At 45.9% G+C, this 275,697-nt stretch overlaps 1 protein-coding gene and 1 pseudogene across 1 annotated transcript; one reads left to right on the forward strand and one right to left on the reverse strand.

The window, feature by feature from the left end:
• Window positions 1–10,009: 10,009 nt before the first annotated feature.
• On the forward strand, window positions 10,010–210,044 carry HIRIP3 (HIRA interacting protein 3). Its single transcript, XM_085618783.1, has 7 exons — window positions 10,010–10,125; window positions 48,247–48,367; window positions 53,659–53,833; window positions 103,080–104,767; window positions 151,383–151,560; window positions 152,523–152,621; window positions 207,866–210,044. Exons 1-7 carry the CDS (start codon window positions 10,058–10,060, stop codon window positions 208,039–208,041), a joined length of 2,505 nt encoding a protein of 834 aa, XP_085474909.1. The 5' UTR covers window positions 10,010–10,057; the 3' UTR covers window positions 208,042–210,044.
• LOC146811795 (autophagy protein 5 pseudogene) lies at window positions 116,272–116,826 on the reverse strand (annotated as a pseudogene).
• Window positions 210,045–275,697: the final 65,653 nt, after the last annotated feature.

Genomic DNA, 275,697 nt, shown 5'->3' on the forward strand with positions numbered 1-275,697 from the left:
TAAAAAATGCATTCCGTAGTAAATAGTTGGGTACAAGTGCCTTCAGTTGGATATGGTGAAGTGTCTGTCGGATTTCACATGGGATTTTCACATACACAGACAAAAACACACACTTGCTCTGTTTAGAAAGCCTTTAAAAAAGTGTTGGTTAGTTTGAAAAACATTCTGTTTCAAGTACTTCTAACAAACTGCCCCTCAAACCCTCCTCATGCCCTGCTTGTCATATAATGTATTTTCACAAAATACTCCAGTGTGAATGTTGATAAATCTAAGGTTCACCCCCCCCCCCCCCAATCTTACTGACCAAGCTTCACATGCTAGGAAGAAGGCACATCAGGGGCAAGGCACACTACGAATATTTAGAACATTACATGACATTTGTGAGTGAATATATCCCAGCGCACCTAAACTCCTGTTGAAAAGCTGACACTTTGTGTACCAGCTATAGCAGAGTGGGTAGGAGCTGTGTCAGATGATGTTCCGTGTGTAGGAAACCCTTATTTCCGTAAAGGGAGTGAGCCATATTGGCTTCATTGTCCTGGGTGCCTGGGAGGTGGGGTGCGTTGAAGTTGCCACTGTCAATGGGACATATTGCCTTGGTGGGAGGGCAAGGGAGGAATCAAACCCGAAATACCTCCCGACAGCCAGGACTATCTGCAACTTACGTGGGTCTATGACACAACATTGCCTGGCATTCAGAGCACTGTGTTTTGCAGGCTGTATGATGTTTGTATAGTAGACCCTTCTAAGGTGGTCCCTGGAGACTAATGCTGCGGGGTCACTGCGACCAGTGGGGGTATCAAGTAACCAGTCACTGGCATAGCGCTGTAGATCGGAGAGAACAGAGAGATCCTGGATGAGGTTATGGACAATCTCAGCATGGATAGCTTGCTAGGGAACAATTTCAGCGGTTGGAGTCTGGTGGACACTGTGACCACAAGCGCACCAGAGCGCCCTTGAGGGAGCCGGCGATGCCTCAGAGTATGCTTTCACCGAGAGACACAGAGTTAGTTGTACAGCAGTCTGAGCTGCAACCTCTATGGAGGAGGAGTCAGAGCTGCAAGACCATGTACCAGACCAAGACAGCCTGTCTGACTTTCAAGAGTTGCTTGAAGCTGCAGGTCCCACAAAAGCTGACCTTGGGAAAGTTTAATAAGACTACCATCCTCTGTAAGAGCTGGGCCACACTGCAAAAGCACAAGCCCAAAGAAGGGCAGTTGGTTACTTCAAGGTTTCATTTGAAGATAGACAGACTGCTTATCAGCAAGCACTTTCACCTGCAATTTGGAAGCAGAGAAAGCTGGGAGTGCCACAGGCGCACTGGAACGCCACACTCTCTCTCCACTGGTCGAGAAGGGGATGTTTAAAATGTAATGTTTTTGCCACTCATGTCTACCTTGCCGCAAGAGAGGCAAGTATGGAAGACAAAAGGTGCCACTAATGCCAGAAGTACCTTCTGAGATCGTAGTGAACTATATAGTTGGTTCCCGTACTCCCCCTAGGAATTCTGGGAAGAAGTACATTGTGATGCTAGTGTGACATGACACAACTAGATACCCAAAAGAGGCACTGTTGAGGAGCATGGCTGCCTCCGTGGTAGCCAAGGCTCTAATAGGTATCTTTTAACAGTTTGGATTCCATAGTCAGGTAGTTTCTGACCGTGACATGAACTCCATGTTTACCTGCATGAAGGTCCTGTAAGACAAAGTTGGTAAATTGTGCATGTTTTCTAACTACTTTCTCCCCCTCCAACCGGCCCCCAGATCAACAGATTAATAAAACTTTTAAAAGCCTGATAGGGTCTTTAGAGAAAACCTACCGAAAGGAAGGCTATAACAAGATGCAGAATTCTTTCCTGGATCCCTCTAGGAATAGTGACTCAAGGAGTTGGGTTGCCCTCATGTAAAGTTACCCGCCCTGTTCAGCCAGTTTGTTGCTCAGAACCTTTCGGTGAGGATAGGAGATACCAAGTTTATCAAAACTGGGAGCGTCCAACAGCTGCACAACGAAGCCTGCATCCTCTCACGAGTAGCTCCCAAAAACTGCACACTGCAATTGCTAAATGAGACGCATGACGAGCAGCACTAGGATCACGCGAGGCCAGTGTGTCAGCACCTTGCATTGCTTTGCACCTTCCTTTCTTGAGAAAATGATGAACATATGGTTCCTGAATGTGTGCTGCACCCTGTATTGCAATGCCTTCCTCCATATGGCACTGATGATTGTGTGAAGCATAAGTGCCTACACTCCGCTCAGCCATGCATCTTTTAGTGATGCTGATGACTGCGTGAGACACCGTTCCTGCATTGATATGCATCTTTTCTTCAGGCTATTTTGATGGCAGAGGCCAGTACACCTGCACCGTACAAGTCATATTTTCTTCAAGAGGGGTTGATGACTGCGGGAAGCCTGTGTGCCTGCATCCTAAATCATCATGCAGTTTTCCTTAAAGCGATGTTGATGCCTGTACATTAATGGCCAAGTTAAGCACCATCCAAATTTCCAGTACAAGTGTTTCTCAGGAGAGTCGCTGTCGCTGTACTGCTATTGTCCACTGACTTCTGCTACTCCCTCTGCCTGTGCTATCTGCCTCTGCAGCCCAGACTCCAGCTACTCTGACTATGCTGCTGTCTGCCTCTGCAGCCCACAGGCGCCTGCTGCTCCATCTGACTGTGCTGCTACTCCCTCAGACTGTGCTGCGGTCTACCTATGCAGCCCACAAGCACCTGCTACTCCCTGCGACTGTGCTGCTATCTGCCTCTGCAGCCCAGACTCCTGCTACTCTGACTTTGCTGCTGTCTGCCTCTGCAGCTTACAGGTGTCTGGAACGCCCTCCGACTGCTCTGCTACTCCCTATGACTGTGCTGCTGTCTGCCTCTGCATCTCACGAAAATGCAGATTTTCCACATTTAGAAATGGGTAGAAAATCATGATTTTAAGAAAGGAACGGAGGCTAATATTATGCATTACCCTTTTATTGCTCCTCAGAGAGCAGCAACAAATACACCATAGAGTTAGAACACATAAAAATTCTTAGAATACTGAACATGCATAAATACATAGAACTGGCAGCCATCTTCCTCTTTTCATGCTGCAAATGAACATAAAACCCAAAGTCTCTTTCAGATAATAACAAACTTTTCATCCGTCTTGTCCATCACTTCCAAGTTTCTTTAAATCCAAATTCTTTTTACCCAGCATAATAAAAAAGAAAAAACATTAATAAAATCGGGAGGGTACAGTGGAGGGATAATATTAGCCTCCGTGCCTTTATTAAAACCATGATTTTCTACCCATTTCTAAATGTGGAAAATCTGCATTTTACATCAAGACCCGGAGGCCAATATTATGCATGTTCAAAGATCATCTAAAACTCTATCCAATACATTTTCCACAGGCTTAAAATAGAACTTCTTAAATGTAGAATCATTACTACAATATGCAGCCTTCATAATTCCACCTAAACTAATCCCTCTCAAAAATGCCTTTGATGCCATAGCCCCTCTAACAGAATGAGCCCCAAAAACACTTACATCAACTCCAGATCTCAACATTACCTCTCTCACCCACCTTGCCAAAGTAGGTGTTAACACAGGCCTAAAAGGTTTCTTATATGAAATTAAAAGTTGCGAACAACTTCATTGCCTTATTGTTAAAGTTCTCCTTTCATATTCCCTTAAACACCGAACCACGCACAAATTGTCATTTCCTTCCAAATTTGGATAGAAAATACTTCTAGACATGTTCTTCGTTCTTTTCCTTAGCTCAAAACACACACCCTCAGGTTGATAAAACCTAGAATCTACCTCCAATGCCTTTATATCAGACACCCTTCTACAAGAAACCAAACAAAGAAGCATAGCCATCTTCCATGAAAGCAACTTAATACCCATTGAAGCATTACTACCCCAACTATCCAATTCCTTCAAGACCAAAGAAATATCCCATAAAAAAACATACTTTGCCTTTGGAGGCAATATCAACCTTACACTCTTAACCAACACATTCTGTCCTACAGGTATGCCATCCACCAAAATATGACCTGCTGAAATCGCTGATCTGCTAATATTCACTGTATTGTAAGCCAATCCTATCTTATACAATTCTGACAAATAAGTTACTACCTCTATTATAGGTGCTGATATGGAATCCAAATTCCTCTTGATACACCAATCAGACCATGTTCTCCAAGCTGATCTATAAACTTTTGTTGTCCCTTTTGACCATGATTCAGCAATAAGTTTCTCAGCCTCCTTCGATAATCCATGCACTTGCCATACTCTCGTGAAATCAACCACGCCACTAACGTTAACTGACCTCTCATCACTAATTCGTGAACATTCCCTTCTGGATCCAGAATGATCTCCTTCAAATCCGGTAACAACACCGGATCCTCTATCAATAGATCCATTATATCTGGAAACCACACCTGAGCTCTCCAAAAAGGTGTCAAAATTACTATCTTCGCCTTCTCTCTCCTCACTTTCATCAGAGTTCTCTGAATCAATGAAAATGGGGGGAAAAGCATAATTTCTCCCCACACTCCAATCCTGAAGAAAAGCATCTATTCCCTTTGCTTCCGGATCCGGTCTCCAGCTGTAAAACTCTTTCAACTGACAATTTAGTCTGTCCGCAAAAAGATCCACCTGAAAAGGACCCCATCTCTACTCCAACTTCATAAATATCCTTTTCTGAAGTTTCCAATTGCTCACATCCCTCAGATATCTTGAAAACCAATCCGCTTATACGTTGCACAGACCCGGAATATATTGTGCCTGCACTACAAGCTCCTTCTCTAAGCAAAACCTCCAATACTCCTTTGCCAATTCTGCTAGACCCCTCCCAACTTGTTCACGTACCTCACAGCCGACAAGTTGTCCATCTTCAACAGCACACAACACTTCACCCTGTCTCTCATGAAGCTTTTTATTGCAAATGACTCTGCAAGAAGCTCCAGACAATTTATATGCATCTCCTCCTCCTCCTTCGACCACTTGCCCCCTGTTGAAACCAGACCACATTGTGCTCCCCAACCTTGAAGGCTCGCATCCGATTCTATCTCTACTTCTGGAACCTTCCCAAAAATCGCCCTGCCATTCCAAGCTTCCAAATTCATCAGCTACCACTTCAATTCGTCCTTCGAATCCAGATTCAACATAATCTTTTGCGAATACTTTGCCCCCCTCCTTAAATGAAAACCCTTCAATCTCTGCAATGCCCTGTAATGTAGAGGGGCCGGAAAGATCGCTTGAATTGATGCTGACAAAAGACCCAGCAACCGAGCTAACTGTCTCAATGTAATCCATTCCGAACTCATTGCTCTTCTCACTTCCCTCCTTATCTTCCTCACCTTCAACATAGGTAACTTCAACACACATTCCAAAGTCTGTATCTGAAAACCTAAAAAGTTAATAGTCTGCTGTGGATCCACACAAGACTTCTCCTTGTTTACTACAAAACCTAAATCCTCTATCACCTTTACTGCAAACTCTGCCATGATCAGGAAATCGTCCAGATACACAATCAAACGTATTTCTCTTGACCTCAACCAAGCTGCTACCGGACGCATCACCTTCGTAAAACACCATGGAGCTGACGTCAACCCGAAAGGGAGGCTCCTGAACCTCCACAACCTTCCCTTCCACCTGAACTGTAGGAAGTCCCTCTGCTCCTTGCACATCGGAATAGTTAAATAAGCATCCTTCAGATCCAACCTTGTCAACCAATCCCCTTTTCTTAAGAGATCCCTCAACATATGGATCCCTTCCATCTTGAAATGATTGTATGAGACCCAATCGTTCAACTCCCTCAAATTTAACACAGGACGCATCCCTTTCGCCTTTTTTTCTACCAGAAAAATGTTGCTTATAAATCCTCCATTTCTCTATAGGATCTCAAAACTTTTGGTGCTCTCACCTGTACCGGCGTCTGCAAAAAATCTATTCTGTAACCTGTTACCGTCTCCAAAATCCATGGACCCCTTGTAATTTCTTTCCATCTCGAAACAAACTGGGCTAGTCTGCCGCCCAACTTTATTTGGATAGAAAAAGGGCCTTGAATGCATCTTACCTGATGCACCTCTTGTTCTCCTCTCAGATCGCATTCCTCTCGCCCTGCTTCTCTGCCTCTGAGGGAAGAAAGCTCCCTGTCCCCCTCTTTAACCGTAGAAGCTTGAGCCATAATTTGAAACATAGGGCCTTCCTCCTCTTCCGAAATTTCCTCTGGAAAAGGCTTGACCTCGGCCGGGGAAACGGCCCAACATCCTCCCGGCCACTCCAAAAACTCTCCTAATGTCCTTTTGAGCTTTTTCCAGTGAACTAAATGTACTCACATAGTGAGACATATCTTTCACAAATTCATCCCCAAAGAGCAAGCCTTCACTTCCCTCTCCCGGCTCATTGTTTGCTAAGTCCGCCAACTTAGGATCAATTTTGAATAATAATGATTTCCTTCTTTCAATGCAAATTGCTGTATTTGCATTTCCCAACAAACAAATTGCCCTTTGTACCCATTGACGCATTTCTGCGACATCCATTCCAATATTATTTGTATGTGCTTCCTCGCACATATCGAAAATCTTTGTCAATGGTCCCAACACATCCAAAAGTCTGTCTTGACACCCTTTGAGCCCTTTCTCTAGACCTTTTCTTGGGTCTTTCCCATACTTATTAATAAACGCCATCATTTTCTGATCTAACTCAGGCGTGTATGCAACTTTGCTTTCTAGACTAGGTCTAGGAATTCACTTCTTAGTCTTGTTCGGACCTCCTTAGGAATCTCTCTCCTAATCCAGTACTTAACGTATCTTGCCACATGCTCCAGCGGAGACCACTGTGGAGAAAGTGGGTGCTGTATCAGTAAGGGGTCAAACATATCCTCTCCTTGAGGATCCACAATTTCTTTCTCTCCCATTTTTATCTCTCGATCTTTAATCTTACTCCTCTTAATAGGAACTTCTTCCACATCAGTATCCTCGATACTTGAGCTGCAAGTCAGCTCCACATCTCCACTCGAAGATGTCGAATCACAAGATACACCTGTATGTTTCATTTTTTGCCCCTTTTAGCGCCCTCCTTGGCCTTTATAGCCACATCCTTTTGAACCTTACGTTCTTTTCCCTTTTTCAATGACACACTAATTTTTCTTTTACGTGTCTTCTTATTTCCATCCTTTGAACCACTAGCAACCACCTCATGTTCTTCTGTGGTCCAATAACTCTCATCCTCACCTGATCTCTGCCTTCTCTGCATTCCTTTTTCCATACTATTTTCAATCTTTTTCCCCAAACATTTTCTCCATGTAGCTTTTCATTCTTTCCTCAAAGCTACCCTCAACTCCTTCCATCTTCTCTTCTTTTTTTTTTAAAATTATTCATATATATATATTTTTTAGTTATACTCCTACCTCTATTTAATTAATACTTATTTCTATATATATATATATATATATATATATATATATAAATTTTAAATCTTCTCTCCAGACTCCACCACAAACAAATCACTCTTAAACTCCCTTCTTCCTCTTATTCTATATCACTAAAGCCAAACCTTTTCCTAATTACAATCCTGTCACAGCCAAAAAAAAACGACCTCCTCCTGAACTCTGACCGAAATCTGTCAGAAACAACCTCTCGTTTCGACAGACTTCGTTAACTAATCCCAAAATATGTCTTCCAATACTTCCCCTTCATCACAATTGAATCTTCCCAAACACCTAAAATGGCCGCCGCACGCTACGTGCGTACAGCGGCCTCAATAGGCCAAAATAAATCTTCTCCAAACTCGCGCGCTTCCTTTAAACAAACACACGTTCCGACCTCGAGGAACGGCTCCGCCTGGCGCTTTATCGGCTTTACACACACGTTCCGACCTCGAGGAACGGCTCCGCCTCGCGCTTTAATCGGCTTTACTTCGCTTCGCGTTTACTCACGCGCGTGCCACAATGCCTCAACCGTCAATTTCAAAGGTAACCTTTAAATGCCATATTTCATGTTTCAAAATTACACACACTTGCCCAAATTTCTATAAACCTCACCTATCTTAATTAAATCATTTTTACATTCTTCTGTAAAAACCCATTGTCATAACCATTAAAAAACCGTACATATATTACGGTTAAATATTTATTTAATTACTTATTCATATACATACCCTTCTTTAAATACTATATTTAACACAAATTTATAAATATTACATACATTTCATCAAATAATTATAACCCTTTTAAAATATTTACGTTTAAATAAAGATCAACTTATCTGTTCACTGAGCAGCAACAAAAGAGGAAGATGGCTGCCAGTTCTATGTATTGATGCATGTTCAGTATTCTAAGAATTTTGATGTGTCCTAATTCTATGGTGTATTTGTTGCTGCTGTCTGAGGAGCAATAAAAGGGTAATGCATAATATTGACCTCCGGGCCTTGATGTAAAATGTGAAGCATTACAAGTAAAAAGCATTGGCATCGATGCGTATTTGTGTGGAGGCAAAGCACTGTAGAATAATATTGGTGTATGTTAAAAGGTCATGTGGCAGGAGCACATTTCAGACAGACCCAATCACCCATGTAGACTGATACCAGAAAAGAACACCATAAATGATCAGTTAGCGAAGACGAAGACGTGTGTGCCCAAAAGTTCAAGCTTAAGCAGCTGGATAATTAAAGAAATCACAGCTGTGTGCGAGGCAGGCATATTCTTTGTAGAACCACACATCTGCCAAATTAAAACATGTCTCAACACGTGGGCCCTCTGTAGTGATGCTCACATAATTGTCTGGCGAAAGCTGCGATCTCAATTCAAGCGAGGACATAAAAAAAAAAAAAAAGTTCCTTGAATGGGAGCAATGGAAGGGATATGTCATTTTATCAACAGAATGCTAAAGAAGCCAGGGATGGGACAAACAGAGGAAAGAAAGCGATAGAAAAAAAAAAAGAAGCATGCAAATGAGAGGGACAAAAAAATGCAACCAATAGTAAGCAGTGGCGGCTGATACACCACTGGCATGTTCCATAGATCTTCCAGTCTGTAGCGCTGCCTGGACATAAAAGTAGGGTGACCAGATTTGGAGACTCAAAAACCGGGACAGGTCAGGCGTAAAAGCAGGACTAAAACTTTTAGTCTTACTTCTATATCTGGCCTGTCTCGTTTTTTGCGTTGCCTTGTAAATGTGTGTGATATACGGATACACACACACAGCTTTTAAAAGTGTGTGTGTGTATATACATACACACATTTACGTGGCTACATACCCTTAGTAATGGCAGGACCTCCACCCTGCGTCCCCCCCCCCCCCCCCCCCACTACTCTGCATCTCTGCTGGATGTAGACAGTAGCCTTCTCCAGTGCTGCCTGGCAGAAAACAATATATTATTTTACACTTCAGAGGCTCCTGTGAAAGGGGAAGATACCTTTCAATTCTGCTTCGCAGGATGACCTGACCGTTGTCCCAAAAACTGGGACATGTAGATAAATTTAAAAAAGCGTCGGGACACCGGGACCGTCCTCTGAAAACCAGGACCGTTCGGCGAAATCCGGGACGTCTGGTCACCCTACATAAACGGCAACGGAGCTGCTTTTTTCAAGTCTGAGAATTCAAGATGGCGGGGCGGAGCGGAGTCGAAAGCGCTATTTCTGCCTCGCCAGAACGTTTTCTCCTGGTTTTCAATCTGTTACCACAACTCCGAAAACTAGGAAGTGAGCTTGAAGTGTTTGTCACGTGACCTATATGGGTGCTAAGGGTCTTTCCTTCAACAAGGGTAGTTCATACTAAAACGAAAGGAGAGCCAGTTTTGTATCGTCTGGTGTTCACGGAAGTCTGGGTGTGGCATCTAAAGAAAGAGGGGTGAATTCGCTCGATAACGGAGTGCGTCTCCGACACCAACAAAAACGGACCCCGCCATACAGTTTCTTGAGGTAGCCTGTGGTTACCCCCGTTACCTAGCTTAGTTCCAGAGCTCCATGGCCCTTATTGCGCATGCGTCGCAGCGAGCCATTAGTGACACAACGTGCGCATGCGCAGTTCCATGTTTTTAACGTTGTGGAGGTGTGTTCAAACATGGAGAGCGGAGCGCGGGAGATGAAAATATTTGTTCAGGGGCTCATGCAGGGGAGTCCTGATCTCAGGTACAGTGTGCGATCTGTTACGTATGGCAAATAGAACAGGGGCGCAACTAGACCCAAACTTCGAGGCGGGGCTAAGACTCCCAGCCAGGGCTAGCACTGGTCACTCACGGCGCATCAGTCTTTTTTGGCGCCCCTTTCCTCCTTCTCCATGAATTTCCTCATTACCGCTCACCCACAATGCACATCATCTCTCTATAGCCCCTTTCTGACAAACATTTAATATTTTTATAGCGCTACTCGTAGTCTACTTACACTCAGTTCTGTGATCTGCATGGTAGGTGTTCTTTGTAGATGGCACATTAATCCTCAGCACTGTGTGGATGACAGGAGTGTCCATGTGAGTGAGCGGTGCAACAGGGTGAGAGGAGTGACTGAAGGGTGGGTGAGGTGACCATATGAATTTGGGTGCAGAGTGGGACGAATGAATGTGTAGTGTGTGGGTGTGCTGGGCAGGAAGCATCAGAACTCAGTTTAGTATTAGAATTATAGGCTTTATTTCCATTTAACATTCTCTAAGGCCGGGAGAGCGCCGGCGAATGTCCGACTCATTCGCGGGTTCGGCGCTTACTTGCGGCCTACAAAATGGCCGCCGCGCGTCTACGTCTTCACGCTAGTGAAGACTAGAGCGCAACTCTACATATCTCCCTTTTTTACCAATAACAAAATCAACAAGAATACATTTACTTGCGTGCATGCTCCCTTCCGTCTCCCATCTCAAAGTCTCTGAACTTCGATGGTCTCACCACAGTCCTTCCGGTCCGAGTGCATCTCACAGGTGTGCAAGTGGCATGATCGGTACCCTCTTGGGAGATTCTGGCATCTCCCCCTTCGGTACTTGGGGGAACTCCTTTGTTGGGAGATGCGCTGTAGTTTCCCAAGAGTTCTGAGGTACCCAGTTCACTACCATCATGTGCATTTGCATCTCCTCCCCTTTCTCCTGGGTTGCCTGTAGTAGCGTCCACCGGGTTGGTTTCAGTCCCTTGTGTCCGGGAAGGTATCACTTGTCCTCTTTCCCTTCCATTCCATTGCATGATCTTATTGCACTTGGACATTCGGTCCTGTGACCAAACCTTCCCGTCACTGAGTAGGGCTGACCGGTTATAATCTTCTTCCACCTGCAATGGCGCACTGAATTTACTGTCCCCTTTTTCCCGTAACTGGGCTAGTTTGACTCAAACCCATTCTCCTCGCTCTAGCTCCGTCTCTTTGACATTTTTAGGTCTCGGCTCGAAGGCTGCGCTTGCGCAGTCTCGATCCAAGATTTAATGACTTGGAGAAGAGGGGCTTGAACCCGCCCCTCTTCTCCCCTGTTCTCCATTGGCTGGCCTCGTGAATGCTGGCCAGCCATTGGAGAAGAGGTCCGTCATTCCGATTAGGCCCCGTCCTTTTTGGATCGGGGGGGGCGTGTTTTTTTCAAGAAGTCTAATTATCTCCTCCAGCCAATGGCAAGAGGAGATAAAAGCAAAACACGCCCCCGAATCCGAAAACGCCACTGCGTTTCTCCGAGGCATTTCTGCTCTGCCTCGGAGAAAGGCAGTGGTGTGCTTCTTTTTTACTTTTCTGTGAGGTCGGCCTGTTAATAAATCAATCGGAATGAAGCGCTCCTCTTGCTATCATCCCACCGGGTTCATTAAAGCAAGAGAAATAATATATATTTTTCAGGAAAGCTCCGGTTGAAATTGTAATTCCGTCCGCCAAGGGGTTCCTGTGCGCCGGCTTGCATGCTCCTGGCCCCGAAGGACGCGTCTGCCTTACTCGGATGATTTCTGCATTGTCCGCCTTACGCCAGTGGCCGAGAGTTACCCGCTGTAAGGAATCCCGCGAGAGTTCATAATTGGGCACTACGTAATGCACTGTTTCTTTTAAGATGTAAAGTTATGTAAGTGCGCGAAGTTGTCGAGCAGATGCTTTTATGTGCCGGGGCTTAGCTACATTTATTTTTTAAATCTGTGGTATTTTTTTAGCATGATGCTGGTCAGGTCTGGGAGTGCAGTAAACGTTTGAGAGAGCCCCAGTTAGTTGAGGCTCTCCCAAACCACAATTGATGCATTGTGGTTCATGCTTGGACTTTAAAAACATAATTGCCTCGGCCTAAAGTTTTTCATAGTAGCTTACCACTGGCACTATTGAAGGCTGATTTTGCTGGCTACCGGGAATGCCTCGCCTCTTTTTTCTACCACCCCTACGTTTCTTGTTGCTACCTCACTCCTGTTCGTTCTTTTTCATCCCACCTTTCTCTCTGTCACGGTTTCTCGTTTTTTCTCTTCCTCCTCCTTTCAGAATCTTTCTATAAATAGTTTTATGGTTCCCACAGATGAGTGTCAATGTTCACCATCTACAACCACTGGCGCAAATTAAGCACTCAGGCCTGTACAGAAACGAGCAGAAAAGCACAGCTTTCCAAGCAACACTAGGAGTTTATTTTCTTGTCAAACAGAATTGTAGTACCCTGATGAACATAATGTCACTGATGACAGTGATGTTTAGAAGGAAGGCCATGGAGTACAAAAGTAGTGTCTCAAGCTTGGCCACCTTGGTTTAAGAGCTACAAGTTAATAAGAAAACACGATGCAACAGTTAATTATGCATTGGTCAATTCAGAGCTTGGCTCGGTCGAGTGCTTACAATAGTTTGCCTTTACCTGGCTCTAGATGTTGAGCAACAGAGCTGCCTGCCTACTTTATCTCGTCCGTCCTTACATTTTTAGTTTGTCATGAAGTTACACATAAACCTTGACTTTTCTCTTCTCAGGCTGGGGTAGGTTGGTTGAGTCACAGACATGTGCGTTAGCTTATTTTGACTTGTAGCTTGATAGACATGTAAAGTTGAGTCATGATGTGCAGTTTGATATCAGAATTCATGGGAGCCAGGCTTAAGTAATAGAAGGTGCAAGTAAAAGGTTTTGTTGAATAGTGGAGAAGTGTAAGAAACTCGAAATGTTCTAATAAATATTTTAGGTATACAAAAAAGCTGGACTTTGAATGTTAAGTAAGGTGACATTGGGTAGTACCGTCACAGTGAGCGCAGGAAGGGGGAATGGTAGAGTGGTAATGTGTGAATACATGAAGAGATCATTTTGAGGACATCATCGGAGTCCATTTAAGCTGTCCCCTGAGGTGCAGACGTCCGTTTCTTCCCTTCCGTGCTTCCACACAGATCCATGGAGCGGTACCTCTTGTCATTTTGGCCTACCACCATGAAAGTGTGCTTTTTCTATCTTCAAGCTCATCCCATTTTCATGTGGTGTCTAGGTGGTCACCAAGTCTCCGAATGGTGCAGCCCATATCTTCAGTTTCAGTCGTCGATGTTGCAGGAGCTCCACATGACGCTGTTGGTGACACAGTGGTCGACGGCCCCTCGTTGGCCACGGTCCTCTTCTTCCTCTGAGGGCTGCTCGAAGACCAGCTCCCAAAGTTCTTCGTCATTGCAGTTGCCTGGTAAGTCACACGGTAGTCGGTCGGCACCGCGGACTTCCCCAGCTTTACGGCATGTACGCAGTGTCCCTGACTCGCCTCCTATTCCTCCGGAGTGAAAATCTGGGTCGCGCCTTCCGGTATTTTCCGGCACCGGCATGACTCTGGCTCAGATGAGAGAATACTATTTCTCCCTCCTTGCCATTTTTGGCTCTCAACCTCCCTTTGGTGTGCTTTTTGACCCAAGGGAGGTTGGTGAGGCCTTGATTGACTCCAAACCAGTGGGTCCTCCCTCAATGTCAGCAGGGCCCTCCGAATCCGTGATCCACTCCTTATCGGCTCCGGGGCACAGGCCTTTGGGGTTCCTACCTGTGATGCCTGTGTTGTATCCGCTGGCGCCGACTTTGGCATCGCCGTCATCGATCGCCCCATCTTTGTCTCCCTTCCCTGACACTGATGTGTTGCCTTCTCGGCACCGATCGACATCGGGAACGGCGTCGGTGGATCAATCCTCTGCGGGCTACCTTCCTCCACTTTCAGAGGAGCCCTCTCATATTTTATCCTTGACACACTTTTTTGGTATTTTGGTGATGTATGTGATCACATGAATGAGCCTCTTCCAGAGTTTTATTGGGTTTCTGCCCTTAATGGTGCTAGTGTCCTTGATTTTTTCCCATCCATGGGCCTTTTTTTTGCCTCTTTGCCTCGCTTCAGAAGCTACCTCAGCTTTTCTGAAAAGTTTACGTAGTTCTGGGGCTACAGCTTCCTTCTGTGGAAGTGGCCATTGATCCTCTACTTAAGAGCCGCTCTACCATGTGCCTACATCGCTCTGTCTTTCCTGCCAGCCAACTTCGCAAAGTTTTATGATTCAGGCTGCTACAGCCTCCCCCAACTTTGGCACTGTGCTTGACGTCCCTCCAGACAGGGAGTCTCAAGGTCTGGATGCTTTGGACCGATATGTCCTTTCTTCTATGAGCTCTGCCTTATAGTCCCTTAACACAGCTTGTTTTAGTTGCTCAGCTTGTAGGCCATTGTCACCTTGGCCCTGTGTCCTTCGTAAGAACAGTATTCTCCCACTTTCATTCCTTGTGTGTGCATAGGCATATGTGGCCTGACGCCAGAGTTGCAGAAATGGGGAATCAGGTTTGAGTCCCAGCGTCTGCTCAACACCCTGTGATTCTGGGCAGATCACTTCATCGCCCAGGCCCTTAGATAAAAAAATCGGATCTTGTGTACTGTAACTGGTGCTAATGAATAGAACTCAAATAGCCTTTGTCTTTGGCTGAATTCACACTATATAAAACTGTCAAATGGAAAAACAACTATAAAAAATAACCATTTGTTCATGCTTTATGATTCTGCAAAGGGAACATGACATTTATAAAAACATGTCCGTATTTTTTAACGCCGCTTTTCTGATGCAAATTTTTTAATTTTAATTTAATTCCCCTTGGTGCTTCCCTGTCTGGTTTTCTTATGTTGTGGAGGCTGCGCTCTGACACTTAAGTCATTCTGTACCTCTGCTCCTTGAACGTGGGCCACACCCCTTGAATGTCGGCCACGCCCCTTGAATGTCGGCCACGCCCCTTGAATGTCGGCCACGCCCCTTGAATGTCGGCCACTTTTTAGGTCTCGGCTAGCGAAGGCTGCGCTTGCGCAGTCTCGGTCACGAGATTTAATCATTTCAGTACGGGGCTTGAACCCGCCCCTCTTCTCCATTGGCTGGCTTCCTAAACGGAGGCTAGCCATTGGAGGAGAGGGGCGTCTGTCCGTTTAAGCCCCGTCTTTTTCGGATTCGGGGGCGTGTTTTTTCGATTCTTTCTCTCCTCTGGAATGTAAACATTCCAGTCAATGGCAAGAGGAGAGAAAAGAAAAACACGCCCCCCGAATCCGAAAACGCCGCTGTGTTTCTCCGAGGCATTTCTGCTTCACCTCGGAGAAAGGCAGTGGTGTTAATGGCGTCCTCTCCCCCTGCTCTCCGCTCCCGTGTTCAGCTGCTGCTCTGGTCTCCTCCCCCCTGTCCTCTCAGGCTGGCCCCTACCAAGTGTAAGCAAAAAAGAACATATTCAACAAGGTGCATAAAATACTACTGAAAATGCGATACAAAATAGAATTTCATTACCTTATTCCTGTGCGCTCACTTTTTATGTTGTTTTCAGCAGCCTCATAAACTGAACCGTTCGTTACGATTCCTTAAACAGCTTTTCAATAAACCGGGAAAAAAATCTGGCATTGGTATCTAGTTAATGTAACAATGAGGCACGCCCTTACCTCAAGCCAGCGAGGCGTGTTTTCACAGAAGTATTTCCAGTACACGAGAATTGCTCGATGTAAAGTTGGAGACAGTCCAGCATGCAGGGCTCGTCAGAAGCTCTCCAGCTCCCAGTCGGGTCACGTGTCCCACCCGATGTTACGAAACTCAAAAAAGTTTGGACTCGTGTTTTTTGGCAGATGCCATTTATTTGACTAAAGAAAAAATATATATTTTTAACCATCACATGTTCGCAAATTTGAAGCACTTCTGAAGGAATTTCAGAGATGGAAACGCTCTGGGAAAACACGAGTCTCTGGGGTAATGCCAGCTCATAAGAAATGTGCATAACAGGCATTTCTAGGTTTATTAAGGTCTGTATTCAACGCCAGGAGCTGCTTTCACTTGCGAGATCACAGCGAACTGCTCCGTTTTTCGAGGCTGCAGGACACAACATAAACACCGAGCCTGAAGGAGTATGGTATTGTCATACTGAATTAGCATATTTTGGAGTGATGTTGCATACGTTTCTATATGGCCCAGCAAATACAGCGGAAATGTTAGCTATGACTGGGAACTCGTTATTTTGGACTTGGAAGTAATTTGATTTTCTCTTTCAGTTAGCCGAGGTTATACCCAGTTTATTCATCTAATCATCCATCATCAATAGAAATCCATTTATTAGATTGGGCATTTTTGACTCATTTTGTAATAGTTTAACGAGCTGCACGGTACTAGAGCGTTACCATAAAAAAAATAAACATATTGTGTCTGATAAAACTATCACCCTAAGAAAAACAAGATGCATGTATAGATTTGAAAAGTATTGTCTGGATTACCTATATTGCAGAGTTTTATTTTATATAACGCAAACTTGACCCGAATCCAATCAGGTATCAGATTGCTGAAATACAGTATACTGTATGTCATGATGACTCTGGTGTTTAATGTTCTACCTACAGAGAGATCGGAGTTTTGTCTAGTGGAAGTTTTGACTCCGGCAAAGGTAGCACATAGGGTTAATGTGCCTGCAGCAAAGAACATGTACCATGCAGATCACAAAGTGCACATAATGTAAATAAGTCAGTGGGCTACTGCGTGTGTGTGTGTGTTGGTGGCTCTGTGGGTGGCTCTATGTGAGTGGCTCAATGGGTGGCTCTGTGTATGTGGGTGGCTTTGTGTGTGGCTCTGTGTGTGGGTGCAAATGCAATAGGTCTCGCATTCGAGAGTGATTAATCTATTGACATTGTAAATAACAATGCTGTTTCTTTAAATGTTTTAAAAACAAAAACATAAACAAAAATAATGTCATGAGCAATGCCAATAGCTCTAACTTTAACAATGCAGAGACCATTGCATTGTAAATGCTTGTTCCTTTTGTTGTAGTGTTCCGTATATATCCTCTGTGCTTTCTCTAGATTGTGGTATACTACGGCCGGGGACCACTTGCTCGTGATGGTGCGCTCCTTCCAGGCTACATTATCTTTTGTGAAGGGGTCTCTACCCCTTAGGATCTGGAAGGAGCTGTACCCCGTGCTGGTAGGTGTGATCCTATACGCCCATAACATGCTCTTCAGTTCCTTTTCCCAGTCTTTACCACTCACAATCGCCGACTGTACGGACCCCATAATGACTCGGTTAAATCTTTCGGCTAGACCATTCCCTGCTGGGTGGTATATAGACGTGTGTTTAATCCTAATGCCATTCCTTCCCATGTAGGTGTTCCATTTTTCTGATACAAATTGAGGCCCATTGTCACTTAGGAGAGAGCGTGGAATACCTTCTCTCAGGAAGACAGCCGTTAGGAACTTTTAATAGTTTGTCCGTATCCATGTCTTCTTGTACGTCCACCTCCGGCCACTTGGAGTACCTATCAACAAGTACCAACACATATTTTTGGATTCCCTGGTTGTCCAATATCGGGCCTAGGATGTCTATGGATAGGTCCTCCCATGGGATCTCTGGGTTGTCAAATTTCCCTAGGGGTGGTCGCATCAGGCTCAGAGACTTGTCCGCTTTTTGGCATTGGCCACACTCCCGCACATGCCTCTCTATCTGGTTGTCCATCGCCGGCCACCAGTACGTCTGCTTCAATCTCATTTCAGACTTTACAATGCCCAGGTAGCCCTCGTGGATGAGAGTTAGAAGGTGGGGGATCAACTTGTTGGGAGGCACTACTTTCTCTCCTCTCCTCAGGAAAATCCCTTGATCGCAAACAGACAACTCTTCTCTCACTTCGAAGAATTGCCTGAGCGTTGCCTCCATGTGCCTCTTGTCCGACCATCCTCTTATAATGCATTGCTTGACTGCTTCCATGTCTGTGTCTGTCTCGTACGCTTCCCTCCACTCTTGCTCACTTATCACTCATTCGTGATCTTCCATGAATGCCACTTTAATGTCCTCGTCTTCAGACGCCTTGGGCGCTTCCTCCATGGCTGACGCTCGACTAAGGTAGTCGGCTACTTTGTTCCTTTGTCCTGGGATGTGCTCCACATCGTATCTGTAGTCCAACAATTTCAACGTCATCTTCGCGATGCGCGGCGTCGCTGTGGCATGTCCTGATGATGTGAGGACTTTGATCAGGGGCTTGTGGTCGGTTCTCAGCTTGAATCTCGTGCCCCATAAGAACTGACGGAACTTATCCATGGCAACAAAGAAAGATGTGCAGTTCCTACAAAGTGCATGGTCTGGGGGAGAAGGGTTATCCAAAACCAGACTCTCACCAATGGAATGTGAGTGCACAAGGGATGGGGGTCCCTTAAGGATGGAACTAAAACCCTCACACACCCAGCAAGCTAGGTGTCATGCTTCATCATCTGGGTTTGCTCCTCGTCGGGTCGGGTCCTTTCTTTGTTGTCATAGCTTAGGGCCTATGTGCAGGACCTCAATAAAAATAGCCCACCCCTTTCTCTCCTCCCTTTTGTTGACATATTTAGCGCGGGAGACCCCCGCAGGAGAAACATTTCAGGGTTACCTATAGTACCAAGTGGCACTGCTAGGTCCATTTCCCTCCAATAACTATGGAAGGGGAACTAGGTATCAGCTACGGCAAAGACGCTGTGTCTGATATTCTAAGAACACCGTCGCTCTTAGTAGCTGACGGTAGCATAGCATCTGGTTCCCAGTCGGACGACTGGACAAACTTAACAGCTTTAAAGAAGGAATGGCTAAAAATAACCATACATGGGGCAATGATGACTGAGTACCTAAGGGCCAACATCGCCCCTAATGGGCTCATTGTGAATCTTGTACCCAGACTGTTCCTTGATGATCCTTTATTCAAGAAGGAGTGGTCCCTGGTGTCATGGAAATGCACCAGGGATCTGTTGGTACTCATCATAGGGACAGCCAAGAGATTGGCTGATTCCATCCTCGTACGCATTCAGGGTATTGAGAGTACCATGAAACCTGCTATTCAACCGACAATCTTTAAAACCAAGCTAGCAGAGATTAACCAGGAGATCTCTGAAAGCAGGGAGTTTTTGCTTAAACAAAAAATAGCGAAACTGCAGAAAGATATCTCCAGATTCGACAAAGAAAGAGTCTTCCCTTATTTAAAGGCAGACTACACCTCAACCAGGACAGGATATTCAAGTGATGAGGACTCCAATCAGAGTAGGAGGGGGTCGTCCAGTGACTCCAGCACAGGGAGTTGGAATAATAGGAATCAGAAAAAAACTAACACACAGCTGTACCACAACCAGGGTGGTCCCATGTTCCCTGTCCCCCCGCAGCCTCCTTTTTGGCAATACCCCATGTTTCCTCAATACCCGCCACAATTCTACCCTGGTAACAACCCCAACCCTTTTTTAGGCAGAGGCTGGGGCAGAGGAAGAGGGCGAAAGCGAGGACAACAGCAAACCACACCACATGTCCAATGGCAAGACCAACCACAGCCACAAATGGAAACCCGGAGCAAAAGGAGGGGACAGAGGGATTAGTCATCAACCTCTCCAACAGACCTTTGAGTGACATAGAGGAAGATGTCATAAGGAAGGGACTGGGCTTTGTACCCACCCCTAAAGTGGACAAATTTGAGAAGATATGTGAGGTTCAGAATTCTTTCCGGAAAATACGCCTTAAAGCATACTTCCAGGACGAACCCATAGCCGAGTCCACTGACACTGGCTTACATAAGGCTTCTACTTTTACTCCCACTAACAGCATGATTCCTACAGAGGTACTCACCTTTGAGAAGGCGGTACTTAAAGATCTGAACAGCGTTCAGAACAAAAGTCCAACATACTACAACCTTACTCGTAGAGAAAGGGAAGCGACTAGAGCATTGGCAGCTGACACTACCATTATCATCAAACAGGCTGACAAGGGTGGGGCTACAGTAATCCAGTCCACTGAGGACTATGAAACAGAATGCCTACGACAACTTGATGACAAAAAATACTATACACCCATCAACTTTGATCCCACCACGAGATTGCAATCAGCAATAGCGAGCAAGGTGATGGAGGCGGAAACTAATGGGTGGATTACGAAAAAAGAAGCGGATTTTCTCACAACTTCCAACCCTATCATACCTTACTTCTATACACTGCCCAAGGAACACAAGGGTACCACCCCACCCCTGGGAGACCAATTGTTTCAGGCATCGGCTCCCTACTTGAACCTTTGTCGAAGTTCTGTGATCACTTCCTACAGCCTTTGGTAAAAGAGACCCCTTCATATGTCAGGGACACAACTGATATTCTAAACATAATTGAGGGGATACAGGACACCGAGAACATTGATCTACTAGTGACCCTAGATGTAGAGGCCCTCTACACCAACATCCCGCAACAGGCTACCCTGGCTGTGGTAGAGGCGGCCCTGCACAAAGGGGAATGGACATCCCCTACCCCTATAACATTCATTATGGACATGGCCACATTAGCCCTCACTGAGAACTACTTTGCATTCAAAGAAAATCTCTACCATTAATCCCAGGGCACTTCCATGGGTAGTACCTTCGCCCCAAGTGTGGCCTGCCTGTACATGGCGGCTTTTGAGGATGCAGTGATAATGAATGCGGAGAACCCCTACGGCTCAAACCTCACTCTCTGGAAACGTTACTTCGACGACGTCCTCATCTTATGGAGAGGTGATTTATCCACTTGCAACGAGTTTTGTAACTGGATTAACACCAAAAACCAGTTTCTAAAATTCATACGTCACATTTCTGACTCCGAGATCCCCTTCTTGGATTTGACCATCAGACTTGCATCCACAGGGTTGAGTACGAGTTTGTATAGAAAACCAACTGACAAAAACAGCCTCCTCCTCTACAGCAGTCATTACCCTAAGGCCCTACGTGACAACTTACCGTTCGGCCAGTTCCTATGCCTTAGGAGGAATTGCAGTTCCACTAACGACTACAAAACCGAGGCCAATACCCTATCAGAAAATCTTACACAAAGAGGCTATCCCCCTCGAGTGATACGAAACTCTATGAAGAGGGCCAGAAATAACAATCGGGAGGCCCTACTCGAGGTGAGAACAAGAGAAAATACAGAGACCATCACCTGTGTTACCTCCTTCACACCAGATTCCAATAACCTTAAAAAAGTTATAAAAAAACATTGGGGGATACTGTCCACGGGTACACTCACGATTCCCCCACCAAGTTTTGCCTTTAAGAGGACCAGTAACCTCAAGGACACCTTGGTTCACACCAGACCCAAGAAAAACATGAATCCCGTACAAAACACCTTATGGAACCTTCCCCCTGTACAGGGCCACTACACCTGTGGGGGTTGCACGTGTTGCGGACACACCATTGTGGCTAAATCCATCCGCCTGTCTGCCCATTTCGAATGGGCCCTAAAACGACACACGAACTGCAATTCAACTAACTGCATATACCTATTGATATGCCCATGCGACCTCTATTACATAGGGATGACGACACGAACAGTAAAAACACGCATTACTGAACATAAAAGTAACGTAAGGTGTGGCAGATCAAACACGAAACTTTACAGCCATTGCCTTGAGCGTAAACACACCCCTAGTGATTTACGCTGGATTGTCCTGGAAAGCCACCCAGGCATGTCCCAACATTCCCTTTTCAGGCTGGAACAACGGTGGGTACACCGCCCTTCATCAAACTCACATGGTCTCAATGATGAAATACCCTGGGCGGCGGTATCACACTGACAGGGCATTTGACCTTTTCTAACTATCAGCCAGAAATACATGGGTAGTCTATATAGACCTTTGTTGGACCAGAATGCACATGCACTATGCATACTTGGTTACCATCACAACACACATAGTGCTAGCCCACCTTATTGTTATTTACCACTCCAGAAGTAAACATTCTAGACACAACTCTTTATACTCAGCGATTTATGTACGCATGTATTTTTGAAATAGTGAGCTACACCATTTTTTAAGATATCCCTTTTGGTGACATACCACTAAAAGACCCCTCTTTCTTGTGAGCCTTTTAAAACACCGCACCACTCCATGATCCAACTGAGCTACGATACCCACACTAGAACCTTTTTGTACATTTGACTAACACCGCACCACTCCATCATGGCGCCGAGGATAAGCTTCTATATTAAGGCATACACGCTCTGGCTACTAGCAGTTACTACAGGTGTGGCTTCAGAACCACGTGACCGACTTTTAGCCAATTAACAGTCTGATATAACCCAGCGCCGCCGGAACAACGATTACCTTCCGGTTTCGGCGACGTGGGCAGGTTAACGGACCTCCAGGGGGACTACAAACTGTAAGTAAACATCTTGCTACCCCGACTTTGGAACCAAGGAATGAGCGAAACAGACGACTAAGGGTAATACCTCTTTCCCTCTTCCGCCTCCTCCCACCCGATTTTATCACACTGCTCCATACTTGGGTGTCAAGGTTATAACGAAATAACTTAAAAGTTAAATGAGCCCGGTTTAAGATGCAACGGGTCTGCGGCCCTATACGATTATATAGACATATATGGCCCTGGATATATACACTTGCTGGCTCACACTCCGGGTGTATCTTAGGAATCACTCGGGATTAGACCAGTGACTGTGCTTGATGTTTAACCGGGATACACTCCTCTGCCATCACCTGTTTTTACATTTTCTGTCCCGCATGAAACTACTTTGTTTCCCTCTACATACTGATACTTGCCGACATACATTCCGGCTATATTTTAAGAGGCATACGGGATTAGAACAATGACTATGCTTGATGGTATCCTGTACGCTCACACTTGCCATCACCTATTTTACATTACTGTCCCACAGGAAACGAATGTGTTTCTCCCCTTGACGACGCGCCATGTACCAGATGATGAGGTTTTTATATTAGGATTAGGTGAGTCCATACTTAACCATGGCACCCTATCACAACTGTCTAACCACAGCTGTTTTTAACCAGATGTTGCTATGCTTCCTTAAAATTAATTTTAATCCTTTTTGCAATAATCACAAGTATTGATACATTGATACATGGACATTAAGACTGCCTGCTTGTTGTCTAGAATGTGTGAAACTGCAATACCGGTTGAATATGAACTGGTGCAATTTTTGTACAGATCTCAACGAATGGGGTTTTTCACTATGTCCCTTTCTCATTTTTTTCTATTTTTCTAGGTGACCTCCTTGATATCAGAATACAGACAAATTAGGGGAACCAGTAGTGGGTGGGTAGTCACTTTACACCCACCCTAGCACACCACACTGTAGATAGTTCTTGCACATATCACTATTGTATCACCGGTCCTGACGAAGTGCCAAGGGATCCTCCTGACCCATTGGGCGCGAAACATGTTGACCAGAAGAGTAGAGCGCAGCTAGCCACTCCTCCCTTTGTGAGCACTTTAGCTTTAACGCCACTCAACCTTTTTAATAAGGTGGTTTACTGAGTCAATAAAGTGGTATTTCAGACTAACCAACCTTTTTTACTCACTCACACACATCTACACGCACGGGCCCTCACACGCACGCACCAAACGGCAGGGAACAAAAGATCTCCGGTAAAGAGCCCCTTTATGGGTGCCCGACGGGTATTGCACCGCCGACCCGACGAGGAGCAAACCCAGATGATGAAGCATGACACCTAGCTTGCTGGGTGTGTGAGGGTTTTAGTTCCACCCTTAAGGGACCCCCATCCCTTGTGCACTCACATTCCATTGGTGAGAGTCTGGTTTTGGATAACCCTTCTCCCCCAGACCTTCCACTTTGTAGGAACTGCACATCTTTCTTTGTTGTCATAGCTTAGGGCCTATGTGCAGGACCTCAATAAAAATAGCCCACCCCTTTCTCTCCTCCCTTTTGTTGACACGGAACTTATCCATGGCCCAGACTACTGCCAGCATTTCTTTTTCTATAACGCTGTACTTTTGCTCAGTGGGAGACAGCGATCTGGATGCGAAGCTGAGGGTGGACAGTTCTCCCCCTTCCGATTCCTGAATAAGGACTGCTCCCAGGTCCCGCTCACTGGCATCTGTCGTCAATACTGATCCGGCTCGTGGGTCGTATCCACTCAGCGGGACGGCTGTGCTGATGTCCGTTTTTATCTTCTGGAACTCCTCTTGTGTTTCCTTAGTCCACTCGAATCTGGTCTTGTCCCGTAGAAATTGTCGCAAGTGGTGTGTCTTTGTGGCGAAGTGCTGTACGAATTTGCTATAAAACTCGGCCATGCCTAGGAACAACCTAACTTCCTCCTTGGACTTTGGCGGTGGAGCATCGCATATCGCCTTGACGTTGGACTGTTTGGGGGTGATGCCTTGGTCACTGATCACATGCCCCAAATACGTGACTGACGTCATCCCAATTTGGTCTTTGATGAACTCATCATGCACCGTGCCAAATTTACATGTGATGGGTAATTTCCTCAATGCCGCTACGTATTCGTCTATGGACTCCCCTTCTGCCTGCTTCCTTTGTTGGAAGTTATATCTATCTATGGACGTGCATACCGCTGGTCTGTAGTGCTTGTTTAAGTCGTCTATCACTTGCTGGAACACGTCGTCATCTGCCGCCTGCCTCGGCGTGGGGACTATATTCTGAAATACTCTGATTCCTTCCGGTCCCAGATTGTGCAGAAAAATCCTTTTCTTCCTTTTGCTGGGGAATGCTTCTCCTGCCTCGTCTTCCAGGGCTTCTACATAATTCATGAAGTATTCTCTCCAGTCCTCCCATTTCATCGACGGTTCTCCAGGTTTGGGTAGGAAGGGGATCGGTGTCCTGAATGAGGATGGTTGGGCGCACATTGCCGCTCTTCCCCTCGGTGACTCGTCTTCTCCCCTTGGACTGCCAGGCGCACTCTGTCTTTGCCGGCGTGGGGGGCTCTGGTGTGCCGCCGCTCCGCCGCCTCTACTTTGCTCTGCCTGCTCCGCCAGGGCCTCCCTCTTCCGTATAGTGCCTAGAGGGCCGCTTTACTCGTGTGCCCCGTGCCCGTGTCCTGGACAGCCTGTCGCTCGTATCAGTGGCCTGAAAGGATCACGGCCCTCCCCGCACAGCCTGCCAGGTGGTGTGCTGTCTTGGTTGGTCGTGGCTTGGTGTCGCTCCCCCCTGTGCCTCGTGGCTATGGCTCTTGCTGGTGGCTATGGGGTTCGCCCTGTGCGATCACGAGGTGTATGCACCTTATAAGTGGTGCTCGAGGCCCAAGCGTCCCCTCTGCCGCGCTCTCCCTCCTGAATACCTGTGTGGGTCTATAGTGCTGCTTCCCTGGTTCCTTGCCACGTGCTCTAGTGCTCAGGCTCTCTTCAGTCTTCTTCTTTGCAGATCCCAGCCCTCGTCGCCATGTGTAGTGTGTGGGTGTGCTGGGCAGGAAGCATCAGAACTCACAGTTTGGTATTAAGAATTATAGGCTTTATTTCCATTTAACATTCTCTAAGGCCGGGAGAGCGCCGGTGAACGTCCGACTCGTTCGCGGGTTCGGCGCTTACTCGCGGCCTACAAAATGGCTGCCGCGCGTCGACGTCAATACGCTAGTGAAGTCTAGAGCGCAACGCTACAGAATGTATTGTTAGTGATGGGCTTGTTTGAGTGAGATTGCAGATTGAGCAGTGAGGGGGACATGTGAGTAAAGTGTTACAAGAGTGCAGAGTGAGCAGTATGCTCATGTGACCGCAGGGTAAATGGAGGGAGAACGGTGTGAGTTAATGGCGAGTGGTATAAGTGCAGTGTGGTCACTGTGTGTGCAAGGTGACTGCTGTGAGTGCAGGGTGAATAGTGTGAGTGCATGGTGATCAGGGTGAGTGTGAAAGTGAAGGGTGAGAATGAGGAGTGAGTTGTCTGAATGCAGGGTGCATTCTCAGGCACATGAAGTAACTCAGGATGTTATTGAAGGCTGGCGTAGGATTTCAGATATAAGTTAACTATTGTTATTATGGCATTATTCAGGGCCGGACTGGCTATAGCGGGCACCTGGTGTTTTCTCGGTGGGCTGTAAGTGTGGAGGCCAGTTTGTGACCGGTGGGGACTGCTGCAATATCGGCCCCCTGTACCAAAAACTGCTGCAGTGTTTACCATGCGCATCCTCACCCCCGCGGCCGGTCCCACTCAATTGCCAAGGCCGGTTTGCGTTCCCAGTCCAACCCTGTTCAGGGATCGAGGGTTGAGGAAATAAATATTGTGCTCATCCTGCAACAAGCTTCCAGTCTTGTGATTAGGGTTGCCAGCTCATTATATTGATGTCCCAGGCTGTACACTTATCTGTGCATACCTGAGCATTTTTAATTGTGTTCTAGGGCTGCCTGAATGATCCATGACTGATGATTAAAGGGAACAAAGACAGAAAAGTCAAATTACAAATGAACACATACTATTTTGTTTATAACCCTATCATTGTGAAGACAAGGCCTTGCAGGCTCTTTAAACAACAAATGGCTGGTATTTTTTCTTTTGGCAACCCTACTTTATATTCCTTTTCATGAAATGCATTCTCACGCTATAGCAGTAAAATGTAAATACAAATGTAAGGAGTAGGCAGAGTGGGGGACCAGGGTGTACTGGAAGCAGAAAAAAAACTAAGCCTTGTTAACCAGTTTACATGTAAATATGCAAATAGTCTTTGAAAGATTTGTGAAAAACTCGGGCGTGCCGGAGATAAGACTCCAGACACTGCTCAGCCGAGCCCACAGCAGCTTCAGCTTACACACACGAGGGGGGGGGGTGGGAGTTTGCTGAAGTCCTTTTAGCCCTATGGGCGTTGCGCGCCTGAATTAGAAGACTAATGACTGAAGGAGTAGGTGATAGGCAGTTAGCTCGGGGTGTTTTTTGGAGTACCAGTGGTGCGTTTTGCTATTTATGGTTGTCTGCATCTTTAGCTTATTTGGTTACTCTAAAGTTATCGTTAGCTGAACTGTAGTCAAGTGTGTGGGCGGCGCTAAATTTCTTGTCTGTACGCGAAAAACATTGGGAAGAGCCGTGCCTCGGGGGAGGGGGTCTGGCTTGGCTTTTGGCTTGGGGAAGAGCCAAAGCAGAATGGGAAACACATGTTTTGAAAAGCTATGATGAAGACTTTATTATGATAAAATGTATTTTTCAACATTCCTCGGTGTGTCAATTAAGGACATGCAATTATAGTTCCGAATTGAGTGACATTTATTGAAAGTAATATAAACTTCAAACGTTCAATAATACGCTACTTCCCGACGATCTTGCCCACCAAGAAACCATAGTTTGTATTTTTGTCACATTCTATGTTTGTAAAGCTTATGTTATTATATGTGAAGCATCATTCTTTTATTTTAATCGTATATGTGATGTTTTTGTGGAGCGCAGATCCCATACTGAATTACTTCAGTGTGCTCTCAAACTAGATGGTTAAAGAAAATGATACATAGTGAAGTAAAGTGATGGGCCATGGATCACAACATTTGGTTAAGTGGGGAAGCCGGGGATTGGAGCTCAGGATTTTTGTTTGCACTTTGTGCAGTTCAGAGAATCTAAGGATACATCCTTCTCTCTTCACTTCAACACCAACGTTCAGTGCTTTGTGTTCAGTTCTTCAGTTATGAGTAGTAAAATGAGTTCAATAACTACACTTATCAGACCTTAAAGCAAGCAGTCACTATTCATACATATGCGTAGTCATAAGATTTAACTTGTGATTTTTTTGATTGGAATGCTTCTACAGTTAATAAAATCGAACACAGTGATAGAACATCACTGTCGGAAATCATGCTGCACTTCGCAAAAGCGTCTCCTTGAAAACCTGTTACCTAAGCATGGACTCCAAAAACTCTTTGTTGTTGTTCATTACTTAATTGTGGTCATTGGAATGTTCAGCCTCTCCTAACATCATTATGTTTATGAAGCTAGCTGATCTAGCTGTATCACTAACATAAAATAGAATCTCCTGCCTTCCTTACTGTGTTGGATTGACAAACATAGCATGTTCTGTCTTCCACTGTTTAACCCCTTCGCTGCTAGGCCTTTTCCCCTCCTGTGCTAAGCCTTTTTTGGGCTATTTGGGGTAGTGCGCGCTTAGGCCCCTGTAACTTTTTGACCACATTAGGTATCCACGCCAAAGTTGCGTCCTTTTCTTCCAACATCTTGGGGATTCTAAAGGTACCCAGGGTTTGTGGATTCTCCTAGAGGGTCCCCAGAAATTAGTCAAAATACAGCAAAATTTTGTTTTTTTTGTGAAAAATGGGAAAAACGGGCTGCAAATGAAAGCTTCTGGGTTTTTCTCTGCAAATGGTATCAAAAAAGGGTTTGTGGGGCTGAAATCACCACTTCTCCAGCTTTTAGGGAATGACAGAATTTTGTCAAAAAACCAACATTTTTTATACAGTTTTGGCATTTTTCTGGGACATACCCTATTTTTGCTATTTTTTGTGCTTTCAACCTCCTTCCAGTTAATGGTAGAAATGGGTACAAAAACAATAATGGATCCTGGAAAGCTATACATTTTTGAAAAGTAGACAAAATTCTGAATTCAGCAAGGGGTCATTTGTGTAGATCCATCAAGGTTTCTTTATAGAAACTACCAGTTAAATATAGGAAAAATTAAAAATTAGTTGAAAAAAGCAGCCTTTTGAGTCAACGTTTTCACCTGTAACTTCTTCTAATTATCACATCTCTTAGAAAGCAATGTACCGTTACATCCACTGGACCTTCCTGGTTGTGGGGATATATAGGACTTGTAGGTTCACCAAGAGCCCAACGAACCCAGAGTAAAAAACTGAGCAGCATTTTGTAATGGTTTTTTTTTTGTTCCGGGTATATAGCAATTATTGTGGGAAAATGTATACATGGAAAAATCGGTATGAAAGACACCTATGTATTTCTGAAATGGGAACAAATTACAGAGTTTAGAAACAGTGCATATTTGCACATTTTCGAAATTGGGAATACTCATACTTGCATGACAATTATTGGTCATTTTTCAAAATGAATTTTTTTTTACACAATGTCTTTCATTTGGAAGGGAGAAATGCATCAAAAATCAATAGGTAATAACAGTTGCTTTACAAATCTGAACTACCCTAAGTCTCCCGATAAACATGGTACCTCACTTGTGTGGGTAGGCATAGTGCCCACGACAGGAAGTGGCTCAAAACCTAAGCTGAACACACCACATTTTCACACTGAAAATTTACACTTTTTTTGCGAAGAGTCTAGCTGTAGTTTTTGAACCCTTGCCCTGCCGGCACCTAGGGAAACCTAGCAAACCTATACATTTTTGAAAACTAGACACCCAGGGGAATCCAGGATGGGGTGACTTGACTGCCTCCCACCATGGTCTGTTACCCAGAATCCCTTGCAAACGTAAAAAAATGACAAAAAAAACACATTTTCCCCACATATCTGGGATGGAAAGTTCTGGAATCTGCGTGGATCCACAAATTTCCACCCACCCCGCGTTCCCCAAAGTCCTACGAGAAAAATGGTACCTCACTTGTGCGGGTCGGCCTAGTGCCCGCGACAGGAAACGGCGCAAAACGCAATGTGGTCACACCTCAATTTTGCAGTGAAAAATTACCCTTTTTTGGCAAAGTGACTAGCTGTAGTTTTTTAACCCTAGCCCTGCCGGCACCTAGGGAAACCTAGCAAACCTATACATTTTTGAAAACTAGACACCCAGGGGAATCCAGGATGGGGTGACTTGACTGCCTCCCACCATGGTCTGTTACCCAGAATCCCTTGCAAATGTAAAAAAATGACAAAAAAACACATTTTCCCCACATTTTTGTGATGGAAAGTTCTGGAATCTGCGTGGATCCACAAATTTCCACCCACCCCGCGTTCCCCAAAGTCCTACGAGAAAAATGGTACCTCACTTGTGCGGGTCGGCCTAGTGCCCGCGACAGGAAACGGCGCAAAACGCAATGTGGTCACACCTCAATTTTGCAGTGAAAAATTACCCTTTTTTGGCAAAGTGACTAGCTGTAGTTTTTTAACCCTAGCCCTGCCGGCACCTAGGGAAACCTAGCAAACCTATACATTTTTTAAAACTAGACACCCAGGGGAATCCAGGATGGGGTGACTTGACTGCCTCCCACCATGGTCTGTTACCCAGAATCCCTTGCAAACGTAAAAAAATGACAAAAAAAACACATTTTCCCCACATTTTTGTGATGGAAAGTTCTGGAATCTGCGTGGATCCACAAATTTCCACCCACCCCACGTTCCCCAAAGTCCTACGAGAAAAATGGTACCTCACTTGTGCCGGTCGGCCTAGTGCCCGCGACAGGAAATGGCGCAAAACGCAACGTGGTCACACCTCAATTTTGCAGTGAAAAATGACCCTTTTTTGGCAAAGTGACTAGCTGTAGTTTTTGAACCCTAGCCCTGCCGGCACCTAGGGAAACCTACCAAAACCAGACATTTCTGAAAACGAGACACCCGGCGGCTTCCAGGGAGGTATGGCTTGCGTGGATCCCCCCACGTTTCCTTACCCAGAATCCTGTACAAACCTCAATTTTAGCTGAAAAAATCACTTTTTTCACACATTTTGGGGTGGGAAAGTTGTGGCATCACCGGGCTCACACAAATTTACCACAACCCAGCGTTCCCCCAGGTCTCCCGGTAAAAATGGTGCCTCACTTGTGTGGGAGGCCCAAGTATCCGCGGCAGGCAAGGGCCCAAAACGTAGTGAGGCGACATCAAAATGGCCTATCGCAAAACCACCTGGTTTTGCAAGGGGGGTCACTTAGGTTTTTGGCACGGTGCTCGGCGGCCATCTAGGGAAACCTACCAAACCCAGACATTTCTGAAAACTAGACACCCGGCGGCTTCCAGGGAGGTATGGCTTGCGTGGATCCCCCAACGTTTCCTTACCCAGAATCCCCTGCAAACCTCAATTTTAGCTGAAAAAATCACTTTTTCACACATTTTGGGGTGGGAAAGTTGTGGCATCACCGGGCTCACACAAATTTACCACCACCCAGCCGAGCACCGGGCCAAAAACCAAAGTGACCCCCCTTGCAAAACCAGGTGGTTTTGCGATAGGCCATTTTGATGTCGCCTCACTACGTTTTGGGCCCTTGCCTGCCGCGGGTACTTGGGCCTCCCACACAGGTGAGGCACCATTTTTACCGGGAGACCTGGGGGAACGCTGGGTGGTGGTAAATTTGTGTGAGCCCGGTGATGCCACAACTTTCCCACCCCAAAATGTGTGAAAAAAGTGATTTTTTTTCAGCTAAAATTGAGGTTTGCCGGGGATTCTGGGTAAGGAAACGTTGGGGGTTCCACGCAAGCCATACCTCCCTGGAAGCCGCCGGGTGTCTAGTTTTCAGAAATGCGTGGGTTTGGTAGGTTTCACTAGATGGCCGCCGAGCACCGGGCCAAAAACCAAAGTGACCCCCCCTTGCAAAACCAGGTGGTTTTGCAATAGGCCATTTTGATGTCGCCTCACTACGTTTTGGGCCCTTGCCTGCCGCGGGTACATGGGCCTCCCACACAAGTGAGGCGCCATTTTTACCGGGAGACCTGGGGGAACGCTGGGTGGTGGTAAATTTGTGTGAGCCCGGTGATGCCACAACTTTCCCACCCCAAAATGTGTGAAAAGTGTTTTTTTTCAGCTAAAATTGAGGTTTGCAGGGGATTCTGGGTAAGGAAACGTTGGGGGATCCACGCAAGCCATACTTCCTTGGAAGCCTCCGGGTGTCTAGTTTTCAGAAATGTGTGGGTTTGGTAGGTTTCCCTAGATGGCCGCCGAGCACCGGGCCAAAAACCAAAGTGACCCCCCTCGCAAAACCAGATTAACTATTGTTCCTACAGCGTGAAAATTTTGGAATAATATTGCAAAGAAAATGTGGCAGACATTTTGAGGTTTGCAGGACATTGGGGATAATTTTTTTTTTAGAATTCACAAGAGAGACATCACCATGAACTCCCATGGGTTTTCGACAATATCTACAGTTGGTGGGTTATTCTTGCATGGAAAGTGTACCTTGGCAGAGAAACTAAAGACAAAGATTCATGCAGAACCATCTATTCCTCAAACACCCACACATACTGGTTGGATTTGGCATGAGGGCGAGTCATGGTTCAGTGTATTAAATTTTTTTAACAAGAGATTTCACAAAAATGAAATGCACTGTCAATAATTAAATTCACAAAAAACCAAACCAATGACTCGCAGCTCGTGAGCTGTAAAGCCACGTCAAGGCACCAACCACTTTACAGGCCATTCACACACCTTTCATACGTGATACAAACAAGACCATTCGCACCACCAGGCACAAAAGCAACACATTACAAAATTCACCAAAAAGGGACAAGGTACACCCTGCTTCAGAAAGACAAATATTACTGCACAGCCATCTAATCCGCAAGCACACACACATACTGGTTGGATTTGGCACGAGGGTGAGTGATGGTTCAGTAGATACAATTGTATTAGCAAGTGATTTCACATAAATGAAATGCACTGGTAATAATTGAAAGGGCGAAAAACTGAACCATTGACTCACAGCTCGTGAGCTGTAAAGCCACGACAAGGCACCAACCTCTTTACAGGCCATTCATACGTGTGAGACATACAAAACCATTCACACCGCCAGCCGCGGGCCCATCACATAACAAAACTCACACCAGCACACAGCGCCATTCAAGGGCCCATCACTTTCACACGCCCACAATCCAGACACAGCAACTACACAGGCTGATGGATTGCGTGGAGTGGCACTCAGCTAGCAGTGTGTGTAGTGACCAGCAGAAAGTCACTACTCGCACACAGCCAGCCGAGCACCAGTCCACACACACCGCTAGCCAAACCCCAGTCCACGCACACCGCTAGCCAAGCGCCAGTCCAGGCACACCACCAGCCAATCGCCAGTCCAGGCACACCGCCAGCCAATCGCCAGTCCAGGCACACCGCCAGCCAAGCACCATTCCACGCACACCGCCAGCCAAGCTCCAGTCCACGCACACCACCAGCCACGCACCAGTCCACGCAGACCGCCAGTTCATGCACACCGCCAGACCACGCACACCGCCAGACCACGCACACCGCCAGCCAAGCACCATTCCACGCACACCACCAACCAAGTGCCAGTCCACACACACCAACAGCCAAGCGCAAGCCTACACACACCGCCATCACATTTAGGATTTTTTTAGAAAAAAATAAAAACAAAAACAAATCGCAAATAGATACAAATCTTCTAACAGAAAATCAGCAACTAAATGCATTGCACTAACACCCTTGAAACAGAATCAAATTATCCAAAGAATACAGACCAGGCAGTTCACTTTACCACTCATGAATGCTCCCAAAAATTCTTTCGCGTGTGGTACGCTCTAAAACAAGCAGGGAGACACAGTGCAGGATGAGAAGGACAGTCGGGGCAGTACATACGACTCTCCTTCCGCGAACCTCTTCGCCAACAGACTCTACATCTCGTACTGGGAAAATCTTTTGCGGGTGTAGGAGGAATGTGATCTGGAAAGTGGCGTTCTTTCAATCTAGCAACATCCTCCACCACTCCAACTCTAGGAACACTTGCCTGTTCCACTACAACAAGGCTGCCTATTACAGACTCCTGAAACTTAGCAAAAGTCATCTTTGACTCAGGGCAAGAATCCTGGAACACAACAAAAGCATTAAACATTGCCAAGTGGAAAAAATGGATAGCCAACTTCTTGTACCAAATGTAAGCCTTACGAAGAGCAGTGTAAGGTTCCAACCTCTGATCTACTCTGTCAACACCACCCATGTGCCTATTATAGTCTAAAATGCACACAGGTTTGCGCGCTTCAGCGACCTGACCCCAAACAGTCACAGGTGCAGTGCTGTGCTTTCATCATGGATGGTAGTCAGCATGTAGACATCTCTCCTGTCTGTAAACTTCACAGCAAGAAGCTCCTGGCAACGCAACGCACTGCACTGTCCCCGCACAAGCTTTTGACAAACAAGTTCTTTCGGGAAACCTTTACGGTTAGAGCGGATTGTGCCACAAGCAAGAGTGTCCACTTTGGCCAATTCCCTGAACAACCGCACACCAGTGTAGAGGTTATCTACATATAAATGGTGGCCTTTGTTAAAAAATCCTCTACCAAGTTCCCAAACAATTTTCTCAGTCACTCCAAAAGTGGACGGACAACCAGGGGGGTTAATCCTAGATTCCTTACCGGTGTACACCCTGAAATTAGAGACCTATCCAGTCCTACTGTCACACAGCATATACAGCTTTATTCCATAGCGTGCCCTCTTACTAGGAATGTATTGCCTAAAAACCAAGCGGCCCTTGAACAACACCAAAGACTCATCCACTGCAATTTCTTTCCCAGGGGCATAAATCTCAGAAAATCGATCAACAAAGTGATCAAGGACAGGCCTAATCTTAAAAAGACGGTCACAGTCGGGGTGATCTCGTGGCAACGCTAAACCATTATCAACAAAATGCATCATCCGAAGCAGAAGCAAATACCTGTCACGAGTCATGACTGCCGGAAAAATAGACGTTGCCATCAAGGGACTGCTAGACCAATATGAAGACATTGATGGCTTCCTTAGCAAGCCCACCAAAAAAGTTAAACCCAAGAACTTCTTCATCTCTTCAACATTTGTGGGAGTCCACCGGGTAGCTCTAGAGTGTGGCTTAAGACTGGCACTGTTGTCCCTCAAAAACTGTTCGGCATACAAATTAGTCTGCTCAACAATCTGCCAAAAACACATCGTCCATAAACAACTGAAAAAAATTTACCGGCAAAAAGTTTTCAGTATTCACTCTAGACCCTGGAACACCAGTAAACTCTGGCAATGCCGGCTGCACCATGCCAGGGGCAACCCAGAGGTCATCAGTTTCAAAGGGAAGCCTTGCAGCCCCAGCCTGCAGCCCAGATGCCTCTTGCCGCACTACACCAACGGGAAGCCTTGCAGCCGCAGGCTGCAGCCCAGAAGCTTCTTGCCGCACTACACCAACGGGAAGCCTTGCAGTCCCAGGCTGCAGCCCAGATGCCTCTTGCCGCACTATCGGCACATCAGTCTCCTCCTCCAACACAGGCACTTCATCCGCACTAAGAGTATCTTCATCATCCGATGACTCCATACGGAGAGACAACTCACTGCCAGAATCGTCCCCTGCCTCCTCTCCCTCAGATGCAGAGTCAGTCTCTGAACCATGGTCAGAGGAAGACTCAAACAGCAAACCAACAACCTGCTGAGCAGTAATCCTGCGGCTAGCCATTATACTTACTAAGATAGAAGACTGCACAAACAAGTCAACAACAACCAACAATGTGCAAACCAAGTAAGTAAAGAAATGTGTACCTTTATCACAAAGATCAATGTACTCAAAAACTATACAATCCAATTACAAGAGACAGCTGCACTCACTAGAAACCAACTCTGCAGTGACACAGCAAAAACCAACGATATCAAACTAGAAAGAAGAAAAAAAAAAAATTACTCACAAGACAAAAAATTACACATCGAGCACCAATGCAAAAAGTTTTTGACACTCAAAAAACAAACATACTGCTATTATTACACCATTTGCAAAAACAATTCATGCAGAGAAATCAAACACATTTACATTGTACAAAAAAGAGTCTCTTACCAAACTACACAAACAGCAGAACCGCCAGTAACAACACGGCAAACTGAAAAGAGCAAAAGCCTTCACCTAGAACAAAACAGTAAAAAAAAAAAAAACATTACTATTGCAATTCACAAAAAATAAAACAAACATTACAACATGCTATGTTACTACCCAAATGGTCAATCGGGTTATGTTCCAGGTGGGGCAGAAAACAGCAGGAAAAAAAGGCTACTCTGTCCCGGGGCGGGTGGGCCAAATACATATTATAAAAATTGCCCCCTGGAAGCGACACTTGCCAAAGGGGTCACTTCCATTTTTATTTACACTAATTCCCTGGTGTCTAGTGGGCTTTTCTGCCCCCCCTGGGGCCAGACACGGAGCGAAAGTGGACCGATCTGCCCCCAGGGGAGGCAGAAAAGTCTGAGCATAAATGTTTCCCCCTGGGAAGCGACCCTTGCCCAAGGGGTCGCTTCCCATATAAAAAAAAACGACATCCCTGGTGTCTAGTGGGCAGAAACGGACCGAAAGTGAACTGACAGAAAAGTCTGTGCAATAATTATCCTCCAGGGAAGTGACCCTTGCCCAAGGGGTCGCTTCCCATATCAATATAACGAAATTCCCTGGTGTCTAGTGGGCTTTTGAAACGGACCGAAAGTGGACCGATCTGCCCCCAGGGGGGGCAGAAAAGTCTGTGCAGTAATTCTCCCCCAGGGAAGCGACCCTTGCCCAAGGGGTCGCTTCCCATAACAATATTACGAAATTCCCTGGTGTCTAGTGGGCTTTTCTGCCCCCCCCTGGGGGCAGAAACGGACCGAAAGTGGACCGAACGGCCCCCAGGGGGGGCAGAAAAGTCTGTCCACAAATTCTCCCCCAGGGAAGCGACCCCTGCCCAAGGGGTCGCTTCCAAAATTGCCAAAAACGACATCCCTGGGGTCTAGTGGGGGCATTCCTGTCCCACGATCGCGACGCTGTGCGCGATCGTGGGACAGAAATGCCCAGCATTGAGGCATCAGGGGAGAGGAAATACTCTTTCCTCTCCCCCGATGCCTCAAGGCCCTGGAATTCCGCCCCCCCCCCGCCACACCGCAATCAAACACTCACCCTCCCCGTTGGACGCGCTGGAAGAAATGAATTCCAGCGCGTTCAACGCTTCCTGATGACGCCGGCGCGCGCTGAGCGCGCTGACGTCATCAGGAAGCGTGGGGGGGCTCGGGGGTGGCAGCGGAAACTCTTCCGCTGCCATCCCCCTCTGTGGGGGCACGATCGATGCCCCAGGGGGGGAGCGCCAGCGCTTCCCCCCCGGGGCTGTGCTCATGACGGAGCGGTTCCGTCATGAGCACAGCTCAACCGATGCTCATGACGGAACCGCTCCGTCATGAGCATCGAAGGGGTTAATCTTCAGTTTCCACTTCAAAGTCTGAGTAGATATTGTCCATTGCGCTCCCACATTCCGAAAACCCTGGTTCCTATCGACATGATCGTAGTTGTGTTTAAAGTAAAATTGTTAGTTTAGTTCTTGGCTTAAGTCTTTTTCCAGATTTGCTGCCTCTTTCAAATAGTATAATCACCGATTAGGGTTGCTACCTTTTCAGAAAAAAATACTTGCCATTTGTTTCTTTTTTGCTATTCTGGAAGAATTACAAGCTGGTGGCTGAGAAATAATGTGTATAAAATGCTCAGTATTCTTTTGTAACATGCCAGCTATCAATCTGTTTACTTTAATAATCATTTGGATAACTTTCAGATTCGTAAGACATTTATTTATGTGTTTTGTTATTTTGTATTTCAAAAGGGGGAAAACTGGATTTTACTGTTTTATTCCCAATGGGTTTTTCTTTAACTGGCATGGACCTAAAAATACAGACTTTGTAGGTGGCAACCCTATCGGTGATGGATGTCAACATTTTGAACAGATGCAGCACTAAGGTTGGCCCGGTGCATGTATATTCAAAACCTTCTTGAAGATTTGAAATAAATAGTACATTTATTAGAATTCCTGTCCATAAAACATAACTCTGATTCGAAATTTGATACAGTTAGAATATGAGAATAAAATCTACAAAAAGAAGTTTGAAATACTTTAAACATTTTAATAATAAAACATATCAGATTGTTGATAGCATAACAAAATAGAACTACAGCTAGTGAAACTTTATTTGGATCTAAAATCAACAAAATACTTAAATGTCTTTTTCATCAATCAAATCTGTGCTTTGATAATGCATTTAAGATACAATTCTGAGGCACATACCAGCACTAAGTTGCCTGAGTCGTGTGAAGGACATTATTCATACAACAAGAACATATTATACAGGACCTTAAGTAATAATGATTATGGAAAGCCCCTTTTCAACTTGTCTGCTTGGCTTGTGTGTAGATACTTGCAAGGTGATGTGGGTACGTCAAATAGCTCTGATTTAATAGGTTGTAAAAAACGACAAACCTTTATTTTGGTGCTTTTTCACTACTAATTATGCAGGTTTCAGCTCCGAATCATTATATTTATTTAAGTCTGCAGTCCATCATAGAATTGTCGCTTCACACCCCATCAACAGGACGTCTAAGTCGATATTGCTAAATTGTGGGACACAACATTGTTTTCACCAGTGTACATTTGAAAAGTATTAATGTAGCATTTATCCAGTGGTAGGCAGTGCAAAAAATACAGCATTCACTATCATTTATGTGTCTGCATGCGAGTGTAAGTGGCTGAGCAACCGAGAGTAGGGTGTGTATGAGATGACAAGAACCCAGTTTGGACCTCTGAGAATACAGGACAGAACTGCATTTGTCCTCATATAGCCTTGAAGAAGCCTAAGCCACTGCTAAGGGACAAAACTTATGTTCGAACTGTATTATGACAAATAATTCTATTTAGGAATGTAGCAATTGCTACATAAACTACTACTAATAGAGCTCTCAGGATGACGCGCAGCAGTCTGAACTTGCATTCTCACTGGGAACTCCACAACGTTTAATAAATAACGACTACAGTATTAATGTTTTCCTGTGGACAAACAGGTATGTTGGTCCTAATTCATCTGTACTGCTAAAATAATTTGGCCAGGATGACATCTGTATGGAGACGACAATTATAATTTTTTTTATTCCTTTTGTAAAAAAAAACCTGGTAATTTGTCTACTGATTCTCAATCTCTGCTTGCCTTCAAGAAATGGCCCAACTGAGTTTATGTTCCATCTGTTTACACTCCTGTTGTTTGGTGCTTAACTCACAGCCATTATGTACTTGCTGGTGTACACGCAGATTCACCAGACAGACTATTTGATTTGGCTGCTCTGTTGGTGAAGTGGGGCAGGAGATACAGAGTTCTCTGTTTAATCATTTATAAATGGCTATGCCTTTGTTACCCTGAGCAACAACCATGTTTTCTTTGCATGCCTGACTGAGGAATCTTGGACTGCCTGGGCACTGTACAATGAGGAGTTGTACACCACTTAAGTGTTGCTTAGGGCTGGACGACGAGAGGGAGACTTGGCAGCTTATAGTTAGCTGGGTCTGCGATTAACTGATGAGCTGAGGATGGGACTATGGCCCCGAGGCTTAGCAGCAAGTTGATGGGTGGCTGTTGGCATAGGTTCGCAAAAGACACACAATTGATGGACGGAATGCAGAACAGATCTAAACATTCACCCCCAATCAAGAGATCTGGGTTAAATCCATCATTCTTTTGCTCACCGTGCCACCCCAGTTTAGACCTGGCCATATGCAAATCAGTCTTGACCTTGTGCCTCATGGGAACAGTCCAACCCGAACTGCCAAGCCAGGTCCTCCCTGGACCGGAAACAAGCATCCTAGGACCGGTTTCGGTGTTTCACCCCTCATCAGCCAGGATAGCTTGATTCCAGTGGCTCAGTGAGTTTCTTCTTTGTGTTGGCATAGGTTGTGCAGGGCAACAACGGAGTGGTGTCTTCACGAATGCCTCACAAATGAAGAGGTAGGTGAAACAAGTTTATTTCCTAGAATTAGGTATCGCTGATAAGGAGCCCACATCCAGCCTTCCTCCTGTGCCGGCCGCTCAGAGCGATGTGAGACAACAAACACCAGAGACTGCACAGGCCCAGAATTACCAATAGAACAAAAGGGAGTTCCACCTATCTAAATTCTATATACGCTAGTAAGTCGGTAAATAGATCAAACCGATCACTCAGGCCAAACCAAATATGCAAAAAGAAGCAAATAAGCTAGCAAATTATTATAACAACATTTATTGATTTTTAAGTTGATATTCAAAACAAAAATGATTTGATGTCAAAATTCGTAATATTTATACAATAAAATATGTACAGCACAAATAGCCCCAACAGTTAGACAAATTGAGTGGACAACCTGACAACCCTCATTCATACAACTCAAACCTTCAAAATCCCATTCACAACCTAATTAAATACTCCACACATCACTAAAACATTCAATCTATATCAAAAAGAATTGTTCCGACCAAAAAATGATATGGATAATTTGGATCAGTTCAGAAATCGGGGAATAAGGAAAATCATGCAGATGCGCGTTTCGGTGCTGTCACCCTTTCTCATGGGTGTCACCTTCAGGGCGTGAAAAGTGTACGTTTCAGGGGTTCAAGGGGCCTGTAAGGTGATAAAAGATATCCAAAACATATATGTTGATTAAAGCTGAACAAATAATCCGTTAACAAACTCCTATGTGGCAGTAACATTAATTAACCGCCACGCAAGACATAAATGGCCTGGCCTGAGGACAACAACATTTAATGCATGATAAACTAGCCCACATGGGAAACTGCACAAAATCAATTAATTGCATACAAAAATCACCAATGTTAGAAAGGTAAAGATAAGATAAAACAAAAAACCGAAAAAACGCTAAATGAATGAAAGAATGATAAAAGCACCAAACATTTAAGAGATAAATCTAGAGAAATACAAAAAAGGAAGCAAAAAGGATTTTGTTTCTAAAGAAAAGATAGGAAAAAGGCAAATGAAAACAGAACAAACAATGAATTGACATAATTAAAAAATAGTAAAGACATGAGGAAAAGTCAGAACAGTATCAACTAGAAACAGGATTCGGAAGAGAGTTACTAATAGTTACTCTAACGAGAGGTGGATGGACCGAGATAGGTTTAGTACTAAATGAAAAAACTCACCTGGACATGGGAGAATACTGAACGCCAAAAAAGAAGTCCCAATGGGAATGTTGGGAGAGATGAATACGATGTGGCTGTAAAATAAATGTAGTGTAAAAAAGAATATAGTAAAAATATCACAGGGCTCAATATGAAGAGACCGCAAAACAACATACCAATAAAGGATGCCTAACCTGGAAGGGCAGCAAACAACCTTGCTTGCAAATTCGGTGAAGTAAGGGCCACGTTATTAGAAAAAATTAATGTACCCACACTGAAGGTAGAAAAGGTTTCAAGCTGCACTTTAGTCTGTTCTCGACTGCCGTCTATCTGAAAAAAATAAAGCAAACGATACAAACGAAAACCGGAACACATAGTGTAGTATCAATTGCAAGATACTAATGTAGAAGTTTTTCAAGAAAGTCTGTTTAGCAAGTGAAAATCAGTCGCATAAGTTAACATTGTAGATAAAAGTAAATCTCTGCAGATCGTCACTAACTCAACGGGGACTAGCGATAAGTTAGAAACAAGCATTTGCAATGCAATAGGTCTCGCAAGTTACGCGAGTTTGAGCTATTGACATTGTAAATGACAATGCCTTTTATTTATGTTTTCGTTTTTGGAACATAAATAAAAGGCATTGTCATTTACAATACCAATAGCTTAAACTCGCGTGGTAAAAAAAATGCAATAATTTGCTAGAGTTTAAGCTATTGTCATTGTAAATGACAAAGCCTTTTATTTATGCTTTAAAACAAACATTTAAATAAAACACATTGACATTTACAATGCCAATAGGTGAAACTCTTGCAAATGCGAGACCTATTGCATTGCAAAGGATCCACTTGTCCCCAGGTAAAAGTATTTACATTTGGCAACAATACTAAGAGCAGATTGCAGATAAGGCCCAGTGGTGACATAAGCCGGTGATGATTTCACACTCTTACCTGATTCACAGGCTCCCTTCTGCCTCTGGAGGATGGCGGGCAGCCCTTGTTGCAGCGCCTTGCATGTCTCCACCTTCAGTTGTCACATATGGTTATAGGTTTTTCCATCGCTGCCACACACCTTGGACGTCAGTTTGCACTGGCACACGCCCTTGGCCATGCGCTTCCCTGCTGGGTGCTTGCACTCAAGACTATCCCCACACAGCAGGTCCTCTTTGCGGCCACAGGCCTCCCCTTCACCTGCGGCCCAGACGAGACAGCAGTTGCAGCGGTTGGGCACGTATCAGCTGGGGCAGCTGGGACTTGGTCATCTGGAGACATCACATCTCAAGGAGCACTTGCTGAGGCCTATAGGGTCCGCCGCACACTGCCCTGTGATTGCGGCCACAAGTAGGCACACTAACACATTGGCATGTGCTGATTTCTGCATCGCCATTTTTTTAAAACTAAATAAATAAATAGAACATTTACGAAAATGATGAAAGCAGTGCAGTTCGGCCCAACTAATAACCCTCTATTGTGCGGTTTAGTCAAAACAGTAAATAGTGTGCAGACAAACTCACATGCACTCTGAGGCCTGAGGAAGGAACAAACGTGTGCCCAGCTGCAAAAGCAGCTGCCCGAATTACAGGATATACTTTTGTTAGGAGCAGAGGTAGTCTGTGGAGGATGAAACGAGGGGTTTCGAGTGCAGGGCCACTAATGCAGGGGAACGTACGCCCTTTAAAGGGAGAAAGATTGTGTGGGGTTGGGATCGGTGTGCACAGCAGCCTGTGGTTGATAAGGAAGGAGTTGGTATCAGATCTACATCCACCAATGCAGAGGAACCTAAGGCCTATAAGGGGGAGGACTTGGGGGGGGGGGGGGGTATCTGGTTTATACCCCAATGCAAAGGATTGAATTGATAAATGTGGGCGGGACGGGTACACATCAATCGATGCAAAGGATCGTCTAGGCTTGAAAGGGAGAAAATGGGCGGGGGGGTCGGAACCAGGAACATAGGTCATTAAACGAAGAAAGGGGCGGGTTCTGGAGGTGTGCGAAAAGTCTGCTGGGACCGCGGCGACACTCGAAAGCAAAGACAGCACAGGAACGAAGCTCGCGGCGAGAAAACACGTCCAAACGCAAAGAGTGCCCGATAAGCTATCTCGCTGGCTCAATGCACCAGATGCAGAGATAACCTCACCCAGGCGCAACTGACAATACCAGCGCAGCCGACCTAGCCCGCCATCTTCTATGGTCAATGAAACCCGTACCACTGCAGTGCTGTTATGGTGTATCAAGAGCTTTGGTGATTGGTGGCTGTCCACGTTTCCAGTTGTAAGTGGAAAGATAGCCCAGCCAACAAACAGAAGACAATGATGCACCGTAGTGTACTTCTCTCTCGCGCCAGGCTGTTTTATAAGAGTTTATTATCGTTTGGATTTAGCATGTCTTGGGGTCACATAACCCCGTTTCCAGTTGTAAGTACAAAGATAGCCCAAAGGCCAACAAACAAAAGATATTGAGGGCTGGAATGTGCTCGCATCCCCCTCCCCTGAGCCGGGCTGTTATCTGGAGGCCAGGCTGCAGTGGCGTGAACAGGCGTTAGAAGCCTGACTGGCTGGGGTAGTCAAGTGTGAAAATACTGAGCGCTGTTCCCCAAACAAGCCCGGCGGAGCGTGGCGCGCGCCCTTGGCGGGGGCGGGGGAGCGAATTCCAGGCTGGGGAGCGGACCCTCATTACTGAAAGTTTGACCTATTGGCGTTGCAAATAATGATGCAACGCCAATAGCTCAAACTTTCAGTAATGCAAGACCTATTACATTGCAAATGCTTGTTGAATTAGGGGACGGCAAGGTTTCTGCCGGCAGCAGACCAGAGCGCTCTCGAGAGGTATAGGGTTTAAAGTAGTGTGTTAACCCAGTAGGACCCTGGCCGTGCAAGGACTTGAAAGCTGTACACAAGGTTTTGAACTGAATTCGTGTTACAATTTACATTTTGGAATCATCTGCCCAGTACAGGAAGAGGCTTCCGTGGTCCCCACTGCTTGTTGAAAGAGATGGAGGGGGAAGAAAGGGAGCGAGAGGAGGGACAGGGTAAGAGAGAGAGAGACTGTGTGTGAGAGGAGGGAGACAGAGCGAGAGAAGGAGAGGAAGCATCTTTGTGAGAGATGTGGAGAGGAGGAAACAGCGCTGAGGAGAGAAAGTGTGTGTGAGACAGGGATTGGGAGACAGAGGTTAGCAGGGAGTGTGTATGTGTGAGGGAACTTATTGCAGGCAGGCGCTTGCGTTTCCACATCATGAGCTGGAGCTGTGCGTTCATGAGGGGGTGCAGAATCAAGTCATGTTGCAGAGCTGGTTGAATTCAGCGGCCTTGGAGAGCTAATTATGTAACACGTTATGCAAGCACATGCGCTGTTGTGGAACATTCTGTGGCATTACTTCTCAGAAAGATATCTTCACGCTCATCAGAGAGCGCACGAAACTCTTTTTAGTATAATGTAGAAAAACCGCTCTCCAAACAAAATTTAACTCTTATGATGAAAATGTCAACTATGTCTCAAGCTCCGCCCCCTTGTTTTGTGTGTGGAACTGGCAGACGGATTTTGTAAAGACGCCTTGTGATTTCTAACATGAGGGTGCGGCAGACAGCTTTAAGAAGACATCCTCTTTACAGAATAGGAGGGAGATGAAAGGAAAACAAGAAAAAAAAAGCCCGGCGGAGCGTGGCGAGCGCGCTTGGCGGGGGAGCGCATTCCAGGCGGGGGAGCGGACCCTTTGTAGTGCTCCCAAAAGCGGAGTGCATGGCGGCACGATGCGCGTGATTGTGCGCATGCTAGCCATGCAATCCGCTTTTGAGAGCACTTTGAAAAGCCCCTTTACAATAGTCTCGCTTTGCGATCGCTTACGCGATAGCAAGGCGAGACCTAAAAAGAATAAGGAAAATGCTCAATTAAACAGGACGATCTGTATAGATGTTTGCGGGTTCGCAAATAGAGCAAATTAGCACATAAATAATATCAGCCTAGAAAAATAACAATAACGTTGAAACCGACACGCTGCAATATAAGCAGCCGGAGACTGTGGAGTAAATCGTTCATATTCTAAATGAAAATGGTTAACATGACGATGGTGGCGGTACTGACAATTAAACCGCTACACACTAGAAAGCCGTGGGCTGTAATTAACAGCACAATCGCATTTTTTAGTAAAATGCGGGCAAGGGTATTCGTGAAGGTTTCTAACAATAGCCCAAATTGGGATTGAAATTAAAATGAGCATGTAAACATAGCAAAGAAAGAACCCTCAATTATAATTGCCCCATGGCAATTACCTTTTAGTTTGCTGAGCAGTCACGCGTGGGTAAAATGAACACATATGATCCATCGGATTCCATCCGCTTGATAGAGATAATATTAGTAGTCTATTTTAAGCTCCTAGAAATGAAAATAGACAGGAGCTAAGGATAAACATAAAAGGTTATGGACTAACAAGTGTGGATTAAAAGATGGATGTGGATAATCGAAATCGGCGATCTCACCTGATAAGTAACTACTTGAAGGTAAAAGAAAATGGCCACTCGATAAGGTAATGGAAGCAAACGCTCTGCCAATAGTGGTTGTAAAACGCTCACGAAAACGCGCAGGATTTAAATAATGCCGAAGGGGTGGGCTAGTTCGAACAAGCCCGGAAGAGGAATCTCGGGAACACGTAAATGTGGCCAAAATTTAAACAGACAGGAGCCCTAACAGACCTGAATACTGTTGTAAAACATGGGCAAATAGTTTTAAAGTATGGATAAAGCACGATCCTTATAACGACTAGGCCCAGAATTACAACATAAAAAATAACACTCTAAATAAGAATAATGCCCTCGCTCAAGGAGCTCGCTCTAACATGAGTGCTCATAACATTAAAAGAAATGCATACATGGGAAAGGCATATCATGAATAAGTTTGCTTAATTAAATAACACACGTACAACACTTTCTTCTTTTTTAAAAACCATGTTAAGATTGCAAGTGAAAAGCAGCAAAACATTACAATGTTATTCTCTTCAAGTCTGCTACGTGATACTGTTTCAGGATTTACGCACGCTTGTTCTGGTGTAAATGTAACCACATTTCTTCTGCTTCACCACCCTTTTATGTAAAAGAACAGATCCTTTTGAGACCTTCTCAGTGCACACATGTCTGGAGAATTTAGTTCCTCCTTTTCTTACTCTTGTGGGAATCCTGATCAAAAACCCAATTTCCCACGTTCAATGTAACCTTCTTGACATGGTGTTTCTCATCAAAATTTTCTTTAATCTGACTCAACATAGATTGCACCTTGGAAGCCACAGTAGACAAACTATTTGCCGTTCTTTTGCTTACCTCTGTTACCTAATCAAGACAGACTGAGTATCTAGGAGATCTTTTGCGCAACAACAACAATGGGTAAATCTTGTGGTGCTTTGCGGTGTGACCAAGTAGGACCAGACCTTTTCCCTCAGGAACGATTCCACTTCATAACACAGTTAAAGCTGTTTGGACACCCTCCTTGAGAAATGTATTCCTGTACTCCACTAAGCCATTTGAGGAAGGAGAGTAGAAAGCCACTTTGAGATGTGTAATGTGAAAGTCATTGATGAAATCCTTCATGTGAGCTGAAGTTAAATGAGTGCCATTATCGATGACAATCTTCTTGGGTGCCCCTTCTATTACAAACATTTTCTTTAAAAATTTGATGATGGAATCAGCTTTGGGAGCTGAAGTAAAGTAAAAATATACCCATTTAGAATAATAGTCCACAAACATCATCAGGTACTTTTAGTATTTGGTAATAGCTTAAATGGTCCAGCAAAATCAAGAGCTACTTTTTACCAAGTTTCCTCCGGTAGTGGTACCATATGAATTTCCAATGCTTTTCCAGTGCTTGTCGGACACCAAGCAAGCGGTACAGTCATTTATGAATTTGGCTATCTGAGATTCCATAGCTGGCCACCAGTGATATTGTTTGAGAGTTACTGGTGCTACTGACACCCAAATGACCTTTTATGAGCTTCCTTAATCAGAACATTTCTGAGACATATTGGAGGCCCACAAACAAGACAATAATAACACCCTTTCCACAATAGAAAGGTCCTCAGAAACTTGAACGTATGCTCTGAACGAAGCCTCAGCATTTCTTTCTTTAGGTCAACCATCTTTCATGTACTTAACAATGGATTTCACTGTAAAGTACATACCTGGTGGAAAAAAAGTACTGCGTATCCAGATTACCTGTTGTGGATGCGTGTATGGACAATGATTGCCCTTGTTGCTGACAGTTTGGGAGGTACAGGCACAATCATGCACAAGGAGTGGTTAGAGGCTTTCAAACAAGATTCCGTTTTGCAATCGAGTGATTTATGATCAGTGAACAGATCAGAATGTGAACCTCAAATGTATGTCTTAAATCTTTCAACTGCCCAAGACAAGGCTAATGCCCTCGCTCAATGATACTATAATGTACTTCAGCAGTACTGAGTGAGCGAGAGGCAAAACCTACAGTATGCTCCTTGTCCTGAGCAATTTGTGAAAACACTGCTCCCAGACCAATTTGACTGGCATCAACTGTGATGACACATCTTCTGCCAGCAACAAATGGAGACCAAGCTGGCGCAGCGATTAGTTTCTTAACCCTTTGGAACGCCTAATGAACTAAATATGACCATGTATTTCACTCTTTTATTAAGCAAAGCAGATTTTTCAACAGTTGAACAATGAAAGCATAGCCCTGCACAAAACGTGAGAAGTATTCACTAAGCTTAAGGAAAGAGCGAAGCGTAGACTTGTCCATAGGTGGTTGGGAATCCTCAATGGCTTTAATTAGGGAAAATGTAGGAGACATGAGCCCTAAGCTGGGAAGGTCCTGGCAACTAACAATGTGGCTACCTTTGATTGGCACAAACATTTTAGTTAAGGTTTTCCTCCCAAGGCAAGCAACATAGTCTACAAAGATCCCCACCATGTCGCTGTCTTGGTCACCGTATGCTTTGGGATATACACTACTTCCGAACTCCATTGTTAACTGACACACAGGCTGTCTGACTTTATCAGTGACCACAGTATCAACCTCGAGATTCAAAACCAAACTAGATGCAGTGAATGTACTGTCAATATCACTCAACTCTATACTGTGAACTATAACTGGGTTTTTACCCGTCTTGCACACACTCTGAAAATGATCCAGTTGTCTACACTTCATGCAGTGTTTATCAACAGCTGGGCACTGCGCATAATTACTCAGATGTGACTTGGATCCACACCTAAAACAGAAAGGGTTAGTATTGCGTGACACCGATTGAGTTTTTATCTATCACATGAATGGCATCAACAAGTTCTGAACGCCCTACAGTATTCACAAATGTTAGTGCAGAGTGGAGACGCCTTAAAGAGGATGGGAGAACTTAATTCTGCTTTCTCATTTCTTTCAGTGTGCTGACGCAGCGCAGCATTCGAGAGCAGTTCCTTAAGCATGTAGGCCGCTCCTCCTTGGAGAAGGAGAAAAAACAGACTCTGAAGAAAATTGTGGAAAAAGAGCTTCTAAAGATGCAGGTGAGAAAAATATTGAAATCCATTAAGTGCACCCACAAAACGTAAATGTTCTGTTTGTGGTGGTGTGCCCAGAAATTCGGAATGCTAGAAAGAATGCTAGAAAATATGTTGAAATGGGTATTAACATTAAAATTTCTTGGAGATGTATTCGGACACATTGCTAAACTTTTTTTTTTTTTTCCCCTGAAGTTTTGGGAATGGCCCTTGGAAGATTAATTATTATTAGTTATATCCGCAAAATGCCTGTCGGCTAAATACTGCCTAATGTTTATTTCATTTTTCAAAATTAACAAGTGTGCAAAATTGCCGGTATGCCTCTTTTTGATCTGCAGAAATGTGTATAAAAGTGCAATAGTGTAAAAAGTGTTTGATAACCTAAATACTGAATATTTTTTCCCATTCTCACTGCTATTGGCAACCTTAACGCGAGGGATAAAATCTATAAATTGTGCTTTGGCTTGAAGACTTTACTGGTAGACACTGTGTGGTGTTGGCCAAAAATGAAGTCCTGCTTACAGCCGATTATCCTGGTTTAGGTGTCTCCTGGCATGTGGATCCACCAAGCCACACTAATCTAATTTCTCTATCTCTGGTGAAGGTATGGGGATTATCCTCTGAGAAATATGGTTTCTCTGTTGCTGGTGATTTGCCCCGATACACCTACAAATGTTTGCTGGTGTTCAAGAACTATATAAACATGCACCTTTTATTGATAGTGAAGTACAGAAAGTGACTAAGCCCATTAGTCCTCCTTTTCACACCGCCACCAGCTAGAGTGCCTGTTGGTCATGGGAAGTAATTGAAGAGCCCTGAAATTGGCTTCTCTGGATATGGAAAGTTTGTTGCCTATGTTGCAGCGGAAGCCCACTACACTTACGAACATTACCTTAACACTCCTACAGGGCCCAAGCGGGTAGGACTTCTACTCAGGCTCAATACTTCACCCCAAATGCGATGGTCCTCTGATGAACCTTTCTCTGTCGTACTGGGAAAACAGGATGTCCAACTGTCAGCTACCCAGTGAGGACCATTAAATGGTAGCCAACTCACAAATTTGTAATCCGGTATAAGTAATTTACTCTCAAAACCATGCTATAGAAATAAAGCATGATAGTTGGTAGACCGAACGTCCTAAAGACATTTAGTTCATCGAGAATCATGCAAACCAAAAGCTCCGCTGTGGCTATGCGGACAAGAGCAAAAGAACCTGATGTTCTGAAAATAATCTATTACTATCTCTGTTATACATTTAGAACATTAGACACAATAAGACTCCAACAGCTTTGGAGAATTAGATTATTGTATTAAAGATCCAAAATCAATGCATATGAGTAACATTTTTTGAAGTTCAGTCATAAATCTAACCATTCGAAATATAGAACCACAGATTTAGTTGAAATAATCTATCTGTAAATAAAAGAATCCTTACGAGGATGGTTTTAGTCAACAATACAGTTTCTAGCACTTACAGACTAAGAAGTGGTTCTCAGTGGTTCTCTTGGATTGGGCAAGGGGATGAAATTAAAGTCCAAAAGGGGCAAAGTCCATGGAAATGGGCAAGAGGGAATGAAGCACAAATCAGGAAGTTCAAGTCTGGTTTCTCACCAAACTGCTTCAAGTCATCCGACAGGCAGGTTTGTTAGCAAGGGCAATAAATAAAGGGGCATAACAGAAAGAGTCTGGCAGGTTGGAGACAAGGAAAAGTGATGAGGGGCATCCTGAGCTTAGACGTAAGCTCTCCTCAAAAAGGGCCATCAAAAGCATTCGCAATGCAAAAAGGATACTCTTACTCCTGTGCATCTGTAGCTATATAGTTCATATTTGTCCTCATGACATTAGTGGTCGGACCAAAATGGTCTGATCGTCATGTGATCATCAGTCGGTCTTTCCAGGTACAAATTGTTACTCTGGCTTATTTTCTCACACTTAAGTCCTTCCATCCTCACAAGCTAGTTGACCAAGAGCTTGTTCATCTTGCTACTTTCCACACATATGGGGGAAAAGTCATTTTTCCACCTTTGTTGCCAAAAGGAATGTTGCATGAACCAAAAACAAATAAAGCAACATTTGAGAAAATGTATCTAAGTCCATTACACAAGGCTATAAAATAATGCAGCCTAAGGAGTAAAATACATAACATTTTTAAATTCAATATTTCCTATTTAATTAAGTTAAAACATAATGAAATAAATCAAACATCATATATATATATATATATATATATATATATATATATATATATATATATATATTCACTGAAAAAACCATAGGTTTCACACACGTTATAGTTACGAATTAGCATTTAAAAAACCTTGCAAATTCACTTAAAAAACCATAGGTTTCACACATGTTATAGTTAGCTGGACATTTCACTCGTAAAAAACCATTGAAATTCCCCCGTTATAGTTACTGTAGGCAACTATAACTCACGCGACCGCAATCCTCTGCTGATGACGTCAGATATTACATCGCTGTATTTAGACACTTATTTACCCATGTCTTCTTCCATTAATCTTTAGCTATACATATATTACAAATATTTATTTTTCATAAAGACACATATGTCATCAGTGATGTAATATCTGACGTCATCAGCAGAGGATTGCGGTCGCGTGAGTTATAGTTGCCTACAGTAACTATAACGGGGGAATTTCATAGGTTTTTTACGAGTGAAATGTCCAGCTAACTATAACATGTGTGAAACCTATGGTTTTTTAAGTGAATTTGCAAGGTTTTTTAAATGCTAATTCGTAACTATAACGTGTGTGAAACCTATGGTTTTTTCAGTGAATTTGTACGGTTTTTTAAATGCAAAGTTATGTATTTATGAATTTTTTTTATTTTTCCGGTTTTTCACCGTGCGCGCACCGTGATTTATTTATTTTTTTAAATCGCGAGGTGCGCGCAACGTGCGCGCGCAGTGGGCGCTGTGGGCGCTCGGTGCACTTTGCGCACCGAGCACCCACGGTTCGCAGTTCGTGAGGTGCGCGCGCGGTGCGCGCACCTCGCGATTTAAAAAATAAATAAATGTTTTTTTCTCCCTTGGGGGTCCTTCTGTGACCCCCTGACCAAGGCTAGGGGGTCAGGAACTGTCCACTCTGCCCCCTTTTCACGTTCTCCACCTTTTTTTTCACCCCCTCAGACTGCGAGAGACAAAATGGCGGCCGACACTTCCTGGTTTCGACCGATTCGAATGTTTACCGACATCTAACAACCAATCAGAATTGCGCACGGCAGGGTGCGCGCACAGTGCGCGCACGGTGCGCGCGTATAGGTATTGATATGCTTTTAAATGCTATTTTCTCAGGAAATACTGAACAGATTTACACCAGACCTGCAAAAGGCACTTCCTTGACCTTTATGCCAAATTTCACGTAATTCTGTTCAGCCGTTCGGGCTGTAGCTGCGACTAAAGGTCCTATGGAAAAATGCATGGGGAAAACGCGTTTTGGGACCCCCCCTTTTTCTCGGCCCCCGCTTGACGAATCACCCCGAGACTTTAAGGGTAGGAGCTGAGCGGAGCGCCCCATTAGTTTTGAAAATTTCGCGAGGATTCGTCAACCGGCGCCAAAGTTATTCAAAATAGAATTTTCAGATTTCCTATGGAAACTAGGTTGTAACTATAACTATCTACTGGCGACCGCCAGTAGATAATATATATATATATATATATATATAATATACACAGTAATGATTACATAGAACTGTTTAATTTCAAGTATGACCTACTACCACTATTTCAAAAAGTAGCAACATGTAAATTAATTCTAAAAGTCGAGTTTATTAAGACACTCTGCAATTAAGTCGATAGCAAGGGTAAGCTTTATCAAATTATTACATCTCTGTTATCGAATATAAGGTAATCAGTTACTTAAATATCTTAAATTTGATTAATTCTACTGTCGCTACCTAATCAAGCATGCTAGCTTTTATGGTGCTGTTTTTCTAGACATGCAAAGTGCACTTTTATGGTTTATTGTTAATAGGTTTTAAGTGTTGTGTAAGGCAAGATCAGCTTTTACATTGCATCACCTATAATATTAAAGAATTTTATGGGGCACCTAAAGAGTGTTGCAAGGGGCGATCCCCCTGTCCTAGCACTGAATTAGTGAGCTAAATGGCATCCTATGTGTAGCATTTGTTCCAAACTGATCATACAGGCTGGAGGCTATAATAGCAGTCATCAGAAGCAAATCCAATGGCTCGATCTAGACTACAAAGTAAACAAGCAAAAATCAAAGCTGTGGAAGACTGTAAGGTATAGAGAAATCCCAAAGGAAGTAGTTTAGAAGAGATGGGTTAATAAGTGGTTGACTGTAAAGAAAAGAGGGTAGTTAGTTGAGGCAAACCTTGAAGCACTATTGGAGGCATGGATGCAGACAGACTAAGGAAAAGGTTCTGCAAGATTGTTGGAAAGAAGACATGGAGAACTGGGAGAAATCTGATGGTTGCTACCCACACAGCTCAATGGTTTAACCATTTCACTTAAATGTTTAGTGTCCAATTATAAAGTGCTAAACCACTGTAATGTGGGATAGCTCCAGTGTACCTCTTTAGTGTCACTAAAAGCTCAATGTCATAACAGCGACATGATACTTGCTGACTTCTTAAGTCTGAACACTTGATATGGCACCTTGCATATTGAGCTAGCACATGATGTTCTAGCATTGAATATGCCACCAGAGGATTGGATTGGGATTTTGCCAGCCAATATAAAGGCCCAATGGAGATGGTGGCAAATTATCAGTCCACCTCTTTATTGGTTTTTAAGTGGTACTCAATGCTTTATGAAGCTTGTTTTGTAGTGAATGTGTTTTTCTTGCTTAATTATGCATTTAAAAATGCAAATTAACATTTTTTAAAGAAATTTTGTTTTTACAAATGTACCTTTGGATCATACATTGCATTTTCCTTCCTTTATAGCAGTTTCAACCATGCAGAACTTGGGTCTTCTGAAGGAGTTAATTATTTATGTTGTATGCATCCTGTCCCTGAGCGTTAAAATCCAACGGCATTCCTAAAATATCATAACTCTCTACAAAGGTTATCCATATGAATCAAACAATAACATAAGAGAAGAAAGCGTCTCCTAGAAATAGAATTTCTGTAAGTCTTTCGGAAAGCCTTGAGGTTATAGCTACGCATGTATTGGGGTGGGGAATGCTTTGGTTAATTACAATATCTGGATTTCCAAGTCTGTCATTGTGACTGAGAGCGACTCCTATTGGTTACGTTCCTATGTTAAGGTCTGACATTATATAATCTGTGCTTTCTCCATTGTTGCTTTTCAGGTGGACGAGCCTAGTGATGGCAAGTCCCCCATGTTGAGGACTATGGGAGAGAAAACAAAGAAGCGTGCCCGCAGTTCCAGCTGCAGTAGTTCGGATGATGGACCAAAGAAGGACTCCAACAGCACAAAGCTAAAGAAGCCGGTCCCAAAAAAGAAACACTTGGACTTTAGTTCTGGTGAGCAATGCCCATCTTGGGAAGGGGAGGACACTGCTAAGTCTTTCCAATGTCATTAGACATGTAAATATTATCTGTTGTCCCCAAAATAGCAATTTTATTTTTCTAGAACTCAGACTGCTCTGGCTGATTCAGTGCTTGAGGCTAAGAACCATGTCTGTGATTTCTATTGTGTGTACCTATCACTGCTTCACTTTGTGGTGTGATTGGCCCTTTCTTGTGGCTTCAAACCTACTATTTCCAGGTTGCTCTTTCTATGAAGTTCAGTCCCAATTGTATTTTCACATCATGTCTCTACACCTCAGCATGCCTCTTAGCTGTTCAAGGTGACTGGTGATTTCTTCTGAGTTCATGGATGTTGCAACAGTCTTCCAGCATGGCCTGCATCTCAGGGTTTTGATTGACCCTGTTTTGAACTCTTTAGTCACAAAATGTTACAAAGTAAGTTGTACAATGGAATGCTTAGTTTATTATGTTTTATATAAGCCGTCAAATATTTACAACATGAACCACCACGAGAAAGCATCCTTTCTCAGCAACTTCTCTTTCATAACCGCCTAACTCCAGAGAGGTCCAGAACACCAACTCCTTCATCTCATAACCTGACCGCACAGCTGGCATAGCATAGCAGACCATACACATGATAATAGCACACAGCTAGATGTTTCTTGCCTGATACCTGGTCCCTGTTCAGGTTTGCCTTTTTCTTGCGATTCAAAATTTAACTAGGCCCTGTTTTCGTGCCAGACTTTATGGCAATAAGGTCTTCAGGTGTTGCTGATCAGGGGAGAATATTCTTCAGAAACTGGATAGAGAGGGAAAGCTCCTGCAGCATTAGGGGCTTTGTTAATTTGCCCTTTTGTCTAATTCTGTCTCATCCTGCCATCCTTCATTTTGGTGAGTGACATATTGAACCATACACACACGTTTTGATCAAATCACTTAAGGCCAGCACAGCTCCTTTATGTGCTAAACATTTAATCTGTCATAACCTGTTTCAGGAACCTTATGAAGAGAAATGAAAACTTTGTTCAGCTCAGCAAGGTCTGACTCTTGGGAAAGAGATTAGGAGAAGCAGATGTCTGATGTAGTAATCTTTCGCTAAAGATTCAGCATCCATTAATTATAATGTGCCTGCTCAAGCATTGGAGAAATCACTGTAACCACCATGTGTTACCTCATAGATGCACACATTTAATATACAATTAAATTGTCCAGAGAATATACTTGTGGTAGTGAGGGTGCCATAACTAAAATTGCAGTATAACCAAATTAATCTTTAGTGTGTGAGTAAAGCCAATCATATACTTCATGCTGTGCAGGCCACTTGTAAGGGGCTGTGAAGGAAATTAGCAAAGGGGGCTCGTGAACAAGGGACATATTTCTGAGCAATTGGAAGGTGGGAAGATATTTTGTATTGATATTTAGCACTTTATGCCACCCTGGGATCTCCTCAGAGTCCTGTAAGTAAGTGGAATGGAGGAAGGGCATGTAGAGGTGTTCTGCAGATTTTGTTTCCACTCTCTGGTCTGTGGGAGTTTTGTGAGGATCATGATAATTGTATGTGACTTTGTTATAGTCCATGTGATGGTCTGCTGAGACTTATGTATGGGGCTGCTGAGTGTTATACAAGGTCTCCCAGGGACTAGGAGGGCTCTGTTTGGAGGTCTGTGATGCTATGTGAAGTTTACTTGCTCCTAAGGCACTCCCTTCTAGCTATCATTCTACAGCCAGGAATTAAATTTGCTGGTTGCCACCGTTCACATTTTTCAGCCAATCCCTTTAATTTCATGGCCTTCAGAACGATTTTTAAATAAACATTTTCTTATGTACTACTACTTTTCAGATGTATGCAATGTCTCATACTCTTATGTGTTGAGTATGCCTGTTTACTCTTTCTGTGGGCAGCAGAAAAATGGACGGTGGAAAACTGCAGTCAAACTGTTGCCACCTAAGGATATCGTTCACATAATCTGGTGCACTGAGATTTGTTAGATGATCAAGTCTTCCCCTTCTGATCTCGGAAAGTTCTTGTCATACTCTCACCTCGTATCAGAAAACTGGTGCTGGGGAGGTGGTTTCCAAGAAAAACTGGTGGAAAGATGCCTGAGTGTAGAAGTAGGTTGTTAACAAAAAGGGGTATTTATTTTACTTGAAGAGTAAATTAAGTGTTCGAGGCATATGAGCTGCAGATTATACACTGTGCATAGATCGCCATCTGGTGTTGGGCCCGGATGTTTGCAGTTTGTCTTTCCTCTTGGAAAGTCTTTGGAAGTCACGAGTTCGGTGACTCCTCCTTTGGTTCGTATTGCGCATGGGCTTCGGCTCCATCCTCAGATTGTTTTTTTCCGCCATCGGGCTCGGATGTAATACTTCGCGCTCCGGTTCCGAACTTTTCCAGTTCAACGATCGACGCAAAAATCCTCGCTCATCGAGCTCCTTCAGATAATAAATCATCTTAATCACCTTTTCTTCAGCACTTCTTCGATTCCGGTCGTCGAATGCGGCCTTCGGGCCTATTCCGGCTCCGGTCTCGGCTGATGGAAAGAACTCCCTTCAAGAAGTGCCCTCGATGTGGGTCCAAGTTTCCCCACACCGATCTTCATGAGGTGTTCAACCTCTGCCTCTCCCCTGAACACGAGGCCCGAGACTGTCCCGCCTGCAAGTCTTTTCGCTCTAAAAAGACTATTCGAGATCGACGGGCTAGACGCAACATGGCGCACTCCTCGACCTCCGCTCCAGTCGATATCTTCAGGGGCCGACGACGAAGCTCCGGGACAGCAGAACATCGAAGAAGAGGACGACGACCTCGTCGGTGCTTCCGAGGCCGATGACTCAGATGTGGAGGACATCACCCCGGCGCAGAGGGTCGTGAGTACAATACCCCCTCCCACACCCACGCCGATACCCAAAAAGGCTTCGGTCACACCTTCGCCTTCGGGCCTAGGCAAGACCAAGGATACTGCTTCTCACACCCCACCTTCGGGCCCGGTAAAGAAGCCTATTAAGCCTTCCGGCAGCTCGGACTCGAGCCAGCCTACCAGCGGTACCGAAAAACACCCTTCGGCACCGAAGAAAAGATCGGCCTCCATCTCCACACCGAACCCAGTACCAAAGCCTTCGGTGTCGAAACCTGCCCTTCCGGTGCCGACCAAACATCACAAGGCCCTCGGCACCGACACTCCCGTGCCGAAGTCTTCTTCGGCACCGACAAAAAATCGGAGGTCCCAAAGAAGCACGGCTTAGACAAGCCTAAAAAGCCGTCGGCCCCGAAAACTTCGGCGCCGACCGAACAACCAGTGTCGCAAGAACTTTTCACACCGGATCTTCTCCAAAAGACACTCGCCAAGGATCCAAAAACTGGACATTTGACATTGTCTTAAAAAAAGAGACACTTGGACAAACCAGCTCCACCTCCACCTCCAAAGAGGAAAGACACTGCTACCTCCCCTTTCAGAGTGCCTTCCCACCTCCTCCACCCTCCCCACCTCCACCCCTGCCTCATCGTTCCCCAACCTTGTCTCCTGTCCCAGACGATTTAGGAGACCCTTATTATGATCCAGCAGATGTGCCACAAGACCCCACCCCTACTGGATCTCCAGACCCATGGGACGACTATAACAATCCGGACATCCCAGATGTCCCACAGGATGACCTTTACCCATCTAGGCCATCCCCACCTGAAGATTCCTTAGGCTTTCACCACCTATTACAAAGGGCGGCACACTACCACGGGGTGGAGTTACATACTGACCCAGTGGAGGAAGATTTTCTCCTAGACACCTTTGACAATGCACATAGGTCTACTGCCATTCTACCTATGTTAAAGGGAGTGATTAAACCTGCACCGGAGGTTTTTAAAGACCCAGTCAGGGCCAGGGTCCTAAACCCCCGTATAGAGAAAAAATACAAAGCCGCCCCCACAGACCCTTCATACATTAAAGGCCCTGCACCATTGGATTCCCTAGTGGTATCTACAGCTAGGAAGCGCTCAAATTCTCAGGCGTCAGGCAAAGCACCACCACCTGACAAAGAGTCCAAGCTCCTAGACACGTCAGTGAAGCGCACTGCGTCACAAGCCGCCAACATATGGCGTATCGCCAACACGCAAGCGCTATTGGCCAGATACGACAGGGCGCATTATGATGAGTTAGAGACCATCATGCACCATCTCCCTGAAAAATACAAGAACGGGGCTAATGAATTGATCCAAGAGGGAAAAATAATAACTAATACCTCTATACGCTGTGCCCTAGATGCAGCAGATACAGCCTCCAGGGCCATAAACACCAGTGTCCTTCTCCGTCGCCATGCCTGGCTCAGAGTTTCAGGTTTTAAACCTGAGGTACAAGCCTCTATATTGAACCACCCATTCGACCAAGATCATCTATTTGGCCCAAAAGTTGATGAAGCCCTCGAAAAGATGAAAAAAGATACTGACACGGCGAAATCCATGGGAGCCCTACAGTCACACACTCCTAGGCGCTCTTTTCGCCGCTCTTCCTTTCGGGGCACGGGCAGAGGATACTCCTCGGATAGTGCATCCACGTCCTACAAATCCCCTCCTCAATCTACCTTCACAAAGGGTTATCAAAGAGGCGGAAACGGAGGCAATAATAACAAGGGCAGAGGCAAGACAAATACCGCCCGCTCTGCCACACCTCCTGCCCAATGACTTTTCCCTGCTCCTTCCAGACCATTCCACTCCGGTCGGGGGCAGAATACAACATTTCCTTCACGTCTGGGAGACAATCACCTCAGACAGATGGGTGACCCAAATTATTCGTTCAGGGTATTGCCTAGAATTAACATCGACCCCCCCAAAAACATTCCACCCAGGCAACGCCCTATGTCTCAAGAACATGCTACGTTACTAAAACAGGAGGTGATCTCCCTCCTGCAAAAAGAAGCCATAGAGCAGGTCCCCATAAATCAACAAAATGTAGGGGTCTACTCCCTGTACTTTCTGATTCCAAAGAGAGACGAGACTCTACGACCTATCCTAGATCTCAGACCTCTAAATACTTACATACATTCAGACCATTTTCACATGGTAACCCTTCAACAGGTTCTTCCACTCCTCTCCCAGAACGATTTTCTCACCACTCTGGACTTGAAAGACGCATACTTTCACATCCCAGTACACCAGTCTCACAGAAAGTACCTCAGATTTGTGGTGCAACACTACCAGTTCAAGGTGCTCCCGTTCGGGGTAACAACAGCACCAAGTGTATTCACCAAGTGCCTAGCAGTAGTGGCTGCACACCTCAGAAGACAGCACATTCACGTCTTCCGGTATCTGGACGACTGGCTAATAAAAGCCACGTCCTACGAACAATGTGTGCAACATACCGCCGCTACAATCCAACTACTTCACCAGCTAGGTTTCACGGTGAACCCCACCAAAAATCCCACCTGGTACCATCACGCACAAAACAATACCTCGGTGCCACCATAGACACCTCAAAAGCCATAGCTTATCCCAATCCTGCCAGGATTGCAAATATACAGGCTCTGCGTCAAAAATTCATATGTCAACACTCTCTCCCAGCAAGAGTGTTTATGCAACTGATAGGGATGATGGCCTCTTGCATCTTCATAGTGCCCCATGCAAGACTCCAGATGCGTCCACTCCAAGAGTGTTTAGCGCGCCATTGGAACCAGGCCCAGGGGCAACTGACAGATCTGGTGTTGGTAGATGGTCGCCCCCATCGCTCTCTGCAGTGGTGGAACACCACAAACCTTTCCAGAGGTCGACCGTTCCTGGACCCGGTCCCACAAATGATCCTAACAGACGCATCGCTCTCCGGCTGGGGAGCTCATCTGTTACATCTCACAGTACAGGGCATATGGCCGCCGCAACAGAAGTTACTCCACATCAACCATCTGGAGTTACTGGCAATCTTCCTCGCCCTAAAGCCCTTCCAGACGCAGATTTCAGGCAAGGCAGTCCTCATTCGCACAGACAACATGACTGCCATGTACTACATTCAAAAACAGGGGGGCACACACTCTCCACAGCTCTCTCAATTAGCACAGAGCATATGGAGATGGGCAATTCCACAAAAAATCTTTCTCCTGGCCCAACACGTCCCAGGAGTCCTAAACACCGTGGCAGATCTGCTCAGCAGACAAACGCAGCAGATCCACGAGTGGGAACTTCACCCACAGGTTCTTCACCCGTTTTTTCAGAAGTGGGGGCATCCACACATAGACCTATTCGCCACCCACGAAAACAAAAAATGCCCAAGCTTCGCCGCCAGATATCCACACCCATTGTCCAAAGGCAATGCGATATGGATGAACTGGTCGAACAAATTTGCATATGCTTTTCCACCTCTCCCACTAATTCCATTAGTGGTGCGAAAGCTACAACAGCATTCCCTAACACTGATCCTAGTAGCTCCAACATGGGCCAGACAACCGTGGTACACCACACTGCTGGAACTTTCAGTAGTACCACACCAAAAGCTACACCTCTCACCATGCCTCCTAACCCAGAACCATGGAGAGATCAGGCACCCGGACCCAGCTCAGCTCAACCTTGCGATCTGGCTCCTGAGGTCCTAGAATTCGGATACCTTAACCTTCCCCCTGATTGCATGAATATTATCAGGGAAGCTAGACGCCCTACTACTAGGGCATGCTATGCTGCAAAGTGGAAAAGATTTGTTGTTTACTGCCACAACAACACAATCAATCCTTTAAATGTGTCCATACAGCACATCATATGTTACTTACTCCATCTACAAAGGTGTAACCTAGCATATACTTCCATTCGGTTACACCTCGCTGCAATTGCTGCTTATTTACAGAACAGGCAGCACCTATCACTTTTCAGAGTGCCTGCCATCAAGGCCTTTATGGAAGGCCTCAAAAGAGTAATTCAACCCAGAGTACCACCAGTCTGGAACTTGAATATAGTTCTCACAAGGTTAATGGAACCCCCTTTTGAACCATTACATAAATGTGAGCTCCAATTTCTCACATGGAAAACAGCTTTTCTAGTGGCCATCACTTCCCTCAGAAGGGTTAGTGAAATACAAGCACTCACTATACAGGAACCTTTTCTCCAAATGCATCAGAACAAGGTTGTACTCCGCACCAACCCAAAATTTCTACCCAAAGCCATTTCTCCATTCCATCTAAACCAGTCTGTAGAATTACCAGTCTTTTTCTCACAACCTCAAACCGTTGCGGAAAGGGCTTTACACACACTGGATGTTAAAAGGGCTTTACTTTACTACATCCAAAGGACACAACCTTTCAGGAAAACCAAACCGCTATTTGTCTCCTTCTCTCCACCACATAAAGGCAACCCTATTTCTAAATCAGGGATAGCTAGGTGGATTGTAAAATGCATACAGATTTGCTACCACAAAGCAAAACGAACGCTATCTGTTCCCCCTAAAGCCCACTCTACAAGGAAGATAGGGGCTTCTATGGCTTTTCTAGGAAACATACCACTAGATGACATCTGCAAAGCAGCGACATGGTCAACACCGCACACTTTCACAAAACATTACTGTGTTGATGTGCAAACCAAGCAACAAGCTAGTGTGGGCCAGGCTGTACTAAAAACACTGTTCCAAACAACTGCAACAGATGCCGGTTGTCGCCGCTAGGGTTGGGTACTGCTATATAATCTATGCACAGTGTATAATCTGTAGCTCATATGCCTCGAACGGAATATGCTATTTACCAGTATGCATCTGTTCTTGGCATGTAGAGCTGCAGATCTATACACGCCCACCCGCCTCCCCGACTACCTGTATCTGTTCCAGTTTATCTTATTTAGATACAACACACATGGGTTTCTTTACTGTTACTACTACGCTCCATCTTTCCCTGCTGGCGAAAAACAATCTGAGGATGGAGCCGAAGCCCATGCGCAATACGAACCAAAGGAGGAGTCACCGAACTCGTGACTTCCAAAGACTTTCCAAGAGGAAAAACTAACTGCAAACATCTGGGCCCAACACCAGATGGCGATTTATGCACAGTGTATAGATCTGCAGCTCTACATGACAAGAACAGATGCATACTGGTAAGTAGCATATTCCTTATCTTACAACTGAACCTAAGAGTTTGATTCCTTCTAAAGGTAGACGTAGCACTGCAGGCTTCTGAACTGTGTTTGTGTGCCAGTCCTTTAAAAATAGGTTTCTTCATGCTGCAATAGTTGCAGAAAATATCAGTGAAGTCTTAAACAGTTCTTTAAAGTCAGAGATAAGAGAGAGCACTTTTTGCTAGATAAGCTCCAGAATACGATTTCTTTGATGCAGATTCAAATTTCCTATCTGCGTGGACCTTCAAAATTATGTCCTTAGGCATCAAAGTACAGCCGATTAGGCTACCCATCTGTGATTCCATAGACATGGATTTTGTAATAGTCCTATCTGTATCATCAATGGTATAGGCTCCGCATAAACCTCAGATCATTAATCCGGTCTTGCTTCTTCTAAGGATCCCATCTACAACATGCTGATGTAAGGGAAGACCAGAGAATGGAAACAGCTGGAGTTGTCTTAGCTCTGCTTCAGCAGAAATACTAGGTAGCTCTTTAGCAAAAAAAAAGTGTTGTTATTCCAAATTAGTGACATGATTTCAGGCAAAATCTCCCTGTCTATATAGTCCTCTTAGATCAGAAAGGACTTCAACTCCTTCCTTTCATAGGCAGATTAATCTGACCGAAGACCTTTTGTGTCTCCGGTCTGGAAGTTGCAGTGACAGGAGTGACTGGATTGCAGACATAAAATTAAAATGTTTGTAGCATGTGCTGCTTTAGATTATGTGCTCTGTAAACGTCTGCCATCTAGTGATATCTTGTAACTCCTCCCTATGCACACTTTGCCCCTGGACAAAAACTTGAGATTGTTTTTTTCCCCACATCTGGTTTGAACATTCATCTCGATCTCTCAAATCAAGTTAGTACCTGAAAACATATGATGCCAGGCAGCAGTTTTTTTTTTTTTAACAATGGTCATCAGAGAACTCGTTCTCAACAGCTCCACAACAACCTGTATCCAGGCCGAAGGATGTGTCTGTGGACTGGCACAGCTAAAACAACTTGATCAGGGACAGGACGTTGTTGCAACAAGTAACTAGCTGGGAAACAGACACCACATACGGGACTCCCAACCTTGACCGCGGACAATCTTTGATAGTAGCCGCTCAGGAAGGTATCGCTTCTGTACATGCAGGAGTGGCTGCCACTGTTTCTTTTTTACAGCAACTCTATTAGTGGCGCTGTTTATACCAGCAGACTCACTGATATCTTTTTTTGTGACGTTTGCCAACAAATTAGGAGTTCTACTGTGTCGCGACCACCTCAGATACACCTTTTCATTTGCAATCAGCCGTTTAGCTGCATTTATCATGATCATTGCGGTCCTATTATATCCGATAATGCTTTCAAAAATATGTTGGTTGCAGTGGAGCCTTGCTCTAGGTTCCTCAGGGTCTAGCCACAGCTCACGGCTGATGCTAGCGCTGTTATAAAATATTTGCATGTCTTTGCCGGAACTTGTGCCACTTTCCATTCCGACCAGGGTCCTGCTTTCGCTTCTAAGGCGTACAGCGATTCAAGGATGTCTGTGGGAGTGCAGGTGTATTTCTAGTCTCCATATCAGCCTGAGGGCAATTGTGTTGTGGAGCAAATGAACCGCGACTTAAACCAATCTTTAACAGCAAGGGTATTAGGGACAGGCTGTGGCTGGCTAACTCCTCTTTTTGGGGTTTAATGTATTCTTATTAACCTCCCAAGAAGATGTCTGGGTGGGTGGACTCCGTACGAAATGCTCTTTGGCATCAAGATGTTTGTTCTAGACCTTGATGGTCTAGACATTGTGGCGGCTGCTGCAACCTCTGACTTACATAACCACTGAGCTGTCTTACAGGATCTACAAAAATGTTGTGATGCTCTGGCTAAAACCTATATGCCTTCGACTCAGCCATCTTATGCAGCTCTAATTCCTGTTTCTGACCGGCTTCCTAATTTTGGAGATCTGGTTCGTGAAAAGGTGGCGATCAAGAAAGAATTTGGTCCCTCCTACTGTTCTCCTTTTCTAGTGCTTAGTCTTCAGGGTACCCGAACTGTGGTTTTACCTCCACTGCCGGATACAAAGACAATTGCTTTGTTGCCGTTGAACATGTCAAGTTACACCATTTGGCCAATACTCAGTAGTATGCCTCGGGTGTCCCAAGACGGGATATTCCTTTACAGCCTATGAGCTGTTACTTCTGATTCTCCCCGGCTGCCGAGGGGGATGTCTAGTCTTCAGTGGACCTGGTACCTGTTTTACCTTCTTTACACTCCACAATTGAAATTGTTTATTGTGATCCACCCCTAAAGGTCCCTTCAGGAGAGCAAGTCTTCAGGTCTACATTCAGAATCCCAGCCTCCATTATTCCAGCAGAGTTCTTCTGGTTACTATATTAATCAGGATAATTTTTCTTGAGACATTTCATAACTGTCATCTGTTTCAACCCCACCACCAGTGCGAATTTGTGTTTTTATCTCCTAGTTAAAACACATTTAGCTGGTTCCACCTAGGATATATGTCTGGATTGTGTTTCCATGGTATTTTTGTTCAAGTGGATTGGATAGTGACTGTTTTTTTCCTTTTGTAAATGCCCAATACCTCCCTGAACGTTCTGCTGCAGAACTTGTCGACGGGGTGTTGGCCCCACATTCTTCCTTAACATTTCAGCGGTCTCAGTAACTGATGGATTCAAGATTCAAGATTCAAAAAGACTTTATTCGGTTTAAAAGACAAAAACCATGAAAGCTACAGCATAAAAAATACAATAACAAATTGCGCACATAAAATATAGGAAAGAAAGGGGTCTAATTAAATTTCGTCAAGACCCAATGTATTCCTAAGTTTAAAAACATTTTTAAAAAAGCTTAAAACTGCAGTAACAGAACAGTGTCCATTCTCTGTAATTCTAGAAAAGCTGGGCGACATTTATTAATTTTCAAATCTTTAAGGAGTGGAGTAATGTATATCCTACGTGGTATAGTATAAAATTTACAGAAAAAAAAATATGGATATCGGATTGGGACGAAGAATCATCGCACGGGCACAAAGACGAATTAGGTAACCATGAATTCATTACTGGGAAGGACAGAAGTCTAAAAACAATATTCAGTCTAAAACGAGTCAAAAGAAATCGATCATAATTTGACAACGGCAGGGTTAAGTATGGCTGTACATTATTACTAGATAGCAAAGGAAAGTGCAGGGATACAGTCTTTTTCTTCATTTCCTCTTGCCTTCTATTTACTGCAAGATATTCCATACATAGCCTAGACAATAGGTTCCTGGATATACCAACCATTGAAAGTGGGTCTTCAAAATATTGTTGGCAGCCAATTTTACCAAAGAAGGATTTGACATAATTTAGCCAATCTAATCGACCCACGTTTTCCAGTTTTAAAACATCCTGAAGAATAGCCCGATTCATAGTACACTCATTAGTTGTCCATACCCTATGCCACAGAAGGATAGGTTGGATTCTGATTAAATCAGATATATAAGTTAAACCAAGTTCAATGTGGCAAATGTAAGTCGCAACGCTTTGAGGTACTGTCAGGACGTACCTCAAGAACCTATTCTCGGCTTTCTGGATTGGGTCAATGTTGGAATACCCCCAGAGGCCCGAGCCATACATGGCAACAGACGTGCACGTAGCTTTGTAAATTATTAAGATTTCTTTAATAGGTTTCTTACCCAGTTTTTTAATAAAATGTTTTAAGGACATTATAGTTTTTTGGAACAAAAGAGTTCTGGCCTTTACCGCATAAGTCCATGCCCCAGTTTCATGGAACAAAACACCGAGATAGGGGAAAGTGGGGGTAAATTCCAAGGGAACATTATTCAAAAACATTCTTTTAGTCTGCTTACCAGGCCTATTACCACAATTCATTGAAAAGGTTTTACTACAATTAACTTTTAAATCTAAGCTAGACATAAAGATCTCAAAAGATTGTATCAAGTTTTGTAGTGCCACAGGGGTACGGGCCATTAAAACTGCGTCGTCCGCATACAGGAGCGCAGGGACAGACCTTCTCCCAACTTTAGGCATGTCCCTGCACTCCCGCAGAAGGCGACGTTCAAGACCATTGATGTACACCAGGAATAAGAAGGGGGCCAAGACGCACCCCTGGCGCACTCCCCGGCCCACCTCAAACCTTCTGGTACATTGGCCCCCACTACCATAGCGAACCGAAGCTGTGGCCCCTGAATATAAGTCTTTCAAAAAGCAAACAATAGAATCTTCCACACCTATCTCTTTTAAAATTGCTTATAATTTGACATGGGATACACAATCGAACGCCGACGAAAGATCGACGAACGTGAGATACAAACGTTCCCCCTTTATCCTCAAGTACTTAGATTGTATCATCATTAAATTTAGGCATTGTTCGATAGTGCCAATGCCCTTTTGAAATCCATATTGTAGGTCACTCATTATTTCATTCTCCACTGCCCAGCTTTGTAATCTTGCCAGGATAATTCTCCCAAGGATTTTAACAGAAGAGTCCAGAAGGGAGATTGGTCTATAACAGGCACAACATTGTCTATCTCCCTTCTTATAGATAGGTACAATGACCGAGGTGAACCAAGACGGATTTAAGTCTCTTGCCAGTGCTGCATTAAAAAGTTGCACCAGCATGGGACCCCAAACCTCAATATTTCCTTTGTACAAGTCAACAGGGATCCCATCAGGCCCTGCGGCCTTGCCACCCTTCATTGCTTTCAGACCCATGTTAACTTCCTCCAGGGTAATTACCAATTTTTCAGCCCCAACACCTGTATAGTCCCTAATGACAGCGTCGGTGGTAAGGGGTTTATCTTGAGGACTGTAAAGATTTGAGAAGTCAACCACCCAATCCTCCTCAGCGATAGCAATCTCTATTCGCGCTTTGGTATTATCGTAGAGGAAAGGGGTATTAACGGCCCTCCAGAATGCAGACATATCCTTCAATTGTGATGCTTCGCATAACACTTCCAGGGCCTCCTTTTTTATAACCATTTTCCTATTTTTTAAAGCTTCATTATATGTTTACCTGCAGTCTCTTATTTCAATAGGATTTCGGAGTATTCTGTGAATAGCTCTTTTCAAGTTGGATAAAGATCTGGTACAAGCGTTATCAAACCAACTTCTCTTACCCTTTACCCTATTATTAACCTCCACCCACAAGTTTTTCTTGATTGTGGAGGCTATTATATTAAAATGCTCAATTATCAGGTCACGGCTGGACTTTTCATCTAAACAGATGTCAAAACTGCTAGGGCAAGCATTCAGTAACTTACCTAGGAACCTTTCCGGGACAACCTTGCCCCATTTTAAGTTGTACCCGTTTTGTCTGCCAAGGACCACATCAGGGGCTGAGCACAAGGAGGACGCAGTCTCATGCCAGTCAAAAAAAGGATTTTCAGCCTCCATAATCTGGGGCAAATGGTCACTTACTGGCAACTCCATAATACTGGACTTGATAAGTTTATGGCTGCAGCTATTTGAAGCAATAATAAAATCTATGGTAGATAATGCACCTCTACCGATAAATGTGGGCACGAAAATGGTGGGTTTTTGGGCGATTTCATTTACAAATCCCAAATCATACATAAACAATATATCATTTAATAGATCCCCAATCAGAGAATGGTCAAAATGAGTTAAATTTAACTCCTGCTCTATCGCTAAACCACACAAACCCTGTTTGCCTTTAATACAGAGTTTACAATTAAAATCTCCCCCCCAAAGGAACATAGCTTCTCTATCGGTTGGAACTGATGGAATTATATGGGATTAAGTACCATTTGATGTATTTGGTCCCACAGAGACCCTGCAGATACCGTATGTATTCTGTGTTTCCATGGTTGATGTGTTGGTGCCAGGGTTGGATTCAGATGATTGGGATGTCGATGCTCTACATTCTGTGTTTTTCGAATTGCAATATTACACTATCTTTGACACTGAGGATTTATATTTAAATTCTGCTAACTATGCTGACGTGTTTCGTAATAACATTATGGGCACCATTGTTTGTGTAGAGCTAATCAACAGCATCCCCAATATAATTATACTCAGCGGGAACATTGCCCAACTCAGCATAATTACCACCCACAAAAGATGAAGTACACCTATTTCACTGGTTATGACCTTTTGGACCCGGCATCATACTATTTTTGATTTGTTCCCACTCTTTCGAAACAATATATGCTTACTCAGACCAATTTAATCTATGCATCCCTTTTTATTGATAACTTAGCCCTGAAAGGATATGATTACTGGAAGGACAATATTGACTTGAAATATGTATGGAGCACCATATCCTGGCAAGTCCAAGGTACAGAATCTTTATTCCTTGTATGTCTGATAACAATACAAATTAGCTTTCTTAATGACATGGTCCAACAGACTACTTGTCTGGGATTGGTTAAGATTAAAGAACTGAATACCCCACTTTTCCATCCTTGGCCCTTCTTTGATAATTGGCAATCTTATGCAAAGTATCCTGAAAACCAACTTAATAGTATGATATGAAACAGTTTAATTCTTCTATGATAGCTCCGACTGGATTGTCATTATGGCCTTGGGACACGCATGTTTGTCATTCTCGGTCCGTGAACACTACTTATAGGTTAAAATTAAATAGACCTGATCCATGTTATCCACAAACACTGCTTTCCATCACTGTTACTATTTATTTTGTAGGTAAATTATGTCAACTATGGTTAGATCATTCCACAGTGTCTGCCGTGAAACATAATTTCCTCCTATCCGAAGACATAACTCTATCTGATTTCCTTTTGGGTCCAAAATCCCCACATTCGAAACTATTTGTTTATGCAGCCTGTAATGAACTTTAGAAACTGTCGCAACTGGAAGCTGCAGTACGTTTACTCCAAATTAACCAAAATAATTTAGATTAAGGGCTTCCTGTTGTTGACAACAGTATTACTACATTGTCATCTCGTATTTTTACTTTCGATAATATTGTATCATCTGTAATTGATATTGTACAAACTGAAGTGTCCACCTTGTATCATGGGGCAAACAAAGCAAACTGGGGTGGCGGAGTGAGCTAAAGAATGATGATGGGTTAAACCCAGATCAGTTGACTGGGGTGAATGCTTGCAATGTTCAACACTCCGTCCATCATTCCCTTTTGTACCGCTTTGTTCGCCCTAAGTTGGCAGGGTATGCCCAGACGTGGGTCCCTTGCTCACTTTGCCGCTGGATTCAAGCTAGCCTGGCTGATGACGGCTGATTAGCCAGAAACCGGTCCCAGGATGCTTGCTTCCGGTCCAGGGAAGACATGGCTTGGCAGTTCGGGCTGGACTGTTTCCCATGAGGCACAGGGTCAGACTGATTTGCATATGGCCATGTCTGAACTGGGATGGCGGAGTGAGCTAAAGAATGATGATGGATTAAACCCAGATCAGTTGACTGGGGGTGAGTGCTTGCAATGTTTAACACTCCGCCCATCATCCCCTTTGGTTTTGCTACCTTGTATCATGGCCAGAATCAACAAAGATCAGTTATGCAATTTGGCTGGACACTGCAAACACTTAAGAATGGACAGGTTCCCTGGCATTACCTTAATTGTAGCGCATTGTTCTTACCATTTAATTTAACATGTAAACCGCAATCGATGTCTATGAAAGACGCTAGATACACAATGCTGCATATAGAGAAACATGAACAACTTTGTTCACTTTAGCTGAAACTCATTCTGCGGTATGGTTAATACGCGGGGTTATCTTGTTGCCCATCTCGATGTTAAATTCACTGCCTGCATAAAACACTTCCCAGTAGGTAGATATGAGCCCCTCTGGAGCAGCTACATACATGAGCTATGGCCCCTGCCCTTTTCATATCGTCTGTCGCCAGAGGTGATCCCTGTGCAACTGGCAGCATCTACTGGATCTCAGTTTCATCAAAATCAACACAGGTTGCCCTTTCATGATCTTGAGGAGCATGTTTGTTCCTTTGACCTACTCAACTGGATGGCTGATATTTCTAATTTGGAAGGTTCGGATTTCCTACTGGAATCATTGTTTTTTCACTTGGTATCCTACATCCTGGGTCCCAGCGATACGCTGTAATTAGATACATTGTTCACTAAAATCTTTTTTTCCAATTTGGCCATAGTTCCTATAGGGGCACGGACTATGAACTGTTTTAAACGCTTTAGTTCTGCTTATCACCTGATTTCTTTTGTCATCTTGATGCTACCATCCTGACCAAGGTGAGGCCCATTGCCGTTTACCTATGTTAGCAGGAGCACATTGCAGACTGTCCTCTGCTCTGCGTACGGTACTTATTGCACGTATTTTGCTTTGTAACACGCTGTTCTTTCACACAGAATCTACTGTTGTTTTCGCTTCTGTTCTTTCCTGGGATTTAGTCTGCACACCGTAGACTAGGTCAAAGAACAATGCCTCTTGTTATTTTGTTCTTGTCAGGCCCTTGCACCTAGAAAAAACACACAAATGCAGCTGTTGTTTGGGAACATGTACTTTGTCATATTGCTATGCACAGAATAGATAGCAACACACTAGAGAGGGATCTTTCGAAGGAAGAGATTGGGACAGCACCTGATATGTAGAACTTTCATCTGTGCATGCTAAGGTACGGGGTCTGCTGACAACACCCAGAGATCTTCTGATATATAATCATTTTGATTCTGTAGGAGGGTAGTGGGGTTAGGCTGATTGGAAATAAAAAGGTGGATCTGAGGTGGTTATGACAGTAAAACTTATAACATGTTGGCAAACATCACAACAAAGGACAAATCGGCGAGTCTGCTGGTATAAACCGCACAACGAATTGCGTTGCTGTAAAAGAGAAACCGTAGCAGCCACTCCTGCATGTGCAGAAGTGATACCTTCATGAGCGGCCACTATCAAAGATTGTCTGCGTTCAAGGTTGAGAATCAGACGATCACCAACCTTAGGATTGGACACAAAAGGAACTTTGTCAGTAGTTAACTGATAAGTATATCGAGAATAAAATCCCTGAGAAAAGGGAGTACCATCCCGAGTTGTGGCGATGGCTGCCAAAATGTCATCATCATTTTTTGTCATAGAGTGTGTAAGTGTGGCTACTTAAACTGTGCCTACTGCAGATTTAGCTGCATCATCAGCCATTGAATTCCCAACAGAGTGCGCTCCCGCATGTTGATGGCACAACGCATGTACAACTTGTGTAAGTGGCAGGCGTTCTTTAAAAGCGCCCACTCTAACCTAAAACGCTTTATGCTTTATCATGCTTCCTTTGGAATCCCAAAAATCATTTTGTTTCCCCAAAAAACAAATTGCTATTGAAGGACTGTCCTCAATAGAAAGAATCACACCACGCACAACAAGGGTGGGTAATTCAGGATCAGCATATTCGAGAGCTAAAAGGAGAGCCCTCAATTCAGCCAGCTGGGCCATGCAGTCCCCTAGGGACTGGGTATGAACCAAGGCAGAGTGAAAATCTCCATCTTTCATCGAACCTACGACAATAGTGCAAGCTGTGGAGTAAGCCTGCTTAGAACCATTGGCTGGTTGTGCCGAACCATCAGTGTAAATGATACATTTGTACTGATCAAGGGGAAGAACAGAAGAAGGCAGAGAGTGAAAGTGTTCATTCTGAAGAAACTCTTGCGTATGCGAGGAAAGGTCAAAAACAAAGTTGACATCACCGGATGTTAAAGACGTAGCCCTTTGAATCCAATGAGGATGCAGAGCCCTAGAATCAGGAACACTAATTTTCATGACCTCCTCTAAACTGGCACAGGCAAAACGGCAAAACTGTGTTTACCTTGAGCAAAAGGGTATTCTATAAGAATGCCCATTGCACGGCAGTCGAAAGTTTTTCCGTAGAAGAAAAATGCAGTTCCGCAGGGGTATACATGTGCGATTTATAAGCAATAGGAATAGTGTCACCCTCATTAAACATATTAATCCGAATGACCAGATTGGTAGTATTCAACCTAGTCTAAGTACTGTGTAGCAAGCAAATCAGACTGTAAAGGGCACAATACCACGGTGTGTACCGGAAGCCAGGAGGAATTAGAAAAGGACGGGTGTATCAACGCATTAAGAGGTTTATACGTTGAGCATAGTTGGGAATGTAAGTCCTGTCGAAATTTATAAAACCAAGCAGAGACTGAAGTTTTTTAAGGTAAGGTGAAGGATGCAATTGTGCACACTTCTCCCACAAATGGGGTGCCAAACACCAACCCTCATTAGTCAGTTCATAACCAAGAAATGGAACAACTTGAAATGCAGTATGCAACTTCGCAAAATTGAAAGCCAAGAGCTGCGAATTGCAGGATGATGCGAACCACTCTCACGAGATGGGGATTTAATTAATCATCTGTCAGGTATATGTCATCGACCTAAAAGAAAGCGTCAGGGTCAATATCTTGCAAATACGTGCTGCAAAGACCCCGGTGCTATTCTTATGTCCGATGGGTAGTCTCATGAATCGCCTCTGGGAACCGAGGGCGCTGAACATGGACAAGTCCCGGCTCTCAGGAGCCAGATTATGACTGGAAAATCCATTAGAAATAGCTAATGTAGTTTTAATTTTTTATGCACGATATTATTGATTAAAGCTGTACTATGAGTGTTTTGCACTGCAAAGGTACATGCATGACTAGTCAAATGTCTATAATCCAAAACTATGCGGGTTTTAAAACAAGAAAAAGAGGATTGTTCATCGCAGAAACAAAGGGTTCAATTACACCCGGATATTCCAATTGAGTAAGAATCTCTTTGGCGGATGCTCTAGCATCATGTTTGATTGGATATTGAGGCTGTGTCGGAGGAGTAGAACGTATGGGAACAACATGTAAAGGAAAATCCTTAACCCAACCAGCCTGGGTGAGGTATAAGAAGGGGGCCAAAGTAAGAACCCATTCAGAAGCATAACCATGCTTGGTCTCATCAGGACCGAACTGGAAAAAGGAAGGTATAACCACATCCTCGCCTCGAGGACATGCATGAACAAATGGGGTAGGCCAGTCGACCTACACCAGCAAAATATCATAAGAAGTCAAGTCGTCCCAAAAAATAGCATTAATGGTGTGTTCAATGTCACCTTCAATTTGAATGTCTACATGATAAAGTCTATCAGGTGGAGCCATGTGGGTGTCAGTTGTTTTCGCCTCCGGAAAACTGATGTCAAGCGCACAGCGGTAACTTCCACACTGTGGAGGTTGAGTCACCGCCTAACTCCTGTTCTGAAGGAGGGTTCTCACCTTCTGGAGCATATTTTGTTGTTAAAGCGGTAACTTTCTTCTCCTGGAACAGGGCTCCAAATGGAGGTGGTCCCTCTCTTAACTTTCACATCAAAAGAGTGCTGTGGGTCCCATTTGGGTTGCGCGGACTCGCCCTGTTTGCAATCTTGCCGTCCTCCTTGGTCGTACTGTTGATCAGACGATTCCTTAAAGGAATGAGGATCAGGAACCTGAAACTTCTCAGGAGTTATAATTTTAGAGCGATCCCGTAAATCAGATCTACGTTCCGAAGCGCCTGGTGGCTGTGTCCTACCACAAGGCCTAGGCTTCTGTTACTGCTTAGATTTGTCCCATGTCTGTTTTTTAGGAGAGACAGGACGACCCTCCTTTTCAGGAGGGGGCTTACCTTGAAATTGGGTAGATGGTCTGACCCCCAAGTTATTACAATCTAACGGTGTATAATCATCAGCAATAATAATCGGCAACTGAGGTTCCTGCTCAACATCTGCTACAGCTGAAAGCGTTGACGTACCATCTAGGACGCTGCTTCACCTTTAACATAGGAAAGAATAATTTCGGGGCGGGCAAGATGGCGGATGTGTTTGCATCCGAGTGAGCAGCAGGGTCGAGCCCGCTGCTAGACGCTCTCATCTGTGGCTGCTGCTGGGCGCTCGCTCTCCCTTCTTCAGTGCGGATGGAGGTGTGGGGAAGGCTCCAGGCGGATTTGTGATCTACGGTGTGGCTCACGACTATGTGGCAGGCTTTTCTATTCAAATATCGCTGGTTTCTGCAAGCTGCTTGGCGTGTGGCGACCGTTACTACTGGGCAGCTACTGAGGCGGAGTTACCTGGGTGCTGAACGGCGGTTGTGCTGGATTCGGGACCCCTCGTCAAAACTAGGTGTCATAGACGGACGGATTAAAAGTGAAGAAGCGCTGGGGAAACAAGCACGGAGACGGGGACCAGTGATGGGACATAAACCAACAACCCAGGCAGTGGCGGCGGCTGCCGCAACAGTCACTGGTAAGCCGGGCAATCATGGAATTGCTTTAAATGCATCAAAAAGCGTTTCTGAACCTGTGCGGAAGGACAGTAGTCTGAATAATACCCCGGCTGATTCTGCTACTACTATTACTATTCCGCTCAAGCTACACGAAGCTGACCCGATGCATGTTGGGAGGTGTAGTGCTACTCCCGTTAAAAAAAAATACCCGGCATGTTTAAAAAAGGGAATAAGGCATTGAATAAGGATAACCTGAAGGATAACTTGAAGGGAAAGACTACTGGCTAATCCTGAACCTCACCCAATACATCTGAGTGACAATCCTCCTGACAATCCTCTTGTGAGTGTCAGTGACAGTATGAATGTGGAGGTACCGGCTCCTCTCCCCTCCTCCGGCAACGAGGCATCCCTGGTGGCACAGACTGTTGTTTCTAATACCGCAGACGTTGCTGATAAGGGCACAGTTACCGCTCTGGGGCTAGTGTTGAAATTTCAGGGCATATCTTCTGATATTACTGCTGGCTCCATTGCTCACGCTAACCTTCAGGAGGAGGTTGATATCATCGGGGACGCGCATTCAGTTGACTCTGCAGGGAACTTTTATTCAATGTCGGATTTATCGACTGCATTGGAGCTGGAAAGTTTAGATGGGGATGGGGATGGGGAGTGGAGAGACGATGCTTGTACTTCTAGCTTAACTGGCGGGGTTCAAGAAAAATCCCGCCTTTCCATTGAAGAAGGCTCAGTCAATGGTGATTCTCCTTCTGCTCGAAGGGAGTGGGGGGGTGAGGAAAACACTGTCCTTAGGGGGGGTCCTCCCCAGTAGATTTAGAAGCTGACCAGAACCAAGGCTCTCCTGCTCTCATTTCTCCCTCCGGGAACACTCATGCAGATCTAAATGACTTGTCGCAGAGCTCTCATGGCTCTCAGACATCTGGGGTTACCTTGGATATGCTATATCAAGTGATGGTTAAACACCGGGAAGAGACCAGAGCTGAGAACCTGCGTACGCAAGGGGCACTACGCAAGCTCCAAAACAACTTAAGGCGGGTGATAAAAACATGCAATGAAAACTCTGTTAGAGTACAGGAAGCGGAGGGGAGGATCTCTGCTATTGAAGATGTTTTGACTCAGCAAAATTCCCAGCTCTCCACTCTTGTTAACTTAAAGGAGGATTTTAACTGGAAGCTCGTGGATTTAGAGAACAGATCCAGGCGCAATAACCTGCGCATTTTGGGCATTCCTGAAGGAAGCGAGGGGACCAATGTCAGGCATTTTACTATAGAGCTCTTTACTGAAGCTTTTCCGGAGCTTACTCAGTGGCAGTGGGACCAGGAACTTCTTAGAGCACACAGGTTTCCTTTTCAACCTAAGAAGACCTCTGGCAGGGCCTTTAACAACCAACCAAGAGCTATTTTGATCTCCCTGAACAACTTTCTGGCGCGTGAAGCACTGTACGATCTTGCTCGGCCAGATCGCAAACGAAGGGGGAAGGGTCTGGATTTCTTTGTTCGTCCTGACTATTGTCATTTTACTGTCCAACAACGATGGCAGCTTCGCCAACTTATTCCCTCATTTCAGGCAAAGGGAGCCCAAGCTTTCCTTCTTAACCCCTCGAAACTTAAGGTTATATTTAAGGAGAGAACTAATTTTTTGACTTCGGAGAGCATAGCAAAGGACTTTTTATCCAAGATGTGATGACTTAAGTCTAGCTGGACTTGTTTTTGATTTGTTAAGCTGAACCATTAGGGGCCTAGTTTGTTTACTTATCTGTTCTGGATTTATGACTTTTTTGCTCTCTCGTGGTTAGGCCTTTTTGTCTTTAAAAGCATTTTTTGGTTGACTGTTTAGCAGATGAGAGTGCGCAGCGAGATGCATTATGCTTCTCAGACCATCACTATTAGGGACTGTTCAGTCCCTTTGCCCTTCTTTGGTGGGATTGGGGTTGGGGTGGGGGGGGGGCTCGGGGGAGGGGGGGTGTGCTGGTGGGGCCAGCAAGTACAGGATTATTGCAGGCAACTTGTATTGTAGCTTAGTAGGGGAAGACACGGTTGCTCTGTATTATCAGACAGGTTTAAGTTTTGTTTTTCTTATTAACTTTGAGGCATGTAAGAATGGGGAGAAACAACAAACAAACAAAAGAGAAATAACTTTCAATGGCCAACTTAAGAATATGTTCTTGGAACATTTGTGAGCTGAATAATAAGCAAAAGAGGGGTATGTGTGCTCATATTATTTATAGTATGCGAATAGATGTCCTCTGTTTGCAAGAGACACATTTGATATGGAATAATAGAAAATGGTTTAATGATCTGGAAATGCATCTTGTGGGATGCACGTGTCAAGGAACTACTACTAGGGGAGTGGCAGTTCTTATTAGAAAGGGGTTAGAGTCATGCAATCGTGTTAAAACTGATCAGTATGGAAGATGGGTCATAATAGTACTATTTTTAGATGGTAAACAGTTGACTATTTGCTCAATATATGACCCTAATTCTGACGATCCTGACCTTTTACATTTTCTAAATGTAGAACTATTGGATGGCCCACTCCAGTAGTACTGTGTGGGTACTTTAATATCCATATTGATAGAGATGTCAACATAAATTCAGAGATTCCTTATCTAGGGCTTAAGAAGAAGGTCTATAAGGCATTAAGAGGTTTAGCTATAGAGTCTGGTCTTTCTGATGTGGGGTTTGTAAAAAGAGATATGGCACCGGGATATACATTCTATTTAACCCCACATCAGAAAGTGGTCCGCTTAGATTATTTTTTTGTTTCTTGGACACTTCTAAATAATATCACCTATGAGGTATTCCCCAGAATAATCTCAGATCACAATCCTATTTTAATTGAGATTAAGCAAGGATTGGGTTCATCCCCGAAGATAAATTCCTGGACATTTGAACGTAAACTTTTGGCCGATCCATTGTATATTGAACATCTGTCCAAATGGATTAAACAATTTTTTGATATTAATCGTGGGACTGTTTCCACTCAAATGGTTTGGGATTTGTTTAAGGCCGCGGTTCGGGGAGAGACCCTGTCATATTCTATTAATAAACAAAGGTCTTCTCGGGTTAAACTTGCTACTTATCAGAAGGCTGTACTAGAGTGGGAGGCTAAATTAGTTTCCGCTATCATTGCAGCTCAAGATATTGAGCCTATTAAATCAACACTTGCCATACATTAGTCTAGGTTGTATGAGGTCTTTGCTTCGCAACTGGCTGAGCAGGCCACAGTGTTTCGCTCCCAAGTTTATGAAGTGGGGGAAATGACAGGGCGGATCTTGGCTAAGAGGCTTAGACAGCAGGAAGTATTTAATGCTGTAAGTGAGATTCAGGGCGACTCGGGTCAAATATACAGTCAACCTGAAGAAATTTTGGAGGTTTTTCGCTCATTTTTAGTAAACTTTATACGGAGGAAAAGTTGACGTATTCATCGAAGTCTCTGCTAAATGTTTGTGGGACCGACAACATCTCTAAGTTAACGGATGCTCAATCTGCAGCCTTAGATGTAGAAATTTCATGGGATGAAGTAGAGGCGGCTATTCTCTCGCTGGCTACCGGGAAAGCTATGGGGCCAGACGGTATACCATTGGAGTTTTATAGAGTGTTTAGACCTCTTCTGAAACAAGATTTTCTCCAGACCTGTGTAGAGGCTCAAAATGCGGTCGCACCTCCATCTTGGAGTCAATCAATTTCTTAAGAAAGGCAAATCCCATCTTCTTCCTTCATCTTTTAGACCGATATCGCTTATCAATGCCGATAGTAAGGTCTTTTCAAATATCTTAGCATCTCGTATATCGGGGGTAATCTCTACAATAGTATCGCCTCTCCAGCATGGCTTTATCCCTTATCGGGATACCTCGGACCATGTTAGGCGTGTAATTACTTTAATGGACCGGGCCGAAGTGATGAGATACGATCTAGGCATTACCCTGTTGGATGTCGAGAAGGTATTTAACAGGGTAGCCTGGTCATATCTGTGGGAGATGCTAGCAATGAAAGGGTTTGGCCCACGGATTATTCTCGCCTTAAAATCTCTTTATGTATCACCTACATCTTGCATAAAAATTGGCTCTAAAAAAATCTGCTTTTTTCTCCATCTCTAGAGGTACCCGTCAGGGCTGTCCCTCTTCCCCACTTTTGTTCGCCCTTTATATAGATATATTTTTAAACAAACTGAATTCAGCATATGAAATACCTCCAGTTTCCGTTGCCAATATTAATTATAGAGCGCTTGCCTACGCCGATGATATTATAGTACTTACTACTAATATCTCGAAAGCTCTTCCGGTGGTTGAGGACTTGGCTATTCAGTTTGGGGCCTTCTCTGGCTACAAATTGAACATAGCGAAAACTCAAAACATATTTATAGGTCAGACCCCCCCCCCCCCCCCCCCCCCCCCCCCATTGATCCCTTTAGTATCGGTAGCAACTTATTTGGGCATCAAAATTACATCCCCTGTATCGGATATTCCAGCTATAAACTTTAACCCGGTTCTTCAAAACGCAAACTCTACACTTGAACGGATTGATCATCTTCACTTATCCTTATTTGGTCGGAACAACGTGTTAAAAATGATTATACTTCCAAAATTTCTTTACATGTTTCGATCTATTCCTCTTGAGTTTCCCTTGATTTTCTTTAAACAGGTGGAAAGATTGGCATCCAGGTTTATCTGGGGCAATAAAAAACATCGTAGGTCATATAAAAAGATGATTTTACCAAAATCTAGGGGGAGGTGGGCAATTCCTCACTTTTTGTTCTACTCTGTTGCGTCTGTTTTACAGTTTATCTCTCCTTTGATTATTGGGGAAAAAGCAAGGATCTCTCAGAGCCACTCACCCTCAATATACGAACTTATAATGGGAGAGGAATGTCGCGGTTGTTTTCTTAAAAATATAGAACCAAGCTATTATAAAAAAATGTAATTTAAGACGCTGAAAGCAGCCGTTGGAGTATGGAAGATAGTTAGGCACCAACTGGGAATTAAGAAATTGTTGATTTATACTCCTTTTTCTGCCTCTAAAATATTTCCATCGGTTTTTCAGGATGCAGTCATGTTTAGATGGCAAAACAAAGGAATTTACTATGTGAATGATATATGGCAGAATAGCCGGTTACTTACCTTTTCGGAGCTAACGGAAAGATATATTCTTTCAATGCAGGACTATTTTAAATATTTACAGATTCATAGCTTTTTTTGCTCTCTGTCGATGTTGGAAGTATCTGGCATTGTTAGGATCCCACTTATTGACAATCTGTTTGTTAAAAAACGGATTGGTTATTATTACAGAGTCCTTTTGGCTACCTGTTTAGATGATTTAGCTGCTCATGCAGCAAGATGGGCCGAGAGGTTAGGTACCAAGGCTATATGCCTAGAGGAATCAATCGCTCTGGCTAATACAGATTTGGTCACTGGTAGATCTCGTACTCAGCACTATATGGCTGTATATGACCTATATTACACACCCTTAAAAATTTCAAAATGGGGTGCGATGGCGGGAACAGCATGTAACAGGTGTGGCTGTCAGGCTGCAGACTCGATACATATGTTCTTTGCCTGTCCGCGGTTAGCCCCCTTTTTAGAGGCAATACAGGCTTTTCTGAATATAGTGCTTGGGTTTTCACCTACTCTAACGGGGGAACTTGTTTTAATTGGCGTGAACTCAGATACGCTGCCAGAGGAAAAACAAGCCTTTCTATTCATATCTATGGCTTTAACCAGTGCTTGTATCACTCAAGAATGGATTAGCCCATCTCCTCCTTCATTTGAAGCGTGGAGAGCACATAGAGGAAGCTATTTACAGAACAAAAGGCAGAAGGAAAAGATGCTTTGGTAGAAAAATTTGGGACCCTCTTCGGCAATGGATCCAGGGGGAGCTGGCATGAATATCATAATCTGTAATTGTATATTTCTTATTTCTGCGGAATGACTTTTTTTTTTTTCCATCTTTTTCTGTAATGTCTTATGGCTATTCCTTATCCTTTTTGTTATTTCTTTTTTTTTGTGGTAACTCTGTAGCAATCCTGTACGGCTTGTAAAAAGTGTAAAATGATGATAATTATTATTTTTTTTTTAAAAAAGAATAATTTCGGAGACTATGGGAAAAATAGCCAGTAGCTTCATCCCCAAATCTACGTAAGGACCTGCACCATGTTTGTTCTGTACTTGTTTGAGAATGTTCAGAAGAACGCTCATCGAGGGGGTGCCATAACAGTGTATACACTGAGGCAAACACTGTCCCCAAGGTGTTGCAGTCGGCCAAGATGGGAATCAGACCACTAGGCAGGCACATAGTAAGGATCCTATGTTTCTCAACAGGACCCATGAGAGGGAAAAGCACATCAAGCTGATCAATTTTCTGAGCAATCCAAAAAGGAAAGTCCTTTTGATTCTGTAGACATTTGCCCATGACCGTATTAATAATAACGGGGCTAATAACGACCCCCTCCGTGCGCAGCCTGCACAGTAGGCGCAGCCCCAGGCAGACCTGCTAGAAAGGCATGGGCAACAAATTGGATCTGGCGTCTATAGAGGAGAACAACCTGAGCATACAATAAGCGTACTTTCTGCCAAATTGGCGTTGAGCTAATATGCGGTTTTGTGAAATTGGTGCGAAGGTCAAGGTTGGTCATAAAGTCAGTGAACGCTAATACTAGGAGGCGCAATGCTATAGGAGTCCGAGCCATTAGCACAGCGTTGTCTGCATACAAAAGGGTTGGTAGGGGGTTACCTTTACCAGATGGGACGTCGCTAGTTATCAGTGCTAAGGCCAGGTACAGATCATGAATACATAATATGAACAAGAGCATACCCTAATTATGTCACACGGCATGCATTATATTCAATTGTCCTGCATGCAAGTAGGTGAAAATTCCCCAACTAGTGTTAAGACTTTTCCATATCTGGAAGTCAAGTTTTCTGCCTCTGGAGCCTGGTCACCTAGTATTGCACATTGTAGAATGCAGTTCTGAAAGGCATTTGGCTCATTACTCTGCCTCCCTCAACCTTGTGGCTGGGGCAATTGAAAGCCATGCTGCAAATCTACAAATTTCAATGTATCTTCATTGCCACTGACGGTTCTGAAATCTGGGGGGTTACCTATGGCGAAACCTTAATATATGAAGAAAATAGGTTCTGTAGGCGACTCCTCCGAGAACCAATTTCCTCTCCTCACATTTGTCACAAAGAGTTAAATCTACTTTATATAATTGCCTTATTGGAGTGAGGCCTTTACTATTTTGGTTATCTATCTGGAGTAACGAGAAGGCAGTACTAACAAGAGATATAATAACCAACTGCCTCTCTTGTGATAATGGCCTTTGAAATCCCGTGGTTGGCATACATCAAATCAGAATTAGTTAAAATCTGCATGCAGAGGGCTTTTACAGAGACAGATTTATGTCCTAGTTTCAATAGAAAAGAAGTAGCCTCCGTCTTTTATAAATCAGCGCGGGAAAGACGCCTTAAAAGCACAGGAAGGAAACCTATGATTACCACATATTTGTCTGTGTGCGCTTCGGCGACATCTCCTGGTTACTTAGGGCAGCCTTGCGCAAGATGAGAGCGCTCTTTGTTATTTAGGTTGCGAGCTGACACCATCAAATATTCACTGTGCTTTCCGCTTGGGTATTAGCCAAACCTCGCTGCTATTCCCTGCCCGTGCGATAACAAGACGGGTCAAACCATGTCACGCTTTTTTTGTCTTGTAAATTTTATGAATTTTATACAAGGTTATTCTTGATCCCGCTTTTTAAAAAGAAATACCATGACATCAGACCGCATAGAGCTATGTTTTTATCAGTTATCCAATTGTCCGACAGTGAAACATGTTTACACGTAGGTTCATTTTTAAGACCCGTTGTGAGGGCACAGGCACTTTATTATTTTAACAATATGCTGCTATTCTGTAATTTCCCTTTTGACAATATATTTTTTGTACCGGATGAAATGTTAACTGTTATATGTATGTTACTTTTATGGATGGAAAACCTTCCGAATAAAGTGTCAAACTGAAAACTGAATTAGGGTACGGAGTAAAACTGGCCAACCCAGGCCAAGTGGCCTGTCAATCTTAAAGTGCCCATTTGAACAGTAGCAATAGGATTGAGTAGGGCGCCATTGAACCAAATCTGGTGCTCTCAGACCATAAGAGGTACTTCAGCATCCACAGCTGGAAACGTAACCCTGGAGTGAAAAACTTCGGATTGGTACGCAGGATCCGTTTTCGACTACAAAAACAACTGGAGATCCCGCATTGAGGACTCCATGCGGCCACAAATGTTAAGTAACTTCTGTGCGGCAATGAGCTGGGATCGTATCCGGTTGAGCCATTAGGCAAAACAAAGGAATTCAAATGGTAAAAACCTTTTTAGAATTCAAGCTTAAAAAACCTACAGCAAAAGGTGATCCTTACAAACTGAGGAGGCAAAGCCCTCCCACCATGGATGTCTCCGGGAAACGGTGTTAGGGTATTGTGGACAAGCACACGTGATACTCTGGTGTTCCGTGAATAAGTACTAGACCAAAAGTTGGCAGCGCCATGTTGTAGGGATCCTGCGGAGTCACAGAACTATGCTTGGGATCATAGAACCTTATTAGGCAGGGACTGAGTCATCCTACCACCCGAGTACCTATGAGCCCGTGACCGACTATATATAGTGTCTCACTTGCCCTCCTATTCATTCACAGAGGAACAAATGATTAGACACCCTAGAACACATCACTCCCGACCCTCTCATTAATCACGGTTGCAGGGCACACCCTTTCACTCTCACACTCGTACTAGTCCACTCATTATAAGATCTAACAGAGACCCAAGAAATGTTACAAATGTTTATTTTAACTATTGTGCTCTAGTATGCAGTATATGTTCCACAATAAGTAGGAAGATGCCTAACCCAAATGCGGTCAGCATAGTAAATGGGTCATAAATCATAAAAGGAGCTGTCATTACATAAGACAGGGTAGCCTAGCCCCTCCTCTCCTCATACAGAAGCAAAATGATTATATATCAGAATATCTCTGGGTTTTGTCAGCAGACCCCGTACCTTAGCATGCACAGATGAAAATTCTACATATCAGGTGCTGTCACGATCTCTTCCCGGGAAAGATCCCTCTCCAAGTGTTTTGTTACCTATTCTGTGCATAACTATATGACAAAGTACATGTTCCCAAACAGCAGCTGCATTTGTGCATTTTGTCTGGGTGCTAAGGCCTGACCAGAACAAAATAACAAGGGGAATTGTTGTTTGACCTCTTCTAAGGGGTGCAGACTAAATCCCAGGAAAGAACAGAAGCGAAAACCGCAGATTCTGTGTGAAAGAACAGTGTGGCACAAAGCAAGATACGTGTGTATAGTAGTGCGAGCAAAGCAGAGGCCAGTCTGCAACGTGCTCATGCTAACATAGGCAAAACCACAATCGGCCTGCATGACACATATGATAGGCCCAGACCGAAGAACTTTGCTGTGGACCCGGTTGTATGAGAATGACTTTGATGGGTTATGGAGAATATTCCAGTTCTGCCCTAAATGTAATGCAAAATTGCTGTGGTCGGACCATTAAGGAATTTGCAACTTGTGTTTGCCTCAAGACCACGATGCTGCTTCTTGCCTTAGCTGTAAAGCATTTAAAAACAATATCATTTCCTATAGGAAAGTGTCACTGGGCGCATTATAACCTGCATCCAATAAGACCCGCCAGAATGTGTTTTGTTTAGAGGACCGTGAAGAAAATGACTGAGCTATAAGGCCCTTCTGATATCCCACTGGTACCGACTGAGGAAAGATGTGACACCCTTGTCTTTTTTCTTGTAGGGCTCTGAAGAACAGGAGGCGGGCCATTTGGTTTTAAGCATGTGGAAAGGACAAAGACCACACAGAGGAAGCCGAGCTTCGAATCCCTCGTTGCAAATCAAAAGGCTTCGATGTTTGAACCGCTCAAGGTCACCGACCCTGCTTGGCTCAGAGATCCAGACTCTATTATGGAGAAGCCTAGAACCAGAGGCTCTGACCCAAGACTCAAAAGATTGCAAGCAAGCCCTGAAGCATCGACATAACACTGCTGGTACCACAATTGGTGATAAAAGTCCCCTCCATGATGGACTTGTCCTTTAGTGAGTCTGTTCAGCTGTTACCATCCCTAGAGATTCTAAATGTGCGACAGAGGATGTTTATTTTACATCAGAATAGGCAAGATCCTAATAACGCAGGAGTCTGTTCTCACACCCCTGAAAAAGAGGAGACTTGCCTAATATGACAATTAAAGAAATAGAGGGATACCTTAGTCTTAAGAAGAGTAAGAGGCCGCCAACTGGTCCTGCACCTTTAATACTACAGCCTTTGCAACTGCCACTACAGTTTCAACATAGGTTGCCCTCCCCCACAAGAGTTCCATCCTTTGCTTTCTGACTCTGAGAATAGTCAGGATGACGCACAAGAGCCTTGCTCTCACCCACTGCCATCACATGAAGAGGATGACCTATAGTTAAACTATAACACCAATACTCTGGACAACTCCAGGTTAGAACCATACACAGTACAAGCTTTCCTCCAGATGATACCACTGTGCCACACAGTAATTCAAAGGGTGACTTGTCAAACTGCATGTAATTTAGAAAACTGAGGACTAAAAGCGGAGCAAAAAAACAAAGCTGCCTACAGAAAGATGGGCAGGCAGTTGGTGCAAGACAGTAAGACCAGTTCAGCATTTTAATGTACACTAGATGGAGCCAACACCTCATCAAGAGAAGTTGATGTGTGTCATACTGCATAGGCAGGCATGGTCTACGCCTCTACGGTGTCAGGATTCCTAACTGAAATGCAGCAGCATCTCGTCGTTGTTGATGGAGAACATGTCTTCAGTCCTCAAACTGACTCGATGCTGGAGAAGATTAAAAATATATACCGAAAAAACTAAAGCCATGGGGGCAGTCCAGGCCCAACCATCTAAGCAAGGCTTTCAGTGTCCATAAACAAGAGGAAGTGCAAAGACCAATGCATCAATACAGCAGCCAAGCTATCAGCAACCGTATTCTTATCTGGAGAGTCTGCCCCAAAAGTTCCATCCAAGACAAGCATTTGAGGGCACTGGTCGTGGTAGGGACAGGGGTGGCTCAGGAAAGGACTCCAAACAGTGACTTGTCTTCCATCCCCCGATAACACACCTCCTGCTGAGGAAGGGAATAGGGTTATTCCTTCCACAGTATATAAATACAAATAACCTCTGAAAAGTGGGTGTTCTCCGTTGTTCAGCAGGAATACTGCTTGGAGGACTTATCAGTAAAAACACTGCTAGATATGACTTCCCAAGTACAACAGCAATACTTTAAAAAATAAGGCACACCCAGTTGATTGCCACTAACAAAAAATGCTAAATGCCCAATCATCCGCTCCAGGCTCACACAACCACAGTCCATGAGTAATGCGCTATTGATGAATTGGTCAGGGATATGAGAAAAATGAGACAGGCACCCATGATTCTCATTTTGGTCTGCCCAACATGTGTGAAGCAGCTGCGATACTCCGTGTTGCTAGAAATCACTGTTTATCTGTACGAAAGTTACCCATTAGACTGCACCTTCTGACTCGGCATGAGAGTCAGCTCAGAAATCCAAACCTCAGGCAAATTAACCTAGCCATCTATCACCTGAGGTCTTAAAAGTTCAGTAACTTAAACCTTCCTCAGAAGTGCATGCAGATCAAAAGTGAGGCACTCAAGCCCATCACATGGGTGTGCTATGCAGCCAAGTGGAACAGATTTTTCCATTACTGTTTAACTAAATGAGTAGAACCTCTTATGCCATCAGTGCAGGGTGTCATTTAGTTCCTCCTGGATAAGAATACATTTCTGTTCTGTTGCATTTAGCTGCTGTAGCTGCGTACATGCAGAATCAAGACCAAGTCTTTGTTCAGGGCACCTGCTGTGAAAGCTTTTATGGCAGGACCTATTGCTCCTAAAGCATTAGCGGCCCCACCTGAGACTAAAATGTGGTGCTGATAAAACATATGGACATCCTTTTAAGCCACTACGCTCTCGGGCCATGCAGACTCTGTATGCAGGGTACCTGTGCTAGTTGTACTTGTTCCAAGTAGAAAAACCTTTTATTTAGGACAAAGCCAAGATGTCTTCCAAAGGTGGTTTCACCTTTCCGCATCAATGAAACCATGAGTTGCCTATTTGCTTTCTGCGCCCTGAGACCTTGGCAGAAATGGCATTACCCACATTAGCTTGCAAAACACCATAATGTACTGCATTGATAGGGCAAAATCCATCGGAAACACACATCAACAGTTTTTCGCTTTTGCCAAGAATCACAAAGGAAACCCGATTTCTAAGGGTGATAATGCCATACGGATAGTTAAGTGCAATCAGACATGTTGTGCTAAACCGGAGTGCACTGCTTTCAGTACCTAGGGCACATTGCGCTAGAAAGAAGGGAGCATTTTTGGGCTTCTAGGGGAACCAATAGCAGATTTTGCTACATGGTTTAAGCCATGCATGTTCAGTAAGCATTATTGTGTGGACATTCAAGTCCATCAAGAAACTTTAGTTGGCCAAACAGTATTGAGAACTGTTTTCCACAGATCTGCATCATTTGCTCTCTACCCACTGCTTCAAGGGACTGTACTGTACTGCAGGGTATGCGATGTACAGCAGCACCAGCTACAAAAGAAAACTGTTATTAACTCTGTAATCCTCTGTTTATTGCTGGTAGTGTTGTAGATTCTCATGCGTGCTCCTTCTTCCCTGGAAGCCAGCAATGATAGATGTTTTCATACCGAATAGTTTGTCACATTGTACAGTACACATTTCTACTTTGCAAAAGTCCACTTACAGTATTTACCCATTGTGGGAAAATAATCTGAATTTGGAGTCCTCATTCCTTGTGGCTAATTGAGGAGTCACGAGATATCCAGAGACCGAAGACTACTTAAAACAAAAATAACTTGCATATGTCTTTTCGTAACGCTAAGTGGCAGGAGTATGCAGAGCACAAGTTACAGACAAATGGTTAAAGAGTAACATATATTTTATCCTTCAAATTTTATCTTCCGATTTTTCTTCAGAATGTTCTCCTGCCTCTTTGCCTGCTTTTTAGGAGCGGGAGGAGGCAAGAGTGAGAAGAGTCCGTCACACAATTGATCTTCCTACTTTGTTTGCCCATAACTGCAGCACCCAAGTGGAAAAAAATAAAGAATGCGGGCTTTCAAATAAATCCTAGAAGGCGCATTCAGCAGATGGAAAAAAAAGATACGTTGCACATGAACAGCAATTATACAGTTCCCTGTGCCTGCCTATATAAACAACATACCAGGACTACAGTGAATACTACCTTTTCCTCCCGAGGCCTGCACGATACCACTGCCAAGGGACAGATACGCAAGAAGAGTTAAAGCAGGCCAAAACATCTAAAGAACACCACCAACCCACTCCCGGTAAGGGTCAAGTCAGAATAATCCTACACAGAGCTCATTACCAACTCTCCCTCCATATATACGTACACAACCCAGAAGGACAATGGGTGTGACTTTGGGATTCTAACATGACAAGGATCCCATACCCAGGTCTTCTTTTCAGTCTTGAGAAAGGAGAAAAAAACCAGAAAAGATGCTGGTACTATATACTTTTGTAGCATCAGGTGCGTATGTGGCATCTGCTTCCAGCATATTTCTTGTCTCCTGTCCTGCCGTTGTAATATCTCAAAAGTAATGACTGGGACAAAAGACAAGATGTAGGGATACTTTTGCTGTTTACAGTGCAAGTGAAAAATGGTGCCTACATTTTTGGGAGCAGTGATGCTCGCTAAAACCTATGAACGTGAAAGCTCACCATGAAGCGTGGCCTCAGGGAAAACAGACATTATTTAAAAGCCAATTTGCAATGACAACAATGGCTAATCACATCGCCTCACTAGTTTATTAAGTAACTCATTCTCTTTCCGATAGATGCATCTATACCCAGCCTTAGTATTTTTACTGGGAGAGGCAGCCTAACTCACACACCAAGGGGTCGATTCCGATCTCGTTCGGAAGGGCTCCGAATCTGATTCAGCTTTGCCCAAACCGATCCGGAGCCCTTGTTTCTGACTGAATTGTTCCCACTTCCGAACAACCAAGTACAATGACTTGAAACCCTTAGCGCTGACCGAATCGGTTCCGAAAGACATCTGGAGAGATCAAGCCTTTCCGGAGCCGATTCGTACAGCTCTGGATTTGGTTTCCGAGTGAACAAGTACGATGAATGATTCAGATAACCTTTCTGAATCTGTTTGTCCGGAACAAAAAGGCTGCCAGAATCGGTCTTTGGGTGCCCACTGAATCGGGCATGTGGGGGTACCCATGGGCCACCCCTTTCCAACCATGCACAATGTGGCAGGCACCATGGGGTGTCCTCCACAGGGTGCACGGTTTTCCCCTCCCACCCCTTTCTTCAATGGGAGTCTGTGTTCACGTCTGGTACACAGGCTCCCATTAAAGTCATTGGGAGTTCGACCGAATCGTATCGGGATGCATATGGATGCAGTGTAGTTCGGACTCCCCCAATCCGAGCCATACGGAAAGCATTTCCGGAACCGAGCCGTTCGGTATGCTTTGCTAATGAGATCCGAATCGACCCCTAAGTAGTTACAGTCTAAAACGCAGACATAAGCTCAAAGTCCATAAATGATAATGACCAGCCGTGTCAAATGTTTCATGAAGTTTTCTTTATTCACCCCAGTAGAAATTATTTAAAAGCCTTTAGTTCTTTCATATAGACATACACTCATAAATAATCTACCAAATAGTTTCTCATCTGTAGCTTCCGCATCAGTTAAAGTGGACCTCTCCTTGCGAGTATCGCTGCAAGTTGTGACTTTTTATGTGGAGTCATTCTGTCTATTCAGTGTTATAGTTAATACTCCCAAACTGAAGGATCTTGAAGTACAGAATTTAAAATTATCTGGCTTCAGAAGCATGCACACTCAAGGCATATTGAATCTACCCTCTCCAGTACCATCCTGCCACCTTCTCGAATCTCCAGGTCTGCTTTTGCACTTTTGATTCTGTACATTTTTAGTTTGGTTCCTGATTTATGCTCCACCACTCTACCTAAGACAATTCCCTGCAGGTACCTCCCTGCTGCCTTGTCTGGTCAGAACGTGTTCTTCTCTTGAGCCTGTCCTAAAAAAGTCTTACTGTGTGACATAATACTTTAGCACTAAGAACAAAAATGCTTTTGCTAGTGCATCTTAATCACTTTGTAACTATTATATTCTGTGTAGTATTTCAGTTTTTTTAAACTTTCCATCTTGATGTGAATATGAGCCATCTAAGACCCACCGCGTGTCCACACTGCCTCAAACTAGTAGTGAACTTTTTTTTCTTTCAAATTTTCCAAAATGAACTCGCTAGGTCCAGGCATGGACAACTTGCTCACTGATGACACTCACCCAGACTTATTGTCTCTTATACATGGAAATAAATATATACACAAGTGGGCTTTTGGTCAGTCCCTGGCTTGTGATAGGATGCCTTTCTTGTCTGTCTCATTTAACTGTTTGTTATTTAATGTCTTTCCTCCATATTCTTTCTTTGTCCTTTCATTTCTTCCTCACTATGCTATGTATGACGACTTGTGTCTTTCCACTGCTTACATTCAGGGAACAGTAAAATTATTTTAACACTCCATGGGAGTATGTATGTTTTCTTGCTCTCTTTGTGTGCTGTTTTACCCCCTACGTCCCATCTGCTCTCCATCTTGCTCCCCTCTCCCCCCACAGCTATTCCATTTCTATTTTACTCCTATGTGTCTGTCTTTTCTTATATTTTTTAGGTCTCGGGACCATTAGGTCTGCCGAAGGCAGAACCGGAAGTCGAAAGATTTAATGTTTTGGAGAAGAGGGGCTTGAACCCGCCCCTCTTCTCCCCTGTTCTCCATTGGCTGGCCTCTTGAATGCTGGCCAGCCACTGGAGAAGAGGTCCCGTCACTCCGATCATGCCCCGTCCTTTTCGGATCGGGGGCGTGTTTTTTGCAAGAAGTCTCATTCCCTCCTCCAGCCAATGGCTGGAGGAGAGAAAAGACAAACACGCCCCCGAATCCGAAAAGGACGCTGCGTTTCTCCGAGGCATTTCTGCTCTGCCTCGGAGAAAGGCGGTGGTGTTCCTGGCGTCCTCTCCCCCTGCTCTTACTCTGTATGCTAAATATTGATTCAGCCGTGAGCTTTTACATCAACATTCTCCGATTCCCCCACAAACTGGCGTAATACACTTAAAGCATTCTTCTGAGAACACAAGACTAAACTCACTAAACAAAAAAAACATTAAGATGCTCTCGCTCATAGCAGTCGGTTCCGATTACAGAAAAACTGAATTACGCGTCCGTAGAACTTAATTAGGTACGTCCTCTTCCAGCTGTCCCTGAGTACATGTATGGGCATAGACAGAGGACTTTAAACATGGAGACACTGTTTCTAGAAGACACGTAAAAACGAGCGGACATTTTCGAACAGGAAACTTAAGGCCTTGTAGGGACAGCCTAGATGGAAAGGGGTGAGAGGTTGAATTCCCTTTAACAAACTTCAGCGAAAGCAACGGCCATCTTAGTATGGACTATTTTCGTAATAATAAGGGCGCGAGCAACCAAACAAACTCCAGAAATACTGTATTTTGTAATATTATAGCCGGAGCAACACAATTTCAAAAATAAATTAATCGGACTTTTTATAATGATAGTATTGTAAATAAGATATAATAATTACATAACTTTCTATGGCGTACTGGATTTTAAAAACTCTCATAAAATGTTTGGAACCGACGTGTACTTGGCGTAATTTGGAAATTCTTACAATCCTTTTTTAAAAAAAACAAATAAGACAATCTAATAGCTTCATTCCCAGTGAGCCACCCAGTTCCTCTGCAAGAACCAGTCCATCGTAGCCCTTCTTTTATGACTACAGACAGAGCGACCCGGACAGTTCGCAGTCTTATTTCCTTCATGCACTTAGGGTCACTGTTGAGGAATACTTAAAACTGTCGCTAAATAGATGCGATCCCAATCGAAGGGCAGAAGCATCCTTTCAAGGCCGGGGTGCTTCGCGTGACGCAATAACGCCGGGTGAGTGACGTATAGATGTACACGTCGTCGAGCCGGATGTTCAAGATGGCCGGTGAGTGGGGATTCATGTCCCATTGCTAAGAGTCAAGCTTTCCCTGATCCTGACAGGGGCTCACACTGGCCGAGGCGACTGAGGTAAGTTGGGGGCATGGGTGAGATGGGGATAGTGCGGCCTTTAACCTCCGTTAATTGCATGCCATTTGGACAGACAGTCCAGATCTGCATTGGTTGTCCAGGGAAGAGGCTTACATTGCTCCAGCAGCACTGAAGGCACGAGAATGTAGCAGACAGGACAGTGGCAAGCAACAGCCTGAGAAGAAACAGTTCTTGGGTAGGAGGCAACCGTAATATCCCAAGAAAAGGGCATGCAAGACTGTAACCGGTCGTAACAGTGTGAGTCACGGCAGGTATGATTGTAAACCGGTTCAATAGCTCGAGAAAGAGACAGGCGTATCTGCAGCAGCTTTAATAGTCCGTTAAGAGGAACAGATGTGTATGTAGTGGCACAAGAAGAGAACAGAATGGCGCATCAACGCCCCTGGAGGTAGAAGAACGCGTTATTGGACTGGGGAAAACTCCTTTATGCTGAGATTAAAAAAAATTCCAGGTGGGTGAAAAAGTAATCTCTAAATGCGAAGATAACATTCGCCTGGTCTGGTTAAGGGGTACATACATCATTGATCATACTTAAAAGCAAAGGAAGCAATTGTTTAAAGTGTTTTGGTTTGACTGGTTGTGTGAATGGGTAAGATCTTTTTTATTTTTTCTAAATCCCAAATAAGTCTGCTTCCGAAGTTAGTGATACAGGGTTGCATGGTTTGGGGTCTGCAACTGAAAGGATTGTCACTTTCGTTGTTGCTTTCACGTGTTATTGTGTGTTTCTTGTCCTGTGATCGCACGTATGTATGCGTGGTTTGAATTTCTTGTATGCAAAAAGGTGCACGATTGTCTGTATGATCGCAGCCTTCCTAAATGTTGCGCATGTTGTCCACTATCGTCGCTATCCCTGTACTGTTTGTTATCGTTCCTGTGTCATAACATCACATCATGGTCATGATAAAGTGTTGTCGCTCATTTAGAGATTCAAGTGACTCTTCTCTTAAGCAGACCTTGTTCTTCCGGACTCAGTGGCTCGCCATATGTTGCAACCTACATTATGTGGTTCGATGCTCCCATTTTTCACAATTCTTAAGTTAAATAAAACATTGACCTGAATGAATACTCAATGATGTATTAATACCGACATAGTGCCTCAGAGAAACCCAAAACTGTTGAAAGCAGATAGTAAAAAGCTTATTAACACCAGCCTTATATTTGGGGAATTAAATAATGCAGCACAGTGAAATTTACTTTTGGGGGGACTGACACGTGCTAATATTCTCGTTAGCAATTTCCCCATTTATTATCCTTTTACATCTGGTTACCCGTGGTCGTGTGGCAGGTGCACATCTACAGATGGCCAGACTTAGCAGGTCAAACGAAAACGAACTGCACGGCAGTTGTGTTTAGGGATGATGGGAGATGCTAAGTGTGTGCATATTAATATGTTACATATGATAGCGTGCAGGCTAATTGAAATCAAATTATTTGTTTAAACAGTTGGCAACACACTGCATGGTTTGTGCGGTTATTGGATGGCACTGGGAGACACGGGAATCACAGGAACTGTGGCGATGCCGAACTCTGAATTGGTTTTGCATTTCCACCACAGGACTACACACAACAGTCTCTATGAGCATGAAGGAGGAGAATGTCATAGGCAGAAACCGCAACAGGCTAATGAGAAGGGTGGACCTCCAAGGAAAGGCAAACTAATAGGAAATAAAACAAGCATTTACAATGCAATGGTCTCGGCATTGGTAAAGTTAGAGCTATTGGCATTGCTCATGACATTATTTTTGTTTATGTTTTTGTTTTTAAAACATTTAAAGAAACGGCATTGTCATGAGCAATGCCAATAGCTCTAACTTTACCAATGCCGAGACCGTTGCATTGTAAATGCTTGTTTACCTTTCCCATGCTATTCGACCCCGCCAACCCTTGAAGTCCACCATCTTGGAAAAGTAAATAAAATGTTTCTGTTGGATGACCTTTATTGATTAACTTCAGTGAACTAATGTCTGTAAAAGGCAATGCCCTTTTTAGACTTGAATATGTAAAGGAAAACCAGTTAAATGAATATAGAAAAATCAGTTAATATTGAAAGCGTTTCCAGGGCATAGGATGAAATAGTTGTGAGAAGTTGGCCTGGTATGTGCTGTCCACTAGTTATAGTGGGCACCTTGCACCAGTCCAAACGACCCTTATTGATGATTAGGTTAAAGACAACCTTTATTGAAAGCTATCCTAGTGGTAGCTATGGAGAGCAGCCTTCAGGCTAAGTCTCGAAGGAATGTAAAGCAGCTTGGTTTACCAGATTATAACCTCTTGAATGACCAAATGAAAGGAGAACCACACAAGGTATATATATAAAATATATGTATTTATTACTAAACACTCTCTACTAACCTCTTTATGAGATTAGAGAACAAGATACACAATATTAAAGCACTAGAACAACAGTAAATAGCACAATACACCCCAGGGGGAGACCAAACCATATATTAAGAAAGTGGTATAACAACCACGACTTGACTAGACACAGTGCCTAGAGCACGTAGAATTGCTGGGACCCCAAGGAACCACCCAGTGTAGTGACACAGGGGACCCACAGGGGACGCGTGCAGTGTGAAAACACAGCCGCGAGCTCCGTACAATCCTATGGGAAAGTCACGGTTGGAATTTTAAAGCTTAAGGACACTTAGGAGAGGACTTTGAGCAAACCCTTTCAAACTTAGAAGGTTCTAAGGCCAGCACCCATGTGAGCACCGGAGTACTCGTGTTACCTAACCCAGGGAAGCCGGGTGCATAGGTGTCAAATGGTGTTGGGAATCTTCATTGTTTTCAATGGCGTGATGCTGCAAAGTGCTGCTGCCGTGAAGGGGAAAAGTGTCCGGTGTGATCCAAACCTGGATCGGAGCTGAGGAGAACCTGAAAGCAGAGGGGACAGATTCTGGGACACTTGCCGGTGACCAGGGGCTCGGTAGACGAATGCCCACCGATGACGGGTGCTTCAGTGCAAAAAGGTGAAGCTTAACTCTGCAGCCACGGGGGCCAGGAGACGTCGGGGCGCGTCTGGAGCAACCAGGATAGCTCACTGAAAGTTAAAGTACCCTTCTCAGGGTCCCACAGGTTGACGGACCAGGGATCGCGAAGGGATCGCGAGAGGCATCACAAAATACCAGCCCACGGAACACTCGTGGAGTGTAGGCCAGTAATCTTAGGTGGAATCACTGCTCGGGGTCTGGACTACAAGTAGCCCAAAGCACAGCTTCAGGGATCGCCAAAAAGCATATGCTGCTGCAAATGTGCACGGTGTCCAGGGGTTCAGGTTGCACGGTCCCCACGAGGGCTGCGGGTCTCAGGTTTGCTGAGAGCACTGGTCGGCCTCGGGGAAGCTTAGAAACCCACCTCTTGTGTTGCAAAATCTTCGGAGTCCTTCAGGAGCTGCGTAGATGCAAACCGGTCAGATGCTTCTTTGGTGCCTGCCTTGCAGGGGAGTAACTCTTTTACTCCATGGGAGATTCTTCGGTCATCCAACGTAGTGTAGATAGTTGAAGTACTTGGTTTCTGTAGCAGAGTTTCATCCAGGTAAAGCTAAAGTCCTGTAGCCAGGGGTTCCTACTTTATACCCAAGGAAGGGGTGGGACAAACTCTGGGGACCCACCTATGGGAGGGTCAGGACAGAGGGGTGGCTACACCCATGTCCTTTGTCCAGTTTCGCACCAGAGCAGGGGCTGAGAGCCCTTGCAACCGGTTTGAGCTGGACTATGCACAGGGACACCAAATGTGCCCCCTGTGCAGACATCAAAGCACTCTCGGAGTGCACCCACCTAGCCCCAATACACTAAAGCCTGTCTGGGAGGTGGTCACACCTCCCTGTGACAGGAAACCTACTGTCCAGCCGTCCCCTGCCGGAGTTTCGTCCAGCAGCAGGAGGGCAGACTCGTGTCTGTCGCTGGCAGCATCCATTTTGTGATGCCAGGGTTGTAAAGCTGGTACCGGGTGTACCGGTGCTGTCCTATTTCTCCCTCTAGTACGGTGGAATAATACCTGTGTGGAGGTATGATTCCAAGGTGTTTGACACCAAACACAACATGTTTATGCAGCCGATTTAAAGTTAGCATTTACCGCGAGGTTATAATGCACTTAAGTATATATGGTTGGCTGCATCACAAACAACACCGAAATATGGGTTCCGAAAGCTGCAGAGGGGCTCTCCTCATGCATGGGCACCCTCTCACATAAAACCCAGCACCCTGCCTTCAGGATTGAAAAGGCCTACCATTGGGGTGACTGATAGGTTTATATGTACAGTGATTGGTATAGATATAGTGAACCTATTAAGTAAGGGGTGCATGTAGAAGACCTGTTGTGTCATTTTGAATGGTCTCCCATGGGTGGCATACTGCATGCCGCAGCCCCTGAGAGGCCTCTGGGGTACCTATGCCCTGGGAATATAGTATACCATATACTGGGGACTTATAAGGGTACCCCATAATCCAATCTGGAGTGTACCTAAAGTACATGAACAACCAATTTAGGGAGAAAGCTGGTAGACTGGGTTCCTGATTAGCAGGATCCTAGTCAAACGAAGTCGAAAACCAGCAAAACACCAGGCAAAAAGTGGGGGTAACCATGCAGTCAGATTCCACCTTCCTACAATAGTGAGCAAATTGGAAGTTTTTTGCTAGTAATGATACAAATTATAAGTAGATAAAGAAAGTTAATTCAGAAGTCGTTAAAACAAGCATGGCTCGAGGTCTCACCTTGTTGACCTATTGGTTATGCTAATAGATTTTGTCGATGCTGCTGTGTGATTCCGCTGGTGCTGGCAGGCGTCATCGGAATGGCGCTGGCATCATTTAAAACATTTTGTTTTTTAATGCATCTATTAAAGATGAAGGAGTCCATTTTGCTCAGTAAATATATATATATGTGTGTGTGTTTTTTGTATGACAATGCTTTTTGGAATGCGGAGCAGTCTGGTCTCAAATGGCTGTTGCCAGCCCCTCCGAAACAATGAGAATGCATTAGTCTCCTTTATTTTGGGGAGTAGGGTAGCAACGAAGGAAAGGGTGAAAGCAAAGAGGAGGGGGCCTGTATTTGTAGGGGGCACCACACACGAGAGAAAGCAACAAAATGCATGCATTTTCATGAGCTGCTTAATAAAAAGTGTAGTTCTAAAATATGAACAACGGAAGGATACACGCCAGCTAGTCAAAAGGATGTTAAAGATGTTATGCTCCATGGGAGGATCAAACCCAAGAGAAAGGCAAGCCTTTGAGTAATAAACAAGCAAATGAGTGACCAAGCCAACCAATGGTGAGCAGTGGGTGAGATGTAAGCCCATTAAGTTTTTTTTGGTATGGTCCACAAGAGGCTTTTGCCAACATGCATTATGATGTTTATATTGTAAACAAGACTTAAAAAGGATAAATGCACATAGGGAAAGAGCAGTCCTGTTTGTCAACAGACTTACTTATGGGCCAGTTAAGTTAAAATAAATTTCTAGAAGTATTCTGTTCTGTTGGAGGTCTTCTTCAATACAATTAGGTGAGTGAAACATTGAAGATGTTCTACTGTAAATGCCATCCTAACAAATGCCATCTTTGAAATGAATTTGGCATTTTTAAAGCGCTACTGTCACTCCCAAGGGAGCATCCTGGCGCTAGGCGGTTCAGAACAATCCGAAGTTCTAGCAGTAGGTGAAAACAAGTTCAGACTCCGTGTCAGTGAAATAGACTTTCCAGCAGATTTATCGAATTAATAAATGACATGTGGAGTCATAAGCAGTAAAAACCATGCCTTCAGTCGTTCCTGAAGAGGAGTTCGAAATCAATGTATCTCAACTTCATTGGAAGCTGTTTCCAGGCCTTAGTCCCTAAAAAAGGTTTAAGAAGATTCACTGATGAGGATCTCAGGTACTGAGAGTTCGTATAATAAGTGAATTTGGCAGTGCTATGTAGGCTCTAAAAGTAAGCAGAATGATTTTAAAGAGCACTCTCTTGTGGATATGTAGCCAATGTAGAGATTTTAGGGCTGCCGAGGCTGATGAACGACGTGGCAGTTTTAGCACTAGCCTAGCGGCTGCGTATTATACTACTTCCAGTTTTTGAAGGTTTGATTATTGGTCCCTGTATATATACACTATTACAGTAGTCTAGCATGGATGTAATCTGTGCAAATGCCACTGTTTTTCTTTCTGAAAAGGGAAGGTAGCTAAATATTTTTATTTTATTATATTATGTTAAAGCACATTTTTGCCACTGCCACAGCTTGAGGGCGGAATGATTGAGAAGAGTCAAATTTCACGCCCTGGTTTTTTACTACCTCCATGGTGTTAGGCGGGGGGGGGGGATGCCGATGCAGTAGGCTGCCATATCATAGAATCACACGTGTTGTCCTTGCCTAAAAGCATGATCTCTGTTTTGTCGGTGTTACACTTAAGGTGGGTAGTTGGCATTCACCGAATGACCTCCGTTAAACATCTTTCGAAATTCATTTTGGACCCAATGGATATTTTATCCAGGGCAAGGTTAAGCCGTGTATAGTCAGCTTATGGCGTGGTTTCGATTCCAAAAGAGATCAATTAAATTAGGGAGGGTCATATATATTTGTTAAACAATGCAGGGCTAAGCAATGAGCCCTGCGAGACACCCGAGGTAAGTGTATTTTCAGGGGATAGATATGATACGAATACTTCTGTTTACCTACGGTAATTAAGGAAAGGTTCCAGTCATGCTAGGGCCAGATGTGAGATGCCACACTTTTTAATCAGCTGTAGTAACAAGTTGTGGGCGATGGAATCAAATGAGGCTGATAGATCTAATAAGATCAGCACAGCATTCTTCCCAGCATCCAAAGTTAGCTTTAGAGTGTCTGCAACCTCAAGCAAGGCTGACTCCGTAGAGTGCTTAGGACGGAAGCCAGACTGTCGAGGATTCAGGATATTGGCTTCTTCCAAGAATCATTATTTGGCAATTTACCAAATTTTCCATAATTTTCCCGAGGGCAGTAAGTAGTGAAATGGGACGAAGGTTGGAACGATTTGATGGATCTACCAATTTTTGTTTCTGAAGGAGTTTGATGGCAGCAAGTTTCCAATCTGTCGGGACCTTTGTGGTGGACAGTGAAGAGTTTAAAATCTCATTGATCACTGGATTTACAATATCTTTCATTGTATGAATGATGTATTATGGACAAGGATCAAAGGAGGATCCTGATTTACAGGATAAGATAGCTTTTGGGGACTCGGCTAGGCTAAAACTCTGCAATGCTTGGAGGGAGGGTCCTATCGAACAGGGTTTTTCTTGTAAAGGGGTAAAACTAAATTCACGTAGAATATTGAGATTTTTTTCTTCAAAATATGAGGACATTTGATTACATAGTCTGTGAGGGTGGGATCTCTTTAACCGTGGCTTTCGTTGTAGGAATGCTTTAGCGATCGAAAAAACAAAGTTTTGATCAGTTTGGGCTTTATTTTACAGTTTTACGAAGTACTCAATTTTTGCTAGCTTAATCTGTCCGTGATAGATCTTCAAGGCTATTTTGAACTGAATGATCTTGTTTACCCTCTATGCTCTCCTCCACTTCCGCTCTAACTGTTTGCAGCGGAGGTGATAATCTACTAGAGCCTGGGTTTACCAGGGGGTTGAGGATTATGTTTCCTCTTTACAGGACTTTCTGGTGCTAATTTATCGCTGATCTGGGTAATCCAGTTCTTAAAAGCTAGAGCATCCTCCGTTACCTTTCCTAACAAGGTAGGTGTCACAGCTGATGCACTGCTAAACAGCTTGTAGTCGGTTGACAGTTTGACCCATTTATGAGCTTTAATCAGTACAGAGTCCAAGGGAGTATGGAGCTACTTGAATGTCTGCAGATATATACTAAAAAGGATCAACATATGGTCAGACCGGGTCTGTCGATTAGGGGGTTCAACTGTCAGATTTAGAAAACGAGAAGATTCCATCTAGGGAGGGGCCACCAGAGTGCCTGGGTAGGGCCACCAACTGATGGAGCTGAAATATGTTTAACGTATCCATGAAATTGACAGCATATGGATAATTTTTACATTCTAAATGGAGATTAAAATCTCCTAGGATAGCCAAATTGGCATACTGAAGGACCAGAGGGCCAAGTGTTTCCCCTAAAGATGCTAAAAAGCTGGTGCTTCCCTGTCAGTGGTAGGAGGGCTTATCTAAGTTGAAAACAAAATCCAAGACTTCCTGTTCCTTTCAAATGGTCTAGGTCAAATGTCTGGCATTGGAGGACGTCCCGAAAAATAATTGCCAGCCCACTGCCACGAGAGGTCATCCTATCCTCTCTAAGAATGGTGTATCCTGAAGGTAAAACATGAGCAATGTCTGGGTTACACCATTCCTTAAGCCATGATTCAGTGATAAAACTAAAATTCAAACCACGATCAAGGAGTAGGTCATGTATTTCTTGAGTGTGTTTGCATAGAGAGCGGGCAATAATAAGACCACCACATAGCGACGTTTTTTTTCCTACATTATTTGTAAGAGAAGATATAGAGTCGGAGCTGATTACAAAAGGCTCTTTGCATTTAAGACCTACCAGGGGCCGTTCATATTACTGGAAGATAGCCTCGACTCACAGTGCCTAACAGTATCATTTATTGATTTCAAACAACATTTAGTACCTGGCTGTGGATGGGCAGCATGGCTGGTGCTGATCGCGTTCCGGATGTGGACTGGCGTGCTTGCCTTTGGCATGCCAGCGGTGCACATCTGCGGTATATGTCCCATTAAATACCTTGGTACAAGAACCACTAGAGCGCCAAAACCAAAAAGATGGCTACTCGCATTTGCTAACTGGCAATTACATTGACAAAAACATTCCCTTTTTCAAATTCCCCCTGTGTTTAAAAGCAATTCAAAGATAAAACAGTTCTATTTCAACGCTTTACAACTTCTAACTGACCGCTACACGTCTGCGGTGTATGTTCCATTAAATACCCTGGGGCAAGAACCACTAGAGCCCTAAAACCAAAAGGATGGCCGCTCTAAGAGGAATGCCGGAAGTGGGTTTTAAAGAATGAAAAAGTGCAAGTCCGGTAAGGAGAAGTAGTCCGTAATTGATTGAATTAAAAAGCACCTTGCGTTTGCTAACCGGCAATTACATTGACGAAAACATTCCCTTTTTCAAGTTACCCCTTTTTCAAAAAACAATTAAAAAGATAAAACTGTTGTATTTCACCGCTTTACAACTTCTAACTGAACGCTTTAAGACATAAATAAATTGTTTGCTTGTTTAACTATTGTTCCCCTCTTTCCTGCAGATGATAGTGCTAAGATACCTTCAGGCATTTGCTGCTCTCTACAAAATAAACAAATCAATAGTAAATAAATCCTGGTTGACTTCCATTAACCAGGGAACCAACTCTGTGCTTATTAGTGTTCTTGGAACCCCAAAATACTAATCCAATTTTCCCGTAAGAGTTTCTCTGAACGCAAATGTGACTAGACGTACATTACTTGTCACTTGTTGCTTTAAAATGCATTTACTACAATTGATTAATGTATCCTTGAGTTTGAACATTATTCTGATATCCCCATAAAAAGTTCTTTTTTGTTACATTTTTAAAGCTTGCGCCAGTTCTAAGATGAGTTTTATTTTGCACAGTTGAATACGCATTCATGTTAGTTGAGGTATTGAATTGCTCTATTGAAGCATCTGTATAAGATTGGCACAGGTTGAATTTCAGTTCATGCTTTATAAGGGTTTTTTAATTTGCAGCACCTGAATTCATTGTGTAGAACACTCTAGTTGGTAGTAAGAGTATTCGTTTTTTTCTCTCTTCTGATTTCCTTTTGGAATTAAGGTACACTCTCCTTCTTTGGTATTTGCTCATGTAACTTTTTTCCATCTCATTCAAAAAATATATATAGCCTCCTATCTTTTTTTTTTTTTTTTTGAAACCGTTTATTACAATCTCAAATAGTTACAAGTATGGGCCTACAACCGTCTGGCCGGCCGCTAGAGTGGCAGTAGCATATGACATACATACAGAAAAATCTCTTGGCGGTGCAAAAAGGGTAAATCAGGAGATATCAGTAGTGCAGGCCACATAACTCCAAACCAACAATACGGTTTCCTTTTGTCAAAACACAACAACACAAAAACAACCACACCCGCAAGGCAACCCGCAATCCCAAGTGACAGCACGCGCTCCTTAAGTGGGGGACCCCCACCAATCGCCAAACTCTGAAGAGGGGAATGAGAACAGATCAGGGACTGGGGGACCACGTGCCCATGGCTGGGGGAGGGGGTCGGCTAGGGGGACGGAGCTGGCGAAGCAGCCGGCAGCAGCGGCGGCTCGCAAATACCCCCGCGATAGGCGTTCCAGGGGCCCCAGATTTTCACCCACGCCCCAGGCTTACCCCTCGCAACATACACCACCTTTTCACGAAACATACACCAATCCATGTGTTCTTTCCAGGCCGACACCGCCGGAGGCCTCTGGGATCCCCACAATTGAGCAATGTCACGCTTAGCGATCATGTATCCCAGAGTCACCCACCGCGTCTGCGGAACCGAGTAGTCAGTTGGCTCCCACACATTCAGCAAGCATCTCCTCGCTTCAGGCAACAGCACGACACGCGTAACCACTCGCAGGACCTCATGCACACCACGCCAGAATCGCTCCACCTTTGGGCATTCCCACAGAATATGCAAGAAAGTTGCCAAAGCACCACAGCCACGCTTACACAGTCCATCCTTAGCCTCCTATCTTAATGGTATTTACCCATCCCTGCATTCTTTAACTATGTTGGTGGATTAAACATAGTTTTTATTTTAAGTCGGGTCAAAATCTGTCCATTTTGTAAACAATACAGCAAATACAATAAAGCATCTCTAATTCTGTGATATTTTTGCTTGTTTCTACTGCTTCTCCGGTCTCAAATTGCATCTTTAAACGATTCCTCATAAACTTGTTTGTTTTTCAAAAATTTGGAAAAGAATTGCTCGGTGGAGTGGTTTTGTTTCTAGAACTGTAAAACAATGCTTACGAAGTAGTGGGGTTTGAATTTTTCCAGGGGCCATATTAAAGAATCAATCCCCTTAGTCTTACACAGGTGTTGGGTTTGCGCTTTCTTAAAAGCCTCACATTTCACTTCACATCTCATTCACTTCCTATCTGCATGCTTCTTGCATACTTTCGCCCCCCTCTCTTTTTGTGTTCACTGCTTCCATCCCTAGTCAGCCCTCTTTGTTTTCTATTTGTGGCTCAACTTCACCCTCTTGTCCGTTTCTTCCTTTGCTCGGGTTTTCATCTTTTTCTTTGTACTTTACTCCTCTTTTGTCTACCTTGCTTGCTTTCCACTCATTCCCCTTCTATATTTTAGTGTCTGTTCCCCATACCCATGTCTTTGTCCTCTCTTTTTCCATTTGTTTCCTATCCCTTACAACTCTAGTCTTTAGCCTGCAGTCTTTCCTCTAGTTCTCTGCCATTCTTCTCCCCACTCTTCTCAGTCACTACTGACTTGTCTCTTTTTTTACTCAATTCTCTTAATCTCCTCCCATTTCCATATATCGTTCACCGCCCTTTCTACTTCTCACTGTGTACCCATTTTTCCATCTTACTTGCTGTTTTACTTTTCATTCTTGTGCTCCCTTCTCAATTTCCCTCTTTGTTGTAATTCCTCTTCTGCTTTCCACCTTCTTAAACTTGAATGAAGGTTTTGCTCCGCAGCACACAATTGTTTCACTTTTTTGAAGTGCAGTATGTTTCTGCTTTCTTTGACCTCTTTGCATCTTGTTTAACAGACGAACACTCTGATACGGATAATGCGAAGTCTACATCCAAGGAGACCACAGTGAATCTGCCTGCTGCAAACAAGTCTGACAAAGAAATATCAGCTGAGGGATTGGTCAAGAGTTCTAGCCCTAGGAAAGAAGCAAAAATTCTGAATGGTACAGTATCCAAGGAAAGGGGTGCTCCAAATAAAGGATCATTGAAAGGAAAAGCGAAAGAAGAGTCAAAAGTGAAGGAAATTCCAAAAAAAGGAAGTCCATTAAATGCGAGATATTCTGAGAGTAGCTCTGAAGGTGAGGAGTCGGAAGAGCCAAGAAAACTCAAAAGGCCCCTGAAAAACAAATTAACCAAAAGTAGCTCTGACGAGGAGAAAGAGGAAATAACTATTGCAGATTCCAGAACAGAGAAGAAGCCAAAACCAAGTCCATCCCAGGGTGATCCCGCTGGAGGGCCAAATAAGTCAAGAAAACTAAAAGAAAGGTCCCTAAATGCAACATTGGCTGAGAGAAGTGAGGAGGAGCAAGAGCCAAAAAAAGAAACCAGTCAAAGAGGAAAGCCTCCAAAAGCAAATAAGGCTAATTCTTCTAATGACAGCAGTGAGGAAGAACAGGAGGAGAAGTCAGAAGGAAGGAAGAATAAGACAAGTAGCAAAGAAGTGGCAAAGCAGAGAAATAAAACTAGCCAAAGAAAAACACACCCAGAAGCAAGCAAGGGCTCAAATGAAAGTGAGGGCAGTGAAGAGGAGGTAGCCATCAAAAATAAAGGAATGCGAATAGGAAGATCACCCAAAAAAGTATCTTTAAGCAGTAGTGAGGAAGAGGAAGAAGAGCCAAAAAAGCATAGTGGTCTGAGGAAAAAGGCACTGAAAGTCAAAAGGACCAAGAAACGTGATAGCAGAGAGCAGCAAATGTCACAAATGGATGGCAGTTCAAAAAAGAGAACATCTAAAGTGCAAAAGGTTATAAGCGGAGGTGAGAGCAGCGAAGAAGAGATGTCTGAGAATAATTCAACTCCAAGAGGAATTTTGCACAAACCAAGAATGACTAGAAGCAGCGAGGAGGAAGATGAGAACATGGAAAAACATGAAATGACAAGTAAAAAGCACTCCAAAGCAACTGCAAGTGATAGCAGTGAAGAAATGGAGGAAGAACCAAAAGCAAAGAAGGTGCGAAAGGCCAGTAGTGATGAGGAGATGCCAACAGCAAAGCAAAATATACTGACTGAGAATAACATGAGCACCAAGAGCAGAGTCTCTGACTCTGGAGGAGATGCGCATGAAGCTTCAACTGAAGAGAGTGCTAGTTCAGAAAGTGCTGATGAAGAGGACCTGACTGGCAGGAAAATGAAAGGTGAAGCCCCTGCGAGAACTCACACAAAATCTAGCATGGATGACAGCTCAGAGGAGGAGACCAAGGAAGACGAGGCTCCAGTACTCAACAAGGGAAAAATTGGGACTGTAAAGAAGAAAAAGGGCACATCCAAAGTAACTGCAGAAGCAGACAAAGTGACTGGGTCAAATTCTGGCAATGAATCAGGCAGCAGCAATGGCAACAGTATGGCCAAAGACAGTAGCCAACCCAAGAAAGACCATCATGATGGAGACTCAGACACATCTAGCAGCAGTGATGATGACCCAGTGGATGATAGGAAGAAGCAGAGTGCCAATACAAAAGAAGAGAAAGGAAAGAAACAAAGAAAGGTATGTAAATGCTGTGCTATTCATAAAGGAAAGGTAGAACGATGCATCTCTCAATTTGCAGAGAATTTCTTGACAGCAAGCAGAGGGAATGTTCAGAAACATGGCCTACCTTTTCTCAATGTCCTAACGCTGGTGTGTATGACTGAGCTGAGTTTTTTGATACTCTTGTTTCCTTGACTCTCTGTTAGCGCTTCTGGTCAGGGGTCAAGGTTTAGGAGGTAGTGATGGAGCTCTGATACAATATAACACAGATGTGTATAGTCAAGATTGATCATCCTTACAGCGCTGTGCCAGAGCTCTTGCCAACTCCATTGGTGCCGTTCTGAGGACCTAATTAAACCATCCAATCCATAGAGGGGCTGTGGAATTTTATAAAATATTTTTATGGGACAGGATGCATCCTCAATCTACTTGTCTTGTACCAAAATCCACGTGTTCCTTTTGGTGCCATGCAGTGAGGTGAAAAATTATGGTAGCATTCTCTTTATATAATAAAAGCCTCTCGGATTATGGCAGGGTTCATATTATATCAAGGTTTGGATTCTAACAAGGCTCTGATTCTTGCTACCTTTCTGCAAATTCACTTAGTCTATTTGCAAGAAAATATTGGGAATTTACTCTTGACTAGGACATTAGTAAAACTTTTAATCTGGGTGGGAAGAACGGTATGTAGGATAAATAAATTTGCCATCAGTCATGTGCATATATATTTGCTCATGTAAAAATGGAATTCGTTCTTTTTTTTTATGGGAATACAGTTTCAAGACCTACTTCTGTAAACTTGTGAATTTCTGAAAGCCATAAATCTACACCAATGCAAGGACATATAGCTGTATTTTTCGACTTTAAGAAATGGACATCTTATTTATTTTCATGTTGCCCATAATGTTGACAATATTGGTTTTACACTAAATCACCATAATCTTTTTTTTTTATTTTTTTTATATGTTGACATGCCTCATTCATGTTTTTCTACTCGATGCCTCAAAGAAATTGCATGTAAAACTACACAACAGTTTACCAAAATGTTGTTTTTAGAGTTGCTGTTTTCTGTATATTTTATTTTGAAATTAAAAATCGCCAATTTTTCTGTCAGACTCCTCTATGTATTTGCATATAATCTGAGCATTATAAATAACCTTGAATTGGTACATTTTGTAAATGTGTACATGTTTTTTTTTTTTTTTTTAGTAATGCAAGCGGAACTCTTAGCACTTCCTTAGAACACTCATCCTAATAGTAATTATTTTGTATTAATGAACCACATACATAAGCCCAAATAGCTTATACTTTTGTTTTGTAAACAGATTTTGTTTAATTTTCATTTCTGCGTGCCATGCTGCTGAACAATCACTGTATAATTGCTACAAATGACATCAGTATATATACACCAATGTATAGTTTTACGTAGTAGTGATCACTTTGTTAGTCTCAGAGGCTGTTAACGTTCAACTATCCCATCCCAATAGTTTTAAATTCCACCCCCTCCACCCTTCCCTGATTCCCAGTGGTGTCTTGTGTGTTTCGCTGGATGAGTAGAGAGAGGCAGGGACCTGGGGTCCAAGTGCCGGGGAGCATGGCCCTGAAGGACTCATGGGTCGTCTTCCGGGTCACCCAGCGCCCGTTGCCTGTCCAGGCCTATATCTATTGGTCCAGTTGGGGTGGTGGCTCCATGTCTCATTTCTACTCAAGCCTCTGTTACTATGGGGAAGGGACTCTTACCGTGTACGGGTGCTATTTTCTTTATTCACTACCTTTTTTCTTGCCTCTACCAAGTTCTCCCAAGCTTGGACGGAGTCCAATATTCCCCTACCCCGTCTAGCCTCCTGTAGGAGCATTCCCCTCCCCCGCCTCCCACACTCTGCCCAGAGAAGGTCTGTCCTCCTCCTGCTTATTTGTACGCCAGCAGGTACCTTCCACTTAATGGTTACGCGCCGCTTGGCTAGTATTAGGCCAGATCTATATAACAGTTTCTGTTTTTTGGTTGTAGGACGAGGATAAAGTCCCAGGATATAAGTCACTGCTGTTCTGTCGATGTGTCGGTCAGTGAAATCTTTTATGGAATGTAGTACTCCTACCCAATAACCAGTTAGGGTGGGTGTGACGGGGGACCAAGGAGAGACGGAACACGGGGTCGGGGTAGTTTAGGTTTTATTGCTATAAGTTTGCGTTTTGTTCTGATAGTCAGTCTTTCTCGGGCAAACCGGGCGGGATCCGTGATGATACGTCGGTCAAGGTCTTGGGGCCGTCTTCTCCCACGGAGGGGTCCGGTCTCTCGTCTCCCCAAGGTCCGCGCTCTCCGGTCCCCAGAAGGAAAGAGAAGGGGCTTATTAGGCTTTGTATATGTGGACTTGTACCTAACACCAGGACCAGGGGAGTGAGGGATCACCTTGTGATAACCACAAACAATAGATTCCAGTGATCGCAACCGTAACCGTGAGGGATGGGGTTTTAAACACAAATAAGGCCTAGGGAGAAACGCTGCGGTCGCCGACTACTGTGGACGGTCCCGCCTCCCCATCCAGCCCGCTACCCGGTCCCGTACCTGTCCTAGCCACGCTCCTCCCCCGGGAACGTGGCAGGGCGCTTCGCCGGATCCGTATCCTGTGGTCCTCTCCACCTCCGCCTTCCTGCTGTACTCCGGTTGGTTCGGCTGCTCCTCGCTCTCCTTCTCGCCGTGCTCCTTGCTCTCTGCGACTCCAACCCTCCTCCAGGGTTCGCCTTCCCCAGACTTCCGGGTTCCACCCACGTTTGTAGGACCTCGCGTCGTGACGTCACTGCAGGGCTGGACTTGTGATTCTGGATACTCCCAGTTAAAGGGCCCAGCACCCATCCGGAAAAGCTGATCTTCAGCTGCCGAATCCCACTCATCCTGCGGACAGGGAAGAAGGTTAGAGACCCGTGTAAGCGGGGTCCACCAATCAGTGTCTTCAGTAACCCCCGGGGTAGCGCTCGGAGCTCCGTCACAGTGGGGCAATCCCATACCATGTGTAGCATCTCCACTGCCTCTTGGTAGCATCTGGGACAAGACTGAGCTGTGTTAGCGAAGTAAGTGTTGAGTGTGCTTGGGGTGAAGTGTATAGTTGTGGATTAGTTTAAATCGCATGTTGCAGGATACTTTCGGGCCCGCTATTAGGATTTTGACCCAATCCTCATTGGAAATTGCAGTGCCCATATTGTCTTCCCATCTCTCTTTGAGGTGTGCCAGGCAGCTGCTAATGATCATGTACCACCCTTCTTTGTCTTCTCTTGAAGGACCTGGAAGGGTACTCCCATTCTCACCCATAACAGTGTTCCCCTTGCAGAGGCTGAATATGTTGGGTACGTAGTGTGATCCCTCCACCTTTTACTTGCAATAAGGCTTCATGAACCCCTTTCTGTTTCAGTTGGGCCTGGACTTCATATTTTTTGTCATATTAATAGAACCCTATATGTTCCAGGTTATGATTTTTCTAGGCATAGGGTGCATTAGCCATTCGTGGAAGTAGTCCCATTGGTGCACTCCCCATTCCAACCCCCCAGGATTGCTGTCCTCTTGCCTCCCTCTCAACACTTTCTGAAATGTAAAGTAGCGTCAGCCACTATTAACAAAACGAGAAAGTATCTTCTCACCCCCATGCAGACATTGTGAAATGGTCTTAGTGGCAGGCAGTAGTACCCACCTACACAAGGTGTGGTATTTGCCAAGCAAAGTCGAGCATTTACCTGACAGTGGCAACAGTTGTAGTTCAATCGTCCGATTCTATGTAGTTCTCAGTAGGACTGCAAACAATGCACTGGGTGCTAGTGTGGTGTTCTCCCCTCCCCCTTGCATAAGTGTTCATTGTTTGGCAGGTCTTCTGTTTGGCAGGATTCAGCCTAAATCATCTGCCAGTCAAGAGGTAATGTGTGGCAAGCAAGCACTTATGGTTGACTCTAAAGTTGAATCAGTCTCCGGACTGGAGTCAATATCCACCTGTGTGGGCCTCCTAAGCGGTGGTGTTTTATCAGAGATCGCATTCTGGCGATCGTGGTAGGTCTTGGCCTCGGATGGGAAGCCAGCTGATGTGGGCGTGAGATAGCCTGGGGCCACCTTGTTGCATCTCCGCATGGGGTCACCCCAATCCAGTCCCATAGCTTCCACTGGTCGGTGAAGAATTTTGTTTCCTGGTCTGTAGACACCCGAAGTTTCGCAGAGTATAGTATATTTGAAGCTCATTGTGCTGAGTTGTTTCTTGGCCTCCACAAATGACACTCTGTCTTTTTATTGCAAGTGAAAAGTCTGGGAATGTCACTTTACTGTTATCAGTGTATAGCTCCTCAAGCTGCCATACCCGATGAAGTGTATGGTCAGGATCTCTGTAGTGCAAGAGCTTTGCCACTATTGGTCGAGGGGGCTCCCCTGGAGCCGGCAGGCGTGCCAGAACTATGGGCGCATTCCAGGGCGAAGAATAGTGGGAGGCCCTGGAGGACCACCATGCTTTTTATCCAGTGCTCTGTTATAGGAAGGCCACCATGTCACTGCCCTCTGCTCTTTCTGGCAGTCCCGCAATTCGTATACTGTTTTTTTGGGCCCTGCCTTCTGTATCTTCCGCCTTGCGCTCCAGTGCTGTAAGTCCGTCCATTGTGCTGACCATCTGCGTTTTCAATTCCCCAGTCTCAGGCACCAGCTCTCCCAGTGACTATTTGTTCCTTGCAATTCAGTCTGTGAGCTTACATTGGTCACCGCTGAGAAGGCTGATAACTGCCACAGCGGTGTCAATCTTGAGCTCCAGGTCTTCCCTGGTATCTTTGATGGCTTGCCGAATAAAGTAAAATTTGACAGCGGGGGCGCACTCTCCCTGTGCCTTAGCGCCCTCCTCTGCCCCGTTGTCCTCTCCATCTGCTTCCGGCTAGGCCCGAGCGCCACCTCCCTCCAGTGCGAGATGCGGCGGCCCGTGGCACACAACGGTAATAGTCTGAAGTAGCCCGCAGTCTGTCCAAGAAAACAGGTTTGGGGCCATGGCAGCCGCAGGTTTTTCGTGACCGTATTAGCCGTTAGGTGGTGTCCTGGAGCATGAGGGTTATTGTGTTATGTACCAGATGGTCATTGTTCTCCCCCGTCCCCAGTAGGGGGATTGTCTGGATCACCCCCGCGACTACATAGAGCCCCTCTTCAGTGCGGTATGGGCAGCTGGCAGCCTCCAGTCCTCCTCATGTAGTCTCGACTCAGAGCGCGTGTCTATTCACCCACGTAGTGTTTGCTTTCACTCTGTGAGACTAGTGTGGTGTCCACCCCCCTAAGGCCACAAGGTGGTTCTCTGCCATCTATCGTGGGCCGCAACAACCGCTTACTCACTCTCTGGCCACAGATCTGTGTAGCCTCTCTGCAGGGGACAGGAGCTATGCTCCATTCTGGGCTCCCCAGCAACCCTTTCCGCAGTGACACTGCCTGCCCTGTAGTCAGTACCTTCAGCAGGTGGCTGCTGTCTCGCTAGCTGGCCGCAGGTCTGCAGGCCCCTCCTGTGGCCAGTTGGGGCTCGCAGTAGCAAGCACCGCCACCTACACCATCTGCCATGCTTCCAGCCGTCCATTCAATGGATGTCGTGTCACAGGTTTCCGGGCCTCTCTGCAAAGTTGCACTAGTCTTCAGTGGTGCCGCAACACCGTCCACTCTGCAGCAGGCGAACCCCGGGAGCAGCGGTTCTCCATGGGCGGGCTTGAGATGCGCCTGTTACTGCAGGTGATGTTTCTAGGCTCAGCGCCAACCACCGTCAGAAGTTAGGCGGGGAGCAGGCTCTCTCTCTTTCTACCAAAGCAAGGGCCGTTATTTTGGATCAGGCCTGGGCGGAGATCGCAAAGTTTTGTTACGCTGAACTCCACGAAGTGACAAACTTTGCGGAGTGCAGTGGGAACTGCCATTCGCCCTGATCTTCCCGCCACACGAGTAGAAATTCTACTGGAGTGGCAGCTCGTGCTCACCAACTGACCATTAGGGTGCGCGAGCGGGGATAAAACTTCGCTGCACTACGCGGAGCAGAGTTTACCACCCAGGCTTCATCACCATGCTGTTCTCCTCGCTGCGGGTTTGATCATCTCCGGCCGATTTATCCAGGGGACCCCACCGCTGCAGGTGTAACGCACCAGTGCCACCTACCTCTCAGTAGGCCTGGGTGCAGGGAGCGTGGTAGTGCAAATAATTGGGCCCCGATGCGGCCCGATGGCTGGGGCATTCCAGAGCATCAAGGGGGCACTGAGAGATAGGAATTGGTTCAGGCAGTAGACCGCTAGATACAAGTACATGCTTTTTTAACTGCAGCAAGTTTATTATAAGCAATTGGAGCTGGAATTACTTGGCTGCTGACATTAGAATTGCCTTCCAAAGGATCCTCGTTAAAGGGTTTTAAGTGTAGTCATTCCAATTAAAGGGCCTTAAAAGTGTCCTGTGTTGTTATTTTTTGTCTACTTTCCTGAGTAGCTAGTTTCTGGTCTAACTTTCTTTATTGGTTTTTTATACATATCAAATAGCGACAGTTTGTCTGCATCAGACACGCATATCATACAACAAAATAGGTAGATTGGCTAACAGCTTTCGCTATGAGAAGGCATCGCCAAATGAAACCGTACAGTTTTACATTCCAATACTGTTGATCAGATCTCCCAAAAGAATATCCATTTTACTCAGTAACCCCCTCCCAAACAAAAACCTTTAAACGGATGTACGAGTGTGATGTTGTCAGTGGTATGCGAAATGGGATGAGATGAGGGAGACATGAGAAAGGCTCAAGTGTGGGGCATGGAACGCTTGGGAGGATTGGTGCACGACAGCAATACTAGAATTGAAAAAGGTGAAACGCCCTTGTGCATGTAGGGTATGCACATAATGGGAGGCCTCTTGAATGAGGGTCCACTGAGGAACTCCAAATATATTTAAAGTTTTTGTAGTTGTCTAAGAGAATGCCAGCCATGCTTTGCATAGTAACAACCTACCAGAGTCGGGCGTGCCACTGACACAAAGATGGTGTCTCTTTCCTCTTCCATGCGGTCGCCAGAGCAAGCTTAACAGCTCCTAGGCACAGCCACAATATCACTCAATCACCAGATGTTTGATGCTTAATAGAGTCATCATGCAATCAAAGTAGGGTGAATCCAGGATTTGATACCCCAGGATGTCTTTATTTTGGGCCAATATTTCAGTCCAGAATGGGCGAATGATTGAGTAATCCCACCATATGTGGCAAAAATGCCCCAGCAACCTGCACCCCCTCCAGCTGAGATCAGATGTGGCCGGAAAGCTTTTTTTTTTCCAGCTTGGTAGGGTAGCGATACCAGTCAAAAAGTATTTTGTAGTGCCACTCTTGCATACCTATTGAAAGGTTACATTTGGGAATGTCTCTACAGAGTTTGTGCACTTCACATCTGGAATTGTCTCCCCGAAAGTTAGTTCCCAAAATGCAATGTGACTGGGCTGCAGGGGGATAATTCTGGTAAGCAAAAAGGAATAAATAAAGGAGATACACTCTCTCATTCTATCTTCTTGACTACCAAATTGTTCAATGGGGGAAAGAGCTGTAGTGGCTGCTACCCTAATCTGGGTGGGGTATCCAATGTTTCAGCTGTCTGTAAAGATAGGGTTCATAGTCTGCAAAGTTAAAATCTTGCTGCCAATTTTCAAAGGTGAGGATGTCCCAGCCGTGAAAGAGGTGAGAAATGGTAAGGCATCCTTCCATTAGTGAAATAGGCCTGGCTGAATTGTGGGTATTAATGCTAGGTATTGATGGTGGAGGGAAAAGTGGTCCGCTCAGCAGATCCATTTACCTCGTCCCAAACTTTGAGTCGTTTTAGATGGGGTACTCGGGTAAGCAGCACTTTGGGGGGCGGGGGGGGGGGATATCTAACTTCATCCACCACAGTACATCCCAAATATATCTACCCACCACAGCTCTATCCATGTGTAAGCAATGTTTCAGATTCACCCAGCGACCACTTGGAAATCGCCCTCAGCTGTGCCTCTTTGTAATATAGGTGAAAATCAGGTAGAGCATGGCCACCCTAATCTTTCTGTAGTCTCAACATTTTGTGTGGCAGGCGGGCTCTGCCGTTTTGCCTGATGAAGCGGGTTATTAGGAAGCGAGGGATGGGCAGAATATTGTGCTCTATCTTGATGGGTAGCCCCTGAAATAGGTATAGCAGTTTAGGTAAGGCAGTCATTTTGATTGCATGGATACATCAGAGTCATAAGATATTCAAGGGAGTCCATCTCTTGAAGTCTGTTTTTATTTGCTGGAAGAGTGGAGGGTACTTTGCTCAGTAAAGGTCTGATATTCTAGGGTAGATTTTATTGCCCAAGTAAGTGATATCTTGTTTAGCCCATTGGAAAGGGGCAGAATGCACTAAGGCTTCCATGCCATGAGTAGGAAGGGTTACGCAGAAATGATTTGTGCAGATTGATGCAGAATCCTGTCACCTCTCATAGTGTAAGTTCAGTTTGTAAAGCCGCCAATGAAGTCTGAGGGGAAGAGAGCAACACATCATCAGCGGATAGAGAAATTTTGTGTTCTGTTGAACTGAAATGACCTTTAATGGAGGGAATCATGCGGATTTTGGCTGCCAGGAGTTCTATACTAAGGGCAAATGAGAGTGGGCAGAGGGGACACCCGTCTCACCCCTCTCCCCAATCGAAAGAGATCAGAGCCCACTCCATTGACCAATACTCTGGATTGTAGCATGGCGTAGATGGCTTGTATCATGCCTATAAATTGGTCACCAAACCGTCGGAAAGTATGGAAGAGGAAGGAAAAGTCCACCCGATCAAAGGCTTTCTCGGCATCAAGTGCCAATAAAACTGCCGGTATGTTTTTATTTTATTTTTTTAGCTTTTTCGGCCAGGTGGATCACCCTCTGCAATTATCATGTGTTCATCTGCCTTGATAAAGCCAGTTTGGTCTGGATGAATCGGGTCGAGCATAATATGATCTAGTCCGGTAGCCAGGATCATCGAATATATTTTGCCATCTAGGTTGAGCAATGTGATGGGTCTGTATGAGCCACAGGAGTGTGGGTCCTTGCCTGGTTTCGGGATAACCAATACTGATGCTTCACTGATGGAGGTGGTAACCGCGCCAGTCTCAGCCTTTTAATTGAACAAAGCTGTCAGGTGAGGTACCAGGTCAGAGATACATTTTATAGAATTGGGCTGTGAACCCATCCGGCCCAGGCAATTTATGTAATTTCGGAGCATTGATCACAGCCTGGACCTCATCTTCGTGTTCATTTCCTCCCAGAACCTCGTTTTGGGTTTCTATCACCTGGGGGAGTCCCACTCCATTTTGGTAGTCCACTTGGGCTCTTTCGTTTACTTGGTCAGCAGTATAGAGTAGTTCATAGAATTTGCCGAAGGTTTCAGCCTTCTTATCTTCTGAAACGGACGATGTACCAGACTGCCGATCAAGTCAAGAATAACTTTATTCGGTATCAAGACCACAAAAGATTGACAAGCCATTAATATAAATTAGAATTATTAAAAGAAATTTGTTAATTTTAAAAACAGTAAAGCAAATTCACATATAAAAGGTACATAATTGGCCATAAAATGTCCTATTAGTTCAAAATTAGACCATAAAAGCCTATCACCTTTCCCACCCTGCCAATCAATGCTCCTTACGTATCCTTTCTCGCATTTGGCTCTAAGTTGTTGTTCCAAATGTGACCCCACTTTGCTGCCATGTTTGTAGGTCGTGTGTTTAAGATGTAAGAATGAACTCTGCTCTATTGGTATGTGTATCTGGGCTGTGACTTCATTGTGGGGCCAGATTCTAGTTGTCTTTATGGGCTTGTTCAGCTCCTTGAAGTTCTGCCTCCAGTGCAAGTCTGTCTTGTGATCTCTGTTTGTTCAGTGTAGATAAAAGTTCTGTACATTTCCATCTTACTGCTGCTTTAAGCGTATCCCAATTGTTTGAGAAATAACTGTTTTGCGGGTCGTTTAATTGGAAGTATTCTTTAATGGTTTTGCAAAGTTCGTTGCAAAAGAGGCAGTCTCTAGTAAGGACCCATGGAAAACCCAGTGGCGATATTTTGGTGTCGGTGTGTACCTGTTTTGAGTCAGCACTACAGGAGCGTGGTCAGAGAGGGTGATGGGATGAAACGAGGCCCCTACTAGTGTATGAGTTAGGGATTGACTAACAAAAAGATAATATAATCTGTGATGTGAGTGTGAGAAGAACGTGTTATTTTGGGTCATTGGGTGGCAGGTTTCCTAAGTGTCTATTAAGCCTGTTGAGTGGGTGGCCTGTTTCAAGGCCTTAGGGAAATTCCCTGTGATGGATCTTTGGGGTGAGTACTATCTTTCCCTGAGTCCCAGGTTAGATTGAAATTGCCCATCAGGAATATATCCCCCTCTGCAGATTAAGGATAGAAGTGCGTGTATAAATGGATCTTGATTAGTGTTAGGAGCATAAACCTGAGCGAAAGTAAACATCCGGCCAGCAAGTCATCCTTTTACTATTACAATTCTCTCCCATGCTTATCAGTTTTGCATCCATCAGGCTGCAATTTTAAGGATCAGTGGAAGAAGAGGGCCACACCGCTGTGCTTGGTAGAAGCGGAGAATTTGTACATTACGGGTAGGTTGTCCGGTTTTAGGTTTAAACCTATAATAACTGATAAAAAACCACAGAAAGAGAAATAGCCCTCACCAGTAAAGACATATAAACGCTGAAAAAACACCTGCACAACCACAAACTAAATGCCATTCAAAGAAAGAAAAGGGAGAGTGACAGAGTAATTTTTTTCTGTCTGAAGGGGCCGATACAATGTAACTTTGTTATACAAGCTAGCAGCAAGAAAGACTGGGCTATCATTATTCTGCTTGATTTTTGTTGCTTAGGGATGCCACTAAAATATTGTTTCTTCTTCTTCCTTTTGCGTTTTTCAGTTTTGTGGTCTTTGGTCTAAAGATACAGGGTTTAGAAGCATGTTTTAGGTCTTGTTCATTTATTTTATAAACTGTAGAGAATCGGGAAATATCAAAATCATATTTGATATTTTGGCTGCGTTTTATTCTTTCACTGATAGGTAAAATGGCTGGGAATCTTTCCCAATACGTGTCATCACATTTACCCACAGAGAATGGGTAAAAACTCTTGATACATCAGCCCCCAGTTTCTAGTGACTTATTATTGATAGTAGGTGAATTGCCAACACCCCAGGCGTTAAGCATTCAATGCAAGGTATAGTGACAAATATATGTGAAAAGAGTGCTATTACCAAGCATCTCGGATAGTGGTGAAACATGACACCAGACTTTTGGAAAACATGGAACGCAGCGTCACTTGAAATGCTCTGCAAAAAAGGTTCTTTCCAAGTTCAACAAAGATTGGAGTGATATTGTTTGTATTTGCAGTAATTCAGCTATGTATATGAAAATGTTGTGTGATGACCTGTCAAAATCGATACCTGAGCTGAAGTTCTTCCCTGTAAGAGATCCTTGCCACTTGTTAAATCATACGCTGCCAGCATCTTTACAATCTTCAGAGTTAATTAAATTGCTATTTACTTTTTAGTCCAATCTGGTGCACTGTTTTTATATCCACAGGAACTAAAATGGCCCAAAACTGGTCAAATTTATCATTTTGCAAACCCATCCACAGTTGTTTGTGGTGATTTTTCTGCATCTCATTGATGACTTGACTTCTGTGCTTAAAGGTGTCTGCTTCCTTAATCGAAGACATGAAATAGACCTCAATGGCTTCCTTGGAAGTACAGTAGAGAAGGTCTTTTTCAGGAAAATTCTTAAAGTGTACTGTGATGTTCCAAGGAAGAGCTGTATTTGAGACGTACAGATCAAACAGCAAGCCTATAGGAAAATGCCATTTTATTGGCGTTCCGTCATATTCAAAACAAATTTCACCAATATCTTCTAGTCTCATTACTTTCTGGAAATGCTTCTTAACTTTATCAGTACACAACAAGCAGCTAACTCTTGGTAAAAGTAAATAGTTGGGCTCAGCTTCCCATTCTGATACCTCGTCCTGGTATTATGTGAGGCGGGTCGGTATTCGTCCAAACCAAACATCTCAAAGCACATCTTTATCATCTGTCATTATTCCAAGTAGTGATGCCGCACATATAGAGCAATTTATTTAACCCCCTGTATGGGCCGTCCGTGAATTCAGCTTAATGTCCCAACACTTAGGTTTCTTTAAATGAATACACAGACGGACTGTGCTTCAGGGCCAGTGGTGAAGCACTCTATGACGATGGGTAGAGGGCGTCGAAAATTATTAGTTAGAAATCTATGCTTTCTTCCTACACATTTCCCTAATATTTATTATGCACAAAGTAAATCAGTAGTTGGCTTGGCGCTCTTATACGTGGTTGAGGTGGAAGATTGGTGATCTCCCATGCTACAGGCACAAGTAGCCAATGACTTAAAAGAAGAATGGCAGCATCTATTTAGCTTGTAAACTAGGATTTCCTAATTCTAATTGGGCATGAGTGTCTCACACTTTAGAATAGAAAGGTCTCCTGCACTATTTTAGAAAGAGGGACAAACACACATCTTTTTTCATCGACTGCTTGTTTCTATTCAGGGACATAAGGCTTAATTCTCTAACTTGCACAGCATTTTTATTTTGGAAAGTTTATACCGGGGGAAGAGTCTCTCGTACTTTCTGAGGAGCTGGATTTGATGAATAACCAGGGCTCCAAATAGACAACAAAGCCCCAAGAGAGGATTCTCTGTGTGGTATGAGTTAAACATTTCGGGTTGTGTTTTATTACAGTGATTGATCCTCCACCACTCTTTTTGTTCACCATTATTTGTGCTTTTTGTGTTTTTTGTTATCCCGTAACTGCTTCATTACTGTTCTTCTTTTATATATTTTCCATCACTGGCCATCTGTATATCGTCGTTGTGTATTCAACCCTTTCCTATTTATTTGGATCTACTATTATGTAACTAATGTAGCTATTTTGCCACTTCTATTGTAAAGCGCTCTGATACCTCCGGGTCTAGTTAGCGCTATATAAAACTCTACAAATCAATAAATAAATAAAATGCAAATATTTCTCATTTCGTGCTTTGTGTGGCATCAAAAAAAGCGTCATCCCAATTTTGTCACTTAGATTATGGTTCTCAGTCCAAGGGGCGATGAATGCTATATTATCCATGTGGCGACCATTTACAGAATTTTTGCTCAGTGATGATGGCAAAGGCAAGAAATGTGAGGATCTTTACTCGCATATTGATAGTGATGTGAAAATAAGTACACTCTACTGCATTCTTAGATTTTTACAGAAAAATATAACTGCTGTAGTGGACATAATAAAAAAACTAGAGTCTGAAAACACCCTTGTCTGCCAAGTGTTCAGCATAACTTGTGTAAATATGAAACATCTCCTTGAGAGTAGGCTGGGCAACACCTTTAGTGACGCTGGCACTGTAACATGTTCCATGATAGAGTGCTTGCCACTTGGTAAGCAAAACAAAGTTAAAGAGCAAGTCAGGAACCTTTGTTTTACAGTGTATGAAAAATGGATTTTTTTTTAAGTCCTTATTGTGCAATAAAACAGGATTATTTGAGATAGTAGGATTTTCCGCAGTCAAGGGGCCCAGTTCTCCTTCCAAGTCGGCGAGCCCTTTTCCCGACATACACTCTCCACTCCATCTGCCTCTTGGGCCCCTTCTCCACACCTCTTCCCATACTTCCTCCTTTGGGATTGATATCTGCACCAGCAGTTCCCAAGTCCCTCTTATTGCTGTTTTAATTAATCATGTTTTCGCATCACTATATTTCAGCATGCAAGACCATCCCTATACCTTCCCCATATGTCCCAAAATTCAAACCTCTTGCTACGTATGCCTGCCTGTTCAAGTTTATTTGTCCTAATGACTGATCCCACCCATTCTTCTAATGATGGCAGGACTTGGTATATCCATTTTTTGCATATTTCCTGTCTTGCTAATACTATAGGAATAGTAAGCTTTCCTGTTTTGTACCTAAACTGAGTCCTTCCCTATTGCCATCAACGTTCTTATTCCTCACCCCAAACATGACTAGCCCCAGGCTTACCTCTATGTTCTGTTGTAGTACTTCTGACAGAGTCTTACCCACTTCTTCCCAGAATGTATGAGAAATGGCTTGCAGTGATGCATAGAAATGTCCCTTCACAAACCATGGCATTTGAAGTCAATGGTTCTCTGTACAAGTTCTAGATCCCTTCCGTAAAGGGGAATTTTCTCTGTAGTTTCAAAAGTGCTGCTTCATTTTTGACTGCTTCAATAACTCTGAGGGCCTAAGCGCCCAGTTCAATGCAAATGTTGCAGAACCTGCTCTGAGAATTGCAATGTTCAAGTTCACCAGTATTGGCATGGAAAGCTATGTCAATGGCCAGAGTTAACAAATTGTGTACTGGCTGTTTTGGCACTGCCCGTCTCAAATGCCAATGTTAGGAGGGCCTTTTCACAGAAAAAAAGTTTACATGGGAAGGAAAAAGTGAGTGCACATGACCAAAGACTCACTGAAGAAGTATTGTATAGTGTACGACAATAAGTTAAATTTGCAAAAATGTATTTGGTCCTCATATACACTATACGTACACTGTCTATATACCATGCGCTATCAGTTCATAAAGCAAGCAATAATAAAAGTAAAACATTCCATAAACACCGGAAAAACACTGTTTCTGTTGTTTTTAATGGTGCAAAAATGTGTAACCACTGATAACCACCGTTTTTTAAAGGAATTGAAATCACTTAAACACTAAAAAAAACACACCAGAATTTACCAAAAATAGAAACTGAAAACAGGGAAGCCTATTTACGGGGTAAGCTTAATGTCGTAATCTATGGTCCTCATTCCACCTGATGTGTATCTCCTGCAGTTCCAAAACGTTGTGTTGCTGGTCAAGCAAATATTTCCAGAGTTTGTGGCACTTGGCCAGCAAGTTAAGCTCTTTAATGTTCCATGTGAGTGTGTAGATTACTATGATAGCTTAGCTGCAATGAGCAGCAAAGCTGTTCCACAGGTGTCCCTCCAACTTGATTCCCCCCCATCTACCTCACCTCTCGTATCAGATTGTATCATGAATTAGTCTGCTTCACCTGCCTCTTCCATGCTGCCGTGGAGTGCAGCCTCTCATGTACCGTGAGTAAAAACAACTTAAACCACATAACAGTAACAAACGGGACACTCAGTCCCAAACAAATTACAGGCGTATCAGGGAAATGCATCTATTCAGGCATGTTGGTCAAAAACCTGTTAGTGCATTTCAAAAGAAGCATATTGTTATGAAGACACACTGTTGTTGCATAGTAAGGAACCTAGCAGATACGAGCCTACCATCTTGCAGTCGATATATTGTCACCAAGTCATCAGTCATAACCTGGAAGGGAAAGGAAGACTTGCATTCTCACATTCCCTAATGGATTAGCTGGTGGCCGGCACATGTCCTGGCTCGCTGGCTGTAAGTATTAGTTTACATGTTAAAAAATAAAGTTATTGCCACCAGTTTAACATTTTCTCTTGTTTCTCATGCGTAGCTGTGAAAGCCCTTGTCCCTTTTCTGTGCTGCCAACAAAACTTCCACTCTGGCCTTTCAGACCTCCTTCGGGGTGCTGAGTCTATGGGGTTGATCCTCCTAGCAAAGCTGCTTCCAAAAGTTCTATGCAATGGTGCATTTTGTTCTGAAAATGAAATGCAAGACCAAATGGATATGTCCAGCGATATTTGATGTGATTGTTATGGATTTTATCTGTAACTGGGCAAAACTGCTGCCGATGGGCCTACGTTGCGGGGGTGATGTCTTGAAAAAGGGAGCACGTGACACCTTGAAATGAGATTTCTTCTGTCTTCCTTGCAGCCTATAAAATTGAGGTTTTTTTACCTTAAAGGAGTGTAGTTTCGCGCGAACATCACAAGATGCCCACTGAGTCCTCGTCTTGTTGTTAGGAGGTGAGTTTAATATTAATGTCAGATTTGAGAGTTTCTAGTGAGGAGGCTAAATCAACCCTGTCTTTTAAAGTCTCGGAGGGAGGATAGGAGGTCCTCCTTGGTGAGAGCTGCAGGAGAGGTGTCCCTAACCTCTGCTGGCGTGAAGTAGCTTGACACTGTTGGCCTGGTGCTTTTTTTCGGAGGCATAAAGGCAGTAAGCGTAATCAAAGGAAATTGCTATTAATCATCAAAAAAGTTACTTTGGTTTCAAAGATCCTTAAAAACTACATAAAACACAGAATCAAAGTGTGTTTAAAAAAATATATACTAATTTAAAATCACAATATAATAAATAACAATTGCCTATTTACAGATACACTAAAATGTTAATTGTACAGGCTATAGACCAATAATCACAAAAGCTAAATGAGAACTTATTTGCAGAAATTCCTAAAAGCAGTACACCAGATTACAGCAACTCTTCGATTAGTGGCTATGACCAATCAGTTGGGTGGACAGTTGCATATCAATATTATAAACACCGCAAGGGGTGTCAACATCAAGTCAGCATTAGGTGACACGCATCTTAACAACTGGATGCCTATAAAAGCTGACTAACATGACTAGATGTTGCAAGACTGGAGCATCACTGCCGCCCCTCTTGATTGTCATAAAAGAGAATAACTATTTTAATTATCTAGCAGAAAGAGATAGTTGGGTCCTAGGAGAGTGGTAGCCAGCCACTAGACACTCTGAAGAAGTTGCCTCGCCATAGTCCTTTTGCGGGTCAACCATAACAAGAATTTTAAAACACAAATATAGATTGCCTTGTCGGTGTCCGACCTCATTATTTGTAGTGTATGGTCACTTTTCCGTGCGCCTAATGAAAGGCCCATAGGTTTAATCCATTTCTTAGGGGCAAAACCATAAGCTTGGCAAAACAAGAAGAAATAATGGAGTATTTCCTCTTCTTGGTTGCATGACGGGCATTGGTTGCTAGTATAGTAGTGATTGCCCCACCTAATGCAGAAACTATTAATTAATTGGCAGTGTACCATATCTGAAGCGTATTACAACTGTTTTGCTAAAGGGGATAAAATCTTATCTAAGAAGGGCTGAAGCAAAGGAACCTGTTTGTGGTTCAGAAATCTATCAGTGCAACTTCCCTGGTTGGTTTTCCTAATCTCCTGTTCCCAGAGCAAGAGTTTCAGTTGATCTTTTAGTGTAGACCTGGTTCACGTGGATGCAGAGTCTGGGTTATCCCAGAGGATGTCCAAGTTTAGCTTAAGGAGCATTTCCGTGATGTGGCTAAGCCATGGGATCTTTCTTGAAATTCTAGGTATATGAGGTCAGTCAAAGAGATTCTGCAGGGTGCTAATTCTTGACCACAACCTGTACCAGTACAGCCCGGGCTGTATTTTTCAGATCTAGGCAGTAGGGAATAAACCTTCGTCTATGAGCTGTGGGAGACGAGGGGTACTCTGGTGAAGGTTCAGCAGGGCTCTTACAAATGTATTCTCTACCAAGGAAAGGCTTTTCACTGTTTCTTGGCCCCAGAGCTTTACACCATATACGACTGAACTCTTGGCCTTTGTTTTGTACACACGCACAGCTGGGGAAAGTGGCCTCCTTTTTGTCCTCTGAATCATCATGAGATTCGCCCTTGACTTGTTGTAGCTTGAGGGAGCCCCCGACTCTGTGTGCATCCCAAGAAAGCTTACAAGTAAGTTTAACCCCTAAGTAATCGAATTTCTGCACTTGCTCTCAAAAAATCTCCTGGGCTCCAAGACTACACCCCCTAGAATGGCATGGGTTGAAGGCCACAAACATGGTCTTCTCAAAGTTAAGTTCAGACCCCTCTTATTTCAGAATTGTAAATACCTGTTAACTAGGGTTTGTAAGCCTAGTGGTGTCTTTGACATAAGCAGGGTGTTGTCCGCAGTGGCAGGGCTGGGACTTTTATTTGACCAATTTTGGGTGTGCCACTGCCTGGGACGTCCAAGTAATTTACTAGGTCGTTTATGTACAAAAGAGAGTGGGGCTACGATGCAGCCCTGCCTCTCTTCCTTCTGTATCTGGATGAACTTGTCAGTTCTCTCTTCCTGCTACACCTGACCCGGGAAAAATTCTCATTGTGCAATGTTACAATGATTGAAAGAATCTCATCTGGGACCCTGATATTTCCCCAAACTGACTACAATTCACATCTAGGGATTACATCAAAGTCCAATTTCAAGTCTGCAAATACTACGTATGTGTTGCATCTCTTTTACAACTGTCTTCCAAGAAAGAGTACAAAACCTGAATATTTGGTCCATTGTGCTTAGATTCTATCGGAAATCTGCTTGGAAATCTGAGAGTATGTTATGTACTAGTATCCATTTGGTATCTTTCCTAGGACCTGACAGCTAAACAGTTTTTGTAGCCCATCAATCAGACTGATCGGCCTATAGTTTCGAGGGTCATCCCTGTTACCGTTTTAGGTCGAGCCTGGGCAGCGCATGCGCTGCTTTGCCAGGCATGTTGTATTGAGGTATGGCATAGAAGCTCGTAGCTTTTTATTTGTGAATAGGCTTAGTTCCTCCTTGGTACCGCCTTGTCTGCATTTGTAACCTCCCATAACGACTGGACTTTTTACTTGTGGTGTTATACGGTCTGCGTTATTTAGTCGGTGAGCAATATTTTCTTTAATGATCTTCCCCTATTCCACCCACCCACCACATTGCAACACGCCACACGCTTTTATATTATTAGTAATGTATTTATTTAAATTGGAGCGCAGTCCGCTTTAACTATAGCGCCGCGCTTATTTAATTAATTTATGGCGTGGTCCGCTTCCACTTTAGCGGGCACACTTATTTATTTAGCGGTCACGCTACAGAAGTTCTCTTAATTACATTTTTTCCCCCACTTTCGGTGAAAGTGGCCCATACGTGCTTTCACTTTAATGTTGGCCGCGCTCCTTTCTGTAACCTTAATATGGCGAACAGCATCTAAAGAAAGGGGTGCGGCCACCATTAAAGTGGTCTTGCATTTGCGAGAGATGGTGCTATTGGCCTTAGAAATAACAATGCGAATAGCTTAAACTCTCGCAAATGCAAGACCTATTGCATTGAAAATTCTCGTTTATATATAGGCTCAAACTCTGTTGACTGCCATGTCTTCGGTACGAGGCAGCTCTTGAAACAGAATTAGACAGTAAATTAAGTTATGGGCCCCAGACATGGAACTCTACCGCAAATAGATCACCCGGGATGCCATTAGGACCTGGCTTTTTACCAGGGCGTCTATGGCCTCAAGCGTCTCGCCATGAGAAAATTCAAGAACAATTTGCTGTTCCCTAGGAGTAGGTTGGCCCAGATTGGAAACATCAATTAGGTTTATTTCCTTATCGGAATAAAGTTTTTCAAAATGATTGACCCATGTTTTTGACTGTATGAAATAATCAATGTGGGTTTCGGCTGATTTGCTGCCATTAGTTACGATGTTCCAAAAGGATTTTGTGTCTCTAGCTCTCGCTGCGGTGACTAGGTCGTCCCACACATCAGGCTTCCAGGTTGATCTTGCTTTTTTTTAGTTGTTGTTTATCCTCCCTTCTAGCTTTTATTATTAGGTGTCTTTTTTTTATATTTGATAGTCAAAAACCGCTGACTTTTCTAGGCTGCATTGTTTAGGGATCCAAGGTTGCCTTTTCTCTATCTTGGGAGGTCCTTTATCTTCTTTGTAGAAGTGGGTACCCAATTGGTCGAAAAGCTTGTCCTGGAGTTTTAGACAATCCACTGGGGTGTCTCCTTTGCGATCTGATCCAATCATGAGTTCAATGGTGTCAGTGACCTTTTCATAGATCTGGGCCATAGTAGGGGGTTGCTTGTTGGTAAGGGCAAGATCCCCCTGCTGCCTAGTTAGGAAACAATTACACTTAGTGAGGAGAGAATGGCCCATCTCTAGATGCAGGGCATTGTGGTCACTGTTGGGCCTGGGGATAATCCTCATGTCCTCTACAAGGGGCCATAAGTTCAGGGAGACTGAGATATAATCGACTCTGCTAGTGAAATTATAGCTCTTGAAGGTATGACCCCCCCCCCCCCCCCCCTTGAGTGCATCTTGCCATTGCACGCTCTAGGGCCTATTGACAATATGAGCCCTTGAAATTGTGTTGCCAGAGAGGAAACCATTGAAGGATTCCCAGTGCTTTACCCTCGTTCTCTGTGATACAAAAACCTTCACAATCAATAGGCTTGTAAGTTACATTGGAGTCACCTGCGACAATGGTCGATTGGTCGATCCACCCAGCAAGGAAACCCGAAAGGCATTCCTCTAAAATATTTATGGTGTATGATTCCTTATGGTTGTCCCCAGGTCTGTTATACACATTGAAATTGTAAATAAGTACCCTAGTGAAGGGAACCAATTTTAACCCTAAAATGTCGGGGGAATTCAAAGATAGGCTTGATCTTTCACAGTTGAGCGTGGTAAGCCAGATAGCAAGCTCACTAGCAGGGCGCCCCTTTCCCAAGGTTAAAGAATTGCATGAGAAATTAGTGCACCATGTCTCTTGAAATATGCAAATGTCAAGAGTCTATAAAATGTCCCCAGTCAAGATCAGCAAGTTTAGATTTGAGCCCAGCAATGTTCCAAGATAGTATGTTCCAGTTCGCAGGAGATAGACTAGCAAGGTTTTCCCCAGTGGCTACCTCTTGCGTGCAAATGCACATGATGGGGCTAGCAGGGGGGATTGAGCGACCTTCATATGGTCCCGGGGTCCCCCCGATTTTAAGGGCTGGGAGGGCGATCGAGTAGCTAGAGGGGCTTGTATTCTTAGTAAAAGCAGCAACACTGTCACACTTCCATGTGAATTGTTAATCATTATCCCGCGTGCCTGAGAGCTTCATGAATCTGTTCCCGGGCACTGACTGGGAAGCTGCGTGCAGCCCATTTACAGGGCTGGATTTTACAGCACAAACCCTGACACGGGCCAGAATCTCCCCAGCAACCAAGGGGGGTGAAAAGTATGTAATTAACCAGTCCCCAGGAAATTGTCATGCCAAGGGCTCTACGCTCCCAACTCTATGTAGTGGGACACCTTATGTTTTTAGGTCCAATGTTGGCTCAGTTGTCCTGGCAGGTAGTTTTGGTGCATTGGCTAGAATTGCTACATACAGGCAAGAGGCAGGAGGAATATTGATCACAGGAGAGGGGTCTGGACTGGCATGCCTCCCATATGTGTGATTTCCAGTTCGTGTCAAAGGAGCAGTATGGGTTGCCTCCCCTCTTGGGGGGTCAAAGGGCCGCTCTTGCATCAGATCTCTGGGTGTTATCGCCTCTTGCATGTGATTCCTTGGTGTTGGGTTGCACATATGGTTCCGAATAGATCGGCCTTCCATCCGCAGTTGGCTGCTCTTGTAGTGTGCCCACGGCACACACCTTGTGAATGTTGACCAGGCCTTTCAGGCTGCCTCAATATCAGCGAGCCAGCCGTGTACAGGCTGTAACTTGAGATCAAGCAGATCGCCGAGATGGCCACTTATGCTGTCCAAGAGAGCAAAATCCATCAGTAGGGGGCTAGACAGCGAACTCGAGGGTTTTAGGTTCCCCAGCTTAGGTTTCAGTGTCCTTTTCCTATGTTTGGCTGATGGGCCATGATCAGGCGAGTGTACAGCTAGCGCAGGATGTAAAAGCCTTCCCCTTCCACCAGCCTCTCTTCTTTACATAGTGCCAACTCGACCCGAAGGTATCAGAGCACTTTACATGAGTACCAGTTTCGTTCCAGACAGACACAATCCTTTTTGTTAGGCATAGGGAGATTACATGATTTGCCCAGAATCCCAGGATGTTGTGCGTCCCTGCCCCAGCTCCGAGGTAGAACGCTCTAGCCGTTAGGCCACATCCTCTCCCAATTCTACATGGAAACGATCAGGAGGAACGCGTCAGGATGATATCCGCAACTGTGAGGGAGAGCCGCACTAAAAAGCTTTCTGTTGTTGTGCGGGGTTGGAGTTGCGGGCCCAAGGTGGCTGCGGGGGCAAAAATATTCCCCATAGTATCCAGATGAGATGCAGAAGTTGGACAGACTGTCTTGTGGTGGACTTCAAGATTGCAGGATAGCTGCAGAAGAACAAAATCCAAGAGTGGTGGCCCAGCCCAGCCCCTTCTGGGCCAAGACTGGCCCCTCTTCACCCGGTCTTCGCCTGCGTGTAGCACTTTTAAGCTCTTGATGGCAGTCAGTTGTGCCGCAGGCAGAGTCTGCCCCCTCCACCAGGCAGGAATGCTGGGGGATGTAGTCCCACCCGAGCCATGGCACCACAAGCGTAAAGCAGAGGTCTTGAAACGTCTGGTGGCTATAAATCGATGACATCTACAGCAGGTATGTTGAAAGAACAAGTGGCGAGCATTTCATCTTGGTGTCATTTTCTACTTGCAGCTTATCGCGCATAAGATGTGCCTCTCATCACACAAGTTCCGTGTTATTATACAGTGCGTCACAGTCCATAATATGGCCTCAAAATCAGTGTTGCAGCAGTGTGGTAAGGGTAGCATTTGGGCCTTTTGTGTCACTTTGTATAGAAGGTCTCTTTTCTGTTTACAAGGCCAATGCTCCTAATCTACAGTAGTGGATGAGCGGCTGATCTGTGAGCCTTCAACCAGGGGCAGAATCAAGCCGTTGTAATGGGAGTTAGATGTACAATCCCATGTTCTCCAGTGTGGCCCAAGGTGCAGAAAGGTGAGGGCAACCTATTGTGATTGGTACTAAGAGGCGAGGGGCATGCATTGGGGGCCATCCTGCCCTTCCAATGGTAGCACTGCTGACATAGAGCCGGGCAGGGGCACCCCACCACATTCCATTGTTGTAAGTCTGATAGTATGTAGACTCAATGTATACTATCGTCGTTCGCCGCATGACAGGATTATCGGGTTGAGATCAGGCATCTTGGCTCAGGCATCGCTTCTCACGGTGCCAAAAATGACCAAAATTCAGGCGTTAAAGAACTGTAGACATTGGCATCTCTCCGCCTCCAGTCGTTGTCTGAGCCAATTTGAGAAGGCCATCATTAACACTGTAGTCATGTCCTGCATGGCGGGGTCTCCATTTTAAAATCAGGCACCAGGGCACAAGTGTCATTGCCCCCCAATCATGTGGTCTGTGGCACTAGCCTCTCTGCAGCCCCTCTCAACTTCAAATCACGTTCCACCGGGTAGGGCCCAGCGCTTCAGGATGCAGCGAACCTAGTCTGTTCGCTGCCGCGCCCCTCAGGTGGGTCGCGAGTGTGCCGTTGGGTGTCGTGGGCTCTCTAGCGCCACGGTGTAGTCTTCTATCCCAAGTGCTCCTCAGAGCTTCCTCACCTCAAATTATGGGCCCCCAGTACTCCAATTGCCACACAGTTTATGGTGCAGCAAATTGCTGGTCGCAGCTCTGCTCGTGGAGCCAGCGATCCTCTCGGGAAGGCCACACCGCGGCCGACACACACGTGCAAGGCAACATTGAACTCTCCCCTATTCTGCTGGTGCATGAGTTAAAACAAGCATTTGCCATGCAATAGTTCTCGCATTAGTGAAACTTTGAACTATTGGCTTTGCAAATGTTATTTTTTTCTTTCTTTGGTTAAAAAATATCCCACCAGTAACATAAGTATTAAAAAGAATTCCACTAAGAAAGGAAAAGGTGGGGTACCACAGGCTGCTACTAACAATGGTGCATTTTTAAAATTCAAACTAACAAAAATCTCACTTCCGAAAAAAATAAATGGAAAGGTATGCTAAATGGAAACGTATGCTGATCTGCAATCTTTCTCTTTATAATAGCATTAATGGTGCAGTATCCTAAGTGGTTAATACTGGGTAATGGAATTCCTATATTAGGTCTTAAGGAAAGGGTGCAGTTCCACAGGCTGTTACTAGGTGTCCCACTAACAGCCGGTGGTACTGCACTCTATCCTTAAGGCCTAATACTTAAATTCCAGTGCCCAGGGGTTTTCAAAACTGGAAGTTTGCCCTTTTCTTAAGATACATCATCTTCTCTATTATATAGAGAGAGCACTTCCACAAAAAACAATGATGAAAAATAAAAACCTGTCCAGACTCTAAACACTCAAAATAACCCTTATGACCCTAGTCAAAACGAGCTTTATTCGGTATGTAAAAGAATATCCATAAAAGCATTCAACATAATAAAAACAAATTGTCAGGAATTATATAGCAACCAAAGGATATTTCATCAAAATACATTCTCCTGTAGCCTAGTTTCCCCCCCAGATAAAATTATTTAAAAACCATACATATTTCAACAATAATATATACACCATACCAATCAATTAATTTTTCATATAGCACATAAAAACTACTGAAAACATGATATATTAAAAAAAGAGCTAGAAATGTTATGGACTATTCACTCTCATAGACCAGTGATTCCAGATATAAGAGCTCCTTCCTTCATTTGATGGCAAGTCGAGTGAAGGCAGTAACCGCGTTGCAAACCGAAACATGTTCTAGGTTACAAATAAAGTAAAAAGCGGTTTTATAGGAGTATAATGTATGGGAAATGAACAGTGGACGTAGAATTGATTTGCTTAAGTCCCTACAAAAATTACAAAATAGTACAAAGTGCAATGTGCTTTAGGCAGATTTACCATCACACAGGCACATTGGAAGGTTTGCACTCCATTTACCCATCTTTGGGAAAGCTATCTGATAATGCAGTATTCTCAGCCTTAATCTGGTCAAATAAAATCTATGTTGCGTATTTCTGATAAATATAAGTTAAGGCTGGGTGCCCAATGATAAAGGGCCTTCACGGTATAGTCTAACATTTGGTTTAGTACACAGCCCGGCTTCCCTTATTGTTTCCCTAGTTCTAAGGAGTCTCATTTTCAGCTCCCCCTTACTAAAATGCTCGATACTCATTGGGTCTCTAAAATCAGGTTTCACATCACACCCAGTAAGGAGATCGTGGATATGTTTTAACCATGGTATTTTCTTCGAGTGATCAAGAGTTAAGCAGTCACATATTATTTCCTTAGTAAAATGGGTTTCTTCCTTTGTCCAAATTCGATGCCATAAACTTATAGCAGATATGCTAATCAGGCCACTTAGAAAAGGAACATCTGTTTCTCTATGGACAATATAGGTAGCCGTGGAATTAGGGACTGATAGCACTCTACGTAAGAATTTATTTTCCAATGTTTGTAATATGGAGGTGTCCCGTATAATTTTAAAATCTCTCGCACTGGCTTGTTACCTATTTTTTGTGAAAATCTAAAAATAGCCTCACTTGTCCTTAAAAATTTCAATTTACTTACGTTGATATGTGCATTCCAAGTACCTTTACAGTTAAAAAGTAACCCTAAATAAGAACATTTGAAGTCCTTTCAATTGGCACACCATCGAAGAAATGGGTTCTGCTTTTAGTTTTACTTTTCCCACATGTCATAACCAGGGTCTTGAACAAATTGATCGCTAGGTCTTTCTCAGTCATGAACTTAGTAAAATTGTCGATCAGGAGTTGGAAATCAGGACTGCATCGTCAGCATATAATAAAACAGGTGTTACTCGTTTACCAACAGTAGTGGCGTCCATCTTTAAACACTGCAGTAAAAAAACCACTCCATTGATGTATAATAAAAATAAAAGTGGAGCAAGAACACAACCTTGTCTGATCCCGCGGGTAACTCTAAAGTGCGCTGTGCATTCCCCATATTTTCTGTATCGTATCTTTGATGTTAAATGGACATAAATTTGGGACAACAGACTAGAGATGTTATGTGGGGCACCCATCCCTTCCAGCGTTTGCCCTAACAAGGTATGGTTCAATAGATCAAACGCGCTGGAGAGGTCAACAAAGCAAAGGTGGAGTGAACCCACATTTGCACAGGTATATTTCCCTATAAGCAAGTCCAAATTAATACACTGTTCGACCCTGCTGATTCCCCTTCTGAAGCCATATTGTGCTTCAGTTAGGATATTTGCATCCTTGACCCAAGATTCCAATCTGGCTAGCAGAATTCTGCCCATGAGTTTAAATGTGGAATCGGAGGGAAATCAGACTGTAACATTTGGCACTAGCTCTGTTACCCTTTTTGAGGATCAGGACGATCACACTTTCGACCCAGGTTGCGGACAACACCCCATCAGTAACAGCATTTAAAAAATTTACTAAAATAGGTGACCAGAAATCAGTATTACATTTAAAAATGTCTATCGGGACCCCGTCCGGGCCAACAGCCATCCCTCTTGCACTATCTTGTAAGGCAATTCCAATCTCATCAGCAGTAATGGTATTAATTTTGCTAATTTTTAATATGATGATGTTGCCATCATTATCCTTTTTATTGCAACATTTAGTGGGATTAAAAATATCCTCAAAATGCAGTAGCCAATCTTCTGGTGTTACTACAGTGTCAACCCCTGCAGAGGAGGCATCCTTAAACAGTGGTTGATCTATAGTTTTTCCAGAAAAGAGTGGGGTTCTTAGTCTCGGCTGCCTGGACCAGGTTGTCCCAAGCGATCTCTCTAATTTCTATTTTCCTTGCTTTTAAAGCTTCTTTATAGCATTTTACTAAGATCTCTACTTTTTTCCTCATTTCTGGGTTTAACTTTCAACGCATCCTTCAAATCTCTATTCAGTTTCGAGCATTCTTGATTAAACCAGCGAGGGCAATAATCCCTTTTATTTTTGTGGTTCTTGTTTTTTATTCTCAGATCCTTATCTATACCTATAGGGATATTATTAAAAGCATTAACAACCTCAATATTATTGGAGGATCCATCTAGACAGATTTCTATATCTTGATTATTGCTTGCAATTAAATTTTCCATAAAGTTAACGGGATTAACACCAGACCATTTGATTGAAATCCCATTTTCTCCTTGGGTTCTTATGTCAGCTGCCGAAACAAATGTTTTTTCAATAGAACATAGGCTGGAATTTAATGTTAACAAAAGTGGGTGGTGATCACTAAGTAAGCTATGCGATATGATACAGTCGTCCACAACAGGACTACTATTCCTTGACATCAGGAAGTGGTCAATACATGAAGAAGATCTAGCCCCCTCGTAGGTATATACATCAGCAGCCCCATTATTGGTACTCAACTTCATTACTTCCAGGCCATATTTATACATGACGCAATTAAGAGATTTACCATAGGGATTATGTAAAAAGTGAGTAATATGGTCCCCTCAATCGTCTATATGACCACATTGATCCGTTGTCGTTGGCTTACACAGTTCAATTTAAAATCACCACCCCATATCACTATATACTCATCCCCCAGCCTCTTCAGAAAAGTATCATGTTCCTCCTCCAACGTAGTGATTATTCCTGATCTTGTGTTATTAAAAATATTATTATAGTAATTAATCACTACAATATTTTGCTTTCCCTTAGCACTGAGTAGTAAGAACTGAAAGTGCTGTGACTTAGTACAAATATTCTTTAGGGTCAGCGGGGAAGTTACCGAGAGTAATAAGGCCAGAATTTGCAGTGATCCGACCAGTTGACTACTTAGTAAATCAATGCCATGGGAGTTGCTAGAAGGAATGTGGTCATTATTGGTGCAAAACGGTATGCCTTCTATTACTGGCACAACTTCAAAGCTAATAGAGGGAGAGGGAGAGTTACTTTCTGCTGACATCATTTTAGTTCCATTGTGGCGAAGGAAGTTTCCTTCGTCCGAATAGGGTACATCTGCACTGGTTATTTCTATAGGGCTACTCAAAGGTCTTCTAATAGGCTGAAAATCATCCATTAGTTTTATGTTCAATCAATCCACCTTGCTGCAGCTTCTCAAAGGGTCAAACCTGTTTAGCATAAGTGGAATTATTACATCAGTAGTACTATATCGTGCTCTACGGGATTTATTATGTTGCACCATTTCGAATCTATAAAAGTACCCAAGGGGTACTGCGGTAATGGCAACATATTCATGCTCTCTTAACCATCCTTGTTTTGTTTGGACCTTATCTAATAAACAAGCCACCACATCTGGATGTTGACAATTTACAACAATACAGTCCCCCTCACAGCTTTTATCCATGCTTAACCCCCCCCCCCCCCCCCCCCCAGCTCACTCTCCTTAGCATTATTATTTCATGAGTCAGGAGCCCAGTGTTGCAATGAGTGTTAACATTAAACCAATGAACCACACAATTTTTCAGTGATGCTCATGTTTCTATACGGTTTTCAGGCAATTTGGGAACATTTTTCAAAACCATGACATAGGGGGTGGCCTGTGGGGGCAAATTTAAGGAGACACCCTGATGCTTCTTAGGCTGTCGATAGCTTCCAGAACCAGACTCAACAATAGTGCGTTTTTGTAAGCCTCCATTTATCCCTTTGTCAGTAGTATTCGACTGGATGAGCCAGATGCCTCCCCAACATGGTTCACAGTGTTTATCAGGTGCCACCTTCCCTATTTCAATGTCAATTGCTTTACTTTTATCAGGTATGGTTCGCTTAGCAGAGTCTCTCTTTGGCGGGGTTTCTGTACATGATCTGGGGATATTTTGTTGTCTGAAGTCTGTAATCAGTTCTGTTAATTGGCAGCTATCCTTTTGTACAGATTTTATTTAAGTCATGCTACGCCTTTCAATGGTGTCGATTTTCCCATGTAGTTTCTTAAAAAGGATATCAATACCTGCCATATTTAACAGTAAATCCCCATCTCCAGGCCCTGTGCCCCTTCCATCATGATTTGTGCTTTTCCCTTTATTATATTTAGTTTTCTTAGGGCAAGTCTTAACCGGTGCAGTGTGTTGTTTGCTCCTTCTGGCCGGAGGTGAATCCTGATCAATTACATCAGATGTTGTTGAAATTTCCAACGGGGAGTGTGATACACATGGTCCTGACATTTTTGGGAAGTTTGCCTAAGAGGTATCGGGACCATTACTCTATTCCTCTGATCATTGTCCTGTGCCCTGCCCCCCAGGTCCCCCGAGCTCTCTGGGCTATCATCACAAGCATAATCCTCGGTGGTTACTTTGGCCTCCCTTTGTACAACATTTAGTGCCGTTTTAGTAGCTGCCAATTGCTCTTCGACTTGGACAATCTCGTCATTTATGATCCCCATGGCACTTTTTAGATAGTTAATAATGGGAGCTGTTTTCCCCGCAGGCTTCTCTTTATTTGAAGCTAGTTTTCTTTTCCCCATCTCAATTATAGCACTCCGGTCAGACAGTTAATGCATTCAAACAAGTCCTTACCAGAAGAGTTGACTTCAGGATCACAGGTCCAAGAGGTGTTGCCCGGCCTTGTCTGGTGTCGGACGGGCGCAGCCTGGCCTGCCCTTGCCCGGGCATCCCACGCTGCGGGAGCCCTGTTGCCCTTTTGAACGCCTCCTGGCACTCTCCGATGGCGTGGGCGGCGTGCGTGCCGCAAGGGCTGCTGGGGCGAGTAGTTCCCTGTCAGCTCCCTGGACCAGGAATCGGGATTCAGTAAATGGCCGCAAATGACTCTGGCGGTGGTGGCGGCACCAACAGAACAGGTAAGATTAACAAGCTAAATTAAGATCATTGTGAAAGTTGGAATGCACCTATCGGCTGTTAACTTTGTGGTAGAGCTTTCGTCATTATGAACACAGGAGTTTACCATACATCCTTGTGCAATTGTCTACAACTGTAATTTAAAGAAACTAGTCCACGTAAATAAGTCCGCGGTAGACTAACGAGCTGAGCTGTCCTCGCTGCTTGGAGAGGCCATTCTGCCAATAAGCACTCGCACTGAAGTGTGAAATCCCAAACAGTGCGCCAGAAGCAAAACCTCTGAATGTAATGAAAAGTGGGGCATGCAGAGGCTTCAAGTTTAAACACCCCTCCTGTGTGTCTGATACATCTCTCTCTTAGGGCTTCCTTACCCACAAGGGATGATAATAATGGGCAACAGTCAAAGGTTGTTAGCCCCTTTTAGATGCCACAATGTCAAAGGAATAATCACATTGAGTGCCTCCCTCTTGGCCCTTGTTCCGTAGTTTAAGAGGAAGGGCGTGGGGGTGAACAAAGAAAACACAAGGAGATGATGGACGGATCGCTGAAACTTTGCAGACACTCACCCCCAGTCACAGACCTGGGTTGAATCCACCATCGTTCTTTAGCTCACTTCGCCACCTCAGTTCAGACACAGCTATATGCAAATCAGTCTTGACCCTGTGCTCATTGGAACAGTCCAGACCAAACTAGCTCGTACACAGCTATATCCAAATCAGTCTCGACCCTGTGCCTCATGAGAACAGTCCAGACCGAAGGGCGTGGGGGTCACAGCAGAGAACCAGAAAGATATCAGTTCCAAATTGTATGCAAACATGCACAATTGTACGCTATGATGACAGCCGCAACGCTGAGTGCCTAGAGCACCGCTTTATGAAATACTACACGCCTCCTGACATGGAAACCATTCACCTCCTTATATTGCACTACATCCGGCTGACTGTCCTATCATGCCGGAGGGGAGTTAAAACACACATGTAAACATTTTCCTGCGTCAACCCGGATTTGTTTCAATACTTTAAAATGACCAGATACCGACCCCTTCAAACTTTTTGTTTTCCACACTAGTGAGGAGTTAATACTTTTATGTTGTGAGCAGGGCCGGACTGGGACTCAATAGCAGTCCAGAACATTTTATCAGAAGAGCACTCATGCTGCACGCAGCGAGGGAGAGCGGCCAATGCAATTCCCAGGGACACCTCTTAACAGCCTGTGGTACTGCGACCATTCCTTGAGCCCTAATATTTAAATACCATTACCCAGTAGCTTTAGAAACGAGCGCGAGCATTTTGTTTTTAGGCTTTTGTAGCCCTTGTGGTATGCCGGACTTTAACTTTATACTTTTTAAAGTTAAAGTTTGCCTTGCCATCATTGCTAGAAAGTAAAATAGTAGATATTAAAGGCGGGCTGCCACCATGTTGAAAGGTAATGCCAACATTGTTGTAAATGCAGAAAAAACAATTGACGGACAGAATGCAGAACAATGTCATACATTCACCCCAGTACAGAGATCTGGGCCTAAATCCATCATTTTTTTGCTCACTATGCCGTTCCAGTTCGAACCCAGCCATAATCAAATCAGTCTTGACCCTGCGCCCTATGGGAACAGTCCAGCCCGAACTGCCAGGCTAGGTCCTCCTTGGACTGGAAACAAGCATCCTAGGACTGGTTTCAGGGTTTCACCCCTCATCAGCCAGTATAGCTTGATTCCAGTGGCATGGAGAGCACGGGACCCACGTCTGGGCATACCCGTCCCACTCAGGGTGACAATGCAAAAACAACAGTGATGGACAGAATGCGGAACAATGTCATACATTCTCCCCAGTACAGAGATCTGTGCCTAAATCCATCGTTTTGTTGCTCACCATGCCGTTCTAGTTTGATCCCAGCCATAAGCAAATCAGTCGTGACCCTGTGCTCAATGGGAACTGCCCAGCCCGAACTGCCAGGCCAGGACCTCCCTGGACTGGAAACAAGCATCCTTGGACCGGTTTCGGGGTTTTACCCCTCATCAGCCAGGATAGCTGGAACGATGGATTTAACCCAGATCTCTTGACTGGGGGTGAATGTATGGTTTATTCAGCATTCCCCCCATCATTTGTTTGCGCAACGTTGTTGTAAAGGCAGCACCCGCCTTTATTGTGTATTTATTTACTTTTATAGTATTGAGGCATTGCACGCTTTAGGTTAAAGTGGGGTATACTGACACTAAATCGTGGTAAATAAATAAATAGAAAAAGCAGCACGGCGTGGCAAGTAAAAGCAGCGGGCATAAAGTAATAATGTTGTGTCCGTGTGGCAAGCACTGCGTTGCAGAAAATAATGTCCTGGCGTGCAATAAGAGCAAATCATTGAGGAAAATAGTGCGCACAGATTAAATGAAACATTCTGAGCAACAACACAAGTAAAAGGTCCAGTCCTCATGGGAGATTACTAAAGCAGAAAAGGTGGTAATAAGGAGGGAAGACTGAGCCTATTCACGAACCAAAAGCAACCATTTAGAATAGACAGTAACAGGAGCCAGTTGAAGAATTGGGCCGAAAATAGACAGAGCTTCAAGTCCATACCTGAATACAGCATGTGTCGAAGAGACAGCGCAAACGCTGCCTAGACGAGACCTAAAAAAACGAATACAGCATGTCTCGAAGAGATAGAGCAAGCTCTGCCTAGGTGAGACCTAAAAACGGTCCCCGCAGCTGATTGCAGCTTCAGCTCGGACTGCAGAGCCCTTGTTGCAATCACCCAATCTGAAGGTAGCTCACACTTGTGTGATACATCAATAATATTGTTAGTGTGCATTACCAGGCTATGTTTATCTGGTTCTCACTGGAGGATTACAATCAGCCAAGGTGGGATATCCAGCCCGGTTTACTTGCGCACTGCATTTGCTTGCACGCAGTGCCTCAGTGCTTTGTCATGGATTGAGGTGGCAGCGTCAGACTGCACTTGGAGCATGTCCCATTTTGGTTGTGCTTCTCCTGTGCTTTTGAAGTTGTGGCAAAGAATCGTGGCACATCAGCTGCTTAGGAAGGTGACTGAGTCATGACCCCAACACTCAAATCTCTCACACTGACTGACGTAGCATGATAAACATGCAGTCCCCTATGTAAATGGAAAGTCTCTTACCAAAAATATATATTTTTAAAACAGCTTTTCTGAGTATATGTTTGTGCTGCTCAGTTTTACACTTTTCTTTTTAATTTATTCTCTGTCTCCATGTCATGGACTCATGCTTCTGCGCACCCCACCCCCATGCTTCTGAATATTGAACTTATTGTTGAGTGTGGGGGGGGGCATTATAATGCTGGCTATGTTTGGCACACCCTGCCCCTGATGACTATGCCACCAGTGAATGAAAAGAAAGGCTAGTTATGTGCACTCAATATGTGACCGAGATTGTTTCTATACATGGAGAAACATTACTCTGTACACCACACGTCCTGAAGTCATGCATTTGAAAGTGCTACTTACGAAAAAGGAAGAAATAAAATATTTGCCTAGGATCACAGTTTGTCGCCAACCCATGCATTCTAGTCAGACCACTAGGAAGCGAGCTGCTGGGATGCTCAGCCTTAGCTCTGCAGGGCTTGGAGGCTCTCTGTGAGGGTCTCTCTAAAACGCACACCCTTGAGCTGAATGGTCTCAGAGTGGAAGCTCTTAGCTTAAAAGCCATGGTTGGCTAAGCAGTCCATCTCTAAACAGACCAAGTACACCTGATGGATCAAAGAAGCTTGCAGGTTAGACTGGGCTCTAGCAGGCGGCTCTAGCAGGCAGCCCTGCCGGAGATATATCTACTTCGTGCCCCGTCTGCTCTTAGGGAAGCAGGCTCGTGGAATTGTCCCTAGGCAGGTCTGGAAGGTGGCCCAAGAAACTTCCACAGGAGGCCCTGTACAGTGCAGCTGGTACCCTTACACCGTGCTGGTAGAGCAACAGGATGACAAGCAGGCTCTGAGCACCCTCTCCTACTAAGTTAGAGGTTGGTCCTTACCCTTTCTTGTAATAGGTGCACCCTGGGTGACAGAGGCGTTGATATGAATGTACCTGACTTCCTTGATCCCAGGCTGAAGTAAAGCTTCAAATGAGCCCTCCTTGTGTGCTGAGCCTCCCACCCAAAAACCTCATAAACAAATGTAACCCTTCTCAGAAATTGCTGCACAGTGATTATCTCAATCCCCTTTGGTCTCCTGATAAAGTCAGCTGCATCAGAGCAGCAAAGAGCAGAGGTTTATAGTGGAAATCATGAGTGAATCAGCAACATGGACGGTAAAGAGCTACTGGAGGTGGTGAGAGGGGGCCTCAGAAGTCCTGGGGCAGCAAACCCCCTGGCAGTAGCTCAAGACGCAGTTACAAGAGGACCACAGAGAGCAGTAGCAATGCAAGGGGCAAGAGGGATAGTCACAAGGTTACCAGAGTAGCGCATAAAGCTGAGGCTATGATATAATTCCCAATTCGTCCATCGGAGGAGGCATTATACCCCTCCCCCCCCCCTTCCCCCCAAGGAAACCTAGATGTCTCAGACATCGGGCGATGGGAATACCCCACCCTTGCTCACGCACCCATCAGACAATCACACAATCAGTTTATACATCCTCCTATGCACCCAAAATCAAATGCCCATGCCAGCCATGACCATCATGCACACACCATTATGTGCACAGTCAACAATATATGCCACACCCCCGTCAGACAACCCACTGCCACGTTCTAATGCCTCTACCTGTCAACACATACACACAACATTGAATGCGTACGCAGCTACCATTATATGCTGCCTCTCCTACTGTCTTCTATCAAAACTCATAAGAATCAGCCCATAATATTCTGGATCCCTCCCAATCAGGATTCAGAGCTGCTCTCAGTAGAGAGACCTCTTTGGTGGCAGTCACTGACTCCATACGTTGTACTTTGGATCCTGGCTTCCCTGCCATGCTAGATCTTTCAGCGGCCTTCAACACTATCCCCCATGCAGTATTGATCAGCAGGCTGCAGGAGATCAGTGTCTGTGGCAATGCTATTTTGTGGCTCGCAGATGTTTTAGAAAGCTGCAGTCAAGCGATCAGGCTGGGCTTTTCAAAATAACGCACCATTTCCAACAATAAGGGGATATTTTAGAGCTCTTCTTTGAGCCTGGCCTTGTTTAACATCTGTGTGGCCTGCTTGCCCGGGTGGTGAGGTTTTGGTGCTTTGATTCAATTTCTAGTGCTGATGACAAGCAGTTGATCATTCCAAGGGGACAGGATATTGACAATGCAAAAAAACGATTTTAAGATTGTGTGAGGAAAATCGCGGTCTGGACGACGAGTTGTTTTCAGTGGTGAAAAAAACCGAGATCTTACTGTTCAGAAAAGCTCAGTACCTCTGGATTCCCGAATGGTGGCCGGCAGAACTGGGGGCAGCGCTTTCACCATTTCACACCGTAAAAAATCTGGGTGTCAAAATGGACCAGGACTTCCCATGAAGAACCATATTGTTGCTACTTGCGGCACCTATTTTGCGACTGAGACTTCTGAGGAAGGTCTTTCCTTGGCTACCATCCTCTGCCAGGAAAATACTGCTCCAGACTCAGGTTATAAGCTGACTGGTCTACACTAACGCGCCGTTCATGGCAGTCAACAACGCCTTACTGTCTACTCTCCAGGTATTACAAAACACGGATGCCCTCCTGGTGTGTAACCTCCCGTCAGGCCCCTATTCTGATATATCTCCATTGACTCTCTGTCCGAAAGCGCATCCTATTTAGGATCCGTTTTCTTGCCCAGAAGTCCTTGATGGGCAGTGCCCCATTCTACCTAAAGGATAAACTGCATTGCTATCTGCCTTCCCGCACTTTGAGATCTAGCGACAAGGAATTTCTGAATGTCTCCTGTGTTCGCACTGTGAGATACAGTAGTACAGCCTTCTCCTTTAAGGCCCCCACTGCCTGAAATTAACTGCCTCTCCATCTTTGTGCGAACTTCACTAGATTGAGGAAAATGCTGAAAACGTGACCCTTGACCTTCTGGTAGGTCGCTCCCCTCCCCCCCCTGCTGCAGCGCCGCCTGCACCCCCGCTGTCTCTGCTGCCGCCGTTGGAATCGAGGCTCTCCACCACCCGCAGGCTTCCACCTGCGCCTCATCCCTGGTGGCCAGTGGTGGCCTTAGGTACGTTTCACTTGCTGCCTTTGTACCTTCGTGCCCCTTGATTTTGTGCCTGTAACTGTCTGTGCCCCCTGCCCCCCGCTCTGCTTCTGTGCCCCCTTTTATTTTCTGTACCCCTCGCCGTCCACTGTACCCCTGTGTTGACTTTGTGCCTCTGTGACCCTGATTTTGTACCCCTTTTTTCTTCTGTGCCCCGCGCCGGTCTTCTATCCCCCGTCCCCGCCGCTGCCTCCCCTGCGGCCCGCCCCCTCCGCGCCCATTCGTCACACCCGTCCCTCGCCTCCCAGCTGCTCCTCCCTCCCCCACCTCCCCGTATATGGCGGCCGCTGCGCGGTGAGGAGAGCGACCCTTGACCTTCTGGTAGGTCGCTCCCCCGCTGCAGCGCCGCCTGCACCCCCGCTGTCTCTGCTGCCGCCGTTGGAATCGAGGCCCTCCACCACCCGCAGGCTTCCACCTGCCCCTCATCCCTGGTGGCCAGTGGTGGCCTTAGGTACGTTTCACTTGCTGCCTTTGTGCCTCCGTGCCCCTTGATTTTGCGCCTGTAACTGTCTGTGCCCCGTGCCCGCCGCTCTGCTTCTGTGCCCCCTTTTTATTTCTGTACCCCTCGCCGTCCACTGTATCCCTGTGTTGACTTTGTGCCTCTGTGACCCTGATTTTGTACCCCTTTTTTCTTCTGTGCCCCGCGCCGGTCTCCTGTCCCCCGTCCCTGCCGCTGCCTCCCCTGAGGCCCCGCCCCCTCCGTCCCTCGCCTCCCGCCTCCCAGCTGCTCCTCCCTCCCCACCTCCCCATATATGGCAGCCGCTGCACAGCAGCGCGCAGCGGGCGCGCCGCTGGCGCGCCGAAGGCGCACCTAAGGCAAGCCCGTTTGCGTCCGTCCACGCCTGGACCAAGCACAGCGCCAGTACCCTTGGCCCCCGCAGCAGCCATGAGGAACGCCTCCGCTACGACGCCAAAACCCTCGTCGCTTTCAACCCAGGAAGCACCCACACCTGCTGGAAGGCCGCCCCGAGGCGCACTCACGGCCCCTTCACCTGCCGGAACTGCAGCTTCTCCTGCCTCGGAAACCTCAAGACACCTGCCACAACGGACCCCAATCAGCTTAGATGCATCCTGCTTAACACCCGCTCCGCACACAAACATGCCGTCGAACTCTGGGACCTCCTCGACACCACATCACCGGACGTCGCCTTTCTGACCGAAACGTGGACAAACGAAACCTCCTCACCAGACATCGCCACAGCCATCCGAGTCGGGTACAAGATCACCCGCAGAGACCGCACCAACAGGAGGAATCGCCATCGTCCACAAAAACACCATCAAGGTCTCAACTAACACCAACGACGCCCTCAGCACCGCCGAACACATGCACTTACAGATCCACACGGACCCCAAAACCACCCTAAGAGGCACCCTCGTCTACAGACCGCCAGGACCCCGGGCTCAATTCTGCGACTCCATCGCCGACCTCATCTGCACGCACGCGCTGACCTCCACCGACTACATCCTCCTCGGAGACCTGAACTATCACCTGGAGAACAACAACAACAGCAACTCCTCCACCCTGATCGACAATCTCGCCAACCTCGGACTAAAACAGCTCGTCACGACGCCGACCCACATCGCCGGCTACACGCTAGATGCCGTCTTCTCCTCAAGCCCTCACGTCACCTTCAGCCACACCACCGAACTCACCTGGACAGACCACCACTGCATCCACTTCTCCTTCCGGAAACCCCTCACACACCACCGCACCCTACAAACCCCCCGCCGCTGCTGGAGCAAAGTCTCCCAAGAACAACTACAGACAAATCTCGCACTCAACCCTCCGACGAGCCCCAACAACCCCGATGAAGGCGCACTCACCCTCGAACGCTGGATGAACGACTGCGCCAACACCGTCGCCCCACTGAAAAACCCCACCAGCAGAGACACCAGCAGAAGAGTCAGCTGGTTCACCCCGGAACTCCTCGACTCAAAACGCACCTGCCGGCAACTGGAAAACATATGGCACAGCGACAAGACGCCAGACAGCCGCGCTGCCCACAAAGACGCCATCCGCAACCACCACCACCTCATCAGGACCGCAAAAAGGACCTCCTTCTCAGACCGCCTTGACAACAACTCACACAACAGCAAGGAGCTCTTCAACATCGTGAAGGAACTCTCCAACCCAAGCTCCAACGCCAACGACATCCCACCCTCGCAAGCCCTGTGCGACTCCCTCGCCGCCTTCTTCCACCGGAAAATCACCGACATCAATGTCCGCTTCAGATCCCGGACGGCCCCCGCCGACCACACCGCACCCCACCGTCCACGACACCCTGACAACCTGGGCTAACATAAGCATCGAGGACACAATCAAGACCATGGGAACAATCCACTCCGGATCCCCGTCCGACCCTCTCCCGCACCACATCTTCAACAAAGCCAGCAATTCCATCACACCCCACCTGAACAAAATCATCAACCTCTCCTTCGAGACCGCCACCTTCCCTGAGATCTGGAAGCACGCAGAGATCAACGCTCTACTGAAGAAACCCAAGGCGGATCCGAGCGACCTCAAGAACTTCCGGCCCATCTCCCTGCTTCCGTTCCCAGCAAAGGTCATCGAGAAGATAGTAAACACCCAGCTCACCCGTCACCTCGAAGACAACAACATCCTGGACCCGTCCCAATTAGGATTCTGCAGTAACCACAGCACCGAGACCGCCCTCATCGCCGCTACAGACGACATCAGGGTCCTGCTGGACAACAGCGAGACGGCGGCCCTCATCCTCCTGGACCTCTCCGCCGCCTTCGACACCGTCTGCCACTGCACTCTACGCACACGCCTCCACGACGCCGGGAACCAAGAGAAGGCCCTGTACTGGACCTCCTCTTTCCTCTCCGGCAGAACTCAAAGAGTCCGCCTCCCCCGTTCCGATCCAGTGCCTCCAAGATCATCTGCGTTGTCCCTCAAGGATCCTCCCTCAGCCTGACGCTGTTCAACGTCTACATGGTCCCACTAGCACGCATCGCCCGACAACACAACCTCAACATAATCTCCTACGCCGACGATACTCGGCTGATCCTCTCCCTCACCAAGGACCCCCTCACCGCCAAATCCAACCTCCACCTGGGAATGAAGGCCGTCGCAGACTGGATGGAGGACAGCTGCCTCAAACTTAACGCAGACAAGACGGAAATCCTCATCCTCGGGTCCAACCCCTCCGCTTGGGACGACTCCTGGTGGCCCACGTCACTGGGATCCCCCCGGCACCCACCGACCACGCACGCAACCTGGGAGTCGTCCTCGACTCGAAACTCTCCATGACCAAACAAGTCAACGCAGTCTCCTCCACATGCTTTAACACCCTCCGCATGCTCCGCAAGATCTACAGATGGATCCCGACAAACACGAGGAAAACAGTCACCCAGGCCCTAGTCAGCAGAAGACTTGACTACGGAAACGCCCTCTATGCCGGAGCCTCTTCCAAGCTCATCAACAGACTACAGAGAATCCAGAACGCCTCCGCACGCCTGATCCTCGACATCCCGCGCCGCAACCACATCACCCCCCACCTGAGGAACCTGCACTGGCTCCCAGTCGACAAAGGAATCTCCTTCAAGCTCCTGATCCACACACACAAGGCTCTCCACAAAACCGGCCCAGCCTATCTCAACAGTCGGCTCTCCTTCTACGTACCCAACAGGAAACTCCGCTCCGCTCCGCTGACCACACCCTGGCCACGGTCCCACGCATCCGGAGAACTACGTCCGGAGGCAGATCCTTCTCCCACCAAGCCGCCAGGACCTGGAACACCCTCCCCCTCAACATGCGACAGACCAAAGACCTGCTGACCTTCAGGAGACAACTCAAGACCTGGCTCTTCAACCAATAGCAGCAGCATCACTCCCCCCAGCGCCTTGAAACCCTCAAGGGTATGTAGTGCGCTTTACAAATTATTGATAGATTGATTAAGTTGTTGTCTTTCTTGCTTATACTAGCTGAGCACTGAGCTTTACCTTAGGGCATGATTTGTTGTGCTTTATCAAGTAGGATTAACATAACAAAACCACCATCGTACATGCACACATCCAGCATCATACACCCATCAATCCTATGCAACACACCGAACATCATGCACCCATGCAGCTTAGCATTGACTAAACCTTTACAGTGTCATTCTAAGAATTTAGTCACATCTTAAATAACAAACAAATAATTTGAATCAGAGTTTCAAACACATCTCATTTTAAGCTTTCTCAAATATTAGCAGACGTGGGAGTTAAGAAGGACTCAATATGGTGTTGAAGTGAAGTGAGGTAAAGGAATATATTTTTTCTAAAAATTTGATTTTTTAAAAAAAATTTAATTTAAAAAAAAAAAAAGTTGAAAAGGAGTTAAGGTTGATACATTTCCTAATAGTGGCTTCTCCATTTAAAATTAGGAAGCTTACAAAAACTTCCAAATTGAGACTTTGGGTTCACCTTTTGAACTGTCAACCTTCTCTTCCAACGCTAACAATCAGTACGTGATCCATCCCAACCCTGTTCAAACACAAAATAACAAACTACACATTATAAAATATTATTGAGTAATCAAATGCCTTCATACCTTCGTCCATGCACCATCACGTCAAGTCATTCAGTCATCAATCTGCATATCATAAATAACCCCAGAAATACCATTATATGTTCACACACCCCTGTCACAAAACCATTCAGCTACATTGATGCACCCACACCCGGCCACATATATGTATATAACCAATACAATACAAATGGTCACACAGCCACCAATCTTTAGAGACATAAGCCAACACACCTACCTTCATACATCCAAATACGCACAATAGTGCACACTCACAATAGTCCTAATAGGTAAAACTGTTAAGATGGAATATTGCGGGCTTACGGTCAAAAAGAAATGATAGCGACTGGCTAAATTTTTTAAAACAATATGATATTATAGCCATTCAAGAGACATGGGATAAGAACTGCGACTTTTGGATTGATGGTTATACTTCCTATTTTGTTCCTGCTCTGAGTTCGATGGTCTCATGTTTTTGGTTTCAGTAAACATCATAGGAAGAGTTAAAAAGGTTGCATGTACCTCCCTTAATTGCCTTATTCTAGATGTATGCTTGACAAACAATACCAAGTTAATTCTTGTTAATTGTTATAACTCTCAGCACGAAGAATCCCCTAACGAGCATATACACTGGCTGTCCAAATTTTTAGAATCTTATAAGGAAAATCAATCCACTTTTTGTTATTACATCCTGATGGGTGATTTTAATGTGCATTTATGTAATCTAAATTGCCATTATAGAGACAATGATGGCCCAAATTTCACAACCCCCCAACATTTTGAACATAGCTCTAAGGGGGAAGCTCTGGAGACCCTTTTGTCTAAGAATGAATTGTATGAAGTAGGGTTCCCTGATAAAAATAATCGTGTCCCCACGTATGCTGCTAGGGATTGTGAATCCATAATAGATTACATATTTTTATCCCCAGGGCTTTTAAGACATGTGATTATTTATAATGCTATACCCTCTAGTTTTAGTGATCATAACCCGGTGGCAATGGTATTAGCTAATGACTTCTCCCTTATGAACAAATCAACTCTGCCACTTGCTGTAGTCAATGTGAAAGTTAAAGATCAGGGGAGGAGATTGAATTGGAGCAAGGTAACCCCTGAAGATTTTTTTTACTTAATTACTTCAAAGGTTGGCTCACATTTAAACATATGTGCTGATCCGTCTTCTTATGGCAGGGATGTAATAACGTCATTTGAAGCTATTTGCTCTCAAGTGGATAACGAACTTACTATGAAAGGAAGAGTTGATAAAAGCAAACCTGCCTGTGGTTGGTTTAACCATAAATGTTCCTTAGCTCATAAACTACTTAAAAAAGCTCTTAATGATAATCCCAGAAATAAAGGGCTAGTTACACAGCTAAGGAAAGAGTATTTATAAGTTATTCAGGCACGAAAAAGGGAAATTAAACAAGATGCATGGGTAGCCCTAATGGATAAATCTATACTGAAAGATAGCTCTAAGTTCTGGGAAATTATTAATTCTCCCTTGCTATCAGGCATCCAGAACTCTGTGCTAGAATTGAACATCTCAGAGGAGGACTGGCTAGGTCACTTTGAAAAAATCTATGGGAGTAACCTTGAGCTGGAACCCCCTGAGGTATTAATTTCTAATCCTCCTATTCCACCTATCAATTTTACTATAGAAGAGGTGGAGAAAGCCATTGAGGGAACGGCTGGGCGCAAGGCGCCAGACCCAGATGGGGTGCCTTCCAACATGTATAAGGCTAACCCTAAGTTCTGGGCTAAAATATAGCTAAATGTTTTTAACTCTGCGGCCGTAACAGTTTCTCCGAAGTCTTGGTCTCGATCGACCATAAATCCTGTGTTCAAGAAGGGCCAAAGGGGAGATCCTCGTTGCTATAGGCCCATATCCCTGTTGGATTCCTCAATCAAAATTCTAGGAAAGGTTATTTTAGCCAGGATATCAAACTGGGCCTCAGAGAAAGATATAATTTCCAATGCCCAGTATGGTTTTAGACCGGGGAGGGGTACAGAGGACCAGTGCCTTAATTTACACCTAATCGTTGCAAAATATACAAAAGCTGAAGGGGGATCGATTTTTCTAGGTTTTATGGATCTGTCCACGGCATTTGACCTGGTAAACAGGTCTAAGCTATGGTCTATGCTCCTGGAACTGGGCCTTGATAGGCCCCTTGTGTATTTTTTGGCGGATCTACATAAAGATCTGAAAGCCTCAATAAGGATGACTCAGGAGGGGAAATGTACTGCTAGTTTTAAATCTGGAAGAGGGGTGCGCCAGGGCTGTATCCTTGCTCCCATGTTATTTACATTGTACATAAACTCCTTAGAAGATAATCTGTTAACCGCTTCTCTCGATATTCCACGGATGGATGGTACCCCTATACCTGTACTCCTCTATGCGGATGATACAGTTTTATTGGCCCGGACTCCACTCGGGCTTCAAAGATTACTGGATTCTTTTGGGGACTTCATGAAATCTTTGGACTTTGTGGTTAACAATGGTAAATCTCACATTATGTCATTGGGCAAGGGAAAAAACCATCTTAAAACTTTTTATTGCAACGGAGAAGTTATTTCTAGAGTAAAAGTGTTCACCTACCTAGGAGATGATAAAGGAACCTGGGCTCCTCAACTCTCTACCAAGGTGAATGCGGTACGTAGCTCCTCAGCAGCAATATTGGGCTTAGCGAAAAGGCTGGGAGGGAAGCCCTGTGCGGCTATTTTAGCTATATACCAAGCTAAAACTGTTTCAATAGCCAGGTATGGGGCCGCAATATGGGGGTATACCAAACGTGATCCCATACAAACAGAAGAAAACAAATTCTTACGTGCCCTTCTCGGCCTCCCTCAGTCTACTGCGACCCACTCGGTCCATCTTGAATTGGGGATTGGATATATTTCTGACATCATAAAAATAGCTCCTATTCTGTTATGGATCAGAACCTGGTTAAACCCGGATCTTACGCTAAATCGTAGTATCCTGAAAGATTGTATTAAATTAGATAATATGAAGGAAATCCAGTGGCTGTCCTACATTAAAACGCTATCTGAGAAAATTGGGCGCCCAGAGATTTTCACCAATCCTGAAGGCCTATGTAAAGCTGATTTAATATGGGTCAAAACAAATTTTAATAAGCACTGCGAAGTTGAGCGAGAATCCCAGGAGCTAAGTAAATCTACAGTAAGGGCTCACTTCTTGCTTATTCCATCTTTGGCCATGCACCCATATTTGTCAAAAGTTACGAAATCTTATCATAGATGGCTATTGACTAAATTCCGTTTTAACCAGATTCACCTAGTATTAAGTGATTCACAGGGTTGGTCTAGGCCGGAGGATGCAGCACCCTGTAAATGTGACGACTTCTCTCCCCAAGATACGATGCACTTTGTTTTTCTGTCCCCTGTACCATGAAGCTAGGAAAAGGTTTATCTTCCCTATATTGAGAGAGAAAGCTTTTGTACATGTACAAATTAGACCTGCACTATTGTTTTTACAATTAATGGAATCCCCAGTAACTATGTTTGGTGTTGCTAGTTTCCTCGTTGCATCTATTAGGTCAAGAAGGATTAGAGAGGCAGCTTTACTGGAGGAAATTAATTAGCTTTTACAAACTGATCCACCGTGATAAATTAATTTTTTAATCTTGTAACTGTTAGAATGTTTTTAAATTGTTTAAATCTTGTATTGTATACTTCTATGATTTTAATTAATCGAATAAAGTGGTTTTGATTGAATAGTCCTAATACAGCAACACACACACCATCATGTGCCAACACTTTATTGTCCTACATACCAAAGCCACCATTTACCAATGCTATATATTGTGCCTGCACAAACTTAGTCATACAATCATACATCCTATTACAAAATAACAAACAATATTCTCTCAAACAGATCACTTCTCAGGTGTGCACAAATAATAATAAGTGACACAGCCACCATCATATGCTCACACAATTATACACCAACACCACCACACACATCATACCATGGGGTGGTGGTTATATTGATTGAATTCAGTCAGTCAATTGATCTTTATTCGGTTAATAAAAAACTATAAAAGAATACACAACATGAAAACATTCATTAAAACATTAATTGCTCCAAGGATATGGAATTCACTCCCGCCCGCCATTAGACTTCCGTCTCTGGCACGCTTTAAAAAGAAGGCAAAAAACCTTCCTAATGGGCAAATTCCTCTTCTGACACATGCACTACAATCACCTCAGTTACTTTGTTTTACCTCTTATTACGGCCTCTCCATGGTTGTCCCGAATGATTCCTACCCGGCTCCTCTGGGCACCCCACCCGGGACTTGAGACCGCCTGTTCTTTGTAATTGTTCCTATCTGTGTTTTTTTCCCCCCAAATGTATCATCCCTCCTAGGACACCCTAGGGTAATCGTGCGCTCTACATGCTCTAATAACATAACATAACATGTCTTTTGTATACCACCTGTCTATCCTGTAAAGCGCTCTGATACCCTTACGGGTCAGGTTCGCGCTCTCTAAAACTCTATATAAATAAATAAATAAAATCATCTAATCATTCTCGCTTGTCTGATTAAAACCATAAAGTGACTTATGCCTAAATCAAACCAGCCCATTATTAGCTGTGCGACAGTAAGAGCAGGACATAGATCAAATGTTAATAATAATTGTACACTTCCGTTATATTGGCCATTAAATATAATCTTGGTAACATCTTCACATATGCAAAGATCTCAATAAAAATATACAATTTTCAATTCATATAAAACGCAGTTAAAAAACTACCTTCAACAGTCAGTGCAAAGTAATGAGTAAAAGATCAATGGAAAGGTAAAAAAAAAAAAGCCTTCGCACAGAATTTCCCTTGCCAGTTATTTATTTATTCATGGTTTGCGCTGTATGTAATGTGGGTAGGCTCCAATTTAGTGGTATTCACCCTCTGTTGTTTGATTATATAAAATCAATAAAAAAACACAACAAGCATAATAAATCAAAACGCACACCCATCCACCCACCACCACCCCCACCACCCACCACTGCCGCGCTGACACTACCACCGCCTCCACCCACCTACCTCTCCCATCATATAGCAGTTCTCCAATTATCATCGCCTCATGCAGCCATCTTTGTATAACTCTCACCAGTGTCACTAAGAAATGTTAGGACGCCATCATGGAAACTTTCAGACACTTATAAAAGATATACTTTATCAAGTAATGACAGGGCTGGGAGATGATGCTCACTTGGTATGGTGAAGTTGGCACACACTGTTAATGCTAAAAATTGACGGGAATTTCATATGTTTTTTTATGGCAAAGTTATTATAAACATTCAACCGTAACCCCCTTTCATCTTTAGTTTTTAGGGAATATTTTTGAGGGCTTCTTTTAACAAGAAGCTGAGGGGTTTGTAAATGTCATCAAAACCTAGAGACCACATTATTGGGCCATAATACAAGCTACCCAGTGTGAATTTTGTGTACTGCATGTTTATTTTGATGCATTTTTCAAGAAAAAGGCAGAATTTTGCAACAGAAAAATGATTTTCGAAAACATTGTGTTGCATTCTGGACTGTGCTTTTTGTTTGTTTGCATTAAAATCAGTGAAGGAAATTAAGTATCCTTTCCACCAGGTCCGATTTAAAACAAAAAGCATTTTGCTGTGGTAAGTAAGGTTCTGTCTGTGGTATTTTCAAGATTTTATCTGCAAAATGCACCCACCAAAGGGCCATGGTTGTAATAGGAACTGTCATATTTGGTTAATCTTTCAAGCGGAGGATGCCAATCAAATTGTCAAGCTAAGTAGTGGGATTTGGGGCTGAACTACATGTGTGGTCGCTCTTAAAGATTGTAGTTGATGGAAAGGAAATTCTATTGGATAAACTCCAGGATTCATGGGAATTATGTCAAAACCTCATATTATATAAAATACTTCAAGGATCTAACTGCATCCCTGTGAAATACAGGTTTTGAAACTACTGATTGTTTTTTTTTAATGCAAGTACCCAAACATGATTCTGTATGGATAACGAGTAATATATTTGTTAATACTATCATTACCAGATAATGCAGCCTTCGAGCAATAGTTCCTGGAAGGCTATAAACAGAGTATGCTTTTTGTAAACCTCAATTAGTGAATAGACTTCTCACTTAATATTTGTGATGTAGTCTGTGAACAGTAACTTGTTTTGAGCTTTAGAGGATGAGGTCCCAATCACGTTGCTGACAGGGTCATGCACATCTCTAAAGAGCTCCAGATACAGCCCACCATGCCGAGCATTGGGAACCATAGTGAGGTGGGGCCCGATGACGAAGCCTACCACTTTAATCGGAGAGTGCCTTTTCCTTATTAGGGAATAAAATTAGGGTTTGAAAACTCCTTTGGTACAGTCTCTCTGTGTTACAGGAAGCCCCAGCACGGTCTTTGTATTGGTGTCCTGGTGCTTTGTGCGTTAAAGATACCCGACAGTGCCAAGCATCACTAATCGGACACTGTTCTTCACTGAAAGTATGCTTAACTCTCAGGTAATGATTACATTTTCCTCCTCTCTGCAGAAGACATCTGAGAGGGAACAGCCCACCGGAGATGACCACCCCTCGATTAAACGCTTAAAGCGATATATCAATGCCTGTGGAGTGCGGAAGAACTACAAAAAGCTCTTTGAAGGGCACCGCTCAGTGAAGTCCAAGGTTGCTGTACTGAAACAAGAACTGGAAGACCTTGGAGTGAAAGGTGAGGTGTTTAAAAGAGAGTAAAAATAGATTTTCTTTGTTGGGCACTTACTTTTTTTAAATCATTTTTCCTGTTATTCCTTGATCTCTAGTTTCCCTTATCATTTTTCCCATCTGTACTAGGAAAGTGGTATTGTGCAAATATGTGGTAATTGGGCTATTTGTTGAAACATTGGTCAAGAAAAAAACCTATTGGATTAACATTCTGAATAGAAATACTTGTTTACAGCCTCTTCACCTACTCCCTGAGTGCTTGGTCATCCGGGGACTAATGAGAGATTGGAGCACAACTCAGCAGTAATTGGAGGGAAATAATGACCAGTAGGAGAGCATCAGGCCGCTGTTGCGAAAGGGAAGAAATGTACCCTCCTGACAACTAACGGAAAAATAAGAGAGGGGAAGGAGAGCCACAGGAATTGAGGGCATTGAGGAGATATGTTTCAAAGCAAATCTCAAACAGCATATTTAACGCAAAACAGTTTGGACGAAATATGTATTACTTAGGTTTTTCACATTGTTATGACGAAGGTAGTCGATTTTGCCTTTTCTCAAACCACTGGCCACCCACTTCTACAGTAGAATTTACGTTTTTGTTTCTTAGGTTTCTTATATAGATGTGATGATTTTTCTGATTGCCCCAGATTTTTGTGAAGAGGTTGACCTAATTGTCATGGAACACAATTTGATTAAGGGAGAAGTGTAGATTTGATCTCTGGTCAACTGGTCACGCATGTGACAACTTACCCACTAGACCACTCATCTTCTTTTGGCTTTCTAGTTGAACTGTCTACACTGCAGTGCAGTTCCAGCTGAAGAGCGAGGCTTTTATAGTGCAGTTTCTTTAAACAAGATTATTTCGTTCAAGATTAATCTGGAATGGTGTGTATTTTTGTCAGCAAGAGAACACATGGAAGTGAGGCCAGGCAGATCATAACCTCTCTTGCTTTTCTCACTCTTTTACAGGTAATCCAACCTTAGAAAAGTGCAAGGTGGTAAAACTGATGAGGGAGGAACGTGAAGAGCTGGCTTCGCTGGACTTGAGCAATATCATAAGCAACAGTGGTAAGCAGACCCCCCAGTATATCGCATCCTAGATTTGCAAATTTTGCTGCACAGAAATTGAAATTTAGCAGCACAAAAACGAAACTTTAGCGGCATTATTGCTGCACTTTATTTTACTCGTAATCATTCTTTTTCAGCCCTAAATCAATGGAACCTGTTTTAGCATAGTATTCCACTATGAAATAGGCATGTTTAAAGTTTCTGCAGCTCTACGGAAGACCAGCTTCAATCTACTAACCTTGTGGGAGGGGGCCATATTTCTCGCTGGGATGTTCTAGCGCCCATGTATTCACCCCTGCCAGGGCACCACTTTCACCACTCCCTGGTTTCAGTCACAGAGCTCCCTTCGCTCTCTGGTTTCAGTCACGCAGCTCCTTGCACTCCCTGATTTCAGTCATGGAACTCCCTTCGCTCCCTGGGTGCAGTCACACAGCCCTCCTTTGTCCCCTGGTGCAGTCATACAGCCCTCCTTTGCTCCCTGGGTGCAGTCACACAGCCCTCCTTTGCTCCCTGGGTGCAGTCACACAGCACCACTTTGCTCCCTGGGTGCAGCCACACAGCCCTCCTTTGCTCCCTGGGTGCAGCCACACAGCCCTCCTTTGCTCCCTGGGTGCAGCCACACAGCCCTCCTTTGCTCCCTGGGTGCAGCCACACAGCCCCCCTTCGCTCCCTGGGTGCAGCCACACAGCCCCCCTTCGCTCCCTGGGTGCAGCCACACAGCCCCCCTTCGCTCCCTTGGTGCAGTCACACAGCCTCCCCTTGTATCGTGTACACTGACTCCCTTTTATGGGCAGTGCTGACAGGACAAACATCTCGCAATGATCACCCTTCAGAATCAGGTTCCCCAGTTCCAAATTTGGTAGCTCTGACCATAGTGTGTCATCCTCTCCCCCACTAAACACCATGCTGCCCCACCGCGAGAAACTGGCATGCGACGTCAACTACAGCCCAATTGTCTCCCGCTATAAACACCTGGATGCGGCTCAATTTAAATTACGCACTAGACAAGAGCAATATGCTGCCTACAAAAAAAAGAAACAACATCTTGGAAAAAGCAAACACTCGTAGGGAATGCAAAATTAAGTAAAGCATGTGAAATGTAAGCAGGAACAACAAGGTTACTTTAACGCTTTTACACTCACTTTTCAGAAATCAGTGAGTGCTTTTGCCTAAAAAGTTAAGGTCATGAACACAGGGCATGGAATGGACCTATTTCAATATCCAGTGCGCATATGCTTACAGACCGTAAGCAGTGTGGTAAAAAAGACCACTTCCCTGAACACCGAGCCGCAGTACACATTTTGTTTTCCAATCAACGTGTTTGCAGTACCTCCAAGATTGGTGCACTAGTTCCCCGCCCGGGCTGAAACAACGCTATTCAAAGAAAGACAAGTAAACAAAAGTAGCGCTTCACTTGCAAACACTGTAGAGTGACGCAAATGTGTTTGGGTGTGAAAAAATCAATCTGGCCACTTTGGTACCACTCTGTCTGGCTTTATTTAGTTATTTTTCATATTTTGAACCTTGTATTCCCGCCGCTGCACTTTGGAACAGTGCTTTAAATGGGCTGGTACTGTCCGGTACGGAGTACCGGCACTTTTTTATTTTGAGCGAGAGAGTACCGGCAACTTCTCAAGAGAAATGCAACACCTTTAATTAGAGAGTACTGGCACTTCCCAGAAACAAACAGGTACTCTGGTACTGAGTACCTGCATTTATATTTTTCCATTTCAAGCAATGCTTTGGAATAGAAAAATGTCAGAAAAAGACGACATTTCCACTGGTTTTCTTTTTTGGATCCATTTCACAGGGAAACAAATCAACTAAAGAAGGAAGGAGAGGAGGGTGAAACCCGTTTCTGAAATCAGGGTTTTTAGTAAGAGAGAAGTGGTGGCTGCTAGACAGGGTATAAGAGGGAGGAAGAAAGAATAGGGGGAGGGCAGCTGAAGCGGCATAGATTTGTATGATCTACCCAAGAAAGAAAAGATGAGTCCTTTACCGCCCTGCCCGTCCCCGTGCTGGGATCCTAATTTTTTACATTCTTTCCTGCAATATATGACCAGCAGTCGGGCCTGCAAGCTGGAGGGCAGAGAAGTGATACTTTCCTTTTCTCGCTCCTCTTTCATCAATATTGTAATGGAGGAAGCAGGCAGCTAATACGGCTGTACAGCGCCGTTCACGTGGTGACGTATGCGCGTACAGCCAATTATATGGCATTTTTTTTTCTGCCTTCCGGGAGCCTTTTTTGCGGCCGGTTTGGTAAATATCACGGCCATAGCGCTGGCCAGCTGATTTCGTGATGTTTTTTGTGAATCGTTGAATGCTGGAGGGTCTGGGTAAGGATAAAGACCTTAGCCAGCACTGAGCAGTGATCTCTCAAATAGATGTTGGTTAACAGCCTTGCTGACACATTCTGGGGGTATATTCAATTCAATAAGCCTTTATTCAGTAGATAAAATCACCATAAAAGAATACAAATCCATGAAGATAAAATCAAATTCATGCTGTGACAATAAAAGCAAGCAATACAATTAACTATAAAACAGAGAACACATAAAATAGTCAATCAGATCTCGATTCCCTTGACGTCCAGACAGCTCGTAAAAAGGATAAAACAGTAAGAATCACTTGGACCTTAGGTAATATCTGTAAGTACATCAAGGCAGACCTAACTTGTTCAAAAGACAATGGTTTCAATAAAGGGATTAAAAAACGCTTCCTTGGCCAGCTAAAATAAGAGCAAATCATTGTAAAATTATGCAAATCCTGTGAAGACACATTGTCGCAGCCACAGGGTGCCCTTTCCTCAGACCGATCCGACCCACACGAGGATGCCAAAAAATGATGCAATTGATTGAATCTAAACCTTCCCAATAAGAACCTAACATTTTGTGAAGGAACCAAGCACAGGTATGGCTCCAATCCCTAAGAAGTCTTTAAAAGCATATGCCCCCAACTGCTAGCTTCTGAATTTCTAAGCTTTCTCTCTCCAAGCAGGAGCGTTCCAGAAACAATCTTTTAACACACCCCAGCTCATGGGGGAGAGATCAGTTGGATTCATAAAAAGTCAGGCCTGCCTAAGGAAAGAAAAGATGCCTTGACATGGGCAAACCATGTAATACTCAGTACCTGATCCAGAGACAAATAGTCCTCAATAATCAGCCGACTTAGCTTCAGCTCCTCCCTACTCCAAATCTTTATCCAGCACAGTAACTGACTTAGGGCGAATAGATCCGAGACATAGTCGGGGCCTAATTCTGCATGCACAGAAAAAAACGGGGTGGGCTGGGGGGCCTGGACCAGCTTGCACAGAAAGTTATTCTCCATAGTCTGAATCCAGTCCACCTTAGCTTGATAGATTTTTAGACGGTCCCTTTGTACCCTAGACCGAAGCCTATATGCGAAACTAAAAACCGCCCCCATAGTTTTTACGGCCTCTATCTTTTGGCCTCCTCCAGGGGTTTCCAGCAATTTTTGGCATCAAATAAAACTCCCAGATAAGGGAAGGCATTGACTTTGGACAGAGTAAAATTAGATACCTTAAAGGTCTTACTGCGGGTAGATTTGGGGCCCACTACCATTACATTGGACTTTGAAAAATTGACAGAGATGTCCAGAAGTCCCATAAAAGACACGTACGTGGCCAACAATAAATCCAGCCCCTGTGTGGTTTGAGCCATCAGGACAGCATCGTTTGCGTATAGCAGAACGGGGAGAAATTTGTTCCTAATTTTAGGGCAGTCGGCCGTCACTGATAGGAGCACGGACTCTAACCCATTCACATACACAGTGAACAAAAAAGGTGCAAGTATGCACCCCTGGTGGACCCCACAGCTTGTAGAAAATTAACCAGTGCATGCGGCTCTCTGAGAAAAGCGGCCCGAAGATAGTGCCACACTACTAGAATCGACCCCCAGCTCGCTAAGCAGTGCCCACAGTTTAGCTCGGTTAACCTTGTCAAAAGCATGCGTGAAATCCATAAACGCAAGATGTAGGGATTCAGGCTGAGCCACCGTATATTTATTGATGATTAGATGGAGGTTGAGGCATTGGCCTGCTGTCGACCTCTCCACCCTGAATCCATACTGGACGTCGCTCAAGATGTTATTCTCATCTTTCCAGACAGACCACCTATTTAGACCCACCCTCCCCAGGACCTTAACCGTAACATCCAATAATGAGATTGCCCGATAGCATTGTGGGTTCTCTTTGTCCCCCTTCTTAAATACAGGGACAATCACGGCGGTAGACCAGGAGGGGCGCATCTGAGACAAATTCAGCTTTCTCCTTTGTCCAGAACTGACAAACTCATTGGGCACCCCTTGGCTGTGGTTTTTGACCCACTGCAGATATGTTGCAGGATACTAAATAGGAATTCGGGGAGGACTAGGTCAGATACCAGTACAGTAGTCTAAAATGAGTGGTACCACAATATGTTTATTCTGTGGTAGAAATGGCAGGATGTGGAATAGAAAATGAAACGAAGCGTGTTACAGCAAGTCTTACTGCTGTAGTTTGAGAGGGAAAATGAGGTGATTATCCATCAGGATGCCAACATTTCTTAGCTGCAGGTAGGGATGAGGAAAGTAACCCTGGAATTGGCCAATAAATGTGGTTCTAGAGGACTTTATTGCCCCAGATGAGGACCTTGCTGCCATTCAGTTTGAGAAGAGTAATTGTCATTCAGTCATTGGCAGCTGACAGGCAAGAGTTGAGTCTTTGTGGCCATATGGATTGTCTTGATTGATACAGACAAACAGTTAAATCTGCATAAGTAATGAATCAAAGTGCAAAATTTGAGATAAGTTCCCTCAGGCGGTTCAGGTATATGTTAAGGAATAGCGTGAACCCTGAGGAGCTCTACCTATAAAATGTTTAGGTCTGTCTTGACTGCGTTGATCTTTCATGAGTTGAGAAGTACACAGAGAAGGGCTATGGCTCTTCCTACATGCTGGCCTTCTTAAGTACCACTTTTGATTGAGTATTTGTGTGCTTCCATTGCAAAAGAATGCATTTATTGAACATTTTTGCCTTGTAGGAAACCTTGTACTCAATACAGCTGGAATAAGTTGGTTATGATGACAAACCAATGATCAAGGTTGTAGACTTTAGCTGTTTATTATGAAAGGTTACAATTTAGGCAGTATAAAGGACATATATTGCAAAATCATATCTTTGTCAATAATCATTTATGGGTGGGTTGATTCAGCATTCCATGTAACACTTTACTTCTCTGCTAGCTTTAGTACAGTTTGCTGTAGTAGGCAAGGTCTTAGGTATTGATGACTCACAGCAAACCGTGGGGAGAAAAGATTTGAATTATGATAATCCATATATGGCCCTCTTACATGGAATTTTTATATTGTTTTCACAATGTAATTTTGAACAAATTTTTAATTGTACCACAATAAATTATACGGGTTGCCTTGTGAGAAAGCTTTGATTTGATTGTGGTGACAAGCCAAGATAAAGGCTGTGGTCTTGATTGGTTCATTGGGAAAAGTAATTATAGATTCCAAAGGTCTGTTTGAGCTATTTATTATGAAGAAATAGAGGATTGTTGCTACACTGTTAATTCATAACGGCATATATCTTGTTACATGAAAGGTCACGTATTCCATTTGGAAGCGTAGGTTTTAACATGTATATATATTTATACAGATGTGGGAGGGCTATGGATCGTCCCTCTTCTGTCATTGGTTTTTATGAGTGTCATTTACACTGTTTCCCTCCATGATAGCCTACTGCATGGGTTTATGCCCTTTTTAGCCATTGGCTCTTGCTGCAGAGTGACCATTTGTATGATCCTTTGTGCACATCCACCTGAAAATGTGTTTCAGTGCCATGGCTTGTGGGTAGTTCATTGGCTTCCGGTTTTCTCCTTTTAACTGTCTCTTCTCATTTCTTTCTGTTTGAGGCATGTGAGCTGTAGATCACATGCTGTACATAGCCCGCCACCTAGTGTTGGGTCCGGATGTTTGCACTTTGTTTTTGTTCGAAGAAGTCTTTCCAGTCACGAGGTAGGCGGCGACTCCTTTCGGTGATAGTGCGCATGGGCATCGGCACCATCGGGTTTGGATGTGTATTGCTGCGCTCCGGTTCGGCACCGTTTCTCTGACCCCTTCGATGCGCAATCCACTACCCTCAACGTTATTGTTATAAATCGCTGGCTTCCCATTCTTCGCGTATCGCTTCAACTCAAAACAACATCGATTGGAAAACTTGTGGCGGGCCTTCGGGTCTACCCATGCCGACAGCGCCAGCAGTCGATGGAACGGACTCCTTTCAAGTTCTGCCCCGGGTGTCGTGCTAAGTTTCCAATCATCCTCTGCCTGTCCCCAGAACACGACGAGAAAGACTGCGACGCGTGCCGATCGTGTCGATCGAAGAAAACGCTTTGTGACCGTCTGGCTCGATGTTACGAGATGCAACACCAAAGGGGCTCGACACCGGACATCTTCGGCGAAGATTCCGACACAGAACATCATGCTCAAGGAGTCTCCGTGTCCGAAGCTGACTCCAACATGGAAGAGGAAGAGCAGGTTACTCCGGTTCAGCGTTCCGTGAATAAAGATACCCTCTTGCCCCCACAACAGTCAAAGAACAAGTATTGGCATAGCCAATAGGTCTCGTCTTTGGGACCTTATAAGTGTTTAGCCATGCGACAGTTAATGTTGTTGCAGTAAGGCTATTGTGCTGCATAACTAAATACTTATAAGGTCCCAAAGGCGAGACCTATTGGCTATGCCAATGCTTGTTTAACATTGGCACAGGGGTGCACGTTCTATGTGGCCATATAATTGTAATTCCTTTGATGGTAGCCATGAAATTCAAAAAACAAACTTTAGCTTCTGGAAGTCACTGTAGTGAGGCAAACTTTTTAGGCTCTGTACTATTTGCATGTTTTGAAAGCCCAGGATGTCTAAACTCACCACATTATGATTGGAACCATCAGTTCAACATTTACTAGAATTTAACTAATGACGTGTCCATAAGATTACACAGCTTTTAGTTATAAAATACCATTCTTTGGATGACATGAGTTAAGTGTTTCTAAACCTTTAAACACACTTTCCACTAGTAATTGTAGATTTCAAGCCAACCAAAAATACTCTAGAATGTCACATTTATGTGCTGTGTTTGTGTTTGGATACAGATCTTAAAAGCCTTGCACATGCAATAATGGGGGCACCCACTGTGGGCAATAGTAAATGGAAATATGCATTCTTTTAGGAATGTATCTAGCTGTTCATTCAGACAAACAATAATAAAAGTTATGAGGTCGCTTATTGGGTGAAAATAAAATGTTCTATTTAATGTACATAAAAGAAAAACCAGTATAAGTGTAGAGAATGAAACTTCAGTTTAGCAAGACAGAGGTCACAGTCCAGATAAGAGCTCTGACTGAGCTCCCGTACTGCATAAATGGAAGGAGCAACATAGACAAGCTAGTTTCCCTAATTGGAGCATCAGCCCAACTTGCAAGGTGTTCCCCAGAAAACGTGTGTGAGATTTAATTTCTCACCAACCAACAAGACAGCTAAAGGAATAAATTATTTAAGGTCCAAACCAGGTTTAAGTGGTTCGATAATATCTTCATTGTGAAAATAAGACAAAATGAAGAAAATGCATAAGGGAGAAATGGAAATCGTAAATAAGGTTTGAATTAAAAGTATAAAAAATGTCGAAAGCCAACAATCAGAATGGTCAGGTAAAAAAGCAGCCATTAGAAGGCAGCAGTGCTCCAAGTGGATTCACTGGTGAGCATCAGAGGCTGGCGGGGTAGGGTAAAGTCAACAGTTGGATTGATGCGCAAAGTTCCTCTCTGGATAATGTTGGAGGATTTTTCCAGTGTGTTTTTCTAAAAGACATTTTAAGGTGGATCGATGCAGACTCATCGTGGTGAACCCAATCCACATGGAAGGCGTTCCAAAAGCTCCCCATAATTAACACACATCTGCAGCCTTCATATGAGATCGCTGGTCAACTGAGAAATCTCAAACTGGTCAGCAGCTCCCTCTGTTAAATCCATGCTCTCTTTCAGGTGCGGGGGATCATTGGACATGTTTAGGACACACTGCAGAACATTTTCTCTTCACTCATTATGTGTTACCCATTTAAGTCATCTTTAGGCTTATATTTTTCCAATCCCCTTGACCTCCTGTTTTTGACAGCAATTAGTGATAAGACGTTCCCTCATAATCATGGCGATGGGCACCATGAGCATTAGGTGTAAGGTACACAAACTTCATAAGGAAATACATGTGATGGACAAACACAAATTTCACAAGGAAATGTATATAGTGGGCAAACAGAGGTTACTTTACTATACTGGTAGGTGGGTCACTTAGATGTCTAAACCTACCCGCTGCCTCCTCCCCAAGTTCATGCATGTGTCCGAGTGCGATTACTTTGCACCACCACAGTGAGTGGGTTTAGCTGCCTCTTTAATCTCTGTACTTTTGCATGCATTGTCTTTTTATTTCCTTTGGAACGTTTGAGAAAATATGCTTTCAAATTATGTACACCTAGTAGAAATTTTATTTATAGAGATGGAATTTTGTAAAAATTAGGCATTTTTCATTTTAAGATACCAAAAATGGCTCAATTCACAAAAGGAGCAACTCACATAGCGTTGTGAACATCACATCGCTGCCAAGTGGCACAATGACAAGTGTGACACCCTTAGCTAGTGCTGATTTTTAATCAAATTATATTTTGCAAGCTGGGAGTTTATAGCCCATAGGTATAAAGTAAAAAATCCAACTCCATGTTCCATAATGCACAGTGCTATTGGACCAAAAATCCAGGACACTCTAACGGTGTGACACAAACACAGGACCACTCGGCACCCGCAGCACCTAAGTATAACCTAAGGGCAGAAAATGAAATATTTTGAAATTGTAAATTCTAAATCGCGATTCAAACAATCCCGAATGGTGAACTTTTATATTCACAAAGTACCATTATGAATATAGCCACAATCACTAGCTAATAGATAAGGGCTGGGTTTTGGGCATTTTAGAAGGCTACACTTCAAAAGTTGGTAAGAAAACTCACATAGATGTGAGTTTGTGGGTGGTCACACACATCTTACTGATTGTTTCCCACCTTAGAAATTTCCTGTCAAAAGAAAATATTTCCCGTGGGCATATGCAATGAGTTTCTGTCCAGCAAACAAATATGTTCCCTGTGAGAAACAAACCAAAAAAAATTACATGTGCAAAGGTGCATTTGCGTTAGATTTTCAAATGCAAATTTTTACACCTAGTGGCAATTTTCCAGGATTAAAATTATGCTCCGCAATGCTACAGAAAGCCTGTGGCAGTCATAAATTTCAGGACAAGCTTTGGGATGCTTTTGTGAAGCCATAAAAAATTAGAAAGTTGGAAATTTGCTTGAAAAGTGGAAGCAGTTTTCAAATGTTGCTATGCCTATGTAGTCGGACCCACAGTTGCACATTTACATTTTCAAAGTGCGTTTTTCCCCCGCCAAATTTATATTTGGGTGTGAAATATGCTTTTTAAATGGAGTTCCGAATTCTTAATAGTTATTACAGTCTATCATTCCAACGGCGAAGTTGCCCTCTGTATTTGTTTTGGTAGTATAACTCCTGCAAAAACATACCATTTCAGTTGGGTCTGGATCGTCATCGAGAAGCTCCAGGATTTCAATCGAAGGAAGAGGGAGAAAACGCAAGTTTCGTCGAAAGAACAACTGAGAACACAGAGAGGAATAACATACATCGGGGACGCGAAGAAGGAAGAATTCCCAGGAATTTTCTTCGACGCCCTTCGAAGATGCGCACTCAGAGGCTCTGAGCGCAATGGACAAGACACCGTTCAAATTCTGCCCTAACTGCCACCACAAGTTCGCGCAGAAGGACCAGTATCCGGTCTGCAACCTTTGCCTACCGATCGACCACCCGAGCAAGGACTGCAACGCCTGTTCAGCTTTCGCGCCGAAGACGCTCCGGGTGAGAGAACGCCAGAGAAGAGTTAACTTCAGCATGGAAGGAAAGGGTAAGGCCCCGTCGCTTTACGATCTGGGCCTCTCCACCGACGATGAGGACAACATCGCCGAAGGACCCGACGTCTTCACGGTCGCAGAGACCGATACGAAAACGCCTGATGAGGTAAGAGAATCGTCGAGTTCAAAACCCCCGAAAGGGCCTCGAAAACCCGAAACAGACTCTCGAAAATCTGAGTCAAAGTCCTCAAAAGGAGCACCGGCGCCGAAAATTTCGACGACCAAGGGTGGATCCATGGACAAAAGGCCGAGCGGATCCTGCGAGAAGGACTCCCTGGTGCCGAAGGACGCCGAAAGGCTGAGTTCGTCGAGAACAGCCCCCGAAACGGGGCGTTCGGCGAAGAAAGACAAGCCAGCGTCGACGCAAGCTCCGTCGAAAAGAGCCGCGGTCGACGTCGAAAGCATCTCCGAAATGGAGAAGAAGAAGAGGAGGCTCGAGGCGGAGATGGAGAGCATCCTTCAGAGGAAGAAGGAGTTCGACGCCAAATTGAAACAATTCAGAATTTCAACGACTCCGTCGACCGACGTCGTCGAGATCGAGGAACAGGACGAATTCTACACCGAAGGGCCGCCGAGAGATCCTGAAGAGGAGGAAGAAGGCACCTACTATGAAGGCGAAGACGAGGAGGCCGACCAGTAGTCATTCTACGGCTCGGCGCCATCAACCACTCACGAGCTGGATTGGCAAGATATCGACGCCGAAAATCCCGAAGAGCCCGTGGACACGTATCCTTCGAGGCCTTCGCCGCCAGACGACATCGGGGTTTACAATATGGTCGTCAGGAGTGCTGCAGCAGCCTTTGGGGTAAAACTGGACGAGGAGAAGCCAAAAGCTGATTTCCTTCTCGAGACCCTGCTCCCCATTCAGACGAGGAGCCAGTTCCTTCCCATGCTCCAAAGCGTAATGAACCAGGGGAAGGAGGCCTTTAAGGAGCCAGCAACATGCCGGTCCATCACGCCCAGGACGGAGAAGAAATACAAGCACTCCTCCCTGGACCCGCCTTACATCAAGGGAGCGGTCACTGCCGACTCCATCATCGCTTCCACGGCCAGGAGAAGGGCCAACGTGCCAGCGACCTCGGGGCCACCCCCGATAAGGAAAGCAGGAGAATGGACCTCACTGGAAGAAAGGTCGAAAGGAACGCTGCAATGCACTGGCGCATGGCGGACTCCAATGCGCTTCTCAATCGACACCAGTACCAGCACTGGGACGAGATGGGGAAATTAGTCAAACATCTCCCTGAAGAGTACCGCCTAAGAGCATCCCACCTGTTGGAAGAAGGTAAAAACATAGCCAACTCATGCATTAAAACTGCATTGGACGGGGCGGAAACTTCAAGCAGACTAATGGTCATAGGGATCACCGAACGAAGACAGGCCTGGTTGAGAATCTCTGGATTCAAACAGGAGGTGCAGAGCGGGGCGACAGTGGACGAAAAGCTCACCCAGCTGAAGAAAGAGAACGAGATGGCAAGGTCCATGGGGGCCCTACAGTTCAGGGGGATGAGAAGAGGCACTCCAACTAGAAGACCCTACGGTAGAGGGGGTAACCAGCAGGGAGCATCGCACCAGACGTTCCAGCAAGGAAAGCAGGGTGAAAGTCACGGCCAGCAAGGTCAGCAAAAACAAAACTGGCAGTACCAGCCAAGGGGCCAGTCCTTTCGCGGGAGGGGAAACGGACGTGGCCAAAGGAGACGAGGGAGTGACCAACCCTCATCGAAGTGACTCGGCACGCATGGGGACGCTCACCCCCAACATACCCCCAGGGGTGAGGCGCAATGCAAAAACAACGAAGGGGGGAAGAGACCCAATCGCCTACGAACATCCAACACCCGTAGGCGGAAGGCTGGGCCTCTACCTACAGGAATGGCAACGTATAACCACAGACAAGTGGATACTGAACGTCATACAACACGGTTACTGCGTGGACTTGGAGGGGACGCCTCCAAACAGAAAACCAAAAAGAAGGCAACGCTCAGGTCAGGAGCTTGCTCAACTCAGAGAGGAAACACTGAAGCTTCTCGAAAAGAGAGCCATCGAGCCAGTGCCTTACAAGGAAAGGAACAAAGGGGTCTACTCGAACTACTTCGTGGTACCAAAAGTAGACGGAAATCTCAGACCCATCCTGGAGCTGCGATACCTAAACAAATACATCAGAACACAAAAGTTCAAAATGACATCACTACAGGAGGTGCTGCCCCAAATAAGGGACGGAGACTTCATGTCCACCGTGGACCTCAAGGACGCCTACCTGCACATCCCAATAAACAGAAGGCACAAAAGATTTTTAAGATTCAGCATCAACCAGGACCATTACCAATTCACGACCCTGGCCTTCGGGCTAAAATCAGCACCGAGGGTATTCACGAAATGCCTGTTGGCAGTCGCAGCATACCTACGAAGGAAGGGGATTCATGTGTACCCTTACCTGGACGACTGGCTGATCAAAGCAAACACTCACGAAAAGTGCGAGAAACACGCAGCACAGGTGACAAAGACACTGACGAACCTGGGGTTCTCCATACACTGGGGGAAGTCATCAATGAAGCCAGAACAGGTGAAGATTTTCCTGGGAGCAAAAATCAACACCATAAACAGGACGGTCGTGCCCAGCGACAGGAGAGCAGAAGCCCTACTGAGGGAGACGAGCCTCTACCAGAAGGGGCGAGTTCTGACAGTGAGGACAGTGAGCAAGATCATGGGGATGATGGCGTCATGTATCCACCTGGTCCCAAATGTACGACTTCACATGAGACCATTCCAAGAATGGCTACAACAGCAATGGTCACAGGTAAGCGGAAGTTGGGAAGATCTAGTGGTTGTTACGCACGCAGTGCAGGAAGAGATAACTTGGTGGAACAGGGACAACATAACTACAGGGAAACGTCTGGCACCACCAAACCCAACTGTGACCATCACCACGGACGCATCTCAAAGGGGATGGGGAGCACCCATGGACCAACTCAGAGTGAGGGGTCTGTGGGCTCCGGCAGATGCGGTCAGGCATATCAATTACCTGGAATTGAAGACTGTCCTGCTAGCCCTGAAGGCATTCCAGAAGCACCTGCACCTGTACAACCAGAGAGTGTTGATTCAAACGGAAAACACCACAACCATGTTTTTATATCAACAAACCGGGTGGGACACAGTCGTTCCCCCTTTCCACTCTGGCACAGGAGATTTGGAGATTGGCCATACCTCTCAAGATAGACCTGCTAGCGATTCACCTACCAGGGAAGGACAATGTGGAGGCAGACTGGCTAAGCAGGCAGACCTCGGCTTCACACGAGTGGGAGCTCAATGGGCACGAGACGCAGAAGCTTTTCCAGAAATGGGGAACTCCCACAATAGACCTGTTTGCAACTCGCCAGAATGCAAAATGCCGAAGCTTCGCGTCCGGGCAACCAGATCAGCAATCCCAAGGGAATGCCCTATGGATAAGCTGGTCAAGGACATTTGCCTACGCTTCTCCACCGATACCACTGTTACACAGGGTGCTCGAGAAATGCAGAACCAGCAACATGACACTAATCCTGGTCGCACCACAGTGGGCAAGGCAGACTTGGTTCTCCCAAATTCTAGAAATGGCTCAAGGGAATCCACACAGATTCACAAGAAGAAAGGACCTGCTCTCCATGCAGAACGGAGAGGTTCTACATCCAGAGCCAGAAAGCCTCAGCCTGGCGGCATGGCTCCTGAAGAGTTAGAGTTTGCGGACCTTAGATTGCCTCCAAGCACTATGCGAGTGCTGCGTGAGGCAAGGAGACCAACTACACGCAAATGCTATAGTGCAAAGTGGAAAAGATTTACAATATTGTGTGGCAAAAAAGGCCTGCAGAATAAAATGACAAAGGACTCAACAGTGCTGAGATACCTCACGCACCTTCTGAAAAGTAACCTATGCTCCACCTCCCTAAGGGTACACCTAGCGGCGATAGTAGCCTACACAAGAGGAGAGAAGGGTGGAAGTTTCTTTACGTCGCAGGTAGTAAAGAGATTCATGGAAGGAGCGAAACGAATCGCGCCACCTAAAAGGTTGCCGCCGCCGGCATGGAACCTCAACGTGGTCCTGACGGAGCTTATGAAAGCACCATTTGAACCCATACACAAGGCATCAATGCAAATGTTGACTATGAAAACGGCATTTCTGGTAGCCATAACCTCGCTACGCAGGGTGAGCGAACTGCAGGCACTAACGCTACAAGAGCCCTACATACAGATACACAAGGACAGGGTTGTCCTGAGAACGGACCCACACTTCATGCCTAAAGTCGTGTCGGCATTCCATTTGAACCAGAGTATTCAGATACCGAGTTTCTTTCAAAACCCAACTTCGAACGCAGAAAAGGCTCTACACACGCTAGGAGAGCGGTGATGCACTACATTGAGAGGACCAAGGAGCACAGAAAAACTCAGCAGCTCTTTGTGTCCTTTGCATCAAGCTTCATGGGGAGACCAGTGACAAAGGGCACCATTGCTAGATGGATTGCACTAACTATACAGTTTTGCCACAAACAGGCAGGACAGGAGCTAACGGAGGGACCTCAAGCTCACTCCACAAGGAAGAAAGGGGCAACCATTGCCTTTCTGGAAAACACGCCCATTCAGGACATATGCCTGGCGGCAACATGGGCTTCAGTACACACGTTCACCAAGCACTACTGCGTGGACATACAGATGAACAAGGAAGCACAAGTAGGACAGAAGGTGCTTCAACACATATTCAACGACCAAAGCTCATCTACCACCCAGCCGCCACAAAGATAACAAACCGCTACAAAGTCTATGCACAGCAGAGTGAATCCAGAAAGATTCACGCTGCAAAACGAATAGTTTCTTACCTGTCGGTGTAGTTTTGCAGCTTGAAGATCTTTCTGGATTCACTAGCGAACCCACCCACCTCTGCCAGGAAGATGAGGCTGGAGGAAGAGGGGGAAAAACAGAGAAGTACAGAAGGAATGAAATACTACAGAAAAGTGGACATATAATTTAATCATTCGCCTAGGGTTAAAAAAAAAAAAAAAAAACGAGAGGAAAAAAGAACCCGAAGATGGCGCCCCAAAGGTGGGACTTCCGCAGGAAGCACGACGACGTCACGAGAGGTGCACCAAATGGTGGGACGTCGACGCCCACCTGGGCTACAAAAAACAAAAACAAAAAAAAAAAAAAGAAAGACTACGAATCCGGACCCAACCACCAGATCGCGGAATAATGCACTGCATAGTGAATCCAGAAAGATCTTCAAGCTGCAAAACTACACCGACCGGTAAGAAACTATTCGCTACAGAATGTGTTTACCAGCTAAAGCTCAGAAAATACAGATTTTTGCAGAGATTTTTTGCAAAATTATTACAAAGATGAACTGGAAGTTACAGTTTTGGGTATTCATTTATTTTCCTTCAGCAAAAAGTTACCTTGGGTTTTTTGCAAATTTTAAAAAGCTAGCTTTGCCAGTGTTATAAACCTGGCAACAATTAGGACACATTTTTTTAGATGGGAATAATAAAAGGCCAATTTTCACATTTCTCTTACAATATGTATCTTATTGCCAGCAAATTATTTTACTTGGGGAGTTGAAAAATCTTTGTAACTCAGTATGCAATGAGACGTTCCCCTGACCCTGAACATAAACTGTACTATAAGGGTATTGTGCAATAGAAGCAGTTATTTATGGCCGCCAAAAATGAAAAGGAAGCAATCAATATGACAGAGAGCTTGCACTTTCATAAACCTATTAGCATTGATCTTGGCCTGTCCTAAATGATTAGTTTAAGAATACCATTTCGGCACCAATGACACGAAAAGAGGTATTTGCAGCATAACAGAGAACAGCGTAATACAGCCAATCCTCATAACTGAAAATAAGATGGAAACAAAAACAAGTGGTGCTTCTAAACATTAGGCATGCTTGCATTCTTGAGGAGCGCTGGCCGATAGCGCTCTCTGCTGGCCTGAAAAGGTAAAGCGATCGAATAGAAAGGGAATGCAAGTTAGTTCTTTAGTAAGGATGTGTGAAGTAAAAAAAAAAAACCTAAAAGCATTACCCGTTGATGGAGAAAAGACAGATGGCGGCTGCACGCGTTCACACGCACATGCACGCAAGCTTGAGGCCAGCGACTGGCAGCACTTTGAAAATCCCCTTACTAAAAGTCGAGCAACAGCGCATGCGCTGTTCTAGGCTCAACCTAAAAAGGCTCCGGTCCCTCCGATGCCTTCGGGCCAAGGTCGGCACTGCCAAAAAGTTTCCTATGCCCCGCCCTCAGGCCCGGCTCCAAACCACAAAGACAAGCCCTCGGGCTCGAGCCGCCCCATATCAGTGCTGAGCCAACACCTTCGGCACTGAAATCGAAACATCTCCTGGTAACAATTCCACCGTTACTGAAGAATCCACCTTCGCACCAAAAGCCTTGCAGCCGAAACCTTCGACACCAAAACTGGCGAGTAAGGAAAAACACACTTCGTCTAAAGAGCCTCGGCCCGATGCTCTGCCATCAGATCCGAAGCAGAAAAAACTGGTTATACACCCTGATACAGGACATATCTAGGCCACCCTTCCAAAGAAGCGAAAATAGACCAGCCAGAGGATTACCACTTTCCTCTCAAAAGGAAAAAAGTGGGTACTAACCTTTGTCCCCCTTACATTCCACCTCCTTTTTCCACTGATCCCAATTGACTTATTACACCCTCAAATTCACCACCACTATCACCTGACCCACAGAATGGCGGGAATGGGCATGAGGATCAGTATAGGCCACAGGACATCGACCCTTGGGAGAATTATCACACTGACCCCAATACAGAAAATGAACCTGATCTGTATCGGTCTAGACCCTTCCCACCTGATGATGACATTGGATATGTAGAACTTCTGTAGTAGGGGATCTCTGTGTATTGTCATAATCTAGTGAATAGTCCCGCCCATGTTCGCGGACCCCGGAGCAATAAAAATAATCTCTGAAGTTGTCAAGCCATGCAGACCTGCATCTACACTTAAGAGAGAATTTCAAAGACAGATAATGCAGCCTATATCCACAGGCCACACTGTCCAGTACTTCAACTAGAAAGAATTCCACCAACAACCACCAACAGCACTGCCTGTCCAGCTTTTTCCACAGAGAAAAACCTGCCTCTTCCAGCAAAAGCCTCTGGAATGGACAGACAAGCCCCATAGGCTGCCATTATGTGGCTCAGAACAGGATACTGTTCCTTTAAGAAAACTTTCCAGGACTTTTCCAGTATCCCAGAATGCACAGCAGGTCCCTTTTACTTTCAGTTCTTTTTTCCGGCTCCTGCTAGCAGGACCCTGGAGCATTGAGCTCTCCCTTTTCAAGGGTTATTGGTGATTTTTGTCAAATTTTCAAGTCTTTTAGTGTTGGGACTTCCTTCTGGTGTTGTCAACATGCCTGGCTTGTTTGACAAGTGTCCAGAGTGCGATAGGAAGAAGGCTAAATCAGACCCACACAGGGTGTGTATAGGCTGCCTTCCCCAGTCCCATGTGCCGGAAGAGTGTGAGATCTGCCACTCGTTCTCAGCCAGGACCCTGAGAGAAAGAATGAAGATTAGGCTGCAAGTCCTGGAGGACAGAACGCTGAAGGCACAAGGTGGGTCAGGAGAGGCTGATTCTGCCCATGCTGAGGTCTCTGGGGGGCTCCCCTGGGGCAGGAAGACCGGCAAACGCCCCCATTCTCCACCGGCGTCGACTAAGGCGTCGAGAGGGATGACTACGGTCTGTTCGCCGTCTCCCCAGGGCTCTGGGGAGAATCGACGTTCAACGTCGAGGGAGCTGATCAGGCCGCCGTCGACGACTTCGGCATCATCTGCGTCGACGCCGTCGGCGTCGAGGCATCGACGTCGAGATCAGGCCCGGCGTCGGCGCTCACCGTCGAGGGGAGGTCGCCGGTCGCCGTCGGCGAAGAGGAGACGGTCGCCGTCGAGGCGTTCGCCGTCGATGAGGCGATCGCCGACATCGAGGAGGCGATCGACGTCGAGGAGGCGATCGACGTCGAGGAGGGATTCATCGACGTCAAGGAGGCGCAGGGGGCGCCCGGACAACAGGAGTCCTTCGACGGAGTCCTCGGGCTCGGGGTACTCAGTGGTATATACGCCGCCTCCTCCTCCGCCACCGCCACTAACGCCGCCACCACCACCGCCGCCTCCTCCTCCTCCTCCTCCTCCTCCTCCACCTCCACCTCCTCCACCTCCTCCTGCTATTCCGCCTCGCAGGCCTTCGGGCCCACCACCGGTTCCGACACGATTGGTCTCGTTGCTCAGGTATCCGACGCTGCCGCAGGGAACTCCTAGGCCGCGGCGCCAGGGTAAGCCAACGTCGCCAGGCCCGGCGAGGCCGGCGGACAGACCGAAGCCAAGGAGATCGTGCCCCGCTCCGGACGGAGAGGGAGATCGCTGAGCCGTGGGCGTTCGTCGACAACATCGAGGCGACGCCACAGGAGGCGCTGATCCAGATCACGCACTCGATCATCTGCCAGGGACTTCTCGCCGACGCTGTCAGACTCGCCCGGGACGAGGGTGTCGCCGGTTGACGATCTGGTCTCCTTCCAGGAGGTACTACTGAGAGGTGCAGCCAAGTTGGGAATCACGGTGACGGTACCGACACCTACGACGTCCGTGATATTCGAGACGCGGCACAAGAAGCACCTGTCTCACCCCCTGCTGCCTCTCGTGCCGGGACTGGTGGAGCCTGCTATGGAGTTGTTCCTCACTCCGGCAGTGACGAAATCCGCCCCCTCCCGGCTTATGAAGAAGTATCGGGCCCTGGACTCGGACCCGACTTTTTTGAGGACGGACCCTAAGCCGGATTCAGTCATTGTGACGGCGGCGAGGAAGCAGCATGCTACCACCCCTTCATCGACAGTTCCGCTCGACAAGGAGAGCCGATGGCTAGATTCGGCGGGCAGGAAGGTCTGTGGGACGGCGGCTACCACCATGAAGGCGGCAAGTGCCGGGGCTCTGTTGGGGCGTTACGACCGTGCCCTGTGGGAATCTCTCCAGCAGTACGCGGAGCTGCTGCCTCGCGACAAGAGGGAAGACTTCTTGGAGACTTTGCGCGAGGGGATGCTGGTCTCAAATCAAGTGATCAGTGCGGCAGCGGATGTGTCCCTGCTGGCGGCGCATGGGTACTGTCATGGCGTCCACCAACGACGTCACGCGTGGCTTCGCCTTACCTAGCTCAAGCCGGAGGCTCAGCATAGAGTGGCCAATCTGCCTTTCTCGGGGGAAACCCTGTTCGGCCAGCATGCGGACGACGAGATGGCCCGCATGAAGACGGAGGCAGAGACCCTGACGGCTGTCGGGTTGGAAAAGCCAGAAAAGAAGAAACGCCCGTTCCAGAGACGGTTCGGGTCTGCGGGCAGAGGGCGTTGGCAGGCCTCGGGACAGCAGCAAAACCAGCAGCAGCAGTTCCGTAAACCCTTCCAGAAACGCCAGATGGGTAGAGGGGGCCAGCAGTCCGCTACTGCTACCAAGGGCCCGGCCGGGTCGCGGCCCTGAGCATCTACTTCCACTGCAACCGTTACCCACTCCAGTGGGGGGAAGCATTCAATTTTTTCCGGCAGAGTGGAGAAAAATGACTCCGGACAAGTGGGTGCTGAATATTGTTTGCAATGGATACAGTCTTCGGTTCATCAGGCCGCCTCCAGAGATTCCGCCGGTAAGCTTGCGGTATCAACTGCGAGAGCTCCAGGCGGAGGCAGACATCCTGTTACGGAAAAAGGCGGTAGAAGACGTACCTCTGTCTCAAAGGGGAAGAGGTCTGTACTCTCGTTTCTTCCTGGTTCGCAAGAAGGACAAGAACGAGTTCAGGCCAATTCTGGATTTGCGGCAAGCAAACAAATGGATTCGCAGAGAGAAGTTTCGCATGCTGTCGTTGCATCAGATTTACCCTCAGCTGCAACAGGGAGACTGGCTCTGTGCCATAGACCTACAAGATGCGTACTTCCATGTGCCCATTGCACGGAAACACAGGAAGTTCCTGCGATTCCAAGTCGGCGCCAATCATTATCAATACACAGTACTGTCATTCGGGCTAAAGTCTGCTCCCAGGACCTTCTCGAAGTGCATGGCAGTGGTAGCGGCGCACCTGCGAAGGAACAAGGTGTTTGTCTACCCGTACCTGGACGACTGGTTGATCAAGGCCTCATCTTTTTCGGAAGCGCAGGCGCACTTCCGGAGGACGTGCGTTCTCTTAAACAAGCTGGGGTTACACGTCAACATCTCCAAATCTGTCCCGACTCCGGTCCAGTGCATACAGTACTTGGGGGCCTCCATCGATACACGGTCAGCAAGCGTGTCTCCTTCGGAGGAGAGACGGTTATCGCTCCTTCGTAAGGCTCAGGACCTCATGGCCGCTCCATCGGCGACAGTGAGGAAGGTGTTTTCGCTGCTGGGGTCGATGGCCTCCTGTATCTTCCTCACTCCGCACGCACGGCTGCACATGAGACCACTGCAGGAGTGCGTGGAGGATCAATGGGATCACAGAACAGGTTCTTGGGACGACAAGATCCGGCTGTCTCTACATGCTCTTCAGTCTCTGAGATGGTGGTGTTCGGCGGAGAATCTCCTCAGCGGGGTTCCCTTCCACAAGGACATTCCCGAGACGAGTATCGTGACGGATGCGTCTCTCTAGGGTTGGGGAGCGCACTCCGGAGACTTACAGATACAAGGAAAGTGGTCCCCGATGGAGTCGACGTACCACATCAATTTCCTGGAACTAAGAGCCGTGTACTTGGCATTGAAGGCCTTCCATCCATCCTTCCAGACCGACTCGTTGCTGATACAGACGGACAATACAACCACGATGTATTATCTCAACAAGCAAGGGGGGTCGAGATCGCGCACTCTGTCGCAGGAGGGGCAGGCGATCTGGCGCTGGCTTCTGGCCCGGGGACTGATGATCACGGCCACGTATCTGCCGGGGGTGCAGAATGTTCAGGCGGACGCGCTGAGCAGGCTGCTTCAGGAGAACCACGAATGGGTCATAAACGACGAGATACTAGGAGAAGTCTTCGCAAGGTGGGGAACTCCAGACGTAGATCTGTTCGCCACCGCCGAAAACAGCAAATGCCGAGTGTAGGAAGGTGGATATCTGACTATGGTTACCCCCAACTTTTTGCCTAGTGTCTAGCTGGTTTTTCGACTTAGTTGGCCTGAGATCCTGCCATTCAGGGTCTCAGGCTGTCTGCTCTCTCTTTAAAATGGACTCCATGTACCTTAGGTACATACCCAATTGGTAAGGATCACCTTATTGGACCCTGTACAGTGTACCCTAGGTACCCAGGGCATAGGTGTCCCCTAGGCCTCCCAGGGGCTGCAGCATGTATTATGCCACCCCTGGTCTGGCCTTCCAATCAGACACAACTGGCTGATCACTCAGCTGGGGCAAGGTCGTGTAATCACCCCTTGCTTAGATATAGTATACCTATATCTACCCTTATATATAGACACATGTGTACCTATCAGCCACTCCTATGGCAGGCCTTAACAATCCTGGAGGCAGAGTGCTTAGTAACATGTGAGATGGTGCTCTAGCATGAGCTGAGCCTGTCTGCAGCTTTCGGAACCATGTCCTTATAGCTGTTCTATGATATAGCTTACCATATACTCTTAAAGTGCCTTATAATCTTAAACGGTTATGGTAACTATGGTTTGGCTTTATCAAAACATGTCGTGTAAGGTGTCTAACACTTTGGAATAATACCCCCATACCATTTCTGGTGATGAGGATATTATTCCTCCCTTCTAGAGGGAGAGACATGTTAAAATCCTACTTTGCTGTTTAACTCTCACCAAAGCCTCAGCATCACAAAATGGATGCTGCTGCCACAGACACGAGTCTGACCTCCTGCTGCTGGGAGCCCTCCCAGCCAGGGAGGCCTGGACAATAGGTTTCCTGCTTGGGGAGGTGCTAGCACCTCCCCAGACAGACTTTAGTGTATTGGGGCAGGGAGGGCTGAAAGGAATGAGACATGCCTGGGGCACACAAGGTGCTCCATGCATAGTCCAGTTCAAACCGGTGCTGGGGCACTCCAGCCCCAGCTCTGGCGCGAAACTGGACAAAGGAAAGGGGGTGTAGCCACTCCCCTTCCTGGTCCCACCCATAGGAGGGACCTTGCAGGTAGCCCAGCCCACTAGCCCAGTATATTAGTAGCTAGTTGGGCCCTGCTAAATTAGATTATCCTGAACCTGCAACTTGAACAGAAACTCTGGACCTTCGACATTCGACGAAAGAAGAAGACTGAAGAATCTCCCTTGTAGCCAAGGAGTGGCTACCCTGTGCAAACAGGCACCATCAAGAGACTTACCCTTTGCTTTGCTGAAGTTCTACGAGGGTCCGACTGCAGAGCCCGACCAGAGCCTTGACTTCCAGACTTCTCCGACCCTGATCCACATCCACAGCCGAGCTGAGATCCGTGGAGGCGACGAGAGACGTGGGACCGGCTACCTGGGAAAAGTGGCGAGTATCTTCCAGCGCAGCTTCTGAGGCACCCTCGAAGTTGTGCACCGCGGATTGAGAAGCCCCAACCCCAAGCACCATCTGCACCGAAGATCAGCCCCCCACACTCCACGAGTCCTGCGTGGGGCCCTTCTGCATTTTCCTGCTTGCCACGTCTGTCCGGTTGCTTGCCCGTTGGCTAGCGGCCTTTGCGACGACACACCTTTGAACTTCCACTGCTGGTTTGCTCCTCTGCAAACGAGAAGCACCCCAGACCTTCCTGGTCTGCAACAGAAGCAAGTCCTCCATTCTTCGTGGGTTCCGCTTGCCAAGGCTTGGTGAGTCCTAGTTCGACTTCGCCGCCACCGACAGCAAGAGCCTTCGTGGGACAGCTCGCCTCCTGGTCCTGGTCGTCCTCGACGTCTCCTGGTACCCGTGGCTGCTGCGACAAGCTTCACCTCTACGCCTGCAATCTTCACGACATCGCCTGGTTCCTTCCTGGTTCCACGTGGTCACTGGCTAGTGACCCAGACTCTGTCCCTTCTGCTTGCAGGTATCCTTCCTTCTTGATCCCGGCCTTGGGATCCACCGGACACTCTTCACTGACTGCCTGTCAGCATCTTTCCTTCAGGCATCCATAGGAGTCCACGACGAAACCCGACGCAAGTTCACACCTATGCACCCGCAGCCCATGGGCTATGTAACTTGGGTACTCCGGTGCTCATCAGGGTATTGACTATCCTAGTGTCTAGTTCTCAAGTCTCGACTTCCTAGTTACTCCAGAAGTGTCCTAAATGTTATTAATTCTAAACTGTACTATTTCTATCGATTATACGCATTACGCGTGAGTGTTTCCACTCTGCACCTGAATCCCGTGGGCCTCCCACTTCCTAACTGTTGGTAGGGTAGTGTAGCCCTAGCGATTCCCTAGGCCTATCCTATTTCCGTGACAGTGGTCCTTATACCACTTACTTAGTATATGGTTTGCGTGGCCCCTAGGGCCTAACTGTATTACTTACCTGTGTGACTTAATGTATGCTTAATTAAGACTGTGTTGTACTTACCTCGAATCTCATAAAGAGTGCTGAGGGTTTGACTAGAATAAATACACTTTATTTTATATATATATATATATATATATATATATATATATGTTGTGGTGTCCTTTCATTTGGTATTCAAGGGATTATATATGGTATCACAGCTGGCTTCACATGCCATTCAGAGTTTAGCCTAAGACTGCTCTTGTCCATGCTACCACTAGGATAGCTGGTCTATAAGGTTGACTTTACAACCATCACCATAAGGGTTGTTTGGACTGATACAAGGTGTACACTAGAATAAGTGACATCATATATCAGGCCAACTACTCACACCGAGACTTCGCATCCAGGTACTACCAGAAGGGGACGCTGGGGAATGCGCTATGGATCGACTGGTCGAACAGCTTTCTGTACGCTTTTCCACCCATTCCCCTGATTCCGGCAGTGCTCATCAAACTGTCCAAATCCGGGGCGCGGATGATCCTGATTGCCCCGGAATGGCCCAGGCAGTGGTGGTTCACGGACCTGCTTCACCGGTCTCTCCTTCCTCACATGTGGCTGCCGTGCAGGCCGGACCTTCTCACGAAGTTCGGGGGGCGGATCGTGCATCCCAACCTCTCGTCTTTGAGTTTGGCGGCATGGCTCCTGAGATAGTGCAATATGGCCATTTGAATCTACCAGAAGATTGTATGGGCATACTGAAGGAGGCTAAACGTCCTTCCACTAGGACTTCCTATGCTTACAAGTGGAAGAGATTCTGCATCTGGTGCAAATCCAAGAACTTTGACCCGACGACCTGTAAGGAAGATGTCATCCTTCCATATCTTTTACATTTGGCGCAGTCTGGCCTTAATTTCCACTCCATTAAGGTTCATCTCGCTGCTTTGACTGCTTACAGGAAATGTCCTTCACAGACTTCCTTCTTTCAGATCCCTGTGGTCAAGGATTTTTTGGAAGGCTTGAAGAAGGTGTTCCCTCCTGTCGGACTTCCCTCGCCTTCCTGGGAATTGAATGTGGTGCTTTCCAGATTGATGAAGGAGCCTTTTGAACCTATTCACAAGGCTTCGTTGCAGCACCTGTCCTGGAAGGCGGCGTTCCTAGTGGCCATTACATCGGCCCACAGGGTGAATGAACTTCAGGCGTTGTGTTGCCGAGAACCTTATACTGTATTTCATGCTGCTACGGTTGTTATGCGTACTCACCCTAAATTTCTTCCTAAGGTTATATCTGATTTTCATGTCAACCAGACCATAACTTTACCTACGTTTTTTCAGAATCCTTCTTCTCCAGCGGAAAGGTCTCTACATTCTCTGGACGTTAGGAGGGTGTTGAAGTTTTATCTTGATAAGACCAAAGATATTCGTAGGTCAGACCAATTGTTTATCAATTATGGATCAGTTAGGACCGGTCTTGCTACCTCCAAACAGTCCATCTCTCGGTGGATTGTGTCCTGTATACAGTTGTGTTACCAAAAGGCTAATAAGACCTTAGGGGGTAAACCTAAGGCTCATTCCACCAGGGGCAAAGCTGCCACGACTGCTTTGCTGCGTAAAGTTCCGATTGCAGAAATCTGCAAGGCGACCACTTGGAAGTCGGTCCATACCTTTGCTGCGCATTACTGTCTGGACGCGGATGCCAGGGCAGATGCTCAGGTTGGGCAGGCTTCGCTGCGAAATTTGTTCGCACAGTAGTGGTATTATTTTGTAATCTTCTCCACCGCTATTTTTGTGTGTGGGGATGGGCTTGCCATTCTATTCACTAGATTATGACTATACACAGAGATCCCCTACTACAGAAGGTAGTTTCTTTTCTGTAACTCCAGTTCTGTAGTAGGGGTATCTCTGTTATAGTCATAAGCGCCCGCCCTCCTCCCCGGTGGAGAGATGAATGTTAATATAAGGAATGCTACAGGTCTGGCGTGCTACGCCTTAAAAAAGAACTGAAAGTAAAAGGGACCTGCTGTGCATTCTGGGATACTGGAAAAGTCCTGGAAAGTTTTCTTAAAGGCACAGTATCCTATTCTGAGCCACATAATGGCAGCCTATGGGGCTTGTCTGTCCATTCCTTCCTCTCTATCATTCCAGAGGCTTTTGCTGGAAGAGGCAGGTTTTTCTCTGTGGAAAAAGCTGGACAGGCAGTGCTGTTGGTGGTTGTTGGTGGAATTCTTTCTAGTTGAAGTACTGGACAGTGTGGCCTGTGGATATAGGCTGCATTATCTGTCTTTGAAATTCTCTCTTAAGTGTAGATGCAGGTCTGCATGGCTTGACAACTTAAGAGATTATTTTTATTGCTCCGGGGTCCGCGAACATGGGCGGGACTATTCACTAGATTATGACTATAACAGAGATACCCCTACTACAGAACTGGAGTTACAGAAAAGAAACTACTCCTTCTTAACAGAGCTGCTCAATATCATGGGGTGGAGCTCCATAAAGAGACGTTAGAAGAGGATTTCCTCTTTGAGACCCTCTCAAAGAGCCACTCATACATTGCCAATGCTTAAAGGCATGTTAAAACACACAGATAACATATTTAAAGATCCTGTGAGGGCAAAAAATATTACAAATAGGGTGGGAAAAAAATATAACCCTGCCCCTACCGACCCTGCTTATATCAGAGGTCAGTTGCCGCATGTGGTTTCCAACGCTCGCAAGAGAAGTAACTCACAGAGCGTAGGTGAGGCTCCTGCTCCCCATAAGGAGTCTAAGCTCATTGATACCTCTGGCAAAAGAGTGGCTTCACAAGCAGCCAATTATTGGCGCATTGCCAATGTTCAAGCTTTGCTGGCTCGCTACGATAGGGCTCATTACGATGAGTTGGAAAAACTCATGCAGTTTCTGCCTGATGAACCCAAGTCTAGGGCTAATCATCTTATCCAAGAAGGTAAACTCATCACCAATACATCTATCAGGTGTGCCCTAGACGCAGCTGACACTGCAGCCCGTGCAGTAAATACTAGCGTACTCCTACGCAGGCATGCTTGGTTGAGGATCTCAGGATTCAAGCCTGAAGTAAAACCTCCATTCTCAACCAACCATTTGATAAGGAACATCTCTTTGGCCCAGCGGTTGATACCTCGCTTGAGAAAATGAAGAAAGACACAGAGTTCGTAAAGTCCATGGGGGCTTTGCAGTTACCTACCAATAGGGGTTCACCGCTCCTTTTACAGGGGTGGTTCCAAAAATGTATCAACCGAAAATCCCTCCTCTTAAAGGGCAATAACCCATCCCCCTCATCAAGAGGTTATTTCAGAGGAGGTTTTAGAGGAAACAACAGTAAGGGAAGAGGCAGAGGCAACTCCACCTGCACTTCCCCCGCAAACAAACAGTGACTTCCTTCCGTTACCCCCGATCATTCCACTCTTGTCAGGAGACGTCTCTCCCAATTCCTACCTGTCTGGAATTCAATCACCTCAGACAAGTGGGTACTACAAATTATTCAGTATGGTTACTGCCTGGAGCTTACAGACACTCCACAAAATATTCCTCCAACATCACATGCAATGTCACAAGAGCATTATACCCTTCTAAGGCAAGAGGTTCTATCTCTGTTGGAAAAACATGCTATAGAGCCATTTCCATTACAATACAAAAGGACCGGAGTATACTCCTTGTACTTCTTAATTCCCAAAAAGGATGGCTCTCTCAGGCTTATATTAGACCTAAGAGAACTAAATCTATACATTAAGTCGGACCACTATCACATGGTCACACTCCAACAAGTACTTCCACTTCTTCAGCAAGGCGACTTTCTGTCCACTCTGGACTTAAAGGATGCCTATTTCCATATTCCCATTCACCCTGCTCACAGCAAATTCCTCAAGTTTCTGGTAGACGGCCAACATTATCAATTCAAGGTCCTCCCATTCGGAGTAACTACCGCACCTAGGGTTTTCACAAAATGCTTGGCAGTAGTCGCGGCTCATCTAAGACGACAGCACATCCATGTCTTCCCTCATCTAGACGACAGGCTCATAAATGCCAGCTCTCAGCAAAGCTGCCTACGCCACACTCTAAAAACACTGCAACTACTTCACCACCTTGGGTTCACTGTAAACCTTACCAAGTCTCCTCTCCAACCGTCCAACATACAAGTGTATTTAGGAGCCACAGTAGCCACTCACAAAGCACTATTGTGTCCCAACACAGTCAGAATCTGCAACATACAGACTCTAATCTCTCAGTTTCAGCCCCAACACTCATTATCAGCTCAAGTGTTTATGCAATTGCTAGGAATTATGGCGTCTTGCATCTTAATCGTTCCTTACGCAAGACTCCAAATGCGCCCCCTTTAAGCGTGCTTAGCACGTCAGTGGACCCAGGCTCAGGGTCCGTTATCAGATCTAGGAATTATGGCGTCTTGCATCTTAATCGTTCCTTACGCAAGACTCCAAATGCGCCCCCTTTAAGCGTGCTTAGCACGTCAGTGGACCCAGGCTCAGGGTCCGTTATCAGATCTAGTGTTGGTGGACGGCCGCACCCATCACTCTCTGCAGTGGTGGAATACACAAAACCTTTCAAAGGGGCGGCCCTTCATCAACCCGCTTCCACAGATAGTGCTAACAGCAGACGCATCGCTCACTGGTTGGGGAGCTCACCTCCAAAAGCATATCATTCAGGGCATATGGACTCTGCAACAAAAGCAACTTCACATAAACCATCTCGAACTGCTAGCAATTTTTCTAGCGCTCAAAGCATTTCAACTTCATCTGGTAGACAAAGCTGTCCTGATTCGCACAGACAACATGACAGCAATGTACTATATACAAAAACAGGGGGAATACACGCTCTCCAGCTGTCACAATTAGCTCGGAACATCTGGACATGGGCCATAATTCACAAAATATATCTCCTTGCAGAACACCTTCCAGGAGTAAACAACCAGATTGCAGATCTGCTCAGTCGTCAATGACAACAGATCCACGAATGGGAACTCCACCCTCAAGTTTTCCTCCCATTCTTTCAAATGTGGAGCTTTCCAGAGTTGGATCGGTTTGCCACACATCTAAACGCAAAATGCCCAAGCTTGACGTCCAGGTATCTACACCCATTGTCCAAAGGCTATGCACAATGGATGAAATGGTCAGGGATATTTGCTTACGCTTTTCCACCCCTCCCACTCATTCCATGAGTGGTTCAGAAGCTTAGACAGCAGTCCATAACACTAATCCTAGTTGCTCCCACATGGGCCCGTCAACCCTGGTTCACGGCCCTGTTGGAGTTATCAGTAGTTCCTCACCAAAAACTAAACATAACTCCTAATCTCCTCTCTGAACCGTGGAGCGATAAGGCATCCAGATCCCACTCATATCAACCTTGCGATCTGGCACTTGAAATCTTAGTTTGGCTACCTCAATCTTCCCCCAAACTGCATGGATATCATCAAAGAGGCTAGACTTAGCCCTACTACAAGAGCATGCTATGCAGCAAAATGTAAGCGGTTTGTGATATACTGTAATAACAATCAAATCGATCCGCTGGACGCTTCAATCCTAAACATCATTTGCTATCTGTTACATCTACAGCATTCCAATTTAGCGTACACATCCATACGCTTACATCTTGCCGCAATAGCCACAGATCTGCAGAACAGACAGCAGCTGTCTCTTTTCAGGGTGCCTGCTATTAAGGCATTTATGGAAGGACTTAAGAGTCATTCCCCCAACACTTCCGCCTGCTCCAATGTGGAACCTCAACATTGTCCTTATCAGACTGTGTCCACCTTTTGAGCCATTGCACAGATGTGAACTACAATTTCTCACTTGGAAGGTAGCTTTCCTCATAGCCATCACATCTCTGAGGAGAGTGGGTGAGCTTCGGGCACCAACCATAGAAGATCCATTTTTACAAATACACCAAAACAAAGTGGTTTTAGGTCCAACCCCAAATTCTTACCTAAAGTAATTTCTGCCTTTCATATTAACCAATCTGTTGAGTTGCCTGTGTTCTTCCCTCAACCAGATTCCATGGCAGAATGCGCTCTTCACACACTAGATGTGAAAAGAGCATTACTATACTACATTGAAAGGACAAAACCTTTCCGTAAGACCTAGCAACTCTCTGTTGCTTTTGCTCCACCACATAAAGGCAATCCTATATCAAAATCGGGTATTACACGGTGGATAGTCAAGTGCATTTAAACATGTTACATTAAAGCAACACGCACATTGACAATCCCCCCCCCCTACAGCGCACTCCACTCGCAAACCAGGGGCCTCTATAGCATTTTTAGGAAGCATACCTATAGATCACATCTGCAAAGCTGCAACGTGGTCTACACCGCACACATTCACAAAACACTACTGTGTAGATGTGTTCGCTAGACAACAAGCTAGTGTGGGCCAAGCAGTTTTACGTACACTATTTCAGACGGCTGCAACAGCTACAGGTTAGCCACCGCTTAGGGGGTTACTGCTATATAGTCTATGCACAGCATGTAAACTACAGCTCACATGCTTCGAACGGAAAATGCTACTTACCACAGTATGCATCTGTTCTTGGCATGTAGAGCTGTAGTGGCACATGCGCCCACCCATCTCTCCGGGTACCTGTACCCGTTGCAGTGATATCTTACTTAGATACAATCTACATGGATATCTCTCTTTACTACTCTTACTAACTTCATCATCACCCTCTGCGGCGAAAAGAATCTAACAATGGAGCCGATGCCCATGCGCACTATCACCGAAAGGAGGAGTCGCCTACCTCATGACTGGAAAGACTTCTTCGAACAAAAACAAAGTGCAAACATCCAGCCCCAACACTAGATGGCACGCTATGCAAAGCATGTGACTCTAGAGCTCTGCATGCCAAGAACAGATGCATACTGTGGTAAGTAGCATTTTCCTTTTCCTCCTTTCTATTTTCACTTTAAGCATGGGACAGTTCCCCAGACAGTGCTAACAAGCTGCTTGCTTACCACTCAGTTCATCTGCAGCTCGCTGCTTCCTGCATGGCCACTGCCTCTAAATCAGGATACCATCATGAAATGGTATGCGCCATAGTCTATCATTAGTTTACAATTCCAAACATGGCCACTGTTCTGGAACTTTAAAACAACAATACAATATGTACAATACCAGTGCAAGACAGCAACCCACTGCTATGTTTAATTTTAATTTGTTATTGTAAGCATGTACCACCCATGTTTACGCAGCAGGATGTTTTCTTTTTCACATTTTTAATCTTTTGATTTATCTTGCATATTGTGTTGTGTTGCATAATGTGTTTTATTGACATTTAGTAAGTGGGTAAATGTAAGAATGAGTCAAATGGTGGCTGAAGGGATGCAAGAGTTCAGAAATCACTGGCATAGTGTGTGCAGGATGACTTTTGAGTGCCTAAACCCATCATTGACTGAAGAGACAATTGTATTTATCAGCCAGATCTATTAATGTTGCTAGTGATTGTTTTGAGAAGAGGAAACCTATTGAGTACTGTCTTACAAGAATGCTGCAATGCTGTTTGTGTCTGGTCCTCCACGCCTATTTCCTTATGCCTCAGGTACCCTCTGGGGTTGCCGTAGGACAGTAAGTCTACTATGGTGCCAGGGATTATTCTTTTTCAAAAGTTATGGGGGTGCTGTGCCCACTCATCAGTGCTTACCCCACCCTTAAAGACCCCAACAGTGTTTCTGCCTCTGCTCCACAGCATAGCAAAATGGGTGGTATACCGCTAAATTGCCACCCATTCATGTGATTGTTCTTGTGTTTTTTTTAAAGAAGTATGGGGTTGAGGCTGGCTCAGTCCTTAAGCCTCAGCAGCCTTTCTTTCCTCTTCAGTCCCCTGCCCCCAGCAGCAAAGGGGTTGCAAATCCAGAAGCCTTCCCTATCATGTCTTCTACTTGCAGTTGCTGGAGACAAGCGGTCCCTTTTTTCCAGGCTAGAGATGATCTCAGAACACATGTGGGTGTTTCTAAACCCTGTTTTTTCGTCAGTAAAAAGTATTTTTGTCTGCACCTTTTAAGGTTTCACTAGATTTCTTTGGGTGTTTTAAGTTCTCCTTGACTGGACTGTGTTGTCCACTTTTTTGCCAAAATTCCCAAGCTGTGGGGAAAAGAAGGGGGGAGGCGGGGGGTTGTTAGTTGTGTCTTCCGAACTTCTTTAATGTGGAAGAAAACTCCTTCTGCCAGATGTCGAGGAAGATCCCGAGAGGCAGGAGGTACATCAGGCATCATAAGATCACGGAGCTCCAGTAGTACAATAAACTGGCCAGTGAAAGGACCCTTTCTTCTTTGCCTGAATTTACAGTCCCTGTGGACTCTCCAAGTGAGAGACGGAGGTAAAGCAGCAGCTACAAGATGAGCTACCACTCTCAACACCGGCATAGACCCTGTTCCTAGTTGAGGATACTGGCAGCAAAGTCCAACATCCTGCTAGGCTTTTCCCAGTTGAAGACTGACTCTACTCCAGCGCCAAAGACAGGTAGATTATTTTTGTTGAGGACCCTATTGATGTTGAGATTTGGATCATTGAGGCAATCAAGACACTGATGTTGAGGCACTCATCAGCATTGATGCATTTGATTGATGTTGATATGCAAATCAGTGCAAAAAGGAAGATCCTTCAGTCCTCAACCTCAACCTGCCAGACACTTTGCTTGTACTGAAAAACCCATGGTTCCTAACACTTCAAAAGGTCCTATAGTTCTGGCTGGTCTGCCATATCACCTCTAAATGTCACCACTTGAAAAGGAGAGGGAGATCTCTGTCATATTCACTATCATCTCATTCTCTCTTCCCCCCCCCCCCCCCCGACACTGACTATGTATTGCACTTCAATATCTCCACAGCGCTCCTCATACTGAGTATCCCCAGTGGATGATTTTTCCACTTTGCCGTTGGTACTGTTAAGAGGATTGGCAAAGTTGAATATGCTTTTGAAAACACATCAGACATCAGTCTTGATTATTGTGGATGTACTGCAGTACAGGGCTCAGTGCAGTATTTTACTCTCTTTGATTCATAGTTTTGCTGAGATCAAAAAAGTTAGGTTTCCCTCTCCAGCATCTTCTCCCAGATGTTTAAATAAATTATAAACCTCATAATGTTGATCACATTTTTCTTAGAGCTGAGCTTAAAACAGAATCTGTTATAGTGTTGACTGCAGAAAAGAGTCGCCTTTCAGCATGGAAACAACTGTGCCTTTGGTCAGAGAGAGCAAAAGGCAAAGCTCAATTAGCAAAAAATTGTACAGTGCCGCATCCATGGGTTTAAAATCTGAAAGTTCAACTACCTTGCAGGGCCACAACAACTGAGCCTTGTGAGTGTCTGTGAAAATATATGCAGACCACCTTCAAAAGGAGGGAATTCCTGGAAGATGTTTGAGGGTTGTCAGGAGTCAAACCAGGTGACTAGTGACTCTGGATTCCGCTGATATCCACTCAATCAAATACTGGCACATGCCATACTCCGCAGATCTTTTTTAGCTATGTCTTGTCTTATTAATGAATGATGAACAATAGAAAATGTTAAACCTTCCGTTTTTAAGATCTGCCCTCTTTGTTCCGCACACTAAGAAATATAAAGAATGAAAGTGGAGACCAAAACGTTACAAGTTGTTGTTCTGAAAAAACAACCTTTTCAGATCCCAGTATACAGATAGGAGATATCGATCTGATCAGTCACAAGGGGTTCAGGACCCTTTCAGGTGGTAAACACAAGGCTAGTAGCTCCACCCACAAACCCAACAAAGGCATGATGCCACCAAATAAAGTAGTTGAGAGAACAGCGTTCTCAAAATCGCCTCAATATCACCTTGATTCTGGTAGTCTGAGTCTCAGAATAAGAGACCATGACTTCCCACCTCCCCATCTCAGTGTTCCATTCCGTAGGAGGGAAGTATTACATATCTCAAAGAAAAGCGGCGCACAGCATGACTGTAGTAGTAGTGTTTCTGCAGGGATAGGATTTTTATTTGCCCATAACTAGAGGATTAGTGTCACGTCGTGCTTCACACCAAAATGAAGAGAAGTGAGAAACTTTGATGTAGGAGGAATCGGTTCTTTATTCGTCGAAGCACACAGCAAGAAAACTCGTGGCGGTCAGCTCCGGATGTCTCAGCACAACTGCCGATCCTCCGAACCTCACCGCCAGAACCTAGAACCCAATGACCAGACTATTCTAAATAAGGGAAGGACCAATAGAGGATACAACACATCTTCCCTCTTAAACACCAAAGAAATATAACTCAAAAGGAAACTAGTAACAAAAAAGAAAATTCAAAAAAGAAAAACCAAAGAAAGAAAAGATAACAGTTCAGTGTAACACGTAGTCTTTCAAATAATAAGGAACACAAGTAATTCTGGTGCTTTCTCTAGGGACAGTACTATCATGAACTGCAGAAGAGGACATTTCCGAACACCCCCTTCTTTCCGGAAAAGACACATTAGAAGCAGTATTCACAACAGATTGCTCATCATTGACAACATCCTGTGAGACAACATTATCATTACAATTTGTATTGCCAGGAAGAAAAGAATGATTAGAATTGGATAAATAAAGGTTGGAAGAAAAATCTTTGTTTGGATAATTTTCACAACCAGAATTAACATGAATACCATTCTTTACCAAAACCACGTTCCTTTTACTCCACCATTTTCCACAAGAACTGCATGTTTGGAGACTTTGACAATGCGTGTCGTAGGAAAGAACTTAGACTTACTGTTTTGTAAACCGATAGGTCTCCTAATCTTAACTAAATCTACAATCAAAAAGTGAAGATCTCTTACTTTCTTGTTTGCATCATAAATCAATTTCATTTTATCCTGGACTTTTCCTACAGAAGAACGCACTTGTTTAATATCTGGTATGTTACAGGCAGAATTGGTATGTTCAAGAACCCAAAAAGGAGAGTGTTTGGACGACCCATAACGCCCTTTTGAGAAGAACAAAAGGTTCAATCCCTGTGACAGAATGGGGAGTATTATGATAACTCCAAAGTCTCTCTTGTAACGCTTCATGAATAAGCTCTCCTTGTAAGGATGCAAGTTGGATAGTTTCTTTAATCATTCTGTTGACCCTCTCAACCATCTCATTACCCTGGGGGCTGTAAAGGGCAACAGTCAAATGTTTAATCCCTAGATTTTCCAGAAAATGTGTTACTAATTGAGATTTAAACTGAACACCGTTGTCCGACACTATAATTTTAGGGACTCCTTCACGTCGAAACAAATCTTTGAGTAAATCAATTACAGCCAAGGTAGAGGGTTGGGGAAGAAATTTGCATTCTACCCATTTTGAAAAATAATCAACCACAACCAAGGTGTATCTTAGATTAGAGTGAAGATTATACATGGGACCAATGAAATCGATGCCTAATTTTTCCCATGGACCATTAGGAAAATCAACAGGGTGGAGAGGTGTGTTACGCATTTTCAAAGACTTGTCAGACATGGAACAACTGGTACAATGACCAACAAAATTTTCAACCTCAACATCCATCCCAGGCCACCAATAAAAGAGTCTTAAGCGTTTTTTAGTGCCTGTCATACCAAGGTGACCCTGGTGAGCAAAATTGATTAGTCTAAGCCTGAGTTTCCCAGGAGGAATTAATAGGTTACCTCTTAAAACAATATCACCTTCGATGGTGAGATCCTCTTTCACTTTGTGAAAAGATCATAGACCATCACACAACGTTCTTTCTTCAGGCCAGCCATTGACAATAAATGTTTTAATTGTACACTGTAGTTTGTCTGTTTTAGAACATTGAATCCACTCAGGATAAGTAATAACCCCTTCTAACACCACCAAACCATCTACTAAACCCACTACACATTTGCTATCATCAACAAAGGTGGATGGATTCTCATCAAACAAGGGACATCTAGAGAGAAAATCGGCACAAGTATTTTTCCCTCCAGGAATGTGCTTAATAGAAAAATTAAATTCAAACATTTTTGAAAGCAACCTAAACTAATCTGGGGTTAAGTTTATCATGATAGCTCTTAGACAAAAGAAAAACAAGAGGTTTATGATCGGTGATCAAGAGAAACTTCCTTCCCCAAAGAAAGGTTTCAAAGTGTCTGACAGCCCAAACGCAGGCTAATGCTTCTCTTTCTATCATACTGTAATTGCGTTCAGATTGAGAGAGTGATCTGGAGGCGAATCCTATAGTGTGTTCAGTACCATCAACCAATTGTGTAAGGATAGCACCTAGACCAACACCACTTGCGTCCACTGTAAGAATAGATTGAACATCATCCCTAAAAGAATGTAAAGCATGGGCTTTTAAATTGGTGAAGGCTGAGGACTGAACTTCACTCCAATTGAATTCTACATCTTTCCTAAGAAGTCTCCTCAATGGTTCGGTTTGCAAAGAAAAGCTATCAATAAAACGCGAATAATATTCGCACAGTCCAAGAAAAGATCGAAGTTGATCCTTATTAATAGGAGCAGGACTGTCCAGAATTGCTTTAACCAGATCAGACTTGGGTTGAATGCCATTTTCTGAATTATGGTGACCTAGGTAGTCAATGTTATTGAGAAGAAATCTACACTTTTCCTTTTTTACAGTAAACCCATAACTTTCAAGAGTGTTCAGAACATCACTCAAAATTTGAATATGTTTGTCAGACGTTTTGGAAAAAATTAGAATATCATCTTGATAGGCCAACACATTTTTTGATTTACCAAAAAGTTTGACCATCAATTTTTTGAAACCCCGAAGCGGCCGAAGCAAGGCCAAAAGGCATTCTCAAAAATTGAAAAGCACCAAATGGGGTGTTAAATGCAGTAAGGGAATGTGATTCTACAGCGAGCTCTACTTGGTGGTAGGCGGATCTAAGATCGATACAGGAAAATAATTTTGCATCACCTAAACGAGCTAACATTTCTTGTATCTTTGGAAGTGGAAAATAGTCAATTAGGATGTTCTTATTCAGAGATCTCAAATCAATGCTGAGCCTGATGTCATTGGAATCCTTTTTCTTGGCTACGACGATCGGAGAAATCCACTCTGAAGAGTCGATTGGTTCAATAACCTTCTCAGAAACTAATTTTTCCAAATGTAGTTTTAGTTGATCTCTAATTGATAGAGGAACACTTCGTACTTTATGAATGACTGGGATCGCGCCCTTCTTTAATAAAATTTTGTGTTCAAAATTATGCACCAAACCGAGAGTGATGATCAGACAACAACTGTTGAAGTTCTATATTTGGATTGGGAAGATCAACCAGAGAAATAGGGCAAGTGGTGCCAGGTCTTAGAATCATTCCAAATTTTCCTTGGTCTCTCCATCCTAAGATATTATATCCTTTCTTTGCTACATAAATTTTGGTGAAGATTACTCTGTCCTTGAACTTGATGTTATTAGAGAAAAAACCTAACATATCAATATTATGTCCCCCAAAGGCAATGGTACGGATATCCGGAGGATTAAGATGTATGTGATTCCAATGTTTAAAGAATAGTTCATCAGTGATGAAAGTAACTGGAGATCCCGAATCTACAGTCACTTGTAAATTAATATCACTTATAGAAATGTCACACAAAGGACCACCATCAGTAGCTTCAGAATCAATAGCCAGAACAGTTTTTTTGTATTTCTGATGGCACAGACAATGGAATCAGGGACTTGTACAACATTTTCAAGAGATGCAATCTTACGAAGCACTTTACACATCCTTGAAAAATGTCCAACCTTGTTGCAATTAACACAAAGTTTGCCCAAGGCTGGACAATTTTTTGCATTGGCCCAATGAGAAGAGGACCCACATCTATAACAAACATTCTGTTTCTTTACATCTTGAGTTTTGAAATTATTATTTTTAGGTTTGGTACTTATAGCCATACATAACAGGTTCAATGGGAGTTTCATTTTTATTTTTGTTTAACTCCTTCTGTGCAACGACTGACCTCTCAGTGCCTCTAGCCAAATCTAACGTTTCTTCTAAGGAGGGATTCCTACAACAGAGAAGTCTTTCTTGTACCTTTTTATTGAAACAGTTAACGACTAATTGATCTCTTAAATAAGAATCAATACTTCCATCAAATTCACATGTGGCTATTAGGACTCTTAATTCAGTTAAAAAAGAGTCAATTGTTTCAAATTCAAATTGGCGTCTGGTATAGAACTTATGCCTTTCAACTACAACACTTGTTCCATCTTTAAAATGATTAGAGCGTCTACAAACAGCTTCTTTATAGACATCCCAATCACTCTCATTTGTTTGATTAATAACAGGTAAATGGTCAAATATACGTTGACCTTCGGAATCTAAATTATTGTACAGAAGTGCTAATTTCCTTACAGGATCAAACTTTGTACCATCTGAGGCTTTGATGTAACTGGCAAAACCTTTATACCATTGTTTCCATTGTATTTTAATTACTCCAGGTTCAGCTAGAAAATGGGGAGAGCAAGAAATATTTTGCATGGCGGCCATAGATAAACCTCAGAATGAATTGAAATGTAGTGAAAAGAAAAATACTTAAAGGATGTGCAGAAGGGAATGTGTGCACATCACAGTGAAAAGTACTTTAGACAAAACAAAGCTTTAGTGAAAGTAATTAAGGTGTGCACATCACCGTCGCTTGTAAAAGGATTATAAATTGATTTTCAAAAAGTACTAAAATCTTCAGACTGTACCTTTAAGGTGTGCGCATCACCGACAAAGCAGAAATCCACTGTGCGCTAATAATGTGACAAGTGAATTTTTCCTCAAATTGCTTTGAATCAAAGAGAGTGGTGTGCGCGTCACCGCGCTGAGGATGAAACTGATTCAAAATCGGTAATGATGAGGTACATGTACTTTTAACGAAAGTACTGTTTCAACTCGTAAGGATTGGTGTGCGCGTCACCGCGCTGCGACTGACAATACAGATTACCTTCAAAATGGAGGCACATAAAGTCACGTGACGTGACCCCCAGCGTGAGTGCTGACGTAGGGATGAAATGAAGATTCTACTGTGCGCGCATATAGGAATGCTCGCGCTAGCGCTCGAGACGTGGCAGTTGGTCACAAGATGAATCTTCTACAAATAAAGCGGGTGAAGAGACAAAAATACGACCTGCCGTAGGAATCTTCTTTGAACAGTAAGTTGAATTCAAACGTTGTTATTCATGTGAGCGGAAAATGCCAGAATGATAAAGGGATGAAGGAGAGAACTGCAGTGAAGGTGCTCTGCGAAGTCCCGGTCGTCGCCAAAATGTCACGTCGTGCTTCACACCAAAATTAAGAGAAGTGAGAAACTTTGATGTAGGAGGATTCGGTTCTTTATTCGTCGAAGCACACAGCAAGAAAACTTGTGGCAGTCAGCTCCGGAGGTCTCCGCACAACTGCCGAACCTCCGAACCTAGAACCCAATGACCAGACTATTCTAAATAAGGGAAGGACCAATAGAGGATACAACAATTAGCTAATCAAGGCCAACAGTACTCAATGCGCACTTCTGAGATTTCAAAACCACAATATCTCTTTTGCACTATCTGAGTCGTCAGGTGAACTTTCAAAATCAACTTCCAGAGCAGTTCAGATTCAAAGTTACTTGGGAGCCACTATAAACACAAGAACTGGAAAGTGTTTTCCACAGAAAAGGGAGTTATCTTTGACTCAGAAGTGCCATATACTTCAAAAGTCTTTCAAACCTACAGTGAGGCAGATTCAGTCACTTCTAGGCTCCATAGCATCATGAATCTTTATATTTCCAAATACCAGGTTGCTCACAAGGCCTCTTCAGCAGCGTTTAGAAGATCAGTGGGATCAAACCGTGAAACTGGGAGGATGGTCCTCAACTGTGATCAGAAGCATGTCATTTGTTCACTCAGAAGCTCAGGTCATTGGACCGTGGGTCGGTCTGTCTGTGCCCCTCCCTTCGCCACTGGATAGTTATAGTTAGGTTTGCTTTTCCATAGACAAGGCGTTTTTAGGTTTGCTAATAACTTTGGCACCATTTCACAAATCTTCACAAAACTTTCCCCCAAAAATCAAATTCACTTTGGCTCTTTCCTGGAAAGTTTTGAAGTGATCCGTCAACCGGGGGCGGAAAAAAAAGGGGAGGTCAAAAAAGCAAATTTCCCCATACGTTTTCCATGAACTTCCTTAGACAGCTCTACCGCAGAAACTGCTGAACTGAATTACACCAAATTTAGCAGAAGACAGGATCTTGGTCCGCAGATTGTCATTGAATGTAAATCCGTTCAGTAGCTTTTGAAAAATAAAATCAAGGTTTAAAAATATTTGTGTATCTTGCCCTCTGGGTCCGTGAGAGGCTCGTGGGAGCACCAGTTTAGCGCACCAGGGCGCAGGCAGAGAAACGTGTTTGCTGTCGTCTTTAGGGAGCATTTTCAAATCTCCTGCCAAATGGGAGCAAACACAAAGCTGTAAAAATGCTCCCGCTGGCTGGTAATAGACTTGTGTTCTGTTTCCCTGCCTGCATTGATGCAAGCAGGAAAGTGGAACACCTATTGCACCAGCCCAAAGAGCATAAATAGCTGTTGTCTCTGGAAAAGAGCAATGCCTTAGAAGGCTCGAAGACGGTGGCTACATGCTACTTTCCCCTTTTTATTGGATTCGTCCCTGGCAGATGAGGAGCTATTAAGGCTCGGGATTGGGGGGCTGCATAACCATGTTGTGTCATCCGTGATGTCACTTGAGATGTCATCAGTGATGTCATAATTTATGTCATAGAACATGTAATGAGTGATGCAATATGTAAGGTCATAAGCAGTGCATGGCGGGCGCAAGTTATAACTAGCTCTGCTAAATCTACCTTTAAATTTGGCCTTGTGAATTCTATGTCACCAATTTTGAAGCATGAGAGTATAAAGAAGGAGGACCTACTGTTACGAGGGATGCTAAAGTTTACACTGTTTCATCGTGGGCTTGTGGTTTAAAATTAATGGGGGGTTTTCAGAACCTCTGCTGAAAAATATGTTCTTGCCCCACTGCTATGGTAAATAGCAGTAAATGTGACTCTGCACCTCTCTGCCTCAATCTCTGACTAAGCACAGCCACTCGTTTGTCCCTCTGAACCTCTTTCACAACACCCAACCCTTCCCACATAGACCATACTATAAACCCACACTACCAGCCATTCATACCAAACATGGTAGTCTCTTACCTGGCAACCCAGAAACACTTAGTGGCTTTTTCAAGGCTTTGATCACTATAGAAATAAAACATAAACTGCTGGATGAACAAACCTCTTCCAGAGGTTCCAGAGATTTTCCAATCTGCTAAAGTATAGTTTTCTGGTGCTGGAAATAGGTGACAAAAAGGAAGTCGTTGTTTTGACGTTTCAGGTGGCTAGTTGCTAGTATGGTGTGAGAGGAAACGCTTTGCGAGGAAAAGCTACACAACTCTAACATTAGACACTACAATCGAGTGGAGCCGCCGAGCCACGCTGTGAGAAATTACACAGGCGGCGTCATGAGGTGCCAACCACGGCACAACATGCTTGGCCGGAGAAGATTTGAGCACGGGCTCTGCAATTGGCACGGAAGAACCGAGCAGTGCTGAGCGGGAGGCACGGTAAGGCCAGAGCATGGTGGTAGTATCTACCACTCGCTGAGTGTGAGCCCAGGCCCTACGTAGAAGGGTCCAGCTAGGTCTGGACGCGGCTTGGGGTCGACTCGGTGAGCTCCTACTCTGGGCCCACCTGGCCCCCGCACGTGCCCCTCCTTCAGCAAATTGTATACGCACAAAAGCTGGACATAGAATCCTCGCTTAGTGCTGCATTTCAAGCTATTTCCAACTAAAAAGTATTGTGCGTTGTATAAGAATTCAGGTTACCGACTCCTTGAATATGTGTGAAAGCAACATACTGAGTGCTGGTTGTGTTCCTTTTCAACCCGCGACTGGCAGTCTGCAGCTACCACAACATAGTGATATTTATCTAAGTGGGAATGAGTGAGGCTGCAGACGAGTTACGAGTGGGAAGAAACGCGGCCCTGCTTGCGGTCAGCCCGTTGAGTTCCCGCCTTGAGCCCACCCGCCCTGGTAGCCGCATCATGCAGTCAGCTGCATTGGAGACAGAAGTGGTACCAAGGGCAAAGACCGTTACAGTACCTTTCAACCCCCGCTGTATTCTCTGTGCAATATTTACCCTGCTGATAAGTCCTTATGGGCTACATAGTAGAACAGGGCATAGGTGCAGAGAAGTGGAACGATGAAGACATTGCTTTTGATGTGATTAGCTCACCTGCGCTCCTAGAACAGAACAGTGCACGCTCTGGGAAAAGTGCCCTCTCTAAGAATCTGAACTTATATTGGGTGGGTAAATAAGGCTTAGAGCCGTGAGTCACTTTCTGCTGGCACCGAAGCGGACGGCTTTAGGTCAGTGCAGCTTGCTCCAGCAGTGGTCCTGCTACCACATTCTCCCTTCTCTCCTCTGCCCACCAGGTCTTGAGAGTGATCTTGATTAAGTACAGTCCGTCCTAAAAAGAGTCAGAGCATGAACATCGTGGCAAAGTGAAATAACTTATGTAATAGAGCAATTCCCCTCTGCTTCCGGTAGCATTATTAATTGGTCGAAACAGGCCTTTGGTAATTCTATCCAGGAGGCAGTCTGAAGAAACAGCGCCCTACTGGGTTAAAGGCCAGTGATACGGTAGCTCAGGGTTGAGGTATGACTGCCACGAAGCTGCGCTCAGTGAAATTGGTTTTTACAAGAGCTTGCAAAAAAAACAAAGCTAATCTTCTAAGTAATAAGTAAATATAGATAAATACCTTAAAAGGTTTTAATGTTATTTCCACCGTCTTCTCTAAAAGAGAGGCAGGATTAAATAGAGTGGCTGCTATGGAGTATAAGTTCGAAATGCCCACTGGAAAAGTTGAGGCGGAAATAGAAATGTTTCATGGGTCAAACCAATTTTTTAATTCACCTGTAAATAGTGCGATTTGGTCATGCACTGAAACAAGTATTGAAACTAGAGAGGAAGGCCCTCTACTGGAAGATTTTACCTTCCCAGATATCAATTTGGACTTTGCCACGAATGGCCCACAGACATCTAAAGTACTCACCGATATTCCATCCTCTTTAAACCTAGGGGGAAACATAAGAGATACACCTACTGGTCCTTCCATCAAGATGCAGCTTTTTAGTAGTACACCCAGTGGAATTTCAATAACAAACTCAAGGGTGTTGGTCACCCCAGATTTGTCTTTGAGCCTTCATTTACCAAGTAGCCAGTCAGGAAATAAGTTTCTGTTGTCTGAATTTTTGCATTACCTGGAAAGAGTTGTGTCCTCTATATTGGCCCTGGGGAGAAATCTGTGTCCAACTCCGATCACATTCCGAATTCCCCTTTGTCCCTGACTAAATCTGTTATTTTGGACCAAAGATTCCTAAATGGAAAAACCTCCTCACCTTCTCCTATTTCCTGTAATAAGTCTGCTCTTTCCAAAGGAGAGTGGCCATCTCAACATCACTGCTGCAGTTCCAACTCAATTAAATCATGTTAATTGAATGCTGCTCCAAATTAAAGATTCAGGGACATTAGTACCCTGGCAGGCGTGCCCTTTAGTAGGGAAAAAAAGGGCAAGGAAAGTGTGGATTTATTTGAAAAAGACCAGTCTTTTTCGCTACAGACGTTTTCTGAGCTGGAGGTCTTTGCGTTATTGCCATCGACATCCCCATGTCCAAATGTGACAAAAGTGAGTAAGGTTAAGAATGTCTTCCCCATCTTCCAAAAAAGAAAGGATGTAACAGTCAAACCATCTGTAGTAGAGGATAGTTAGATCAACAGTAAAAAATGTGTCCACATGCAGAAGATAGCAAAGAGACAAAAGCTCCATAGAATACATAAAATAAGAACAAAGAGATTGCACTTCGATTCAAATTTGACCTTCAATCCCATCCCAACTGCCGCAAAGGGCTAGAGTGACGTTCTGTTCTAAGGTGATTTTTAAACTTCTAATCTCATAGAGACTACTAGCCACAGATTCCTTCACGTAGAATTATTCCCAGGCGTGAGACTGGATCCGGAAACTTTTTTGCCACAGCATCCCTGCACGCCGGGGGCAGGGCGACATCACGCGCTCCGCCCAGGCGTCGTACGTGACGTCAGCGAGGTCACATAAGACCCGCCCCGGCTCGCCCACGTCAGTTTTTTTGCTTTTCCGCGTGCAACGCGAATCCGATCCTTGCTACGGGCCTGTTAGGGCCCCCTTTTTCTTCCATTTTCTTACTGGAACAGTGTGCGAATGCCTTCGGGCTTTAAGACTTGCACGTCTTGTGGGCATTTTATGTCGGCGATGGACCCTCACCTCATTTGTATGTGGTGTTTGGGGGAGGATCACGGCACCCCAGACTGTACGCAGTGCCAACAGTTGAAGCTGAAGTCGCGGCGGGAGCGCTGGATGAAACTTCTCTCGGCGCGTCTCTCCAGGTCGACGTCCTCCCCTTGGTCTGGTTCGACGGACGGCTTCAGATACGGCTGTGGTCGTCATCGTCACCTTTCTCCGATGTCATGTGATCGTCGCTCGCCGGTGGGTAAGTGTCGCAGTTTGTCCCCGGGGGCTGGTTTCTGGCCTACCGGGGCCGTGGACTCTCCGCTGGTGATGCGGCCCGTGTGTCATCCTATGCACCGTTTCCCGGTGTTGGGGCGTCGAAAGTCCAAATGGAGACATACGCGGCGACTTTGCAGGCCTCACTGGCGTCTCCTCCTCCTTCCCCTCCTGGGGCATCGGCAGATCCCTCGCTCTGCGCAGGGCCCTCTGCGGCGCTGCCGGTGGCTCTGGCCCCGGCGCCGACTGGTTCGGATCCAGGCTTGGAGGATGTGGTACTGTTGGGGTGCGACTCCTCTGGGGCACCTCCTTCAGGCCACGGCATCTCTGCCTCACCGCAAACTCCCGTGGGGGTCCCTGTGGTGTCGCAGGAGGTCGCCGGGGCTCGGGTCGCATCCCCGAGCCCCTCTCGGTCCTTTGACAAGGTGGTCCTGTCTAAGGCGACGCAGCTACGGTGCCGGCAGCAGCTGGACCGTGCGGAGGCACAGGGGTCGGTGGACCCTCCTCGTCCCACTCCGGGCCGAGGGAAAACCCCTCGTCCCTCTCCTGGCCCCTCTCGTCCCTCCCCACAGGCGGCTGCCTCATCGGAGGGCGAGTCGGAGGTTGAATCGTCCCTGGCGCCGCCACATGGGTTGCCGAGCGATCTTCGCCTCATTCTTGGCCGCGGCTGGCGGAGGGCTGCGTGCCACTCCCCAGGCCCGTCTTGTTCCTCCACGCCGGTGGCTACATCGGCGGGGGTCTGCTCGGCGTCACTCCGCCGCCGCCCCGGGGACGGTGCGGCTCCAGCTCTACTCCGGCCTCTGCTCCGGGGTGACTTGGAGGTCCCTTGTCCGGCGACGCCGGCTAGTGCCGACATCCTACCTCAAGCAGCGGACTCTACGGCTCCGCGCAGGGGTCGTACCGCGGATTCGTCTTCGGACGCTCCTTCTTCTCCGGAGGCAGGCTGTATATTGGTGTCGTCCTCCCCGGAGACTGGTCGCCGTGTGGTGTCTTTTTCACTGGCGTCGAAGGGCGGCTCCCCACCCTTCCTGAGGCAGAGATGTTCTTCAGAAGAGCGGCAGGTCCCTCATTCTTAGGCTCCTTCTGACTTCCAGGTCTGGCCCTTGCCCGCCCCGCTTGGCCTCGGGGACGGCCGCCTTAGTTTGCAGCTGTCGCCCACGGAGGAGCTGCTTTTTCCACCGCGGGGCCCTACGGAGGCGGGTGTGGCCTTCTCTCACGCGGTTTCCACGGCTGTGGGCATTCTGCGCATGGGTGACCCGGTGGCTCACTTTCCGGCGGACCATCTATTGGAGGCCCTCTACCAGGGCTCTGGTGGGAGAGAAATCTTTCTTCCCTTTAAAGGTTCGCTCCTTTGTTCCTTGACGGGGGCTTGGAGGCGTCCTGCCTCAGTGGACCCGGTGCCTCAACCGCTTCTGCACCGGCACCTCCCGGTGCCGCATAACCCGGCGTGTCTTTCCCTTCATCCCTCAGCCGCCAGCCCCCTTTTGCGGACTGGTTATCCCTCCCAGCCGCCACTGTTGCATCCGCCGTCCCGAGAGGCCCGCTGGCTGGACTCTTGGGGACGCAACATGTTCGCCTTGACCAGCGTGGCCCTGTGGGCCCTTAACACCTTATGTGTGCTGGCTAGGGCCTCCTCCTGTTTGTGGGACTCGGCTGAGTCTCTGGGATCTGCAGCGTCCCAGGAGTCTGGCCTGGTGTACTTACGGCATCATGCATTGAATGGCCGGGAGCTTGCGGCGTTTATTCTCTGCTCCGCTCTGAACATCTCAGAGGTGCTGGGCCGGGCCATGGCTTCCTTAGTCGCTCTCCGTCGCCATGCTTGGCTTCGGGACGGAGTATTCCCTGAGAATAGTCGGGAGCGACTCATCGACCTTCCGTTTGATGGCAGCCTGTTGTTCCATGCCCCGGCTGACACCGCCATCCAAAGGCTCTTGGCAGGGCTCCATCCTCCTCCGCCTTCTCCTCCTCCTCCTCCGTCCCCTCCTCAGTGACTTCTGAGTTGGGTTGATTCTGGGCCTTCTTAAGCTGGCTGTTCTGGCTGTGCAGTGTGTTTTCTGGCCGTTGACGTCCTTCCTTGGGACTTTGGCATTGTTGGCTGCTGGACGGCCCTTGTGTTGATTGTGTGTGGTTCTGCAGGAGTTGTTGTGCTGGCTTGGCCCTTAATTTGGGCCTTCTGCTTTGCTTGAGCTGCTTGTCAAGTCTTCAGCGGCGGTGTTTTTTCCCCCGTGGCTCTTTTGTTTTTTCCTCTGCTGCGGAAGTTCTTCCAAAGAGGGTTCCCATATCTTGGGTCTTAACGTACCATATGTGGGGTAGTGGTAGCTGTCATATGGCTTGCGCTCTGCTAGAGGGTTCTGGTCGCCTTCGGGTGCCTGTTCTCCATGGCGTTTAGGTAGGTTGCTTTTGCTTCCTGAGGTCGTGTGCGCGCCCACTCGTAGTGGTGGCTCGGCATCTCCTCCTCTCCCTGCTCCAGTCCTGAGGTCTGGGATGATCCTGTGTCTCCCTTGCCGGGCGTCGCCTACTCGGCCTTCCTGGAGTCTCGGGCTGTTCTTCTTGCTTTGACTGCCGGCGCTGTTCTGGCTGGCAGGCTGCTCTCCATCTGGAGTGGGTTCGCCTTCTTTCCCCTAGTTTCCTTGGGCCCTCTCGGCTTCTTCTTCTTTTTCTTCTGCTTTTCCTGTCTTGGCATTGGGCGGAAGCTATGTTGCCTTGTGGAGGAGTGGGGTGCTTCGGCTTCTCAGTCCTTGCCCTTGGTTCCTCTGCTGTGAGTGTACGAGCCTCTTCAGCCTTCTTTCCCTCCTACATCCCCTTGAGGTTGGTGGGGTCCTGATTGTGGGGTTCCCTTGGCCTGGCAGGGGCAAGGTTCTACCTGGTCCTAAGATCTGGTCCCCTGTGGGGCCCTCTGTTCTGCATGGGTGGTGGGGTCCTTTCACAGACCCTCCTTCCCTGGGGGTATTGCTAGGGTATCTATTCTACGTGAAGGAATCTGCGGCTAGTAGTCTCTATCAGATGTACGAGTTACTTACCTTCGGTAACGATGTATCTGGTAGAGACGATTCTAGCCGCAGATTCCTTCACGGCCCGCCCTTCCTCCCCTATTCTGCGAGGACCCTTGGGTTGGTCTTCGGTACTCACCTCCCGGTGGGGGGCTGTATCTCCTGTGAGTGCCTTCCTTGTTGTTGACAGGTGGCTCCGTCTGGGGCCGGTTCATTCCTCCTTTGGTCCTTTGGAGGATAGGGTTCCGGTGCTCCGGTGCCCTGCTGCTCTGGCTACTCCAGGTTTTGGGGGGATTGCTTTCTATCCCTGTCCTCCCTCCCCTCCCTTCCATTGCTATCCTCTGATTAGGGGTCATCTGGCCTTGTCTTGCCCTTGTGGGTGGTTGCCCTCTAGGTTGGGGTGGCTTGGAGGTTTGTTGTCCCTGTCTGTCTTGGGACTGGTCCCATTCTTTGCTCAGGATGTGGGGGCGAGGGGTTTCCTACATGTGCCATGACTTTTACGCATGTTCTTGCCTCCGGGGCACAAGGATGGGAGGTTGTCTATGTGCTGGCAGGGTGACTGCGTAGGTTTCTGCTTGTTCTTCTTCTTTCTTCTTCCCCTGCCCTTGGGTTCTGCGGTGTTAGCACTACTCTGGTGGTGTTAGTCACCGTTTCTTTCCAATTTTTCTGCTGTTCGTACACTGTTCCCATGCTTCCACAGTTTTTTTATCTGGTGGTTCCGTGTTGTGGTGCAGATAAGTTGTCCGAATAAAACGGACGTGGGCGCACCGGGGCGGGTCTTATGTGACCTCGATGACGTCACGTACGCGGACAATGCCTGGGCGGAGTCGCATGATGTAGCCCCGCCCCCAGCGCGCAGGAATGCTGTGGTAAAAAAGGTTTCCGGATCCAGTCTCATGCCTGGGGATAATTCTACGTGAAGGAATCTGCGGCTAGAATCGTCTCTACCAGAAACATCGTTACCGAAGGTAAGTAACTCGTACATCTTGAACAGTGATACATTGCGATGTTGTCGTATTGATGTTATTTCATAAAAGGAGAGACCTTTAACAAATATTTTCACGTAATTTTAATGGTTTTGATGGCCAGGTCAACTGCTGTTCTGGCCTCTTTTCTTCAGAATTCCCTCACTCGGAGAGAGAAAGTATAATGAAGGTCTCTTTTGGAAAAGATGGTAGGAGAGTTTCTCTATTTGCAGAGAGAGAACAAACAAATACAGAATATAGATGAGAGACAGGAAATGGTGCTGGGTGGCAGGGGGGCTCTCAATGCATATAGCTCTGCAGGGCTATGGTTTAGGAATTATTCCCAGTAAGGGTCTCAAATTAATCTCTTTGAATGCAGCCGGCTTATATACTGATAAAAATCAATCGCTATTTCCGAAGGAGCAGAAAGCCGATATAGTATGTATTCAAGAATATTGGTTTGTAAAGAACTGGTCTATGGAAGAACATACTGTGTTAAGCCGCCCTGCATTCCTCCACTCGCAGGCATCCACCTGCGCCTCATCCCTGGTGGTCTAGTGGTAGTGCATCACTGCCTCCAGTGCACTTTCTGGCTACCTGCGTTTCTCGCCTCCCAGCTGTCCAGCCCCCAGCCCCCCTCCCCCGCACACTACTTAATAGCGGCCATGCGCGCCAAAGGAAAGCCCGTCTGTGCCTGGACCGTGCCCATTATAAACAATGGGGTATTCCCAAAAGGTCCCTGGACCTGGGTATCGGTTATTATGCTGCTACAGCGATGGAGTAAGGACGTCGATCAGATCGTCTCCAGTTGTGAACATCACGCTGAGCCCTGGTTTGCCTGATTCATTCAGCCAATTTTTGCCACAAATGCGGATCTGAATATTACGTTCCATGGATGGTTTGGGCACCACCGCCATGGTCTATATCTACTGAATAACGGGCATTGTCCTTAGCTGGCCCTTGCCACGTTACGGGCATTGGTGTAACCAAGTTTTGGACTCCAATTGAGCATTGCAAGAGTGTTGAGTGTCACTTCACCCGTCCCCTTGTCCTGAGGAAGATCCGCATAGCTGAGGTATTAAAGTACCTCTTTTGCCGATAAGCCGGATCGAAACGTCGACGCTACCCCCTACCGCACCTGGACCAATTTCCCTTTCCCCATTACGCTTGTTTACAGCTTTACGGAAACTCTCCTTACAAATTCAAATGAATAATTTGCAAGTAGCCAGGTTGCATCTAACTGTTTATTGATTATCAGTTTTGTACAGTCTTGTAAATATATGCTCTTAACTTTTCTACACACTTTGAGCTCTCTTGACTCTATATACACTTGAGCACTCCTTCCTACACGTTCCCTAGAACATTTTCCTACCTTCTTGACCCTCTAATGATTGTTCCTTTAAATGACTAAATAAATATATTGTAATAATACTTAGTGGATTTTTCTGCACCTTTATTTTCACGATTTACAGACGTTTGGGAGCTGATTAATGTAAGCTCAAATAAGTTGTTAATTCTGTTAATCTAACTCTTCCATGAATAATTGGTCCTGGACTGTGCCCAGCGCCACTGACCCTGGTCCTCGAACCTTCCACCGATACGATGCCAGCACCCTCCTCGCCCTCAACAACGGGCGCCACGCCGCCAGCCACCTCGCGTCACCAGAGGACACCCAAGGACCTTTCTTCTGTCATTACTGCAGCTGCACCCTTGCCCAACTCTGCGCTGCAGCCTCTCTTGCCGCCCAGCCGACCAACAGCGCATCCGACCGGATCAGCTACATCCTCCTTAACAAGTGCTCCATCCACAAACACGCCACAGAAATCTGGGACCTCCTCGACTCCGTCCCTCCCGACATTGCCCTCCTCACAGAAACCTGGACAAACCCTAGCTCTGAACCGGACATAGCCACTGCCATCCCCGACAGCTACAAGATCATCTGCAAGGGCCGCACCGACCGACCAGGAGGAGGCATCACCATTGTCCATAATACACCCTCCGCCTGACCACCCATGCGGACGACCCAACAATAACCATGGAACACTTCCACTTCCACGTCCAGACCAACCCTAACACCACTCTCCATGGCACCCTCGTCTACAGACCACCAACGCCATTGTTGACTTCAGGCCACACCAGGCACTCTCATCCACTGATTACATCCTACTCGGCGGCCTCAACTTTGACCTAGACAGCCCCGATGACCAGAACACCGAATCCCTTCTGAAGAACCTTGCCAGCGTAGGACTCAAGCAGCTAGTCACCTCTTCAACCCAGGCAGCAGGACATGTGCTTGACCACGTCTTCTTGCCAATGAAAACATCACCTACAGCCAAATCACCAAACTGCTCTGGACCGACCACCAGTGCATGCATTTCGCCTTCACCAAACCCACCGTACACCATCACCCTCACCAAGGCCCCCCCCCTGCTATAGCTGGAACAAGGTCACCGAAGAACATCTCACCGCCTCCCTCAGCACTACCACACCACCGACGTTAATACCCGAGCACGCTACCTCCACCAATGGATCACCAACTACTCAGACACTTTGGCACCCCTCAAGAAGGCACCCAGCAAACCACACCCCAAGCAGGCCAGCTGGTTCACTCACGCACTGCGTGATTCCAGACGCACCTATGGATGACTCAAGAAGAGATGGAACAACAAAACCTGGGAAACCCATGCAACCTTCAAAGCAGCAGTCACCGCACACCACCTCCTCCTCAAAACCACAAAGAAAACAAGACCGAATCAACCCCAATGCACACATCAGCAAAGAACTCTTTGCCATAGTGAAGGAGTTTGCTAGGCCCAACAGCGAGACCACAGACTTCCCACCCTCCCAAAAACTCTGCAACAAACTCAGCACCCTCTTCTACCACAAGAGCAGGCAGATCTACAACAGCTTCGACACCCAAGACCCTCCCACCATTCCTGACAACACTGCACCCCACCATGCCGCACCCCAATAGATCATGCTCAACTGAACCCTGCTCACTACAGACGACACACTCAAGACCATGAAGACCATCCACTCCTGAGCCCCTTCGGATCAATGCCCGCAGCACATCTTCCATAGAGCAGCCACCTCCATCGCCCCGAGCTTCTCTGCACCATCAACTGCTCCATCGACACCGCCACCTTCCCCGATGACTGGAGACACGCTGAGATCAACCCCCGGCTGAAGAAGCCATCCGTGACCCAACAGACCTCAAGACCTTCAGACCCATCTCCATGCTACCCTATGCAGCCAAGGTCAAAGAGAAGGCCATCCTAGCCCATCTCGACCGGGGCGAAACTGTAGCCCTCATCCTTCTGGACCTCTCGGCCGCCTCTGACAGTCTCCCACTGCACCCTAATCATGAGACTCGATGACGTTGGCATCCTCAACAAGGCCCTTGACTGGATCCACTCCTTCCTCACCAGTCGAACACAGGGAGTCAGACTACCTCTGTTCCTCTCAGAACCCACTGAGATCAGCTACAGAGTGCCCCACCCTCTTCAATGTCTACATGGCCCCACCCGCAGCTATCGTCCGGAACCACTGACTCAACATCGGCTCCTACACTGATGACACCCAGCTGATCCTCTTCCCTCACTAACGAACCCACAGCCGCCAAAAAAAACTTCCAGAGCGGGATGAAGGCCATTGCCACCTGGATGAAAGACAATTGCCTCAAACTCAACTTGTACAAGACTAAAGTCCTCATCCTGGGACCCACCCCCTCAGCTTGGGATGACTCCTGGTGGCCCGCGGTATTGGGAACTCACCCCCACTTCCATAGACCACAATCAAAACCTCCGCATCATATTGGAGTCCTCGCTCACAATGAACCTCCAGATAAATGCTGTATCCTCATCATGCTTCCACACGCTTTACCTGCTTCGAATGACCTTCATATGGATCCCCACTGAATCCAGAAATACTGTCTCCCACGCACTCATCAGCAGCAGACTCAACTACGACATTGCACTCTACGCCGGCGTCACCCAGAAAATCCTCAGGAAACTACAGAACGTTCAAAATGTCGCAGCCAGACTGGTCCTCAGCATCCGTCGCCGCTGCCACATCACTGAACACCTTTGAGAACTCCACTGGCTCCCAGTCGACAAAAGAATTCCTTTCAAGCTCCTCACACACACCTACAAAGCCCTCCACAACACCGGACCAGCATATCTGAACCACTGCTTCTCGTTCCACGTACCCACCAGACACATCTGCTCCACCCAACTGGCCTTGTCCACTGTCCCACGGATCCACAAAACTAGAACTGGCAGAAGATCCTTCTCCTACCTCCGCCAAGACCTAGAACACCCTGCCTCTCCCACTCGGGCAATCCCAGGCGCTGACTCAATTCAAGAAGGGTCTCAAGACCTGAGTCCAATTAAGAGGCGGCCTCAAGGAATGACACTAAAAGGTTTTGGGAAACACTCTCGGATAGCACTGGGTCTAGGTTAAAATCCCTCCCAATTTCCATAAAAGAAGAAGACTGGAAATCTTATCTTGTAGATCTTTATTCAGCCAACTCTAATTCAGTCTGGACTTCTTCTTTTATAACCGTAACACCTAGGTTGCCAGAACCTAGCTATGCTCCTTTGAGGTGTGAGATTGTAGCACTCATTAAGAGAATAAGACCGTCTGGGGCAGTGGGTCCTGACGAAATTCCCATGTCAATAATTTAAAAAGAGCCTTTGTTGTGGGCTACATATCTTAAACCCCTTTTCAATTATTGCTATCAGCAGGGAAGTCTGGTCTGGTAGTATTTTAATTCCACTCTTTAAAAAGGGGTCTAGACACCCTCCGGGTAACTACCGGCAAATAGCTTTACTAGACGCAGTAGGGTAAGTATTTACACGCAGTATTTTATATCATCATACTGATTGGGTTGTGAAGGAGAAAATTCTTCCCATTGAACAAGCAGGATTTCATTTTAAAAAAATGCACTTTTGGATAATATCTGTATGTTGAAACTGATTGAGGAGACGCACACTTTAATCCGAGGGTCAAATGTATATGTGGCATTTATTGATTTCTCAGTGGCCTTTGATAAGGGAGACTGACCAACGCTCTTGAACAAATTACAAAAAATAGGAGTGCCTGCCCCCTTTTAACTCTTATTATAGCTTAACACTCTCATACGTGGTGCCAGGTGCTATTAGGTCTATCTGCCATAATTCCAACCAAAAATGGCTTGAAGCAAGGCTGTTTGTTAGCCCCACTACTCTTCTCTTTGTGCATAGCAGATTTACCCAAATGCCTTGCTCCACTGGTGGGTGATGCACTGAAGCTAGGTGGCCGTCCTTTCTCTGTCTGATGTACGTGGACGATATTGTAATTATGGATTTAACTCCCATTGGGTTGAATAAGAAACTGTCACTTCAGGAATATGTGACAGTACAATATCAGAAGGTAAATTGTGCTAAGACTAAAATCCTGATTTTACAAATAGAAAGAGCAGAAAGAATAGGAACTTTGTTTGGAGAATTGGTTTAGAGAAACTTCAGTTTGTAGATTCTTATCTCTACTTGGTCAAGTCAATAGCTGGTAACACAAAGGACAAATCCCACATTGAAAACTGCTCTTGCAAAGATGCCTCGCATGCAAATGGGCTATGTGCATTTTATAATGTAAAGGGGCGAAGGGATTTTTGGCATATGATATCTGTTTTTAAAGTAAAAGTCTGTCCAACACTCCTATATGGTATTGAATCTATCCAAATGGGAAAATTGAGCTTTCTTGATAAGATAGAAGACCAAATCTTGCGTAAATTATGTAATTTTAATAAATCGGTCCCAACTCCAGCTATTCGATTAGAATTATAAGTTCATTTGTCCAAGGATTAGCTAGAGCAATTCGATGGGGCAATCACCTGAAGAATAGCAAATCGAACACAAAGGGTTTTTTGAATCTGGAATTTTTGGGTGCAAAAGCAGATAAATATTCCTTCTCTCGTGACTTTACTCTTCACATTAAACTGTTTTGACGCACAGGAGGAGCTTGTGTCCTCCCTTCCAGTCTCAGAATTCTTTTTTTTTTTTTTAATAAAAAAGTAATAGTTGTATCATTAGTTTCCAGAGAGATCTCAAGTATGGTAGGATGAAGAAAAGTTTGGAAATAATATCTGCATCAAGTAACTCAAGAGTTGCCCAGAAGTATTTAGCCTGGAAATTGGATCATGGTATTCTTTGCTTGTTGATTTTATGTTGTATGAATTTACTCCCGTTAAATGATTTTACAATTTGATCTACCTCTGCGATAACAGCATAATACTGTAATATGTTTAATTCGGGCATTCAGAACCGTACCCATGTTCTGTTTGTCTGCCCAGCTCTGTTACCACATCGTCTTCAGTTGCTTCTGCCAATCTTCATACAGAATAATATTAAAACCGTAGCGGCAGCACATAAGTTTCTAGTTAACCCAAAGAATGAAATAAAATGCCAGTCAAGAGGAAGGAAACTACAGGACTGTTACTTGCAGGCTTATTCTATGGCTGCCAGTGCTTTTATCTATTTTGGAAAACTTTTGTACACAACTTTTGCTGCTATGGGGGACTGGATTTTTTATGTAAAATTGTGTAATTTTAAGTATAGGATTTACTAATGAAATTACGCATTAATGCCTATATACTATCATGATCCATAGTAACAGTATTTAGCAAGGCCATAAACTTTGAGGCTTAAGAAGATTTTGGCACAAATGTTATTGATTTTACTTTCTTAAGAATAATTTGCACATAAATATTTGCTGCCAGGTTGTCTGGTCTATTTGCACAAAATTGTAACCTTTTATGTATTGTCCATATATGCATGTTTTAGACTAACAAATTACGTATGTATTTAACTTGATTTATTTAATGGTGGTAAAGGATTTAAATGTATAATTGTAGTAGTATTATTTTGATATAATTGTGCCCATCATTTTGTATATTCTGCCTTGTTTTACGGTACACCTCATTAGAGATCCAAATATTAATAAAATAATTTAATTAAAATGGCAGAACTTAGCAGGAGTAGGAAACAGAAGTGAATTCTAAGGAACTAAGAAGTAACTTTGAGAATAAATGAATGACGACGGTTTTTAGTCTATCGATGTGCTGCTTAACTGAAATAGGACTGCTCTGGAGAAAAAAGATGCCTACGTTATTGTTCCACTGACCTTGTTGGCTGCCAGATCCAACTGGCCAAATGTTACATTATCATAATTTGTAGGTAGCCTTTTTGCTATTTTACGATCCTACCTTCAGGTGGGTTATCAGTGCTGTAAAAATGTAATTACTTGTATTATCTGTTTTTTTTGTGGTTTTTTTTAACCATTCTAGGCCGTCCTCGACGCAGGAACGCTTGGGACCCGAACCAAACACCTTCCAAGAGCCCACCCCAAGAGCACAAGCGGTATGTGGGCTCAGATTCTGAAGACGACGAACCGCCCAGAAAACGAAGAATCATGGACTGGGGTAACCTTAAAGGCCTCATCAGCGATGACAGCAGTGGCTAGCTCTGCTTCAAGTCTGCTAAGATCTGACCAGGCTGTACTCTCAAGACTTGGCAAGCGGCCTTGGTACCAGTGGGGCTAGGGAAAAGCTGTATTCTGGTTTCCCACAGAGCAGCAGTCCGCACTCTTCTCTAGTTATACCCCCTGACTCGCGAAAGGCTCCCAGGCCTGTCTTTCTGCAGTATCACTGATACAGAGTGACCTCCCACCTCCATTGATTTATTGAAAATTCCTGCTTGTTGCTTCAGATGCCACTGAAAAGCATCCGTGCCTTGCCTGGGTTCATTAGAGGCCCCTCTTCTTGGTATACATGAAGTGATCCTCAGTCACATGTGAATCTGTTGACTGTGCTGGTGAGACTCTGCGGATTCTGTCACACCAAGGTATCGCTGAGGTGGACCTCTCCTTTTCCTAGGTGTATGTAGGTACCGTCATCAACCGAACAATTTCTACCTGCATTTTTTGTCAGCGCTGTCACTCCGGATGCTACATTTTCATTTTGGTCCAGCCTGCATCAAACCCTTCGTGTCATGTCTGGGATATTCTGTGTGGCTCTTCCTTCGGCACAGGTGCTTACCTGCCTGGTACAGAGCTGCTTCTCTGCCTCCATCAAAGTTGCTTCCAGTGCTTTCCCTCATACTTGCTAAGTTTGCATCTCAGCCAAGTTCCATATGCCACAATCTGTGTCAATCATCTCTGTGTCGGAAGCAGAAAGTAGAAGCGCTTTGTCTGTGAGCTGCAAATGGGGCAAACATTGAGTGTTTGTGTTTCTGGCTTTTATGGGGACTGTTGACCGTGTAGTGATGAACCTTCTGTGCATTTTGGGCCAGGCGACAAATTGGCTTTACACCCCGTTGTTTAAATTACAACCCAAAAGAATAGTTACCAAATGGACCAGTGTCACATGTGACACCTTTCAGCTGACTTCGTAACCGACAGCTCTTTCCATTCTACATCTTGCAGTTTTGCTGTTATCATTGGAGGTATAAGATTTTTTTTTTTTAAACGATTCAAAGATCAGTTGGCTCAGAAACGAAAAATCCAAGACTGAACGTGTCACACCTGGCATATTGGGCAACTGGGCAGTTATGTAGATGTCATTAAAACCATGTTTGGTAGTTCATTCTTGTTGGGAGGTGGTGAGAATGCACAGAGCCGGGGCTAGGTTTTTGTTCAGAACAAATCAAATTGTTAAGGACGAAGCTGTGCAAGTCTGCTTCAATCTATTTGACTTTGTTACGGGTGGTCGGTCACATGTGGTAGTAAGCTGCCGGAATATCCCAACCCCCTCCCTTGACAGCATTGTTTGAAGGAACCCGTTTTACTAACTTTCTCCAAGAACCCGGTCAGATGTACTATCTAATTAATTCTGTCATTTTATTGTGAAGGACGTTTTCTGTCAATATTCCCCCCCCACCCCTCACTGCTCCCCGCATTTCTCTGTACAAGGGGTTGTAGTGTTGTGTTTTTATGTGTTTTGGCAAAAGTTTCTGGTTCAAGTTGCTCCTTTAATCCATACTCCCGTAACACGTGTGAGTTGCAGTTTACCAGACCATTTTAACAATCCCCCCCCCCCCCCCCCAAAGTGCCAGGACTGGCTTTGGTATAAGTGTGCATAAGGTGGGTCGAGGATTTAAGGGGAACGGCACAAGCACTTGTCAAGAGGGAATGTTGGACCTGGTACTAAAAGCTGCGGTTGTGGAGAAGCTCTTGGCTCTGCAGTTCCAGCCTCTTCCTGACTGGGGTGCTGTGAGGCCTGGTCTTTAAGCATGAGTTGGCCCATCCTGAACCTGTGTTTCCTGTCTCCCCGGTGGGAGTGCTGTATGACTGACAGGAGAATTGCTTGCTGTGGGGAAACTTCCTGTTCCCTCAGGCCTAAAACCTTTTAAAGGAGGCTCTGTTGAATGGAAGAATCGATATTTTGCTTTTTTTAATCTTGTCTGTGTGTTTTCCTGCACTTTTGTATGCAATGTCTATAAATAAATTTATAAAGTACTTGGGTTGCATTCTACTGCTGTTGTGTTTGAGTAAAGCACGATTTAACTTGAAAGCTGAAAGCTTGAATCTAAGGGTGAGGTAGTCCGAGGCAGGCAGCTTGAAGTTTGCTTTTCTGTCTCAAACGCCGAGATGGTAAAAGTACCCTCTTGTCCTAGTCGTGAACAGATCAAAAGAGCAATTGTTGGTGGGGGGCACTTGAGACTCCAAGCCCACTTGAACCACAGTTTGCGCGCGCATTGGATTTGTGGCAGTGCAGAGAGGAGGGTAACACCCCTAAGACTGCAGTTACAGGGAAGCCAGTCACAGTCTACGTAAAAAACAGTGCAGAGAAAACCATAGTGAGGGAAGAGGAGGAGGAGCCGTGTTTCTTGAGAAAAGTGTCTTGTCTCCCAAGGGAATAAATGGTGAAATAGTCCACATTTGTAAAATTCAGGTGACAAAGAACCTTGTTAGAAGTAGAGGCGCGACTGGATCTGCAACCCTAACCACAGTCCACGGAAGAATACCTGAACATAGACTGAATGGAGACAAAGTTGTGCCTAGGCACTGAGCCTTCACTTTGTTGTCTTTTATGATCACAGAATTTGTAATAAAGGCTGCTTGCTGTATATTGAGAACGCGGGTGGTTATGCGTGACAATAATATAAGGGCACACAGCACTGGGGCACTAGATTAAGTCGATTTTAGAAATGCACACACAGAAACAAATTGAAGTCTGATTAAACAGAATGTTTACAGAACATAGTCCAGTAGGCATGGTATGAAATATGAGATCCACAAGGTCCATAAGTACTTTGCATTGGTTTATGCAGTGCTTCTGTAAATGATCAAGCTGTTTAAATAAAACACTGCATGCCATGTGCATTGTGCAAAGTGTCCCATGACTATAATGTGATTAAATAAAGTAAAGGATAAATCAAGACCACATTAAAGTATAAAAAAAGTCTTCTTTTTAACAGTCCATTCCTTTCAACGAGCACCAGGCGTAACTCAGTGGGAAAAGTACAAATGCCCACAAGTTGATAAGTTTGAGTTGAGAGAATCTAAATGGACGGAGTTTAAGAAATAAATTCTGGGTTGTTTATCGTTAAAGGTCCCCTGGCCAAGTCCACCAATTGATGTTTTTATGTGGTTCGACCCGAAACCCAAATCGTATTTACAGTGCCTGTCAGGACGAATAACTGCCCAGGGCTTATGGAAGGACTGGAAAAAAGAAAAGTACTAAAGCACTTCAGTATATGCAGCCTTCGAATATAGAGGGCCTCGCTTTGCGATTGGTATGCTTAAACATACCTCGACATCAGTCACTGTGATAAATAAATGAATTTAACCAGCTGCACATTTTTCCAATAAAAAGCAAAACTTTGTTACAGTTTAGCCATTTTTTGGGTTCTCTCTGTTGATACCAACAAACCCTGGGTATCTTTAGAATCCCCAGCATGGGGTAAAAGAGGTAAATTTGGCCAGCATACCTTTTGTAGAAAAAGAAAAATCATGACAGCATAAGCTTTGATTACCCCAAACATCAAAAAAGGCCTCAGCACTTAAGGGGTGACGTCTGAGACCTACAGGTTTGGCATGTCTATTACTAATGGGGATCTTTTAACTTCTCAGATTTCAAAATGACTTGTGTTCCTTTGTGTATCTTCAGTTGCTAACACATTAAGCCAAAAAAGGGGTTTTCCTGTGCTTTATATTGTAAAGTAGATGGGGATCTGTTCTGCAAGCTTAATCAACCTTACATTGTTCCTTATCAGAGGTAATGGAAAGACAACAGCGGTGGCTTCCATATGCTTCTTAAAATCTGAATGGACAAAGATACATTTATTGCCCAATTATTTGAAATCATTACAATAGAGTACAGATAATATTAGTGCTAAAACAGAAAATCTTGCTAACAAGGTCTATAGGGTAGCACGTGGCTGCCATATGCTACATTAGTGCTGACGGGTTACAATTTGTTTTACTCTTCTTGTGTCTGGGGTCCCACTTTCCCGCATTCTCTTTTATTTTAAAAATCTGTTCATACATTATCAAAAATTTAACAAAATGCTAGTTCAGATGTGTCCTTCGACTCAAAGCTATCTCCTCTCATTGAATGGCTGGCACAGTAGGGACCCCTGGCAACCCAGCAGTTTTTCACACATAAAAAGTGGATTAGGTTCTCTCTTATTGTCCTACAGAGCCTGCAAACTGTGGTGTCTGGTGGCTTCAGTCAAGGTGGATTGTAGTCAAGCGAAGGTAGGTTCCTGAATCAGCATTTGATACATTTTTGTTTTAATTGAATTGTAAAACCAGCTTCTAGATATGGTTGCAGTGCTAGTTTTTTGGACGCCATTACCTTCTTTAGTAACTTCTTAAAAATGGGAACGGTACATTGGAGTAGCTAGAATGTCTTGAATTGTCCAGTGACTATTCAAGATAACTTCTTGACCGTGATTTTGGTGATATATTGCTTATTTCATCCCATAAGTGCTGAATTAGGGATTTCTCTGTAGTATTTTCCCGCCTGTACCTTACTTTCTCAAATGGGCACCACTGCTTGGCTATGGCTTGTTTTGTGAGGACAAACTCCATTCTCATCTGTATTGGAGATGAATCTCTTAAATCTGAACAGAGCTATGGTTACCATCCTGTGTAACAAATTCGGAAGCAGAGCATGAACAAATCCTTCTTTTACTCTATAGATTATCATTTATTACAAATATACTAATGTTGAGGTGGGAAAGGGCAGATAGACTGATTGATAGAGGATGCTGTTGAGACAGGTTTCTCTAACTTCATTCCTAATTCATAAGAGCACACAGGCACATTATAGGGTTTCACATAAAACATTCAGCAGTAACTAAGCTGTCTGTAAATCGGCTAATCTTACCATAGCTAAGGTTTCAAATCAGTTTGGGATCTTAGATGAAATGGGATTGGAGTATATCTGGCACAGATCCTCTTATGCATTTTGTTAGCTGAGTTATTACTACTCATGTTCATTCTTGCTTGTATTATTTATAGCAACAGGAACAAATGATGGACGGAATGCTGAACAATGCAAACATTTCCCCCAGTCATAAGGATCTGGGTTTAAACCATCGTTCTTTTGATCACCACACCACCCCAGTTTGGACCCAGTTATATGCAAATCATTCTTGACCTTGTTTCTCATGGGATCATTCCAGCCCAAACTGCTAAGCCAGGTCCTCCTTGGACTAGAAACAAGCATCCTGGGTCCAGTTTCAGAGCATCACCCCTCATCAGCCAGTGAGCCCACTTCGGGCGCCAAAAGCAAAAAGAACAAATGATGTACAGTTTGCTGAACAATGCAAACATTCACCCGCCAAGTCACATGTAAACATTCACCCCCAGTCACAAGGATCTGGGTTTAATCCATTGTTCTTTTGCTCACCACGTCACCCCAGTTTGGACCCAGCCATATGCAAATCAGTCTCGACCCTGTTCCTCATAGGAACAGTCCAGCCATAACTGCCAAGCCAGGTCCTCCCTGGACCAGAAACAAGCATCCTGGGACCGGTTTTGGAACATCACCCCACATCAACCAGGCTAGCTTGAATCCACTGGCGCAGTGAGCATGGGACCCACTTCTGGTCATACCCTTCCCACTTCGGACGACAAAAGCTAAAGGAACAAATGATGGATGGAATGCTGAACAATGCAAACATTCACTCGCAGTCACAATGATTTGGGTTTAATCCATCGTTCTGTTGCTTACCACGCCACCCCAGTTTAGACCCAGCATATGCAAGTCAGTCTTGACCCTGCTCCTCATGGGAACAGTCCAGCCCGAACTGCCAAGCCAGACGTGGGTTGTGAGAAAGTGGCTCTGTATATACTGTTCCTTAATAGGTACAGGGTGTACAGAGTCCACAGACCCCAAGGGTTTAACAGAGGTTAAAGTTAGATATAACCTTACTCTCCAAAGTGGTAGCTTGGTCGAGCAGTAAGGCAATACCGGAGGACAGTGTAAAGCATTTGTTGTACACACTCAGTCAGCAAATAGTTCCACACACTCAATAACTGAACTCTAGGCCAATGGTTTGTATATAAAAAATATATGCTTGTTTTATTTTAGAACCAACACTTGGAATTAAAATATACTTTCTCTATATGAGATGTTTCATAAAAATACTTTTGTATATGCAATCGACTTTTCAGTAAACAATTTCAAGTAGTTGCAGTAGGCAACTCTATTTCTAAACACAATACATTGAGCTCAATGATAATTTCAAGATATTTGTAACAGATTACTTTCTAGATTACTTTTGTAATTCCAGGTCTGGATCCTAGATTCAGCCCTGGGTCAGTTCTCAGAATCAGTTGATGAAAGTCGACTTTGGTACTGTAATGATTTTTAACTAATATTTAGCTATTTTAAAAGTTAACACTTGGAAAATATTTCAGAGCAAACAATCAATGATTCCCTATGGAAGAAAATTCAGGTTACAGGTACAGTAGGTTATCGTTACTTTTGTAATCCAGTACGGGGTGCCTAGACTCAGTACTGGGACACTTATCCAAAACAGGTAAGTAATTACGTTTTCAGAAGATATACGATTTTTAAATAATATTTAGAAATTGCAGAAATCAACACTTAGAAGAAATTTCACAGAAAAGCAGTCAATGGTTTCCTATGGAAGAAAAATGAGATAAAGGTAAGTATAGTTGTGGGAACTTTTCAGAGTCAGGGCTGGGCACCAAGATCCAGCACTGGGAGCTCACCTAAGAGCAGGTGAGTAAATTCGTTTTTGTCACTCGGCTGATTTTTGGTGAATATTTGAAGTTTTGAAAAGTTCACACTTAGAAGAATTTTCAGGAAAAAGCCAGTCAATGTTACCCTATGAGGAAAATAGAGTTTGCGGTTTAAGGGTAAGTACTCGACTGGCAGAGTTGAGGTTCTGGGCACAGACTCAGGGGTCTCCCAGGGTCAGGTAAGTACAGTTGGTTCACCCTCCGCGACTCTAGGGCGGCCGGGTGCAGAGAGAGTGAGGCCCAATGTTATCCTATGAGGGATAGGGGGGCCTTGTTTGGTGGCTGCTGTCTGGCAAGCCACGCGGCTGTGGGAGCTGGGCTCCTGGTCACTTACTCAGGGCAAGTGGGGAAGTAAGACAGTGTAGAGTTTTCGCTGCCAGGGCCACTCGGGCGGCTGGGTGCAGAGGGCTTTTGAGCCTTCGGGCGCTCAATGGATTTCAATGGGAAATCTCCGGTTTGCAGAAAAAGACTGCAGGCTCGGGGACGAGGACTCTTCAGGTGCCACCACCACTTCGAGAGGTAAGTTGGGTAGTTAGAGGATAGGTAGGTACCCCGTGTTTGGACACAGAGGGCCGTGGGGCGCCGGGTGCAGGGGTGCCTTTTGGTGTCGGAAAATCTTACCCTCTGTTGATCGCGGTTGGGGTGGCACTCTGTTCAGAGGCTGCAGGCTTCTTCAGGATTGTCGAGGGGGGTCCTTGGGTGCCGGACTCGGGGTCACAGTCGCCGTGGGGTCGTCCTCGTGGGTTTAGTTCACTCCGGCACCGGCCAGGCTTGGCTGGTGCAGAGTGGGCTGGGATCGCGGTTCCAGGCGGCTGCCAGGGGTGAAAGGTAGGTTCTGAGTAGAGCCTCTACTCATGGGAGTCCCAGGGGATCAGAGTTCGAAGGTAGCCAGGTCCTCCGGCGTTTCTGAGGTTGCTGGCCACAAGAGATGCCGGGTTTGGCGCAGGAGCAGGTTCGAGGTCGACAGGCCGGTAGGGCTGGGCCAAAGCAGTTGGTGTCTCCCTCTCCTTCGCAGCTGCAGGGCAGGTCTTCTTTTCTTCTTGCTCTTCCTGTAGTTTCGGAATCTGGAATCTGGGGAAGGAGGGTTCAGGGTGCCCCTAAACACTAGATTTAGGGGCGTTACAGGTAGGTGAAGGCCAGGGACCAATGGGTCCCTGTCCTGGGGTGGGTACACCCCCTATCCTGCCTCTCTCCTGTGGGAGGGGGGCAGTAGCCTAATCCTGATAGGGTAGGGCCTCCCATCTTCAAGATGGCGAGAGCCCGGAGATGTGCTTCACCTCGCCTCCCCCACCTGAGGGGTGGGGTGGGCAGGCTGGCACATCCCCTGTCCTTGTATGGGGTTTCCGGCCAAGCTTCCCGCCAGAGTGGGGGGTTGCAGTAGCCTGGGGAAACTCCTAGAGGCGGCATGCCTTTGAAGCTTCCCTTTGCTCATCCTGGGGGAGGAGATTTATCACCTCACCCAGGATGTGCATTGTTGCAGGCCCGGGAGAGCAGGGGCTCTCCCACCCAGGGGTCCAGCAACGTGTCTGCTGTGTGGCAGCCTGGGCAGCCTCAGAGCAGACGTGGATTGTAGGTTAGTTGTAAGGAGGCATCTCTAAGATGCCCTCTGGGGTGCTTGGTACATTAAATCCTACACTGGCATCAGTGCGGGTTTAATGTGCTGAGAAGTTTGATACCAAACTTCCCAGTCTTTAGTGTTGCCATTATGGTGCTGTGGAGCTCGTGTTTGACGAGCTCTCAGCACCATGTACTCTTAAATGGCAGCACTGCACTTACAGTGCCTAGGAATGGACCTGGGTACTGTAGGGGCACAGGGCTCCTGCTCCTGTGCCCACACCATGGGCATAAGGCACCCAGCCAGAGGGGTGGCTGATATATGCCTGGGCAGTGTAGTTGATGGGCATGGCACACAGAGATGTGTGCCATGTCGTCTCTTCATTTTGTCCTGCACCCCGACACTCAGCCTGCAAAGGCAGTGTGTGTGTGTAAGGGTACAGGGCCTCTAAGGGTGGCACAATGAGTGCTGCAGCCCTTAGAGGCCTTCCCTGGTCACAAGGCCCTGGGTACCTAGGGTACCATTTACCAGGGGCTGACATGTGGCCAGGGTTTGCCAATTTGGAGTTTGTGTGTTTTTAAGGAAGGAACATAGGCCCTGGGCACCTGATTGGCAGGAGTCCAGGGTACACTCAGTCAAAGTACATTCAGCAATTTAGCAAAACGTGGGGGCATACCATGCAAGAAAGATGCCACTTTCTCACACAACCCACCCCCAAACGAAAGGTGATGAGACTAACCTTGTCCTATGGAGTCTTCATTGTCTAAGTGGAAGAACCTGGGAAGTCCATCTGCATTGGCATGGGCAGTCCCTGGTCTGTGTTCCACTTCAAAGTGCATTCCCTGTAGGGAGATGGACCACCTCAGTAGTTTTGGATTTTCCCCTTTCATATGCATTAGCCATCTGAGAGGTCTGTGGTCAGTTTGAACTAGGAAGTGGGTGCCAAACAAGTATGGCCTCAACTTCTTCAGGGACCAAACCACAGCAAAGGCCTCCCTCTCAATGGCACTCCAACGCTGCTCTCTGGGGAGTAGCCTCCTGCTTATAAAAGCAACAGGTTGGTCTTGGCCTTCATCATTGGTCTGGGATAGGACCGCTCCTATCTCTAGCTCAGAGGCATCAGTCTGCACTATGAACTGCTTGGCATAATCTGGAGCTTTTAGAATTGGTGCTGAGCACATTGCTTCTTTCAGGGTGTCAAAAGCCTTTTGACAACTAACTGTCCAGTTAACTTTCTTGGGCATCTTCTTGGAGGTGAGTTCTGTGAGGGGGGTCACAATGGACCCATATCCCTTCACAAACCTCCTGTAGTACCCAGTCAAGCCAAGGAATGCCCTGACTTGGGTCTGGGTTGTTGGAGCTATCCAGTCCATGATGGCCTGGATCTTGGGTTGTAAGGGCTGTACCTGGCCTCCACCTACAAGGTGGCCCAAGTACACCACAGTGCCCTGCCCTATCTGGCATTTGGATGCCTTGATAGTGAGGCCTGCACTTTGCAGAGCCTCTAAAACCTTCCCAAGGTGGATCAGGTGATCCTGCCAGGTGGAGCTAAAGACAGCAATATCATCAAGATAAGCTGCACTAAAGGACTCCAACCCAGCTAGGACATGGTTCACCAACCTCTGGAAGGTGGCAGGGGCATTCTTTAACCCAAAGGGCATCACAGTAAACTGATAATGCCCATCAGGGGTGGAGAATGCTGTCTTTTCTTTTGCTCCTGGGGCCATGCCAATCTGCCTGTACCCTGCAGTTAAGTCAAAGGTACTGAGGAATTTGGCAGCCCCCAATTTATCTATCAGTTCATCTGCTCTTGGGATAATGTGAGCATCTGTCTTAGTGACAGAGTTGATCCCTCTATAGTCCACACAGAACCTCATCTCTCTCATTTCACCCTGTTGATGAGGTTTGGGGACTAGAACCACTGGGCTGGCCCAGGGGCTCTCAGAGGGTTCAATGACCCCTAGCTCCAGCATCTTGCTGACCTCAGCTTTGATGCTCTCCTTGACTTGGTCTGACTGTCGATAGATTTTGTTTTTGACAGGTGCATTGTCACCGGTGTCCACATCATGGGTACACCAGTTTGTCAGACCAGGGGTCAGGGAGAAGAGGCTAGCATACTGCTGCAAGACTTGCTTGCAGTCAGTTTGCTGTTGGGCAGAGAGAGTATCTGAGAAGATCACACCATCTACTGACCCATCCTGTGGGCTGTAGGAGAGGAGGTCAGGGAGAGGTTCACTCTCTGCTTCCTGCTCCTCATCAGTCACCATCAGCATGGTGATGTCAGCCCTGTCATTGTAGAGCTTGAGGCGGTTCACATGGATGACCCTTTTGGGTGTCCTGCTAGTGCCCAGGTCAACTAGATAGGTGACCTCACTCTTTCTTTCTAGGATAGGGTAAGGGCCACTCCATTTATCTTGGAGAGCCCTTGGTGCCACTGGCTCCAAAACCCACACCTGTTGCCCAGGTTGAAATTCAACCAGTGCAGCTTTCTGGTCATACCAGTGCTTCTGGAGCTCCTGGCTGGCCTCAAGGTTCTTGGATGCTTTTTCCATGTACTCAGCCATTCTGGACCTTAGGCCAATCACATAGTCCACTATGTCTTGTTTGGGTTCTTGAAGAGGCCTCTCCCAGCCCTCTTTGACAAGACAAAGTGGTCCCCTCACAGGATGACCAAACAGAAGTTCAAAGGGTGAGAAACCTACTCCCTTCTGTGGCACTTCTCTGTAAGCGAAAAGCAGGCATGGTAACAGGACATCCCATCTCCTTTTGAGTTTTTCAGGGAGCCCCATGATCATACCTTTCAATGTCTTGTTGAATCTCTCAACAAGGCCATTGGTTTGTGGGTGGTAGGGGGTAGTAAACTTATACTGCACCCCACACTCCTTCCACATGTGTGTTAGGTAAGCAGACATGAAGTTGGAACCTCTGTCTGAAACCACCTCCTTAGGAACACCCACCCTGGTGAAGACACCCAGGAGGGCCTTGGCTACTGCAGGAGCTGTAGTAGTCCTAAGGGGAATTGCTTCAGGGTACCTAGTGGCATGATCCACTACCACTAAAATAAATGTGTTCCCTGAGGCTGTGGGTGGCTCAAGTGGACCCACAATGTCCACCCCTACCCTTTCAAAGGGGACCCCCACCACTGGTAGTGGGATGAGGGGGGCCTTTGGGTGGCCACCTGTCTTGCCACTGGCTTGACAGGTGACACAGGAGCTGACAAACTCCTTCACCTTTTGGTGCATCTGGGGCCAGTAAAAGTGACTCACTAACCTTTCCCAAGTTTTGGATTGCCCCAGATGTCCAGCTAGGGGGATGTCATGAGCCAAAGTTAGGAGGAATTCCCTGTACTTCTGTGGCACTACCACCCTCCTGGTGGCTCCAGGACTGGGGTTTCTTGCTTCAGCATACAGTAATCCCTCTTCCCAATAAGCTCTGTGAGTACCACTGACATCTCCCCTTGCTTCTGAAACAGCTTGCTGCCTCAGGCTTTCAAGAGTGGGACAGTCTCGCTGACCCTGGCACAGCTCTTCCCTAGAGGGTCCCCCTGGGCCCAAGAGTTCAACCTGGTAAGGGTTAAGCTCCATGGACTCAGTTCCCTCAGGGGTATCCAAATCCTCTCCCTGGGGAGAGGGGTCCTGAATGGGTTGCTGTGTAGAAGCTGGTTCCCCAGTCTTCTTTCCTTTTCCCTTGGTGGGCTGGGCCATTATTCCAGGCTCCAGACCTACTTTTTCACCCTTCCTCTTGCTCTGTGCTCTGGTTTGCACACACACCAATTCAGGGATGCCCAGCATGGCTGCATGGGCCTTTAGTTCAACCTCAGCCCAGGCTGAGGTTTCCAGATCATTTCCAAGCAGACAGGCAGCTGGCAACTTTGGAGAGACCACTACCTGCTTCAGGCCAGTAACACCCCCCCCCCCCCCCAGCCTAATGTTACAATGGCCATGGGATGACTAGTGGTGACACTGTCAGCGTTGGTGACTGGGTAAGACTTCCCAATCAAGTATTGCTCAGGGGAAACCAGTGTGTCTTTCACCATAGTGACACTGGCACCTGTATCCCTCAGAGCTTCTACCCTAGTTCCATTCACCCAGGGGTACTGTAAGTATTTCTTTAAGTTGGGTGGCCACACAGCTACAGTGGCAAACTCCACTTCTCCCAAGTAGACTAGACTTGCTTCAGTGTGTTCCCAGATTTGCTCAGGGTACACCTCTGATCCCATTTGTATGCTTGCTGCCCCAGGAGTAGCTGTACTGGGTGCCTTAGGGGCTTTGTTTTGGGGGCAAGCTACAGTTAGGTGTCCTTGCTTCTTGCAGGTATTACACCAGGCCTTTAAGGGATCAAAGTTCTTCCCCCTATATGGTTGGGGCACATAGGGAGTAGTTTGGGTCCCACCCACCTGAACAGGTTTTTGTGGCCCTTTGGAAGACTCAAACTTTTTATCTTGGGGATTCTCACCACCTTTCCCCTGGGGAGGTTTTGGGACCACTTTCTTTTGGTCACCCCCAGTGGTTGTCTTTGTCACCCTAGTCTTGACCCAGTGGACTGCCTTCTTTCCCAATTCTTGGGGAGAAATTAGACCTAGGTCTACCAAATGCTGATGCAACTTTTCATTTGTGCAGTTACTCAAAATATGTTCCTTCATGAATAAATTGTACAATCCATTAAAATCCTGCATACCATGTCCAGCTAACCAACCATCCAGTGTCTTCACTGAGAAATCTACAAAATCAATCCAGGACTGGGTCTGGGTTTTGTGAGCCCCCCTGAATCTAATTCTATACTCCTCAGTGGTGAATCCAAATCCCTCAATCGGAGCTTTCTTCATGAGGTCATAGGATCCTACCTCTGGCCCAGAAAGGGTCAGAAGCCTGTCTCTGCAGTTACCAGAGAACAGTTCCCACAGGAGTGCCCCCCAGAGAGGTTTTTTTTACTTTTCTGATATCACAAGCCCTTTCAAAGGCTGTGAACCATTTGGTGATGTCATCACCTTCCTCAAATTTAGGGACAATCCCTTTGGGGATTTTAAGGTCAGAAGTTTCCTCCCTATCCTTATTTTTATTATTGCTGCCACCATTGATGGGTGCTAAACCCATCTCTCTTCTTTCTTTTTCTAGAGCCAGGAGCCTGGACTCTAGCTCTAATCTTTTGGCCAGCCTCACAAGGCTTTCCTGTTCACTGGGGGGTCCCCCAGTGTTCTCTCTGGGACCAGAGCCACCTGTGTAGTCTCTAGGTGCCCAGATGCTAATCCTTGGATTGGAGGGTATGGGTGCCCTCTCCTCCCTAGGGAATAGCATGGGGGGGTTGTTGTCAACCACCTCTGCTTCCCTTTCCTCATCTGACTGGCCATCACCATGTTCAGATGGGTGGTCCTTAGCATACTCAGCCAAGAGCTTCTGGAGCCCTAGTTTGGTTGGATGCAGACCCAATTGTAAATTTTTAAGTTTGCATAAGGACCTCAATTCCTTGAAAGACAAGTGTAAGTAAGGTGTGAGGTCGAGCTCCTCCACCAGGTCCAGGTTATTATTATCACTAATAGCTGGGTTTGTTTGAGACATTCTAACCTGACAGTTCTAACCCTCTACCCTAACTATAGTGACTTTTATTTTTCTAAAATTCTAATGGGACTTAAGCAAGGCCCTAGCAAGACTTTTAGTAATTTTGGAAAGACCAATCAGAATTCTAAAGGCAATTTTTAAGAGTTCTGTCGAATGGTCAGATGGTAACCAAGTAGTCCAACAAATGTAAGTTTGTATCCCACCGCTGATCACCAATGTGAGAAAGTGGCTCTGTATATACTGTTCCTTAATAGGTACAGGGTGTACAGAGTCCACAGACCCCAAGGGTTTAACAGAGGTTAAAGTTAGATATAACCTTACTCTCCAAAGTGGGAGCTTGGTCGAGCAGTAAGGCAATACCAGAGGACAGTGTAAAGCATTTGTTGTACACACTCAGTCAGCAAATAGTTCCACACACTCAATAACTGAACTCTAGGCCAATGGTTTGTATATAAAAAATATATGCTTGTTTTATTTTAGAACCAACACTTGGAATTAAAATATACTTTCTCTATATGAGATGTTTCATAAAAATACTTTTGTATATGCAATAGACTTTTCAGTAAACAATTACAAGTAGTTGCAGTAGGCAACTCTATTTCTAAACACAATACATTGAGCTCAATGATAATTTCAAGATATTTGTAACAGATTACTTTTTAGATTACTTTTGTAATTCCAGGTCTGGATCCTAGATTCAGCCCTGGGTCAGTTCTCAGAATCAGTTGATGAAAGTCGACTTTGGTACTGTAATGATTTTTAACTAATATTTAGCTATTTTAAAAGTTAACACTTGGAAAATATTTCAGAGCAAACAATCAAGGATTCCCTATGGAAGAAAATTCAGGTTACAGGTACAGTAGGTTATCGTTACTTTTGTAATCCAGTACGGGGTGCCTAGACTCAGTACTGGGACACTTATCCAAAACAGGTAAGTAATTACGTTTTCAGAAGATATACGATTTTTAAATAATATTTAGAAATTGCAGAAATCAACACTTAAAAGAAATTTCACAGAAAAGCAGTCAATGGTTTCCTATGGAAGAAAAATGAGTTAAAGGTAAGTATAGTTGTGGGTACTTTTCAGAGTCAGGGCTGGGCACCAAGATCCAGCACTGGGAGCTCACCTAAGAGCAGGTGAGTAAATTCGTTTTTGTCACTCAGCTGATTTTTGGTGAATATTTGAAGTTTTGAAAAGTTCACACTTAGAAGAATTTTCAGGAAAAAGCCAGTCAATGTTACCCTATGAGGAAAATAGAGTTTGCGGTTTAAGGGTAAGTACTCGACTGGCAGAGTTGAGGTTCTGGGCACAGACTCAGGGGTCTTCCAGGGTCAGGTAAGTACAGTTGGTTCACCCTCAGCGACTCTAGGGCGGCTGGGTGCAGAGAGAGTTAGGCCCAATGTTATCCTATGAGGGATAGGGGGGCCTTGTTTGGTGGCTGCTGTCTGGCAAGCCACGCGGCTGTGGGAGCTGGGCTCCTGGTCACTTACTCAGGGCAAGTGGGGAAGTAAGACAGTGTAGAGTTTTCGCTGCCAGGGCCACTCTGGCGGCTGGGTGCAGAGGGCTTTTGAGCCTTCGGGCGCTCAATGGATTTCAATGGGAAATCTCCGGTTTGGAAAAAGACTGCAGGCTCGGGGACGAGGACTCTTCAGGTGCCACCACCACTTCGAGAGGTAAGTTGGGTAGTTGGAGGATAGGTAGGTACCCCGGGATTGGACACAGAGGGCCGTGGGGAGCCGGGTGCAGGGGTGCCTTTTGGTGTCGGAAAATCTTACCCTCTGTTGATCGCGGTTGGGGTGGCACTCTGTTCTGAGGCTGCAGGCTTCTTCAGGATTGTCGAGGGGGGTCCTTGGGTGCCGGACTCGGGGTCACAGTCGCCGTGGGGTCGTCCTCGTGGGTTTAGTTCACTCTGGCACCGGCCAGGCTTGGCTGGTGCAGAGTGGGCTGGGATCGCGGTTCCGGGCTGCTGCCAGGGGTGAAAGGTAGGTTCTGAGTAGAGCCTCTACTCATGGGAGTCCCAGGGGATCAGAGTTCGAAGGTAGCCAGGTCCTCCGGGGTTTCTGAGGTTGCTGGCCACAAGAGATGCCGGGTTTGGCGCAGGCGCAGGAGCAGGTTCGAGGTCGACAGGCCGGTAGGGCTGGGGCCAAAGCAGTTGGTGTCTTCCTCTCCTTCGCAGCTGCAGGGCAGGTCTTCTTTTCTTCTTGCTCTTCCTGTAGTTTCGGAATCTGGAATCTGGGGAAGGAAGGTTCAGGATGCCCCTAAATACTAGATTTAGGGGCGTTACAGGTAGGTGAAGGCCAGGGACCAATGGGTCCCGGTCCTGGGGTGGGTACACCCCCTATCCTGCCTCTCTCCTGTGGGAGGGGGGCAGTAGCCTAATCCTGATAGGGTAGGGCCTCCCATCTTCAAGATGGCGAGAGCCCGGAGATGTGCTTCACCTCGCCTCCCCCACCTGAGGGGTGGGCAGGCTGGCACATCCCCTGTCCTTGGATGGGGTTTCCGGCCAAGCTTCCCGCCAGAGTGGGGGGTTGCAGTGGCCTGGGGAAACTCCTAGAGGCGGCATGCCTTTGAAGCTTCCCTTTGCTCATCCTGGGAGAGGAGATTTATCACCTCACCCAGGATGTGCATTGTTGCAGGCCCGGGAGAGCAGGGGCTCTCCCACCCAGGGGTCCAGCAACGTGTCTGCTGTGTGGCAGCCTGGGCAGCCTCAGAGCAGACGTGGATTGTAGGTTAGTTGTAAGGGGGCATCTCTAAGATGCCCTCTGGGGTGCTTGGTACATTAAATCCTACACTGGCATCAGTGCGGGTTTAATGTGCTGAGAAGTTTGATACCAAACTTCCCAGTCTTTAGTGTTGCCATTATGGTGCTGTGGAGCTCGTGTTTGACGAGCTCTCAGCACCATGTACTCTTAAATGGCAGCACTGCACTTACAGTGCCCAGGAATGGACCTGAGTACTGTAGGGGCACAGGGCTCCTGCTCCTGTGCCCACACCATGGGCATAAGGCACCCAGCCAGAGGGGTGGCTGATATATGCCTGGGCAGTGTAGGTGATGGGCATGGCACACAGAGATGTGTGCCATTTCGACTCTTCATTTTGCCCAGCACCTCGACACTCAGACTGCAAAGGCAGTGTGTGTGTGTAAGGGTACAGAGCCTCTAAGGGTGGCACAATGAGTGCTGCAGCCCTTAGAGGCCTTCCCTGGTCACAAGACCCTGGGTACCTAGAGTACCATTTACCAGGGGCTGACATGTGGCCAGGGTTTGCCAATTTGGAGTTTGTGTGTTTTTAAGGAAGGAACATAGGCCCTGGGCACCTGATTGGCAGGAGTCCAGGGTACACTCAGTCAAAGTACATTCAGCAATTTAGCAAAAAGTGGGGGCATACCATGCAAGAAAGATGGCACTTTCTCACATGGGTCCCTTGCTTTCCATGCCACTGGAGTCAAGCTAGCCTGGCTGAAGAGGGGTGAAACCCCGAAACCGGTCCCTGGATGCTTGTTTTGCTACTGGGAGGATCTGGCGTGGCAGTTTGGGCTGGACTGTTCCCATAGAGAACAGGGTCAAGACTGATTTGCATATGGCTGGGGACAAACTGGAATGGCATGGTGAGCAAAAAAACGATGGATTTAGGCCCAGAGCTCTGTACTGGGGTGAATGTAAGACATTGTTCTGCGTTCTGTCCATCAATAGTTCTTTTTGCATTTGTCACCCCAAGTGAGACGGGTATGCTCAGACGTGAGTCCCGTGCTCTCCATGCCACTGGAATCAAGCTATCCTGGCTGAAGAGGGGTGAAATCCCGAAACCGGTCCTAGGATGCTTGTTTCCAGTCCAAGGAGGACCTGGCCTGGCAGTTCGGGCTGGACTGTTTCCATTGGGCACAGAGGCAAGACTGATTTGCATATGGGTGGGTCCAAACTGGAATGGCATGGTGAGCAAAAAAACGATGGATTTAAGCCCAGATCTCTGTCCTGGGGTGAATGTATGACATTGTTCTGCATTCTGTTCATCAATAGTTCTTTTTGCTCTTTCTCTGTTTGTACCGTTTCCTTCTGTTGCTGTCTTCTCTGTTTTCCTCTTTGCTCCCTTTCCCATCGCTGCTACCCCGCTGCTCCTCCCCTGCGTTTTCGTCTCCCGCCTCTCAGCTGCTTTCCCTCCCCCACCCCCTACTTAAAGGCAGCCACACCAAAGGCGCGCCAAGGACCCTGGTCCTCCAACCACCCACTGCTACGACTCAGCAACCATCCACGCACTCAACCCCGAAAGAAACAACAACTGCCAGCTGTTAACGCTGAACACCACCCGAGGACAGTTCTTCTGTCAACACTGCCGCTGCACCTTCACCCACATCCGGACCCCCACTGCTACCTCTAACTCACCAGACGCCAGTGGCCAAACCTCTGAGCTGCAATCAACCTCATCATACGCTCCCTACACAGACACGCAGTAGAAATCTGGGACCTGCTTAACATCCTATCGCCCGACATCACCTTCCTCACAGAGACCTGGACCAACGCACCCGACATTGCAACCACCATCCTCAACGGGTACAAGATCCAGAGGTTGGACCGCCGCAACTACACTGGAGGTGGACTCGCCATCGTACACAAACTCCTTCTGACTCACTACAGCCAGCACGAACGACTCCTTTTCCACCACGGAACACCCCTATTTCTCGATTAACCCCAGAAAGATTCTACGCCGCACCCTAGCCTCCAGACCTCCCTTCCTGTGTGCCACGTTCACCACAGCCATCACAGACCTCATCACGCCCCACACCCTCACATCCACGGACTACGTGCTGCTTGGAGACCTGAATTCCATCTCAACCTCAGGGACCCCCAACTCCACCGCCCTCTTCGACAACCTCGCGAACATCGGAGTGAAACAGCTCGTCACCACTCCCACCCACAAGGCAGGACACACACTCGACTCCATCTTCGCAGGAGGAAACAACATTCGCTTCTGCCACAACACACAACGCCTCTGGATGGACCACCACTGCGTCCATTTCTTTTTCTTGAAACCAACCGCACACAAGCATACACCACGCCCCCGCGCATGAACTGGGGAAAAATCACCGAAGAGCACCTCAACTCCACCCTCAACCGCGCTCTGCCACCCACCACGACCGATGCCAACTTTGCAGCCAACTAACTCCACAGATGGATAACCGACTGCGCAAACACACTTGCCCCCCACCAGAACTCCGACAGACAACTCGCCACGAAAGCCACCTGGTTCACCACCGACCTGAGAATCCAAGCGCACGTGCAGACAACTCGAGAAAGCTTGTAGGAACAGCAAAACCTCGAAGCACGCACCGCCTACAAGACCGCTAAGACAGAACACCACTAACTCATCAGGACCACAAAGAAGAACTTCATCCAGGACAGAATCCTCTCCAACTCTAAGGAACTCTTCAGCATCAGACAAGAATTCACCAAACCCCCCCAGCGAAACCTCCGACATCCCTCCCTCCCAGAACCTCTGGATCAAACTCTGCTCCTATTTCCATCACAAGATTAGGACTCTCTACGACACTTTGATGAACAGAACCAAGGTACCGACACTACATCCACCATCGGCAACGCCACCCAGCCTACCATTACCCCCTGGACCCCTGTCACCACAGAAGACACCGCTAAGACCATGGGGAGCATACACTCTGGAGCCCCCACCGACCCCTGCCCGCCGCACATCTTCCACAGAGCCGCCTCCGCTATAGCACCCAAACTATGACTTACTATCAACTGCACCCTCGAAACAGGAACGTTCCCCGACGACAGGAAACGCGCAGAAGTCAAGCGCCTCCTCAAGAATCCCTCCACAGACCCGAACTACAGACCCATCTTTCTCCTCCCCTTCTCAGCCAAAGTCACCGAGAACATCATCAACAACCAGCTCACGAACTTCATAGAATCAAAGTCAATCTTTGACACTTCCTTGTCCAGATTTCACAGCACCGAGGCCGCCCTACTAGCCGCCACGGACGACATCCGCACCCTCCTTAACCAAGGCCACACAGCTGCCCTCATCCTACTAGACCTCTCAGCAGCCTTCAACACAGTCTCCTACCACACACTAACCGCCAGACTCCATGATGCCGGCCTACAGGGAACTGCCCTAGATTGGACACACTCTTTCCTCACCGTCCGAATTCAAAGAATCAGACTCCCGCCCTTCCTCTCTGAACCCACAGAGATCAGCTGTGGAGTACCCCAAGGATCCTCACTCAGCCCCAAGCTCTTCAAAATCTACTCCCCCCCCCCCCCCCCCTCGCTACCACCGTCAGAAAACACAGACTCAGCGTAGTATCCTACGCCGACGATACCCAGCTTTTCCTCTCCCTCACCGAGGAACCTGACATCACCAGACAGTTTCCAGGAAGGAATGAAAGACATTGCATCCTGGATGAGCAGCAGCTGCCTGAAGCTTAACTCGGAGAAAACAGAAGTCCTTGTCGTCGGATCCAATCCCCCCCCCTGCATGGGACAACACCTGGTGACCCACCACCCTTGGCAACCCTCCCACACCCACGTACCATGCCCGCAACCTCTGCATCATACTCTCCTCCTCCCTCAGTACGAACCGACAGGTCAATGTCGTATCTTCTACCCTCTGCATCCTCCGCAAACCTTCAAATGCAGCCCCCCTCGAATCCAGAAAGACCGTCACCCACGCACTCATAACCAGCAGACTGGACTACGGGAACGCCCTCTATGCTGGAATCAACACATCTCTACTCCTCAAACTCCAGACCATCCAGAACGCCTCAGCCAGGCTTGTCCTCTGCATCCACGACAAGACCACATCACCCAGCACCTACGAGACCTCCACTGGATCCCCGTCGAAAAGAGAGTGACCTTCAAGCTGCTCACTCACGCCTACACTTCCCTCCACAACACCGGACCCCAATACCTCAACAAAAGAATCTCCTACGCACCCAAGAGAAACCTCTGCTCTGCCGACCTTGCCCTGACAAAAATCCCACGCATCCGCAAAGCCAGAACAGGAGGAAGAGCCTTCTCCTACATCGCGGCCAAGACCTGGAACAAACTCCCCCTCAGTATCAGACGAACCCCCACTCTGCAAGCATTCAGGAACAGCCTCAAGATCTGGCTCTTCGGATGAGATGGAGCAGCTCAAATCCACTCTCCCCACCCCCCATCGCCTTGAGAACCTCAAGGATGAGTAGTGCGCTTCACAAATCCATGATTGCTTGATTGAGTGAATGATTGATTGAGCATGGCTCGATATTATCATCTGCAGATGAGATACTCTGACGGGTTTCCCTCATTCCTAACTTCTCGCCCACTCTAGCATAACTCGGGAAGAGAGGCAGCTGCAAGTTTTCTTTTTTTCCAGAAGATTGTAGTTTCCTTTCTGGGTTAGAAAATCTACCCAGTATGACGCCAATCATTTCAGAGAACATGACAGAAGTACATTTATACATATGTTGGTGATATAGTTGTCGTCGATATTGTGGTCTTGAATATTTTTCAAGGATAATAACGTTGTGGTCGAGATTGTGGCATTGAACCTTCTCCTTTTCTTTGTATATTTATTTTTCTAATATTTATGACTGGCCACACAGCATTGCTGCCCAAAAGGCAGACTGTGCCCAACGAATGCATGTATGAAGTCTTGCTCACTGCAAGCTTGACAGGTAATGGGCATGCTTTTCTTGTTTTCTGTTTAAATAATCGGTGGGCAAAGGCAATGGCAATGATGCTTTCTCTTGTGATCTAAGGTGTTTAGCTGACACCATCACACGGATGAAATTCGGTCTCTTAGGGTGTGGTACGCCGAAGCCCTGCTTGATGACGTCAGGGGCCACGTCACTCGAGCATTTGTTGTGCAGCAGTCCATCTTTCGGGTTTAATAGATGACAGATGTCAGCTTCGATTGTCGATCGGAACCCTACAGTAAATGCCACTGGGCCATGAACTTTATTTACAGATAAACGAAGTTCTGTTACTGGTGCTTCGTTTTTCTTGGGGAAATACATTGGTGAGTCTTTTTCCCATCAGGTATTGTGAGTAGCGCTTTGAATGATTACATTTTGCTGTAAAACGTTCATTTTTTATAATATCATATTTTATATTACCATATTTCGCTTAATAACTTACTCGCCGTGCTGTACTTATGAAGAAGCGTAATCAGACAGTGCCACCTACTGGAAGGTTGCAACGGATGTTTAATCGAAATATATTAAAAATTTGTCAACTCACCTTGACATTCTTGGTAACGCATGAGCATAAGTGCAGTGTGTTTATCCTATTTACAGGTCTAGCTGGGCTAACACCGAAACTAAGCAGCCTTGTGCACGAGGTATGCTTGCTTATTTCCTATCCTCGGTGGGAACGTATATGATCTCGCAATAGTATTTTACGTGGAAGATGCCCCACGCCTTTGCCCACCACTGAATCCTTAAGAGATTGGGGGGTGGGGGGGGCTGTGTTTCGCTTGCTCTCTCAATGCATTTCACATTGGTACTTTATGCCCCTTCATTTTCAAATATCACCTGCTGCCACTGGAGCTGGGCATGTCCTGGTGCATACGTATGACGTGCTGGTATTAAGGGAAAGCGTACTGGTGCAGTGTTTGCCTTCTCCATCCCTAAGGCCACCTACTGGCGTGGTCCGGAGTGGGATGCTTCTGCCAGAACCTGGAGTGGGATGGTGGTCTCTCGTTGTCGTGGCAACTGTAGGGTTCAAGACAGGGTGACCAGAATTTTAAAGTAAAATATCGGGACAGTTCTCAAAAATAGAAGGACTACAATTTTACTTCACCCCAGCGCACAGAATGACAGTGCACCTTAGCAGAGATTTACAGATGAGGCAGTAAGAACGTACATAAAATGCAATTTTTAAAGCCAGTAGCATGCCTGCTTTCTTATAACAGCTGCTAACTATCCCTGCTTTGCAAAACATAAAAACATACCTCCCACCGTTTTCAGTCGATCCTCTCTTAAAAGCATGAGCTTAATTTCCCGATATCTACCGGGACAGCTGGCGGGATACCGGGACTGTGGGTAAATCCGGGACGCCTGGTCACCCTAGGTCTAGAGGATGGCAGCTCCCTTGCCTCACCCCATCCCATGATAGTGCAGCCCAGCCGGAATCAATTCTTCGTACCCAATAATGATTAGGGAAGCCCACGCATTAATACTAAATCAGGGCACAAGTGCTATAAAAAGAAGTGGGGGGACTGACCAAGTATGACAATATGCAAATGATGTCACGACGTAGCGCTATAAAATAAATAAAATGGTGCTATTTAAATTATGTGTGCAAATACTGTGATGGACTAACCCATCTGACAGTCTTACAGTGTCTGCATTTATATACAGGGACAGTACCAGTGAAGAGAAGGCAAGCTGTGTGCCTTTGTTTCCCTCTGTTGCATTTACATTTAAATGTAAGGTTCCAGGCGGCCCCCAGTCAGCACATACAAACAAAAGGAGGCCGGGTGGCCCCTTAACTTCGGCCCAGCTGGAGGTGAAAAAAAAAACCCTCGCTGCCTGCCCGTTGCGCTGGGAATCGAAAGCAGGCAACGTGCAGGTGCTGCTGAACGTGTCCCGGTGTCTGAAAATGACACCGGGACAAGTTCAGCATATTTCTGTGGGGCCCAACTTCTTGGCAGGGGGGACGGTGTCCACCCTGTGAAAAGTGTGGGGGGGACGCCGTGTACCCCCAACTCGAGACCTGTACTACATGAGGCCCAGGAGGACATACTGAGGTTGAAATAAAATAAAACTGCTCAGACGCAGAACTACTAATGGATTAGACCCAGTCTCACGGACGCTTTCCACCCATATCACAGTAGAAGAGGTCTTGGTTAATGCAGATTTAGGTACACCACGACTGACAATGTCTTAACTAGTCATTCCCACTTGAGATGCCTTGCCTTCCGATGCAGTGGCCAATCTAAAATATCCTTTTAAGGAATATAGTTCATAGATTTGCTCCCCCCACTCTCCCGTCACGGTTTCTGTCATAACACCATGAGCTGCATGTTGTTAATGCGGATTATCTTTTTATGCAAGTATTTACATTTAGTGGCAGTGGAGCTGCCATTTTTCACATACATTTGGGTAACAATGGCTTAAAGTGGTGATTTTTTTACTACCAGCTTTTCATTCTGGATTGGCAGCTTTGCTGGTTTGGTAGCTCAAAGCCTTCTCAAGGACCTAGAGCAGCTGTTGGAGACCACCCAGGAGGTAGGAGTGTATAGAACTGCTAGAGTTTAAGAGTTCATGAAACCACTAGGCATAATCCTCCCGACGCTACATTGGATGAAGTGTGCACATCAACAACAGCTTCTCGACAAGCTATTGAAGAAATTAGGTATATTTTGGCTTGTTTGCAGAAACGTGATGCAGCACAAAGGAGTATGGAAATCCACTTTCCATTTTGGGGGCCAAAACTGACGAAGAACTTCATTTCATTTGGCCAGCTGAGGATAAGAAGGCCTTATCCCCTTTCATAGGCCCGTATACCAGGGGGTGCTGGAAATTCTGGAGATACATAGTTCCAGCACCTGGTAAAGCAGACCCATCCCTTTCAGGATTTGGCATATGTCCATGGGCTCTCTTCTCTGATAAAGCACAGACTTCATTGACCTTGTCATAATAGTTTCCGAGTTCTCCCCACCCCTCGTTCAAATGTCCTCATTACCCCAAGGCATGTTGTGTTGACTCCCGGGTGACCGCTTTAGTTTTTCAAAGTATGATGTACCTAACTGTTTTGAGGTCTGTGGGTGTCAAATTCCTGAGAATTCTTCCAGATAGTGTCAGATCTTCCAGTCCAGTGGTTTTCGCAAACACAATGCCATTATTTGCCAGAAGCAGAAACTCCTGTGAAGAAAAAAGTCAAACCAGTTCTATTGCACAAATAATGTAGTATTGTCTTTTCAATCCACTTTCTAGTTCAGACCATTCACAAACATAGGCCTGTCCTAGATCTCAAGATAAACAGGTTCATCTACTTTTATCCATTAAAGATGACCACCTTCTGCTTGACAATGCCCAAAGCTGATCCAGATGGCTTTCTGATACCTCTAGAACTGCAGCTTGTGTGCATTAACCTTCTAATTCTGGAGGACCATCAGTGTTCACTAAAACTTTTGGTGGAATTGCACTTATTCAGGTTCTGAGTCATGCCATTTGAATTTGCTCTGTGCCAAGAATTTCCCAGAGGTACTTGTTTCAGTCATGGCTGCATTTCACTAACTGTGGTAGGATATTCAATTTCCTTGACGGTTGGTTAATTTTTGCTTCTTCTAATGGATACATCTAGCTACAGGTTCATCTCCTTAGAACCCCAGACACCAGACTGGTTCCTGTGCTCTTCCACTCTGAGGTGGCACCATTCAACTTCACTTTCTCTGTGCCACCCCGGAAGTGACAGAGTGGAGCCACATGTGTGTGTGTGTGTGTGTGTGTATGTATGTATATATATATGTGTATATATATATATATATATATATGTGTATATATATATATATATATATATATATATATATATACCACACCTGTGCCAGCTACTTCCTTACCATGCCTTCCATTTTGCATCTGGAGCTCTGCTTCCAAATTTGTCAGTTTTCTGATGTCTTCTAAAACTGAAATCCAGTGTGCTAAGGAACAATGTCCCTTTCTAAAAATCTACAGATTTCAAACCTTGTCGTAATTCCAGGAAACAAATGTTAGACCGATACGAAGTGGTACAAATACTCCCTCATGCCCTGAAGGTGATCCGGGACTGAGAAGCAAAGCTACACTTTGCTGAGCATAAGAAGTTGCAGCCCTCCTGTAAGGCCTATTCCCATTTCAAGTCGCATTCACAGACTTTGTAACTCATGAGTCCCCTGGTAACTCCAAATTGAAGTCCAAACACAATCATAAAAAAAGCGCAACTGGACTTAACCCCATCCCGCCACTCTGTTTCCAAAAAAAGGCATGAGAGCTTCACAGTGTCAAGTCGATCCCCCTTTAAGTTAAGTTTAAATAATTTTTATTTGTTTCATTAAATAGACCTTAGGGCAATAGTGACAGGCATGTAATACAGATCATAAATGATATGCACTACATATACAGTAATTTGGTTGAAAAAGGTACACAGATCATTATAATAAATAGATTAAAATGTAGATTAAAAAAGAGAAATACCCAGATAACAATAATTTACCGATTTAAAAGTGATAATCAATATATCTTATGACATGCATCCACAAGCATATTTCAACTACTGTAAATTTCATACATATCTTAGGTCTACTGAAATTAGTACAATAAAACAATATCAATCCCCCCACCCACAGTTACCCCATATCAAGTAAAGCAGTCATAAATAAAGTGTAAAAATATTCCACATGGACAAGTATATCACTGTAGTACCCATTAACACCCAATTTATCAGTATTAAAATAGATTTCCCTACTTTCACCGGCAAGGACTCCGGGAGCTATTTGACGAATCTGTGTCTGCTTCCGGGGTCAACAAACTATCCACAAGGTGTTCCCACGCTTTAACCCTTTCAATGTTCCCTCGTCCTCTTTTTATCTCCCAAAACAACAAGAGTTCTCTCCAAACTTGCCCATTTATCCATTTGTTTACACCATCTAGTAATTTGAGGACCATGCCCCGATTTCCAGTGCATAGTCAATTCTTTTTGCCAAAATCCAACTTACGTCAGTAAATCTAGTAGTAGTTTTCTCATTTTAGGGCAAGGGTATCCCCCATATGAGGCAGGCCAAGGGTGTACAAGGGATATCCTGCAAGGTTATTCAATTAATATATTCTATTACTTCCTTCCAGCACCCCCTAATGAAGGCACCATACCATGCAGAACATTTTTGCCCCCAACTCCCCACATCTAGAGCATTTTGCAGCACCAGTCACATATAACTTGTTAATCCTGCCAGATGTAAGATAAGCTCTATGCAGGATATAGAAATGAATTGATCTGAACCTAGCATTTCTAGAAACAGTTGGTATATGTGATACAATCCTATCCCAGTCCAAATCATTAATTTGGAGCTCTAAGTCTCTAAGCTCTAAGTCTCTTCCCCATTTTATTTTCAACTTAGCAGCGGAGAAAGAATATTTGCACAAATCGCACGATATAGATACGAGACTGCTCTTAAACACTTGATGTGTGGCAGGTTCAGCATCTTTGATCTTATAAATGATGGGAAGCTGGATGTTTCCTACCGAAACATAGCTGAGTGGGCCAACCTGACCTTAGCCACAGCCATTCCACCTGGTTATAAAATTCTTATAAAAGACTGTGAAACTGGGTGGTGGGGTAGCGCTGGTCTATAAAAATGAATATGAATGCGTAGCATTCCTGCTTGAGGGTCTTACTGAAACTGAAGCAATGGACTTATGCCTGACCTTATCCCCTCAACAGTCACTGGCGGGTGCTCTGATATACAGACCTAATGGGGCATGGTGGTCCATGCTTGAAATCACTAGGCAACACCCTTGCCTCGTAGGCTCTTAAGTATGCTCATTTTGTAGTCCTCGGGGGCTTCAATGTCCATTTGGCAATTCTTCTGACCCGGCGCCTCCTCACTTTCAGACACCATGCTCTACTTGGACTCGAGCGACAGGTATTTGACCCAACTCAACAAGCTGGTCATACATTACTCCAGGTATTCTCTGACGTGAGCCTAGACATTTCGGAGCCAGCTCCCCTTGTGTGGTTTGATCACCACCTCATCCTATTTACATGGCCGCGATCATGCCTATCATAAAGTGCGGTCCTTTCTGGTTCTCTTGAAGTGGGTGCTGCATGTTTGGATGACTGGATTCAGGGGACTATTAATGAGTTATCACCCATCTCGGCATGTCTTTCTCCTAGGACTAAACCAACAGCCCCCTGGTTTATTGATATCCTCGGAGTGAGCAAAAAACAATGTAGACACCTCAAAAGGAAATGGAGGCGCAACTACAGCTTGGAGGATAAATTGGCCTATAAACTAGCATTGAAGGACTGTTACACAAAGGTGTATCTAGCCAAAAAAGCCTTCTTTGGAAAGAAGATAGACGAAGCTGGTAACAAATCTAAGAAGATCTTTAAAATTGTGAAATCCTTTCTTATTCTGAAGTTATTTCTAGAGACTGCTAATCTTCAGCAGATGGGTGCGAAGAGTTGGAACTATTCTTTCATGACAATCGCCATCATTCAGGCAAATCTTATTGAAGAGGTGCAATCTGTTCCTACCATGGGAAGTCCCTCTTTGGCTAGCTTCTGCCCTATTTCCCTTGGGAGTCTGAAGTCTGGTTCTCCTTCTGACCCTTGCCCTCCAGAAATGCTGGTTAAGGTAGTCCAGATTATCAACCCGATTGTAAATAGAGTATTAAACACCTCTATTATCTGGCAAGGTTCCGGCACACTGGCTGGAAAAGGGCAAAAGTATTACTTTTATTTAAAATGTTTTGAAGCTGATCTAAAATTGCCATCCAACTATATGCCTTCTATCTGCTTTTTCTAAAATATTGGAAAAATCTGTCAATGGACAACTGTTGCAATTTTTGGAGGAGATCAAGCTTTTACATCCCAGCCAGTAGGTTTCAGGCCCCACTTCAGAACGGAAATGGCGCTTTTGGAAGAAGTGGAGTATGTTAGATACACCTTGGACATAGGAGGCAAGGCCATCCTGATTATGCAGGACTTATCAATGGCCTTTCATACTGTTCCAAATCTAGGGATGCCTGACCGCCTTCAGGCAATATGAATTAAGAGCACAGCCCTGAATTGGCTTACCTCTTTTTTTTTTTTGGGGAAGACAGAAGCCAAGAAGTTTGACTGCCTCCTTTTTCGTCCTAAGGGTGTACACTGACGGTTGATGTTCCACAGGGTTCGGGTTTAAGCCCTACCCTGTTAAATGTATATCTTACACCACTGGCGCTATTTACGGAGTCTCTAGGTGATAAAGTAATATCTTATGCAGATGAAACCCAGCTTCTCTTCTCATGTGTACATGGAGAGGATATAGATGGGAAGGCCATTATAATCAGCCTCTCTAAGGTGTTCCAGTAGTTGGCAATAAACGAACCAAAATGCAACCCAAATTAGACTGAGATTATGATCTGCCCCTAACCTGTGGAGATCTTGCTGGTTGAAGGACGCCCACTCCCAGGCCCCCAACAGAGCTCTATAAAGAATGTAAGCAATACATTTGATAGAGCCCTTACCTTTCAACCTCAGATTCAGACTCTGATAGGCTCCTGCTTTGGGACTCTTCGGATGCTGAATTTTTTTTTGCCCCTTCTGTCAAAGTCCTCTAGGAAAACGGTTATTCCAGCGTTAATAACCTCTAAACTAGATGATGGTAATGCCCTTTACCTTGGCCTCCGGGAGTATCTTCTATGTAGTCTTCAGGTGGTTCAGAAGTCGGCTGCTCTGTTGCTACTCAATCTCCCCCCCAAGATCATACATGACCGACCATTTGGAGGCTCTTCACTAGCTTACAATAAGAATAAGGATACTATTCAAGGCCATGGTTTTAGTGCATAAAGCCCTGCATGGCTCAGGGACCAGCAATCGGAAGGAGAGGATCCATGACTACATCCCTGTACGCACCCAGCATTCTTCTGAACACTTGGCCAAAGTCCCACGTATCTGCCGGCTTAGAACGGGCAGCAGATGTTTTCTTACTTAGGGCCTCTTAACTGTAACAAGCTCCCTAGGGAGCTGAACTTAACACGTGTCCTTTCACTCTTTAAGAAAAAATTAAAGACTTGGCTTTTCCGGCAATCTGCATAGGTCTTATCTGTAGGTGCCGTTTGTCTTTTAGCGCTGGAACACTCATGGGAGTAGCTGTGCGCTGTATAAATCTATATAACATAACCTCTCAATTTCTCCAATACTTCCTTATTGTTGCACCCAATGCCCTGTGTACTAAAACATTGTTTTCTAGGTATATTAAATTCTTCAGCCAAGTCTTCAAACCTAAGCAATACTCCATCCCGATATAAGTCCCCAACACTGTTAACTCCAAAGGTACATCTTTCAATCCCCGCTAACACTCCTACCTGGGCCACTATTTTCATCCATTTTAATGGCATGTCAGGCAAATAGGTTACCTGGACCCGAGTTTACTGCATCACTAGCAGTTCTAGAGAAATTGCAGGTGGTCTCCGCTGATGAAGCAAGAAGACTTTCAATAAGTCCTGCAAATCTGGCAGTGAGCCAATAACCCCCTCCTCAGGGTTCATTTGACAGTAAACCAACTTATCTAACCACTGTAGTTGAGCTGCCAGATAATAAGGTTGAAGATAAGGAGCAGTCAGCCCTCCCTCAGTTACAGGGCGCTGTAGTTTTGTTAGTGCTACTCTAGGCTTCCCTGTTCCCCAAAACTATTCCAGAAGTAACGGTTCCAATTCCAACGGCAACGTGCTAAAGAAATAGAGCAATCTTGGTAGCGCCACCATCATAGATACTGCTATTCTGCCAGCCACAGATAATGTTAAGCCGGTCAAAAAATGTATAATAGTTCCAAGTGTTCTAACAGCTGCTCCAATATTCCCATCTCATAAATCTTGCTGGTTGATAGAATTTTGCACCTAAATATTTAATGCAGGTATGGCTCCAGTTGAGCCCATGTGAATTCAGGGACTGCGCTCCATCTCCGCAAAGTGGAAACAAGTGAGATTTTTGCCAATTAATATGTAGCCCAGATACTATACCGAAGCGGTTTAATAAGTCTACACAACCAGGCAAATCCATCCCAACATCTCGGAGAAAGGGTAGCATATCATCAGCATATCATGCTACAGAATGGCTTTGCCCACGGACCTCCATCCCATGATAAAAATTCCTGGTGCGGGCACAACTGACCAGAGACTCCATCCATTGTGATAGCAAATAATAAGGGGGACATTGGACACCCCTGTCTGGTCCTGCATCCCACGTCATAGGGTTCAGATACCACTCTGCCAATACACATGGACCTGCATAGAGAAGTTTGATCCAACGAATAATTCTTGCACCCAAACCTATTCGAGCCATTACAGAATATAAGAATTCCCAGCTTAAACTGTCAAAGATCTTCTCAATGGCTGTTGCCATGACAACTGCCCTATTTATCCACAAAATTATAATTGAGCCTCTGAATATTATATGTCTTATTATGCCCAGGAATAAAGCCTACTTGATCAGTATGAAATAAAAAGGGCATATGTGGTAAGAGTCTGCTTACGAGTACATGACTTATTATTTTATAATCTACATTGAACATAGACAAAGGTCTATAGGATCTAACATCCATTGAAGGGAAACCTGGTCTCAAAAGAGGAATGACCAGCACCTCACATGTAAACACCAGCATGTGCCCTGTCTTCCAACATGTAGAATACATTTCCACCAATCTAGGAGCCAATTCATTATTCTATGCTGCAAAGAACTATACAGGCAAGTCATCTGCTCCAGGTACCTATCCACGAGCCATATATTTTATGGCAGCTCTAATTACTTGCATAGTTATAACACCCCCCCCCCCCCCCCCCCCAACCCCCTGAAATCATCTGCATGCTCACGCGAGACGCCCCACAGTTGGCTTATTGATTTTTAAAATATCCACAATATCCCAAGGTGTTGTTCTAGGCGCCGAAGCATATAGATAGTTGTAGTATTCACAAAATCAATCATTAATAGCAGCTTGATTATATAATGCTTCACCTGCAGAAGAGTCAAGCTCTACAATCAAAGATTCCCATGTCTTTGGATTAATAAGCCATTTCAAAAGGGATCCTGCTTTATCATGCTCAGCATGAGCACGAGTCAAATACCCCTTATAATCAAAACAACGTAACTTTCCAACTTGGGCTACCAGTAATTCCTTTGCCTCAAACAGGGGATATTTACAAGCAGGGGTGCTTGGTCGCATAGCAAATTTGCCAACTGATTTCATTGTGCCCTGAGATTTTGGGCCATCGGCGACGCCACAGCAGATTGATGCCATCCAGGATGCAGTAACTCTGACTTCTGGCTCCCTCTGGCACACCTACAGGCCCCAAAGACCCACAGTGGCCTCCACTCCAGTTACTGCCAGCAGATCTGTTCTCAGGGCTGTCTGACCCCTTGGGACCTGCTCTTGGCCCCGCACCGGCTCAAGTACAGGCATCCATTCTGGCTCCAAGAGCAGCTCTGGGCCCTTCCTCGTTGATGTCTGTACCAGTGCCACCAGCACCGGAAGAGGATCTGATGCTGATTCCGATGTCCGACCCCAAACTGACTTCAGCCCCATCTCGCTCTGAGATTACAAAAGCACAACTGGTTGTCACACAGCCTGACTTTGATCCAGTGCCTCTACCTGGGCGGACACCCCAGCAGAGGTTCCATTATCTTTTTGGCTCTTACTCTGAACAGGGTACACACCAAGAGGGGTATGATGGTGGGCAGGGGGATGATTTTCTCTCTTCATTATATAGCTTTTACATGGACATAAAAGAGGCCAGTTGGTTGGATGCCTCCACTGAAATAGAGTTTGACTGTCCACTTGGGCCACCAGCAGAAGATATTGCATCAATAGCAGTAGTAGTCTGACGGCCAGCTGAGGTCATGGATTTGCTGCTGTCTTCAGTCAAAACCAAAATGAAAGTCCTTATGGAGATTTTGCCGAATGGGCCAGCCACATGAGTACCTCCTCCCCTTTAATGAGGTCCCCATGATACTTTTATGTGCACTATGTCAAAGTCCTGTTCCTGCCCACTGGTGAATAGGCAAGTGGCCAAGCATCCCTTATCTGCTTCTGGCGATCTTGATTTTCTTACTAAACATCCTACTACAGAGAGCCGGGTGGTACAGGCTTCAACTAACAAGGTGAATCCCAGTGCCTTTCCCACAGGATTGAAGATTTTGCAAAAAGTATGTTCTCTCCTTTTTGAGGGATATTTGTTAACGGTCGCTACACACATGTCCTCTGGGATATGGCCGGAAAAATCTTTCTGGCAATCCCAGAAGACCTTAGGGCCTCTCTGATTCAGACAATTAACGACGGACAAGCCGCAGCTAAGTAAGTTATTCGTGCTGTCCTAGATAATACTGATTGCTTGGGAAGGTCAGTTTGCAGATGTAGTGTGCTCCACCAACACATGTGGATGTGTTCCACTGGATTTCCTGTAGATGTACAAGTATCTCTCATGTATATGCCCTTTGATGGCTAATGCCCTTTCGGTGAAAGAGCTGATTCTGCTTTTGAGTGCTTTAAAATAGTAAAGTCAAGTCTATTTCCCATGGACCTTTTGATCCCTGCCAAAGCAGTTTTGCATCACTTCAGAAAAAGTAAGATGTTACTACAGGGAATGACACATAAGCAACAATCTCCCCAGCTACTGCAGCAATCACTTCAGTTTTTTTAGCCTGAGAACGTGGGTCTTGTAGGCAACACACAGATCAATAGCGGCACTAGTCCTCCCTGTCCCCTTCCCGTCTGGCAACCGCCACAAAGCAGCTTCAGTTTGCTCTTAGGGGCACACACCCATTCTGGTGGGGTAGGATTGAGCACTTCCTTCCAGGATGATGATCCATCACATCTAATGGATAGGCCCTACAAATCAGTTAGACTGGCTATGCCCTACCTTTTCTTTTTTTCCCACTGCGGAATCTTTCCCTCACATTAGAGCTACTTTCAGAGGAGTATTTTTCCATTCTGTCACAAAAGGAGCAAGCATTACTTTCCAAAAGTGCTATTGAAGGTTTCTAGACTTTGAAGGAGGAGAGGATTGTTACTCTCGCTATTTCCTTGTGCCAAAAAAGGAAGGAGTTCTCCGACCCATTTTGGACCTTTGACAAATTCAGAATGCTCATGCTTTTCCAGATCCTGTCTGCTCTGAGCTCCAGTGACTTGATGGTGTATTTGGACTTGCAAGACGCATGTTTCAATATACCTGTCCTGCAATCCCATAGATTTTACCTGCGGTTCAAGGTAGGCCAGGAGCACTTTCAGCTTGCCATGGTCCATTTGGGCCCCATGAAGGCTCTTCTAGTGTTAATGAAAGTAATGGTGGTAGTCGCTACCTGGTTTTGAAAGATGTGGATGCCAGTTTTCCCCTACCTTGACGACTGTCTGTTGAAGGCAGTCTTACAAAAGTCAGCCATAGACCACCTCCAAACGACAGCAAACCTCCTGACACTGTTGGAGTTCACAGTCAAAAAAACAAAGTAGCACCTGACTCCTTTGTAGAGGCTTCCATTCATTGTAGTGATCATGGATATAGTGCAGCTTTAGAGGTTTCCCTCGGCCACAATGAGTCCAGGACATTCTGACTATGATCCCAATGTTTCAGCCTCGATCCCGTATCTCTGAGAGGTCAGTCCTGAGGCTTTAGTCTCTTGCATCCTCCTTGTCAATTATGCCAGGTGGCATACGTGGGTGCTACAATGGAATCTGAAGTTCCAGTGTGTCCAGCATTAAGGAAATGTATTAGACTTCATCCAGATTTCAGAGGAGACTGCATACGATCTGCAGTGATGGCTGTTCATAAGCCATTAGTCCAGCAAAATGCTGTTCTCTCTTTCCCACCCAGAGCAGATGACAATGATGTACGCGTTACTGCTGACTAGGGGAGGCTATCTTGGGGAGGTGGCGCTGTGAGGGCTGTGGTCTTCAACTGAGGCCCAGCTCTATATCAATGTGTTGGAGTTGCAGGCCATTTTTCCAGCTCTTGAGGCCATCCATCAAGGATAGGCTGGTGCAGGTTCTCACGGACAATACCACAGAGATATAGTATTGCAACTAGCAGAGCAGTGTGTGGTTCTTGGCCCTGTGCCACGAGGCTCTACTCTTCTGAAGTTAGTTGACGTGTCAGGGCGCTTTCCTGATTGCGAACCCCCTGGTGGAATCCTTGAATGCTACAGTGGCAAAGTTAATCAAGCAGTTTCTTGCAGATCACCAATGGTGTCTACATCCTGAGGTGGCGCAGGGATGTAGAAACCAGGGAGAACCCTGGCTAGATTTTTTTGCCAACGCCAAAAACATGCGGTGTCAAAGGTTTTGCACGTTGTCATTCGCACGAGAATACTTGCTAGGAGTTGCATTCTGGCTGGGATGTAGCATGTGACTCATGTTTACCTTTGTACCTCTGACCCTCCCTCCCTAAGTTCTGAAAAAGATAAAAAATTGACAGGCCCAAGTCATCCTAATGGCTTGGATTGGACCAGGAAAGTGTGGTATCCAAAACTTTTGGTGAGGGGCATCTGCCATTGGATCAGACTACCACTTTGAGAGGATCTTCTGTCACAGAAGCAGGACCTGAGCAATCTACTTTCCCATTTATGGAGATTGAGCGGTGGCAGTTGACTGCATTTGATCTGCCGCCTCAAGTGTTGGATTATCATCTGTGCCACCAGGCACCCTGCCACGAAGTCCGTTTATACCAGGCGCTGGGAAAGATTTGTGGCCAATGTGGTATCCGCAAGATTGAGCCTTTACAATCTAAGATGTTGGATGTTATTTGTTTTGTCCATGGCCCAGCAAGACCTTGTAGTGGGCACTATTAAAGGTTATTTGTCAACCCTTAGGCCTTTCTACATTTGACTCACCAACCATACCTGTTTATATCACCTGTTGTGATGATGTTTCTAAAAGGTTTGACGTGTTTCCTCCCGGACCGTTCGTGATGCCAGAGCGGGACCTAAATTTGCTCTTGACATTTCTCATGTGTGCTCGTTTGAGCTGATGCATAGTTACTCACTGTGTCTCCTGAGTTTAAAGACTGCTTCCTCATTGCAACTACTTTAGATCATGATGTGAGTGAGCTGAAGGCACTGCTGGTGCACCTACCTACACCGCCTTTTTCCCTGACAAACTGGTGCTGAGGACTTGGACATGGTTTTTGTCAAAGTTGTGACTTTTTTCATGTTGGGCAATCCATCACCCTTCCAGCATTCTTTGCCTCCGCCCCCTCGAAAGAGGGGAGGCTTCATCGATAGGACCGCTCAAGGTCTTTAAGCTATTATATTGATCATACCCTAGACCACCATGTGGATAGTCGGCTTTTTCTGGGGTAAAAAATGGGAAGGCTGTGCAGAAGAGGTCTCTGTCGAGGTGCATAGTAGTCTGAATTCAGATGTGCTACACACTGGCCAAGAAGCAGCTGTTGGAAGGTTTGAGAGATGGTTTCCCTAGGGCTAAGGCTGCTACTACTGCTTTGGTACATGGAGTCCCTGTCCCTGATATCTGCCAGGCTGCGACATGGTTGTTGGTGCATATGTTCACAAAGCACTATTGCTGTGACCATCAGCTCCTGCGGAAGGGCATTTTGCCCATGCAGTCCTGCAGTACTTTTTTGTTTGAGCCCACACCACAGATCCTCCTCCTAGGGTGGCACTACTTTGGGATCTATTCTAAGGTGAGGAATATGCAGTTAGAAGTATCCATCAGAACAAGTTGCTTGCCTTCAGTAATGCTCTTTCTGGTGGATACTCAAACCGCAAATTTCACACAACCTTCTTATCTCCACGTTCTTTTGAGTGATCTCTTTTTAACATCTACAAAGGTCCCAAATTAGCACATTGGTACCAGCAGTTGTTCATGCTTCATGGAAATATGAATTTTTATGATCAATTGTGTCCCCTATCTTAGACCCCAACGGCTCCATGTACGTGCTACAAGTACTTGTATGTTCCCTCCACTTCCAGCTATGAAGACGCAAACACATTTGCGTCCAACGTTAACATGTCCTCTGTCAGATCCACCATGAATGGGTCGAATATTCCGTTCCTAAGTATGCCTTGCCACCATCTTTATATGGTGCACCTTTCACGTTTTTCAGCTATGGCAAGTTAGGCCCTGAATTCTGCCATCGAGCCTTTTCCTGCCTTCTGCCTCTGAATGCCCCAGCCTGGACCTGCATCTGTATCCATGACCTTTGTCTTACTCCCTGCGCGGCTAACGGTGCCCGGCTCGGCCTGTTGCCTGCCAAGACTGTATTTAGCCTTCAAGTTATCTGCTCCGCTCCTCGAAAAATACATTCCTGTCTAGTAGTTTACGTAAACATCCCTTTCAGCTGCAGAGCAAAGGGCCCGGCCTTACTGTCTCCGTGCAAGTAATTCATAGCTCCTGTTACCATGGTAGGCCCATGCTCCCTCGCATCTCATGTAGACACGTAGACGCTTATACACGCACTAGCAGTCAGTATAGGATAGTCTCTGCCCGAGAGACCTTTCCTTCCAGATAATACAGTTCCTTAAACACAAGATATTAGATACGATTTGGGATTAGGTTGTTCTGACATCCCAGACTTCTGTCTCCTCATGTAGGGCTAAATGTCAAGTCCCCTTCACCCTCCAGTTACACGTCAATCACACGTCATGCTGCTGCACGCGCATCTCTGCCATGTATTTCTGCTGACATTGCAGGATTCTCCTATGGATCCACCCACCTGTGACATCCTCATAATGACGTTTCTAGTACACGCCCTTATGCACGCCTATTGTAACGCCTTTTTCATTACGTATGTGTATTCTTATCTCTCCTCTCAACTGTTACGCCTTCTGCATCTGCCTTTACTGTAATGCATTGACTATATATATAATAACCTGTCAATAAAGTATGCTCGATCCCTTCCCGAACCTTCGTGGTGACGGAACCCGATTGCCTGGTTCGAACCAATTCCTTTGTAAGGAATAAACCCCTTTTAAACCCTCACATATCACGGATTCTGCCTCTTATTTATTCTGAGTTATCCTTATTGAACTTTACCGCATAAATTAAGTACAGGTAATTTAAATTTACCACAGAAGGCTTAAAATGGGTGGAATAAAAATAAGAAACCTTCTTCAGCATGCAGGTGTGGTGCTTATATGGGACTTCACAGTGTCACTTTTGGGGCAGAATGGAGCCATAGTGGTGCTGCTTGGTGCCAACTAGCGGTGTGCAGGAGCATTGCTGGGGATAGTTTCTGTCTCTAGTCTGGCGTCTTGGGAGTATTCTAAGGTGAGAACTCTGCGGTTAGAATATCCACCAAAAATGCGTTACCCAAGGAAATTAACTTGTTCTTCATCTAAAGATCTTCAACATGTATGACTGTAAAGCACTGCCATCTAGGGGTAAGCGTAGTTTTCAATTAAGACAAAATAATTCTTTGACCTTATACAAACACTCTTGACTTGGTGGGAATAATCCTCCAGAGAGCAATTCAGGCATAGTTCCAGACTCTCTTGCAAAGTCTGTAGTAATTGGGAGAGCAAACATTATGAGTTCAGATCTGCTACTGGCAAGAGCACTCTGGCTATTCCGTTATCTCAGGATTATCTCCGCTACTAGGTCACCACATGAACTGTCAGGGTACAGTCTCATGACCTCAGACAACAGTATCTTCTGGTGGTTGGAGGGCATGCAGGTGAACTTGGTAGTTCTGCCCTGAACTGGTGTATTTCTCAAAAAGACACATTTATCTCAAATATTTATTTTACACACGGACCAAGGGGGTAGATTGCTTCGTCCGTTGGGGTCTTAATATCCTCTGTGCGTGCGTGTATGTGTTCTCTCTCTCTCTCTCTCTCTCTCTCACGCTCTCACTCACTCTCTCTCTCTCACTCTCTCTCTCTCTCACTCTCACTCCTCTCACTCTCACTCTCACTCTCACTCTCTCTCACTCTCACTCCTCTCTCTCTCTTACTCTCACTCCTCTCACTCTCTCTCTCACTCTCTCTCTCTCTCTCTCTCTCTCTCTCTCTCTCTCTCTCTCTCTCTCTCACTCTCACTCTCTCTCACTCTCACTCTCACTCTCCCTCTCCCTCTCCCTCTCCCTCTCCCTCTCCCTCTCCCTCTCTCTCTCTCTCTCTCACTCTCACTCTCACTCTCACACTCTCACTCTCACTCTCACTCACTCACTCTCACTCACTCTCACTCACTCTCACTCACTCTCACTCTCACTCTCACTCTCACTCTCACTCTCACTCTCACTCTCACTCTCACTCTCACTCTCACTCTCACTCTCACTCTCACTCTGTCTCTGTCTCTGTCTCTGTCTCTGTCTCTGTCTCTCTCTCTCTCTCACTCTCTCACTCTCTCACTCTCTCATTGCAGTGCAAGCACCCAGATGTTGTCCTACCATTTCGACCTATATACACTCCTGGTGTTGTGCTCAGGAGTATCGAATTCCACTGTATAGTGGGCAGCAGTTTATACCTTTGTGAACGTAGGCAGGTAGATTCCCAAATTGAGCCATTGGTAGCTAGGCTTCTGTGCCTCTGAGTAAGTAGATCAGTGAAGATACCCTAGTTCTTTCATGGGATCTCCCTTTAGTCTTCCAAGGTTAGCAGAATCCCCTTTTGAAAACCTTCCAACAAATTCTACTCCAACTTTTGATGTCTGTTATTTGTTGTTAATTGCCCCAGCTCACTGTAGCAGGGAATTATAGGAATGAGTTACTCGGGTACAGGTCTATGCGTTATTATGATATTGAATGCAATCACACTGTAGATTCGCTTCTAGTATAAGTAAGGCATATTGGAGTAAAACAAGTGTACAGTTTTTATCTAGCTGTAGTAGTGTGGCCACGTAGGTTAATGTGTGTTGGTCAACTTAGAGGAGTGAGAGAAGTACAGAGGATGATGATATAATGGGCCAATTACCTACAGGTCATTTTTTATAACTAAACTCCACATGGTCACTGTTCCGTGTTTATTCCTTCACCACTTCTGTACCGTAGTCAATACAGAGCTTTTATCTGACAATCTACTTTTGACTGCAGGAATGGACATTAAAAGTAGACAAAGATTCAAGAACATACTTTTTTTAGGATGGCAAATAAATACCCTTGTAGTGTGAGGACATACCGTAGCATTTAAAGCTTGTGACGAAGGAGACTAAGACTTTGAGTTTGAGGACAAAGCGATGTGGGATCAGATGAGATGGGAGGATGGTACGAATTAGAAGATGTAGGATTCAGGGGAGAACAAGGAAGTAGGTATTTTTATACCTTGTCCTGGAGATCGCAAGAAAAGATCAATCAAGAAATGCCCCTTCAGCTGAGATATTGGGCTGAAACCCCAGAGATTTTTGAAGGTGGGATGAAATGTTGTGTTGAGGCCTTGGGTTAAATATTGATACTAATAATTAAACTGATGATTCCCTATACCTTTAATTACAAAACACCCGAGGACTTGATGCTTGCTCTGAGCCAAAGCTTGACTCACAAACTCTGCTTTTGAACACCTTAAAGACAGCAGCAGTACAGCAAGTTCCTTGGTTGCTGTTGACCCTTGCTGAATAATTTCTACACCAGTTCCGGCAATTGAGCGGCAATTCCAGGAGGCTGGCATTTAGACCGACAAAAACTTTCCAGCCAGTGCTGCAGAAGATAACCCAATCCTTTTTGGGGGCTATGGTGCAGAACCAGCAGAGGACATGCAGGTCAGCTGGGGCGCCAGTCCTCTAACGCCTCTTCCCCTACTGCAACAGCCACCAAGCTGCTTTAGTTTTGCCCTAACCGGCGAACGTACACCCAGCGGGAGGAAAGATCCTGTATTTCCTCTCAGGTTTGGCAATACATCACATCTGACGGGTGGGTCTTACATGTTGTAAAAGAAGGCTATGATCTACCCTTTCTTCCCGCCCCACCAACATTTCTACAACACCAGAATGAATCTCACCAGGGCATCTTTCGGTCTTAATACATGCAATAGGCCTGTTGCTCACAAGGGTTGTCATAAAAAGAGGATTACTATTCTTGCTATTTCCAAAAAAGAGTGAGGCCTCAGGCACTTGGGCTTTCAACCTCTAAATGCCTTCTTGTGGAATGACAAATTCAAAATGTCATTGGCTCAGATCCTAGCTGCTCTGAACAAGGGAGACTGGATGGTGTCCTTCGACTTTCAGGATATGTATTTTCATATAACCGTCCTACAGTCCCAAAGGTGTGGCATGCAGTTCAAAGCAGGCCAGGACCATTTTCGGTTTCATATGCTTCCCTTTATCCAGCGCCCCTCAAATGTTTATGAAAGTGATGGCAGTGGTTGCTACCCATCATCAGAGATGGAAGAATTCTGTGCCTCAAAGACGGACTGCTGAAGGTGTGGCCTCCGGACAAAGGGGGAATTTTTAACATTGTTTGGTTTTATCATGAACAACCTGCAGTCCCATTGATTCCCTCACAGAGGCTTGCATTCACTGGGACGAGTGTGCATTCAGTGGAGTTCAGGGCTTTGTCACCCCCCAGCAGTGAGTCCAGGGACATTTGGGCTATGATTCTAATGTTTCAGTGTTGTTTCTGAATCCAGGTTACTGTGGGACTCTGAGGCTCCTTGATCTCTTAGCTTTGTGCAGCCTCTACGCCAGATGGCACATGTAAGCCCTTCAGTAGAACCTGAAATTCCAGAGGGCCTAGCTTCAAGGCTGACATTCTGACACCTCAGCTCAAGATCTGCAGTGGTGGGTGACCGATCGCACTTTATCATGCAGCAGGTTACTCTCCTTTCCCTACCCAGAGTCGACAGTGGTGACGGATGCATTGCCTGTGGAGGTTAGAGAACATTGGTATCCAGTGGAGCGGTGGCTCCACATCAATCTATAGGAGCTGTAGAACATCCCTTCCGCTTTGAAGGTGTCTCTGCCATCCATCAAGAGGAGTCTGGTGCAGATTCTCATGGACAACATCACTGCCATGTGGTAGTGCAACAAGTAGGGCATAGGTAGGCCCTGGGACTTGTGCCTTTGAAGTTGGTTAGAGCATCACAACATCTTTTCGATTAACCGACAGGATAACTGAATCCCAACGTGGTCAAACTGAGCAGGCGACATCTGGCAGATCACAAATGGTGTCTGCCTCCTGAGGTGGTGCAGGACATCTTCCAATGGGGAGCACCCGGGCTAGATCTTTTCATCACCATCGAACGTGCACTGTTAACAATTTTGCACGTTGGAGTTTCTTCAATAGCACTCCTTAGTAGACACAATACAAATTAAATGGAACAAGTAACTCCTGTATGCATATCCGCTGTTGCCTCACCTGTCCTGAACTAGGAAGATCAAGAATGAGTAGGCCCTTGTCATCCTGGTGGCTTCTGACTGGGCCAAGGGAGTATGGGACCTGGACCTTCTGAGCATGAGCAACTGTCCTCCGAGCAGGCTACCACTTTGGGAAGGCCTTTTGTCCTAGCAGCAGGGCAGCAGTCTACCATCTGAACTTGCGCCACTGACCTCTCCATGAGCCGATATTGAGTGTAGCTGGTTAACAGCTTTCAATCTGCCACCTGAGGCAAGAATTCTCATTGTCGGTCACTCCTCCATGTAATCAGTCTGTGCCGGGACAAGTTTGTAACCTGGTCTGTTGACTGGGATAATGACCATTAACAGGCGAAGCTGTTGGACATCCTTACGTTTGTTTTGCCTTCAGCCCAGCAAGGCCTTGCATTGCGCACTGCAAAAAGTTATTTGTCTGGCCTCTCTATATTAGCTGGTCCAGCTGTCCTTTTTTAAATCACCTATTCTGATTAGGTTTATTAAAGGTTTGACATGTGTACCTCCCATCTGTTTGTGAAGTCACAGTGGGACCTTAATTCTGTCTTAACGTTCCTCATATGTACGATGTGTATTCCGATCCTAAATACTGTTTTCCTAATTGCAATTACTGCAGCTTGTCACATGAGTGAACGGCAGACACTTTCTGTGCAATCGCCCTACACCACGGTTTCATGGACAAACTGGTGCTTAGGTGGCCTTCTTATCAAAAGTTGTGACGTCCTCCCATGTTGTGCAATCTACCTCTCAAACAACATTCTATGCTCCCATTTGCCCCTCAAAAGAGGAGAGGCTCCATCGATTGGATTCAAAAGTGCTTTGTTGTTACAGTTTCACAGTTTAGTACTTTATTACAATCTCAGAGATCCAAAAAAGTGCATAACAGTACAAATACATAAAACACCAAATTTCATCAAAGTTCCACTGCACTTAATATAACAATTCAATTTCGAGTTAGCAGCATATATAAAACCCTTGGTTAAGATTCATAAAATCCTAAAAAGTTGTAAATCAAACTAAATTCTTCACTACCCAAGTAGCAGCAATTCATTATCAAGTTGACATAGTCATGCTAACAGAAAAACGGCTAAAGTAAATTCATTGCATTAACTTCCCCCGCCTGATCCACATGGCAAACAGAAACTGAGAAATACCAAATACTATCAATCTACGTGTATCTGTTGATAATAATCTCAAGATTTCTAAATAATGTCCTGGACCAATGGATCGGCACAGGGGTGTTATCCATTTTTTCCTTAACAATGCATAGTGAGGGCAGAGAAAGAGTATGTGGACAATAGATTCAGTACAGGCTTTGCACGCAGGACATAAATCATCTACCAAAGGACTCACGCTTCATCCTGAGCAAAATGCCTTGGTAGGTAAGGTCTTATATCTATACTGTAAAAAGAGATTTCTTGCCACTGGAGAAGTAATTTCTTCTATTGATGCTTCAAACAGTGGAATTGATTTATGCAGCAAAAAATCTTTTGTTAGCCCTGTGGAATATCCTGTTTGTTCTAGTTGAATTTTTTTTTTCCAGTACATTCCTTTCAGCTCTTCCCTCGAAATACCACTCATGAAAACAGGGCTGAGCCAAAAGCTGTCCATCTTTAACCTCCCAAGTAAATCGCATAAGCAAGAGAACCATCTCAAAGTCTCTACCTGGGGAGATCTTAAGAGGTCCTTCAAGGCCTCTCTGTATGGGTCCAACTCTGCTACCGTCCAGAGCCTATGCCAAAACGATAACATTTTATAATTTACTTTATGCTTTAATTGTTTATGTGCTGTATCGAGTTAAAGCGGCACCAAGGGAGTACTGGCGGGGAGATCAACCAGTGATCTTAAAAATCGATTTTCCACTGTAGATAGAGAGGCTATGGCAGTTGTTTTTACATAGAATGTACCAAGGACTACAATGTGAACAATCAACTCTTTGTGCGTTTTTCTGGAGCAAAGAAAGAGAAGAATACCCTGTTGAGGGGGTTAATCCTCTGTTTGAATATCTGCTACACACTGGCAAGAAACAGCCTCCGGAATGTCAGAGCCATCCCACCAGGGCCAAGGCAGCTACCACTGTTTTGGCCCCAGGGTCCTTGACATCTTCCAGGTTGCAACATGGGTAGACTGTCCTGTTGTCAGTGTTTATTATGTTGTGGATTTCAGTAGTTCTTTCTCAGTGTTTTCCAAACAATTGCGGCTTATCACTGTTTATTCAGCTTCCTAACTTCCAAAAATTAATAAAATCTGTGTTTTTCCAGTGTTTACAAGATATGTTTTATGTAGTGATTGTTATAAAACACATAATTTCATTTAAAAAAGTGATGTAGGGTATGTAGTGTCTTCCCATTGGCAGTGTGTCCAATGGATTTATTATAAACTCTTTTTAGTATAGAAAGTCTGAATATCACATTCTCTCTCACACTGACCTCATTACCTTATCTCATTATCTCTCAAATACTGCTAGTACTCTGTCTGGTTTAAGTTAAAGAGCTTAACATTTTTAATAAACAAATTCCTGGACAATGTTGTGGGTCATTCACCTCTGTCATGTAGTTCCTCGGACCCCCCAGGACCTGCTCGTTTTGGATGACCTAAACTGAGGGCTTGGTGTACAGACAGACTCTGGACACCCCCACAGGATGAGTCAGCCGTTAGACCAGCTAGCTCTACAGTGCCACTACCACCTCCCTGCATTCTACAGTGGTGTGTGTAGTTTCTGGCAACCACTGAACATGATTCCTCTGGTATTGTGGAAAACAATACAGTATCTTTCACTCAGTCACTTGCCCTTACTTTTCTCATATTATACATAGAATGACGATTGGAACGGTTTCAACAATCATTTATTGGTCAAGCGTCAGTCTAGTGTGAAACATATTAGCTGCGACAATCGAAAGACAGGAACAGACAAATGTAATTGCGAGTACCAATATTGTAAATAGCAGATACATTTCTACCATAGTGCTAATAAGATTAATAAAAGCAGATTATATATAACAATAGCATCGGCGTACTCCTACGATGCGTAACCTGCCTAAATGAACCTAGCCTAGATATGTATGTGAAGCATGTGTATGTAAATGTCAGGATGGATCCTAATGAAGCCAAGAAACCCCCGGGGAAGTGCTAACCCCTCACCTGATGGTTCTGAATGAAGGACATCGTCTCTGGGTCGAGGATGGCACCCCACAAGGGATGTCAGATCTCTGCCTGTCGAAGGATCAGCCTGCAGAGTCTCGGTCCAGCCTGGAAGGAATTCTCCTCTCTGTCTGTAAGGGGTAGTGAGGGTCTTTTATACTAAAGTGGTTACTCCAGGGTTTCCTCTAGAATCGATGTTCTGAAAACATTCATTAATCCCTTGCTTATCCTTTTCTAAACAAAAACACTCCTGCGTAGCTGGCTGTTGGCCATGGATGGAAAAGGAGAGGTCACCGTTATACAGAATAAATCTGATGTGCCTGCGGACATGTTTATGTAAGTCGGGTACAGGGATTAAAATAGGGTACCAAGAGCCTGTTGTTGAAAAGACAGAAGTAAGCTACTGGGTAAAACGTCACCTGTGTAGAACTGTTACGTTGTGTTGATGGGACAAAATGTATATAATTTGGTATGTACATGATGGGACTATCCTAAAGGACGTGACACCTCCTCTTACTCAATATTATGAAATTGTAGGGGCGGTTAACCCTGCCAACAACATAGTACACTGTGAAACTTTTGAAATGCTGAATGACGCCAGATTAATGTGTAGCATTGCATTATAAGGCACCTGAAACTTGAAGCTTTAAGCATGCTCATATATGCTTTTCTGCACTCTTTCCCTGTCAGCATTAAGGTGGTGGTGCTGTTGTTGTGTGGACATTCATAGCTGATAAGTGCCTCCATGACAAATGTCTTACTTTAAGTCAGTCCTGACCTGTAATCAGATATCACGTTACATTCCGGCTCTTGAAATTTTGGTGATAACATTGCAACTATGGGCTAAAAAAACCAACAGTAAAATGCAGTGGGGTAAAAAGACAGGATTAGCTGATGGTATCAGCATAACACTGAGACACCTTGCAGTTATGAATTTTGTTGGTATTTGGAAAGCCTTGTCATGCTTTCACCAATATCCCATGTGCATGGTAACTGCCACTACAGCTTGCATTGAATGTTTAAAGCCAATTGTGTTTGGCATGTGCCCTGCTAGCAATATTGACTTGTTAGAAAAAAAGGGACTGATGTATCCAAGGGTTTTACCCATTATTTGCCTGTGGACAAATGTGATAGTACATATTCGTCAAGATTCTGATAAAAAATTTTTTTTTTTTAAACTCTTTTTATTAACATTTCCATTTTCAACCAATACTGCAATACCATATCGTGCTTTATCAAGTACATCACAGTTTGCTCGTGTCAGCCTCTGCCGAGTGCCAAGGGTCCCATTCTGTCTCCTCAGGACACCAACACCCTCCTCCTCCACCATGCCAAACATCTCGTGTCTTGCTTCCCCATACACCCCCAGTTAGTCTGAATCATCTGACAGGGATTCATCCTGCGGGGGGTCACAAATGTTCCCTCGATAGTCATTCCACTTCCACCATATCTTAGTCCATTTTTTGGGGCATCTTCTGTGTACATAGACCGATTTCTCCATCACCATTAGGTCGTCCATGCCATTACACCATTTTTGGAGGGTCGGGGACTGCCTGGCTCCCCACTGCTGCGCAATGTCTCTTTTCGCCAAAGCCATCCCTAGCGCTACCCATGTTTGCACTGTCTGCGTAATGTCCGCTTCTTCCCAGATGTTCAAGATGCACCCCCTGGGTTCAGGGACCAATGTTGCCCCTGTGACTTGCGCAATTGTACGCATGACTGCTTTCCAATATTTCTGGATGTGTACACATTGCCATAATATGTGCCAGAACGTGCCTGGCTCCCCACACTGTTGGACGCAAAGTGGTGTGTCGGCTCTGTGTAGTTTATATAGTAGTGTCCTGGTGTAATAGGTACGGTGCAGCATCTTAAGTTGTATTAATTTAAATCTGGTGGAGATCGCCACCTCTCGTGGCGATGCCAGCGCGTCCTGCCAGTCTGTCTCATCCAGCTCCCCCACGTCGGCCTCCCATTTATTTTTGAGGGCTTGTGTCGGGTCTGGTTGGTTGTTTACGATTTTTTTGTATGTGAGTGAGATAGCTTTCTTCGTCATATGATCAGTAAGGAGCCTGTCCTCAAGGGGTGTGGACTCTGGAAGTTTTGTGCCTTGTGGTATAAGTGCCGTGAGGGCATGCCTTATTTGTAAGTAGTGAAACGCCTCAGTGTCCGCCATCCCATAGCTCCGCTGCAACTGCTCAAACGGGACGGGGTTCCCCTTTTTCCACACATCCCCCACCCTTGAGATACCGACCAAGTCCCATTGTTTGAACCCCTTCGTGTTCCTTAGCCTTCCCAGTTTGTTGGTGTCCCAGAGTGGTGTCGCCTGCGTGATGACTCCTTCCCATCGCATCTCCTTCTGCACTGCGTGCCAGATCTTAATTGTGTGTGCTGTAGGGCCTATAAGATGCTTGTGTTGATTCCTATTGTAAAGTACTCCCATAAGGTTATCTGCCCCCAGCAGATGCCTATCCATACGGTAGGCCGGGTCTCCCTGATCAGCATGAAGCCATTGGTTGATTACCACCAGGTGTGAGGCCCAGTAATACAGCTTAATGTGTGGGAGTGCTATCCCTCCATCATACCAGCCTTTCACTAGTTTGTGCATCGCTATACGTGTCGCCTTGCCATCCCACAACAGCTTACTGAGTTCACTATTCACTTCCCGAAAGTATGCTGGGGCTATCGGGAATGGTGTATTTTGTAGGGCGTACAGAAACCTCGGGAGCGCCATCATTTTAAAGAGGGCTGCCCTGCCCAATAGGGTGAGCGGTAGAGACCGCCAGCACTGCACATCCCTGCGGAGACGCTCCAGTGGTTTTTTAAGGTTTTCGGCTATGAAGCGGGATTCCTGCGCTGTGATGTGGATGCCCAAATACATGAATCCATCAGTCACTATCTTAGCAGCACAGTTACGTGGGAGTCGAGGCCTATCGCCTGAGAGTATATAAATATGTGATTTTTCCCAGTTTATGGTATACCCTGAAACCCGGCCGAACGCCCCACAAATATCCATGAGGCAATTGAGGGATCAGGCCGGTGAGGCCAGATAGAGGAGTATGTCGTCCGCATAGAGTGATATTCTGTCTTCCCACCCCGGCGCCCATTTAAGCCCACGGATTACCTGGTCTTGCCGTATCCACGCCGCCAAGGGTTCTAGCACTAGTGCGAATAGAAGAGGCGATAATGGACAGCCCTGCCGAGTCCCCTTAGCCAGAGGAAAGGTGCCCGAGATCCTCCCATTGGCCACCACCTGCGCCATGGGTTTCGTGTACAGCAGTTCCACCCATTTTATGAATTTGGGACCGAAACCTAAGTGGTGAAGTACCGCGAATAAAAACGGCCATTCCACCATATCGAACGCCATTCGCGCGTCCAGGGAGAGAATTATGGCGTCCTCTTGGATGAGGGATTTGCGCGCCATGAAACTATTCACTCGCCTCAGGTTCAGCGCCATGTTCCGATGCGGCAGAAACCCCGATTGGTCCAGGTGGACCACCGACCCCAGACAAGGCTGGAGCCGCCTCGCTAGCACTTTGGCTAGTATCTTTGCCTCTGCGTTGATCAGGGATATGGGCCGGTAGGACATGCAACTGGTTGGCGGTTTCCCGGGCTTGTGTATTGCTACTATCGTGGCCAAGCTCTGGTCCCTGGGAAGCTCCCCCCTTTCTAAGCTGTCATTATACATGTTCAAGAGGTGGGGTGTTAAGACCGTAATCAGGTGGCGGAAGAGCTCCACCGGGATACCATTAGGGCCCAGAGCCTTGCTCGTGTGGAGTGCGAGTATGGCCTGAGTCGTTTCTTCCAGCGTAATGTCCGCCTCAAGCGCCTGCACTGCTGTGTGAGCCAACTTCGGCATTTGGATGTCGTGCAGGAAGGCTCTATTTTCTTCCACAGTGGCCGTTGCGGTCGGCGTGTATATGCGTTCATAATGTGCCGCAAGCTCCTCTACAATGGCCTGGGGGTCTGTGATTGGCGCGCCGTGTGGTGTGGCCAGCTCTGCTATCCACCTATTAGCTTTGTCTTTTTTATCTAACCAGGCCAGTAGCTTCCCCGCTTTGTCCCACTGCTCGTATACTGTGTGTCTTGTGGTCTGTAGTCTAGATTTCGCCTCCTCCCATATAAATGTCTTGTATTCTTGTTGCGCCAGCTGTAGCCCATGTATTGCCGCCTCCATAGCGTCGGCGGCGTTGTCCGCCTCTGCCCTTTGCATGTTCTCCTCTAGCGCGTGGAGTTGTTGGCGCTGGCACTTCTTGTGGTGCGACACTGAGGAAATGGCCTGGCCCCGCAGGACCGCCTTATAGGCTTCCCAGAGCGCCGCTGGCGACTTCACCGTGCGTTCATTCTCACTAAAGTATTGTTTCGTGGTGGTGACCAACGTTTTCTTGATCTCTTTAATCGCTAAATAATGTGGGTAGATCGAGAAGAGTCTGCGCCTGCCCGGGATGTCTGATGAGTATGTGAGCATGATTGGGGAGTGGTCCGAGATTCCCCTGGGCAAGTGTGTCACCTCCGCTATCCGTTCCAATCCCAGCATCTGGGTAAACATGTGATCTATCCGCGACTCACTGTTGTGCACCCCTGAGTGAAAGGTATACTGTCTGTCGTGTGGGAATTTCGCTCTCCAGGTATCTGTGAGGCCGACCGTATCTACAAAATCTTTAAGTTTCGAACTAGCGCTACTGGGGCCTCTGGGGGGTCGCCTATCCATGGCGGTGTTAACTACGGCGTTGAAATCCCCCCCTATAATCGTTGCGCCTTGTGGAAGCGACAACAGGAATGCGCCCAGGTCCAGGAGCGCGGTACCATGTAATGCTGACCCACTTGTGGGACACCCCCGCGCCGCACGGCCACCAGCTGCTGCGTGTGCCCATTGCCTTGCCCTCTGCCTCGCTGCCTGCCTCGCTGCCGGCTGCCGGCTGACTCCGCTGTTGATTGTTTTGGTTTTTGTTTTTGCCGTCATTTGTGCCTGTTAGTATTTTCTTTGTGCCCGTGTTAACGTACTGTTCTCCATTTGTGCCTGCTGTATTTTTATTGTTGTTGTGTGCCAGTGTCAGCGTTTTCCTTCCTGGTTGCCCGCCTACCTCGCCGCCCTCCGTCTTCCCTCCCCGCTCCCCGCTTCCCGCCACCACCGCTGACCCCGCCCCTTTTTTCCTTCTGTTCCCTCCCCGCTCCCGCCTCCCAGCTGCTCCGCCCACCCGCGCACTTCGCCTTATATGGCGACCGGGCGAATGCGCAGCGGTCACGCGCAGCGGGCGCGCCGATTGTGCGCCGAAGGCGCGCCAAAGGCAAGCCCGTCTACGCCCGTCCGCGCCTGGACCGCGCCCAGTGCCAGGACCCCTGGACCTCGAAGACCCCGGCCGACCCGCCAGACGTACTCCGCCGCCACCCTCAACGCACTCAACACCGGCCGACTCCCAGATTGCCATCAAGCTACACCACGACGCACCCACGGACCTTTCAGCTGCCACGCCTGCAAATTCACCTGCATCCGGACCTGCCTCGCACCAGCAGCCGCCAAGTCGAACACCAGCAGCACCCACCTCAAGTGCATCCTGCTCAACACCCGCTCCATCCACAGACACGCCATCGAACTCTGGAACCTCCTAGACGCCACAGCCCCTGACGTTGCCTTCCTCACAGAGACCTGGATGAACGCCTCTTCAGCTCCCGACATCGCCATCGCTATCCCGGAGGGCTACAAGATCGTCCGGAGGGACCGCAACGCCAACCAGATGGGAGGAGGCATCGCCATCATCCACAGGAACACCATCCGCATCATGACCAGCACCGACGACACCCTGACCACTGCCGAACACCTGCATTTCCAGATCCACACCGACCCGAACACCACCCTCAGAGGCACCCTGATCTACCGACCCCCGGGACCACGCACACAATTCAGCGAGGACATCGCCGACTTCGTCAGCCCGCATGCCCTCCCCTCCGCCGACTACATCCTCCTGGGGGACCTCAACTTCCACCTGGAGAAGAACAACGACCGCAACACCAGCACCCTGCTCGACAACCTCGCCAATCTTGGACTCAAGCAGCTGGTGTCCACCCCCACCCACCTCGCCGGACACACACTCGACGCAGTCTTCTCGTCCTGCACAGACATAGACTTCAGCCACGCCACAGAGCTACAATGGACGGACCACAGCTGCGTCCACTTCACCTTCAAGAGATCGACGACCCACCACCACCAGCAACAGGCCGCCCGCAGAAGCTGGAACAAGATCACAGCAGACCAGCTCGCCACCTCCCTGAGCCAGCACCCTCCTGCCAGCTCAGCGAACCCCAGCCAGGCCGCCGACAACCTCACGAAGTGGATCAGCAACTGCGCGGACGAACTCGCCCCGCTGAGGACCCGGCCCAGCAGACCCGGCAGCAAGAAAGCCCCGTGGTTCACCGACGAACTCAAGAGCTCCAAGAAGAACTGCCGAGCCCTCGAGAAAGTCTGGAGAAGGGATCCTACACCGGACAACAGAACCACCTTCAAGCTGGCCACCCGGAAGCACCACCAGCTGATCCGCGCCGCCAAGAAAACTGCTTTCAAGGACCGGCTGGACAACAACGCACACAACTACAAGGAACTCTTCAACATCGTGAAAGAGCTATCCAACCCCAGCGCAGGAAACAACGACATCACCCCATCGCAAGACCTCTGCAACTCCCTCGCTTCATATTTCCACAACAAGATCGCTGACATACACAACAGCTTCAACAACCAACCATCGCACACCAAGCCCGAACAACCACCCCTCACCACCACCCTCCACGCCTGGACCCCGATCAGCACCGAAGACACCATCCGCACGAAGAACTCCATCCACTCCGGGTCACCGACCGACCCCTGCCCTCACCACGTCTTCAACAAGGCTGACGCTGTCATCGCACCCCACCTGCGAGACATCATCAACACATCCTTCGACACCGCCACCTTCCCTGAGAGCTGGAAGCACGCCGAACTCAGCGCTCTACTCAAGAAACCCACAGCGGACCCCACCGAACTCAAGAACTACCGCCCCATCTCGCTCCTCCCGTTCCCAGCCAAAGTCATCGAGAAGACCGTCAACAAGCAGATGGCCGCCTTCCTCGAGACGAATGGATCCTCGACCCCTCACAGTCCGGCTTCCGAGCCAATCACAGCACCGAGACCGCCCTCATCGCCGCCACCGATGACATTCGAGCCCTGATGGACAACGGAGAAACAGCGGCCCTCATCCTCCTAGACCTCTCCGCAGCATTCGACACTGTCTGCCACCGCACCCTAGTACAGCGCCTCAGCAACGTCGGAATCCAGGACAAGGCGCTGGAATGGATCATCTCCTTCCTCGACGTCTACCACCGTACAAGTCAGAGGCCACCGAAGTCATCTGCGGCGTCCCTCAAGGATCCTCACTGAGCCCCACCCTCTTCAACGTCTACATGAGCCCCCTCGCGGCCGTCGCACGCCAACACAACCTCAACATAATCTCCTACGCCGACGACACCCAGCTGATCCTCTCCCTGACCAACGACCCCGCCGCCGCCAGAGCCAACCTGTACGAAGGGATGAAAGAGGTAGCCGAGTGGATGACGACCAGCCGCCTGAAACTGAACTCGGACAAGACGGAGGTCCTCATCCTGGGCTCCTCACCCTCCGCCTGGGACGACTCCTGGTGGCCTCCCGCCCTGGGCACCGCACCCAAACCGACAGACCATGCACGCAACCTGGGCTTCGTCCTGGACTCCTCCCTCTCCATGACCAGGCAAGTCAACAACGTCTCCTCGGCGTGCTTCAACATCCTACGCATGCTACGGAAGATCTTCTGGTGGATCCCCACCGAGACCAGGAAGACCGTCACCCAGGCCCTCGTCACCAGCCGACTGGACTACGGCAACGCCCTCTACGCCGGTACCACCGCCAAGCTCCAGAAGAGACTCCAGCGGATCCAGAACGCCTCAGCCAGACTCATCCTCGACATCCCACGAACCAGCCACATCTCCGGACATCTGAGAGACCTGCACTGGCTCCCCGTCAACAAAAGAATCGCCTTCCGCCTCCTCACCCACGCACACAAAGCCCTACACGACCAAGGCCCGAGCTACCTCAACAGCCGAATCAACTTCTACGCTCCCAAACGCCACCTCCGATCAGCCAACCACGCCCTCGCCGCCGTCCCCCGCATCCGAAGGGAGACTACAGGAGGAAGGTCCTTCTCCTACCTGGCCGCCAAGACCTGGAACTCCCTCCCGACCGACCTGCGCCTGACCCAAGACCACCTCTCCTTCAGGAAGAAGCTGAAGACCTGGCTATTCGAGCAGTAGCGGCACCCCCCCACCCCCAGCGCCTTGAGACCCTACAAGTATGTAGTGCGCTCTATAAATGTCTTGATTGATTGATTGATTGATTGATTGATTGATGCTGGTGGGATATATACTGATACGAAGTTGTACCTTTTCCCTTCCCATTGGCCCGCCAATGCGGCGAATCTGCCCTGCGCATCGGTCCATGTCTGTTGTACTATCAGGGGACAGCGCTTATGGAGTAATATACCTACCCCCCGGGATCCAGAGGTGAACTCCGAATGAACTCCCATTTTATATCCCCATCTGTCTAAGGCTTGGCATGCAGAACCCACCAAGTGCGTTTCTTGCAGCAGTGCTACCGCCGGCCCCTTTCGTTTAATGTATTGTAGTACCAGTCCCCGTTTAATCTTGTCCCCTAACCCGTTGACATTCCAGGACAGGACCACTAGGTGCTTGCCAGTACTGGTGTGGTCAGTGGTATGCGGATTGTCAGTCGTCCCTAAGGTCTGTTCCGTGTACGGCCCCATGTGCTATCGTATGTGATATATGCGATGTACAATGAATGGTGTGTGGAGAGTCTATGCAGATGCTGACTGAGCTTGCGGTATGCAGATAAAACCTTGTGAACCAAATCCCCCTGTAAACACCCCATCCCCCCCCACCTCCCTGCTGTCCTGCCCGGCGGATTCCAAACTACCCACCACCCCCAACTGAGCAGAGGGCTTTGTTCCCATAACTGTGTACTTGCGTGCCAGGGGGGAGATGCCCGTTGCACCCAGTCTTAGTCTCCCCCTCAGAGCTTCATTATGTCCACGGCTGTGAAGAGGGCTCAGGCTCCGGCCGTACAAGCCTCCTCCTCAGCTTTCTACAGTATGGCGCCGCCTCCAGCCTTCGTAGGCCCTCTGTTCCATCACCGGCGAGAATCCCGGGGAGACAGCCAGGTCCAACCCCCACGGCCATCCTCCAGGAGCGACAGAGGTCGTCGTGCCATTTCCGTTGCCTGGCGAGCCCCACGTTCATATCGCACTTGGCACGGTGTCATAGTCGTCCGTCCGCCCCCTCTTGCAATGGGTCCGATACCTCCGCCCTGTCCGCGGACTGTCCATGTCTCTGCGCTGCTCCCGTGCGTCCCGTTGGCTTCCGCCAGCCCTCCAGCCATTCTGTGGCCTCCGTCGGGGACATGAAGAACCAGGTTTTGCCCTCCGCCTCCACCCGGAGCCTCGCGGGGAAGAGCATTGCATACTTCAGTTCTCTCTACCGTAGCTCTTTCTTCACGTCCAGGAAGTCTCTGCGTTGCTTCGTTACCAGCGCTGTGTAGTCCGGGTATATCTCTATTTTGCTATTCTCCACTCGGAGTGGGGGAGCGACTCGTGCTGTCTGCAGAATGGCGTTGCGATCGCGGAAGTTGAATATTCTTGCTAGTATAGGCCGTGGTGGGGCTCCCGGTTTGGGCGGCCCACCTGGCACCCTGTGCGCCCTTTCCACCGAGAAAAACTCCGACAAACCTCTAGGTTGGAGTTTATTCTTGACGAGGTCTTCCACAAATAAGTCCAGCGCCGGACCGCGCACGGTCTCCGGCACTCCCACTAAGCGGATGTTATTACGGCGGGCGCGCCCTTCTTGGTCGTCCAGTTTCGCCTCCAGTTGTTTCTGCGCCAGTTCCATTGACCTCACTTTGTTGGTGAGCAGCGTTGTCTCCGTGGACAGGGTGGCCGTCGTGTCTTCCACCTCCCTCAGCCTGTCGTTGATTTTTGACACGTCTGCTCGTAACAGTGTAATGTCCGTGGAGATCGTACCTATCGCCGTTTGCATTTGCGTCAGTGTGCGCATTATATCCTGCAGGATAATCTCCCCGGGCTGACCGGCCTGCGCTGTGTCCTCACTCTTCCTGGGAGTCTCTGGGGTCTGCGAGCTCTCTCTGCGGTAGGCATATTTGTCCAATTTGCCTGTCTGCGGCCCCCGCTGGCCTTTCCCCCCCCATGGTGCTTACTTCGTCTCGCGGTGTAGCGGGCAGGTCGGTAGTCGCCGCTGCCAGACTGCGCCTTACAGGTCAGCGCTCGGCCTTTCGGTTTTCCCTTCGCTCCTCGCCTCCGCTCGTGCAGGGGACCGTTGTCCAGAACGTGCCCACTCTCCTCAGGTCGCGACGGGGAGCACCATATGCAGCCCACGGTGCGTCGTGTCCACTCTGTGTCCCTGCCGCACCCCGGTAGGACTGTGCAGGGGGGGGGGGTTTAGGCGCTTGATCTGATCACCAGTGTTACCCCCGCCACGCTCCGAGGGAGTTCAGGCTCACCAACACTTTCTGTTTTCAGTCCCGACCAACCCGGGGCACGTCCGGGCTCCGGGCCGCAGATCCAGGCAGCAGGGCCCCTTATCCGCCGGTGCCGGGGTGGGGGGGCCGGGACACCTCTGTCACTCGTGTCCGGGCCGCGCGACCTTGTCTCTACTCCTCTGTGTGTGCCCCGTCCCGCAGTTCGGCCTCGCACCGCAGGGCCCTGAATGTCACGTGGCCCTGGTCCACGCCGGTCGGCGCCCCCACGTTTCGTGCTCCGCTGCCGCTTTGCTTCGTCCTACTCGGCGTCCTGGTCCTCGGAGCGGGCCCACGCTGCGCGCCACCTCCTCGGCCGCGCCCGTGTACTCCAGGCCCCGGTCGCGGTCCCGGGGAGTAGGCCGCACCCCCGGCCTCGCCGATACTGACCCTGCGGCGGCACCCCCAGGCGGCACTTGATTGGCACCGGAGCCTCCCGATAGTCGGCGCAGCTGGTTCTTGTCGCCGTGGACGCGGATAAGTGTCAGGATTGTGAGGGAAAGAGACTAGTGAGCGCGGAGCTCTCCTAGGCTGCGGCCATTGCTGTCGGCTGCAAGCCACGCCCCCCTATTTATTTTTTTATTTCATTTTACGGAGTTTTATATAGCGAAAACTTGACCCGAAGGTGTCGGGTATCAGAGTGCTTTACATAGCACCAGTTGCGTTACATGAGGACACATTCATTTTTGTTATGCCTGGGAGATTAAGTGATTTGCCCAGAATCACAGGATGTTCAGCGTCATTGCCGAGACTTGAACCCGGTTCCCCAAATTTGAGGTTGACCGCCCTAGCCGTTAGGCCAACTCCTCGTCCCTGATAATCCAGCCGTTTCACCATTCGGTGAGTTTAATATTCCCAGATAGATTCTCTACAGTCTATAAAATAAGTAGATCAGACCTAAAGCATGTTTCTAAACCTTGCACCATTAATACAAGCACACAAAACTAGAGGAAACAAAATGAAGAAACAATATTTTAGTGACATCCCTAAATAACAAATCTCGAGCTGATTATTCTTAGCCTAGAGTTTTTTGCTGCTATCTTGTATAATATAGTTACATTGTGTTAGCTCCTTCAAAGAGAAAATAAGAATGACTCATTCTCTCTCCTCTTTCTTTGAATCCCATTTTAGTTTGTGGTTGTGCAGGTGTTTATCAGTGTTCATACGTTTACACTGATGAGGGCTGTTTCCATTTTGGTGTGGTTTTATCAGTTGTTATAGGTTTCAATCTAAAACAGGATAGCCTAGATGTGGGCATACCTTCATGACGCACTACTGCCTTAACAACCAGGTCTGTCAAGACGGACAGTTTGCCTGCTTGGTCTCAAGATTTTTGGTCTGACCCTTCTCCACAGACCCTCCACCTAACGGACACCATGGATTCTTACATGCTGCAACTGACAGAAACACACACACTTACTCGTCTCTGCCTCAAAAAGTGGTTAGTTTGAAACCTATTGTGTTTTAAGTGCCCCTAACATTCCATACTCCTCTCTCTTTCCACTGCCGCTTAAACCCCCTAGTGTCCTACTTCTTAAGGTATTTTAACAATATATGCCAGTGTGATTATTGAGAATTCCAAAGCTTACACCGCCCTAAAATCTTGCTGACCAAGCTACGATCCAAGTGTAGTGTTTTCAGCAGGTGAGTCAGCAAGGGCCCTGGCATCTGAAACATGGCGGTCCTCCCAATTCAAAATAGAACAGGCAGTCCACGCTTGTCCCAGGGTACCCTTTCTATTAAACTCTGATTCAGACCTTTAGGTTGCTACCCCCCTGTTCCCCATCTTACTTATTTTTGTCCAGTTCGAATACTCCAGTATTGTGTCCTTATAAGCTTTTAAGTAATTCCAGTTTAGTAGAACTTATATTTTTAAAAAAGTATCTCCCCCTTTTCCAGCAAGTGTTTTCTTCTGAATTCCCAGCTTCAGAGGTTTCCATGAGAGGGGAAAACCGTTGTGCCGCATAAATCACTGTACCTTCCTCATGTTCCCAGCTGTTGAATTATTTGTCGTTATCTCACTGAGAAATAAGTGTATAAGGATATCCCTTTGGTAGAGCTTTTGCAGTAATCCTTTTTTCCATCTTGGGTGCAGCGTCACCTCCTGACTTCTCCAACCGCTGGGAACCAAATTGGAAATTGTCACTGCAAGTGAATACCACAGAGAAAAACAAACATTTTAAATGATAACGGGTGAACAAAAATAATAATGGACTTGGCTATCTTCAATAGGGAAAGAGCACTTGTACTTGAAAACTAATATCGAGAGGGTTCATTAAAGACTGTTGCATGTATCTCTGTATTGGAAAATTTTCATTTAGAAGAACAGTTTCCTTAAAATCACTCTCTCGCATCCCAGCATGTACCGGCATAAAAAATAAGCAATTCTTAATCAAAAAACATTTTCATGATAAGATTTCTCCACTGCAAGGCTTTCATGTGGAAGTCTTCCTATAATGTTTTATCATGTTTCTAAAGCACAATATCTAATAGGGATGTCTAGCCGCAGATTTCTTACATTGTGGCGTCCATGCCACCTATATTTGGGCACCACCTGTACAAGCTGACGTTTGTGGTGTCTGTCACTGTGCCATGTTGGTGACGGGCCTGCATCTCAGCTGTTTGAGGTGTCAGGAATGCAACCACAACTCTAAGTCGTGCTCCGACTGCCAGGCCTTGGCGCCAAAGGCTTTAAGGGAGTGGGTCCTGAAGCTGCTGGCAGCTCAGCATGCGACTCTGCAAAAGTTACAGTCCAGCTTGAGAGGAAGGCCTCTGGATCATTCCAGTAGTCCGAAGTCCTCTTCGTCCTACGCAAAATAGTCAGGGCACTCAGGTAAGAGGCACAAAAACACAAGTCTTGGCACGTTTCAATTTCTCCTCGTCCGTCGGCCGAAGCAACAAAGGAACATCAGCATTTGAGGCCTGGGCCTATTCCACTCCTCCCAGGTTTTCCAGGAGCTTGTGTGACCACCGCTCAAATTAAAGGCCATGTGTCTCATTTTTGAGTGGCCCGACCCCTTCTGGAGGGGGCCAATCTGGCTCCGCACTGGCAGCTCCAATGGGCCCCCATGGATCAGGTCATGGATCCGAACGGGCGCCGGTAGTGCCGTTGATGCTCCAGGCACCCACTTGCGGCACCAGTCGCATTGTGCTCCCGAATCTGAGACTGAGCAATAGCTACGTCGACTGACGCCGATTCCGGCACCCACAGGACCCCACTTGTCCTAGGTCAGAGCCTAAGCCCCATTCCGAACTGTTAGGCATCAAGGATGAAAGGAAGGGGTTGCTGGACCCTTTATAATACCAGTCTTATGATCAGGATGTGGATTGGTGTGAGGAACTTGGTGATGCCAGTGGACTTTATATATTTCCAGATATTGGCATGCTTTCTCCCTCTGTCTTAGGTACCGAGGAGGGAGCTACATACGCAACGGTGGTGCAGAGGGCAGCTGAGGTCCTCGACCTTGAGTTACCCTTGGTGGAAGTCAAGACCAACATCTTGAAGGAGGTGCTGCAACCGGAAGTCTCCTCCTCTAAACCTCTACTCCCGTTCAACGAGGCCCTCACTGATGTCCTTCTGGGGGCCTGGCCCAAACCCAGCAAATGGGGCTCCTGTGAATAGGATGATTGCCTGCTGCTACGCTCCATGGGACCGAAATTTTCTCAAACAACACCCTACCCCAGAGAGCTTGGTGATCCAAGCCTCCACTTCCCATAGTGCGTTCTCTGCCGCTCCCCCAGACAGGGAATCCAAGAGGCTGGACAGCTTGAGTAAGAAAATGTCTTCTTGCGCCAGCCTTGCATTGCGGTCATTGAAAACTGAATGTTTAGGAGGCTGCTAGTTCCACATGCTGTGGGAAATGCTTGCCACAGGTCCTGGAGGAACCCCGGGCCATTCTCTCCTATGCAGTTACAGATGGGAGAGATGTAGCAAAGTTCACTATACGTTGTGGCTTGGACACGACTGACTCGCAGGGCAGAGCGGTTTCATCAACAGTGGCCCTCAGACACCACGCCTGACTTTCAGGGGGGATTTCCAGGATTCTATCATGGACATGCCCTTTGGTGGCACCTGTCTCTTGGAGACAAGACAGACTTGGCGCTCGAGTGCTTTAAGGACTCGCGAGCTATGACCTGGTCCTTGGACCCCTCGGCTGCCCCACGTGCCTTTCGCTTTTTTTGTGGCCATGGAAGGGGCTTTCAACTATGTCAACTCTATCCCAGCCACCGAGCCATGCAAGCTTCCCAGCCTCTGCATGGATGAGTGCCCAGTTTCTACCAGCCTCGTGGGCCGAATAGCCAGCGTTCTGGTCCAGCCATCCCTCCCCAGCAGCAAAGCCTCCAAACCTTCCTAATCTTGCCATTTTAGATAATGGGCGTTCAGTTGGCAGCAGGATCTGTCATCATCTCCACCACTGGCAGTCCATAACATCAGACAGGTGGGTTCTGCAGATCGTTCAAAGGGGCTACTGTAGTAAGCTGGTTCTGTATATACTATACCAAATTAAGGTATAGTGTGCACAGACTCCAGGGAGTCCCCAGAGGTATAGCAGAGGCTAAATTAGGTAAGTACTAACAGCACTCTTCGTGGTAGTGTGGGCAGGTAGTTAGACTTATCCAGAGAGTGTGTTAAGCATTTATTGTATTCACTCAATCAAGACTGATGCACACACGCTCAGCCTGAATCCAGACCAATTAGTTAAGTATAAAAAAGGTACACTTGTAGTTTATTTCTAGAACCAAATAGGACTTGGTACAGGTGGGTAAAATGTACTTTCAATTGTAAACCTTTACAGAGAAATGCAAATGGGAATGGAGTTGTAATTGTTACAGGTTAGTATGACTTTAAAAAGCAGTTTGAATTATACAGTAATTACTTTTAGGATACTTCTTGAGGACTTTTAGATTACATAGAGTACTGGGGGTGGTATGCCTAAATACCACACCTAAGGACCTCACAATACATGGTGAGTAAGACTTTTCTTGGCTTGAGTTATAGTTACTGTTTTTCCTATACAAAACAACAGTTCTTAGCCTAGTGCTCAACACTTAGAACATTTTTAGGCCCAAAATCTCATACCATGGGTTTCTAATGGGAGAAAAATGGTTATTGGTTTCACAGGTAAGTAACCGTCTGACAAGTGAGAGTTCGGGGTTAGGACCAAGGTTCCACAAGGTCTAGGTAGGACTCGAGTTGCACCACCAGCAGCACAGGGGCGGCCGGGTGCAGGGACCCAATGTTAGCCAAGGGGGCCTTCGGTAGTGGCGTAACAAATGTTGAAGGGGCCCCCCTGCAAGGTACACAGAGGGGCCTGCTTCAGATTTAATACGAAGCTCTCAGGCCTGAGTACAGTGCTGAGGGGGCCCCCTGCAGCTTGGGGGGGTGCGGGGGGGGCACCCCGCACCGCGGGGCCTGAGGGGGCCTGTGTTAAGCCCCTGGCCTTTCTTTAGGGACTGTTTGCGAGTAGGCCACTTGGTTGGGGGAGCAAGGCTCCTGGGGTTAAGGTCAGCACTGCAGGGGCCAACAATCAGCACAGGAGCTGCACCACCAGCGGCAAAGGGGCGACCGGATGCAAGGTGCCAAGGAGAAGTCGGGGACACTGTGATTCTCAATAGAGATCTTCAGTTCTGCAAAGTTGCTGCAGGCCAGGTAAGGAGACTTCCCGAAGGCGACCACCGACTGGAGAGGTAATTTGGATTCTTGGGGGATGCCTGGACACCATCCGTTGGGCCACCCAAGGCTGTGGGGCGTCTGGTGCAGGGGGTGTCTTCTGGCGCCAGGTTTTCTTACCAACTCCAGTCGTGGACGGGGTTCCTTTCAGACTGAGGCTGCAGATGTCATCTTGGAGCTTGAAGGAGGTCAGAGATCACCAGATCCCAGGTCAGGATCCCTGGAAAGACCTCTTTGTGGTGGTAGGCCACTCCAACTTGGGCGTTGACGTCGGGTGCAGAGTGGCGTAGAATCGCGGAGTCGCTGGAATCCGGATTCTGGTCTTGAGGTCTTTGTTGCGCAAATCCGATGCTCACGGGAGACAGAGTCTGTAAGGGGATCGCTTGGCAGGTCCTCCGGGCTCTGCAGGGCTGCTGGACATGCTGGTTTCATCTTTTACCTTCATAAGGCTTGTTTAAAGCTGTATAACCACAACCACATTAACTTGTCTGATGCTATACTCTATATGAGGCTATTTGAAAAACATGTAAATATAAAAAATATATATACATTTTGTTTGTAGAGGCCCCTGATGAAGGGTCCCTTTGACCCGAAATGCATTGTGTTGGAATGAATTGTTATGTAGTACAAGAGGATATTGTGACCTCCATGCTTTGGAAGATTCACATCAAGAACTCGCTACTGAACAAGAATTCATTTGATTAAAGAATCGATTTATCCAGCCAGCTTGTGTTATAAATTGTTTGTTCAATTGTTATGTATAAGTTTGATTAGATGGGACTAGAATGCAGCCCTCTTAGGGCACAGTAGTTCATACAGTGTCTAGAGCATAGGCTCTAGTCATTTTGACACACGCAGGGATGTGTGCCATGTAAACCCTTCACTTTTTTCTGCACCACAACTCACAGCCTGCATTGGCAGTGTGTGGGTGTTAACACAGGACCTCTAAGGGTGGGACAATAGCTGCTGCAGCCCTTAGAAGCCTTTCCTGATCACACTGCCCTTGGTACCCATTGCACCTTTTACAAGGGGCTTACCTGTGTCCAGGGATATGCCAATTGTGGGTACAAAGTTACAGTTTTGGGGAAGAACACAGGTCCTAGGAACCTGATTGGCAGGGTTCCAGGGCACATCGTTAGGTTGCATCAGATGTCAGGCAAAAAGTGGGGGGTAGCCAAGCAAAAAGGGGCACTTTCCTACAGCTACTCCCTCCCCTTAGAGACTACCCCTCCCTCCAGGTTTCCACCAGAGGATTATTTGTCTTTGCTCCAAGAGGAAGTGATGGCTTCCTTGGGCAAGGTAGCCATAGAGAGGGTGTTGGTGCCAGAAGTATGCTGTGGTTTCTATTCCAGCTACTTTATGGTCCCTAAAAAGGACAAGAGTCTTCGTCCTATCCTAGATTTCCAAACCCTTAACTACTTCCTCAGAAAGAAGTTGTTCAAGGTGTTCGCATTGACTCAGGTCTTGTGTTCCCTGGACCCAGGAGACTGGGTGGTAGCGTTGGACTTTCAGGATGCCTATTTTCACATCCTCAATTTGCCTGCCCAACAGCACTACCTGTGGTTTACAGTAGGCCTCGAGAATTTTCAGTTCACTGTGCTCCCTTTTGGCCTTACCAGCACCCCTTGGGTGTTCACCAAGGTGATGGTGGTGGTCGCAGCTCATCTGCGCAGGTTAGGTGTGCCAGTATTCCCCTATCTCAACGACAGGCTGCTGAAGGCAGGCTTGGCCCAGGCTCTCATCTCCTACCTCCAGGCTACGGTGAACCTCCTGCATTCTCTGGCGTTCACTATCACACCTGATTCCCTCTTAGACGCTCCCTTTCATCTGAGCTGTTCTGGACACAGTGTAGTTTCAAGCTTACCCTCCAGAATGGCGAGTTCAGGATATTCAGGTTATGATGCCGATGTTACAGCCTCTATCCTGGGTTTCGGTGAGACTGACTCTGAGGCTTTTGGGTCTCATGGCCTCCTGCATCCTGCTGGTGCGGCATGCAGATGGCATATGCGGGCTCTGCAGTGGGATCTGAAATTCCAGTGAGCACAGCCTCAGGGACATCTCTCTGTCATTGTCCAGCTCTCAGAGGGAACTGCAAAGGACTTGCAGTGGTGGCTAATAAACCTCAATTGGGTCAGAGGCAGACCCCTTTCCCTTCCCCAACCAGATCTCACAGTAGTGACAGATTTGTCGCTCCTGGGATGGGACAGCCACCTGGGAGAGGTGGAGATCAGAGGACTCTGATCTCTGGCGAAATCTGGACTCTGATCTCTGGCGAAATCTGGACTCCACATCAGCATGCTGGAGCTCCATGCGATCTGAATTGCATTGAAAACCTTTCTACCCTCCATTAAGGGAAGGCTAGTGCAGGTGTTCACGGACAACACCACTGCCATGTGGTACTCCAACAAACAGGATGGGGTGGGGTCGTGGACCCTCTGTCAAGAGGCTCTGCATCTCTGGACATGGCTGGTACAGCAGGGCATTTCCCTGGCGGTTCAACACCTGGCAGGTTCTTTGAACGCCAGAAGAAAAAAACTCAGGCGTCGATGCCTAGCGGATAACACATGGCGTCTTCACCCAGAGGTGGCGCATGGTTTCTTTCAGCAGTGGGAGAGCCTTGGTTAGATCTGTTCGCCTCCACCGAGAAACGTCAACAGTTTTGCGTGCTGGAATTTCTAAGGTGGCTCTCTCTCAGATATGCTTTTCGTCTCAAGTGGAGCTCATGCCTTTTGTACACCTTCCCACCCATACCACTCCTGCCCAGATTTGTTAAGATCATGGACGATCAGGCCCAAGTCATCCACATGGCTCCGGACAGGGCATGGAGAGTATGGTATCTCGAGTTTCTGAACATTAGTGTCGATCCTCTGATCAAGCTGCCCCTATGGGAGGTTCCTACCCGAACCTGCTAACTCTCCGCCTTCTTGCATGGAAATTGAGCGGCAGCAGTTGATAGCTTTTGACCTTCCTCCCAAAGTCTGCAATGTTATTCTGGCAGCCAGGCGCCCCTCCCCTAAAATGATAAATGCTTGCCATCGGAAGCGATTTGTATCATATTGTACAGAAAAGTCCATTGACCCACTTTCTGCCTCCCTTCCGATATGTTGCTTTTTATTCTTACCCTTACCCAGCAGGGCTCTGCTTTGGGCACTCTGAAGGGTTATCTTTCTATTCTGTCTGCCTTCTTGCGGCTTGGTGACCCCTCTATATTTAAGTCCCCTATTGTAAATGGATTTTTGAAGGACCTTGTACATATGTTCCACCTCCTCCTTTTATTATGCCTCTATGGGACCTTAATTTGGTCCTTACATTCTTCACAACTGTCCCCTAAGGTTGCTCACCATCAAAACAGCCTTTCTTGTGGTGATTAGATCGGGCCGGAGGATGAGTGAGCTTCAGGCTTTACCTTCCAAGCTTCCATTCTAATAATTTTATCTGGACAAACTGGTGCTTTCAATAGGGTCTCTTTCCTGCTGAAAGTGGTGACATAATTTCATGTGGGCTAATCTGTCAAATTGCCCACCTTCTATACTTCTCCACATCCCACTAAGGAAGAGGGGCAACTCCACTGTCTGAACTTAAAATGAGCGTTGTCGTTCTACCTTCACTGCACACAGAAGTTCCAGGTAGACTACCAACTCTTTGTGGGGTATGCTGGTGCAAAGAAAGGTTGGGCAGTTCAGAAACAGATGATCTCTCGATTGGTCATTCTCTGCATCAAGATCTGCTACGCATTAGCAAAGAAGCAGCCTCCTGAAGGCTCACCGCCTCATTCAACCAGAGCTAAAGCTGTAACCACTGCATTAACACGTGGAGTCCCAGTCATGGACAGCTGCCAGGCAGCAACATGGGCTTCCCTGCCTACGTTTAGCAGGCATTACTGCCTGGACCATCAGGTCTGCAGGGATAGGCATTTCGCTTGTTCAGTCCTGCAAGACTTCCTAGTTTAAATGTGTCTGCAGATGTACCACTGGGGACAGTATTGCTTGGGTATCTATTCAAAAGTAAGGAATCTGTGCCTAGAAGTCTGTCAGATGATCAAGTTACTTACCTCTGGTAACTCATTATCTGGTAGAGATAATATCTAGCCTCAGATTCCTTCCCTTCCCAACCCACCCATCTTCCTCATTCTGTGGACAGATTTCTATGGTCAGGTATGATCCCTTTCAGGGCCCTAGTTTGGATAATGCACTTCATGGCTCCGTGCTACTGGCGTGGAATGTCATGAAAAGTAACTGATGTCAGCACGCCGAGGTGGCACCTATATAGGTGACATGGACGTCACTTATAGCGCGGATGATGCTGCTTAGAGCAGATTGCCGCCACCTCCCGGAAATTCAACGGTAAGGAATCTGCGGCTAGATATTGTGTCTACCAGATAAGGCATTACCGAAGCCAATTAACTTTTGTTTGCAACTGAGGGTCCTTGCTGCACTTGTGAGCAGAAACAATGTGGGCCAGTTGGTAATAGTTGCATTTGTCAGTTTTTGAAGGTTAGGTTGTCCCTCAAGCATCTTTCTGTCAATGAAAGGGAAATTTAAACTATTGTGATCCGGACCCAAATAATTGACCTGCCACTCTTATTGACATTTTATGGTGGCTCCTGTCACGTACAGGTGTGAAGAAGTCTGGGATTAGAATTAAAAATATTTTTACTTCTGTCAAGAGCTGTTCAGGATGCCACAGTGCAAGCGCAGTTTACTGAGCCTCAAAGATGGTAGTTTGGGCTGTTCACCACTGGTATCTGTCCTATTATTGTGTTGCAAACTGGGCCAAGCATATCCCTACTGCACTTGACTCCCAGGGTAGCAGGAGTGTGTAGTCCAAGATGTTGCAGGGAGGTTAAAAGTCAGAGCTCACTCAACCAAATAATAGGCACAATCAGTGACTGACCTGGCCCAGTGTTTTTCTTTTATGAAAAGAGAAGTCATGTAATCACACAAAATGTAATACGGTGCATAAAGAAGCAGTACTACTGGAATGGCTGTATGGGGTTGACAACACAGAGAAACAGATTTGATAGGTGATGCAGTTTGGAAGAAGGGAGAAATATGGAAGAATTAATCTTCAAATGAGGAAAGGAGGTAAACCACGTTAAGCATTCACTTTTTGTAAAATAATATATAAATCAGGTGCATGCAAAAGAAATATGCAAATAGTGGTTGATAGAAAGGGTGGGTATTGTACTTACCCTTCGTGTAAGTAGAAATAGGATCCAATGATCACTATGGTTTCTGCAGAGATAAGGCCAAATTAAAAATAATGAACTGACTGAAGCTTACAACCTGACTAGAACATATATTCCCTATTACCGTTACCTGCCGCCAAGTAGAGTAAAGCATGGTAGGTTTTTTCTCTAAACACCTCTCACCAACAACATGGAGTCATACTAGCAGGCACCGTACACACAAAATTGATTTGACATGCACATAGGGATGCCAACGGAGGGTCTGGGCATGCGAAGCAAGTGGAACTTTACACAAGCAGGCCAGTAAATCAGTATGTTCATTCATTAGCACAGGAAGTGAAATCACCGGATACCCTAATAAAACCATTGTTGGACTTGGCCCTTCTAGCAGGTTCACCCCTAAACTTTTTGCGAGTATATTAGCTTTTTCCCTATGGAGGACTAGTGGTTTTAGGCCTCTAGGCGCTTTCACACTGTGTCCCAGTGGAAAGCGCGTGCCCTCTGTGTATGGTTTAGTTAGACTGGCCTGCCCTCCCATAGGAATGAATGGGGAATGTGTGTGACCCTGGTAGTTCCTGATGCGTGGGGAGTGCAAGTGCGAGTTTGGTATGTGCTGACTCGTGTGATTAAATGCTGCGCGATGATGTGTGCGGTGTCCATGTAGCTAGTGGGGAAGTGCCACTTCTAGACGCTGGCATAAATGTGCAGTGACTGCCTGGCGCGTGATTGGCTGGCTGAGGTCATGTGATGGGCTAGGGAATCCCCAGAGTCAGGAGAAGTCACCCAGTGGTGAATGGGGAGATCAGCAGCCAGATGGGTAGGAGGAGTACACCTAGGACCTGAATAGCGCTGGGCTTTCCCCACACAATGCTGGCTCCGCCCCCTGTGGTGCGACTGATGACCCTGGCCTGCTCTGTGAATAGGGAGAGGGGCTGAGCAAAACAAAAGTGCTCAAGAACCAGTTGCATCTGGTTCGCCCCTCCCCTGCACCTTGAGACAAAGGTATTATGTGTATAAAAAGGGGCTGTGTCCCCTTACCAAATGTTGTTCTTCTGATCCTACTTTGAGGGGGGCCTGCTGCTGCTGGGCGCCAGGAGAGACCGCCACTAGGGACTGCCTCCCTGCTGGAGGGCCCTGTGAGCTTGCCCCTGGGCCCAGTCTTTGCCCCCTGCATCTAGAGCCTTCCTCTGGACCTTCCCCATCCTAGCGCC

The sequence above is a fragment of the Triturus cristatus genome, chromosome 7 (assembly GCF_964204655.1).
Source record: "Triturus cristatus chromosome 7, aTriCri1.1, whole genome shotgun sequence".
NCBI lineage: Eukaryota > Metazoa > Chordata > Amphibia > Caudata > Salamandridae > Triturus > Triturus cristatus.

Excerpts from the sequence above, each read along its gene's own strand:
- HIRIP3 (XM_085618783.1), top strand. The coding sequence starts at position 10,058 with ATGGAGAGCGGAGCGCGGGAGATGAAAATATTTGTTCAGGGGCTCATG. Across the intron at positions 151,561-152,522 it reads GGAAGACCTTGGAGTGAAAG|GTAATCCAACCTTAGAAAAG; the intron begins GTGAGGTGTTTA and ends ACTCTTTTACAG. Across the intron at positions 152,622-207,865 it reads CAATATCATAAGCAACAGTG|GCCGTCCTCGACGCAGGAAC; the intron begins GTAAGCAGACCC and ends TAACCATTCTAG.